The sequence below is a fragment of the Geotrypetes seraphini genome, chromosome 11, assembly GCF_902459505.1.
Source record: "Geotrypetes seraphini chromosome 11, aGeoSer1.1, whole genome shotgun sequence".
NCBI classification, from domain to species: domain Eukaryota; kingdom Metazoa; phylum Chordata; class Amphibia; order Gymnophiona; family Dermophiidae; genus Geotrypetes; species Geotrypetes seraphini.
In genome coordinates, this window is record NC_047094.1 from 130569124 (window position 1) to 130791262 (window position 222139).

Consider the following 222139-nt stretch of genomic DNA (forward strand, 5'->3'; position numbering starts at 1 on the left):
AGAATAGGCGCCGGCACCGGCTGATTGGTCTACAGGATGTACCTCTCGCCACGAGAGGCACGTCCTGTAGGCGGTCAGCTGGCGCCTCTCCTCCTCGCCAGTGTGCCGAGGCACACCTGAAATCTCAAGAGGCACAAAGTTGACAATACACTGGACTAGATGGTCAATGCTGGCGTATGCCATCTATTAGTATGGTACTATGGGGTATAACCAGGCATTGAATATCTATGGATAAAGTCAGCAACGGCCAGAAAAATGCTCCTGATTGGTGTAGCCCAATTTTACTACAGGAAGAGGCGGTCAGAGCAGACCGCATGTGATTTTCTTCACCCGCCAGCGCTCCAGCTGCCCTCTCCTGCCTCCCCAATGCAGTTTTTTAAAATTCGGGGGGGGGGTGTCCTGGAACAGAACCCCCAAAATTTCGGGGGAGTACTGTATATTGTGACAGGGAAGCTCCTGTCACTGGTTCAAAATCTGCTTTAAACCCTTCCACTAAAGCAGGGGTAGGGAATCCAGTCCTCGAGAGCCGTATTCCAGTCGGGTTTACAGAATTTCCTCAATGAATATGCATTGAAAGTAGTGCATGCAAATAGATCTCATGCATATTCATTGGGGAAATCCTGAAAACCCGACTGGAATACGGCTCTCGAGGACCGGAGTTCCCTACCCCTGGACTAAAGCAAACGTGCCTATTTCTAAGCCAAGGAAGCTGCCCATTAACTCTGTTCCCAGTGCTAAGATTTGTCAGGCAGAGCAGAACAGAGAAGGAATGGCAGAGAAAAGCAGAATACCTGTTCCAAGCCACTATAATTCCTTTTATAAACATCTGTTAATTCTCCGGTTAAACCTCTGGTCAGGCAATCTGACACAACTGGTTAGAACTCAAGTGAAAGTTACACAGCAGGATAAATCAAGGTCAGCTGAGAACACACAGGCAATCAGGAACCTGGAGGGAAGGACATTCCTCACAGAGGAGGGAACTGAAGACTAGGAGCTCTGTCTTATTGCCTTCTGCTAAGAAACCTCCTATCTCACAGCACTGCCCTGCTGACAGAACTTTGCTTTCCAAGCAGAGGCTAATTGGAAGGGAAAAGCTCCATGAGCAGGGCTGGCCAAATGCCGCTCCAGAGGATAGCATGTACCCAGCTTCAGAGAGTAAGGAATCTCTTATGGAGGTAGAGAGAGATATCTCTGAGGGGAATGAAATGGACTGCAGCCCAGAAGCCTTAGACTATATGTCTGAATCCAGCATGAGTTGGTAAGGTACTGTGCGGGGGAAGGGAATGAAAGTTTGTTCTATAACAATTGTCCAAAGCAGTGATTCCCAACCCTGTCCTGGAGGAACACCAGGCCAATCGGGTTTTCAGGCTAGCCCTAATGAATATGCATGAGAGAGATTTGCATATGATGGAAGTGATAGGCATGCAAATTTGCTTCATGCATATTCATTAGGGCTAGCCTGAAAACCCAATTGGCCTGGTGTTCCTCCAGGACAGGGTTGGGAACCATTGGTCTAAAGTACTTTAAAGAAACATTTCTGTCCTTATGTGGGACTGTATAATGAATGAGAGTTTGATGTGTGAATGTGAAGATTGCCTAATAGCAGAAATTAAACCAGAATCCCTGTATGCAAGCAAAGCATGAGTGGGGGATGGGCTAATGCTAACTAATGTTAGAAGGAGAAATAAAGCCCTGAGTGGATTCAGTGACCTGACATTTCACATCCCTGATAGTGGAAACTTATTGGGAGGGGAATCTTAGACCATTTAAACAAGGGTGGATGGTTCCCAGCCCACTACCCAGAAATAAGATGGGTCAGGGAGATATTTATAATTCAGGTAGTCGGGTGAGGAGAACTTCCTGAAGAAACAGTAATTGTGCCGAGCCTAGAAAGGGTGGAGCTAAAGCCCAGGGCCGGCTGGTCCTCAGGAGCTCTTGTATATAAGTTCTTGAAACTTTAATGCTGCCTAGAACTGTGCAAAGCATGGCAGCAGAACTGTGAAGAAACCCTGTTTAAAGGGAAATATTTTTGTTTTGTTTTTTCCCTTCTGATTGATGCAAAAAGTGGCTGTAAAGGAGAATTTTGTTTGTGATAAATCCTTTTTCAAGTATCATCAGCCGGTGAGGCTGTATTAGAACCAGTACAAACTGAACTGATAATAAAACTTGGAACTGGCAATTATTGGTGGAAGGTTGTTGGTTTTTTTTTTGTTTTTTTTTCTCTCCGCTATTCTTATTCCAGAGTGGTCCTCCAAAGATCGCTAATACTTACACCTGGGGCGGGAGCCGGGTTGCTAGACTTACCCCTGACCCTGTCACAATATAAGAACATAAGAATTTGCCTCCGCTGGGTCAGACCAAGGGTTCATCGAACCCAGCGGTCCGCTCCTGCGGCGGCCCATCAGGTCCATGACCTGTAAGTGGTCTTTTGTCTAACCCTTGGATTCCTACTTCCTTATATCCTGAAAAACCTCTTATCTTTGCCCTTTTTGCTCCTGTGTCCTCCTTTATCTGTAGCCCTCAATCCCCTTATCTTTCAGGAATTTATCTAGTCCCTCTTTGAAACCCCTTAATGTAGTCTGTCCTATTACATCTTCCAGGAGCGCATTCCAGGTTTCCACCACCCTCTGAGTGAAGAAGAATTTTCTGGCATTGGTTCTAAATCTGTGTAAGGAGTGAGATGGGCAAACACCAAACCAAAGGAAAAAGTGCCACAGCAATAGAGAGAAATCCCAAAACCACAAAAAGTGGAACAGTTCCTAGATACTCAGGTAGCTTCCGGTGCAAATGTTTGTCATTCTCAAAATGTCAGATAAAAGCAACTTGGATGCAAAGAGTCTGTGTCAAAAATGATACAGTCATGCCCCCCGTATGTTCTGTAGTTTGGTCAGGGAGACTGGATCCTGCTGTGTTTCGGCAGAAATTTGCCTGCCTCAGGGGTCCTTTGACAAGTAAGAATTCAACATAAAAACAAATTAATAATGTACCTAGAGTAAATCAATTTAAAAAGTAAAAAAAAAAAATAAATTTAGAAATGAAATGTGAGATACCCTCAGATTAAAAAAACCCCCAAAACAACTTATGTAAATCTACAGCAGATGGGTAACACAAGTGCTGTCTTACAGGTTCATTGAGTTTTCTCATTCATATGGGCTAATCTCAACAACCTACGTATGATTTTTAAATTTCAACTGATCAAATATAACACTCAGTATTGTAAGGATTAATTGAAATTGTTTCCCTTATATTTATCATTTTAAGGTGTAGGGAGGGGGGAATATTTATTATTATTTGTTTTATATGATAATGGAATATATGGGTGGGAGGGATGGGAAAGGGATAAAAATCTATGTAACGTATCAGTGATTGTTTGTACGTGATGAATTTATTGTTAATGTGAAGGAATATTTTTAACACTTAATGTAATCTTGGAAATGAATAAAGAATATATATAAATAAAAAAAAACACCCACTCAGGGCTCCTTTTACGAAGCCGCGTTAACGGTTTAACGCGTGTAATAGCGTGCGCTAATATGCCGGCCACGCTGGCCGCTACCGCCTCCTCTTGAGCAGGCAGTGGTTTTTCGGCTAGCGCGGGGCTTAGCACGCCCTAAACAGGTGCGCGCGATAAAGCCGCTAACACAGCTTCGTAAAAGGAGCCCTCAATGAAGGAAAACCATCTGTAAAAAAAAATATATATCCCGCCCCAGCGAGTTTTGTCCCTGTCCCTTCCCCATTCCTGTAAGCTCTGCCTTAACCGCACAAGCCTCGAACACGTATGATTTTAAAGTGTTTGAGGCTTCTTCAGATGAAGACAGAGTTTAGGCATTGGTGGAATGAGGCATTATGACATCACAATCTGAGCTCTAGAATGTTGCTACTTAGGATTTTAAAGGGTTTGAGGCTTGTGCAGATGAGGATGGAGCTTAGGCATTGGTGGAATGAGGCATTATGACATCACAATCTGAGCTCTAGAATGTTGCTACTTAGGATGTTAAAGGGTTTGAGGCTTGTGCAGATGGGGACTGAGCTTAGGCACTGGTGGAATGAGGCATTATGACATCACAATCTGAGCTCTAGAATGTTGCTACTTAGGATTTTAAAGTGTTTGAGGCTTGTGCAGATGAGGACGGAGCTTAGGCATTGGTGGAATGAGGCATTATGACATCACAATCTGAGCTCTAGAATGTTGCTACTTGTGATGTAAAACATCTGAGGCTTGTGCAGATGAGGACAACGAAGCTTAGGCATTGGTGGAATGAGGCATTATGACATCACAAGTTGAGCTCTAGAATGTTGCTACTTAGGATTTTAAAGTGTTTGAGGCTTGTGCAGATGAGGACGGAGCTTAGGCATTGGTGGAATGAGGCATTATGACATCACAATCTGAGCTCTAGAATGTTGCTACTTACAATTTTAAAGGGTTTGAGGCTTGCGCAGATGAGGACGGAGCTTAGGCATTGGTGGAATGAGGCATTATGACATCACAATCTGAGCTCTAGAATGTTGCTACTTACGATTTTAAAGTGTTTGAGGCTAGTGCAGATGAGGACGGAGCTTAGGCATTGGTGGAATGAGGCATTATGACATCACAATCTGAGCTCTAGAATGTTGCTACTTATGATTTTAAAGTGTTTGAGGCTTGTGCAGATGAGGACGGAGCTTAGGCATTGGTGGAATGAGGCATTATGACATCACAGTCTGAGCTCTAGAATGTTGCTACTTACGATTTTAAAGTGTTTGAGGCTTGTGCAGATGAGGACGGAGCTTAGGCATTGGTGGAATGAGGCATTATGACATCACAATCTGAGCTCTAGAATGTTGCTACTTACGATTTTAAAGTGTTTGAGGCTTGTGCAGATGAGGACGGAGCTTAGGCATTGGTGGAATGAGGCATTATGACATCACAGTCTGAGCTCTAGAATGTTGCTACTTACGATTTTAAAGTGTTTGAGGCTTGTGCAGATGAGGACGGAGCTTGCAGGAATGGGGCAGGGACAGGAAAAGAACTCTCCAGGACAGGGCGGGACAATGAGTTCCCGTGGGGAACAGGGAAAAATTTGTCATTCTCTAATGTGAATATGGTGCAAATCTTCTAAACTACTCACCTCTGGCCACCGACTTCCATTTCACTCTGCAAAGATAACTGCATTCTGTTGCCATTTAAAGGTATCAATGACACTTTGGGTGGCAAAATATCAGAGATTTTTACGCTGGAGGGGGGAAAAAAATTGGAAACGTAAAAATTAAAATGAATTTATTGCAGTCATAAACATATTCCACCATCAGAACTGACTTATGGGAGGTCCGTTATGAATATTTATAAGGTACACATTTCCCCCAATAACTGCAAATGAGTTTCCAGAAAAATGACATGGCGAGGGCACTTGAGGAGTGAAATTCACTATTCTTATTCTAAGGCCTAATCTGATGCTCCCACATAAACAAACTTAAGAGCTCTTTTACTAAGCTGTGTTAGGCGCTATTATGTGCTTCACTGCACACTATTTTTTTTTTTTTTTTTTAGGGGCAGCCAGGGACAGGAAGTGGGTGTCCCTGCACTAACCAGTTACCATGCACTAAGGGCCAAATTCTATAAACGGCGTTCCAATTGTAGGTGTCCTACCACTGTCTAAGCAGCCTATCGGGACGCACGATTTCAAAAAAAAAGAAACAACAACAACCCAACAACCACCTGAGATAGTCCGCCTGTCGTGAGGGCAGGGAGGTGCCCAGGGACATTTAAGCTCGCCCATGGCTGGGCGTGGGCTTGGTTTTGCCCGGAAGTGGCAGCAGGGAGTGGGCATCCCTCCTGACGGCCCAACCTGCGGCGGGGTTCAGGGGTTCCCTGCCGCTGCCTGTGACATGGACGCCAGTTGGAGAATCTAGGCGGGGTTAAGGGATTCTGTATAGGATGCCCGTGTGCAATTCTCGAGAGCCGCTTAGTGGTGGCTAAGACCAGGCAGCCTGTACAGAATCAGGCCCTAACTGGTTAGTGCATCGTTAATGTTTGAGCCCTTACCAGCTCCTCAATAAGTAACATTAGGGTATGGGCATTAATGAAATGAATAGAAACCAGGAGCTTATATGGGTGTGCTAATAGTGGCCTTGGCATGTGGGAAGATCTGCCTAAGGGCGCTCTAAGGCCATTTGTTACCACAGTTCCAAGTTTCCAAGTTTATTAAATGTCTTGATTTATCGCCTATTCACATTTCTAGGCGATGTACAAATTGTTCAAAAAATTAATTAATATATCATTTACAATAAAAACAAACACAATAAAGGAAAATTAAACCTTAAATGGGATTTAACTGACAATACTAAAACATAAGGAAAGTTATTTAATTCGAAGGTTACATACAGTTATTATGTTTAAAAATTCAAGGGAAATACATTAGGAGGGGTAAACAATAAATTCAGAGAATTAAATTGATAAAGCAGAGAGATTTAGTCATTAATATACTTAATCATTAAATGCATCTGTAAATAAGAAACTTTTAAGATGAGCTTTAAATTTTCCTAAATTTTTTTCTAGTCTTAGGTAAAGTGGGAGGTTATTCCAGGACTGAGGGGCTGTTATAGAGAAGATTGTGGTACGTCTTGTGTTAATGACTTTCAATGAGGGGCTAGCTAAGAGATGTTGATCCTGTGATCTGAGAGATCTAGAGGAAGTATACGGTATTAATACTCTGTAGATAAAGGCCGGAGTTTTAGATTCTAAAGTTTTATGTGTAAGTAGGCATTGTTTGTAAATGATACGGTGTGCGACCGGAAGCCAATGTGCTTTCTTGAGTAAAGGTGACACATGGTCAAATTTTCAGTAAAAGGGGTCTGTAATTACACAAATTTACTGCAACAGATTCATCCATTGTTGCTGGCTTCAAGGAATATTTCTAATGTTTAACCGACACTTATTTTCCTGTTCATCCACTAGGGCTCTTCAGCTTGGAGAAGAGAAGACTCAGGGGCGATACGTTCTATGCTATAATCAATGTACAATCCATACGCTGTTTATAGAATAGCACTAAATATGGATTTTTTTTTTTTTCAGCACCGTTTTTTTCAGTGCCATTTACTGAATCTAGTTCTACGTGTGAATTTTTGTTTTAAATTCAAAATTGATGAGCTGCTGCAATGCAAAATCATGCAAGAATTCTGGACATAATGAAAAATAGACATGCATTTTTTTTTTTTTTTTTTAAAAGGCTTGTTTTCCCAAATCAATTGCTACAATTCTAGAGATGTAGACTGTCTTCTGATAGCAACATTGCATGGGTAGTAAAGTTGTCCGTGAGCAGAACAAGGCCACTAACCAGCTAGTTGTTCTAAATATGAAATCAATGTCACTTATTTTTATGTTACAAAATAGTTTTTAGCATAATTTTTTTTTGCACTGTAGTACTTAACACACCTTGGGATGTTCTCAAGTGGGCCAAGTTCACCTCCTTTGCCAAGTATACCAAGTAAGTTATGTTCAGGGAAAAGCATTTTGGTAATAAATCCAAGTATACATCCTAGAAGTCCATCTTTACCAAGTAACTGTCCTATAATGCCATCCTTGCTTAAATGTTGCCCAATAAGACCGTTTTTGCCAAGCAATTGGCCTACAAGCCCATTCTGTCCTAGTATACCTCCAAGGAGTTGTTTAGTACTACCAAGAATACTTCCAAGAAGGCCTTTTTGGCCACCAGATAGACTACCATCATTACCAAGGACTCTTCCAATAATGCTTTTTTCACCAATTAGGCCATTAAGAAGGCTACTCTTACTACCAAGGACTCTTCCAATAATGCTTTTTTCATCAAGTAGGCAATCAAGAAGGCCACTCTCACTACCAAAGCTACATCCAAGAAGGCCGTTTTGGCCTAGTAGGCCATTAAGAATGCCACCTTCACGGCCAGGAACACTTCCAAGAAGAATTTTAGGATCACCTCTAGGAACACCTTCAAGAATGTCCTTTGGTTCAAGGATACTATCATGGACACCCCTACCATTAGAAGACCCACAATAACTACAAATATTGCCTCCAGGAAGATCTTGTAGGCCACGTATAGCCCCAAGAACATCTCCAAGAAGCCCATCTGGCCCAAGAAGCTTTTGAAGAATGCTATTTGAATCTATTATTCCTCCAACTAGCCCACCATTAAGAATATTATCAAGAAGACTATCTTTGCCACTAATAATATTTGGAATAAGCCTATTTTGACCTAATATACCACTTAGAAAGCCCCCTTTTCCACCAAGGGCATTTCCAATGAGGCCACCACTTCCACCAAGAATACCACCAAGGACACCATTAGACTTCATTACATTGCTGAGAAGGCTATCTTTCTCGCCATGAATATTTCCTGCAGGACCATTTGAACCTACTACACCATCAAGAATACCTGATCCTCCAGGAACACCATCTTGCAAACTTTCTGAAACGCCACTCTTAGTTAGATCATTAACAGCTCCAGTAACGCTACTGAGCACACCTTCAAGTTTGCTAGCTAAATCACTAGTAACAGCATTTGTCAAAATTCCTGAAACGCCACCGGCTATGCCATTTAGCCCACCTCCAGTAATTCCACTAGTTATACCATTAGCAACACCACTCAACAAACTTCCAGAACTTGCTCCAGCCATGCTATTAGTCAAACCTCCAAGCAAGCCTCCCTGACTACCAGCTAGGTTACCAAGTAAAGCAGGTGTGTTAGGAATACTAGAAGTACTCGCAGTATCATCTATGGTGTTTTTGACACGATCACTAATTGCATTGCTAATAATATTACTAAGCAGATCATTACTATTTCTAGTAAGTACACTGCCAGAATCAGCTCCAGTAACACCAAGGTTATTAATATCATATACACCTATTGGCAGTCCACGAGCTACTCTTCTAGCACCATGCCCATTCTTTAATAGAGGAGCTAAGCTTCTACTCCTATGTTTAGCATGTCTTCTAATATTTATAGCATCAACAGCACTAGGTTGATCTTTACCACCATATTGGTATTTATCAGCATTGTATTGTTGACTTCTAGGATCATTGGATTTATCTCCAACAGCACCGTATGATTTTTCATTAGTAAGATAGCCATCGCCCAGATTTTGAATCTGTGGTCCTCCAGGAGCTGGAAAAAACGGAGACAAATTTAATACAGTCACTAAAGAATATTAATACCAAGTGTTCTTAATACCAGGTACTAGATCATATTGAAATTTATGTCGTTCCCAGAAATACATGTTTTGGATCCTGAAGTGCCCATAATTTAGTTGCTCACTGAGTAATAAAATCTAATACTTATCGTTCAAAATGAGCTATAAGAAATCTGATCTGTTGTTGGGGATTTGTTGGGTACTAGTAAACTGGATTGGACAGCATGTTGGGTTTGATTACCTTGGACTGGGCATCACCCAACACATGTTAACTACAAGAAAAGTATATTAGATGTAACCTAGAGAACGACATCACGTATCGTTCATTAGTGTCTATCTCATCTTCAGTCTTTCTACATCAGCATTCTTCAATGCAAGGCTTGAGGATCAGCGGTTGTGCCCATTCATACTCTGATTCTTCCCTCTCTCCTTAAAGAATGACACGGGATGGTTTCCTGCAGTTATCCACAGGGACGGAGATGGTGACAAATTCTGTCACCGTGTCATTCTCTATGCAAAACCTCTGTGTCATCTGTTTGGGGATCTTTTGAGTTGGGAGGACTGCCATGCAGTTAACGCAGAGCAAAGTTTGCTACCCTGCAAAGGTTAACTATAAAGCACGATCCCATTCCATTTCTTGACCATCTTTCTGAGGTAATCTTTCTTCTCTCTCTTCCCTGTATTTTCTGACTGGAAGAGGCAGTCAGAAAATACTGTGAATAACTGAGTCCACGAATCGCAAATTCATGGGGGAACACTGCCTTTTTGTCACTTTGACATTTCAAAGCACACATTAAAAGTGGTGGGCACTGGAGGATTAAGTGACTTGCCCAGGGTCAAAAGGAACAGCTGCGGGATTTGATCTCACAACCTCTGGGTGCAGAGACAGCAGCTCAACCAGTGAGCCACAGCATTCTATGTGGAATCCTCAAAGAGTAAGCAAGATTCCGGAACCCCAAAAAGTACCAACATTCCATTTTAAATCTCCAAAAGTAGCAAGATTCCAGGTAGAATCCTCAAAAAGTAAGCAAGATTCCGGAACCCCAAAAAGTACCAACATTCCATTTTGAATCTCCAAAAGTAGCAGGATTCCACGTAGAATCCTCAAAGAGTAAGCAAGATTCCGGAACCCCAAAAAGTACCAACATTCCATTTTGAATCTCCAAAAGTAGCAAGATTCCACGTAGAATCCTCAAAGAGTAAGCAAGATTCCGGAACCCCAAAAAGTACCAACATTCCATTTTGAATCTCCAAAAGTAGCAAGATTCCACGTAGAATCCTCAAAGAGTAAGCAAGATTCCGGAACCCCAAAAAGTACCAACATTCCATTTTGAATCTCCAAAAGTAGCAAGATTCCACGTAGAATCCTCAAAGAGTAAGCAAGATTCCGGAACCCCAAAAAGTACCAACATTCCATTTTGAATCTCCAAAAGTAGCAAGATTCCACGTAGAATCCTCAAAGAGTAAGCAAGATTCCGGAACCCCAAAAAGTACCAACATTCCATTTTGAATCTCCAAAAGTAGCAAGATTCCACGTAGAATCCTCAAAGAGTAAGCAAGATTCCGGAACCCCAAAAAGTACCAACATTCCATTTGGAATCTCCAAAAGTAGCAAGATTCCACGTAGAATCCTCAAAGAGTAAGCAAGATTCCGGAACCCCCAAATAGTACCAACATTCCATTTGGAATCCCCAAAAGTAGCAAGATTTCATGTAGAATCTCAGAGTGAGCAAGATTCTGGAACTCCAAATAGTAAAGGAAAGGGGACTTGTATACCGCCTTTTTGTTGCTTTGGCATTTCAAAGCCAACATTCAAAGAAGTGGACACTGGAGGATTAAGTGGCTTGCTCAGGCTTACAAGACGCAACACTGGGATTTGTTCTCGCAACCTCTGGGTGCAGAGGCAGCAGCTCAACCAGTGAGCCTTTCTCACATAAAAATTCATTTGTTGATAATTTTATAAAGGAATCTTTATACACAAAGGTTCATGAAAGGGTTTTTGTAAAATCATTGCAGGGATTACACATATAAAAGTTTGGATAGTGACAAGAAGGTGCATCTTTGTGTAGGAGTGTCCTGGGGTGGAGTTTGAGCGAGCAGGGGCAGAGTTACGTATGTAGGCTTGTATTCTGTAACCGTCGACTTTGTTGGCGGCTACCTTAAAAGTGGCTGCCGATCGCCAGTCAACCACGTGAGGGCAACAGGCGCAGAGACGTGCTTCTGGCAAAGGTTGGCGCTGGAAATGTAGACCAGGGTTTTCCAGGCCTACACTTCAGACACCTGCCTTGGATGTGAATCGCGCCTCCATAGGCACTTTAGGCCACCCAATGCACTTCCGGCTTTGGCCATGCCTACAGTAGCGTTAGGCATCCTAAAATGCTCACAGAGGCGCAATTCCAGCGCTGATTTTTTTTACGCACCTTGAAACTCAGTTACAAATGCTGTTTAAATGATGTTTCTTTTTTACTGAGCTTGGGTGCCTACCAACTCTTAAAATATCGGCGCAGTTTGGAGAATGCAGTCTGCATTGTATAAAATGTTGGCATAGGTGCTTTACACATTAACATTTATACCGTGTCCTAAGCAGGCATGCCGTATATACTCTAACATAAACCCAAACGAATATAAACCAAGGTAACCTCCCCCCCCCAAAAAAAAAAAGGGTAAAAATGATTTGACTCGAATATAAACTGAACTCGCAGCAGTAAAGTGGGTTTACTGAAGAGAATATTTTCCTGTTGTGAGTGGCCATCTAGTCTTAAAGGTGCTGCGTGCCATGGGCAAAATCTGACCTGGATATTCAATGCTGGATCTAATTCAGGCACTGATACTGAATATCTAGGACTGGACCAGCCACCAGATGTTATCGAGATCCCGGGGTAACTTGCCAGATGAAGTTCAGACAACTGATTGATTACCTCTCTGCTCCTCTCAGACTCTGCCCTTGATAACACTTCTGCAGTCTTCTCGAATTTTCAGTAGCAACTTTCCCATTTTCTGCCACCAAAAATCCAGGAATCAAACAGCCAGCATTATTTAATAGGTCAGGAGAATGTTCAAAACTGGATTGAAAACCAAAGAAACTATGAACCCTAAGCCTGAGTAACAGACTAAAATGCCATACCTGGGTCTGAAAGTATAACACTTGGGGTTGGGAACAGAAGACCACAGAAGAGGACCATAGTCCACAGCTGGTACATCTTGTTTTCAAATACCTGTTGGGAATATTGTTTGTTAGCATCATGTATCAAAATGAGAGAAGCCCAAACATCACTAACAAAAGGAAATTGGAAAAAACGAAATGAATGAAGACAAGATAAAAAGATGTCATTACAGATATAATATTTCAGGTGTCAATATTCAAAGCAATTTAGGCGGGCAAAAGAGATTTTATAATAATACGTTTTGACAGGACTCAACAAGAACCTTGGTTTTGTATCGCATTACAAACAATGACTTTTTACCGCTTTGTCGCCATCTTATCCCCTATCCATATCTCTCTGTCTCACCCACCCAACCCTCTTGTCTTTCACCTTGCCCACCCCCTTCAAAGAAAAGTAGTAAGTTGTTGAGGTAAGATTTCTTTTGACTAAATCCGTGTTGGCTTTGCCTCATTAATCCTTGCTTAGGCATTTGCTCTCTAATTTTGTTATTTATAATAGTCTTTACCATTTTGCCTGACACCAACATCAGGCTCACTGGTCTATAATTTCCCCCAATCACCTCTGGAACTCTTGTATACATTGGCCATTGACTACTGCAGATTGGCACACTAGATGGGCCATTTGGCCTTTATCCGCCATCATAAGAACATAAGAAATGCCTTCACCGGATCAGACCTTAGGTCCATCTAGACCGGCGACCCGCACACGCGGAGGCTAAGCTAGGTGTTCCCTGATGAAGACCTTGTTAACCCGTATCCCTCAATGTGATTTGCAAGAAGGTGTGCATCCAATTTACTTTTGAATCCCAGAATGGTGGTCTCCGTCACAACCTCCTCCGGGAGAGCATTCCAAGCATCCACCACTCGCTGTGTGAAACAGAACTTCCTGACATTTGTCATGTTTCTATGTTTCCAATCTTCTGGTACCATGCTTGATTTTAAAGATATAAATTATACATTGCTAACAATAGCTTTGCAAGTTTATTTTTCAGTTCTACCAGTACTCAATACATTGCCACCATTACATGTAGACAGGTTTTAGGAAAGACACACAAATCAGAATTGAGGTGTTTAGGCCCAGTAAGTTAGTAACATAGTAAAATCACACTAGATAAAGACCTGATCAAGGGGCTGGAGGAGTTGCTGTACAGTGAGAGATTAAAGAAACTGGGCCTCTTCTCCCTTGAAAAGAGGAAATTGAGAGGGGACATGATCGAAACATTCAAGATAATGAAGGGAATAGACTTAGCAGATAAAGACAGGTTGTTCACCCTCTCCAAGGTAGAGCGAACGAGAGGGCACTCTCTAAAGTTGAAAGGGGATAGATTCCGTACAAACGTAAGGAAGTTCTTCCTCACCCAGAGAGTGGTGGAAAACTGGAACTCTCTTCCAGAGTATGTTAAAGGGGAAAACACCCTCCAGGGATTCAAGACAAAGTAGATAAAGACAGGTTGTTCACCCTCTCCAAGGTAGGGAGAACGAGAGGACACTCTCTAAAGTTAAAAGGGGATAGATTCCATACAAACGTAAGGAGGTTCTTCTTCACCCAGAGAGTGGTGGAAAACTGGAACGCTCTTCCGGAGGCTGTTATAGGGGAAAACACCCTTCAGGGATTCAAGACAAAGTTAGACAAGTTCCTGCTGAACCAGAACAAAGGGGTCTAGCTCCGTGATTATTGCAACTAAGGATCTGATATTTTGGGAAACTTTTTTTTTAATGCCATGATAGATCTGCATACAAATTTTGAATAAAATCTGAGACATAATGGTGAGGAACTTTTTTTTATTTTAGACCGCGGGATATGAAATAACCCAAAAAACATTTTACAATGTCTACAGATAGAAACATAGAAACATGACGGTAGATAAAGGCCAAATGGCCCATCTAGTCTACCCATCCACACAGTAACCATTAGTAGACCAAATGTCTTTGAGAAATACTGGAAACCTACTTCTGTTCATGAAGTATCTGACCCGTACATCTCTTTCTCCTCAATAACAGTTCTCCTGACCTTTTAACCACTTTCTTTCACCTCTTTTAAGTTCAATCAATTTGTACCTTCTTTTAATCTTTTGTAAACCGCATAGAACTTCACGGTACTGCGGTATATAAACTGTTATTATTATTTTTACTTCTGTATAGCATTTAATAGGGATAAGCACAAGATTTTGACTTCTGTTTGGATTTTTTTCCCTATATCTACAGATTTTTATTTTTGTTGTTTCACATCTATGGGCTCCTTTTACTAAGCTACGTTAGGGCTTTAAACGCGTGGAATAGTACGCTCAACATTGCCGTGCATGCTAGACCTTAACGCCAGCATTGATCTGGCGTCAGTTTTTCCGCGTAGCGGCAATTTCCTGCATGCGCTAAAAACGCTAGCACACCTTAGTAAACGGAGCCCTGTGTTTTAGCAAAATATTTGTAATACACATTAGAATGTTTAATGTATGAAAAACAATTGTATATATACATTAATTTATAGGTTAATGTATGTTAAATCAAAATTGTGTGTACTAAGAGCTCCTTTTACAAAACTGAGGAAGCGTTTCTCCCACGGTACGAGGTGGTGTTGAAAAGTTCTCAGCCCAACCAACCAACCAACTTCCTAAATTGTGAGCGTTATTTTGGGCTCCTTTTACGAAGGCGCGTTAGGGCCTTAAGGCGTGGAATAGCGCTCGCTAAGATGCCCCGCGCGCCAGCCGCTACCGCCTCCTCTTCAGCAGGCGGTAGTTTTTTGGGCTAGCGCACGCGCTATAGCGCGAGCTAATCCGGTGCGTGCGCTAAAAACGCTGGCGCACCTTCGTAAGAGGAACCCTTTGTCGCGGTAGCTGAAAAGAGGGTTGTCTAATTAATTAAGTGCCAATTTGCAGAAATAAAATTCTATTGGCCTCTTCTGTCAAACCGCGATGGCAGTTTTTAGCGCGGGGAGCCGCGCTGAATGGCCCGCGCTGCTCCCGACGCTCATAGGAACTCAGTGAGCGTCGGGAGCAGCGCGGGCCATTCAGCGCGGCTCCCCGCGCTAAAAACTGCCATCGCGGTTTGATAGAAGTGGCATTTATGGTTTTTTGACATAGTTTCACATCATCGATTGGACTCTATCCACGCCATTCTCCTTTTTGTTTGGGCTGAAAACTTTTCAGCACCTCCCCGTGTAAATGCACTGAAGCCCATTCCATCCCTATGGGATTCGGTGCCGCGGGAGAATCACTATCACAGTTTGTAAAAGGGGCTCTAAATGTTTTGTGGTAACATTAAAGATTATAGGCATGCCAACGAATCCCTAGCATTTAACGTTAAAACTTTTCTAACACACCTGACTCCATCAGCTATTCTCCGTCCAAAGACTCTTACCTTGATCGGTTCTTGATAAGTGAATTGTTTCTGGAAATGTATCTTATAATCTTCTCCCCTTTGCCTGAGATGATGATATGCTTTAGGAGTTCCTTTTTATACTTAAAAGCTTCTGGGAGGGGAGGGGGGGGGTGAGGAAAATGAAACAAGTGATCAAATCCAGGGCAATGGATTGGGTGTCAACAACTCATTTCTGGTTTTTGATGTTTTCCAATGTCAATACTTGCAGATGGATTTGAAATCTAGGTAAATTATTGAGCAAGAGGTATCAAATAAACACGTGGACTGTGCCAAAATTCCTACTTAACCTTTGCATCATGGAGTGCTTTTGCCTGAAAGCATTTAAAGGTTTTGATGTCCTGTGTTCCTAAATGGCCTTGGGCTGGATGGATTTAGAAGACTATCTCGGCATTTGAAGGCTTAGTCAGCAAATTATCCAGCCCCTAACTGTATCCTGTTTCTTTTATTTATTTAAATTGTTAGTTCTGTCGAGCAGGGACTTTGTGACTCTGTACAGCTCTGTGTACCTCTGGTAGCGCTCAAGGAGATGGTAGACCTCCGGAAAGCCTGGGGTAATCACAAATGATCATAAATGGAAAATACATTTACAATCATTTTGTTTTGGATGCTCTATCTGGCTAACGATGTAGAAGACTTCAAGCAATGCAGAGGAAGTCAATGAAAATGGGATGGGTCTTGCGTGAGAAGAGATTGGAAAACCAGTGGTTCCCAACCCTGTCCTGGAGGACCACCAGGCCAGTTGGGTTTTCAGGATAGTCCTAATGAATATGCATGGAGCAGATTTGAATGCCTGGCACCTCCATTATATGCAGATCTCTCTCATGCATATTCATTAGGGCTATCCTGAAAACCCAACTGGCCGGGTGATCCTCCAGGACAGGATTGGGAACCACTGCTCCAGAAGAGAGGAGGGATAAGAACATAAGAAATGGCTTCGCTGGATCAGACTCTAGGTCCATCCAGTCCGGCTACCCGCACCCGCGGAGGCCAAGCCAGGTGTTCCCTGCTGAGAAACCTTGTTTACTTGTATCCCCCAATGTGATTTGCAAGAAGGTGTGCATCCAACTTGCTCTTGAATCCCAGAATGCTGGTCTCCATCACGACCTCCTCAGGGAGAGCGTTCCAAGCGTCCACCACTCGTTGTGCGAAACAGAATTTCCTAATATTTGTCCTGGGCCTGGTGCCCCTCAGTTTCAGTCCATGACCTCTTGTCCGAGTTACATTTGACAATGTGAATAACAATGTTTCTTGCTCTATTTTGTCAAATCCTTTTATTATTTTAAAAGTCTCTATCATGTCTCCTCGCAGTCTTCTCTTCTCGAGGGTGAACAATCCCAGTTTTCCGAGGCGTTCTTTGTAGCTCAAATTCTCGATACCTTTAACTAGCTTCGTGGCTCGCCTTTGCACCCTCTCCAGTAGGGTTATATCCTTCTTTAGGTAGGGAGACCAGTGTTGGACACAGTACTCCAAGTGTGGTCTGACCATTGCTCTGTAAATATGATACAGATGTTTAAATATTTGAAAAGTATGAATATAGAAACAAATCTTTTCCAGGGAAGCGAACATGATAAAACTAGAAGACATGACTTGAGGTTGTGGGGTGGTAGATGGTGGATGCCTGAAATACTCTCCCGAAGGAGGTGGTAGATATGAAAATGGTGATGGAATTCAAAAAAAGCGTGGGATGAACTCCGAGGATCTCTAATTAGAAAATGAAGAACTATGACCAGCACTTGCAATTCGGTTTTGGATGAGCTGGAGAGGGTTTCAGTGGGAACTCCAGTAATATGGAAAAAGAGGACAGCGCTGGGCAGACTTTGATGGTTTGTATCCCACAAATGACAAGATGATTCGGATTGGCTAGAGTGAGCTTTGACGGCAATTGCAGGAGTTGGAGCCTAAAGGCAATATCAGGTGGACTTCTAAGGTCTGTGTCCCAGAAATATCAAAGAAAATAAGACAATTAAATCGTGACTATTGGGGAGACAAGATGGACCATTCAGGTGACTATTGGGGTGCACCTTTCAGGTCATTATCTGCTGTCATTTACGTGTGTGGTTTGAAAAGTTTGATAAAAGAGTTTGATAAAAGAGTTTGATAAACAACATACGGTTCCTATTACTAAGGTGCACTAAGAAAGAGAAAGTACGAGAGAGAGAAAAAGAATGAGAGAGAGAAAAAGAATGAGAGAGAGAGAAAGAAGAAAGAAAGAAAGAGAGAAAGAATTAGAAAGAAGAGAGAGACAGAATGAGAAAGAAAGAAGAGAGAGAAGGAAAGAACAAACATAAGTAGCCACGAGTGCTCATCCGGTCATAGTGCTGTCTTTGTGCTGGTAATTCAATCAGGCATCGCTTTTGAAAGACAGAGCTTCATTTAATCTTCTCAAAAAACAGAACTTCACGGTCATGGTGTGACAAGCATAAACGGAAGGTTATTAACTCATCAAATTAGCTTTTCCGTGTCATGCGCTCTGTACGTCGTCACCATAACATGAACCTGAATCCAACTTTAAAACAGCTTTCATAAATGTCATTGCTGGTATTTGCACTCAGGCTCACAGACTTTAAAATTGGCTTCTCGGACCATGAGATGAATTTTCAAGGACTGCTGAGCAGAGGGGGGCTTCCAGCTAGCTAAGAGGGGGCAATAAAGAGCAATTCTATTACCGGGCACCTATATTTAATATGCACATAAATGTTTAGAATGCCAGCTTTTTCAGGGATAAGCGTAAACTTAGGCATACAAAAGACACCAAAGGGACAAGTTTGGGTGCCATATGGAATCTGGGGGTGAATGCTTTCATCTAAACACATAGGGGCATATATTCCCAGTTATAGAAACAGAGACATATGATGGCAGATAAAGGCCAAATGGCCCACCCAGTCTGCCCATACGCAGCATCCGCTATCACTCCCTAAAGCAGACATGGGCAACTCCGGTCCTCAAAGGCCAGAATCCAATCTGTTTTTCAGGATTTCCGCAATGAATATGCATTGAAAGCAGTGCATGCAAATAGATCTCATGCATATTCATTGCGGAAAGCCTGAAAACCAGATTGGATTCCGGCCCTCGAGGCCCTTTACACCTACACTATGAGATCATAGACATAGAGCATTATTGTTATAAGCTAATGCTCTTAACACTTGCATTGTGAGGTCATAGAGCTTTACGGCTATAGAAACATGATGGCAAATAAAGACCAAATGGCCCATCTGCAGCATCCATTATCTCCTCCTCTCCCTAATAGGTCCCATCTGCGTGTCCCAGGCTTTCTTGAATTCAGGCATAGTCTTTGTCTCCACCACCTTTACCGGGAGGCTATTCCATGAATCTACCACCCTTTCTGTAAAAATGTATTTCATTACATTATTTCTGAATTTATCTCCATCCTATGCCATCTCACTCTGGAGCTTCCTTTGAACTGAATGAGACCGACCTCATGCTTGTTTGTGCCATGTAGGTATTTAAACACCTCTCAAGAAAAAAACCAAAGAGTAATAGAAAAAAATCCCAAAATTTGCTTTTCCTTTGCACAGTGAGGGGTATATTACCCTTTTGATAATTACATTTCAGTGGTGGTGGAGTTTCTTGCCAGTGATAGTAGAACATAAGAAGTTGCCTCCACTGGGGCAGACCAGAGGTCCATCCTGCCCAGCGGTCCGCTCCCGTGGCGGCCCATCAGGCCCACAGCCTGAACAGTGGTCTTTGACTAATTTTATAATTTACCTCTAATCCTGTCCCTATAACCTTACCTCTACTCCTATCTGTACCCCTCAATTCCTTTGTCCTCTAGGTAGCTGTCCAGACCTTCTTTGAAGCCCTGTAGCGTACTTCTGCCTATCACATCCTCCGGCACCGCGTTCCATGTATCCACCACCCTCTGGGTGAAAAAGAACTTCCTGGCGTTTGTTCTAAACCTTTCCCCTTTCAATTTCTCCGAGTGCCCCCTTGTACTTGTGGTTCCCCTTAGTTTGAAAAATCTGTCGCTGTCCACTTTTTCTGTGCCCTTCATGATTTTGAAGGTTTCTATCATGTCTCCTCTAAGTCTCCGCTTTTCCAGGGAGAAAAGCCCTAGCTTTTTCAGTCTGTCAGTATATGAGAGGTCCCCCATACCCTTTATTAGCTTAGTTGCTCTTCTCTGGACTCTCTCAAGTACCGTCATGTCTTTCTTGAGGTACGGCGACCAGTACTGGACACATAAGCAGCTTGGATTTTAAACAGTATTGAAATTGTTTACTGAAATTTTTGAGGCTTTTTCTCCACTGGTTTGCGAAACGGTTATCGGGGGAGTGTAACCCATCTCTGGTGAGTAATATTTTGAGGTTAAATTTTGGGATTTAAACGTCTCTCTCATATCTCCCCTCTCCCACCCTTTCCTCCAAAGTATACAGATTGAGATCTTTAAATCTGTCCCCATACGCCTTATGATGAAGACCACACATAATTTTAGGAGCCTTCCCCTGGACCGACTCCACCCTTTTTATATCTTTTTGAAGGTGGGGCTTCCAGAATTGTACACAATATTCTAAATGAGGTCTCACCAGAGTCTTATACAGGGGCATCAATGCCTTCTTTTTCCTACTGATCATTCCTCTCCCGATGCAACTGTTCCCTCTAAGCTGAGCAGGAGTCCTCCACCCACAGTCTCACCAATAGAGGGTGCTGTTTTACTGTCACATTTTTCAATTGTGAGGGACAGGCAAGTTCTGCAGGACTCCAGGGAACATACCTGTCCTTAGCGACTGAAAATATTCCACCCCCTAGTGGTAGCAATGCAGCTGGAGGACACCTGCTCAGCTTAGAGGGAACACTTCCTTCTAGCTTTCATTGTCACTTTTTCCAATCTCTTTGGCCACCTTAAGATCATCACATACCCTCATGCCCAAGTCCTGCTTCTCTTTCGTGCACAAAAGTTCTTCACCCCTGAAACTGTACCGTTCTTTCAGGTTTTTGCACCTAGTTTCCTTCATAAAATAAGCTCCCCATAAGCACTTTCTAGGAGTCTCAATACAGGCACCTTTTATAGAGGTCCCTTTTTATAAAATTGCCCTAGCTGTTATGAAAGGTCCTTTGAATGAGGCCTGAAGCCCTGTTAATGTGTTTGATGCCTTGCCTGGACCTTCAGATGATGATCTGCAATATACTTATGGAGAACACCTCAATGTTTTTATCTCATTGTTCTTGTAATTACATTGCAATCCGCTTTAGAACTTTGGTTAATTGTAGGTGAAATATTAAAGGTCAATGGGGATTGTGTGATACAGTAGCTAGAGCTACAGCCTCAGCACCCTGAGGTTGTGGGCTCAAATCCCATGATGCTTCTTGTGACCCTGGGGCAAGTCACTTAATTTCCCCATTGCCTCAGGTGCATTAGATCGATTGTGAGCTCACAGGGACAGGCAGTGAAAAATGATTGAGTACCTGAATAAATTCATGTAACCCATTCTGAGTTCCCCTGGGAGAATGGATTAGAAATTGAATAAATAAATATAATGTGGAGCCATGAGATTTACAAGTTATTCATCCACTTTTCTTGACATTTTTCGTTTCGTTTCTTATCATTCAAACAAAAAAATGTGGAATAACTTCTAAGTTTCATGGCTCCACATCATTCTCTTCTTGGTTGGGCTGAGAACTTTTCAGCTGCCCCTTGTATTGTGATGTCATAATGCCTCATTCTACCAATGCCTAAGAGTCAACCTCATTGGTGATGTCACAATGGCTTGGTTTTCCATACTTGTGCCCATCTACTAGATACATTTGCTTCATTGAAACAAAACGTGTCAAGAAAAGTATGGAATAGCTTGCAAGTTTCATGGCTCCACATCATTCTCTTCTTGGCTGGGCTGACAACTTTTCAGTGGCTCCTTGTATCTGATTCCCACTATACTAAACTTGCCCCCTTCCACACAATAATGCCCTGAAAAAATTTTTGCTCTTGGGAGTAGAAGGGCCAACTCATTGATGACTGTAATCTTGTTTACACTGCAGTACAGACCAGATTTTTAAATGTCATTTTCTGTTCTGTATAAGTGTATGACAGGTATCTTTGAAAAAAATCACATCTACAACATCTGTTTGAGTATATCTACTGGGATATGTACAAAGAGTCATCATGAAGCACAAAATTCTGATTGACTTGTTCCACCATTCTAAAGACAGATCATGACTGCCTTTGATTGATATTTTGCCAACCCTGTTGAGTAGGAATATAGAGCGAAGATAAATTTTTTTTTATTGAAGAGAAAATATGACGAATGGAAAATACCAGTTTCCATGAACAGTTTTCCAAAGTCTTCTGGGGATCACACGGGCAACACATTTCGTCATAATTATTGTAACATCAATTTGAATTTTTTTGTACGACATACATAAAAAATCTGGAGAAAACTCAAACATTAAGGATTCGTTGAGTTTGGTGATCATTAATAAAGTGGATCCCTCAACTCGCTTTGACAACTTTTTCTTCCATCAGGCACTGCAAGTGTTTACCGAAAACAGGAGGAGATTCTGAAAGAATGAAAAATAATACATATGTTCAAAGACAGGTCATGCAATTTACACATATTAGTGCATATATAGATTTTGCATTCCAGTCACCAAGATAGGAGTTATCCCAGCTCTTCCTGGCAATTCATGTTCAGATTATTTGTGGTTTAATCATTGCATCTTTCTTTTAAAAAAAAAAAAAAATCTTTATTGATTTTCCTACTAACAAAAAGTGCAACACAATATTCATATCAGTAACACTAACAGATAAGCACTTAAATACAATCAGTAGCAATGCAATAATATAAACTCTCCCACCCCACAATTACATCAAGGAATCACACTAACGATATATCCCTCCCCCCCCCCCCCCCCCCCCCCCCCCCCCCCCGGTTGTGTTTGAATTATACCAACGAAAAGAAGGATAAAAGAACTATAACAATTGTGCAAAAGACGTCAATGGACCACAAACTAAGTTAAATATCTTAGAATGCCCTAGTATGTCGGCTTTCATTTTCTCATACCTATAGATTAAACATAAGCTTGCCCACCAAAAAGAAAAATTAAACATTAGTAACAATTCATTTACTTTAAAACAAGAGCTACCACTTCAAAGATCTTCTTCATGAAAATGGCGACTCAGCTTTAAGAAGTACATGCATGCGTCATCAATAGCCAATCAGAAGAAAGTAAGGGGGAAAAAAAACAACCAATCAGAGTTTTCTTCTCATTTAACCCTTTCAGGACCATAAGGATCGTAGGCCAATTTTTATGGTAAAAAGGGCTTGCAGATGCCAAAAAATTGATTTTTTTTGTGAAATATCATTATTTTTTTTTAAAAAAATCACACTTCTGGCTTATGGACAGTGTGGCAAGTGAATCTTCTCGTCAATCTGGCAACGACGCTAATGAATGAATGTCGGAACCAGTTTGTTTACATAAAGGCAGTATCATATGGAATCCGTACATTTCAAATTTAGAACTGTAGACTATCCCAATCAAAATTGATAGGATTTTAAAGTTATGGGACAAATATGTCCCTTGGTCCTGAAAGGGTTAATACAGGAAATACATTTATCAAAAAAAAAGGCGCGCCATTCAACTCGGGCATTCAAACTATTAGGAGTACACGTTTGCTCTTTTTCTAAAGTAAATGTTACTAATGTTTTTTGCTATGAGTAACACTTTTACCAATGAAGTAATATATTAATCTTTTGTTTTTTTGCTTTTTAGAAATTCCCCTGATGCAGCACTAATGCGAAACAGGGCCTGTCGGGGAATTTGAGTATGTCGCCTGTGTACTATCAAGTTTAATGGTACTGGGTATTTAACTTGAACTGCTGAGTTTTTTCCATTACCAGAGGATACGAAAACCCTAAAAAGCTATCACGTGTTGGTCTCTTATTTTGTATAAGTACTTATGAGTTTCTATTGTTGCTCATTCAATTTTGAACAGAGTTTTTCTTAGACCAAAGGATGTGCTTCTCTATGGCAACTTTATACTTGTCATAGAAGTTTCCTGGATATGCTTCTGGGAAATACTGAGGTCTTTTCTCCGTACTGATTTGGATACCTGCTGTGACAAAACCTCTGGTATTTGGGTTTCTTATATGAATATATTTTGGTGGCTATAAAGAAACATTGTAATATGATGGCAGATAAAGGCCAAATGACCCATCTGCAACATCCACTATCTCCTCCTCTCCCTATTGGCTAAGGCTCTAAACATTTGTGAGGTTATAGAACTTTATGGTTATAGAAACATTGTAACAAGGTGGCAGATAAAGGCCAAATAGCCCATCCAGAGCATCCACTATCTCCTCCTCTTCCTATTGGCTAAGGCTCTTTACACTGCATTGTGAGGTCACAGAGCTTTATAGTTATAGAAACATTGTAACATGGTGGCAGATAAAGACCAAATGGCCTATCCAGTCTGCCCATTCGCATCATCCGCTATCTCATCCTCTTCCTATTGGGTACGCCTCTTAACATTTGCATCTCTTCTTCCTATAGGCTAAGGCTCTTTACACCTGCATTGTGAGGTCATAGAATTTTAGCAACATAGAAACATGATGGCAGATAAAGGCCAAATGGCCCATCCAGTCTGCTTAGACCCCTTTGTTTGTTGTTTGCAAAAGAAATGAAATGAAACAGAAGAAAATGAACAGATTGAAACAACAGAAAACGAAAAAAGTTTGGTGTGCAGATCCCTACAATCTAAATTCATATGGACATTCTCTCTAATCCAAATCTGGTATCGCCTCATTAAATGTGTATCTTACCTCCAAAATTTCCATTTTTGCATTTGAAAAGTTTATGTTTAGCATATCAGGCAGAGAAATTGCAGTTTCCAACTCCTCTGAAAGAGTGAATATGGACACTATTTTTAATTATGTAACTCAGAAAGATTGCAATATTAATGAAATACAGTTGTGCCATTTAAGAAGGTTATATAGTATGCACGATATCTTTCATAATTTCTAGGGTCGAAATGTTATAGTTTCCTACAGATTTTCCCATTAAGAACAAAAGAATAGTCATACTGGGTCAGACCAATGGTCCATCTGTCTTCACAGTGGCCAATCCAGGTCACAAGTACCTGAAAGAAACCCACATGGTAACAACATTCCAGAATCTCAAAGAGTAAGCAACATTCCATGCAGAATCCCCCCCCCCCCCCCCCAAATAGCAAGATTCCATGCTATGATCCCAGGGCAAGCAGTGGCTTCCCCCATGTCTCAGTAGCAGACTATGGACTTTTCCTCCAGGAACTTTATTCAGGTTTTCTTACCATTAACTACTGGAACGAATACATCATTCAGCATTGTTCTTACAAATTCGTCCACTAAGGAAACCTGAAAAGAGTCACATACTTTTATTAGTATCTTGTTCCCCCCCCCCCCCAGGGCTCTGTTTTTTGACTTTCAGTGCAATACGATATTGATGTTTTTCTATCCATCTGAGTAAAAATGGCATTTCTTGTAAGCAAAATTTCTCCCATGAATGACTATGGTGATGGAAATGAATAATATTAATATAAGGATGACAGGGCTCCTTTTACGAAGGTGCGCTATAGGGTTTTTTGCGCACGCACCGGATTAGCGTTACGCTAGCCGAAAAACTACCGCCTGCTCAAGAGGAGGCGGTAGCAGCTAGCACTCGCTGTTCCGTGCGTTAAGGCCCTAATGCACCTTCTTAAAAGGAGCCCTTAGTGTGGCATGAGATCATTTTAAAAGGGATTTTAGCGTACAGAACAGCATTTTAATGGTGGGAAAAAGTGGCCTTAATATGCCCTTATATGGATTTTCCTGAGCACTAAGGGCAAATGGCTGAATTATCTATTTTTTAAATTAATGGCCATAAGCTAATTTCCCCCTTCCTTATTGTATGTTGTTTTAAGGATGTATTATTGTAAGTCACAGACAAAAGTCTGGTACATAGATAAAATAAAAATTGTACAGAGTTATGCAAATTGACTTATAGGACAAGAATGCAGGATGCGCACTTACCTCAAGAGAGTCATCAGCAGAGGAGACCATGGAAAGAGAAGTCCTGTAGGGAACAGAAGCAAATCAGACATGACTAACCTATCACTGATCACTCAGATTTTTCTGCTGATCAGGAATCTCTGAAGCACAGGTTGTTTTCAGCAGTATTTTCCAAGTCAAATCCAGGAGTATCAGGTTTTCAGGGTATCCACAATGAATAAGTATGAAAGAGGGTTTAAAAGGTTGTGCGTAGATTTTCTCATCTATTCTTGGCAAGCTGAGACATAGCTGGCTATTCCAGTATTCAGTAGCTAGCTGGGGGTGAGAGTGTGGCGCAGTGCTTAAAGCTACAGCCTCAGCACCCTGAGGTTGTGGGTTCAAACCCACACTGCTCCTTGGGACCCTGGGCAAGTCACTTAATCCCCCCTTTGCCCCAGGTACATTAGATAGATTGTGAGCCCGCCAGGACAGACAGGGAAAATGCTTGAGCACTTGAATAAATTCATGTAAACCGTTCTGAGCTCCCCTGGAAGAACAGTAGAGAAAAAAAACCTCCTCAGACTCCAACGGATCCAAAATGCCGCGGCCAAGCTTATCTTTGCAAAAAGTAAATTCGATCACGTCTCACCGCTCCTTTCCAAGCTTCATTGGCTCCCGATAACTTCCAGAGTTCACTTCAAATGCATCTGCCTAACCTTCAAGATCCTCCACGGCATCCTTCCTCCATTAATCCCACTCTCTTGGAATTCCTCAAATCTTAATACCACCAGACCTACCCAAAAGTCGAAATTATCCTTCCTCTCATTAAAAGGCATTTCCCACCCAGGAAAACTGGGGACTTCCCTCTCCTTCAGACTCATCGAGCTTTGGAACAACCTTATCTCCCCCCTTCGAAACCTGAGTGCTCTCCAACCCTTCCGTAAACAGCTGAAAACCTGGCTTTTCTCTAAAACCTAACACTCCCCCTCTTCTGACATCCTAGTCCTCTAACATTATCCTCTCCTCTGATCATCATCTAGCCCTTCCTTGGAGTTCCTTTCTCATCACAATTCCTGTAAACCTTGCCAAGCTCCACAACTATGGAGATGGTGTGGTATACATTAGTTTAGTTTAGTTTAAACTGAACAAATAAATAAGTCTGAATGGCCAAAGATAGATCACCTTTTTAGGTGGTTCTATATGGTCACCCAACTTAGCTGGTGAGCCACAGAATATTGGCTATGACTGTCTATGTCACATGACATAGACGTTCACCAGCCAATCCGCTCAGCCGAATATTCAGCAGGCGATTGCCTAGGTCCTGCTGAGTATCACCAGATAGTCATTCTCAGCTGGCTAAAAGCGTTGCATTTCAGGTCCCAGATGTGATTCTATGTGAATAGTTTTCCTGGGGTAATTTTCAACATCGGAGAAAAGCGAGCAGGTAAAAGACCTTCCACAAATACCAGTAATTATAGAATCATTCCCTTCGATAGGCAATCAAGAAATGCACTGTCAGTCCAACAAAAAAAAGGCATCACTTTATTTCACTTATATTTTGTTTTATTTCTACAGTATACGTTAGCTAGCACGCCATTTTACGCTGAAGTCGCTCCCCGAAATTCCCGGTTCTTTCTCTAGCAATATGACGATCATCGGTATGCTTTCCGCAGGCGTCCTAGCACCGAGACCTTGTTGGTTTCAATGCTGGATGAACTGTGGAATGGTTTGGATGGTGGGAGAGAGTATCTAGCTGTTTTTCTTGATACCTCTTTCCTTGAATCATTTTAAAATAATTAAAGCTTTTTCTATCAATTAATTTTCTTCATATTTTTTTCTAAATTGACCCTATCCTTATGTACAAATCTTAAATGGTTTTTTTTTTTTTAATTAATTTTATAAATTGTATAAATTGTATTTCTACCCTTTACCTACTTGTTCCAGTTTGTATTAATAGAACATAATGATTAGTCTGTATAATTTTGTCTCATTTGTATTTGTCATCCCTGGCTTTTATTGTACATTACAATTATGTAATATGCATTGAAATATTGGATATTGCGTAAAATCAAAATTTAATAAACTTGAAACTTGATGTCGCGGCCGCCTTTAACACACTGGATCACAAAATTTTTAGCTAGCAGATTGCGAGCTTGCGGCGTTGGAGGGGTGCTTCTGAAATGGTGTTCCGTCATTTCAGCAGCAGGAAGGGATAGTAAAAGGGGAGATTTCTCGTTTCGGCGAAGTGCCGACAGGCTTTCCACAGGGATTCGCTCTTTCGGCCGCTTTGTTTAACCTGTATCTTCTGCCACTTTGTAAACTGTTGCAAGGCTTTGGGGTCTCTTATAGACGCTATGTCGATGACATACAGCTCTTTTTACCCATTGAAGGAAATTTTGAAGGGACAGTGGAGCGGTTTAAGATGGTAATGACAGGAGTAACGGGCTGGATAGATCACAACAGGTTAAAAGTGAGTGTTCAGAAAACAAAAGTTGTGTGTTTTAGAAAGAAACGGGGGGATGATATTCCAGATTCGGCTGAATTTCTAGATCCATCAATAACGATCTCAACTGAGATCAAATATTTGGGTGTTCAGCCCTGGCTTCCTCAGAGAACCCACACAGAAGTCTCAAAACGATTGTGATCTGATGTGAGGAGATACAAGTAGGAAAGAACATCAGATCGCAATCGATTTGAGACTTCTGTGTGCGTTCTCTGAGGAAGCCTGGTCTGGCGAAACGTGTCAGAACCTGGAACAATTTAGACACCCAAGAGTGTGTGGCGCAGTGGTTAAAGCTACAGCCTCAGCACCCTGGGGTTGTGGGTTCAAACCCACGCTACTCCTTGTGACCCTGGGCAAGTCACTTAATCCCCCCATTGCCCCAGGGACAGACAGGGAAAAATGCTTGAGTATCTGAATAAATTCATGGAAAGCATTCTGAGCTCCCCTGGGAGAACAGTAATAAATAACGTGAAAAGTTTCAGCCTCTGGTAACCAGAGCTGGTATTGTGACATCATAATGCCTTATTCCACCAATGAGAGCCAACCTCAGCAGTGATGTCACAATGGCTTGATTGTCCTATACTCGGCTCCCTTTTACTACATTTTGATTTCTAGAGTGGCGCAGTGGTTAAAGTTACAGCCTCAGCACCCCGAGGTTGTGGGTTCAAACCCACGCTGCTCCTTGTGACCCTGGGCAACTCACTTAATCCCCCCCATTGCCCCAGGGACAGACAGGGAAAAATGCTTGAGTACCTGAATAAATTCATGTGAACCGTTCTGAGCTCCCTTGGGAGAGTGGGATAGAAAATTGAATAAATAAATAAAGATGAGTACACTAAACACTTTTTGAATGTTTATGACTTTTTGAGTAGTTAGAATAGTTATCAATAGAGTAAAACACGCAAAGTGCGATGATTGAACAAGTGAAGATTTTCTCTAGGGGTAAAACCCCGGCATGATCTTTTTACTACCATTTCATTGGTTCTGAGCACTTTTTTGTACTTAGTTTGAATATTCACGTTTTCATATAGAAAGTGTGGCATGTTTTGTATTTCTATTTTGCACTGTTCAGGAAGAAATGCGTTGGTTTGTTTTCCTCTGGGGTTGTACTGCATGCAGAATCTTGCATCTTAGGGTTTGTTTGTATATATTAGTACTTTTAGTTTTTTGGACCCGTATTTGCATAGGGATTATCTGTGTTCTGGTAGGAATCAATGTTGAGAAGCATACAATGTGCTTTGTGTAGATTAATTTTGTGGTTAACCATTATGTGTTAAGAACATAAGCAATGCCTCTGCTGGGTCAGACCTGAGGTCCATCGTGCCCAGCAGTCCGCTCACGCGGCGGCCCAACAGGTCCAGGACCTGCGCAGTAATCCTCTATCTATACCCCTCTATCCCCTTTTCCAGCAGGAAATTGTCCAATCCTTTCTTGAACCCCAGTACCGTACTCTGCCCTATTACGCTCTCTGGAAGCGCATTGGCTAAGGCTCTTAACATTTGCATCTCCTCTTCCTATAGGCTAAGGCTCTGTGCACCTGTATTGTGATGTCATAGAGCTTTATGGTTATAGAAACCTAGAAACATGATGGCAGATAAAGGCCAAATGGTCCATCCGCAGCATCCACTATCTTCTCCTCTCCCATAAGAACATAAGCAATGCCTCCGCTGGGTCAGACCTGAGGTCCATCGTGCCCAGCAGTCCGCTCACGCGGCGGCCCAACAGGTCCAGGACCTGTGCAGTAATCCTCTATCTATACCCCTCTATCCCCTTTTCCAGCAGGAAATTGTCCAATCCTTTCTCGAACCCCAGTACCGTACTCTGCCCTATTACGCTCTCTGGAAGCGCATTCCAGGTGTCCACCACACGTTAGGTAAAGAAGAACTTCCTAGCATTCGTTTTGAATCTGTCCCCTTTCAACTTTTCCAAATGCCCTCTTGTTCTTTTATTATTCGAAAGTTTGAAGAATCTGTCCCTCTCTACTCTCTCTATGCCCTTCATGATCTTGTAAGTCTATCATATCCCCTCTAAGTCTCCTCTTCTCCAGGGAAAAGAGACCCAGTTTCTCCAATCTCTCAGCATACGGAAGGTTTTCCATCCCCTTTATCAGACGTGTCACTCTCCTCTGAACCCTCTCCAGTAACGCCATGTCCTTCTTAAGGTACGGCGACCAATATTGGATGCAGTACTCCAGATGCGGACGCACCATCGCCCGATACAACGGCAGGATAACTTCTTTCGTTCTGGTTGTAATACCCTTCTTGATTATGCCTAGCATTCTATTTGCCTTCTTAGCGGCCGCTGCGCACTGTGCTGTCGGCTTCATTGTCATGTCCACCATTACTCCCAAGTCCCTTTCTTGGGTACTTTCATTCAATAATATCCCTCCCATCGTATAGTTGTATCTCGGGTTTCTGCTTCCCAGATGCAATACTTTACATTTCTCAACGTTGAACTTCATCTGCCATCTCATCGCCCATTCCCCTAGTTTGTTCAAGTCCCTTTGCAATTCTTCGCAGTCCTCTTTAGTCCGAGCTCCACTAAATAGTTTGGTGTCGTCCACAAATTTTATTATCTCACACTTCGTCCCTGTTTCTAGATCATTTATGAATATATTAAATAGCAGTGGCCCGAGCACCGAGCCCTGCGGGACCCCACTCATGACCCTCCTCCAGTCCGAGTAGTGGCCCTTCACTTCTACCCTCTGTTTGCTGCCCGCCAACCAGTTTCTGATCCATCTATGTACGTCTCCTTCCACCTCATGGTTTTTCAGTTTCCGGAGTAGGCGTTCATGGGGCACCTTGTCAAAGGCTTTTTGGAAATCTAGATATATGATGTTTTTGGGGTCTCCTTTGTCCATCCGTTTGTTAATTCCTTCGAAGAAGTGCAATAAGTGTTGTTAATAAGATTATATTGTGTGTATATATAAAAAATGAATGGAAAAAATGGTGTTACAATTAGTACTATTATGGGGGGCGGGGTCTGGCCCGTGACTTAACCTGTGTTTTGAATTTCGGCCCCTTAATGTGATTGAGTTTGACACCCCTGCCCTAGCTGAAACTGAGTTTCCATACTTGTCTAGCGTGACCATGCTCTTCAGCTTCCCCTCTGCAATTGCGAATCCACATTTCAGGTCGATGTCCTGTAATCAGAAACGAAAGCAGTGAGCAGAACATATGACCAGTCAGTCCTGTCTTATCTCTTTAGTTGACTGTTTATTACCTCTTATATACCGCTCTTACTGCAAAGGAGGCCTAAGTGATTTATAATAATAGAAAAGAGTATCATATCGTACATACAGGATAGTTCACAAGCAAACAAGAGCAATCAGCACCTCAAGTACGGCCTTCATCCTTGATCAGCTACTCAATTAGTTTGAACTGTCATTAAAAGCCTCTTGGAAGAAATGGGTCTTAAATAAGGCTTTGAATTGTGGACAGGATTGTTGTGTTCTTAACTAGAGAATGACACGGTGGCGGTTTACCCGCGGCTACCGCGTTTAGCCGCGGGTAACCCGCCAAAAACGGGGAATGAAAATTAGCAGCCTCTGCGGGGACGGGGACAAGGCCATCACCGCCACGTGGAGCGGTGAATGGTCTTGTCACCGCAGTGAGGCATAAAGGATCGTGCGGTCCCTGAAGCCCCCACCCGCCCACCCGCACGCTGGCTCGATCGTTTAACCAGCTTCCTCTCTCCACCTCACCTTAGTTTGCCGGCTTTCTTTTTCGGCGACCGGAACGCTTTCAAAAGAGCCGTGCATGCGCGGCTGCTCAGTATTCAATCTTCTGCTCTGACCCAACCGGAAACAGGAAGTTGCAGCAGAGCAGAAGATTGAACTTTGAGCAGCCGCGCGTGCGCGTCGCCGAAAAAGAAAGCCAGCAAACTAAGGAGAGCTGGAGAGAGGAAGCTGGTTAAACGATCGAGCCGGCGTGCGGGTTTGGGGCTGCGGGGACCGCGTGTTCCGGCTCACACAAGGAAGGAGGGGGTGAAAGGGAAAAGTTTTTCTTCCTTGGAAATGTGGAAGGCAGAGTGGGCAGAAGACGCTGGAAGGGAAGAAGAAGACAGATGCCAGACTATGGGGGAGCGGAGGGAAGAAGATGGGTGCTAGACCAATTGTGGGAGGGGGTGAAGGGAGAGGCACAGTAACAGCAAATGGAAGACGCAGAGAGAAGACACACAGTGGATGGAAGGAATTGAATGAGAAGATGTGGAAAGCAGAAACCAGACAACAAAGGTAGAAAAAAAATTCTATTTATTTATTTTTTGCTTTAGGATAAAGTAGTATATTAGTTGTGTTGATAAAAATTTATAAACAAAGCCCTGCCAGCTGAACATCTCTTTCTCTAGTTCAGCAGCCAGAACTTTGATTTATAAGAAAGGAATAAGCTAAATATTACAGTACTAAGGCTTATATGGATGCAGCGGGGACGGTGACGGGGCGGTGAATGGGATGGCAGTGGCGGTGAAAGGGATGGCGGTGACGGTGACGGGGCGGTGAAGGGAACGGCGGTGATGGGGCGGTGCAGAGGATGGTGGGCCGGGGACGGTGCAGTGACGGGGACAGATTTTTTTCCCCGTGTCATTCTCTATTCTTAACAAAGGGAGTTCACTTGTTCCGGAATCTGGGAGCCAGAAAACAGAAGGCAGGGCATCTTGCGGATTCGCAGTGGGCGTTCTTTGGGCTCGGAACACTAAAGGGCAAATTCTATAAGAAGCGCCCAAAAGTTTGGCGCCGGCGTAGGCACCGTTCAGGGCGATTCAAGCAAAATCGGGCGCTGTTTAGTGAATCACGCTGTGCGGCATCTCTTGTGGAGGCGCCCATTAAATAGGCCAGCTCCAGGCACAACTAAAAATTAGGCTCCCGCGCGAGGGCTTAAGCACGCTTAAGACCAGCGATTCTGCAACAAGGCGCCTAACACGTAGCCACGCCCACGCCAAACATGCATAGCGTCTATTTTTTTGAAGGTCGCCTTGTTACAGAATCGCGCTTTCTTGATAGGCGCCTAGGTTTCAATCAGCGCTGATTAAAAAAGCTTAATTGGGCTCGTTATTCAATTTTAGAGAGGCGCCTATCTAGGTGGGCGCCTCCGAAATAGGTGAGAGGGACGCCTCCAGGTATGTGGGAGGGGGGCCTGGGGAGATGGGGGGGCGGAGATATCAGGGTGGAGATGTCAGGGATGGGGGGGAAATGTCAGCGAGAGGTCTGGGATGTTGAGAGGATGTTGAGGGGGAAGGGGTGTAGGGCTACGGCTCAGCTGATCCTGGTGGGGAATCCCCATCTGCTGAGCTGCCAGAAATCCCTGAAACCAGCTCAGCTGATAGGGATTCCTTCTGCCGCGATCAGACAAGGTAGTTGGTGGGGACATCTACAAAACTTGTTTTTGTATGTTTTTTTTGCGTGGACAATTTTTTTTTTTTTTTTAATGGACAAAAAACGTAGACGTCCTAAGGACTAAAACTTATACCTAGCTGTTTTCAAAAATAGGCGCTGGTTACAGAATTTGGGCCTAAATGGTGCGTGTCGAGTGGATGTAATTTGCTTGAGCGGGTATAAGTGATCGTAAGCAAAGACAGAACGCCCAGGTCATAGATTTTGTGGGTCAGACAGATTATCGTGAAGCAGATTCGAAATGGAATAAATAAGGGAGTAATACAGCCAAATTTCTTGGACCAACAGAGGAGTTGTTCTATACCAGGGGTGGGCAACTCCGGTCCTCGAGGGCTGGAATCCAGTTGGATTTTCAGAATTTCCCTAATGCATATGCATTGAAAGCAGTGCGTGCAAATAGATCTCATGCATATGCATTGGGGAAATCCTGAAAACCCGACTGGATTCCGGCCCTCGAGGACCGGAGTTGCCCACCCCTGTTCTATATAGATGCATGCGCACATTTTTTTTTAACATGTGGCTTAAAAGTGGGTGTGGCCATGGGCATGGGCATGGGCCATGGGCATGGGCATGGGCCATGGGCAGGTCAGGAGTGTTCCCTACAGAATTGGGGGGACCCGCGTCTAATGTATGAACGAGGATTTATAGCAGGTTTCGGTTTGTGTAAATTTGGCACGGATCCTGGCGCTATGCACCGTCCTACCAACAGCGTCCAACTCAGAAAAATGTTTATAGAATAGCACTTGGCACCAGGGGGGTGGGAAGGGTGGACCACTCTGGGACCACCCTTCTGCCCCCCCCTGCCATGCTCACACCCTCTCTTCCGCACCCCCCCCCCCCCATACTTCTTTAAAATCTTTGCCAGCATGAACTCGCACCAGCCTGGCTCCCTCTGAAATCACTTCTGGGTTACAGGGTGAGGAAGTGACATCAGAGGGAAAGCCAGCGCAAGCAACAGGTTGGAGAACCTGCTGGCACTGGCGAAGATCTAAAGAGGTGCGGCTATGGGAAGGGAGGGCGTGAGCGTGGTACAAAACGAGTGGGGGGATGGAGCGCCACCGCTCCTGCCCTTGCCATGTCACTGCTTGGTACCCTTTTTTTTTTTTTTCAGCTTCCAAATTTCACCACCATTTAGTGAACCTAGGTCCTTGGCGCATGTATAGGGCTTCACAAGATGGCCCCTAATCGTGTGTTCAAAAACACTTCTGCTTAAGACTTTCTTCCTTGTCTACTTACAGCGTTCAGTACAAAAATGGGCTGAAGATCATCGGTGGCAGTGGAATCCCAGAGTTCTATAGCGCCGTTGAGAGTCAGAAGCGCGTTGTCAAGGTACAGAGCTACCTTCGCGTCATCCTTCATCGCTATCTTCAGCACAAAGGATTGTGATAGGCTGGGCAGCTGAGGAATGCAGGACACATACAGACACTGTCAGCAAAGTCTTCTTCCAGCAACCAAGGTAACTAAATGCCCCATGTTCCTACAGGTGGAGGGATATTTTATACCAAAATGCCCATCTCGGAAGTCCAAGAAGGTCTTCTGAGGCTATTTTATAAAGACCTATGGGAGGTCAATTTAGAAGGGCCTCCCATAGGTGGAGGATGGGCAGGGGAGGGCTTCAATGGCTGGGAGGATGTAGATGGGCTGGAGTAAGTCTTAACAGAGATTTCGGCAGTTGGAACCCAAGCACAGTACCGGGTAAAGCTTTGGATTCTTGCCCAGAAATAGCTAAGAAGAAAAAAATTTAAATTGAATCAGGTTGGGCAGACTGGATGGACCATTCGGGTCTTTATCTGCCATCATCTACTATGTTACTATGTTACATGTATGAATGGACACTGCTATGATAGCTTTGAGACAGTACGGAAGAAATAACAATGAAAAATACATAGACAGCATTGATGTAGATGGATTTCGAAAAGCTGCCGTCTAAGCGTGTAGTTAGCCAGGATGCTGAGCTTCCAAGAGGACGAATGGGTCAAAATGCTATACAATCATTTCCAATTTTACGCACATATATTCCAATTAATTTCTCCATTGGCTTTTATTAGTGTTTCACAATGAACACAACTTTTATGAAAGTGCATAAAATTTTAATTGAAGGGGGCTTAATGTCCTTTATCCCCTGTATATTATTTTTTGGCTTTAAAAAAAAACCCCAAAAAAACATTTTTGTGGCATCCCTGGCTAATTGGCAAAATTTATTTGTCTATGTTTTAAAAATCAAGCGACTCACTATCCCCCAGATTCTTATATATAGTGCTGGGCATTAGGTGTCGGAATTTATTTGTGGATCAAGATCCTTGCACAACTTAACGAGGTTAATAGGCACCAATTGGCCACTTAATTCGTGCTAATTGGAGCCTAAATGAAGTTGTGTACAGATCTCCCCAGTGCACTATTCCATAACTTGGTGCACAACTTTCCTCATGCAATTAGCTTTGCAGGGTTTAAAAAAATGTTTGGATAATTTCCTAAAAGAGCAGTCCATAGGCCATTATTGAGATGGCTTGGGGAAATCCATTGCTTATTCCTGTTTTACTACTTGGGATCTAGCTAGGTACTTGGGATCTGGATTTTCCACTGTTGGAAATGGGATACTGGGCTTGATGGACCTTAAGTCTGTCCTAGTATGACTATTCTTATGTTCTTTTGTGAGCCAAGTATAGGTCAATCAAGCCATTGTGACATCACTGATGAGGCTGGCTCTTAGGCATTGGTGGAATGAGGCTTTATGACATCACAATCTCAACTCTGGAATGTTGCTACTCTTTGGGTTTCTGCCAGGTACTTGGGACTTGGGTTGGCCACTGTTGGAAACTTGATGGACCTCCAGTATGGCAATTTTTATGTTCTTAAGTACAATTAAAAAGAGGGCATGGATAGGTCATGGGTGTTCCCAAAAGTTAGGGGCCACAACTAACTTTGGGCGCTGAACTTGTACCCAAACAGCAACAGTTTTAAACGTTGCTACGGGTATTTTAAGTTTAGGCAATTCAACCACTGACTGAAGGAGATGGATCTGACACTGGACGCGTTTACCCAAGACAGAAATAATTTCACTATTACCTGCTCAGCAAAATGAGAAATGTGAATCCAACTGACCTGAGGCATCATAGCGCTCAGAGATGAAATAGATGGCGGCATTCCAAGTGTAGATAGCTTTGAAAATAGAAACAAAAGCAGTTTTGTGGAATAAGCACCAGGGTTGCTATTAACGGAGGAATTCCATAGATGACACCAAATGTTTAGGCAGTACTTCCAAGCCAAATTTCTGGCGCAGAAAAGTGTCCTAATGGACCCAAGACCCCCAAAATGGCTGATCCACGTGAAAAAAAACTCACAAACCCATTTATAGAACCTGAACCAAATTTTTGGTTTTTCCTCCTCTACACATAGGTGCGTCTTAAGGGCAGGTTCGCCTTATACATGACAAAATATGGTATACGCAGGCACTTATTTTGTACCTGGGGGCAGCGAAGGGTTAAGTGACTTGCCCAGAGCCACAAAGAGCTGCAGTTAGGCATTGAACCCAATTCCCTAGCCACTGCACTGACCATCAGGCCACTCCTGTAGCAGATCTTATTTGTCGTAAGGGACAAATTTTACATTTTATTAAAATACAGTGCTCCCCCAGTCATTCGCAGTTGGCGATTCACGGTCCCGGTCATTCGTGGCATTTTCCAACCGCAAATGACTGGGCAGGAGAGAGCAGCCGGAGCGCCGGCGAGTGAAGGAAATCACTCACGGTATGCTCCGACTGCCTCTTCCTGCACTAAAGTCAGGCCTCGCCAATCAGGAGCTGCGTGTCGAAGCAACTCCTGATTGGTGAGACCCAACTTTAGTACAGGAAGTGGGGGTCGGAGCATATACCGCGAGTGATTTCCTTCACTCGCCGGCGCTCCGGCTGCTCTCTCCTGCCTCTCCGGCTGCCCTCTCCTGTCTCCCCCGCTAAAAACCATATTTGTGGTTTTTCAAGATTCGTGGTGGTTCCTGAACGGAACCCCCGCGAATATCGGGGGGAGTACTGTATGTTTCTTATGTTGTCTGCTGTCTCCTGCAATTGAAAAGTGCAATTTTTTTTTTAATTGATTTATTTGTTACATTTACATACCAAAAACACAAGTATATCCAGTTCAAACATAGCATATTAATGCTCTTCAAATAAAGTCAAAGGCAATAGTTTATCAATGATCAAGTCCACATTAAATGGACGAGAGTGCCAAAGCTTTTTTAAAAAAAGGTAACGTAACAAAATTTTTTTGGCATGCAAAGAGATGTGGCACATTCTTTAAATCATCAATTGTGCTCTCCAGCAAACAAATAATAGTTTAAAAAACTATCTGCAAAGGTTTATCTCTAAGAAAATCTTCTAACTGGATTGGGTCCAGAAACACATATTTGTCACTTGCAAATGAAATAAGGCATTTACAAGGGAATTGTAAGAAGAAGGTCGCACCCACCGCTAAGGCCTTGGGCCTGAGCAATGGAAACTGCTTCCTCTTTATCTGAGTCTGCTTAGAAACATCAGGAAATATGAACACTCGTTGGCCACAAAACAGAGCTTGTCCAATCCAGTTAGTAAAGTACAACTTCAGAATAACCTGTTTCTCTAGTTCTGTTTTGAAAGCTACCAAGACTGTAGCACGTTTTTGTAATTGTGTCTTTAGAGGACTCAAGAAAATGAGACAGATCCAAACTGTCTGGCGATACTAATTTATCTCTTTCCCCCCTCATCTACCACCTCCTTAGAAGCCCTCGGGATGTAAAAGAGGTTATCAGGCTCAAAGGTATCCACATTAGCAAAATCTCCCTTAGTAGCTCCAATGGAGATAGGTAATGAGTGATGGGAAAATTTAAGAAATGAAGATTTTAATCTTTCCTGGAAGATTTTTCCTTTCTGTTTCCCCCCCTCCTTCATGATTGAGGACTATGTTCAAATTAAATAATGGGTTCCTTTTTTTGATATATTATGTTAATCCAATGGAAAATTTGGATTAATTTTTTATTGCCTTTTTGATTTATCTTGTTTATTAACAGAATATTGGATGTATTAAAATCGTAATATTACCTGTTAAGCACAATTGTTGTACTAATCTAAAAATTAAATAAAGGAAAATAAAAAGAAATGAAGATTTTTAGGTCTCATATAAATCTCCATTTTTTCCATCTGGGCAAGAGCCATTATGCTATCTTTAATGTTAGTAGAGGCAGTACTCTGTAAATTATTCACTGATATATCCAATTTATCTCATTTATTCGAGTTATTCGAGTTTCACGCTCATTTATTTTAACTGCTGTATCAGGAGAACAGGCACAATTTCAAAACTGTATTTTGCAATGAAGACTCAATTCTATTAACAGTTAACCATACATCATTTGAAGTGACTACTTTTTCTATAGGGAGAACGCTCAGGTTTGGCTCCACGACCATTTGTCCAGGAGTCAAACCTTTTGTTCCCACCATACCAGATTGATCTGAAACACGAAGTCCAGTTATATCAGATAATTGTAAGGAAGAGGTTACATCCTCTACCTTGAAGGGTGCGATGGCTCCCCTGAGAGGGAAGCAGACTGTATACCTAAAGTTACCTGCTCTTCCAACCGTGGCAATGAGGAAACCATAAGGTACCTATCCATTGGGCCCATACCTGAGGCTAGTAGATAGATTTTCGCCTTTCTTTTGCCCATGGTGGAAGGAATTGATAACAGTCCGCTCCCGGTCCCTCACGGGCTCCAAAGGGGCTCAAAAGGGGCGTGTCCTGCCCCTTTGGCCATGCCCCTTTGGACACGTGACCGCGGGCCGCGTACCATGGCTTCCCTTGATTTTAAAGGGCTTCCAAGGACCCCTCTTGTTGCGCTGGACGCTGGGACTGCTGCGGGGGCTGCCTGCCTCGGATGAGAGAAAGAGTGCTGCTGGCGGCACTGGCGGCCAAAAGTGCAATATTTTAACACCAGCAGGAATGCTGGCAGAGGTCCCCATGCAGCTTCCAGTTGCTTAGTGGGAACGGTGGGCTGAGCTCCAGTCCAATCCTTGGTCTTGTATACCAAGTCATCCCAACTATGGGGCTCGATATGGTAAACAAAAGAGTTAACTAATAGGTCAAGGAAAGCACATAGTCCTTCTGAGCCTGATGATGTGAAACTCATTGTGTTACCCTATATAAAAGAGGGCTTCATTCATTTCCCCCTCCCTCCCCTTTTACAAAACTGTAAAAGCGGGTTTTAGCGCAGGCTGGCACGCTGAATGCTCTGTGCTGCTCCTGATGCTCATAGGAAATGAGCGTTGGGAGCAACGCAGAGCATTCAGCACGCCGGCCTGCGCTAAAAACCACTTTTGCGGTTTGGTAAAGGGGTGGAGGGGGTTGGTTTCCTATCCTCCTTGGTTCAGGCTAGAGAATGACACGGTGACAAAATTCATCACCGTTCCCGTCCCCGCGGATAACCGCGGGAAACCATCTTCATGTCATTCTTTAAAGAGAGAGGGAAGAATCAGAGTATGAATGGCCACAACCACTGACCCACAAGCTTTGCTTTGAAGAATGCTGGAGTAGAAAGACCGAGGTTGAAATAGACAATAGAAAATGACATGGGATTAATTCCTGCGGTTATCCGCGGGGACGGGAACGGTGATGAATTTTGTCACCGTTTCATTCTCTAGTTCAGGCCAGTACAAGTCTTAGGAACCCAGATGACTTGATAACTGAGGATCTTTCCATGCATAGGAAGCTGAAAAGAGTGAGTCGTTGGTGCTGTGACTCCCATCAATATTTGGTTTAACACCAGCAATTATAGAGCTGGGGAGGGGTTATATTGCTTTGTTTGGCTAAAGAGGGAAGCCACTTTGAGTAGGTAACGCATGAACATGTATACTCTTGAATAATGGATTTTGGCACAGTTTTGATGACACGTAGTTTTGATGACATGTCCTACTTACTGTCTGCTCTGTGATGTCGACGTTGAAGAGTCCTTCTTCTTGCAATTTAGCGAAAGCAGAGTTAAGCAGATCCGCAGACACTCCCAGCATGGTAGCATCCTCTTTCGAGGTTATGGTCATAGGGGCTGATGAGTTAGCTGAGGAGTGAATGGCGTCTTCCATCTGCTCAACCATAGCCTGGTGAGAAGGAAACGTAGGACGATGTTAAGTGACCAGATGTAGTAAAAATGACAACACAAAGCAGAGTCGCAAGGCAAAGAGTGGATATGTCCTAATAGGATTGTTGAACACTATTTGTTACATAAAAATCCTTTATTCGTCAAATAACTGAACGGTTCAAACTCAATGGCTATATATTGATTCTCTGAAACCTAACGCGCGCTGAAATTGAAACTTGTCCTCAGCGTAAAATGGACCAAAAAGAAAATTTGTTTTGTGATCTGATGCTGCCCGGATGGAAAAATAATGCCAAACTTACTGGCAATAGACTTTGGGTCCTTCTTCTAAGTCGCATGGAAATTATGCATACCGTTTAGTTTTTAAACGGTATATAAATGTTTAAAATAAATAAATGCATTATATAGACTCCGCTAATAAAAAAAAATTGCATCTTAGCACCTTTATGGTACCATAACTGAGGAAAAAGAACAAGCAAACAATTTTTGAACTATATTTTCTTTGCATTTCCGCTCACAAGCTCATCGTTTTCAAATGTATTCTTGGATAGAAGAATGCTACTTACATTAATGTGAATTTCTATAAAATGGTGAGTTACTTCTGGAAGTTCTGATATGCTGTAATCAATGAATCCATGGCTTCCTAGCGGGTACTTTGCTGCAGGAGGCAAAAATATATACATATATATCGTCAATCAGTTTTACGTTTGGGAGCTACCTTCCAGCTTTGTTTTCCTTGTAAATGTTGCATTACTTATCAGACAAATAGATATATTTTTAATGAACCGGAGGGTGGTGGATACATGGAACACGCTACCGGAGGATGTGATAAGCAGGAGCACGCTACAGGGCTTCAAAGAAGGTTTGGATAGGTACCTGGAGGACAAAGGGATTGAGGGGTACAGATAGGAGTAGAGGTAAGTTATATTATTTCCTGGAAGGCAAGGCAACCATAAAGATTCTGGAACCAACCATGACACCCACTAATCAGGCTATTTGATTTATTAGCCCAAAGATCTCTGTATTTTCTTTGATTTTATATTTGTTAATTCAACCTCCCTTGATTGAGTGTTGGTTTTCTCTCACAATGTGGACTATATTCATGGTATAATTAGTGAAGAATGGAATAGTTTTTCCCTTTCTTATTTTTTTCGAATCTTGTATTCATTAATTGAGTATATTATTTTTCTTTTGTCAAAAAAAAAAAAAAAATTTTCCAAGCATGGTACGTGCGCTCTATGAAAGAGCCTGAAGTTCTGTGGGTCACCCATTCTCCTCTCTCCCCCTGTCATTCCTGATCCCCACCCCCCCTCGCCACACACGGACACCCCTTCCCGTCCCTTCCCTCGTTCCTCTTTCATTTTCCCAGCAGCTGCACGAACTCGTTGCCCCCGTCGGTGTTGGCTCGCTCTGATGTCACTTTCGGGTCCCACGCCTAGGAAATGACATCAGCGGGAGAGCGGACACGGCACGGGCAGCGACTTCGTGACGCTGTTTGCGCCAGGAAAAATAAAGAGGTGTGGGGAAAGGGAAGGGGGGTGCACGCACGGCAGAGTGGTCAGGAAGGAGAGGGGGGAAGGTCAGAGAAGAGTGCAGGGATGGGGAGGCGCCACCACCCCGGATGCCATTCACCCTCGCCGTACCACTGATCCAGGCTTTCGCCTATGTTCCTGTCTGAGGCTTCTCTGAGCTTGTATCTCTCTAGGCTGTGGCATAGTAAGGGGGAGAGGGGAGGGGGGGACAGTCCGCCCTAGGCTCCATCATGGTGGGGGCGCTGGCATCAGTTCTCCTCTCTGCCCCCCCTCCCCCCTGCTACTTCCCCATCTCCCCCACCACTACACGCACATGGTTCTTCTTTTCCCTCATCAACATTCTGTGCCTGAGCAGCCGACCCAACTTGCTGCTCTCGCCAGTGTTGCATTTTATGGCCGTTGCCACAGATTTTCTTGTGCGCTAACTCCCAAGGTGGACCCCTGCATCCAGTAACTGTGATTTGGGCTAGTCTTCCCTAAGTGATTCACTCCATCAAAAATGACAAAGACTAGGGGACACTCGATGAAACTGCAGCGAAATACTTTTAAAACCAATAGAAGGAACGCGTTGCCAGAGGTTGTGGTGAGAGCGGATAGCGTAGCTGGTGTTAAGAAGGGTTTGGACAGTTTCCTGGAGAAAAAGTCCATAGCTGTGATGGAGACTTCAGTAGATGGAACCTAAGCATAGAACCGGGTAGAGCTTCAGGTTCTGGCCCAGCAATAGCTAAGAAGAAGGAAAATTTAAATTAAGTAATTTAAAGAGTGGGTAGGGTTGGGCAGACTGGATGGACCTTTCAGGTCTTTATCTGCCGTCATGTACAGGGACAGATTTTTCAAATTAAGGGGATCAATAAGAACAAGGGGGCACTCAGAGAAATTGAAAGGGGAGAGGTTTAGAACAAACGCCAGGAAGTTCTTTTTACACAGAGGGTGGTGGATACATGGAACGCGCTACCAGAGGATGTGATAAACAGGAGCACGCTACAGGGGTTCAAAGAAGCTTTGGATAGGTATTTGGAAGACAAAGGGATTGAGGGGTACAGATAAGAGTAGAGGTAGATTATAGGGATGGACCTCTGGTCTGACTCAGTGGGGGCAACTTCTTATGTTCTTATGTTACTATCGTTTCTATTGAAACAGACATGGGGAAAGCCACTGCTTGCCCTGGATCGGTAACATGGAATGTTGCTACTCCTTGGGGTTCTGGAATCTTTTGTTACTTTTTGAGATTCAAGAATCTTGCTATTCTTTAGGATTCTGAATGGAATGTTACTATTCTTTGAGTTTTGACACCAGATACTAGGGACCTAGATTGGCCATCGTGAAGATGGGCTTCTGGGCTTGGTGGACCATTGGTCTGATCCAGTAAGGAAGTGACGTCAGAGGGAAAGCCAGCGCAGGCAGTAGGCCAGAGAAGATTTGAAGAGGTATGGGGGTCAGAAGGGTGGGGAAGGCGCAGGGGAGGTTGGTGCGGATGTAGCGTGGGGCAGAGAGGAGGGAGTGAGGGGTGGCACCTGCCCTCACTACGCCACTGTCACCAGTGACTCTTTTGCATTCTGCTGCCTTCCATTCATATTTTTAAACTATCAGATCACTTGTATCTCACTGTTTAGAAATCGGAATGGACCCACTCATCCTAAACTAGAGAAACTAGAAACTTCTACTTATTTGCTTATCCAAAAATTAATGGGTGTAAATGTAAGACCTTCTTAGATAAGACCCTGGCATTTCAAGCTGGTAGGCAACAATCTTGGTTAGGTAAATGGATTCAGCAAGCTATGTTTTCGTAAATTAATTAAGACCACTTTGTTCGATAAGTTTATTACTTAGTGAGTTTTATTATTGAAATTCTATTTTACAAATATTTGTATTATTGTATTTCGCTGATTGTCCAGCTCTTTTTAGTGTAAACCATCTAGAACTTTTGGTTATGGCGGTATAAAAGAATAAAGTTATTATTATTAATAAACCTCCTGCCTTGCTCAAAGATAGATGAACTTGCCTTCAAAATCTCTAGGGGGAAATGGAAAAAAGAGCATGAGAGATGGTAAGAATATCATCATGTGGGACAGGTCATAAAATAATACTTACCATCTGCAGTACATAATTTTTCATTCACGCTTTTCAGCACAGTTTCAACGGTTGGACACAACTGCACAAGACAGAAATCCAGTGAAACGTCATGAAGGGAATCGTAACCATCAGCTATTAGTGCCGAGAAAAGCACAGGCGTATGTTTTGCAAAAAAGAATGACTTCTACAAGAACTGGAGGGAACAGATCTTTCTCTTTCCATTCCTAACTTTAAAAAAATAAAATAAAATCTACCCTGCTATATTAGGGGGATTTCTAGATATTTCAGGACTATAAAATGTACACCAAGGAGTGTGTAGAAACATGCCAGTCAATATTCGGCCGACCATGGTCAGTAGATTTTAAAACACAGATTGTCGCTGGCTAAATTAGAACTGAATATTCAATGCCACACCATGTGGGGGCCTAGGCATTGAAAATTTAAGTATTATAGAACATACTGTGGGGAGTAGAGGTGGTGGGGATTGTGGATATTGGTGCTACGGGAGTGGGGAGATTGGGCAATGGGAGGGAACATATTACTATGGAGAGGGGTGGATCAGAACACGGAGGGGAGATTGGAGTGAGGATCAGGGTACAGAGAGGGACTTTGGGGTGACAATAAAATCTGGTAACTTTAGGTAGACCCAGGGTGGGTGGGGGGGGGGGCAGGAAGGGAGGGAAGGAAGGAGGAGAAAGGGAGAGATGCTGAATGGAAGGGTATATGGTGGGTGAGGAAACTGGGAAGGGAGCAAAGAGGAGAGGAATTGGAGGGATCCTTCCTAGTTTCGGCCCTGCTTCCACTGCCCAGTTAGAGTCAGTATTCAGTGGCATTTAACAAAGCAGTAGCATCTCCTGTTCAGTTAAACTCTTTTAAATATTGGCCCTATTGGGCCCAATATCCCCCCTCCTCCTTAAAAAAAAACCAAAAACCTGAGATCTTAAATCTATGCTTCTTGGTTAGGCTCCTAAATCTGTGATCTATTTTCAGATGTGGCCGGAAGTTCAGGGCTTTCCAAAACATGGACAAACTACTGGGTTTTGGAAAGTCCATCCAGGCACCCAGAAAGTCCTCCAAAAATAGGACATGTCCAGGTTTTCCCGGGTGTCTAGTAACCCTACATTGGGGTAAAAAAAAAATTATATATTGGGGGGGTACTTACCATGGTAGGTAAGAGTTTATGAAGTGTTTTGTCCAGGAATTTGTTTATAACACCTGGTAGTACTCTAGAGAAAAATAAAATTACAGACTCAACATACAGTAAGTCTCATTTTAAAAGACATTGGGTCCTTCTTCTAAGTTGCGCTAATGACTTTAGTACATGCTAATGATAAATGCTACGAAGCCCATAGATATAAAATAGGCTTATTAGCATTTAGCGTTCACTAATTTGGTTGCTTTATTTCAGTTTGATGCTTTGCAACAGTACCATAAGACTTCCACAAGAGGTCCAGAGATACCATTTTGAATCTATTCCAGATGCCTGATAGAGCAGGTTCTATATACTCGGGAAACCCTCTGTAGTTTTGGGAGGAGAGTAGGAAATCTGTTTCAGAGAGTGAGAAGTGTGATTTGGGGGAGGTTGGTGGGGGGGGGGGGGGTTTCTAATGGGGGACTTTTGTTTGACTGAAGGAATTTGGGAAAGATCAGATGGGGTAATTGGGTGCTACAGGGTGCCAGGAGATGTAGGGTTACCAGACCCGGTCCCCAGACCTGCCCAGTCCCACCCATCTCCTCCCTGTCACGCCCCCGATCTAAAAAGAGGACATGTCCGGGTAAATCCAGACGTCTGGAAACCCTACTGTTAACTAGTGAGTGCTCAGGTGCTTATTAGCCCAGTGTCCGCCCATGACATGCCCACTCCCTCCTCACAAATTTTTAAAAATAATTACTTTGCACTTGTGGGGAAGTTCTGTAAAAAAAATTTTTAATGTATTTATTGGGATTTATTAATTACCTTTTCATGAAGAGATTCACCCAAAGTGCTTTGCAATACAGCGAATAGTAATAGGTACTCTACAGTAGGGTTACCAGATGTCCGGAAAAACCCGGGCATGTCCTTTTTTTTAAAGGACTATCCGGGTGCTTGGAGGGATTTCTAAAACCCGGCAGTTTGTCCGGGTTTTGGAAGTCCCCGAGCCCGGGGCCGCGTCTGGAGGCCCTCTGCGCAAGTGTGGACATCGACGCTGTGACTTCATACACACGTCCTCCGTATGCGGCCCCCAAACTCCAAGGAAGGAGACCGGAGGTTTGTGTGAAAGCCGGGCTGGGAGTGGAACGGGGCAGGACCAGGAGTCCTTTTATTTTACAGAGGAACTCTGGCAACCCTACTCTATAGTAATCAGGTACTCTAACGTACAGTATTTTCCTCATCTGTCCTGGCAGGCTCACAATGTAACTGTAGCACCTAGGGCAACGAAGGGTTAAGTGACTTGCCCAGAGTCACAGGGAGCAGGCTGGGATTGAACTTGTATCCTCAGGGTGCCGAGGCAGCAGCTCTAACCACTAGGCCACCTCCTTCTATGCTAATTTCCGTACTCTTCTAGGTATGAAAAAATGAATGCCGATAGTTTGGGGCCCAGTCATTTATTTAAACTGGTTTGGGGCCCGTTGACAACTTATATTACTTCACGATAGTAGGCCTTTGATTATGAGTCAATTCTTGTTTATTTTCGTACACATCCAGGGAAGGGTGGGAGGGAGGGGCTAGTTCTATTTATGTCCTAATTTTTGTCCTTTGAGTATTCACACCTGGGGTGGGTGGGAGGATATTATTAATCTGAATAGGCAAAGGTTATTGGAAAAATCTATGTTTCGGTGTTTTATTGATTAATGATTGCGTGGATGGGTGGGTGGGATAAAATGGTTGGTCATGTATATTTATAAGATGAATGTGCATTTATTGACTTATTATATGTTATGTACTTGTCTCTTGCACTATTGACTTTGACGTTTGGAAAATTAATAAAGAATTTTTAACAAAAAAAACTGTGCTCTTCTGAGATGCTCACGCAACTAAATTAGCTAATGAGCCAATAAGCACAAATAATTTGGCATTAACGATCAATTACACTGCGCAACAAATTTTAACTTTTGTTCTGGGGCAAGAAGAAAATAAGGTTTACTTTATGGAATTTGGCCTCCTGGGTATGAAAACAGCCTCAATTTTCTCCTACCACGTAGAGTTTTTTGAGCAAATCACAAATAGTCAAAATGTAACGCGCTGCGCCGATTTAACTAAGAAGCAAAACCCCCGAGACAAAATCAACGATTTAATCTCGACTGTGCTGATGAAGCTTGAAAATTGCTGATGATGCAATACAGCGCCTCGCTGATGATGCAATAGGCCTACGGAGAAAAGTATATTCCAGCTCCGCCTCCTCAGCCATAAGAATTTAATTAAATAGCACATTATTACATCATCATTAAAAGTAATACTTTAGCATAAAAATTTAATTTGAGGCAAACTGTTTTAATATTTCAGAGATTGTTATTACATTACATTACATTTGTGATTTCTATTCCGCCTGTGCCTTGCGGTTCTAAGCGGATTACAGTTAAAAGAGATCAGGACATTACCGAGAGAATTACATTACAACGATTTAAGTAAATTACACGTTGTGGTATAGAAATACAAGTATAAGATATCTGGATTTATCGATAGAATAACTTGACAGGGTTCAAGTAGTTACAAGGTTCAGTGGGGAAAACAATATAGGCAACTGAAGAAAGATACCTAACTTTGAAGGAATCAGTTAAGTGGATACCTAAGGGAGATGCTTATTTAGGAGAAGGTTAAGTGGATACCTAAGGGAGATGCTTTTTTAGGAGAAGGTTAAGTGGATACCTAAGGGAGATGCTTATTTAGGAGAAGGTTAAGTGGATACCTATGGGAGATGCTTATTTAGGAGAAGGTTAAGTGGATACCTAAGGGAGATGCTTATTTAGGAGAAGGTTAAGTGGATACCTAAGGGAGATGCTTTTTTAGGAGAAGGTTAAGTGGATACCTAAGGGAGATGCTTTTTTAGGAGAAGGTTAAGTGGATACCTAAGGGAGATGCTTATTTAGGAGAAGGTTAAGTGGATACCTAAGGGAGATGCTTATTTAGGAGAAGGTTAAGTGGATACCTATGGGAGATGCTTATTTAGGAGAAGGTTAAGTGGATACCTAAGGGAGATGCTTATTTAGGAGAAGGTTAAGTGGATACCTATGGGAGATGCTTATTTAGGAGAAGGTTAAGTGGATACCTAAGGGAGATGCTTTTTTAGGAGAAGGTTAAGTGGATACCTAAGGGAGATGCTTTTTTAGGAGAAGGTTAAGTGGATACCTAAGGGAGATGCTTATTTAGGAGAAGGTTAAGTGGATACCTAAGGGAGATGCTTTTTTAGGAGAAGGTTAAGTGGATACCTAAGGGAGATGCTTTTTTAGGAGAAGGTTAAGTGGATACCTAAGGGAGATGCTTATTTAGGAGAAGGTTAAGTGGATACCTATGGGAGATGCTTATTTAGGAGAAGGTTAAGTGGATACCTATGGGAGATGCTTATTTAGGAGAAGGTTAAGTGGATACCTAAGGGAGATGCTTATTTAGGAGAAGGTTAAATGGATACCTAAGGGAGATGCTTATTTAGGAGAAGGTTAAGTGGATACCTAAGGGAGATGCTTATTTAGGAGAAGGTTAAGTGGATACCTAAGGGAGATGCTTATTTAGGAGAAGGTTAAGTGGATACCTAAGGGAGATGCTTATTTAGGAGAAGGTTAAGTGGATACCTATGGGAGATGCTTATTTAGGAGAAGGTTAAGTGGATACCTAAGGGAGATGCTTATTTAGGAGAAGGTTAAGTGGATACCTATGGGAGATGCTTATTTAGGAGAAGGTTAAGTGGATACCTAAGGGAGATGCTTTTTTAGGAGAAGGTTAAGTGGATACCTAAGGGAGATGCTTTTTTAGGAGAAGGTTAAGTGGATACCTAAGGGAGATGCTTATTTAGGAGAAGGTTAAGTGGATACCTAAGGGAGATGCTTTTTTAGGAGAAGGTTAAGTGGATACCTAAGGGAGATGCTTTTTTAGGAGAAGGTTAAGTGGATACCTAAGGGAGATGCTTATTTAGGAGAAGGTTAAGTGGATACCTATGGGAGATGCTTATTTAGGAGAAGGTTAAGTGGATACCTATGGGAGATGCTTATTTAGGAGAAGGTTAAGTGGATACCTAAGGGAGATGCTTATTTAGGAGAAGGTTAAATGGATACCTAAGGGAGATGCTTATTTAGGAGAAGGTTAAGTGGATACCTAAGGGAGATGCTTATTTAGGAGAAGGTTAAGTGGATACCTAAGGGAGATGCTTATTTAGGAGAAGGTTAAGTGGATACCTAAGGGAGATGCTTATTTAGGAGAAGGTTAAGTGGATACCTATGGGAGATGCTTATTTAGGAGAAGGTTAAGTGGATACCTAAGGGAGATGCTTATTTAGGAGAAGGTTAAGTGGATACCTATGGGAGATGCTTATTTAGGAGAAGGTTAAGTGGATACCTAAGGGAGATGCTTTTTTAGGAGAAGGTTAAGTGGATACCTAAGGGAGATGCTTTTTTAGGAGAAGGTTAAGTGGATACCTAAGGGAGATGCTTATTTAGGAGAAGGTTAAGTGGATACCTATGGGAGATGCTTATTTAGGAGAAGGTTAAGTGGATACCTGTGGGAGATGCTTATTTAGGAGAAGGTTAAGTGGATACCTAAGGGAGATGCTTATTTAGGAGAAGGTTAAGTGGATACCTAAGGGAGATGCTTTTTTAGGAGAAGGTTAAGTGGATACCTAAGGGAGATGCTTATTTAGGAGAAGGTTAAGTGGATACCTAAGGGAGATGCTTATTTAGGAGAAGGTTAAGTGGATACCTAAGGGAGATGCTTATTTAGGAGAAGGTTAAGTGGATACCTATGGGAGATGCTTATTTAGGAGAAGGTTAAGTGGATACCTGTGGGAGATGCTTTTTTAGGAGAAGGTTAAATGGATACCTAAGGGAGATGCTTATTTAGGAGTCTGGATATTTTTGGTATATGAGGTTCGAGGGGAAGACTAGTGTGTTATTTGCTGGGGAGAGTGCATGTGCGATTGGGGAGGGGAATATTAAGTAAGGACGTGTTTTTTGAAAAGAAATGTTTTGATTTCTTTACGAAACACTTTGACGTCTGTTGTTTTGATCATCAGTTTGGTGATGGTGGGGTCAAGTTTCGCTATTGCATTTACTCCAAGCATTAGGAAATTTAGCGAAAATGTTAATTTTTGCGTTATAATGCTCTTTTGCCAAAAATCAGAGGGCTATACTGAAAAATTAAGGTCAGTTTTGAATTCAGCGACCCCCAAATCACTATAGAACACCCACTACAATTCATGCCCCAAGACCTCTGTTGCACAGTGTTCTTGGCGTTAATTGGCGACATTTATTTCCATTCGCATCGTGCTAAGCACTGTTCGCTAAAGGTCGATGTGCAACTCGACAGGGGGCGTGGCCAGGGGAGATGCTTGGGTGGGTCAAGGGCAATCACTAAAAGTGCACACACCGCCGTAGAATTTACGCCAGCTTTTGGCTGGTATAAATCCTCACGCCCAAATCCTGGCGCTGTGCGTTTTTCTTCACAGAACGTCCTCTATAGGCACCAGGTTTGAGTTCCATTTACTGAGTCTATCCCTTGGTGCGCACGGATGTAAAAAAAAACTAACACAGAACACTTTTGCGCGTCCGCGTTAGACCATTTTCGCTGCGACAGTCACGGAGTAGCAACTCAATACAGCTTGGTAAAAGGACCCCTTTAGTCACTTTCGTATTCTTTGAATGTTTTAGTTGGCCAAAAAAAAAAACCACATTTTTTTCAACATTAAACAGAGGATAGAAATTCTCCAGTACTCACCCGCTGGGAACATTGGCTTTAACTTTAAGCAACTGAGTTTGGCAGGCCTCACAGACAAATTTGGGACAGTTGTTCTCCCCCTGGGTCAGACGAGTGGCTGTTATAATATTTACCTCCATTTTTATATCCATATTTCCACCAAGAATGCTGAAAAGTATATGAGAATTAACTCGTAGCCTCATTAACAAGTGTACTTTACATAACCAGGCGTATTAGCTAACGATCTCCTTCCTATACTAATGCGTAGCGTGGGTTGTAGCGCCGGCAGCGGCGGTCACCGCTCCGATGTTCATATAATTCCTATGAGCATCAGTTGCCGTCCCAGCTGACACTAAAACCCGCGCTAGGCGCTACCAAAGGAGAGGGGTTTGCTAACATATGACTTTGCCATACTGGGTCAGACCAAAGGTCCGCCTATCTTAGCACCCTGTTTCCAGCAGTAGCTAATCCAAGACACAAGTCCTAGTGGGATCCCCAAAATAGCAAGATGTAATGCTACCTATCTCCAGGGATAAGCAGGTGTAACCCGCATAGAACTTATGTACTAAATGGTGAGACCTTGGTTAGGACCACGGCGGAACGCGACCTAGGGGTGATCATTAGTGAGGACATGAAGGTTGCCAATCAAGTGGAGAAGGCTTCCTCCAGGGCAAGACAAATGATGGGGTGTATCCGCAGAGGTTTCGTCAGCAGGAGACCTGAAGTTATGATGCCGTTGTACAGAGCCATGGTGAGGCCTCACTTGGAGTACTGTGTTCAGTTTTGGAGACCACACTACCGAAAGGACGTGCTGAGGATCGAGTCGGTTCAGCGAACGGCCACCAGGATGGTCTTGGGGCTCAAGGATCTCACGTATGAAGAAAGATTTAAAAAAATTGCGGCTGTACTCACTTGAGGAAAGAAGAGAACGGGGAGATATGATTGAAACACATAAGTACATCACGGGACGCATCGAGTCAGAAGATGATATCTTCTGGCTCATGGGACCCTCGACCACCAGAGGGCATCCGCTGAAGATCAGGGGAGGGAAGTTTCATGGCGACTCCAGGAAGTACTTCTTCACCGAAAGAGTGGTGGATCATTGGAACAGACTCCCACTCCAGGTGATAAAGGCCAGCAGCGTGACGGATTTTAAGAGAAAATGGGATACTCACGTGGGATCTTTAAGGGAGTAAATTCAGGGGAGGGGATACTTGGAATGGGCAGACTTGGTGGGCTAGAGCCCTTTTCTGCCGCTTTTTTCTATGTTTCTACTTTTAAAATAGTTTCTGAACTTTTCTGTCGGGAATTGTCCAACACTTCCGAAACCCATCTATCCTGAGGCCCCCTTTTACAAAGGCGCGCTTAGCGTTTTAGCGCAGATTTAGCGTGCGCTAGCCACTAACGCGTCCATAGGATGACACGCACACATTAGTGTTTAGCGCGTTTAGCGTGCGTTATTTAGCGCATTCTAAGAAGCTTAGCGCACCTTTGTAAAAGAGGGGGCTAAGTGTTTTTACCACATGCTTTGATTAGTTCCAGAGCATTGAGGGTCATATTTTATATATCGGGCCTACTATTACTGATCACTGTACATTAAAGTGCAGCACAGGAGAGTCTCCTCCACAAGTCAAACAAACAGTGGAGATGTCCAGTCAAGTCAGGTGGGCTTTGCATATTTCACAAATCTCTTTTATTTACTTCAATGGCTCAATGAGTCGACGTTTCGGCCACACTGGCCTGCATCAGGAGTCTTAACTAATGAAAAGACAATGGCGACTTAAATATCCCAAATGCTTCTGTGGTATGAAAGTCAACAGTCAAGGACTTTCATACCACGGGAGCGTTTTGGATCCAGGGCCACTTCTTTTCAAAGCACAACATTAGTATTTCAAAGTGGTCCACCACATGGATATTTAAGTCACCATTCTCTTTTCGTTATTTTAGACTCCTGATGCAGACCAGTGCGGCCGAAGCCTCTGCTTGCCCTGGATCTGTAGCTATTCTTTGGGGTTCCGGAATCTTGCTCTTCTTTGAGATTCTGCCTGGATACTCTTTGGGGTTCTAGAATCTTTTGTTACTCTTTGGGGTTCTGGAATGTTGCTACTAAGTGGGGTTCCGGAATCTTTCTATTCTTTGAGATTCTGCATGGAATGTTGATATTTTGGGGGGTTCTAGAATCTTTTGTTACTCTTTGGGATTCTGGAATGTTGCTACCCTTTGGGTTTTGGCCAGGTACTGGGGACCTGAATTGGCCACCTTGAGAACGGGCTACTGGGCTTGATGGACCATTAGTCTGACCCAATAAGGCTATTCTTAGGGTCTTATGTTAATTCTCTATTAATATTGTTAAAGAAGGAAAATTGACCCGGCATTGTAATAAAATAATTCAAACTTGCTAGCTGAATATCGGCCTGTATAACTTTATCTTGTTGGGCAGACTGGCTGTACCATGCGGATCTTTATTTGCTATCATTCACTACGTTATTATGCTACTGTTTTCTGTATGTAAAATAAGGTTCGCATTGAGATGCTTTTATTCGTTAATAAGCTTCAGCATCTTTCGGACGTTCTTGAACTCCACATGATAAGAACATAAGAACATAAGAACTGCCATCTCCGGATCAGACCTTCGGTCCATCAAGTCCGGCGATCCGCACACGCGGAGGCCCTGCCAGGTGTACACCTAGCGTAATTTATAGTCCACCATATCTTTATATGCCTCTCTTAAGGAGATATGCATCTAGTTTGCTCTTGAAGCCTAGGACGGTCGATTCCGCAATAATCTCCTCTGGGAGGGCATTCCAGGCGTCAACCACTCTCTGAGTGAAGCAGAACTTCCTGACATTAGTCCTGAACCTGTCCCCCCTTAGCTTCATTACATGTCCTCTAGTCCGTGTCAAATTGGACAATGTAAATAATCTTCTCTGCTCTATTTTGTCGATTCCTTTCAGTATTTTGAAGGTCTCGATCATATCCCCACGCAGTCTCCTTTTCTCAAGGGAGAACAATCCTAGTGTTATAAGTCTGTCCTCGTATTCCAGTTTCTCCATACCCTTCACTAGTTTAGTTGCTCGTCTCTGCACCCTCTCCAGCAGTTTTATATCCTTCTTTAGGTAGGGAGACCAATGTTGGACGCAGTATTCCAAGTGTGGTCTGACCATTGCCCTATAAAGCGGCATTATAACTTTCTCCGATCTACTCGAGATTCCTTTCTTTATCATGCCCAACATTCTATTTGCCTTCTTTGCCGCTGCCGCGCATTGTGCCGACGGCTTCAGGGTCCTATCTATCAGTACACCCAGGTCCTTTTCTTGTTCACTCTTCCCCAGCATAAAAAGAACACTTTGGACCCCTGAGGAAGATGTGTTAATCGAAATACAGACTGTGTTGGGTCCTTGTTTCTTACATCTTTTAACAGTTAGAAGAGTACGTCGTCTTTTTTTTTTTTCAGCAACATTTTGCAGTTTTGATTCAGGCCATTATTTTATCTCAGTTGGACTATGGCAATTTACTTTATGCTTGTTTAAGTAAATGTAATTTGAGGAGGCTACAACTTATCCAGAATACGGCGGTCAAACTGATAAACGGTAAACCTAAATATGACCATGTCAAACCTTTATTGAGATCCCTTCACTGGCTTCCTGTCTACTGGAGGATCCAACTGTAATTTTCAAAATCCCAATATGGTATTTTTTTTCTTCTTTAGTCCATGTTTCATTTAATTCACAAGAAATCTCTAATTCTAGGAGCTCTTAGAAATTTAAACTTAACTTTCCCACTCTTAAAGTTGTTGTTTTTTTGTTTGCTTGTTTTTTTATTTTTTCAAGATGGCGCCGGGTTAGGTTGCTGTTATAGTAATCCCGGCCGTTTTCTTTGTTTGTGTTTATTTTTTTTGGTTTATTTTTTGTTTAATTTGGTTTAATTTGATTTTGTTATTTACCTTTATGCTCCTGTAACATTCTTTTCTACTTTTTTTTTCATTTTTGATTAGCGGTATATAAGAAATAAATTACATTACATTACATTAAAGGAAGAAAAACTATGGCCAATTTTTGTCGATCGTTTTCTTTTTTATTCGTAAAAGTTTGGAATGACCTTCCGTCTATAATTAGAGTTCTCTCTCATCTACCCACTTTTTGTAAAGTACTGAAGACATATTTATTTCAGAAATTTACTAATGATCCTTCTTTTTCAAAACAATCATAAAAGATAAAATTCTGGCCTAAAAGATATTACCCCCCTCTTCTATGAAACCACGCTAGCGGTTATTAGCGCAGAGAGCCGCGCTGAATGGCCCATGCTGCTCACGACGCTCATTGAGTTCCTATGAGCGTCGGGAGCAGCGCAGGCCATTAAGCATTGCTCTCTGCGCTAAAAAACGCTAGCGCGGTTTCATAGAAGAGGGGTATTGTTTCTGTTCTAATCTCTTGTACAATTTATTAATATTTTGTTAACCGAGTCAAGCCCTCCTGTTGGGATGTACAAAGTCAAAGATTAGATAACAAAGGTGGATCACTTATAAAACAACGTTTTATTGACTTAATTGACGCACAGCAATTCTGCAGTTTCTTCATTGGGTTTCATCGTTTGACACTTACTGCAGATTTGTTGGATTCCTTTCTTTGTAAAATATGGTTTCCATAGTGAAGATTCTTTATAGAATTGCCATGTTTTAGAATGTTTTTGTGATATTTTGTGACTCAGTAATATATGTTGTATGAACTCTTTATGTTGCGTGACTGTTTGACATCGATTCAGCTGCATGGACCTACTAATGGCATGTTTTAATAATAAATAACACAGAAGAGAAGAAAAATAATACTAAGCTGTACCAGGCCATGGTGCGCACTCACCTGGAGTACTGCATCCAGCACTGGTCGCCGTACATGAAGAAGGACACGGTACTAATCGAAAGGGTACAGTGAAGAGTGACTAAGATGGTTAAGGGGTTGGAGGAATTGCCGAACAGTGAAAGATTAGAGAAACTGGCCTCTTCTCCCTCGAACAGAGGAGATTGAGAGGGGATATGATCGAAACGTTCAAGGTACTAAAGGGGATAGACTTAGTAGATAAGGACAGGTTGTTCACCCTCTCCAAGGTAGGGAGACCGAGAGGGCACTCTCTAAAATTGAAAAGGGATAGATTCCATACGAACGTAAGGAAGTTCTTCTTCACCCAGAGAGTGGTAGAAAACTGGAACGCTCTTCCGGAGGCTGTTATAGGGGAAAACACCCTCCAGGGATTCAAGACAAAGTAGAGAAAGACAGGTTTGTTCTCCCTCTGCAAGGTAGGGAGACCGAGAGGGCACTCTCTAAAATTGAAAGGGGATAGATTCTGTACGAACATATGGAAGTTCTTCTTCACCCAGAGAGTGGTAGAAAACTGGAACGCTCTTCCGGAATCTGTCATAGGGGAAAACACCCTCCAGGGATTCAAGACGAAGTCAGACAAGTTCCTGCTGAACAAGGACGTACGCTGATAGGGCTAGTGTCAGTTAGGGCGCTGGTCTTTGACCAGAGGGCCGCCGCGTGAGCAGACCGCTGGGCATGATGGACCATTGCAGCGACAATTCTTATGTTCTTATGCTCTTACAATAAAGGGGTTTTTTTGCCAATGACTTTAATAAGAGCAGAGTGATCTATCATTTTGATGACCCTTATTGGGTTGATAATAGCTCGAACTCTGAGGCTTTTTTTTAATCCTAAATTAAGACACTATTAAGATAGGTGACAGGTCAAAAACGCGCAAGACAATCGCGCGCAGACAAAATCGCGCAGACAAATAAGCGCTAAGACAATTGCGCGCAAGACAATTGAGCGCAGCGACAACTCAGCGCAAGACAATTGCGCGCAAGACAATTGAGCGCAGCGACAACTCAGCGCAAGACAATTGCGCGCAAGTCAACTGAGCGCAAGACAACTGAGCGCGCCACGTGCGCTCATTTGTCTTGCGCTCACTTGTCTTCACGCTCAGTTGTCTTGCGCTCAGTTGTCTCGCGCTCGGTTGTCTGCGCGATTTTGTCCGCGCGCGATTGTCTTGCGCGCAATTGTCTATGAACCATTAAGATAATATAGGTCATTGAGTAGTGGGTTTATATTTCCATCTATTATTTAGAATTTGACAGACCACAAATGGCACATTTTCAAATGGAGCAAAATTTGGAATTTCCTCAAAGATGACCTACGATACTCACCTCTTACCGCCGACTTCTATTTTTGTTGTAACAGTCATGTTGGTCCCAACGTCAGGTACCAGCTTCAAGGAGATTTCCACAAATTCAAGATTCAACAATTTCATCCTGTATAGAAGAAAACATTTCTTATACGTCACAAATCTATCAGAGGCCCTCAAGGATTGGATCGTAAAGTAGGTGAATCTGGTCCTGACTCTGCATTAGTCTCATGTCCTGGATTCTACCTTGCCTTCAAACAAACTTGTTCATTAGTGATGAATAAAGAAAAACATTGTGTGATTTGAGGAGGTTTGTAGAAATGTTTGAAATAGCAAGAGGAAGAAAAAAAATCAGACATGGAAATATTTTGTTTCTTTTTTTTTTTTTTTTTTTTTCTTTTTTAATCTTTATTTAAATTTTGAACATATTATCAAGAATAATCTTCTTGTACAGAATGTGATTGAGTCAACATAATATAAAACAAATGAAGTAACAATTATATGACAAAATTACTATTTACTCATCAAAATTAAAGTCCCAAAATTAAATTGAGATCCAAGATGTTCCTGAGTGAGAATTATTAAAAGAAAAAGAATAAATTCAAATTGCAATTAGGCGGTCAGATGAGAGTGGACCAAGAGCAAATTTATACATCGAGATCTTTTTTATCCCCTTCAAGGCCCTTCCTGGAGAGAAATCCTGTCAACTGAGAGGGCTCAAAGAAAATATAATTGCAAGATTTATACTTTACAATGCATTTGCAAGGATATCGTAAAAGAAATGATGCCCCCATTGCAGTGACCCCAGGCTTAAGAAGCAAAAATTCCTTCCTTCGTTTCTGAGACTCCCTTGTCACATCTGGAAATATTTGAATTTTATGTCCAAGAAATTCTTTATGTCTGTTCTTAAAATAAAGCTGTAATATCCAATTTTTATCTGGTGATAAAACCACCGTAGCTAATAGGGTAGCTGGAATAGCTACCTCCCTCATTGAAAAAATATTTTGTTTCTATGTTTATTTTTACTGTTTAGTTTTTATTCACCTCTGATACAGCCTTTTCATGGGCAAAGAACGGCCATGTCAGGCAGTTTGTGTAAACAGTTGTGGTTTTGCTTATGATTACTGAATTCATACTTAGCTCACAAGCTTTAGGTAACCTTTTGAGAATTCCAATCCAATCCTTACATTTATATACCGAAATCATCCCCAGATACTGGGGCTTGACTCGGTTTACAATATTGTCACAAAGCAAGGAACAGCAGGACAGAAAAGGAGTCCAAATGTATTGGCACTCATAACACTAATTTAAATTAATTATGTGCTCATCTTAAGGCCTGCTGAAAGAGAAGAGTTTTCAGATGAAGAGAGGTAACAGATCTGATTTCATTAGAAAGTGTATTCCAAAATAGTTGCAAAAATGTATGTAAAAGAACGGGAAATATATCCCATGGCTTTTGTCACCTCTGACAGAAGGAAATGAGAGTTTCAGTGTTTGAGATCATCTTGATCCAGTAGGTCGTAGAGAATTAAATGAAACACCAAAATACCATGTAAAGAGTTTACCTGCATACATACCGTGTTTCCCTGAAAATAAGACAGTGTCATATTAATTTTGGGTTCAAAAAACGCATTAGGACTTATTGGGGGGGGATGTCTTATTTTTTTCATGTACAACAATCATCTCTCCCTTTCTCTCCTCCATCCCAATTCTTCCTTTTTCCTTTCTTCCCCCCCCCCCATGTGCAGCATCTTTCCTCCTCTCTCATCCATCCATTTGTGCAGCATCTTTCTATCCCTCTCTCCCTCCCCCCCTGTGCAGCAGAACCCCACCGACCCTCCGCTCCGAGGTCTCCTAAAGCAGCAGGGGCTGGGGTTGCTGAATCGCTGAATCCAATTTTTGGGCAAATCAAGCAGCACTAGTGTTAGGGATAGAGTCAGGGAGTGTCAGGGACATTCGGGGAAGGGTGACTTTGGTGGTCGATATTAACTGGGGCTTCTTTTCAGGATAGGTCTTATTTTCGGGGAAACGGAGTATATATATCAGAATATTCACTCAAGACAATGCTGAAATGATTTTTTAGTGCTGCCTTGATGCAGAGTGTTGCATATTCAATATGTCTTCACTTACTGGCTCATTCCCTTGGCTGGGTCTCCTTTTTGATGGCCATGCTTTTTGGCTGGTGGTGGCGGCTTTGCCATGGCTTTGGAAAAATCAATCGACAGAAGCGAGTCTTTGACACCTGAAAAGATTGCCATAAGACCATTTGTCTTTAGTGCTAGAACTAGTTGATGCAAAAAGTCATATTTAAAGGGGGGGGGGGGAGAAACAGTTACAAACTATAGATATGGTGAATTTCATCATTAATGATTTTTCTATGGGTTTTTTTTTCCATTGATGCTTAGTGTGAATAAAAGCGTCATGGATTTGATACACTGCCTTTCTGTGGGGCTATATTCTATAAATGGCGCTGTAAGGCGTCATTTTATTAAGGTGCGCTAACTATGCGCGCTAAATGCTAAGGCATCCATTATATCCTATGGTCGTCTTAGCATTTAGTGCGTGCTAAATTGGTTAGCGCACCTTAATAAAAGGACCGCTAAGTTAGGTGGTAGTGGTGCCCTACCACTGCCGAACTTATCCTCCTTTCATGACGCCGTGTTAGGCTTTTTTATCACCGGCCGCTTCGGAGCGTTTACCACCGCAGCCGGTGATTTATAAAAAGCCTAATGCAGCTTCATAAAAGGGTGGAGAGGGGGGGTTAATTATTCTAATTGGCTCTAATTGGTGCAGTAATTGACCACATCGTTTAAAACCAATTGAAAACTCGTTACAAAAGTAGGCGCTGGGAGGCATCTGCAGTGTAGGTGCTGGAATTGCATCTACAGCAGGACGCCTAAAGGTGCCTTAAGCGTACGTGGGGGTGGTTAGGGGGTGGAGTGGGACGTGGGCACCACTTGGCGCGATCCACTAAAGAACTTAGGCGTCTGCAAAGTAGACCAGTAAAACCCTGGTCTACTTTGCAGACACCTAAGTTTCCTGGTAGGCGCCGTTCGCTGCGATTCTTTAAACGGCCCCTAAGTGTGAGTGGCACAAGGCCAGCGCCGATCTTGTAGGTGGCCGCCGTTTTAGGCGCCATTTATAGAATCGAACCTTTTATGTATATTGTATGCAGGTACTGTTTCTGTGGGTTCAGAATCTAAGTCTTGTACCTGGGGCAATGAAGGGTCACAAGGAGCCACAGTGGGAATCGAACCCAGTTCCTCAGGCTCGTAGCTCACTGCACTAACCATTAGGGAGCTCGTGTGTCTAAATTGCGTGTGGATAGGACATATTCCATAACAGTGCGCTTTTTAGGAACACCCAGAATCCACTCATCATCTGCTCCTCCCCTGTCTACACCGTCTTATCAGATTCGCGCACGAGAAATGACATGCCCCACATGATAGAATGTGCCTACCGAGCTGTATGCGCAACTTCTAATTAGTGTCAGTTATTAAGTGTTAATTGCCAATTATCGGCATCAATTAGTCTTCTTTTAAGTCATGCGCACAAGTTTGCCCATTCGACTTATACGGAATGTGGGGAGTTTGTGCAAAGTTGTGTGCCCAATTGATAGAAAAAGGTTAGTTGTAATGCATAATTAATTAATCTAAGACTAATTGGCTTTAACAATGACTGGTGCTAATTGGCTTTAATTGCCCTTTTTCTACAACTTGTGTGTGCAAAATCTATACACTCGTGCGCACAAGTTATAGAATATTGGCAGTTATGTGTCCAAGTGCCGGCAGCTAGGTGCAAGCGTTTATAACAGCCATCGATTAGCATACGATGCGTAACTGTGGACTCGTGCTTGCATTCTATAGGAGTGGAAGAGTGGCCTAGTGGTTGGAGCTGCCGCCTCAGCATCCTGCGCTTGTGAGTTTGATCCCAGCCTGCTCCTTGGGACCCTGTGTAAGTCATCTAACCCCGCCCCCACCCTCCATTGCCCCAGGCACCATGGTTAGATTGTGAGCCCAACGTGACAGATAGGGGAAATACTTTAAAATACCCAATTATTGTCCAGTGTATTATAAACTGCTTTGGGTGAATCTCTTCCTGAAAATGCAGTCAATAAATACAGTGGCAATTAGGTATACCCACTTAGCGTGCCCACTCCCTAACTTTAAGTAAACCATAAAGAGTTAATGTATAAGACAACTTTCTCACAATTCCTTCCTTGAGAACCATCAACACCAGGCGCAACACACTTTTCTCCGTCGCAGCTCCTCAAATTTGGGAACTTATTATCGGCCCAGGTAAGGGAGGAAAAAACCCTTGACAAGTTTAAAGGGAAATGAAAAAGTCACCTATCCAGGAACGCTTTTGAATAACTCATCCCAGTTTTAGTGAATCATCGACACTTAACGCAGGCAAGGCACCATCAAGCAATTCCCCTATGTTTTATCCCTTCTTCATTCTCTGGATTGTAGTTCCTCCTATTACTTTCCCCTTGCTTGAAATAAGTCAGTATTTTCCCTAATAAATTGTTTGTCTCACCTATTTTTATTATGCATCGCGTTGAAATTCTGAAAAAGCGATTTTATCAAATTTTATATCAACTTGGAATCCTAGGACCCCACCCAATAGCAGTCTTAATCCAGGAATTGGCACCGGTTCCGAAATAACTTCCAGAAGCGGCTGAGTGCCCGGATAGGAGTCAGCACTGAATATCCAGAAAGAATTCAGTCCATGCCAATTGGTGCCTTTCAAATCGCTGATTGCCACTGGCAGACTATCAACAGGTACTGTATCTTTATAGGGGCACCAAATATTCATGGATAGCATCAGTCGAAGGACACGTTTATTTGGATAATGGCTGCCATTACTCGGATAATTACCTTTAAATGTCGACTGGGAGCACACTGACTTTTTAAAGTACGTCTGTGAGAAATCTAGATACCATCCAAATTATTTAGGCTTCTGATTACCGTTGCTTGAACCACTAACACTGGTGCCAGAGTTGACTCTTCAGACTTAGGCATGTTGACTCTTGATGCATGCATCAACACCGAAACACGGTCGTGTTGACTCATATTAATAAAGTTTCTTTTGACGCATCTGTCTCCACTATACCAAACTTCTCTTCACTTCTTGGGCTGGCTATTTATACACGTATGATCATTTGTCTATGTGAATAGCATATTTATACCTGGAAATCTAGTAAAATCACATCTGTGAAATTCTCTTTCTGGCATTAAAATTACACTTACTTTTTTTCAATGTGCAGGAGTTGAGTCTCAATATAGCTGCAGAATGAAGACATTGGGAAGAGTCCAGAAGCGCAAAGAGGAGGACGGCACCCCAAAACGTGAGCATCATGAGCGCTGGTTACCTGCCAAGAGCTTTTCCTGTCAGCTTAACAGCATGCAAAGGAAGGGACTCAGTCTATGGGTGAGCAAATCAAACTTTTAAAGTAACAGTTTGTAACAGAGTCAAATTGGACCAGTGGGCCTGCAAGCCTGTGGACATGAGAGTAAAGCATGTCCACAAACTTTTCTAGAGGATTCAGTTGTCTGGGAAAGCTCACACAGGTTGTATAAAAGCCCATTTACTAGTAATATAGTAACAGAGTAAATGACGGCAGATAAAGACATGAATGGTCCATCCAGTCTTCCCAATAGTTACACTCACCATAAATTCATGATTAAATCAAATAGTCTTTTTTTTTTAATATTAATCATGTTCCAAATTACTGGAGTTCCCATCGAAGTCCTCCCCAGGCCATCCTAAAACGAATTGTCATATTTGGGGGTGATATGATAAGAGGTGGAACAGGTAGAGGTGAATCGCTTGTTTACTCTTTCCAAAAATACTAGGAGTAGGGGGCATTCGATGAAGCTACTGAGTACTGGATTTAAAACAAACTGGAGAAAATATTTCTTCACACAGCATGTAATTAAACTCTGGGTTTCATTGCAGGAGAATGTGATGAAAGCAGTTAACTTAGCGAGGTTAAAAAAGGCTTGGATATTTCCTTAAAGAGAAGTCCACAGGCCATTATTGCGATGGCTTGGGGAAAATCCACTGCTTGTTCCTAGGATAAGCAGCTTAAAACCTGTTTTACCACTTGGGATCTTGGTAGGTACTTGGGACCTGGGTTGGCCACTGTTGGAAACAGGACACTGGGCTTGATGAACCTTCAGTCTGTCCCAGTGCAACAGTTCTTATGTGAGCCAAGTATAAGACAATTGAGCCATTGTGACATCACTGCTGAGGTTGGCTCTTAGGCACTGATGAAATGAGGCATTATGACATCACAATCTCAGCTCTGGAATGTTGCTACTCTTTGGGTTTCTGCCAGGATACTGGGCTTGATGGACCTTTGGCTCTTATGTTCTTAAGTCTGCCTAATAATGGCCCTTGTTTTTCAATTTATACTATTCATACTGTAATTAGAGATCCTCTGTGTTCATCCACCCTTTTTTGAATTCCATCACCGTTTTCCTCTCCACCACTTCCCCCGGGAGAGAATTTCCTAACAGTACTCCTAAGTACCCTGCAACCTCAATCTATGTCCCCCGGTTTTATCATTTTCCCTTGTATTAATACCTTTCAAGTACTTAAATGTCTGGATCATATCACCCCCCTATTCCTCCTCTCCTCTAGATTATAAATATTCAGGTCTTCCAGTGGCTTCTTGTATGTCTTCCGGTGTAAACAACCTACCATTTTCGTCACCTTCCTCTGAACCGTTTCAAGTCTTAACAGGTGCAAACAAGCTGCTGTGTGACCGCAATAGGGAATAATTGGCCTGTTACTTTATGTTACTTAATTTATTTTCTCTGTTGGGGATGAGGAACGGATGGAGAAAAGACATGGAAGTGTCATTCAGCTACTACACTCACGGCAGTAAGGGGCAAATTCTATAAATGACGTCCCGATTTTAGGTGACCTACCGCAATCTATCATCCAATCGGGGTGCACGTTTTTTGTTTTTTTTTAAAAAAAACATCCTGAGGCATTGTAGGTGCTTCTGCGAGCCTAAAGAGGCGTATAGAGCCACCTACGCTCGCCTAAGGCTAGGCGTGGGCATGGCCTCATCTGGAAGTTGCCTTAGGCGAGCTTAGGCGGCCCTAGGTGTCCCTGAAATGTAGACGAGCAAAAATGTTGGCCTACATTTCAAACAGACATGGCTGCTGAACTGATCGCGGCAAGGGAATCAGTCTAGATGTATGGTGGTTTGCCTTTCGAAAATAGGCATTTTCTTACTGCCAACTTTGGATGTCTAGCGCCTTACAACCAAATCGGACTTAAGACGTGTGCTTTGAAAATGCCCCTCCACGTCTGCCATGCGATGCTTGTATATCTAAGACTATGTGTGCCATGCTATACTAGCCAAGTTTGTAATACTATATTTGCCATACTAAGTTGCCATCCTGTGTTTTGGCGTCCAATGCTCGGCATGACACAGCATGCCGAGCCGAGCATTGCACCTGTAACCCTTTCTGAGCTCTCCTGGGAGGATGGGATATAAAACCTAATTGATTGATCAATCAATCAGCTCGCTAAACAGAACAGAAGATATTGCCTTCAAAAGCGAATCAAATAATGTATTAAGCAAGTATTTTTTTGCTGTTCTATTTATTTTTATGTATTAACTTTAAAAGTAGACTAACTTCCTTCTTCTTGCATTTTGTAATTCGCTGATTGTCCAGCCTTCTTTCTATGTGAACCGCCTAGAAGTCAGTTTGACTATGGCGGTATAGAAAAATAAAGTTATTATTATTATTATTATTAACACGGCTTTCACATAATTTTATCCTAAACAAAACAGGAAGGGGTAACTTTGGTACGTAGACATCATCATTTAGGGGCATAGTAGCTATCATGCTAGTTTTAACATACAGTATACAGTATAACCACTAGCCCAGTGGTTTTCAACTCTGTCCTGGGGGACCCCTAGCCAGTTGGGTTTTCAGGTCCCGCTGGAGAGGCTTCCCTAACAGTGGGTTGAATCGGAGCCCTGGGGAAAGAAGAGAGCATGTGAGTTCTGTCTATGTGGGTTGACTTAAAGTCTGTTTGGCTGAACTTCATTTTACGTTTACAAGCACTTTGGACATCTCAAGTTCCTCATTATTATTGACAATTCACATTGGTTCTTCAATGTTCAAGGACCCCTGAGGCAGGCATTTTTACGCCGAAACACGGACTGTGTCAGGCCCAAGAATAAAATGTCTATTCCCGAATCTGGATGGTCCTTGAGTTGTTTTTTTGTTTTTTGTGTGTTTTATACTTTAACCCTCTCTTACACTTTCTTAAGCATTATTCTTTAAAAGGTACTTAAATGTGAGGACACATCATTTGAAGGTGGGTGCATCAATATTCCATGCATCAGCGTCTATTAGCTGTTCCTTCATATTGCCAGTTTCACTGGGAATCCATAGGCCATTCCGGCTTCAGTTTTGCCGTGACAATTCTATGGAACAGCCTCCCCTATACTTGAGATTAGAACCAAATCTTATTTTAAAGCTCACTATTTCCCCATAGCTTTCCCTTCTGGAATTTACAGATAATTACATTGCATTTCAATTTGTTTTCCTCCAAAGCCCTTATGAGTTCATGGCAGATATCAGGACACAGACCCAGGTAAGCATAGCATAATGGCAAATAGTTTAATCTAATCTAATCTAATCCTTAGGTTTGTATACCGCATCATCTCCACGTTCGTAGAGCTCGACGCGGTTTACAGTAGGAGAAATAGGAAGGAACTACAACAGAGGGTTAGAGGTAGAAGTGTGAAGAAAATTTAGAGGACTTGGGATGCCAAGATATAAGAGTTTCCTTGATTCCTAAGTTGGAGGGAGACTTACATTTTTTGAGAAAAGCCAGGTTTTCAGATATTTGCGGAAAACTTGGAGAGAGCTCAAGTTCCGAAGAGGGGAGGCAAGGTTGTTCCAGAGCTTTGCGATTTTGGAGGGAGGTCCCTAGCTTTCCTGTGTGGGAAATGCCTTTTAGCGAGGGGAAGGATAGTTTTAATTTGTGGGAGGATCTGGTGGTATTAGGGTTTGAGGAATTCCAAGAAAGAGAGATAAAGGGAGGGAGGATACCATATAGGATTTTGAAAGTTAAACAGGCGCATTTATAGTGGACCCTAGCGATTATCGGAAGCCAGTGGAGCTTGGCCAGGAGCGGGGAGACATGGTCAAATTTACTTTTAGCGAAGATGAGCTTGGCCGCGGCATTCTGAATCAGTTGGAGTCTGTGGAGGTTTTTCTTAGTTAGGCTTAAGTAGATAGATTTGCAATAGTCCAATCTGGAGAGGATGATGGATTGGACAAGGAGGTAGGTGTCAGCAGATGATCTAAGAACATAAGCATCGCCTCTGCCGAGACAGACCACAGGTCCATCATGCCCAGCAGTCCGCTCCCGCGGCGGCCCCAGGTCAATGACCTGTAAGTGATCTAATGCTCCAAAGCATTTTGTACTCTTCATTCCCCTTTTCCTTCAGGAACTCGTCCAATCCCATTTTGAAACTCAAAATCGTACTCTGCTCTACCACCTCTTCTGGAAGCGAATTCCAGGTGTCCACCACCCTCTGAGTGAAGAACGTCCTAGCATTTGTTCTGAATCTGTTTCCCTTCAATTTTTCTGAGTGCCCTCTAGTTTTTGTTGCCCCCCGCCAGTCTGAAGAATCTGTCCCTCTCTACCTTCTCTCTACCCGTCATAATCTTGTAAGTTTCTATCATATCCCCTCTAAGCCAATAAACAAGGCTTTTAAGAACTTCCCAAGACAACTGGAGACCCGTGTTACAGTTGGGGGTGGACACGTTCATCATTCACAGTGACTACAAAATTCGGACACATCGATAAGTATATCATTTGAATGGCTTATTTTACTGTGTTTTAGCGCAAGCATTTTTAACGTGCAAAAACCACTAGGTAGTAATGCAACCATGCCAGTAACTAACATAACTGTAAGATAATTAATTGTTTAAGAGTAAAATGTATGAGAACTCAATAAGCACATAAAATTTCTCATTGAAATTCAAAGCAGGTACAAAAAAAAACACAGCAAAAATCTATAGGGGTATGTCCTTTTTTTTTTTTTTTAACCCGGTAGATGATAAAATCTTATCTATGTGGAACCTTTTGAAATTTAGAGCTCCTTTTACGAAGCCGCGTTAGCGGTTTCACCCGTGTAATAGCGTGTGCTAATTTGCCGGCCGCGCTAGCTGCTACCGCCTCCTCTTGAGCAGGCGGTAGTCGTTCGGCTAGCGCGGGGCTTAGCGCCCGCTAAAAAGGCGCGTGCGATAAAGCCGCTAGCGTGGTGCCAATATTACAACAGCTCTTTATAAAGTAACTGTGTGCAAGTCGCCTTATTCTAGCGTTCAATGAGGAAAAGTAGGTGTCTAGTTTAGTTAATAGAGTGTACACTTCTCCCTCCGCATTCGCGGTTTCAGCATTCACGGTTTCGATTATTCACGGTTTTTTTTAGCTTGCTGGCTCCTCCCCCCAAATTACGTCAGCTTGCATAGAGAAACGCCGATTCCAAGCATTTACAAAGAAAATCGCCGATTCCCGGCACTTTCTTCACCATGTTTTGCCTCTCCTTCCGGAACAGGCCAGGTCTCCCACCGTGTTATTCGTGGTTTCACCATATTCGCGATGGTTTTTAATAGAAAATAGCAAATAACATATGAAAAAGTTATTCACGGTTTTTAGCTTGTTGGCTCCTCCCCCCAAATTACCTCAGCTTGCATAGAGAAATCGCTGATTCCAAGCATTTACAGAAAAAAATCGCTGATTCCCGGCACTTTTTTCGCCGTGTTTTGCCTCTCCTTCCGGAACAGGCCAGGTCTCCCACCGTGCTATTCGCAGTTTCACCATATTCACGATGGTTTTTAGTAGAAAACAGCGAATAACATATGAAAAAGTTATTTGCGGTTCTGTTAATCCCCTATCACAATGAATACGGAGGGAGAAGTGTAGTAGGCTTCACATAGGTGCTTTCCAAATGCCTAAGTCTAGCTGTGTTCATAAAATTATCTTTTAATTTTATGAAATGCATGCTTTGTTGTCCAGCCAAGTAAACATCCTGGGACTTTTTATACTAATAAATGTTCTATTTGGTTGTTTTATGGCTTCTCGCTTGCCTTTTCTATGTTTGGTTGACAATTATTGAGGTAAGGTTTCTTCCTTTCTTTGTTTACAGAAGATAACAAGAAACAAAAATTTTCCAGCAGCACATTCCTACTATGGATGACACATCAGAGGGAGGAAAAGATCAAGTGAGTTAGAGGCTTCTGCTCTATACTTTAGACAAACTTTAAAATACGGCATCTCAGACTCCATATAACGCAGGGGTCTCAAATTCCCTCCTTGAGGGCCGCAATCCAGTCGGGTTTTCAGGATTTCCCCAATGAATATGCATTGAAAGCAGTGCATGCACATAGATCTCATGCATATTCTTTGGGGAAATCCTGAAAACCCGACTGGATTGCGGCCCTCAATGAGGGACTTTAAGACCCCTGATATAACGTATGTGACACTGGGCCAATATCTAGGAAATCTTTCTAGGCATGAATCTGTAAAGGGGATGGGTCTTGATATACTGCCTTTCATTGGTTGCAATCAAAGTGGTTTACCTATATCCAGGCACTTATTTTGTACCTGGGGAATGAAGGGTTAAGTGACTTGCCAGAGTCACGAGGATCTGCAAGAGAGTCCAACCCACTTCCCCAGGTTCTTAGGCTGCTACACTAACCACTAGACCACTGGTTCTCAACCCTGTCCTAGGGGACCCCCCCCCCCAGCCAGTCGGGTTTTCAAGATATCCCTAATGAATATGCATGAGAGAGATTTGCATAACTGTCACTTCTTTTACATGCAGATCTCTCTCATGCATATTCATTATAGATATCTTGAAAACCCGACTGACTGGGGGTCCCCTAGGACAGAATTGAGAACCACTGCACTAGACTATTCTTTTCCCCTGGAAAGAAGGACTTACTTTACCTGCATCAATTCTGATTGGCAATATTCCCCTACAAACTAACTAAACTAAACCTTAGGTTTTTATACCGCACCATCTCCACAACTGTAGAGCTCGGCACGGTTTACAGGGTTAGGTTGAAAAGGAGCTACAATGAAGGGTTATAGGAAAGGAGCTAGGAAGATAAAGAGGGACAGGGTGTCAAAGAGCGGGAGGTGTAGGTCTCAAGCATCAAAATCCTCAGGGTAATACTAGACCACAAACTAACATACCAAGTTCACATAAGCCAAATAGTAAAAAAAACCGCTTCTATAAATTGCGCATGATCAGGTCATTAGCAAAGGTGTTGGATCATTATTTCAAAACTCGATTACTGTAATTCATTATTTAAAGGACATCACTCAAAAACAATTAAGGAGACTACAATTAATTCAAAGTACCGCAATAAAAAAATCATAACAAACTCAAAAAAAATATGATCACGTAACACCGCTTCTAAAAAAAAAATGCTCCCTGGTCGCCAATACCCCATCGCATCTCGTACAAAATTGCACTATTATCATTCAGGATCCGCCAGTCTAATCTTCCAACCTTCCTCGCTAGACTATTGATACTACACACTCTTTCCAGATCCCTGCGGTCGTCTGATGAAAATCTCTTTTCTGTACCTTCCCAAAAGATTATTGGTACGAGACGATCGGAGATTTTATTTTTCAGTTGTCGCACTACAGTTATGGAACTCACTCCCTGGATATATTAGAGAAGAATCTGCACTAGACAGGTTTAAAGTTCATTGAAAACCTTTTTTTACAAAGACGCTTTTGAAAATTAAAATCCTTTTCATTGAGAAAATTATTTCAGATCTCCTTTTCACTTATTTATTTTAAACGTTCTGCTCTCTTCTTTCTTCCCCAACCTATTCAATGTCGCTTTTCTCTTACATATTGTAATTCTATCCTTTTTCCTTTCGTTTCTGTATGTCTGTCCTCAGACTTTGTCCTAGTACGTATAACTATGTGGCTTTTGTTACCCCTGACTTTTAATATACGTAATTCACTTTGAAATTAATATTATAAGCGTTTGCATCAAATTTCTATCAACATGAAACATACTTCTCCACTCCAAATTTGTGATATTTGGCTGGAAACATAATTTATTTACCAAAGTCTATCCAGTACAAAAAAAAAAATGATACGAGGCAACTAAACAGAAGAGATTTTGGGTCTAGACTCCACTTTTTTCTGTTGTAGCTCAAGCAAGTATTTTCCTGTCCTCAGAGAACTTACCATCTAATCCCCCCTTTTACAAAACCGTAGCATGGTTTTTAGCGCTGGTCGTGGTGGTAACGGCTCACAGGAATTCTATGAGCGTCGTTGCTGTTACCGCCATAACCAGAGCTAAAAAGGCTAGCACGGTTTTGTAAAAGGAGAGGGGGGGGGTAAGTTTATAACTGAAGCAAAGGAGGGTTAAGTGACTTGGTCAAGGTCACAAGAAGTAGCAGCGGGATTTGAACCCTGGCTCTCAGCCCATTGTTCTACCCATTGGGCCACTCTAGAAAAGCTGAAATCCAATAAAGAACTACAATTTAAACGGAAGGGAAAAAAAAAATCTGAACTAGATGTGATCATTTGAAATGTGTAGCAGAGATTTAAATCTTCCAATCACATTGATTGCAGAGACTCAAGGATTGGCTAAAGCGATGCATTCAGTCATTTCCATGTTAAAAGGTTCAGGGGCAAGCTAATTGTTCAATCTGACTGAATCCAGCTGAGAATATCCCTAATGCTGCCTCTTCCTCTTTTCTCTTGTGAAGCTTTCTTAAACATGGATCCTTACCTCAAACAGTTCTGCTGCTGAGAGATTTATTTTGTAGTCATTAATTGGCCTGGACCTTGCTATGCCCAACTTCCTGTTTTGCAGAAGCAAAGAGATGCGTTCTCCTTATATACAGGACCTGGAAGCTGATGGTGCAAGTGGAACCTTTAGCGACTCCTACAATCCAGGATATTGCATGGTAATGTATGAAAACACATTTGTGGTTTTTGATTTCTTCACGAGTAAAATTATAGGTGATAAAACTGAATGATATGGTTAATTAAGACAGCATCAGGTATCACTTAAGCACATCTGTTAATTAAGGTGTTAGCTTGCCAACATGTGACATTCTATCTGACCACATTGACCATGGGGCTGGCTGAAAAAGCCAGTGACTACTAAAGGTCTGTTGCTATATTTCAGGCAGACATACAGAAGAGCCCATCGCCTTGCAATGCAGACAACGCAACAAGAAAAGGCACGGGGGATGTCTTTCACTGCGTTGGAAGAATCTTGCAACAGAATGTCACAGAGTCACCAGAGTAATAAACCCAGAGTAATGAGTTTATTTAGAGGTTCGCAAAGGGCATCAGACAACCCTACAAACTGATACAGTTTGAAGGGAAAATATTCCTCATATACCCCGCGGTTCCTCCTCCTCCGTATTACCGTAATGCTTTTTCTAGTTTATTTCTTTTTATTACTTTTTATATTATAATCTTTTTCTATTTTTCTACAAACATTGTAACTGCTGGAGCTGATTTAATAAATACTTAGCTTTCAGCCTTGTTACCAATCCCCTGAACGCCAACGCGTTTCGAGTTCTTTGTCAAGGCGACATGGGGAAAGCTGAAATCCAAAACACAACATAGTTAGCGAACCGCTAAAAAGTTGTCACTGCTAAAAAAACATTTCAATATCATAACTTACCTACTAAGGTAATTGTACTCTGCATACCGCTACTCAGCTTATCAGAAGACAAGCCGCCGCGTCCAAACTCTGGACTCTGGCGTTCAACACAGTTGAGACTGCCTGCGAACGGGTCTCCCGTTGACGGGGGGGGGGGGGGGTTTCCACGTTGACAACAAAGTGTCCCCTGAAGAAGGCGTCTATTAATATGACCAAACAGGGATCCTTGTTGGGACTGGTTTATTTCTAATATAGATTTATTTCGAATAAAGACTGGTTGAGTACTGCAGCTAAGCTTATTTTCGGCCAAAGTACATTCGATCACGCAACCCCTCTGCTCAAGGAATTACATTGGCTCCCAGTGTATCTCAGAATTCAATTCAAGTGCATTTGTATTGCATTTAAGATCCTATTTGGCATTTTCACCACTTTGATTCCTTTAGGTCTCATCTTGCCAGAAGCTCTCAAAAATTAAAACTTACATTTCCCTCTCTCCCCGAAGGGCTGCCTCTACAAAAAATTCCTCGACCGATCCCTAGCATTCCAAGCGGGCAAATGGAACAAATGCCTCTCCACTCTCATCTCCAATTCCCCCCCCCCCCCCCCCATCAAACTTTCAGGAAGTTAACTAAAACCTACCTTTTTGACAAATTCCTCTGAATGTTCCGCTCTCCGCTCTCCTCCCTCCTCCTCCTCTGACCTCGACTCTCCCCCAGACTCTTTACCGCCGTATGTAACACTTCTATTTGTAACACTGCTGTATGTAACTCATAGCAAACATAACTACTCCGAATATATTACCTACCTGCAAAAATTAACTTCTCCGTAAATGTATCGTCTAAAATGTAAATTTAACTTGATTGAAAAATGCATTGTCTAAAATGTTAATGTAACATTAACGAAATTGTAACTTCGCTGTAATTGTACAGTCTCTTCTTCTGTTAACCACATAGAACTTCCACGATAATGCGGTATACAAGAATAAAGTTATTATTATTATTATTATTATTATTATTAAAAACAGAACCTTCAGGAGATTTAGTCATTCTTTTGCGTTTAAATTAACCGAATTCTGGAATGCTTTACCGCTTACATCACAAAGTTTAGGTCCTTTTTGCTTTATTCCGGAAAGCTCTGAAAACCGTCTTGTTTGCTAAACATTTTGGAAACTAACTACTCCAGTCCACTTTTCCTTGTCAAGTTTATGTATTATGCATTGCATTACTGTTGACCGAGTCGAGCTCCTTTTGGTTTTAGTTTAGAAAAGACATCCCCATGCCTTTTCTTGTTGCGTTGCTCTATTTCAGACCATAAGGTTTGCCATGTGAAGTCGAGAGAATGTTCAACTGATTCTAAAGTGTCGACTGACTGACTGTAAACTATATACAGAGAAAATGGCAACCTATCCAGGTCATCCGGACGCACCAATTAGAATCTTTTTTTCAACGCTTTCTTGAATTCAGGCGCACTTCTGCTTGAGGGATCATTCCATGCGTCCAGCACCCTTTCCAAAGAGAATATTTCCTCAAATGGGTCCTGAGTTTCTCTCTTTCACCTTCATCCTGTGCCCCCTCATTTCAGAGTTTCCTTCCAGTCAGGGCTGGTGTTAACATGAGAGGCCATCTTGAACTCTCAGTATACTCTCCACTGCTTAGAATGATATCAGATTGAAATGGAATGCTTCAACTCTGTCTAAAATCAGACTTATTTATTGAGGACTTACTATACCACCTTTAGCTACAATTGTAGAGCAAAATTGTTTACAATTAGTGGCATAGTAAGGGGAGGTGGAGGGAGGGGGCAGTCCGCCCTGGGCACCGTGTTGTTGGGGGGCGTCAGTACCCTTCCTTCTCTCCGCTCCCTGCTTCTTCCTACTCCTCCCCTCACCGCATGTGCCCCCCGTTCCCTTCCCCCATACCTCCAGTTGTTCACCGCCGTGAGTAACAACTTCGACGTGCTCCTCGTAACCGTGCTGTCTCTCCCGCCGACGTCACTTCTGGGTGCCGCGCATAGGACGTGACATCAGAGGGAGAGACAACTTGGTCTCGAGGAGCACGTTGAAGTTCTCATTGCTTTCAACGGTGAACGATTAGAGGGAAGGGAAGGGTCTGCGTGTGACAGGGAGGATTGGGGAAGGAGCGGGGGGGGGGGAGAGGAGATGAGGGGAGGGGAGCCACCACCCCGGGAACCTCTCACTCTCGCTCTGCCACTGTTTGCAATCTATAACAATTAGTTTAAAGAAAAAATAGTGTTAAATAGGACAGAATCGATCATACCCAACTGGACAAACGAAGAGTTCAAAGCAAAAAAAACAAAAACATTTAATCAATCAATGATCAATGTGCTGAAGATCAATATTAATCTGTACAATCAGTATATAAATAATCTGTGATATTATGGGGGGGGGGGAAAAGACCTCAGAGAGCTGTATTAAAGGATTGATTATCTTGTCTATCACAACTTAGGGTCAAATTCTCTTTCATTGGTCTAAAAACTTCTTTTTCTATTCGTTCTGATGTAAGCGTTTAACTTAATTAATCAATAAGCTTAATCAACACTGATAATTCACACGTATCACCTCGTTTACTTTAATTGGACTTACCTGAACGTTAGGTGCCTAACTCAAAAACCATGGCTCTTTTAAAAAAGTAGGTGCCTAGTTCAAAGTGGGTGTGGTTAGGGGCAGATTGTGGGCGGGGTTTTTTTTTGTCGAGTTAAGCACCTCCTTGTGAATTAGCCGTCACGAGGTGTCTAACTTTGGGCACAGGTATTTAGGCAAAGAAAACCCTGGCATAAATTGGGCGCGCCTAATGTTAGGACACTTAGCGATGCCCAAGCCCACATAGGTGGCATTAAGTGTGATTTTAAACCAGGGGTGGGCAACTCCGGTCCTCGAGGGCCAGAATCCAGTCAGGTTTTCAGGATTTCCCCAATGAATATGCATTGAAAGCAGTATTTTTTTTTGTTGTTTTTACAAATTGTTTTTAATAAACTGTCTTTGGTTATCCCAAAAACTACAGTCCCACTCCTTTTGCTTCCATATACAGGTAGTAATCATTAAAGCCTAGCTTGAGGAGACTTGCATCTTCTATCTTTCTATAGACCACTCACAAAACAAAAATCCTTTCATGGAGATTTTCTTGCCAAAACTTTAGGTTTGATGGCATGCCAGATGTCAGTCCCTCTCCTCAACAATGGCATACTTCCATGATCCCATGGGAAATACAGAATTTCAGGTCAGCACCACTTAACTGTCCATCCGTTGAATAACAGCTTAAGTGCTTGTGCCACAAAGATGTTTTTGTTGAAGTAACTTAATCAGCCATTAGACCTATAAGGCAAACTAGTTTTATTCCTAGTCAAAACAATCAGTAGCTAATGCACCCCAGGATAAACAATGTACAATGATTTTTACAGTGCTATCGGCTATCATCTTACTTTATGTATATCTCTCTGGTGTGGTTTCCTAAAAGCTTTTGCTAATGAAACTGATCCAAGATATTGCTACGCTTGGTTTATTCTGCGGTTTGATTCATTGCAGGTGAAAAGCATAAGCGTTTGTGGAAAACAATCGTTCGCTTTGATCTGAGAGGTCGCTTTGATATGCCATTTGCAGGCGCTGAAGATGCAAGATAGCTGGGAAGCCTTAAAAATATCCATCTGCAAGGTATTGCCTCTTCAACTTGCAGCGTTGAAGCTATTGGGAAGTTCTAACGGGAGGCTCACTCAACCCTTCTGTGATTTATTTTCATACTCAAAATGAGATAATAAAAAGAAACAATATACCCCCCAATGCAAAAAAACATAAAGAAGCAAAAATGCTTTTCGGAGTTTCTTCATCTTCTTCTTAACTCCTTTTGTGAATCATCGCTCACCTGATAACAAGCTTTTTCCATCTGTCTCAACTGGTTGCGATGGCCTCCATTGCAAAGATCCCTCTTGAGTGGGTGTCTCAAGGTGAATATCAGTCTTCCTCTTTTTCTTCATCCACTGGTTGGTCTCCATTTCGCTGTTACTTTAGGATAACAAATCACGTAGGCATACAAAAACAACCTGACTCTATAAATGGCATAAGTGACGCCTACAATGTAGGCTCCGCTCATCGCGGTTGTCAATCAGTTTTTAGGCACCATTAATAGAATCATGCCTAGCGGTGCCTAAGCGGGCTTAAGCATCGCTAGGCCTCCTAAACGTGGCTGCCGCTATGTTAGGCCAGGTTTTCACTGGCCTAATTTACTGGCACCTATCTCGGACTTCTAGTGAAGCCTAACTCAACTACGCCTATTGTCCACCTCTAACCCTGCCTACTTTTCAGGTAGGGGTTAATAGGCATCGGAAGGCGCCTCCACTTAGGCGTCACTAGGCGCTGTGTGGAATTCCATGCCTAACTTTTAATTTTGTTTTAAATTAATTATTCAATTAATCTCAATAGCGCCTTCAATGCCATTTAATTTAGGTTAGGTATGGATTTTAGTTAGGCTGCCTCAATTACATTGCCTAGTAGCACCTAAGGCACCGTTTATAGAATCAGGCCGAAACTTGCTCTGTGTGTGTAATGCCATTATCTTATTTACACACATAGTCATAGATTCTAGATATTTGTGCATGTGCAAGATGCATATGCAAATTAATTGAGTCACAAGCAATAATTGGGTGCTAACAACTAATTATTGAAGTTAATTAGCACTCATTAAAATTTGTGCATGCATCTGGCTGCACGCTATTCTATAAGGCATGGTGCCTAACTCAAGAGGGGGCATGGCCATAGGCGTGTGAAGGTCATTCCAAAATGTTGCATGCCTACTTATAGAATATGGCCTCATGTGAGGGAGGACGTGGCATAATAGCCTAAAAATGCTCCCTCACTTTCCAGCAGGTGGTGTCAACTTGAGGAATGTTAGGCTGTCTGGCCAGAGGGGCGGGGCTCAACAGGGAGCAGGAAGTACAACTCCTTTCAGCAGGACAAAACGAGAAGGCCCTGAATGTAGAGGCTTCCATGGAGGGAGGTCCTGAGTCGAGGGTTCCTGTGGAAGAATGAGCCTTAGTACCTGAAGAGACTGGACCAGCTGAAATGCTGGGAGTAGGACAGCAGAAAACACACAGGGATGGAGGTATGATAGACCCTAATCGGTTTTCAGGGGATTGTGTTCGTGAGTACCTAGATGAACTAAAGGTGGACAAAACGATGGGGCCAGATAGTGTACATCCGAGGGTACTGAAGGCACATAGGGAAGTTCTAGCGGCTCTGCTGGCTGACCTTTCATCAAAGGGCACTATTCGATTTAGCGTACGCTATATAATAAGATGCTCTTTATATTCCTATGGGTGTCAGCATTTAGCACACACTAAATTCTTTAGTGCATGCTAAATCGGATAGTGCCCATTGACCAATCCCCACCCCCATAAGCAGACACAAGTGATTTGCGAGACCAGAAATTTTTTAGGCGCACAAATGAACCAAATATATAGCGACACAAACGTCACTATTATTAACACGGCGGATAATGTGAAGTGGTTAACACCACCTTAAATGACTGGCATGTGAATAGCCTTCCCCCCTCCATCTCTGAAAATCTGCTAAATTGGCATATTCACAGAAAAATGTGGACTACACGTGACCAGTGGTGTAGCGAGGGTGCGAGGCGCCCAAGGCGGTGGTCCACCCGCTCCTTCCCCAATACCGCCTGCCGCTTGTGCCCACATTCCCTTCCCCCCATGCCTCTAGTCAGCAACGCGCTCCCCGCAACCCCGTCGGCTCTCCCTCTGGCATCACTTCCTATGTTTAGCACTCAGAAGTGATGTCAGCGGGAGAGCCGACGAGGTCGCTGTTGACCGCTGCAAGCAACAACTTCAACTAGAGGTATGGGGGGGAAGGGAAGGGGGAGGCATGTGTGGAGGGGAGGAATGGGAAGAGGCGGGGGTGGAGAGGAGGAAGCGTCCATGCCACTCCATGTGACGGGGGTTCCCTCTATTTCCATCTATTTGAAATCTAATCTTTTATTTTTTTTAATATCAATTTATCACAACAGGAGGGCTCGACTCGGTTAACAAAATATTAATAAATTGTATAAGAGATTAGAACAGAAACAGTGCCCCTCTTCTACGAAACCGCGCTAGCAGTTTTTAGCGCAGAGAGCCGCGCTTAATGGCCTGCGCTGCTCCCGACGCTCATAGGAACTCAATGAGCGTCGTGAGCTGCGTGGGCCATTCAGCACGGCTCTCTGCGCTAATAACCGCTAGCGCGGTTTCATAGAAGAGGGGGGTATATCTTTTAGGCCAGAATTTTATCTTTTATGATTGTTTTGAAAAAGAAGGATCATTAGTAAATTTCTGAAATAAATATGTCTTCAGTACTTTACAAAAAGTGAGTAGATGAGAGAGAACTCTAATTATAGACGGAAGGTCATTCCAAACTTTTACGAATAAAAAAGAAAGTGATCGACAAAAATGGGCCATAGTTTTTCTTCCTTTAAGAGTGGGAAAGGAAAGTTGATATTTCTGAGAGCTCTTAGAATTAGAGATTTCTGGTGAATTAAATGAAACGGGGACCAAAGGAGAAAAAAATACCATATAGGATTTTGAAAATGACAGTTGCACATTTAATATCATGCTTATTGAGACAAGAGATAACTGGACAGCAATAGCCAATCACAAGACAACAAAGCATACAGGAGATCCTACAGTGGCAGAACGGTACATTTAAATTGGATCCTCCAGTAGACAGGAAGCCAGTGAAGGGATCTCAATAAAGGTGTGACGTGGTCATATTTATGTTTACCGTATATAAGAACATAAGAACATAAGAACATAAGCAGTGCCTCCGCCGGGTCAGACCATAGGTCCATCAAGCCCAGCAGTCCGCTCCCGCGGCGGCCCATACAGGTCATGACCTGTCTAAATCACCAGAAGGGGCCCCCATGCCATCTTGGCTTCCTGATGAGTCCTATCTTCCCATCGAAGTCCTAGCCCTCCGGTCTTGCACATGCTCGACCTGGTTGGGTTTATACTTTCTCAGTATCCCAGTATCCCTTTATCCCCCAGGAATCTGTCCAGTCTCTGTTTGAATCCCTGTACCGTACTCTGCCCGATCACCTCCTCCGGTAGCGCATTCCAAGTGTCCACGACCCTTTGGGTGAAGAAAAACTTCCTTGCATTTGTTTTGAACCTATCTCCCTTCAGTTTCTCCGAATGTCCCCTCGTACCTGTTGTCCCCTTCAGCCTGAAGAATTTGTCCCTATCCACCCTCTCCATGCACCTCATGATCTTGAAGGTCTCTATCAATTTAGTCGCCATATTCTGGATAAATTGTAGCCTCCTCAGATTACATTTACTTAAACAAGCATAAAGCAAATTGCCATAGTCCAACTGAGATAAAATAATGGCCTGAACCAAAACTGCAAAATGTTGCTGAAAAAAAGCATCTTTAAACTGAAAAAACATATATTTTTTTTTTTTTGTAACATGATTAATTTGATTAGATAATGAGAGTAAAGAATCCAGAATAAAACCCAGAATTCTAGATGAAAAATCAATTTTCAGTGAGTCATCAGAGGCTTACAAAATGGAACTAGGCGACTGCTCAATTTTTGGCCCAAAGCATAATAATTTTGTCTTGGTAGTATTTAATTTCATGCATGCATGCAATGTGATGGGAAGGAATCAGACTTGATGAGCGTATGAGTTATCCCTTTGGATTGAAAACAGTTCTGCAATAATTTAGCATATAACCAGTGATTAACAAGTGATTCACTGCCACACAGCTCTTGGATTCTCACCTCCGTGATCACCGTATCAGTAGCAGCCGGGTTCATATTACACACGGTGGGCAAAGGGACACCAGTGTTCAATTTCTCTGAAATAGAAACAAATTTAAGACCGGTGACTTTGGCATTTGTATTTATGCTCATTTAAAGGACTCCAGCTGACATCTAGTGGTCTATGTGGAAAGCCTACGCCATTGCTGATAACAGGGGTACATCCAAAGAAGCACCTATTTTATTCCTATTTTAAAAAGAAAACACGGATGGCTCTTATTTGTTTTTGTAAATTGGTCACCCAAATCAGCTTCAGTATTGTACCAATCCTCTCCTTCTTCGAAGATGTGTGTGGGTCTAGAAAGTGGCATGTCCAACTTTACACTTAAGACTCAATTATAGTAACATAGTAAATGATGGCAGATAAAGACCTGAACGGCCCATCCAGTCTACTCATTAAAAAATGCATGATTAGATCAACTTGTCTCTTCACTGATATTTCTGGGCCGTAGACTGTAAAGTCTGGTATTGTCCTAGGTTCCAAATGCTGAAGTTGCCATCTAAGCTCACTCCAGCCTATCCAACCATCCCATTGTTTGCAGAATATCTACTGTAAAGTCTGGACAGCAACATCCTCCTGTTCCATATTAGTGGAGTTCTCGTTGATGCCCACCCTACACTAAATCACCATATATGGGACACAGACTGTACAAGTTTCTCCAATACCGACCTTAGTTCTTTAATTTACATCTTTCATTTTCTAGTTAGAGATCCTCTATTTTTATCCCACGCTTTTTAAAATTCCATCACCGTTTTCCTCTCCACCACTTCCCTCGGGAGGGCATTCCAGGTATCCATCACCCTCTCCGTGAAGAAGAATTTCCTAACATTGCTCCTAAGTCTTCCTCCCAGTAAACTCAAATTATGCCCTCTAGTTTTACCATTTTTTTCTTCTCTGGAAAATATTTGGTTCTACATTAATGCCTTTCAAGTATTTAAACCTCTGTATCATATCTTCCCTGTCCCTCTTCTCCTCCAGAGTCTATAAACGGAGCCTAATTTGTAGGCTCTAGTAGGTGCGATGGTCAATTGACTATGCGGCACCATTTACAGAATCACACCTAGCGGCACCTAAATGGACTTAAGTGTAAGCACCAATATATTAGGCCAGGCTTTACCTAGCCTAATTTATCAGCACCTGACTTGGATGCCTAGCAATGCCTAAGTTTACACCTATTCTCCACCCCTAACCATATAGGCATTGATAGGTGTCAGAGGGTGCTCCTGTAGGGCATGGCTTGGATGACAACAAAGATGGACGTGTGAGTGTGCTGCTCCTCCTTCCCAGGCATTCTAAACAATTTTTTTTTTCAGACATACAGAAATGTTTTTGGCAGTATTGGATTATAATTTGCTTAAAGATGTCTTCTGGAAAACAATCTCATCTAAATTTCCAGCCCAAGAGGCAAAAACACGATCCTCCCACTCCTTCTAAGATCCCCCTTCCTAAGGACACATTGGAGGAAGGAGAGGTAATGAATCAGCTAAGATCCATTAGAGAATGGCTGGAGAAAATTTCTGACAGGATTACTGAAGTTAAAGAAGTGGCTGGTCTGTCAAATCAATTACAAATATCTAATGCCAGAATGGATCAATTAGAAAAAAGAGTTGAAGCAACGGAGGTGATTATGATTCAAAGTAAAATGGATCACCTGACTGGAGAGGGATCTTGAAGACATGAATAATAGATTCCAAAGAAACAATGTGAGGATATTGGAACTCCCTGAACATGTAGAGGGAAATTGATCCCATTGCCTTTTTAGAAGATTTAATCCCTAAGTTATTAAATATAAAGTTTAAACTGACATTTGAGATAGAGAGAGCTCTTAGAATCTCTGCTCGTGCAGGGAAGAGTCCGCCATGGCCGTTAATCTTTAAAGTTTTAAGATTTCAGCAGGTCATGCTGATCCTAAACTTAGCCAAAGAAATAAAAAATATTCAGTGGCATGATTCAAAATTAATTCTTGTACCAGATTTTGCTCAAAACATGATATTACATTACAGATTTCTATTCTGCCATTACCTTTCGGTTCAAAGCGGATTACAAAAAGAGTTATGGAAGAAGGGTTACAAAGTTAGATCAGAGATCGTTCCCAGGAGAGGGATAAGAAGGATCAGGGGTTGGGGAGGGGATGGTAAGAAGGGGTATTTATGGTATTAAGCTTTATTAAGGGATTTCTTGAAGAGTATAGTTTTTACTTCCTTTCTGAACATCTTGTAGTCTAGGGTTGTTATCAATAGGTTGGAGTTTTGATTATCTATTTTTGCTGCTTGAGTGGCTAATAGGCCTTTGTATAGTTTTTTCCATTTTACTTCTTTGATTGGGGGGTAAGTGAATGGAGTGTGTGTTTTTCTATGTCTGGTAGAGGTGGTTTGAATGAGGCGGTCGTTTAGGTAGACTGGGCTGTCTCCATTTATAGTTTTAAATAGTATACAGTAGAATTTAAATTGTATTCTTTCCTGGATTGGAAGCCAATGTGAGTTGATGAATGCCTCAGTAATGTGGTCATGTTTCTTCAATGAGTAGACGAGTCTCAGAGCTGTATTCTGAATTGTCTGTTACTGTTTAATCATTATTGCAGGGAAGGGTAGGTAGAGGATGTTCCAGTAGTCTAGGATACTTAGGATTAGAGATTGTACTAGGAGCTGAAATTGTGTTTTTACGAAGAATTTTCGGACTTGTCTAAGGTTTCTCATTACTGCGAAAGATTTCTGTATTGTTTTGTTTATTTATTTTTGCATGGTGCAGCCTTTGTCAATAGTCATTCCTAGTAGTTTTAGGGTGATTTGCAAAGAGTAGTTGATAGAGTTGATTTCTAAGTTGGTTATGGTTGGGATTTTGTTATTTTCTAGGAGGATGAATTTAGTTTTGTCTGGGTTGAGTTTCAGTTTGTGGTCTTCCATCCAAGTTGTAACTGTAACTAGAGTTCGGTGTAGTGTGTCTGTCATTAAGAGCATTGGTTGGTCGAAAGGAATAAGGATGGTGATGTCATCAGCATAGCTATAAGAGGATAGGCCTTGTTTGTTCAGGTAAACGCCGAGAGAGACCGTATATAGGTTGAAGAGAGTAGGGGACAGTGGGGATCCTTGTGGAACGCCGCAGGGGTTGGACCAAGGTTTGGATTTTTCTTTGATTTTACTTTGTATGTTCTGGATTTTAAGAAACCTTCAAACCATGAGTATACTTTGTCTGAGATGCCTATTGAGTCCAAGATTTGCAGTAGGTTATAGTTTGCCAAGTCAAATGCCACCGTCAGGTCCAACTGTATGAGCAGCATTTTTTTTCCAATGCTGAGGTATTGTCTTGCTATGTCAATAAGGGAGCCTAGTAGTGTCTCTGTGCTGAAGTTAGTTCTGAAGCCGGATTGCGTGGAGTAAGTTATGGTCCTCGAGATAGTTGGTGAGGAGTTTGGCTACTAATCCTTCTGTTAGTTTGATATATAGAGATATTGAGGCGATTGGTCTGTAGTTGGATGGGTGGTCTGTTGGTCCTTTTGGGTCTTTTAGGATTGGGGTGATGATGATTTCGCTGAGATCAGTCAGGAAAATGCCATCTGTGAGCATGCCGTCTGTGAGCATCCAGTATAGGAGTAAGGTACGGAACTTAGTGTTCGCTGATGACAGTAGATATGGCGGGCAGTGGTTGAATTCACAGGATGCATGGCTGTACTTATTGTAGAGTTTGTTGAATTCGGTCCAATGTATCTTAGGGAATTGGGACCAGGTTCTGTCTGCAGCACAGGATTCATTTTCTGTGGGAAGTATTGTGACTTCTATTAGATGGGCTGGGTTACTATTGAAAGAGGATCTGGTGTTTGTAATTTTATTCTTGAAGTGTTCTGCTAGGAGGGAGGCTGAAGGGGAGGGGTTATTGTTAGTGGTCAAATAGGGTTTGGTGTTAGTTAGATCTTTTAATATTTGGAATAGTTTTTTGGTGTCTTGGGTTTCCGTGCCTATTAGGTTGGTGTAATGTTTTTTTCTCTTTTCTTTTAATAGAAGTTTGTATTGTTTGTTAATTTTTTTCCAGGCGGTTTTCGTGTGATCTAGGTTGTTTTTTCTCCATTTTCTTTCCAGACGTCTACATTGTCTCTTGAGTAGGAGTAATTCATCGTCGAACCATTGGTCTGATCGTCTGCAGGTTCTGGTTTTGGTTCGTAGTGGGGCTTGTTCATCAAGGATGTTATTGCTCAAATTGCCCCAGTATGAAATGAAGTCTTTGGGGTTATCTTCTTGGATTGTTGCATCTACTTTTGACCAGAATGTAGAGGGCTCGATGCGTTTGCGTGATGTGTAGGTTACTATTTTGAATATTGGTTTGGTTTTGTATTTGGTCCAGTTGATGTTGAAGGTGTAAGCGTAGTGGTCTGACCAGAGGGATGGGGACAGGTTCCATTAGACGTTTGAATTTCTGAAGTAGATTTTTGATGGGTCATGAAGGCTGCAATGTCAAGTTGGTAACCTTTCTCATGGGTAGTTTGTGGGTTTAAAATTTGGAAGGATAAGGCGTTGAGGAAAGAAAGGAGGTTGTCTACTGGCTTGGATGAATGGTCTTCAAGTTGAAGGTTTAGATCTCCTAGGATAAGGTTGTGTGCTGCTGCTAGTGAGTTTTGGTATATGAAGTTTTCAAATTCAGATCTAACCATGGCCCAGTTTCCTTGTGTTATATAACAGAGCATGCAGTTCAGTGCGTTTTTTAGTGCGGTGGATGAGATTTGACATGCTAGGAGGTCCATGTAAGGGGTGGATGTTTTTTCCAATATGTTTAGGGTTAGGGAGTCTTTGATTAAGATTGCTAATCCACCTCCTCTCTTTTTCTCTCTGCAGGCCACTGTAATTTTGTATCCCTGAGGGCAGACTTCCATAATTCTTGGGTCTGTGTCCGATGTTAGCCAGGTTTCTGTGAGGAAGAGGCAGTCTAGGTTTTCATTTTTTATCCAGTTTTTTATAAGTTCTGTTTTTGGGCCTAGGGCTCTGATGTTTAAGTAGGCACAGTTAAGGGTGGTGGTTTCTGTTTGGTAGTTGTGATTCGTTTTAGGGTAGATGAGTGAATGTGGATTATGGTGATGTTTGGCCTTGGGTTGTGTTGCTCTTCTTCCCCATGCTGGTGTTATGGGGTGTTGAACGCTTGTTTGGTGATTAGAGTTTCTGTCTGTTGGAACTCTCTTGTTAGGGTGATGGGTTTTGTTTGCAATTGAGCTAGCGGGAATGTTGGGTAGGTTGTTTGTTTCTACCTTACAACTGGAGATGAGAAGGATTATTAATAGGATAATCTGGGTGTTTGTTTGTGGAATTAGCTTCATTATGAAGGTGGGGGCAGATGCTAGAGGGTTAGAGGCAGTGTGGTTTTCATTGGTTGGGTAGTTGATTGTGTATTGTGTCTGGGTAGGAGTATGGGTTGTGAATGGAGTTGTTAGGAGAGGAAGTTGTGGTAGAGAGGTTTTGGCGTAGATGGCAGGTCTCTTTTGGTCGCTTCGCAAAGGTGCACCGTAGGGAGGGGAAGAGGCAGAGTTCGCTCCCACGCCCAGAGTGTGCCTTACTCTGCTCCCGCTCTGCCCCAAGTGCTCCTGGACCGTGGAGGGAGGTGTTGAGGTCCGGCGAGGAGGTAAAAGAAAATAAAAACTGCAAACTAAAACTTTTAAACTGCTGGGGAGATCCCGCTGAGTCTTCCAACTGGCTCAGTGGTGCACCGTCGGGAGGGGAGGAGGGGGGCGGAGTTCGCTCCCACGCCCAGAGTGTGCCTTACTCTGCTCCCGCTCTGCCCCTGAGTGCTCCCGGTCCATGAAGGGAGGTGTTGAGGTGTTGAAAATTCGCGCCGCCAGGGCTGTTGGGAGGCGGAATTTGTCTCCCACGCCGGCTCCAACTCCCTCCCTTGCGGCTGTCAAGTGGCAGCGTTTCACTTTTCTTCCTAAATCACTTTTGATCTCTGACCTTTTCAAATATCAATCGTCAGTAAAAAGCCCTACTTCCTGCAGATTCTAATCTACGAGAAACAGATTCTCTGTAAAACACCCAAATTTCCTGTTACTCTGAGAACCTTATCCCCATGGATGTATATGAAGAATGGTACATAAATCTATGTCTCTTAAGAATCACAAAATCAACCTTCTGAACTTCCTAGCATTAGCTGAAATGTAGAATCAGCTATTTAGACAGGGAATGCCAATCTGTGAGCTTAGTCTCTTTATTACAAGGCCTCAAGGCTGAGTTTCCAATGTAATGTGCAGGTACTGTATTTTAATTTATTCACGTAATTTTGAGTCATTCACAATCTCAGTTTTTATATCATCGGTGACAACTATCACATTCTGAAAACAATAATTTTCTCCCCCCCCCACCCCTTCCTCCCATTCGTCCAGTAGCTCGTTTTCAAATCAATTCCCCTGATGCAGCAGTAATTGCGGAACATGACCTGTCGGGAATTATAAGATGGGAGCTACAAGTTTTTCATGACGCTGAATTGTATCTCTGCACCAGGAAAGTGTGTTCTATCGAGCAGTGGTGATCTTTCCCATATCTGAGGATATTATTGAGATAAGTGCAGGTTTCTTTTTTGCTATAAGCATACCTATTTGAAGAGACTTTGTCAATATATTTAAATATTAACTGTACTCTTACGGAGTTTTTCTATGACCAAGGATGTGCTCTCTATGACAACTTAGTAATTGTCATAGCAGTTTTCCGAGTTTGTTCTCAGGGAACACTGAGGTTTTTTTCTCCTTATTAGGACCCTGCCTTGATTAGTCTCAGAAAGTGGGTTATATAAAGTGAATATCTTTTGGTGATATACGATTAAGTTTGGTATTCTGCTTGTGTGATTTTTACTTTTAGCTTTACCTAAGCCAGGTATAAAGAAACAAGTGGAAAGACTACATTTCCCAGCAGGCCTAGAGCCAGGGGCAGGAAAGAGCAGGGCTGGAATCAGTCCCAAATTGATTTAGGCCAGGTAAGGAGCTCTGGAAGAACAGGCTACACCAACACACCTGCAGGAAGGATTAATCAGCTTCCTGCAGTGAGAGAAAAGGGAGTAACTTTCTCAAAGCAGGGGAGCACCAGCCTCAGAGTACACACTGGCTCCCAACCCAGGAAGCCAGAGCCAGTTACAGATTGCCAGCCCAAGGAATTAAGAAGCCACAGTCTACCTCCTGGCTACCAGACCAGGCAGAGGTGGGTGATACAGAAGTCACAAAGAGTGGTGAAACTGTGTTTGGGCAGGACATGGAGTTAGCTGATGAAGACTTTGCACATGATATGGAGATAGAGGAAACAGAGCAGCCCATTATTGAAAGTATGGAAACAAGCTGATCATTTCCTGTTATGGCAGCTGGGAGAAAATGTGGAATGTGTACTACCTTAAGACAAGGCTGGAAAGTTTGTGTCTGAAGAAAGCTTTACATTAAGAATCAGGGTTTTTATTGGTTTTCTCTTTTGGAGACAGTAAGCTGGCAACTGACTATTGTTTGTGTTGAAATGCTGCCAGGATACCAGGTGATAAAAACCTGAAGGATTTTTGGATTTTTTGTTCAATAAAGCAGTGATTCCCAACCCTGTCCTGGAGGAACACCAGGCCAATCGGGTTTTCAGGCTAGCCCTAATGAATATGCATGAGAGAGATTTGCATATGATGGAAGTGATAGGCATGCAAATTTGCTTCATGCATATTCATTAGGGCTAGCCTGAAAACCCAATTGGCCTGGTGTTCCTCCAGGACAGGGTTGGGAACCACTGCAATAAAGTATTCTTGAGAAATTGCACCTCTTTTCCTTTATTCCAATTCCAAGCTACCATTAGAACCTCGCATAACCGCTCGGCTGAGGTTTATGTACTCCAGATAAAGCCATTCCTGAGCCCAGCTTGGCCGCGCCCGGTCACAATGCCCACCTAAATAACCCAGCAAAATTAGCATTGCTATACTTGGTTCTAGTTGATCAGTTAGCTATGGGGACATTGGCACAGAATACCACTAAGGGGGGGGGGGGGGGGGCTACCGTTTACCACTGCTCCTGCTAAGCAGAGTGGGAGTCCTCCAACTGCATTGCTGCCAGAAGAGGGCGATGCTTCAATATTATGTTTTGAATTGCTAGGGACAGGCTTGTTCCCTGGAATCTTGCAGAGCTTGCCTTTCCCTTACTATTGAAAATGTGATAGTGAAACATTGGCCCCCCACAGCTAGGACTGTCAGTGGAGAACTCTTGCTCAGCTGGAGATCGTGGTAAAATACCGTAAGCCATCTTAATGAAGCTCACACTGAAAATTACCCTTCCCCACACACATAGGCCCAGATTCTCTCAACTTTTAATGCGGTCGCTCAACTGGTTTCCAATGGTTTAGCCTGCATGCATTTTAGCAGCAGATTATCAAAACAGCTCATCTCAGTCTTTAGTGAGCTTTCTAGCAATCTCCGACACTGCCATGCAAATGGGCTCTTCAACACTGAAATTTGCCTAGCCATTTTTTTTTTTGGCGACAAAAATCAACGACTGGTCCGGGGGTACTGGTGCGGTGATAGCACTGTTAAAAGTGCATCTTATGGCGTGTGTTTTGACTGTGCATTATAGCCCCCTTTGGCAAAACAGCATTCTAGGAGAGTATTGCAAAAAAATAATTTAAAGAATTTAAATACCTTAATTCTGATCCTATAAATAAAACCAAAACATTTTTGTGCAGCCTACTGTATAATCTCTGATGGTGCAACAGAAAAGAAGGGGAAAAATAAATGTAACTTGCCAAGTGAAAACAATATAAACCCAGTAAAACCTTGGATTGCAAGTAACTTGTTTTGCAAAACATTTTATTAAATTTTAACTTGATATACAAGCAATGTCTTGCAATACATAGAAACATAGAAAATGACGGCAGAAAAGGGCCACGGCCCATCTAGTCTGCCCACACTAATGGCCCACCCCCTAACTACCTCCATGAAGAGATCCCACATGAATTGCAACTACCGTATTTTTCGCTCCATTAGATGCACTTTTTTCCCCCAAAAAAGTCGGTGGAAATAAGGGTGCATCTAATGGAGCGAATACGCAAAGTGCCCCCCCCCCCGTTAATTTATTTTAATGTTGCCACCTTCCCTTTCTTGCTGGCCCTCTTCCTCCTCCCCCTCCCCCCCGCGTACCTTTTTTTTAAACTTCTGAGCCTCACTCGCTGAGAGCGGCGCACAAGGGTTGCTGGCTGCCTGGTCCCCGCCACTTCCGCAGAAAACTGCAGATACGGCTGCCTCTTCTTCTGTTCTCTGCTGGCATAGCAGCGCACCAGGTTTCCTGCCTGGTCCCGCGCCACTTCCCGCGAGAACTGAAGGGCGTGAGCTGGAGTGTGTTTCCCCCCCCCCCCCCCTTCTCGTGCCTGTGGCCAGGTCCTGTGGGAATAGCCGCCGCCGCTTTGCAGTTGCCATGTTGCTGCAGGCGTGCTTGCGCGCGGGAGAAGGGTCTGCTCCAGTCTGCCCCCCCACGGTTCCCGAAGCCTTGCCACTGAGGAGGGAAGACGGGGCGCACCAGCGGCAGGTAAGAAGCTATCCGTAATGTTCTGCTGTGAGGTGTCAGTGGGCAGGGCAAGGGGGGCAAAGGCTGAGCTCCGTCCCTGGCGGTAGGGAGTTTGAAGCTGCCCGGTGCCCACGGACACGCTGCTTGAGAGCTCAGCCATGGGAATTTACAGGGCTTTGGCATCCCGTTAGGAGCCAAGCGGTGCAGGGCTCCGAGACGTTTGAGGACTTGTGCTTAAGGACATTGTCTAAAGCCTTTTTACCCCCTCCCCCCCCTCCCCCGAAACATAGTGTTAGATGGCATTCGGACCCTGAGTTCAATATACTGCTTTTTGATGCCAGACAATTTTGAATTTGGGTTTTGTATGTGGCTCGTGACATGGGCGCTAAGCACTTCCAAATGATGGAGGTGCCACCATACATAATAGAAATCACCCTTACCTGGCCATGGTGAAGGAACTTGCTCGATATGTGGAAAGGGGCTCGGCAACCACGGAGCTGGCCTCTATGACAAGTGATCCTCTCTGCAAAGTCTATATTATAAATATGCATGTTCTTGTCTGCTGACACATCATGAGTTGAGCTGGCTGTTTGGTGTGTAAACAGTTGGAGAAATATTTAGAGCTGTCCTGATACCTCCTAGGTTTCCACTTTCCCTTATACAGACGAGGCATTTTAAATGGGGCATACAGTGCACATCTCTCTTTCCGGACCTTTCCCTTGATTGTTGGCTTGTATACAAGTGGACGATACATAAAGGAAGGCATGTTATATGCATAGGATTCTGAAACTCTTAAAGATAGGTATAAACTTATTCTTGGAAGACAGTACAATGCAGTTATATTTGCACTATGGTGGTTGTAGCTTGTATCTTTTTTTCCTGATGGAATGGTATACAAATCAACCCTAGATTACCACCATTTTAAACCTATTTTCTTTAAATCCTATTTTCTATTATATATCCTATTCACTAGATTTACTCTTGAACTTTCCTGGGCCAGGGGTGGAGAATTCTGTTCATTTCCCTATTTTAGGGCTGTTAAGAGAGACTTCAGGGGGCAGCTGATAATGGATCTGCAAAAGTTCCTGTATTTGTTCTGTAGCATTACCCTGTATGCATATCATGAGTTTTGTTAAAATATATATTTTTTTGGCAATAAGCTTTGTCCATTAACTTTATGGCAATAAGTACAGCTGAAGTCGGGCAGAAGAACGCTCTTCTGGAGGCTGTTATAGGGGAAAACACCCTCCAGGGATTCAAGACAAAGTTAGACAAGTTCCTGGTGAGCCAGAACGTATGCAGGTAAGGCTAGTATCAGTTAGGGCACTGATCTTTGATCTAAGGGTTGCCATGTGAGCAGACTGCTGGGCATGATGGACCACTAACTGACCCAGCAGCGGCAATTCTTATGTTCTTATGTCCTGGCCTACCACTAGACCACCAGAGGGGGAACAGGGTACAGAGCCTGGCTGGGAGGGGGGACAGGGTACAGAGCTTGGCAAGGAGTGTGGGGTTGGGTGCAGAGCCTGGAAGGGAGAATTTGGTTCAGAATGTTTTTTTCTGGTTTTCCTCCTCTAAATTTAGGGTGCGTCTTATGGTCAGGTGCGTCTAATGGAGCGAAAAATATGGTAAGTCAAGTATTTCTCAAACAAATAAGTTTTAAGACTTTTTTTTTTGAAACAAATAGTAAGTCTGAGCTTGGGAAATTAGAGATCCCAACATAAATTCATTGTGCCAGCCTGAAATGTAAGGGTTTTTCCCAAGAATCTCTTGCTGCGACATGCTTTTACTGATGGAAACATAAATCAACTAATTCTTTGTGTATTCTTTATTGGATTATGAAATTCAAAGTGGGAAGAGAGGTAGGTTGGGATCAGTCCAAAAAAAGCTTTTAACAAATACGACTGAATTTGAACAAAACTCTAGCCTCGAATGGTAACCAGTGGAGCTTTTGGTAGTAAGGACTAACATGATCATATTTTTGAGGCCAAAAATCAGACGGACAACTGTATTCTGTATCATTCTAAGTCTAAGAGGTTTTTTTTTTAATGAGAACCTAGATAAATAATGTTACAGTAATCCAAAGTGGACAGAATTGATGGCTGAACCAACAATTTGATAGTACAAAGCTTCCACAGTACTGCAAAGCATCTTTTTATCAGTAGATCAGTATGGTCGTTAACAGATAGCGAGCGATCCAGAGTAACACCTAATATTTTTATCGTAGTAGCTATAACATAATTTTGACCATTTAAATGAAGTTCATTTTCACTAATTTTGTCATTAGGACTGGCAAGTTTCAAGAGGCCCACAGACAGGACTGACTTATTCAGTAAACCTGGTCAGTTAAGTGGGGAATATCGGCAATTAACTGGCCGAGTGCCGACTTCACCCACACAATACGTACATATGGACATTTAGAGGCATTATACAAATGATTATTAGTAGTAGTAGTACAATAGCTGGTTTTAAGTTGGTGTTATCTGGTAAAGTGCCATTGAAAATGACTAGTTATCGCCAAACAGGTGACTTAACCAGCCAGGGGTCATTTCTGGCTCATTAAATTGCATATCTGGGTCTCCAACAGAGCCCAGAAGTTATGTGGGTACAACCAATATTCAGTGCGCTATCCAAATATCTTGGACAAAGTTCAGGCTGCCTTTTGCACTAAACATTGCTGAAGCCGGCATAATTCCTGGCTCCTCCTGAACTCTGCACCAGACCACCTGTTTTAAAAGCAAATTTGTGCATCACTAAGCCTGATCGCGTGGGCCGACACATTAAATGTTCCAACTCCCGAAAGGATTGACCAGGCGTGGGAGCATTTGCAGCGCAGCTCTCGCTCCCGCGGCTTCATAAAAGGGGGCCTTTATTCGCACTTTAGTTCAGAGTGGTAGCAATCCTTATACTAAATAGGAAACATCAAGAATCACTCTTAAATCATTTCATCTGAATTTCATTCATTTGTGGCTTAGCCTAATTGGAGGGAGTAACTTCTTTTGTGTCACCCTTCTCCTAAGAGCTGACTCAGTCTGAGGTCCTCAGCTATTCATAAGTACAGACAGGTAAAACTGAGGCTGGGTTTCTCCTTTTGGAAGACGGAGGACTATAATAAATATCCATTAAGGCATTCTCATTACATAGCATAGATAATGAATAGACCATGGTATTTAGCGTGTGCTCGTAAAGTTTCAAGTTTATTTAAAATATTTGATTTGATCGCTAAATCCAACGCGATTTACACTTATTTATAAAATTGAGTTAAAAAAACAAAATAGTCATAATAATTAAACTAGCCAATACATATGAAAAAAGGAGGGAAGAAAAAAAATGAAAGGATTAGATACAATTTGTAAACAAATAAAAAAGGTTAGGTAATGAAACAAGAGGTTACCCACTTAATTTTTTTTTAAATATTTTATTATTTTATTTAGTTACAATAATGTAATACATTTGATTAAAAGTAACAATATAATACAAAGAATACGCTATCTCAAACAATAATATTACAGAATCATAGCTATACCCAACCCCCTTCCATCAATTATTAATATTGACAATATTAAACATTTTAAATATGAAGAGTTAATATCCATATGTATCATTGTCATACCCTATCCCACCCCCCATCCCAAACCAGGTGTGTAATGAGAAAAAAACTCAGAAGGTATTATATAATCTTTTAATGTGAATCAGCAAATAAAGCCAATGGACTCCATATTTTGTTAAATAAAACCCTAAACCCTAAATATTCTGCTTTCACTCTCTCATATCTATATGTATTACATACATTTGTCCGCCAAAATGTATAATTTAACCTGTCATGATTTTTCCAGTTTGTTGTGATCATTTGAACCGCAATTCCAGTTAAAATCAAGAGAAGACGACTTTTAAATTTATCAAGGGGAGGTTTAATATGTAAAATAGTTCCACAAATTATTGCTTCGTATGTTAACGGAATATCTGTTTCTAAGACTATATTTATTTGTCCCCAAATTGACTTCCAAAAACCAAATAGATCAAATAGATGCTGGCACTGTCATACCTTCTTTTCTTTTTTTCACTATGGGGGGTATTCTGAACCACCCTTCGATACCCTGTATCAGATAGATAATTATCGTGTTTCTTCACGGCCCTCAGAGATGCCACCAAGGGTTCACATGATCATAACCCCTGGCTTTATGCACCCAATCGTCACCGGGTCGATATTAGTGCAACAACTAGTATAAAGTTTTAAGATGAACTACTTTAGTTAACTTTTGAAATTGACTTAAAATAATAAATATTGATAAAGAATATTAAATCAATACTTAGCTTAACCGGGGTGGTGGTTGACAAGGGATATAACAGCCAACATGTTTCACCCGTAGAGGGGGTTTCCTCAGGGCTACTATCCCTACAACAAAAGACTGGCTTTAGTGAGGGGAACGGTAAGCATGATATTGAAAAACATCCACACTAGTTATACAACTATAAACTCATACCTTTCTGTTGTTAGTTATTCACGACGTGACCACCCGATCTAAGTTCTCAAGATGGCCGCGGCGTGTTATGAAAATCTTTAAATATCCCCAAACCGGAAGCGGGGTGTGCAGGGGGAGGGGCCTAAAGTCACAACCCACTACGTCACCGCAACCCCCAGGGGGGACCTAAGGACAACGCTTTGAATTTCTATCCTCCTGTCATATTTATAGAAGGGGACGGCACTGTCATACCGACATAGGGACTTTAGATCATCTGTTATTTTTTTGACCCACTTAATTTTTGCTTACCAGCACTGCTAGTCCTCTGTAAAGTATTCTTAGAAATGATCCAGTTAAAAGCGTCCTTAAAAAGCCAGCTTTTTAGAAGACTTTTAAACTTACTGAGTAATTTTTCTTCTCTTATATTGATTGGGAGTGAGTTCCAAATTTGAAGGGCTATAACAGAAAAAGTCGTGTCCCTCCTTAAATAAATGAATTTTAATGAAGGGACTAATAGTAAAGATTTATCTTTCTCTCTCTCTCTCTCAGATTCACTAAGCAAACCGATCGTGCATTATTGAAGGACTGATTGACTCATTGTCACTTGATTGATTGACTCATTGTCATTTGGGCAACAATCGTGCCCCGGCCGCCAAATTTTATGCAGGTACCAACGATGTTGAAGACTTTCTTTATTGGTCTCTTGTGCTATTGCAAGACCTTGTCTTCAAGTTTTATTCAGGAGCAAAACTCGTTATTTTGCTCTAAATTTCAAAAAGGTAAGATTGGGTTCACATGAAAAACTTGATCATGGCTGACACTGCTTAAAATTCCTTTGTTTCTCATTAATGTCTCTGCACTGTAAAAGAAAATTTACTATATATAAATGTCCTATTTTTATCTTTCAAAACATTACAAAATCTACATAAATGTATTAGGTAAATAGAAATTGTGCATTTTTTATTTAGTTCCAATTTTATGGAATAGTTTGGCTGTAGAATTGAGAAAGGAAGAATCTTTCCCAATTTTTAAGACATTTAAAAGCACATTTCTTTCAACTGGCCTTTTTAAACTGATGGGATGTAAATTCGGGACTTCAATCTGCATTTATATATTCTTATATTTTTATTTTTTCATTCATTAATTCTTTTCTATTTACATGGAGTTCTTTTCATAACTTAGATTGAATTATATTGTAAACCGCTTTGATCCTTTATTGGCTGTATATGTGGTATATAAAGATTTTAATAAACATGTGAAGGGGGCATAATCAAAAACAATGTCTAAGTCCCCTTTTGGCCTAAGTCCCTAGGCACACAAAGTAGGCAGCAGGGAAATGTCCATTCTCGATAAAAAGTCCAAAATGAGGGGTTCTTTTTCCTGAGAATGGCCTACCTGTACGTTCAGCAGTTTAATTTCCCAGACCGCCAATACGTGTATTCCCGACCAAAAAATTGCCCAAGTACCAAACTCCCAAAACAAGACCTTTTAGGCGAAGGAGGGACCAGTCTTTCGCCTAAAAGCACGATTCTCTAATCAGTGTCAGTCATAAACAACGCTGAATAGATAATCCTGGAACAGTTCCCCTCCCCCTGCAACCAGGGGGGGCAGGGGGTGGGGGGGCTGCACGGTCCTGCAGGGGTTCGGGGGGGTTGCCAGAAAAGATCTAGCAGGTGTTTAAGGGGGGATGTTGTTCAGCAGGAGGGACTGGGCATCCCTCCTGCTGGCAAAGTTCTAGCAGGTGTTCAGGTGGGGGAGGGGAAATGTTGTCCAGCAGGAGGGACTGGGCAGGAGAGATTGTTGCAATCATTACAGGTGTGGGGAGGGGGGGGACGAGTTGCCTGGGCTGCTGAGCTCATTGTGGCAGCCGCGATCAGCTCAGTGGCCCGATTAGGAACCTGTTTGTTTAAGAGCCTCCTATGAGGAACCGTGTCAAAGGCTTTGCTGAAATCTAAGTAAATTACATTTAGTGCACGTCCTTGATCCAATTCTCTGGACACCCAGTCAAAGAATTCAATCAGAGAATTGGATCAAGGACGAGCGCTAGATGTAATTTACTTAGATTTCAGCAAAGCCTTTGACACGGTTCCTCATAGGAGGCTCTTAAACAAAATTCATGGCCTGAAGTTAGGGCCCAAAGTGGTGAACCGGATTAACCGAATTCTAATTTTTAATCTGGACCTGAGCATTAGAGAAATAGCTGGGGAAGAAATAGCACTTACCTTCTGGAGTTAACAACCACCTTGAAATTGTAAACATTTGAGGTTTTTTAAAGCTCAAGTCCGTAACTGGTTCCCCTTGAAAGTGTTTGTTTATCTTTATGTTTACTTGATATATGGCTTTATCTTATAGAAGGTTAAAGAAGTTTTCAATATAAATGTTACAATAAGGATAATGATATAAAACCAGAAAAGGAACTACAAAGTGAGACAAGACTGTACTCATTCATACAAGTTCAGGGGTTAGAGAAAAGGCAAAGAAAGGATATAAGAGGAATTTTTTTTAAAAAAAATTTTTTTGAAAGTGACAGAGCCTGTATCTACCGAGTTCTAGATGTGGGAACCATCAGTGTTTCAGCACTCCAGAAAAGGCTAGTTCCAAGGAGTAGGATTTCTAGAGACGAGAGGGGGATAATTTGTCCCCGTGTCATTCTGTAACTTTCAGCTTTTTTGAAATTGCCAAAGACATGATAGAAACCTTCAAAATCCTTAAGGGCATAGAGAGAGTAAATAAGGACAGATTCTTCAAACTGAGGGGAGCCACAAGCACTAGGGGTCACTCGGAGAAATTGAAAGGGGACAGGTTTAGAACAAATGCTAGAAAATTCTTTTTTACGCAGAGGGTGGTGGACACATGGAACACGCTTCCGGAGGAAGTGATAGGCCAGAACTCTGTACAGGGGTTCAAGAAGGGTTTGGATAGGTTCTTGGAGGATAAAGGGATAGAGGGGTACAGATAGAACTTGAGGTAGGTTATAAAAGTGGTCAGAAACCACTTCACAGGTCGCAGACCTGATGGGCCGCCGCGGGAGCGGACCGCTGGGCGAGATGGACCTCGGTCTGACCCAGTGGAGGCAAGTTCTTATGTTCTTATGTTCCACAACCTACACATAGACATGAATAAGTTGGAACCTCTCTTGGTCTCATGTAAAATGACTTCTTCTTCCAAACACATATATTTTATCCATGACATTATATAAGATTCCGAAACTACTCTTGTAACTTTCATCGCTTGGACCCAAAGATCATTTTCAAACTGGACTGCCGTATTCAGATTTTGCCGGAAAAAATCTTGCTAATCAGTTCAAAACTTTAACTCTTCCAGAGAACTTCAATATGAATGACATTTTGACTGCTCTGAAAGGACCAAAGGTGGAAAATTTCTCTATGAATGCAGGCAAATTCAGCACAGGGTAAGTTACGGGCCAAATGTGGGGTGACAGTGAGCTAAAATACTATCTGAAAATCATACTATTGCTGAAAGTCATACGTTGAAACCTTTATTGTAAGGACTTGACACGGCCGTGTTTCAGCAATGTCATGGAGATACGCTTGGATCCAAACACAGCTACAAAGTGATATATAAAACCAAACCAGTCTACAATAAAGGTTTGCACACGTGAACCATTAGTCAAGCCTCATAGTTGACCACTTATCACTTTCACCTGAATTGCCAAGTATCTCTCACTGCTCAGTTTGCTTATCTATCACCTTGTGAGATGTCCTTCCCTCCTTTAGTTCTCTCAGCAGTGATATTCTACCATGATCTGTATAATTTACATTCATTTTAAGCAGATCAAATACCAGGCTTAAATTAATCAGGCAGTGCTGGCACAATCCCCTAGATTTTACATATAGCGCTGAGAGTTAAGTGCTGGAATTTGCACGTGGATCCAAGATCTGCGTACAACTTCACAAGGTTATGGACAGAGTTCTCAGGACAGATTTTTCAGCCCTAACCTTTGGCACTCATATAGAATCACCCCCCCCCCCCCACCTCCCCAATCTGTATAGCCAGTACCACTATCTATATTGACAGCCCAATACTACTTGACCAGCAGCCAAAACTCCATGGATACGGAAGTTATGTAGTCATTAGCGGCAGTGGCGTACCTAGCATATGTGACACCCGGGGCCCATCATCTTTTGACACCCCATCTATATGAAAAATATGATTTTTAGTAACAATCCACATATCACACAACAAGAGTGTACCTAGGAAAAGGCAGCATCTTAAACACTGCAGTGAGCACTAGAACACCAACACATACATTATAAAACTAAACAAGCCAGATCTTGCACAGTCAATTGATCCTGTACATTCGATGCTATCAGAAAGCCATGTCCCTTTCATACACACAGACAGATAGGCCCTTGCCCAGTATGGAATAATTACAAACTGAAAATAGAAATATGTAGACAAAAGTTAAACTGAACCACCAAGAAACCAGACTCTGCATACAATGCAACACCACAACACCACAAAAACAGTAATACATGTCCTCTAATACTGTGTAAAATATAAAGACAATAGATGTAAATTTGAAAAAACTGATACATAACAATCACCACTTTACAAATTAACAAATAAAAATAAAACAAATAATGAGAAATAAGAAAATATCATTTTATTGGACTAATCCCCGTAAGCTCGGTCCCCATCCCCGCAAACCACCTGATTCCATCCACACAAGCCTTGAATTGTTTATATTAAAGTATAAAAAGAAACAATATTCTGTATAATTGTCAATTTATAAATCAGCGTCTTCTACCCACTCTCTTTCCCATTTCCCTTCGGTATCCTCAGCCCACCACTCTCTTTCCACTTTCCTTCAGCGCACACACATAAAAACAAGCAAGTAATTTTATAATTTTCATTCTATTCATTCATAGAAATTAAAGTCTAAATAATGCCAGTCACATAACAAAACATGATTTTACAAAAATAATTCCCCGCACAGTCAAGCCTGCAAGGATTACTAGATGTCTTTCAGCAGCTCCCCTCCCTCCCTCCCCGTTACCTTAGTGGCCAAGCCAAAATGATCTACCAACAATAAAATGTTAAAAACACAAAGCACACTGTACGCAGAGAAAATGTTAATTATCATTTATATTCCGCGGGTTTTCAAAGAGGTCAAGGCAGATGACTTTATGCAATGTCACCTCAGTAACAACTATACAAAAATAGACAAATATACCCCCTTCCTTTTTACTAAACCGCGATAGCAGTTTTTAGCGCAGGGAACTGCGCTGAATGCCCCACTCTGCTCTCGAAGCTCATAGGCTCCCTGCACTAAAAACCGCTATTGCGGTTTAGTAAAAGGGGGCCATAGTGCAAAATATAGACAGCATACATAAATTCTCAAAATGGACACATTTTGATCACTAAATTGAAAATAAAATCATTTTCTTACCTTTGTTTGGTAATTTCATCAGTCTGTGGTTGCACTTTATTCTTCTGACTGTGCAGCCAATATTTCTTCCCTTCTTTCAGCCTCCTGTATGCTTCCTCTCCTCCAGACCTCATTCCCTCCCCAAACTTTTTCTTTATTTCACCCCGCCCCTTCTTTCTTTCTCTCTCCAAGCCCCCTTTCTTTCTGTTGTCTGTCTTTCTCTCTCTCTCCGTGCCCCATTTCTTTCTTTCACCCTGCCCCCTTCTTTCTTTCTGGCTCCCTGTCCCCCCCCCTTTCTTTCTTTCTTTCTTTCTCCCTCCCTGCCCTCCCCCAAGTCACCCCCATTGGGAAACATGCTGCTGCCGCTGCCATCGGGAACATGTCGGCACCAAGTTCTCCCTTCCTGCTTTTCTTCCCCACGGGGCCGACCAACTCTTGCCGCCCGACGTCAATTCTAATGTTGGAGAGGATTGGCGATTGGCTGGCCTAGAACGTCCTCTCCGATGTCAAAATTGACGTCGGATGGCGAGAGTTGGTCGGCCCTGCAGGGAAGAAAAGCAGGGAGGGAGAACTCAGCGCCGGTCTGTTCCCCAGTGGCAGCCTATCCCCGGTGGGTGGCCAGCTGTGCACCCCCTTGGAGTGTGCACCCAGGGAGGACTGCCCCCCCCCCTTGGTACGCCACTGATTAGCGGAGCCTTTTCTCTTCCGTGTCTTGCTTCTAAGATGCAACTTCCTGTGGGCGGGATGTGTCAGAGGAAAACCTCCACTGCCCAAAGAGGCAGCTTTCAGTGCTGCTTCTTCCATGACTGCAGCAGTGTGTGGCAGTCTGGTGGTGAGCGGGGGGAAGATAGAGGAGGCCACACCCTTACAGGCACATGAATGGAGAGGGTGACCATGGAGAGATGACTGAATGTCTGGGGGGCAGAAAGGGGAGAGATGCTGGATTTGGGGGGAGGGAAATGATGGACCTAGGGGTGTTGCTGGAACTAAGGCGGGGCCCATATATGTTTCTGTCCAGGGTCCATTGAGTCCTAGGCTTGCCACTGGTTTTGGAATTCTATACCAATGTACCACCTCTAATTGATAATTCAAATTGACTGCTAAAAACTTATCAAAACTCCAAAATAACCTAAAGGTAAAACTTTAATGGAAATGATTGTCTGTTTCGTATAGCTGCTGATATTTATTTTATATCGTAGCCTAACCGGAAAAACGCCCAAGTGTTTCAAATAGTAAAAAGTGGAAACACTTTACAGGGGCTTGAACATTGAGCTGACAATAGTTCTAGCCGCATAGCGTGGGGTTTAGCGCACGCTAAAATGCTGCGGGCACTAGAAATGCTCACGCAGCCTAATAAAAGGAGCCCTTAATAACGCACTTATCTTGTTCCATGGCCTGTCTGTTTCACTCCAGGACGGCTTCTTCAGGGGAAATGCTTATATTAAGCTTTATTTTGTCTTAAGAGCACTGACTGCTGCTGCCGAAATTCACTTTATACTCCTGCACTGCCGTGTTTCATGAAAAAAGAAAAAAAAGATAACCGGTTTTTTGACCAGTGATGATGTTCAAGCCCCTGCAAAGCGTTTGCACTTATTATTATTTCAAACACTTGACCTCGTCGATCATTGGTCAAAAAACCCTCATTAACGTGGTGCGCCCGGCAAAGACCTTTTTTCTTCATTTCAGGCAAACTCAATTACATTGATGAGCAAACAATTGTAAACGGTCAAGCATTCACTTATAAATGTTCCTAAAATGCACTTATCTTGCCCAACCGTTTCACTCCATGGCTTCCTCGGTGGGGGATATTTATAAGTGCTGTCTGCGTTGTACAGTTTTCACGTCAATTTGGCTCGCTCCACCTGTGGCAACGTCTTTCTGCGTGAAGCAAGATCGTAGCAAAAAAGCACCACAGGATTCAGAATTAGATTGAACAATTAAAAGAAAAAAAAAAACATAAGAAAATTAAAATTTTTTTTAAAAAAATAAGTCTTTGGTGAGAACTCCACGTTAATGAGGTTTTTTGGCCAATGTTAGTACCTTTTGCCCCACTGAATGTGTCTTTAAAATATTAAGACGCCGGGGTATTGGAGGTCATTTTCTTCATTATCATTACAAATTTGATATCAACACTTAATAACATAACATAACTTTATTTTTGTATACTGCCACAATCAAAAAGAATTCTAGGCGGTTTACACAGGAGAGAAAAACTGGACAATCAGTGAAGTACACTATTAAAATGAGAATATAGCGTATTAACTAAAAAGGCAATAAAAATTTAAGTAAAAGCGGTACAATTATTACCGCCATCTATTTTGTAGGCAATAAGGGATCCTGTACTAACCCTGCGTTTAATGGTCAGTGCACGCTGATACCCACACACTGTAGCTACTCTCCACCCCCAAACACGCTTCCTGGCTAAAAAACATAAAATGTATTTTTTAGCACATAGGAATCGCGCACTGATCCAAAGTTCCCACAGGATGGTTGAGCATGTCTCAAGGAAGCACCTATTTAACCTGCGGTAAGTATGTCCTAGTGCTTACCACAGCTTAATTAAAGGAGCCCTTTAAATGCTCTGAAGGTGGGTGTTATGTTTCTCTTTGGGGGAAGGCAAGACATCTTAAGGTTGAAATTAGAGAGCAAAATGTTTGGCCGGAGGTTGGCAGTGTGGGTATCATCGTGAACAATACGCTGAAACCTTCCACCCAATGTGCGACCAAGAAAGCAAGCAAGATGCTAGGAATTATGAGAAAAGGAATGGTAAACAAGACCAAGAATGTTATAATGCCTCAGTATTACTCGATGGTGAGACCTCACCTTGAGTTTTGTATTCAGTTCTGGTCTCCTTCTCTCAAAAAAGATAGAGCCACACGAGAAAAGGTTCAAAGAAGAGCCACCAAGATGATAAAGGAGATGGAACTCCTCTCGTATGAGGAAAGGCTAAAGAGGTTAAGGCTCTTCAGCTTGGAAAAGAAACGGATGAGGGGAGATATGATTGAAGTCTACAAAATCCTGAGTGGTGTAGAATAGGTACAAGTGGATTGATTTTTTTTTTTTACTGCATCAAGATTTAAAAAGACTACAGGACACTCGATGAAGTTGCAGAGTAATACTTTTAAAACCAATAGAAAGAAATATTTTTTTCACTGAGAGTAGTTAAGCTCTGAGAGTAGTTAAGAGCAGTTAATATAGCTGGTTTTAAAAAAAGGTTTGGACAAGTTCCTGGAGGAAAAGTCCACAGTCTGCTGTTGAGACAGACATGGAGGAAGCCATTGCTTGCCCTGGATCGGTAACATGGAATGCTGCTACTATTTGGGTTTTTACTAGGTACTCGTGACTTGGATTGGCCTCAGTGAAGACGGGATACTGGGCTGGATGGACCATTGGTCTGACCCAGTAAGGCTGCTATTATTCTTATGGGTATTAGGAATAGTTCTGAGGCATAACATGGAAGTTTCATGTCGTCAGACGTTCCTAAATGGTTCCTGCACTTAGGGCTCCTTTTACTAAGGTGCGTTAGTGGTTTTTGTGTGTGCTACAATGCCCAAACGCTAACGCCTCCCTAGAGCTTACGTTAGTATTTTTTTGTTTAGAGCTCGCTAAAAACGCTAGCGCACCTTAGTAAAAGGAGCCCTTAATCTTTTTTTATAGCATAAAATCCTGCAAACTGTTGGCCTAATTCAGGTTCTTGTACGTCATCTTAGAATGAACTTCAGGCTGTGAGAGAAATCAAGTGGTTCATACAACAGGGATACACACTGTTTTATAACATCAGGACTTCTGCTTCTGTTTTCCAGGCTCAGAATTGAGAAGGTAAAAGTCTTGAAAGCAACCTTAAGCTTTCTAGCTATATCCACCATATATTTTAAACCAAACTCAACCATCATAAATGATATATGGTAAGTTTATATTTGTATTTTGTTATCATCACCTGGTAGCATGGGGGGGAGGGGTTGTTTCCATCTAAGGGGAGCCTGTTAATGAAGAAAAAGAAGATGGATGAGGAGAAGAAGGAAGGACATGAATCAACTGTAAGAACATTCCTTCTCCAGAACCCCTTTGTTCCTGAACTCTTTCTATTGGGGAAGGGAAGACATCTTAAGGTTGAAATTAGAGAGCAAAATGTTTGGCAGGAGGTTGTCAGTGTGGGTGTCATCGTGGACAATAAGCTGAAACCTACCACCCAATGTGCGCCGGCGACCAAGAAAGCAAGCAAGATGTTAGGAATTATTAGAAAAGGGATACTAAACAAGAGTACAGATGTTATAATGCCTTGCTATACTCAATGGTATAACTCATGAGTATTGCATTCAGTTCTGGTCTCCTTATCTCAAAAAAGATATAGCGACACTAGAAAAGGTTCAAAGAAGAGTGGCCAAGTTCATACAGGGGATGGAACTCCTCTCGTATGAGGAAAGACTAAAGAGGTTAGGGCTCTTCAGCTTGGAAAAGAGATGGCTGAGGGGAGATACGATTGAAGTCTACAAAATCCTGAGTGGAGTAGAACGGGTACAAGTGGATCGATTTTTCACTTTATCAAAAATGACAAAGACTAGGGGGGACACTCATTGAAGTTAGAGGGGAAATAGCTTTAAAACCAATAGGAGGAAATATTTTTTCACTCAGAGAATAGTTAAGCTCTGGAATGCGTTGCCAGAGAATGTGGTAAGAGCAGATAGCGTAGCTGGTTTAAAAAAAAGATTTGGACAAGTTCCTGGAGGAAAAGTCTAGTCTACTGTTGGAGCAGACATGGAGGAAGCCATTGCTTGCCCTGGATCGATAGAATGGAATGCTGCTTCTATTTGGGTTTTTGCCAGGTACTCGTGATTTGGACTGGCCTCAGTGAAAATGGGATACTGGGCTAAATGGGCCATCGGCTCTTCTTATTCTTATGGGTATTAGGAATAGTCCTGAGACATAACATGGAAAAAGATTCATGCCATCAGAAGTTCCTAAACGGTTCCTACACGTAATCTTTTTTTATAGCATAAAACCCTGCAAACTGTTAGCCTAATTCATCTTGTTCTTCTACTTCATGTTAGAATGAGCTTCAGGCTTTGAGAGAATCAACATTAGGACTTCTGCTTTCGTTTTCCAGGTTAACTGATCGGAAACACTTTGAAGAGGTCTTTTCCATTGTACCTATAATCAATCTAATTCTGCAATTAGACAGCATTCTAACCCTCTCAGGCAGCCCACGGTAAGTTTATATTTGTATTTTTCTTATCATCACCTGATAGCATGGGTGGGGGATGTTTCCATCTAAGGCAGGTGTGTCAAAGTCCCTCCTCGAGGGCCCCAATCTAGTCGGGTGTTCAGGATTTCCTCAATGAATATGCATGAGATCTATTTGCATGCGCTGCTTTCATTGTATGCTAATAGATCTCTTGAATATTCATTGAGGAAATCCTGAAAACCCGACTGGATTGCGGCCCTTGAGGAGGGACTTTGACACCCCTGATCTAAGGGGAGCCTGTTAATGAAGATGATGGATGAGGAGAAAGAGGAAGGAGAAGAATCAACTGTTCAGTGCTAGCCAAATACGGCTCTTTGTCTGCTAAACAGTGCTAAGTTGGCTGACCGCTAACATTCTGCAGGACATAGCCAGTTTCTGCCAGTACACTTCTTCCTCGTTATTCGCGGGGGATAGGGGCAGAGCCGGACCGCGAATGGCAAAAAACCCCGCAAATATCCAGCTCTGACCCACCCCCGCCTCCCTTCCGCCTTCCCCTGGCATCCCGGCCTTACCCGGTGGTCTAGCTGGTTTTTGGGGCAGGAGCGATCTTCCTACGCTCCTGCCCCGTGCAGATAGCCATTAAGAAATGGCTGTGGGGAGTTCCCGTAGTCTCTCGAGAGACTACGGGAACTCTGTTTGGTGGCAAGGTGAAGGAATCCGTGTTACCTGGTTACAAGGTGAAGGACACTGTGTGACCTGGGTACAAATTATTTCGCAAGGATAGAGTAGATCAAATTGGGGGGGGAGGGAATTGAATCAAATCAAATAAACTTTCTTCATGACATAGATAGCAGTGTGGAATCCTTATGGATAGAAATTCCATGTGTGAAGGGAAGGAATATACCGTCCCCCAGGACAAAATGAGCAGACAGATGAGGAAATGTTTTCAGAGATTAGGAAAGCTGGAGAAATGGGCAACAGTATAACAATGGGTGATTTCAATTACCAAAGAGCAATATTTATGCTAGACACCTCAATCAGGCAATCCTGAATACATCCGCAATTAGTTTAAAAAAAAACAACAAAAAAACACTCAAATTAAACATAGAGGAAGATCAATAAAAATAATGGAGAAAAAAAAGACCTCAGTTAAACAGCTTCATGGGTCTAAAAAAAAAACTTCAATTTAGGTCCACGGAGAACCCCCGTTACAGATAAGTAACTTCAATTAGAAGTGGGTATAAAACCTGTCTCTGTTAGTTGTTCTTCAATGTGGCTGTGTAAAAGCAAATAAATACTAGTTCCAGGATTATCCAGGAACTACTTCTGTGTGCACAGGGGCTGTTCTGCTGGTTCTGCACAATCTATGTGTCTTAGAGTGTGGCAGCTTTTCCCTGCCACACCGTCTATGTCAAAGGTGGCTAAAGCTAGACCAGAAATTTAATGCCGGTTGAAGGATACAGCCTTGCGGTTATTTTACCTTGATTTCCTGCCTTTAACCTGGCTTGCTGTCTGCACCTGCATTTGCGTGTTTTCCATCTTATTACTCCATAACCTGCAGCAATCTAAATTATCACCATGGTAAGAGAAATCAGGCTGTGTTAGAGCCCTTTAAATTGTGTTAAGATGATATGATAGACTGGGAGCAATTTTTATACCCTTCCCTTCGGTGTTCTTTGCAGCCACACCGCTCGCTTGGTATAAGGGGCCGCTGAAACAAGTTATTTCACACTTTTCTTGACACTTTTTGTTTCAATGAGGCAAATGCATCTAGTAAATGGGCACAAGTATAAGGAAACCAAGCCACTGTGACATCACCGATGAGGCATTATGACATCACACTATGAGGGGCCGCTGAAAAGTTCTCAGCCCACCCAAGAAGAGAATGATGTGGAGCCATGAAATTTACAAGTTATTCTACACTTTTCAGCGGCCCCTTGTACATGCAGCAGAAGAGTGGGCTTTGTTCATTTTTTAAGCTAGGGCCACTTTGGATTCTGATGAGTCAAAGGAGAGCTACCAAATATGACATACATCTCCCCAGCCTACCTTTAAACTTAATTGGGGGCGGGGGCATTCTCCTTCAAGCATGTGATTCCTTCCCCTTTCTGTCCTCAGCCTGGGTAGAGGAGCAGAAAGACAATGAGGGCCACTTCAGAGCAATGTAATGCAGTCTCTTTGGTGATCTTTATCAGGTAGCAGAGGGCAGGAGAGATATTAACCTCATTTTTCAAATTTCTGTTTTTAGGTTGCTCGTTAAAGACAACCAAGATGCAAAAGTTAAGATCTCAACAAAAACACAATTCAGCTCCAAGCTGAAACTGGAAAGGAACAATGAGAACGGCACCTTTAAGTTTGGCATGTTAAAATGTAACCTCGATAAATCATCTTTATCAATTGTTACGGCTGGGTGTGTATTCAGAATTTCATATATCACAATAACATAGCTAGACCTTATCAGTAGACCAGCATCAGAAGGTGGAAGAGTGGTAAAGGAGGTGTTGGTCCCGAACCCCACCAGCTGAATGACTGTTAAAAGATGTGCGGCTGCACAGCCACACAGCTTAAAGGGTACATTGGTCCCACCCCCTACTCTGATCCCCCTATTCTCCTTAATCCTCTCATTCTGATCGTCAAGCCACCCCCAAATCCAAACTCCCCCATGTCCTTTTTTCTTTTTCTCCAGTTCCCCATTCCACTCTTCCCAAGTTCTCCCTGGTTCTGATTTCCCCTCCAGCTCAATCTGATTCCCCAATCTCCCCTGATCCCCAAACTACCAATCTCTTCCATATGCACCTCGATCCATTCCCCCTCCCAAGTCCCCACTTTACTGATCCCACCCTCTCAGTTCTCTGATCTAATCCTCTGATCCCAAAGCCTTCCTGAACCCAGTCTCCCCCGCATGCCCCTCCTTCTTTCCTCCCAGTCCTTCTCTCCAGTCTCCCAAATGCCTCCCTGGTTTCAATCCACACCTCGTATCCCTTATCTCCCCTGATCCTGTGTGGAGGGGTGGTTACAAGTTAGACGCCATTTATAGAATCAGGCCCTGGGTGCGTGGAGTCAGCTGTAGAGGATGGATCCCTTCCTCTTCCAATCCAAGTGCAGCATGGTGGTACCATGTTCTCCAGACGCTCCCTCTGCCTACTGCTCCTACCAATTCTTTGGCTTTGTTTGGCTTTGCTAATTGATCACAGCAGACTACTGTGTTAAAAAGAAAATAAAGTTGAATAGATGCTAACTTAAGTCATTTTAAATATCCTAGTGACTATGGCAAGATATTAGAAGATAAGATAATGGGAAAAGACCATACAATAACCAAAAAAAATAATGTAAGTATACAAACAATATATTTCTGTTGAAACTATACTATTTTGACCTTGCGTTGACTTCCTCTAATGCAGGGATGTCAAAGTCCCTCCTCAAGGGCCGCAATCCAGTCGGGTTTTCAGGATTTCCCAAACGAATATGTATGAGATCTATTAGCATACAATGAAAGCAGTGCATGCAAATAGATCTCACGCATATTCATTGGGGAAATCCTGAAAACCCAACTAGATTGCGGCCCTCGAGGAGGGACTTTGACACCCTTGTTCTAATGGGTTTTGCATGCTAAGAAAAGTCTGAGCTTTGGCTAATTACTATCCTCCATAGTTTGCCATCTTTAGAGCTCTCCGACTCCCCCTATCTATGGCAATCTATGAATTTTCAACCCATGAACCAAAGAAATCTATATCAGAAAAGTTCAGGAACATTATATTAATCATGTTAACTCCACGGCACTGAAGGGAAAGATGCATAGTAATAATAATACAGTCCAAGTCCAAAATTCCAGACTGCTTGGGGATTGGAACAGTCCAGATTTTTGCATTTTCCAGGTTCTCAAGCGGATTCATGTTTAAGGAAGAATAAAGAAGAGATGAACAGATTCCGGAACTTGGAGGCGTGGTGGATGGGTGGTTAGATGTTAAGCTCCCTCTGAGCATTACTACTGGTTTCCAGTGTTATAATTCTTCCTCTATTTCACTATAAAATCCTCTAACAATGGCTTCTAATAAGCAGATTTAAAGATTTTTTAAAAGCTAGGTCACTTGGTATCTAAGCAAGAAGAGGATCTAGACCAGTGATTCCCAACCCTGTCCTGGAGGAACACCAGGCCAATCGGGTTTTCAGGCTAGCCCTAATGAATATGCATGAGAGAGATTTGCATATGATGGAAGTGATAGGCATGCAAATTTGCTTCATGCATATTCATTAGGGCTAGCCTGAAAACCCAATTGGCCTGGTGTTCCTCCAGGACAGGGTTGGGAACCACTGATCTAGACAACTAGGTAGAGAGAGGACTAGACAGACTTAGCATACCTTGATGGAACTAGTATAGAGATAAAGGAGAGGGCTTAAATATTGCGCTCGTCCCTTAACATTGAAAGCACTTAGCAACTGGATGATGTCCTGTAAGAAGCTGTGGACAAGGACAGGCACTTAGCAACTGGATAGTGTCAAATAAGAAACTTTGAACAAGGTCAGGCACTTAGCAACTGAATAGTGTCCTATATAGATCCAATTATTTTGTTTGATCTTGGGGAGATGTGGATTAAATTTTAAATAGTTGACCAAGATAATAATAGATCTGTAAGGAGATTTGATAATACACTGCTTGAGAAACCAACTTTCATTAAAGAAGTTCAGTCTAAAATAAATGCTATTTTCAAATTAATAATATGGAAGATATCTCCTTGGAAACTTTATGGGATGCTTTTAAGGCAACCATGAGAGGTCAAATTATTTCATTTTCGGCATATATTAGGAAACAAGTTAAAAGGCAATTTTCCAGTTTAGAACAAGAAATTAAGTGTTTGGAGTCAAAATTGATTGATAAATGGGAATACTCTACATTACAGGCTTTTTTAAAAGCTAAAGGTAAATATAATGAGATTTCTTCTAAATTGATAAGGAAAGATTTATTTTCTCAACAAGCTTTGTATTATGGAAACTCAAATAAGGTGGGAAGATTATTGGCGAATTATTTTAAAGCAAAAAAAAAAAAAAGAAGACAAAAATAATTGCAATTAAAGACGAGAAAGGTGATACTTATTCTCAAAATGAACATATTTTAAAACATTTTTTAAATTTTTATAAAGTTCTATATTCTTCTGAGCCTTATGCAGATAAAGAAAAGGATGGACTAGAATTTTTAAACTTAATTAAGGGACCAAAAATTCCTGAGCATATAAAAGAAAGTTTAGAAAAGCCAATATCACTAAAAGAATTGCAAACAGCGTTGAAATCCCTTAGAGCTGGATCCGCTCCTGGTGAAGATGGTTTCACGGTAGAGTTTTATAAATCATTTATATCAGGTTCAACTAACTAAAGTTTGTATTACAGGTACTATGGCAGAATCATTAACTATTGTTTTGCCGAAGCCAAATAAAAATCCCACATTGGTTTCAAACTACAGGCCTATTTCTTTAATCAATGTAGATCACAGGTGTCAAAGTCGGTCCTCGAGGGCCGGAATCCAGTCGGGTTTTCAGGATTTCCCCAATGAATATGCATGAGATCTATGTGCATGCACTGCTTTCAATGCATATTCATTGGGGAAATCCTGAAAACCCGACTGGATTACGGCCCTCGAGGAGGGACTTTGACACCCCTGATGTAGATGGAAAACTTTTAGCTAAGACACTGGCTTTACGCTTGGCTAAGGCTCTCCCCTTTATTATTGATATGCACCAAACAGGGTTTGTTGCTCAGACACATTCTTCTAATAACACCAGGTTGGCTTTACATATGTTAAATTTATCAAAAGGCATGAATGATCTGACTTTTTCTGTATCCCTGGATGCAGAGAAAGCCTTTGATCGAATTGAGTGGACCTTCATGTATCAAGCATTGGAATGGTTTGGTATAGGTTCAGGATTTATACAAATGATTCAAACATTGTATAGCTCCCCTGTTGCTAGATTGTATATGAATAATAATTTCTCAGAGCGTTTTAGCCTGCAGAGGGGGGTTTAGACAAGGTTGTCCCTTGTCTCCTTTGCTTTTTGATATCGTATTAGAACCCTTGTTATTAGCTATTCAGCAAGCGAAGGAACATAAGAACATAAGCAGTGCCTCCGCCGGGTCAGACCATAGGTCCATCCTGCCCGGCAGTCCGCTCCCGCGGCGGCCCAAACAGGTCACGACCTGTCTGAATCACCAGAAGGGGCTCCCTTGCCACCTTGGTTTCTCATTGAAGTCCTATCTTCCCATCGAAGTCCTAACCCTCCGGTCTTGCACATGCACGACCTGATTGGGTTTCTATACTTATTACCTGGTTAGCTTTCTATACTTGTGTTACATCCCAGCTCCTCCCTCAGTATCCCACGATCCCTTTATCCCTCAGGAATTCGTCCAATCCCTGTTTGAATCCCTGTACCGTACTCTGCCTGATCACTTCCTCCGGTAGCGCATTCCAAGTGTCCACGACCCTTTGCGTGAAAAAAAACTTCCTTGCATTTGTTTTGAACCTATCTCCCTTCAGTTTCTCCGAATGCCCCCTCGTACCTGTTGTCCCCTTCAGCCTGAAGAATCTGTCCCTATCCATCCTCTCTATGCCCCTCATGATTTTGAAGGTCTCTATCATATCTCCCCTGAGCCTCCTTTTTTCCAGAGAGAAGAGCCCCAGCCTATCCAACCTCTCAGCGTATGGGCAGTGTTCCAGCCCTCTTACCAGTTTCGTTGCTCTCCTTTGGACTCTCTCAAGTACTGCCATGTCCTTCTTGAGGAGATACAGAGAATTCCTTATTCAGATCAGGAATATAAGGTTTCTGCTTATGCAGATGATATACTGCTTCATTTGAGAAATCCGGAAACAACCATTCCAAACTTACTAGAATTGATAAAGAAATTTGGAAAATTTTCAGGGTACAAGATAAATTGGAGTAAATCAGAAGTTCTTCCATTCAATGTAAATTGTACAAAAGGTCTGTGATTCATTCCCCTTTCTATGACAGGAGGATGGAATAAAATATTTAGGTATTTGGATAAAAAATACATTGGAAGACACAATGAAAAAGAATGAAAAAACTTTATTACAAAAGGTCTGTTTGATTCATTCCCCTTTCTATGACAGGAGGATGGAATAAAATATTTAGGTATTTGGATAAAAAATACATTGGAAGACACAATGAAAAAGAATGAAAAAACTTTATTACAGAAGGTAACAGAAATGTGTGAGCAATGAAATCCTTTACATCTTTCCTGGTGGAGGAGAGTTCAAACTATTAAAATGATGATTTTGCCTGTGGTTTTATGTTGCCATTTTTTTCCAAGGGTCCTTTTATAAAAAAAACTAAATAGTGTTCTTACAAAATTTATTTGGCTGGGTAAAACTCCTAGAGTTGCTTTAATATCTCTACAAAAGCCAATTGCAGAGGGAGGGGTAGATTTTCCCAATTTTTATAGGTATCATCAATCCTATATTATGTGCCAGTGTATGTACTGGGTCCTCCTAGAGCCCATCAAAAATATCCCAGATTGGTTATGGTTGGAATGGCGCCTAATGTTTCCTCTGCGATTATGCCATGTTCTTAGTATCAAAATGCCTAGATTATATAAAGAAAATAGAATATTATTAGATACTTGGAAAACATTAAGATATGTAAGTAATTTAACACCTATTCCAATTCACAAATCAACAAATCAAACGATATGACTGAACTCCAAGATTCAAATTGGCGGATTTAAGGTCATCTGAAAGTATTGGATGATAGTAGGTATTCGTGTATTAGATGATGTTATTTCTAATGTTAAGATGCTTGATTTTTCACAGTTGCAACATAAATATGGCCTCAATAAATCACAAAGTTTTAGATGGATGCAACTGAAGCAGGCCATTCAGGTGGGGTTCCCTGAATGGAAAAATCTTAATAATCAATATAGTTTGGAGTTCTTATGCTTTCAGGTGGACTTCCTGGGACACCAGGCCGCACAATGGTATAAATTGATAGCTGGATGTATAAAAAAGAAACCAAAAACTGGCCTTAGGGACATTTGGAGCATTGAGATTAGGCATCAAATTTCTGCGTCTCAATGGACACGAATTTGGACTTGGAGGTTGAGATGTACAGTGTCTGCATCTATGAGACAAACTTGCTTTTTTTTTTACATAGAGCATTATGGACCCCTCTTCGGTTACAAAAGTTAGATAGCTCTAAGTCTAATAGATGTTGGCATTGTCATCTTGAAGCAGGGACTTTAGATTATTGTCCATTTATTATGGCTTTTTGGAAATCAATTTGGAGCCAAATTAATAGTTTATTAGAAAACCCGGTGGCATTGACCTATGATACTATATTATTTGGCATGTCAATGAGGGCAAAAAGTTAGATATCTTCAAATAACAACAAGCTTTTGCTTATGACAGGGGTTGCCATACAACAAATTACAGGTAATTGGAAGAACTGGAATAGAATGAATTATTATTTTTGGTGGAATTCGTTGTGCCATATATATAAAATGGAAAAAGTAATAGCTACACAGCAGGGGTATTTAAGGAAGTTTCAAGATGTGTGGGAGCCGTTAACAAAATGTTTTCCCTTAAAATTATAAGTTCAATACTGGGGAAGGGGGGGGGGTAATTTTTAGCTTATTATATAATAATGTAAGATTGATAAGGGGGGAAAATTTAATCATATGATACTTATGTGTTATATTTGATATGGGAGGGTGGGGAGGAAAGGAGATAAGTTATAAGATTTGTATTATTGCTGAATATTAAGTGATATTTAATGTTAAAATGTTTTAATTTACTGTCACACTTATTGTAAGTTGTAAAACGAATAAAGATTATATAAAAAAAAAGAAGATTTGAACAAGCCAAATGTGTTCGATTTATTCACTAACATATTCAGAATGCTTCTTATATCAAAACGGGTATATTTACAGGGAAAACATACAAAGAAACTGAAAACTTACGTGTCATTGAATTAGACCATGTTAGGAGAGTCAGAAAACAGGTTTTTGACTGTGAAAATTGATCTTCAAAGTGCATTGTTTCCTGTTTGTAACATTTATTGTAAAAGCTCTCAGTCTCTGTCTCCCTCCCTCCCTCCCTCCCTGGCTCGCTCTCTCAATTTCCCCCAATCCAACAACACCTCATCTCTGTCTCTTCCCCCACCCCATCCAGCATCACCCTCTGAAGCTTTGGAAAATACTTGAACACAAAGAAGGGGGACAAGCTCCCCTAGCCCCTCTCCCAATGGCTATGCTCTCCCTCCCCTCCCAGTCCTGCCTGTAACTATCTCTCCCTCCGAGTTCATGCTATTTTACACATGTGCATGTCAGCAAATACACACCTTCTCCTTCATATCCTTAGATACATTGATAAAAGGTTCTGTGGCAGACATTTGTAAAACAGAGGGAGAACTGAACACATCCCATCCTGAACGCCTCAATTCTGATCTCAATGACCTTCATGTATATTATTTTCCTGTCACTAGTGCTCTGTTTCTGTGCTTTATTTTATAGATATGTAAAATAAATCAACAAATAGCTGACCGCCTGAGCAATGCCGTAAATAATGCTACTGGTAAGTTTTTTCCCATTATTGCTTATGGATGGGCATTTGTTTACAATGATGTGGAAAGATTGTGATGACATATCCTATGTTGTTGCATGGCAGAAATGAGCAGAAACGTATGGACAGCCAAACTGGGTCAGTCCTAGGTCCATCTAGGGGTGGGCAACGAGGGCCGCAATCCAGGCAGGTTTTTAGGAGTTCTGGGATGTAGCCATTCCCAGGAGAATCATGGATTTCTTGTTCTTTCAGACAACATACCACTTGATGTTCTGGGAGATAACCCTGAACAAAGAGTCACATTATGGGCTATGAATTGTTTGAAATTTAACGTAAGTATTGCCCTTTGTTTTATGATTTGACACAACCGAGGTTTCCTGGCAATTGAAATTCTCGCTTGCTTTGGTGATCATTCTTTGTAAAGCAAGAAATAATATATACTAGAAGTACTATTTCTGTTTCAGATGTGCATAAACCGACATTTAAATGTGTATATTGTATACATGTCTTAATTCCAATTTTATAAAACCAAAATATATACATCTTAAATGGAAAAATATGCCAATGTTTTGCAGGATTAAGGCAGACCAAAACCAAGGAGGTAATACTTTAACTGGGTACCTCCATTTAGGTAACCTGAAGCCATGTGATAAGATCCTATTCTATTTTTTTAAAAACTCAGGCATCCAGGTTCTATTATACTCTAGAACAGGGGTGCCCAACGCGTCGATCGCGATCGACCAATAGCTCAGGAAGGCAACGCGAGTCGATCGCGGAGCCTATCCCGGGCTCTGTGATAGACTCGTGTTGCCGTCCTGATCTACGGGCCGATCAGCCTTCCTCTCCAGTTTTCTTTCTCCCTGGGGCCTTTTAGCTGGGCGATCCGCCCAGCTGTCATCTGCCGCTGCTGAACAAAAAACCGGGTCCTGCCTTCGCGGAAACAGAAAGTAGGCAGGACCCGGCAGGAAGAAGAACAAATGCTTGTCTCCCGCATTAGCCCGTAGCGAACGCTTGCTTCAGGGCTCTCAACATGTGCGTGCCGGCTTCTCTTCTCTTCCCTCCGAAACCGGAAGTTATGTCCGGGGGGGGGAGGGGAGAAGGGAAGCCGGCGCGCACATGTTGAGAGCCCTGAAGCAAGCGTTCGCTACGGGCTAATGCGGGAGACAAGCATTTGTTCTTCTTCCTGCCGGGTCCTGCTTACTTTCTGTTTCCGCGAAGGCAGGACCCGGCAGCATTTCCCCTAATAGGTCGATCGCGATCTTGGGCTGATCAGCCTTCCTCTTCCCGATGGCAGAATTGACGTCAGGGAGAGGAATGCTGGTTGGCCGAAGCAGGGAGAGCTTGGGGCCTGTTATTGGTGGCGTTTGGGTCCTGGTCCCCGATGGCAATGGCAGTGGCAGTGGCTTGGGGGAGGGCAGGGAGAAAGAAAGAAAAAGGGCAGGCAGGGAGACAGAAGGAAAGAAGAGAAACAGAAAAAAATGAAAGGGAGGCAGAGAGAAAGAAAGGGCAGGGAAGAGGAAGGAAAAGTTGGGGGGAAGAAATGAGGTCTGGAGGAGAAGAAGCATACAGGCTAAAAGAAGGGAAGAAAGATTGTATGCACAGTCAGAAGAAGAAAGTGCAACCAGAGACTCATGAAATCACCAGACAAGGTAGGGAAAATGATTTTATTTTAAATTTTGTGATCAAAATGTGTCTGAATTTATATCTGCTGTCTATATTTTACACTATGGTCCCCTTTTACTAAACCACAATAGAGGTTTTTAGCGCAGGGAGCCTAGGAGTGTCGAGAGCAGCGCTGGGCATTCAGCGCAGCTCCCTGCACTAAAAACTGCTAACGTGGTTTAGTAAAAAGGGAGGGGGTGGGTATTTGTCTACTTTTGTATGGTTGTTACTGAGGTGACAGTGCATAGAGTCATCTGCTTTGACCTCTTTGAAAACCCTGGAATAGGAATGATGATTAACATTTTCTATGCGTACAGTGTGCATTGTGTTTTTTTAAAATTTTATTGTTGGTAGATCATTGTGACTTGGTCATTTAAAAAGTAGCTCGCAAGCCCAAAAAGTGTGGGCACCCCTGCTCTAGAATATAAGCATAACCCAGTGCTAGAATGCCTAACACTTAGTGATGGAAAAACACAGTGAAAATGACCAAATATATAAAGCTGATGATCCAATATTTTCCAAAATCAAAGCTTTCCTTCTAAAACATCTTATTATGTATAGTGGTGAGGAGGTATGGCTGTCTTGGCACAGTAGCCTTCATCAGGAGCCCAATAATCAACCAATGAAGGTGATAAAGCCAAAAAGTCTATAAAAGCAATCTTCTTCTATACAGCCACAGACGTCTCACCGAGTAATGAATCTCTGCAGCAGCTGTGGAAATGATGCACAAAGAGGCTTTCTTGCCGTTACAGTGGAAAAACATTTAGGGTCCCTTTTATCAAGCTGCGCTAGAGGGTTTCCATGCGAGTCAGCCTGGTAAATGCTCCAACTCTCATAGAATTCCTATGTGCGTTGTAGCACTTATTACACTGGTCCGCGCTAAAAACCTTTAGAGCAGCATGATAAAAGGGAGGGATAGGCATCAACATTTATGCCAGCCAATGATCTGCCCTAAGTGTGGGGACCTTAAATGCCACAAAGGCCAGTGGGAATGACCACCATGGATGAACCGGGATTGGGCCAGATAATTTGCTACAATCCTGGTCTATCCATGGTGGTCATTCCCTCTGGTCTTTGTGTGGGAGTGGATAGTTTCTCTTGTTTTTTGGACTTCATATTTTGGGAATCTATATTTGACAGGAATGCAAGTAGCCTACTGTATTCTGTGATTTATGTGTGTAAGGGACAGTCCGAACTACAGTGGTACCTTGGTTTACGAGCATAATCCGTTCCAGGATCATGCTCGTAATCCAAAATGCTCGTTTTTCAAAGCAAAGTTCCCCATAGGCTTTAATGCAAACTCAGAAGATTCGTTCCACAACCGAAGTTTGCAATGGTGGCCCAGGGGTGAGAACTTGCCTGCGGGTGCTGCACAGCGATTCCAAAGTGTTGCCTTCCTTCCTCGGGTCCCCATGCGGCTGCCCTCCTGCTTCTGCGATGCCTCTGCCGTCCGTCAGCGCTCTCCCGGCTCCCATCTAAACTGGCCATCCTGAATGAGCATGCGCGCGACTTCTCTCTCCTCTCCTAAGGCAGCCGCTCCCCCGACAACAAGCTCACCACGTACAAGGACGTCCTGCGTGCTTGTACGTGGTGAGCGTGTTGTCGGGGGAGCGGCTGCCTTAGGAGAGAAGTCGCGCGCATGCTCATTCAAGATGGCCAGTTTAGATGGGAGCCGGGAGAGGCATCGCAGAAGCAGGAGGGCAGCCGCATGGGGACCCGAGGAAGGAAGGCAACACTTTGGAATCGCTGTGCAGCACCCGCAGGCAAGTTCTTACCCCTGGGCCACCATTGCTGAGTGCTCGTTTATTGGGGCAGTGCTCGGTTTACGAGACAAAAGTTTGCCGAGTGTTTTGCTCGTCTTGCAAAACACTCGCAAACCAGTACGCTCGTAAACCGAGGTACCACTGTATATTTAGCCCATGCTTCACACCTGTGCTCATGTCCATGCTCTTGCTACCAATGGTGCAAATATGTGCAAAAAAATGCATGCATGCACAATTAGGAAAGAATGCACGCTATTTCCCAATAATGCACATTCATCGTGAATAATACTCACTCTTCAAGATGCAAGAGAACCTTTGCATTTTATTTAATGAAAATCTGTTTAGATTAGTTCTTAACCAATGAATGAATATACTGAAAAAAAATGAACTCTTTGTGCCAGGAGATATAACATATGGAATTGTTTCTCTTATTTTGGCAGATTGATCTTACTCGAGGCCTTCAATCCAAACCATAGGAAGTTATATCGCCATATGGTAAACAAATGCCATTTCATGTCAGAATAGAAAAGAATCAGAAGCTTGAAGAATTCTGACTTCATTTGTGGCAAAATGTCTTAATATATATATCTTTAGTTATACCTGTATCTTTCTGACATATCAATGCGATTGTCAATGCATGCCTTTTAGAAATCAAATCATTGAAATCTGTGATGGCTTCTTATAATACTGAACTGGTAGTCTGGGCCTTTGTGTTTCTCTTTCAATAAAGAATTCTACTGTATCTGCTTCAATTGTGTAGTTCAGAAAGTTCAATAAAAAAAAATAGATTAACCAAGCAACAAAATAGAGGGAAAGAATGAAAAGTGGAGGAAGGAGAAAACTATATTCTAAACATCAAAAGAAGAAAAAAGTCAAAAGTATAAACATTAATCAAAATCTGATGAAGGGGATATAATTATGTTAGAAGCTGTGAAGTCATCCATTCTTGAAAAATACATCTAAAATATTTTTTTTGAAAATTGTCTATCTAGCCAGAGGTTACATAATCAAAAAACAAATACATCTAAAAACCAGCCTAAATTGGTACTTGGATAATGAAAAAAGACAAGTTATCCAAGTACCAATAATTAAACAGGGTTTTAGATGTATCAAAAATTTAGTTTAGGCCTTTTCACTGCTTCTGTGCGCCCAGCAGTAGGGGACGTTTGGAGCAGTGGGTAAGGTGGGAGGTATGTGGCCCAACCTACACTTAGTTGTCCAGTAGCAATAATTGAAAAGTTTGCCTGGACGGAAATTATACATTTTGACTTAGACCAAGTCAAAACAGGTATAAGTTCCTGATCAGGTTGCTGAGCAGATTGCTGCTGCTGCGATCAGCTCAGCGGCCCAGGCAATCCCCCCCCCCCCTCATAACAATCGTGGCAGGAAGGATGCCCAATCCCTCCTGACCAAAGCCGCCACGATCCCCCCCCCTCCCTAATGATCGCCGGCAGGAGAGATGTCCAAACTCTCCTGCCGCAATCCCCCAAACCCTCCTGCAATGTTCCTCGGCAGGAGGTATGCCCAATCCCTCCTGCCACGATCCCCTGTGAACCCCCCACCCCCTCCTATGGGATGTGGCCTAAGGGATAAGCCAATCAGAATCTTAGGCCACCCCCAGTGCATCCCAGAATGCACTGGGAGATGAGCCTAAGATTCCGGTTGGCCCAGGTGCCTAAGGCCCCTCCTGCATGTCTCCCAACTTGCTTCTGCTATCATGTATACGCGGTGCTGGCATTGTATGCCTGCCTTCCTTCTGCCTTCACCTATCTTCCCGCCTTCCTCATCTTCTCTCCCTAGCCTCCCTCCCCCCCCCGGAACAGCAACGGCAGCTCACTGTGTACTTTTAACTTCCCCACACAGCTGCCGCTAGCGTTAGTTTAGCCGGAGATTGCATCAGACACCCTTGGGCCTTTGCTAGACCAGCCTGCCTGTATATCAAGGATGACAAAAATCTTAAGACAGTAAATCAAATGAGTGCCTATATCTTAAGTGTCAGTCCGCTCCCAAAAGAGCCCGTTTCGCTGACGTAAAGTCAGCTTCATCCAGGGATTGCATATGGACTGAGGCACAAAAATTGAATTCACATTAATTATTTTGACGCTCTTTATGCCTGCTATTAGAACATCGCAATGCTACTTGCTGCGATTAATTACACACCGTACACAAAGAGTAAGGATAAGACAAAAAGAAAACCACAAAAAATTAAATTTAAACGAATGAGTGTTTATAAGAAGCAGATAATATCTAATGGGAGCAAGTGCTAAGTGATGCATGTGGGAAAGAGGAACCCGAACTATAGCTGTATGATGCAAGGGTCCACGTTAGGAGTTACTGCCCAGGAAAAGGATCTAGGGGTCATCGTTGAAGATACGTTGAAACTCTCGGCTCAATGTGAAGAATGGCTACGAAAGCAAATAGAATGTTAGGATTGATCAGGAAAGGAATAGAAAACAAATATGAAAATGTTAGACTGCCCTTGTATTGCTCTATGGTACAGCTGTACCTGGCATACTTTGCGCAATTCTGGTTGCCATATCTCAAAAAAGATATAGCCGAATTAGGAAATGTACAGAAAAGGGCGACAAAAATGATAAAAGGGATGGGACGACTTCCTTATGAGGAAAGGCTAAAGCGGCTATGGCTCTTCTGCTTGGAGAAGAGATGGTTCAGGGGTATGCAGAGAAAATCAAACTGCAGCTTTGCAAATATCCACTAGAGGCACTAGAGAAGACTCAACTCAAGAAGCTGCCTGACCCCTAGTGGAATGAGCCTTGAGAAAGTTAGGAACACGCTTCTTCTTCAGAAGATAAGAAGAAGCAATAGTCTCCTTGATCCAGCACGCAATAGTAGCCTTAGAAGCGCCATCCCCCTTACGAGGACCCGCTAGAAGGACAAAGAGATGATCTGATTTCCTGATCTCCTGGGTCCTCTGCACATAAGAGCGAAGGACCCGACTGACTGCCAGCTGTCTCTGCTCAGAAAAGCCCTCCCGACAACCCAACTCTGGGAGGACTACAGATTGATTGACATGAAAAAGAGAAACTACTTTTGGCAAAAAGGAACAGGCCTCAAGGCAACTCACTCCCTAAAAAACTCCAATTAGGGAGCCCTACAAGAGAAAGCCTGCAGCAAACTGGAGTAGCAAGAGGGGATGCTATACCGATATACAAGTTTGATCTCAGTCTCTGGTAGAAGTGAGGCATATTACCCCTTCGAAAGGACTATACCAGTCTACCAAGCAATACAGAAGTTTTTCTTCACACAATGTGCAACTAAACTCTGGAATTCATTGCTGGAGAATGTAGTGAAATCAGTTAGCTTAGCAGAGTTTAGAAAATGTTTAGATGATTTCCTAAAAAAGAAGAGGGTGGGGGATAAAGGGATAGATGAATGTGGAGGGAGCAAAATGGGGAGAGGGAGAGATAAAATTTGGTGGAGAGAGCAAAATGGAGAAAGGGAAAGAGATTTAGGGGAGGGGCAGAAGGGGGAGGGAGAGATAAACAACAGGGAGAGCAGAGGAGGGATGGACAGGGAAAGGTGGATGGACTGGGGGGAGGGAGAGGGAGGAGAAATATCAGACTTGGGAGGAGGGAATGGAAGGGCAGAAAGGAGAGATGTTGCACTTGTGGGAGGGAGAGAAAGAAAGATAGGAAGGACATGCAAGTGGAGTAAGCCATAATGAGGGGAGATGCTAGAAATGGTGAATCCATGTGTGAGAGTTGTCAAGGAGATGAGTGAGCAGAATAATGAGTATGCGAAGGTAGAAATGTGGTAATGGGGAGCAGATAAAAGGGAATAAGAGGATGAGAATGTAAAAGCTAGGGAATGAGAGGAGATAAAAAGTTGATTAGAAATAAAGTGAAAAGGAAGAAGGCAATGTTCCCCCTAAGCTGGGTGGCCATGGAGCCAGCACACCAGGATCTCTGGCCATTCTCTAATGTTGCTGCTGCCTGTGGCTTTGTGAAGAAAGAAGTGCAGCTGGAAGAAAGGAGGAGGAGATCTACTTGGGTGTCTTAGAGCCGGCCAGAACAGAGATACACACCCTTGGGAGGGGGCACAAACTTGGGACACAGAAAGGAGAGAGGGAGCACAAACTTGGGACAAAGGGTGGAAGGAAGGGAGGGGGCATGAACTTGGGAGATAGGATGGAGGGATGGAGAGAAAGAGATGCTGAGGTGGGGGAAGGAATAGAAAGGGAAAATTGTTGAGAATGGGTGCAAATGAGAGGGAGATAGTGTACATGGGTAAAGGAAGAATGGGGAGAATTGTTGGACATGGTAGTGGGAATGGAGTGAGGTAGAGAGAGAAGAGGAGAAATGTTGGAGAGGGAACAGTGGAACAGACTGAAAGGGCTGGAAGAGGGAGGAATGTTAGACATAGCGGTGGAGGGAATGGAGTAAGAGATGTGGCATGGTGCTGGAGAGGGGTGATAGAAGTAGAAATGTTGGGCATGGGGCTGGTGGGTAGGGGCAAAAGATGCTGCACACAATCCAGGGCATAGGAGAGGGAGAAATGTTGGATGTGGTAGTAGTAGGAGTTGGAGAGATGCACCCCGGATCCCCCTCTCTCTCTTTCCCCTCATCTTTTGCAGCAAGGGAGGGAATGAGAGAAAGTGGGATGGTGGACAGTGAGAGAGGAGACACTACATATGGGGGTTGAGGAGAGAGGAAGAAATGCTGTGCATGGGTAGGGAGGGGAAAAAGAGCGTGCTTTGTGTAGTTTAATTTTGTGATTACCATTATGTGTTGTTAATAAGATTATATTGTGTGTGTATATGAAAAATGAATGGAAGAAATGGCATTTACAATTAGTACTATTCTTATGGGGGGTGGGGTGAAGCTTGGCCATTCTGGGGCAGGGTCTAGGGCAGAGCTTTTGAGACCCCAAACAAAAAAAAGCATTCCGCTACCTATGATTAGACTAATTTCTTTTCATGTTTTCAGAAGTTACATTGCATTACATTAGAGATTTCTATTCCGCCATTACCTTGCAGTTCAAGGCAGATTACAAAAGAGTTATAAATGGAGGGTTACAATATTGGATCATTGGTAAATTCAAGAGAAGTTGAGAAGGCGGATTACAAAAAGAGATATAAATGGTGGGATACAGTAGATCATTGGTGAATTCAAGAGAAATTGAGAAGAACTGGTAGCATCTATGGGGCGGGGTGAAGGCAGGAGGATGGAAGGTAATTGATATGTTAAGAGTGATTCAGTGATTTCTTGAAGAGTATCGTTTTTATTTCTTTTCTGAAGGTCTTGCATTCGGGGGTGGTTATCAGTAGGCTGGAGATTTGGTTAGTTCAGTTCTTTGTTTTATAGTTCACCATCGGCGCCCTATGCTGTCATATTCGATATTAAAGCTCAAATCCCAAACCTCAGGCCAGTCACCAAAATCCTTTTGTGCATGCACAAATTAACTCCAGAGTGTTTCCATCAAATTAAAAAGACGAAGAAGAAATCATTTTGCTGTTCAGGTATATTCAGAAGTCTCTTTCAGCGAAGCATGGCGAAGGGCAATTCCCTTCAAGGTCTGTGAGCTAGAAGAGGTTATCTGAAAGGGAAAAATAAATCCGCATGAAGAGATCGGTGGCTATAAAAAGTGCAATGCCTGTGCAGCATTCCAGAAGCAGATCTGAATTATTCACCTTTACCAGCACGTAGTCTCCCGGCCTGGCTCGGACTGGGATCCCTGCCGACGTGTCTTTCTTCAGATCCATATCTGGGAAGATCACCTTGATATTGCCGTCATTCCGCCCCCAGAGTTCTGTTGCGCATCGTTTACTGGGCTGAAATGAAAGAGTGGTAACTGAATTCAGCTACTGAATTTATTCTAGGCTTGCAACAGTTGTGAACAACTCATGTTAGAGATTAAAAAAAAAAAAAAAATTTAACCCTGCGCTGCACTTGAATTAGTTAACTAGGGATCACACATCTAAAACTTCTACAGGTAAGAGTGTTGGAGGAAGTAGGGGATGGGTCAAAAGAAATGTATAGTGGTACTAGATCCTCGGTTCATAGTCTGTTGCGCGCGAGACACCAGCGCACCGACAATCCAGCGCTGACAATTCGGCGCAAGAAAGAAGCGTGCCGCGGAAAAACTTAATTTTAAAGAGCTCCGAAGCAGGGTGTGAGTGGGGAACCCCCCCACTTTACTGCATAGTGTTTGCGCTGCTGTTAGGGGGGGGGGGTTGGGGGGTTAGAACCCTACATTATAAAGAAAATTGAACTATTTCAGATTTTTTTCAGGAAAAGTTCCATTTTCTCTATAATGTGGGGGTGCACACACACAACGGCAGCGCAAACATGATGCAGTAAAGTGGGGGGGTTCCCCCCACACCCCCCGTCGGTGCTCTTTAAAACAAAGTTTTCCCACGGCGCGCTTTTCTTGCGCCGAATTGTCAGCGCTGGCTTGTCGGCACGCTGGTGTCTCACGCGTGATTATCCCATCACCAGATCCTCGGTATATGTCACGTTAGGATAAAACTTGTTTTGAAACATCTTGAATTGTAACTATGGCAAATTTAACCTGTAAATTGTATATTATGTATATTGTGTTGAATTAGGATAAAACATGCATCAAAAAAAATACTTGTACTGTAACTATGGTCATTTATAACCTGTCAATTATATATTACTAGCTTTTTAGCCCGTTACATTAACGGGTGCTAGAATAGATGTAGCTGTCTTTCTTTCTCTGCGCCCTGTCCAGCAGTAGCCTTTGTCCCTTACTTTTAACTCCCCCCTGTCCAGCAGCACCTCTTTCCTGCTCCCCCTGTCCAGCAGGAGGCCTCTCTTCCTTTTTCTGCCCCCCCCTTGTCCAGCAGTAGCCTTTGTCCCTTACTTTTAACTCCCCCCAGTCCAGTAGTACTTTTCCCTTCCCTGCTTCCCCTGTCCAAGATACTACCTGTCCCCAACCAATCACACCCCTACCCCTAAAGCAAAGCAAGTTAATTTCTTGTAGCTAAGAAATCACACCCCTTGCCAAGAAATCACTCCCCTCCCCCAAAAGGAAAGCAAGATCTTTCTTGTCCCCAACAAATCACCTCTTCCCCAATGGAAAGCAAGATTGCTCCCTGGGCCCCTTCCCCAGCACACCCACCCCTGCCCTTTACCTAAATCAATGCACGATAGTTTGCAGCTTCCCCAGCACACACCCTTCACCCAAAACAAACCGCAAGTATTATTTCCTGCCCAGCAAACTGCTGTAAAAAAAACAACCTTCTAAATCGGCAGTTAGTTTTGCTTGCATCGGTTGCTCCTCACACGTCGGCTTCCTCCCTTCTTATCTGCGAAGTGTCCCTTGCTTTCGGAGGCAGCTGGGGCAGGGCTCGCTGTAGGCTCCTTTTGTAAGCTGGGGAGCCGAGCTGAAGGGAAAGCTTCTGCAGCGCGAGTATTCTTTTTCATCAGTGAACCGCCGCACGGAAAACCAGGCTGCGCGCTAGGTCGGACAGGGAGGCTGTTATTTGGCGACACGGTTACAGCCGGCTCCCTCATAAGGAAGGGGGGTCTTGCCTGGCCGGGGCCGGCCGAATCTCGTGCCTGCTCTCCTTTGCCGGCCCCTTACTCCGTGCCATCTAGCGCATGCGCACTCGTGCCGCCACACCCTGACAGATCAGGGTTCAGGGAACTCGCGGCACGAGTGCGCATGCACGCTTAGCGTTTTATTATTATAGATGTATGTTAACCTGTAAACCGTTCTGAGCTGTTTGGGGAAAACGAATTAAATAAATGAGCGAGTGATGCACTCCCATGTCTAGGAACTTTTCAGAGTCTGACTTCCCTTGCTTGTCGTGTCCAGAGTCAAATATAGAAATAGAAGTGCTGTCTGTTGAACCTCAATGAATGCAAGCAAAATGGGGGAAGGGATAAAACTTGGACCTCACGGATCTTAATTGCACATCCTTAAAAATCTGAAGTCTGCACCACTATTAGCCTCAGCGAGGTCCGCGTTTTACCCCTTCCGCAGATTCTCAAACCAAGTTACTGGCGGACGCAGAGACAAATCTGCAAGTCATAAGAACATAAGAAATGCCTCTGCTGGGTCAGACCCGAGGTCCATCATGCCCAGCAGTCCGCTCACGCAGTGGCCCAACAGGTCCAGGATCTGTGTAGTGATCTTCTATCTATACCCCTCTATCCCCATTCCAGTAGGAATTTGTCCAATCCTTTCTTGAACCCCAGTACCATACTCTGCCCTATTACGTCCTCTGGAATCGCATTCCAGATGTCCACCACACGTTGGGTAAAGAAGAACTTCCTAGCATTTGTTTTGAATCTGTCCTCGGGCAAAACCCGGCAGCATGCAGTGTATGCTAAGGGTCAGAAGCCCACTCCCCGCAGGGAGGAACCGCATTTCAAAATGGTTGGGGGAATGCTAAACGCGGCAGTAAATTGCTCCTTTCCGGACACAGTGGAGAAGCTTTCTCTGTATTTGAGAGCTGGCACTTTGCAAAAGTTTCTGCAAAAACAGAGCCAGTCTGTGCCACTTTTAGCCTCAGCATAGGTTATGGCTCCGACAGACCTCTAGGACAATTTAGCTCTGATGGATCCTAATGCTTTAACCTCCCTATGCTGAGACTAAAAGTGGCAAAACTTTTGCCCCCGAGGTCTGAGCCACTTTTAGCCTCAGCATTAGGATCCGTCAGAGCTAAATTGTCATAGAGGTCTGTCAGAGCCATAACCTATGCTGAGGCTAAAAGTGACATGGACCTCAGACTTCTTAAGGACGTGCAATTAAGATCCGTGAGGTCCGCGTTTTGCCCCTTCCCAGCAAAATGCAACAATGTATCCATTCTCCACAATGTGATGTAACTATTTCCCCATGTCACTGCTTGGGCCTCTTATCTTGTAAATCGCCTTCAACCTGTACTGGATATGTGCGATTCAGAAATTTTGATTAGATTAGAAAATGCCATGACTCATCTATGCTTTACTAAGATTTTTTCTTTTACAGCAGACACACTCTATCCATTCTACGTAGCTGTGCGAAACAGCTGGAAAAGTGCAAGTGATATACCCCTATGCTAGTTATCACTATGTCTCCTTAAATGTTACTAGAGGGACTTAGGTCTAGATTCACTAACCTTCCCGATCCTAACCGATCTGTGGGCGATCCGTGGCAGGCCGACTTATCCACAACACGTCCTCATGCAAATGGGGGCGATCGGAGGCAGGCCGACTTATCCACAACACGTCCTCATGCAAATGGGGGCGATCGGAGGCATGCCCCCCACTGACTACATGGATCGCTGGAGAGCAATCCTGACGCATAGGCAGACGATCTTCTTTGCCTTCCATAGCTGGCCACCTTGGTCTTATTGCCAGCTACAGGGAGCTGTTATTGCCTGGATGAATGCTGAGATAATTCTTATAGTACAGACTCACATGTCAAACACCTGGTTCACAGACGTGAATCAAGTATTCCAGAATCATCCTACGCTCATTCGCAAAAACCTCAGCATGTTTCCATGGGAGGGGCCTTAAACAACTTGGACAAATCAGTGTCTCAGGCCCGTACCCAGTGCATCCCAGGAAGCACTGGGGAGGGGAAGGTCCATTTTAAAACGGCGGGCCAGCAGGGTGGAGGGAACCTGCATCCCTCCGGTCAGACTTTTACTTGGAGGTAATGGAGGGGGGGGGGGGCGTCGGAGGAAGGGGGAAGCATGGGTATCTCTCCCGTTGCAGGTGGGTTGTTTGCGGCAGGAGAGAATCAGCATTTCTCCCGCTGCAAGGGGGGGGGTCACCACCGCTGCAACCAGAGGGGGGGGGGGAGTTGTTTGTGGTGTGAGAGTGCGCATCTCTCCCACTGCAGGAAGGGGGGTTGTTTGTGGTGGGAGAGAATGGTCGTGTCTCCTGCTGCTGGGGGTTGTTGGTTGGCAGCAGAAGCGATTGAACGTCTCTCCCACTATTGTGTTTTGGGGTTGTTGTTTTTTCTTTTCACGTTTTTTTTGCGCATGGGCCCTTCGCTATCACCAGCGATGGGCATATGTAAATTTAGCGAGTCTTCCCTACTCTCCGCCAACCTCACCGCTCATGAGTGTTTTTTAGAGAATGACTCACTTTTTTTTAAATTCTCTAGCAGAACATTGCTTTTTAACGCAGTTTTTTGAGAATCCTGGCCTCAGTCAGGATATTCCTATGCCCCCACCCATAGGGCGAAGAGAAAGGGTTTATTGGTTGGGTTGTTGTTTTTTCCCCCAATTTCATGTTATAACTAGACACCTAACACCCCTCTCCAATGAACAACAATCTCCTCCTCCCCCCTTCCACCTCCTTTCCCAACCTACCCACCCCCTCCCCCCCTAACCTACCCCCCTCTCTTCTCCTAACTTCATTCTACCTCCTTGCTCCAAATATTGTTCAATTGTTTTTAAACCACTTGTAATTTTTTGTTAATCTAATGTAAACCGCCTAGAACTCCTTGGGTATGGCGGTATACAAAAATAAAGTTATTATTATTATTATTACTCCTTCCACAAGCACAAGCTGAGTGCTGCCTACGGCCATCTCGATCAATCTGGAAGCCATTGTTCGGTAGACAGCGATAAGATCGTTCAGTCGCCTTTTTTTCTCCTCTGCCGGGACATCATCTTGCAGTCTGTGATAAGCTTGTGTCTTCTAAACGCAGCAATGCAAAAAGAGAGAACATTTCTTTTCAAGAAAGTGCCAGAATTTGAGTAAGAAAATAAAAGCAAATACTGATCACTTTTCACTAGAAAAACAATCCACACTCAAGTTAGGATTTCCGTTCTTAAGTGTTTATTAATTGTAAATTTAGCTATTTATTTTCCAGCTAATTGAGGAAACGTGTGCTACTGCTGGGTTCCTTTCCCAATGAAATTGAATGTGTACATTCGTGTCACTTATGGGTGTTTAATCAAGTTAGTTAGTTTGATTGCATTAGTATTCAGTAATACAGTCAAACCTCGGTTTGCGAGTAACCCTGTTTGCGAGTGTTTTGCAAGACGAGCAAAACACTCGGCAAACTTTTGACTCGCAAACCGAGTGTTGACTCGATTTGCGAGCAACCCCCCCCCCCCCCCGATAACCGGCATCGCTTCACCCCACTCGCAAAGGCCCCCTCGCTCCAACCGACTCCCCCCCGCCAGTACAACTTAAATTTACCCACCTCCCCGTCTAGCACCAGCACCGGCACAGCTCGTGTGCCTAGAAAATCTTCCGGCTTCGGTTCATAGACAAAGTGCGCCTTTGTCCCGGCGCGCTTTTGACCTCCGGCTTCTGCCTGCCTGCTGGCCTTGAGCATGCATCTGCGCATGCTCAAGGACTTCTATTCTCCCTCTCGCCGAGAATCTCGGCGAGAGGGAGAATTAGAAGTCCTTGAGCATGCGCAGATGCATGCTCAAGGCCGGCAGGCAGGCAGAAGCCGGAGGTGTCAGGTCAAAAGCGCGCCGGGACAAAGGCGCGCTTTGTCTATGAACCGAAGCCGGAAGATTTTCTAGGCACACGAGCTGTGCCGGTGCTGGTGCTAGATGGGGAGGTGGGTAAATTTAAGTTGTACTGGCGGGGGGGGGGGGCCGGTTTGCGCGGTGGGGGGTGCCGGTTGGAGCGAGGGGACCTTTGCGAGCGGGGGGGGGGGGGGGGACGTATCAAAGCGAATTTCCATTATTTCCTATGGGGAAACTCGCTTTGATAAACGAGCATTTTGGATTACGAGCACGCTCCTGGAACGGATTATGCTCGTAATCCAAGGTACCACTGTACATTTCATGACAGTCTGCAATCTCTCTCAACTTCATATCTCTCTAGTTAGGATCTTCGGAATCAAGCGCAGTAGTCTTTCATTCATTTTCAAGATGCTGCTTAAATCGTCATTATGGATTTTGCCCTTTGAATTTACACATCCAGTGGGGGAGGGTGGAAATTGCATTATTATTTTAAATTGGGAAAGGTTATTGAAAGATTCTATGTATTTGTGTTTTCTTGTTTAATTATTGGATGGTTGGGAGGGTTAAAGTGATTGCTCATATATGTCTGTAATATCAATGTGCTTTTCTTGGTATTATTCTATGTATTTATATTTTGCACTGTTGTTGTTTGGAAAATGAATAAAGATTTTTTAAAAAATATATATATATATATACTGCTTAAATCGTCATCGATCCTTTTCTTTCTTCATTTCTTTTTTACTTTTTCATATAAATACTTTTTAATTATATTTTTAGTTAGACTTTATAACTTCTAGCCTTAAAAGTTATAGGGCTCATAATTGAAGTGGAAAAACGTCTAAAAATCGGCACTTGGATTATCAGTAAGAGAAGTTGTCCCAATGCCGATAATCGAACCAGGTTTTAGACCTACCTAAAAACGGCTTAGACCTCTTCAGTGCTGCTGAACGACCACAGCTAAAAGGGCTGGCCTAGACTTAGTCGTACTGCAAGTATAACTGAAAGTTTAACGAGGCTGCCTAGACGGAACTTAGACTTAGCAACTTAGGCCTTTTTAAACCAGGTCTAAGTGCCCAGAAGATATTAAAAGTGACCAGATAATAACTGCAAACGTACGCTTCTATTGGGCATGGCCTTAATTAACACATATGCTTGTATCTGACTAGAGTTACCCAGTAGAGAATGACACGGTGACAAAATTCATCACCGTTCCCGTCCCCGTGGATAACCGCGGGGAATAATCCCATGTCATTTTTTAGTGTCTATTACAGCCTTAGTCCTTCTACACCAGCATTCTTCAAAGCAGTGGTTGTGGCCATTCATACTCTGATTCTTCCCTCTCTCCTTAAAGAATGACATGAAGATTGTTTACCGCGGTTATCCGCGGGGACGGTAACGGTGATGAATTTTATCACCGTGTCATTCTCTATTACCCAGAATTATACGAAAAGCAGGCGCTTTTGTAGAAAAACTCCACAAAATACTGCACTATCATGTTCTGACGTCCATTCCATTACTGTCCCATAGACATCACCCCCTACTGGCCACGAGCCACTACTGCTCAAAACACAAAAGTACAGACCCCCACCCATTTCCCCTGTTATCACTGACACTCCCCCCCCCACCCCATACACACACACTGCCATAAAAATCGGAAAAAAAACCTTTACATACCTGCCTCCAAACCATCAGCACCTACGTGGAAAGCCTAGTAGAGCAGCACATAGGTCTCTTAAATAGCCTAGGGGGGGTGGACTAGTGAACCATAGAGAGGAGGGCCAGGCCCATAAGCCACTCTAACCACTGCATTCATAGTGAAACAAGTGCACCCTCTAAACCCTCCCCCCCAAACCCTATAAGTGGCGCCTGCAGCCATAAGGGCTAATGGGGTAGTCTACAGATGGGTCTAGTAGGTTTGGGGGTGTTTGGGAGCGCTCACCATGACCTATAAAGGAGTTGTGTTAAAATGTGTATAAGGCACCCTTTTTGTGAAGTTCGCAGCAGTATCCTGTAAGGTGCCCCACTACTGTGTTGCCATGTCTGGGTGTACAGTCACTTTGCTGGCCCCTCCCACTTTCAAAAGGTCTTGTTCTAGGCGTTTTAGACAATTTTTGGGACGAGAATGGGGTATAAAGATAGACGACTTAGTGGTCAGGCCAACCAAACGGCTGGACGTATAGTTAGACGATTCCTGAAAAAATATATTTTGGACGTATTTTTTTGAGAATGGACTTTTTACACTGCCGACTTTGGGCGACTAGTGACTTAGGCCCAAAACGGACTTAGACGTTTCTTTCGATTATGTCCCTCCAGGCACTTATCTGTTCAGATTTGAAATTCTGTCGGCTAGGGGCAGATAAGTGCCTAACTTTTACGACTAGAAGTTTTAAAATCTAACTAAAAATATAATTAGAAAGTATTATATGAAGAGAGAAAAGGATCGAAGACGATTTAAGCAGTATCTTAAAAATTAATGACGGACTACTGCGCTCGATTCCGAAGATCCTAACCAGAGAGATGTGAATTAAGAGAGATTGCATATTGTTATGATATGTATTACTTATGAGCGTTTAGCATAGAAAGGCTAAAGGTAGCGGAGAGGTGACAGTAGTAAGGGGAGTAATGTTTTTCCAGTGTTAATTCAATAAACATCTATTTTGGAAAAATTTGATCTTTCTTGCTAATTTTATTTCTTTGAGGCCAACCAGACCAGTCCAGAACAAAATGGCAAACTACATTACAATACCGATGCATTGTGGATGACACATAAATTATATGAAAGCAGGTGTGATGATTAAAAAAAGCAAAAAAGGATGCAGAAAGAGGATAAAGGGCACAAAAGAAAAAAACAAACAAACAGCAATCCACTGTGTATTATACTCTGAAAACTAATCGTTCAGAAGAGAGAAGGCCATCTATTATGTTATTGTTACCCCAATACCGGAGAAGACAGGCATGCTACCCAGAAGCCTCTCTCTCTAGGTCCAAAAGGAGAAATTCAGAAGTAAGGTACCATCTTATGCAAATCAGAGAACAAAATAAAGAAGAACTAATACAGACACTGAGGGATAAGGAATCCTTTGCCACTTTTCATTCTAATCCAGAACTCACCTTCCTCATACTGTAAGCGAATAAGAAAGCCATGGTAAAGGGAACTTCCTGGATCAATGACACGGTCTGCTGGTGATCCTCCTCTGTCTCGCCACAGAACCCAGCAATGAAATCACTACTGAGGCTGACGCCTGTCGCATAATTGCACAACTGTTAGAGAACAGCCCAGTTGCAAAAACAAGGGAAGGATGGCAGTGGAGGAATAGAAAGCGTTATGCTGTGCCACTTTATGTATTAGATCAGGGGTGTCAAAGTCCCTCCTCGAGGGCCGCAATCCAGTTGGGTTTTCAGGATTTCCCCAATGAATATGCATGAGATCTATTTGCATGCACTGCTTTCATTGTATGCTAATAGATCTCATGCATATTCATTGGGGAAATCCTGAAAACCCGACTGGATTGCGGCCCTCGAAGAGGGACTTTGACCCCCCTGTCTTAGGTGAATAAGGAGTCAAGTGACTACTAGATCAAGGGTGGGCAACTCCGGTCCTCGAGGGCTGGAATCCAGTCGGGTTTTCGGGATTCCCCCAGTAAATATGCATGAGATCTATTAGCATACAACGAAAGCAGTGCATGCAAATAGATCTCATGCATATTCATTGGGGAAATCCTGAAAACCCGACTGGATTACAGCCCTCGAAGAGGGACTTTGACCCCCCTGTCTTAGGTGAATAAGGAGTCAAGTGACTAGATCAAGGGTGGGCAACTCCGGTCCTCGAAGGCTGGAATCCAGTCGGGTTTTCAGGATTTCCCCAATGAATATGCATGAGATCTATTAGCATACAATGAAAGCGGTTGCATGCAAATAGATCTCATGCATATTCATTGGGGAAATCCTGAAAACCCGACTGGAATACGGTTCTCGAGGACCAGAGTTCCCTACCCCTAGTTTAGATAAATTCCTGAAGGATAAAGGGATTGAGGGGTACAGAGGTACAGATAGAATTAAAGGGTACAGATAGATTTAGAGATAGGTTATAGGAAAAGGAAGGAACCACTTAACAGGTCGTGGACCTGATGGGCCGCTGCAGGTGTGGACTGCTGGGCGCGATGGACCTCTGGTCTGACCCAGCGGAGGCAACTCTTATGTTCTTAATTTTAGAGAATCTGCCCCAAAAGCTTGTAGGAAAAAAAATGCGTTTTGAAAGCTTTTATGTTTGTCTCCGCTCTAACAGAATTGCTATGAGCGTCAGAGTATTTAGTGTAGAAAACACTACCACAGCTTAGCAAAAGAGGGGCTAAATTTTTTAAATAATTCCCCCCTCCCCTTACAAAACTGTGCAAGAGGTTGCTAGCGCTGGCCAGCGCACTGGATGCTCTGTGTTGCTCCAACAGTCATAGAATTCCATAGAGCGTCGGAGCACCGCATTCAGCTCGCCAGCCAGTGCTAGAAAACCTCTTGAAAAATTGGCTAGGTGCGCTGATCAAGATGGCTAACTTTAGGCATATTTTTACAGAATCTGGGCCTTATTATGTAAAGGGACTACTGCTTAACGGGACTCATCTCTATACAGGAAATCAACAAACAAGTATCATAACAGCAAGCTACACTTTCAATTAGAGAATATAATATTCTATCTGAGAAAGTACGCAGCGGAAAAGAAATCTAAAAAATTTAAAGTGCACAGGAATTGCAGTGGGGATAACTGACATATCCTATGTGCAGGGTAATAAACAGCTTATTGACAGGAAGAGATGTTACCTGGAATGGACTCCTGAATGTGGTGAGCCAACTCCATATAAGCCTCTCTTGTGTATCTATAATGAAAACCAAAAGCATGGCTGACAAATACGATCGGCAGACCACAACGATGGAATCAAAAGGTTCAATCGATAGATGCATTATGTAAGTAAACACAAGAAAGGCAGCCGTGATTCACAGAACGTAGTGCGATGAACAGCAATGGATCAAAGAGGTTAACTGAAAATGTGAGGTCTGTTCGAAAAGTTCCAGGACAGTTCGAATTGCGAACCAATGGGAAGTTCTTTTGAGGCGTGCTAGACGGCACTGAGTAGCTTGAAAAAAAACCCTGAATATTAAGGCGTGCTAAAACAAACCGCCCTTGTGGATCCCACTCTGAGACCGGTAAAGCCTTGCTAGTCAAAATGGCTACTCCCGCACTACGAGAGGTCCCAGATGCATAAATAATCTTTTTGTTGATTTATATTGATTAAGGAAGGTCTAGGGCAGGGGTCCCCAAAGTCCCTCTTTGAGGGCCGGAATCCAGTCTGGTTTTCAGGATTTCCCCAATGAATATGCATGAGATCTATGTGCACGCACTGCTTTCAATGCATATTCATTGGGGAAATCCTGAAAACCAGACTGGATTCCGGCCCTCGAGGACCGGAATTGCCCACCCTTGAGCTAGACACACACAAAGGGACAGTCAAAAGAGATCATGCTAGAACTGAAGAGACCTTCTAGGTCAGGGGTGTCAAAGTCCCTCCTCGAGGGCCGCAATCCAGTCGGGTTTTCAGGATTTCCCCAATGAATATGCATGAGATCTATGTGCACGCACTGCTTTCAATGCATATTCATTGGGGAAATCCCGAAAACCCGACTGGATTCCGGCCCTCGAGGACTGGAGTTGCCCACCCTTGAGCTAGACACACACAAAGGGACAGTCAAAAGAGATCATGCTAGAACTGAAGAGACCTTCTAGGTCAGGGGTGTCAAAGTCCCTCCTCGAGGGCCGGAATCCAGTCGGGTTTTCAGGATTTCCCCAATGAATATGCATGAGATCTATGTGCACGCACTGCTCTCAATGCATATTCATTGGGAAAATCCTGAAAACCCGACTGGATTCCGGCCCTCGAGGACTGGAGTTGCCCACCCTTGAGCTAGACACACACAAAGGGACAGTCAAAAGAGATCATGCTAGAACTGAAGAGACCTTCTAGGTCAGGGGTGTCAAAGTCCCTCCTCGAGGGCCGCAATCCAGTCGGGTTTTCAGGATTTCCCCAATGAATATGCATGAGATCTATTTGCATACACTGCTTTCAATGCATATTCATTGGGGAAATCCTGAAAACCCGACTGGATTGCGGCCCGCAAGGAGGGACTTTGGGGACCCCTGGTCTAGGGATTGAGAGTGCAATGATGGTCCCTGTTGCACAACCAGTGCTTGTACTTTTATTAGTACTTTATGCACGGATCGGTTGGTGATTGACAACTTCACTTACACTAATTAATATTTATTATTATTATACAGCATTTGATGCTTCTAATATTTATATTGTTTCTCTAACTTGTGGAGTATTTTCATAAAATAGATTGTTTAACACAAGGAATTACTAATTAACTCCTTTATATTAGTGAGCATAAATAATCTCACCAACCACTGGCATTGCAATTTCTGATGTTCAGCATCCTTGAGGTGAGTTTCCTGTATACCCGCAATATGAAACTTGCAAAATCTTCGAGCGGCGGACCGGGGAGTGAATCCCGGTCACATTCCAAGAACCAATCTTTAAATCAGCCAGCAGAAACCAGAAAAAGATTTTTGCTAGCCTGAACCACATATCTCAGCTGAAATGGGAGCTGGCGCCCAGCCTTCATCAAACCCCCTAGATCACTCCACCCCCTATATACATTCAGCCATTCTGTGCCTCCAAGAACCCCGCATAACACCAGCAAACCCTGACACTGTACTAACAAACACCCCACCCTCCACATGCACAAACCAACTCCCAACTCTCTCCCCCACCCAACCCCAATCCATACACCCACCAAAAATAGAACCCCCAGCACTCTCGAGAGATCAATCCACAGCACCTACCTCCCCCCATTCAAAGAAAATAGCACACACTCAAGCACTAGTTCACTCATACTTCACAGCACCAGCCACACAAAGCTGACCTCTGTAATTATCTCAGCGGACCACGCAGAGCTCATCATCAGGCTCATTGGCCCAGCTGCATCGGCCATCTTGGCTGCAGCCTCTCGCTGTCGATTGCGGTCTTTCCTTTGGGATCGGCTTAGTTCACTCACCGCCTAAGGGAGCGTCCAGAGCCGATTAGACATGGACCCCCGCAGCCAACAACTCACTCAGGTGGGAAAGGGATAATGAGCCACCGAAAATTAGCAAGATACATAGCTAAATCAAGGGGAAGATCATGGCACCATGTGATCTCCCTTTAATTTTATTTATGCTTTATTTATGTTGGGTTTGTTTAATTTTGCTATTTTTTTCCTGCTTTTAATTTTTAGGATTTTTCTATGGGGTTCTCAGCTATTGAAGTTTTTCCTTTTGTTGTGCCTTTTACGCACCTGTAGTATTGAATTTCTGATCTGGCACCGACACCAACGCACAGGACATGCCGGTGCCGGAAGATCCGCCCTCTTGCTTGGGCTGGGCGTTGAGCATCTGCGCATGCTCAAGGCCTTCTAGTTATCGCTCTCTCCGAGATTCTAGTGTCAAAGCAGCTCCTGATTGGTGAGGACCGACTTTAGTACAGGAAGAGGTGGTCGGAGCATACTGCGAGTGATTTCCTTCACTCGCTGGTGCTCCAGCTGACCTTTCGTGGTTGGAAAATATCACAAATGACCAGGACCGTAAATCACCGACTGCGAATTCGCGGGGGAGCACTGTATATATAAAAGACACTAGGTTAACAAGAGGTTTTTAGTGTCATCCGGCAGCTGAGTGCTCTGCCCTGCTCCGATGCTCATACGAACTCTATGACTGTCGGAGTAGAGAACATTCAGCGTGCTGGCCAGCGCTAAGAACCTCTTGCATGGTTTTGTAAAAGGGGGGTTAAATTAAATAAGTAAGACTGCACTCACCCACGTCTCATGGCTTGCAGCACACGGCTGCTCCCGCTCTGTGCTGGGAGATGGATTTGTTTGCAGATGTTGTGCCTTTCCCGGATTATTTGGAGAACCTATCAAGATCAAACATCAGATAACACTCTTATTGCATTGCAACATATTACTGCCTTCTAATAGACATTTTACTTTGCATATCAGATGCAATTTCCTAAAGGTCACCTAAGAGTAAAAGCCACATTGAATTCAAGAGGGCCTGGGATAGGCATGTGGGATCTCTCAGAAAAAGAAAGAGATAATGGCTAATGTGGATGGACAGACTGGATGGGCCATTTGGCCTTTATCTGCCATCATGTTACAATGTTTCTATAACTATAAAGTTCTATGACCTCACAATGCAGGTGTAAAGAGTCTTAGCCTATAGGAAGAGGAGATGCAAATGTTAAAAGCCTTAGCCAATAGGGAGAAGAGGAGATAGTGGATGCTGCGGATGGGCCATTTGACCTTTATCTGCCATCATGTTACAATGTTTCTATAACTATAAAGTTCTATGACCTCACAATGCAGGTGTAAAGAGCCTTAGCCTATAGGAAGAGGAGATGCAAATGTTAAGAGCCTTAGCCAATAGGGAGAGGAAGAGATAGTGGATGCTCTGGATGGGCCATTTGGCCTTTATCTGCCATCATGTTACAATGTTTCTATAACTATAAAGTTCTATGACCTCACAATGCAGGCGTAAAGAGCCTTAGCCTATAGGAAGAGGAGATAATAATAATAATTTTATTTCTTATATACCGCCATACCGTGAAGTTCGAAGCGGTTTATAATAAAGATACATTTGACAGTACATGGGATAGAAACGGTTTACAATAAAGTTGTAACTCAAAGTGCAATCTCCTTTCTCTTCTACTTATGCTCTGAATATCGTCGACTGTATAATGCTACTCATTGTGAAACCGTGTAATACACAGACCCTGTAACTCTCCTGTTACTATCACTAGATGTTCAATGCTATACTCTGTAATTCGCTGTCTGTACAGTTTCTCTTCATTGTAAACCGCCTAGAAGTCGCAAGATTGTGGCGGTATATAAGAATAAAGTTATTATTATTATTATTATTATAAAGAGCCTTAGCCAATAGGGAGAGGAGGAGATAGTGGATGCTGCAGATGGGAAGACTGGATGGGCCATTTGGCCTTTATCTACCATCGTGTTTCTACGTTTATAAAATACTAGGGAAAGTCAGCAGAAAAATCACACCTAGGTAAAATCGCAGACATCTGTATCTGCTTTGAAGCAGTCAAATGTTAAAGTGAGACTGTAACCCATGACACTGCCCACAGTCCATCCAACCTCTGCCCTTAAACATGCCTACATGAAGGCCAGGTGAAAGTGCATGACTTCATGACTCCATGTGTAAACCCTGAGGTCATTTTATAAAAACGGGTTTAGGAACATTTCTGATCTACATTAACACCGGTGGCCCGTAGTCAACTCTTGAATGCTTTATGTGCTGCTGTTTTGCTCTACAGAATGCGACTTATTACTTATGTACACCCACCTGGCATGGGGATGGGGGAAAGGAGAGGTTGGGGGGGGTTCATTCTTGCTTATGAACGTACGATGCTCCTTGACCACTTGCATTATGAGCTGGTTTAGTTGGTATTGTTACTTATGACCTGGTGGTCTTCTTGCTGTATTTGCTGGCTAATGTTTGTATGTTACTATTCTTTTGAAACTGAATAAAGATGATTTAAAAAAAAACAAACGGGTTTAGGATTGTCATTATCTGTCTAGATCAGTGTCTCTCAAACTGTGTGCCCCAAATATTCTGGGTGTGCCTCGAGAGATTCCAGAATTTTACTTTATTTTAAAAAATTATCTTCATAAGTGTACAGTAGAGTAGATGACATGTACGTTGCGTATGCTATGAGCGTCTGTGTGCGTAAGGATACAGCCGCCCAGACAAGCATCATTTGACGTGATCGGACCTTGAAAACTAACGTCAAGTAATTTTAGTTTTATTTTTTATGCAGACGTTATCCTAACTTGAGCAACAAATCAATTAAGGCTTTGTTACCGTTTTGGATCTTCTTATCTTTGCGAACTTGGGATTTTCAACTCTGAAAGAAATTAAATTGAAAAAAAAAAAAAAAAAGAGAGAACTGCAGATGGTGGATGATGAAATGCGTGTTTGCTTGTCGACTTGAGTTAATTTGCACTGAAAAACAAGCTGATCCATCTACTTGTTTCACCGTTGTTACAATTACCCATACATAGCTTAAAGAGCTTTAAATATTTAGCTCTCAAATTAAATTTTTTGTTGGTTTTATAATTTCAATCCCCTGATGAAGCGAGGTGGGATCAGGACCTTTCAGTTAAGTTATGCTGTTCTATTATGTAAATCTTTTTGATGATTATTGATGTGAAGGAGGTTTTGTTTCTTTGACCGATGATTGACGTAACTCTTTAAAGAGGCATGTGAAGTTAACACCAGCCACTAGAGCAGGGGTCTCAAAGTCCCTCCTTGAGGGCCACAATCCAGTCGAGTTTTCAGGATTTCCCCAATGAATATGCATGAGATCTATGTGCATGAACTGCTTTCAATGCATATTCATTGGGGAAATCCTGAAAATCCAACTGGATTGCGGCCCACAAGGAGGGACTTTGAGATCCCTGCACTAGAGGGAATCTGAGGTCTTTTTTTCCTCCTTGCTATGAATGTTACAAGAGAAAACATTATGATGGAACTTTTATAAGTGAATGTTCATTATTATTTAAATAGGTTTTGGTTTTTCCACCTTTTGTTGTTGGCTTTTGCCAAGTGTGGGTGGTGGAAATTTTTGTCTTTTTGGGGGGTTCTAAGTGGTTGATACATAAAGTTTCATAATAAACTGTCTCTAGATGACTCTCAAAATAGAGAAGCCAATGATAAAGTCTCAGTAGTGTCCTTCAAGTTGGCAAATGTTAAATTAATGGAAGCTTTTTAAAATATGATAAAGATTGAAATATAGAAATGAGAGGGGATGGGGTGGGATATTTTACAACTTGATAAGATATATGGGTAAGAATGTACAAGTGATTGTGTATAATATATTGTATAAAATTGTAAACTTGTTGATTGATGGAAAAATGAATAAAGAAGTTTAAAAAAAAAAAAAAATTAATGGAAGCTGCAGGCAGATTTTATTTTGTATTTCTCGCTAACTTTCAGCATCAGAAAAATCCCATCTAGAGACCGAGAATCAGTTACTTAAAATTGACCACGCCATTAGGACCTGGCCCTGAGATTTTCAGGTTCAAGGGTGCATATCTAACCTCATCCGGAAAATCTTTGGGATGCGGAGAAGTGAAGCGAATTCTCATTTCAGGGTCGATTCTGGAGACCTGGTCCAGGAGATCGACGAAGCGCAGCCCCCCTCGCTTGGCTCTGTAGATGGTGTTAAAGCCGTGGCTCAAGCGGGTGACCTCTGCTGTGCTGAACTGGGCCTCTGAGGTGTCCTGGAAGCTGTTTACGTTCTGACCCAGTAAAGTCACTTCTTTCACACCCTAAAGATTACAACAAGTAATAAAAAAAAAAAAGAATATTAATCCCAGTAACCTACCACTGTTTAAAGAAATAATAATGAGATTAAAAAAAAAAAAAAGTAAGAAAGCTAATGCAAACCTGAATGTGATACTTCAAAAAATAATATACTCTGTATGCCATATGATATGTGGATGTTATTGTTCTCCTAATTAGAGATGCTAATACAGAACAAAGTATCACAAAGTGCAATCAATATTGATGAGGAACAAATTAAACTAAACTGAGCTCGATTCGGTTAACAATAATGTAAAACATAATACATAAATTTGACAAGCAAAAGTAGACTGAAATAGTTAATTTCCAAAATGTTTAGCAAACAAAAAAAGTTTTCAGAACTTTCCGGAATAAAGCAAAAGAACCTAAGCTTCGTAATGTAAGCGGTAAAGCATTCCAGAAATCGGTTCATTTAAAAGCAAAAGAATGACTAAATCTCTTAAAGGCTCTGTTTTTACCACAGAGAGAGGGAAATGTAAGTTTTAATTTTATTGAGAACTTCTGGAAAGATGAGATCTATCAACATTCCAGTCTAAAGGAATCAAAGTGGCAAAAATGCCAAATAGGATCTTAAATGCAATACAAATGCATTTAAATTGAATTCTGAGATACACTGGGAGCCAATGCAATTCCTTGAGCAGAGGGGTTACGTGATCAAATTTACTCTTACCGAAAATAAGTTTAGCTGTAGTGATCTGTATTAATTGAAGTCTCTGCAGACCCAAATACACTGCGAATTGCAGTAATCCAGCCTTGACAAAATAATTGATTGAACCAATACGATTGAAACATATAAGTACATCGCGGGACGCATCGAGTCAGAAGATGATATCTTCTGGCTCATGGGACCCTCGACCACCAGAGGGCATCCGCTGAAGATCAGGGGAGGGAAGTTTCATGGCGACTCCAGGAAGTACTTCTTCACCGAAAGAGTAGTGGATCATTGGAACAGACTCCCACTCCAGGTGATAAAGGCCAGCAGCGTGACGGGTTTTAAGAGAAAATGGGATACTCACGTGGGATCTTTAAGGGAGTAAATTCAGAGGAGGGGATACTTGGAATGGGCAGACTTGGTGGGCTATAGCCCTTTTCTGCTGCTTTTTTCTATGTTTCTAATACAGAGAAGTGTTGTTGGTGAAAAAGTGCTCTCACTCTTCTCCGAGCACGGAGGCTGAAAAAACACTTTTTAATAAGCAAATTTAGTTGGTCCTTAAATGTAAGTGAAGAATCGAGAACGATACCCAGTATTAATGAGGAAAACTCAATTTTCAAAGATTCTCTAGAGTCTAAGATCACAGCAGAAGGGAACATGCGCCTGTGACCACTGTGATGTTCAAGGCTTTAAAAATGCTATGGCCTTATCCTCCCCGAGTGCCCCTTTTGCTCCGTGATCATCCAACGGTCCTGCGGATCCCCTCACTGGTTTTCTGCTTCTAATGTACCTAAAGAAACTGTTATGAGTTTTTGCCTCTTTGGCAGGTTTCTCGTCAGATTCTTTCTTAGCTGTCTTTATCAATGCTTTGCATCTAACTTCACACTTAAAACCGGCAAACTTTGATGATAAAAATTAATCAAATATTTAATTCATCAAATTATATCATGCTACATCCGTCAAAAATATTTTATAAAACACACGTGGGGAATCTCAGAACGCCACCCCGTCTGATACAATAAAGCAGGGATCTCAAAGTCCCTCCTTGAGGGCCGCAATCCAGTCGGGTTTTCAGGACTTCCCCAATGAATTATGCATGAGCTCTATGTGCATGCACTGCTTTCAATGCATATTCATTGGGGAAATCCTGAAAACCCGACTGGATTGCGGCCCTCAAGGAGGGACTTTGAGATCCCTGCAATAAAGTGTAACATAGTGACATAGTAGATGACGGCAGATAAAGACCTGAATGGTCCATCTAGTCTGCCCAACCTGATTCAATCTAGAAAATAAAAGTAAAAGAAAACACTGATACTTCGCTACGGTGGCTGGACACAGGAAGAAAAAGAGCAGACATCGTAGGGAAGGGAAGCGCAAAGAGCTGCTCAAGTCACCTGATCTGCAAGCATCCTGACTTCCTGCAGAATGGAGGCGATGGGGCGACTCCTCTCCCGGCCACGGGTGAAAGGAACGATGCAGTAACTGCACATGTTGTCACAGCCCCGCATGATGGAGCTGAAATGCAAAGCAACCCGTCACTTTGACCTGTTTTCCCACAACTTCTTGTCACAGTTAAAAAAATTAATGATAATGGCTCCTGGGTTCCACATAAGGCTGGATTGTGAAAGCGGAATCCCTCCAACAGGACTTTTGCTTAGGGAACGCTCAGTCTGCTTGGAATTTCATTGGCTGATGCATTCAGACCTAGTTCACCAAAATGTGGCCCATTTTATCAAATATTCCTAATCGGTAACATTTTATAAACTAAAATTATATAATTGCCTTATTAGGTCAGCCCAGTATCTTGCCAAGCTAGGATAGCCACATTGAATTTGCATAAATTTGATTTGCATACACTGCCTCCATTATATGCAAATTTCTTTCATGCCTATTCATTGTGGATATCTTGAAAACCTGACTGGCAAGGGGGGGACTCCAGGACCGAGTTGAGAAACATTGCTATAAAGGGTATAGAACAAAAGTCCTTTGCTCTCCGTTTTCATTTGCTGGATGAGAGGCAAAACCCATCTGTTCTGGACCAGTCAGGTAGGAAAGAAAATTACTCCCCCCTTTTTACAAAACCATAGAGCGGTTTTTAGCGCCGGCCGTGGCTCAGAGAATTCCTACGAGCGTTGGAGTTGTTATTTCTGCGGCCGGCGCTAAAAACTAGGCCAAAATTTATCTTTGTAGGGTTTTCACATTAAAATTTATGAAAACAGTTTAATCTTTGAACCAAAAGAAAAAGCTAGGAAGCTTGTTAAATTCACCTTCTCATTTTCTGAAGGATGTGTAAAACGGATGAAGTAACAGGCCTCCGAGTCGAGATTACTTTTGCCTCTTTTTCTAGCTAATGCCAAACACTGTGGCTTAACTCAACATTCTGCAAATGGTATAAACACACAGTCTTTCAGCTCCATAGAGCCTAGATCACATAACAAACCGAAGTGGCTCTACATCATAGCAACTCACACAAAAGCCGTTATGCTGTTTGAACTCGTGTGGACGGGCAGAATGTCTGCGTAAGTTTCCTCTAGAGACAGCAGGACATTGGCAGCCTGTTGGCCAGACTCAGCTACAGCCAACAGCCGAGGGAGATCGCGATAAGCGTCAGGGCCTGCTACAACATCCACCAGCTTTTCCCGGTCCAGGATCTCCTTCTTTAGTCTCTCGGCCATGCAACCTACAGTAAAATTCAGCCAGACCATAAACACAATTGACCTGCTTTATCATAATAGGTCAGGGATAGGCAATTCCGGTCCTCGAGAGCCGGAGCCAGGTCAGGTTTTCAGGATATCCACCATAAATATGCAAATCCATCTCATATATATTCATTGTGGATATCCTGAAAACCTGACCTGGCTCCGGCTCTCGAGGACCGGAATTGCCTACCCCTGTAATAGGTTAACACAGAAATGGCAAAGTCTAGCTATAGTCAATTATAGACGGGTCCTCCCTCTTCTCTCTCCTTTCTTCCATCTGTTACCTTGTCCTCTCTTCCATTCCTTTCTCTCCTTCCTTCCTCCTGGTGTACATCTCTCCTCCTCCATCCTTCCTGGAAAGCACCCTCTCATAGTTTACCTGCACCCCCCTCTTGCTGTTGCCAAATTTCCAAGACCTTAAACATGGCCAGAGGAGCTACCTCTTTCAAAGCAGCCTTTTTGGTCAGCGTGTTTCCCCCCCAAATAAGACCTATCTCAAAAATAAGCCTTAGCATGATTTTAAAAGATACTCCTAATATAAGCCCTACCCCAAAAAGAACCCTAGTTAAGATCAACCCCCGAATATCCCCGTCACTTCCTGACTCCATCCTGATTTGCTGAAAAAAAATCAGACTCATCCATTCAGCAACCCCCACCCCTGCTGCTTTAGGAGGCCTCGGAGTGGAGGTATGTCAGTCTCACGGTGGGAGGGTCGGTGGGGTTCTGCTGCACAGGGGGATGGGAGGGAGGGAGGGATAGAAAGATGCTGCACAAGGAAAGAGGAAGAAATGGGGTGGAGGAGAGGAAGGGAGAGATGTTTGTTGTATATGAAAAAAAATAAGACATCCCCCCAAAATAAGCCCTAATGCGTTCGGTTGGAAGACATGCACGAAACAGTTGATCAGTTCCCTTCCTAACTTCAGCACTGCTTCTAGACTTTGGCGTTCTTACTTCTAAGTTTTTATCTTAAAATGCGACATCAACTCGGTTTTCAATGAGCTTTTTATCACTAAACTAACTTCCTGCTTTGCAGCAGTTCCAGTACTAAGTTATTATTCAGATAACAATAAAATTGTTGTCGATAACGACAGTTTCAGAGAATAGATAAAAGGCTAGATTCACTAAGTCCACTGATCGTGTCCCGACCACTTTGCAACCCCAATCTGAGTCACTAACCTTCCTCCCGAGCGATCCGCACCTGATCTGATCTGCGCAGGTAAATGAGAGGAAATGGCATGCAAAGTAGGAAGGGCCTCAATTCACGAAACAAATTTGGGCGTACCGACTGGGCTGGCCGATCCAAAACCAAGCAACTGCTGAGGACCGGGTCACTCACATCCTTGCCGACTGCCCTGCTCTCTGCCACCCTGAAATCCCAGCCCTGCTAGCCTCAGATCAATGCTTCCTGACCTCCTGTACTCATTTTGTGCCCGGGAAAAATGCAATGAGTTTCAGAAGCCGTGCACAGCTATAGCAAGCAAATGTGATCACTAGGGCCGAGACAAAAAAGTGCCCTGCTCTCTGCCGCTCTGCGAGCCCGTGTTTTTAACCCGCGGTTTTAACCTGTGGGTTAAAAGCGGGGATGCACTAAGGCGTTGTCATTTTTATTCCAGTCTGATAAGATTGTTCCAATCTGACTTTTGGGCTAGTGTTCTGTTCCGTGGTCTAACTGCAAAGCGCTGTTAATATTCCTTTCGGGAGCAGCAACCTCCTAAGTCACCTCTTCCCCCCCCTTTGTTTTTTGACCTCGTTTGTGCAGGAGAGCAAGTGCATGCGAGGATCGTATGTACAGCCAAGAAGGCTGGTCTGCACATGCGTAATGATCGGTCTTCAGTGCTCCGTGGGATCGCTTCTGGGCGTATGTCCGATCAGGTAATTTGCATGGGGAGCCTTTAGTGAATCGATCGTCCGGCAAGACTCGGCCACGGGTCGCCCATGGATCAGTGAGGTGGGTTTAGTGAATCTAGGCCTTCAACTGGGTTACGAATAGCCTAGCCAACCGCATTATGAGAATATTGTAGGACCATGAGCGACCTCTAAACATATCCCAAACTACTTCAAAATTTTAACCATATCTTATAATAATAATAATTTTATTTCTTTTCTTTTATTTTATTTTTTTTAATTTTTATTTATTAAATTTTCAATTTTTACAATAATTGAGTTTCAAGTAATATAATTAATTATTATATATCATTGTATCTATCATTAATACAACATTAATTTATACACAGTATATATTATAAATTATATATAATCAAAAGTTATAAATCCCTCCCCATTTTTACAATTAATGATTCCAAAAAATATACATATCCCTCCCCATTCCTATATAAGTATTGCGAATGTGCTAAGAAATCTAATCATTAGAATAATTAGTCATTGGTTGCCAAATTTTCTTGAAATTATGAAGATTCCCATGTTGTAATGCTAATACTTTTTCCATTTTGTAGATATGACATACAGAGTTCCACCAAAATGTGTAATTTAATTTGGTATAATCTTTCCAATTTTGGGTGATTTGTTGCATGGCGACTCCTGTCAATATTAATAGTAGTTTGTTATTATTTACTGAGATCGGACTCTGAGTTCTCATTGCAGTGCCAAATAATACGGTGTCATATGAGAGTCCTACATGATTTTCTAATAATTTGTTAATTTGGGGCCAAATCATATTCCAAAAGGCATTTACACAGGGACAAAAAAAGATTAAGTGATCTAATGTCCCTATTTCTATTTTACAATGCCAGCATCTATTAGATCTAGTATTATCTATCTTTTGCAAGCGCGTTGGGGTCCATAACACTCTATGTAATAAAAACATCCATGTTTGACTCATAGATGCTGACTTTGTAGATCTTAATCTCCAGGACCAAAATCGTGGCCATTGAGATGCAGAAATTGTCTGTCCAATCTCAATACTCCAAATGTCTCTAAGACCAGTTTTCTTTTTTTTATTTAAAAATCCATATATCAATTTGTACCATTTTGCGGCTTGGTGACCCAAGAAATCAGCCTGGAAACAATAATTTTATTTCTTATATACCGCTATACCCTAAGTTCGAAGCGGTTTACAAAGAGGGTCGTGCCGTGAGAGGATGCAGTGTTTACAGCAGGAGACATATGTTTACAACAAGATACATATGTTTGGAACAGGATATAAGCTAGGTATTGGAACCAGGGATTTGAGATACATAAGCTTTGCGAATGAGAATGTGCATGAGAAGTCGGATATTACAATGAATAAGATACAGGGAGTTACAATGTGCATGAGATATTGGGGAAAGTTTACAGTGAGAAGAGGATATTACAAAGTGAGCAGGAACAGGAGATGATTACAATGCGATACAGGATAATACAAAGTGAACAGGATATTACACAGTGAACAGGAACAGGAGATGTTTACAATACGATACAGGATAATACAAAGTGAGCAGGTACCGGGGAGGTTTACCATAAGATAAAGTAAATTACAGAGTGGACCGGTACAGGATGTTTACAAGATACAGGATGTTTACAATAAGATACAGGATATTACAATATGAACAGGATACAAGATTTAAATGCTGTTTTACGGGAGGATATATACAATGTGAGTAAGGGAGGAACAAAGCAATTAGCGTGGAAGCGGGAGGAAGGAAGGGTAGGGGTGGGCATTCGGGGGGAATATAACTGGAAGAGGGGGGAAAAACTTAGGTGGTGTTGAAGAGACGGGTCTTCAGAGAGGTAGAACATATTCAGACTTGTGAAGACATGTTCTGATAAGGTTGAATTTTTACCATGAGCTTAAGAATCACCCTAATATACATTTATTTATTTATTTCTTCCATTTGTGTGTTGCACATACCTCTACAAGCTCTAGGCGACATTACAGAGGAAGGGGTTAGAAGAGGGTAGGGAGGACTGTGGAGGGCAGGAAGGAGTGGAGAGTAGAGAATATTTCATAGAAATTCCTAACCATCTATGTCAATGATATCTAAATGAATTAAAAGTAATATGTAAAACGGAATAGAAGGGAGGAACCGTTAAACAATAGAATTCAGTTAATAAAATACACATGCTGGATATGATACTATACCTAAAATCCCCACTCGAAGAGGAGTCCGAGACTGCAAGCGTTTGCGTTTCAGAGCAGTGATATACTTCAGGCGATTCCAAACTGTCTGCTCTGCCTTCTCCCTGGCAGAAACAAATCATAAATCATGGTTCTATACATTCTAACAAAAAGAAACATAGGCCCAGGTTCTCTAAATGGCACCGGTTTTTTTTAGGCTCAAGTCGGCGCCCAAACTCAGTAAAAAAAAAAAACACGCCATTGAAACAACATTTTAAATTGAGTTTCAAGGCGCCTAGAAAGAAATCGGCACCGGAATCGCACCTCTGTAGACGTTTCAAGCCGTCTAATGCCACAGTGGGCGTGGCTAACAAGAAGTAGTGTTAGGCGGCCCAAAGCACCTACGGCGGCACGAGTCGCATCATAAGTAGGCGCTGGAAATGTAGGCCAGGAAAACCCTGGCCTACATTTCTGATGCCTACCTTTACTGGGTAGCTGGCACCGTCGCGTGAGTGACACACGATCGGCAGCCGCTTTTAAAGATGGCCTCTAGATAAGCACTAAACTTCCAGCTATCTGCGTCCACCTTTATTTGCGCCTGCTGAAAAGCAGATTATAGCAGGAAGCTAGAGTGAAACGCCAGCACATGTCTCAGCTTCTGCTGGTCAAAGATGAGCCCTAGAGGCGCAAAGTGAAATGACAGTGGGAATCTCCATCCTGCCCCTGGCAGAGCGAGAAGTTAAAAAAAGGATGGCTGAGAGAGGATTGGAAAGGAAGGAAGGAGCCATCCCCCCCTGCTCTGCTCTCAAAAGCACATCGCCTATACCCCAGCATTCATATTAGAAAATGACACGGGGACAAATTTGTCCCCGCAGGAACTCAATTTCCCCGTCCCATTCCTGTAAGTAGAGAATGACTCGGGGGAAAAATCTGTCCCCGTCACTGCACCGTCCCCGGCCCACCATCCTCTACACCGCCCCCGTCACCGCCATCCCTTTCACCGTCCCGTCACCGCCACTGCTATCCCATTCACTGCCCTGTCACCGTCCCCGCAGCATCCATATAAGCCTCAGTACTGCAATATTTAGCTTATTCCTTTCTTATAAATCAAAGTTCCGGCTGCTGAACTAGAGAAAGAGATGTTCAGCTGGCAGGGCTTTGTTTATAAATTTTTATCAACACAACTAATATACTACTTTATCCTAAAGCAAAAAATAAATAAATAGAATTTTTTTTCTACCTTTGTTGTCTGGTTTCTGCTTTCCACATCTTCTCATTCAATTCCTTCCATCCACTGTGTGTCTTCTCTCTGCGTCTTCCATTTACTGTTACTGTGCCTCTCCCTTCACCCCCTCCCACAATTGATCTAGCACCCATCTTCTTCCCTCCGCTCCCCCATAGTCTGGCATCTGTCTTCTTCTTCCCTTCCAGCGTCTTCTCCCCACTCTGCCTTCCACATTTCCAAGGAAGAGAAACTTTTCCCTTTCACCCCCTCCTTCCTTGTGTGAGCCGGAACACGCGGTCCCCGCAACCCCCACCCGCACGCCGGCTCGATCGTTTAACCAGCTTCCTCTCTCCAGCTCTCCTTAGTTTGCCAGCTTTCTTTTTCGGCGATCGGCATGCTTTCAAAGAGCCGCGCATGCGCGGCTGCTCAAAGTTCAATCTTCTGCTCTGCTGCAACTTCCTGTTTCCGGTTGGGTCAGAGCCGAAGATTGAATACTGAGCAGCCGCGCATGCGCGGCTCTTTTGAAAGCGTTCCGGTCGCCGAAAAAGAAAGCCGGCAAACTAAGGTGAGGTGGAGAGAGGAAGCTGGTTAAACGATCGAGCCGGCGTGCAGGTGGGGGCTTCGGGGACCGCACAATCCTTTATGCCTCACTGCGGTGACAAGACCATTCACCGCTCCATGGGGCGGCGATGGCCTTGTCCCCGTCCCCGCAGAGGCTGCTAATTTTCATTCCCCATTTTTGGCAGGTTACCCACGGCTAAACGCGGTAGCCGCGGGTAAACCGCTACCGTGTCATTCTCTACCTGTAAGCTCTGCCTTAACCGCACAAGCCTCGAACACTTATGATTTGCTTTCTCAAAGAGCCCAAACCCACCATTCTCTGCATCCACATGCCACACTCCTCCTCGCCCTCGCCCCACCATATACTTGCCCGGCATCCACATCCTTGGTCCTTCAAATCTCAAATAAAATGCTGCCAGCTGCTCAGACAACAAAAGCTCCCAAGTGTCTGCCCACAACTTCCCCGTCCGTTTGCTCATTCATTCAGCTCCCTGACACTTTTAATGCTCCCAACCTTATTCCAAACACAACCAGAAATCTCAGAACTTTACCTGATAGAGCAAGTGACCAGAAGAATCACATCTGCCTTGAAAAGAAATGAAAAAAAAAAAAAAAAAAAGTTAACAGCCGCTATTGTGATTTATACGTTTTGTTTTCTTCTGGATCAGCAGTTTCACTTGGCTGTTTGAGCTTCTGCCTTTAGGCAAGACCAGGCGGTGATGTTTGAGGAGAGCAGTAAAACAGTAGCTTTAGTCAAAGCAAACCAAGAGGGACTGACAGCCAGACAGATTCAGCCTGGATTTTTATGCACAGGGAGAACGGGAATATCCAAATAACCCTTTTTTTTAAACTGCCCTCATTATATATATAAGTGCCGGTTAGATGAAAAAATACAGTAAAATACAGTTTTCTTAAAGGGAAACAACCCTCCAGACCAGCACTACCTCAGGATTTTTTTTTTTTTTTACAGAACAGACTCCACAGGCTCTCGAAGCAATATGCCTTGCTTGATTTAGGGGGCAAGGCTTACTGCTGAGGCTCCTCTAAAAAAATGTGGGGAGGTGGAGGAAGTGGGGGGAGGGACCCCGCTCGAGACCCGCCGGGTTTGACACCCCCGAGGTCGGACGGACCCCCAAACAGGGCCCGCCCAAGCTCCGTCCGGCCAAAAACAGGGACTAGAAACCCCCTAAACAAATTCCAACAGCCCAACCAAGGGAGATGGGTACAGATCACTCAACACCTGCTGGAGACTGAAAGAAGACTGAGGTAAATAGAGAAGGGAGTATATTATATACTGTCCCACAGTTTTGTTTTCAGTCTCCACCTGCTGGTCATGATTGGATATATACCCATTCGTAAAGATTAACCTCTACTGGTCTGGAGAGTGCTAAAGAAATAAAGTTTAACATTCAAATGATGTCCAATAATGCATTTCGATAGGATGGTTTTGGGAGGGGCAGCCCCGACATGACCACAATTTTGAAGGTATCAAAATCCCAGAGAAGAGAGTTAGTTTAGTGACTAAGGGGGTCTTAAAGTTAATCGAGGAGGATGCAAGGTCAAAGATCCGCCTAGGGCACCCGATTCCCTAACAACATCCCTAGAACTGGATGATACCGAGCTATGATGAAACTTAATCTGAAGTTAACCAGGGTTTAAATCTTTTTCATATAGGTTTATAGCGATTTGAAATGAAATTCCTAGTTATATTAGAATTCTTTTCTCTCTCCAGATTTTTCGTAAATCGATGAAAACAATGCTATTTCAGCAGTTTTTGGGAAACGGTACTAAGGAGTGCTAATTGTTTTTTGTTTAGTAATTCACATGTTAGTTAAACTAATTTCCCTGTTTATTGAAGTCTTAGGTAAACCAAATCAAGCCCCTACTTCAGGAGATAAGGTATATAAATCTAAGGCTTAGATTAGCTATTAAAGCCACAGACCCTGTATCCTCTCTGAAAAATGACAAGCATGCAACTTGATTCTGGTGTGATTGCTGAACATAAGAAATGCCTCTGCTGGGTCAGACCCGAGGTCCATCGTGCCCAGCAGTCCGCTCACGCGGCGGCCCAACAGGTCCAGGACCTGTGCAGTAATCCTCTATCTATATCCCTCTATCTCCATTTCCAGTAGGAATTTGTCCAATCCTTTCTTGAACCCCAGTACCGTACTCTGCCCTATTACGTCCTCTGGAAGCGCATTCCAGGTGTCCACCACACGTTGGGTAAAGAAGAACTTCCTAGCATTCGTTTTGAATCTGTCCCCTTTCAACTTTTCTGAATGCCCTCTTGTTCTTTTATTATTAGAAAGTTTGAAGAATCTGTCCCTCTTTACTCTCTCTATGCCCTTCATGATCCTATAAGTCTCTATCATATCCCCTGTAAATTAACCAAGGCTCCCATTTGATCCCCAGGAACCGAAAAAAGGCTTAGGAATAGAGCCCAGACCTCTTGAATGGCAGTGTGCAGACAAGGCCCCCCTCATGCATATTTCACCATTCCTGCTGCAAAGAACTTTTTGTAATGTGTTTCACCCTTAAAACATTTTAGCAGGGTGGATAAAAATCAATGATTTAGAGAAAAGAAAAAAAAAACATGGAATTTTTTTTCTATTTAAATTGGATTTTTTAAACAAAATGCTTTTTTTGAGGAAAATCTATCTAAAGTTTTCTATTTAAGATACATTACAGTCCAAAAGTTATTCATCGTGAAATGATTAGTTTTTAATTATGTAGCATGCGGCTCTATATTCATGCAATGTTTACATTTTTTGATAAATTAATTCCGTTAATTCATAATGTCACAGGCAACTTTTCTATCTAGAGCAGTGGTCTCAAACTCAAACACTTTGCAGGGCCACATTTTGGATTTGTAGGTACTTGAAGGGCCGCAGAAAAATTAGTTAAAGTCTTATTAAAGAAATGACAATTTTGCATGAGGTAAGACTTTATAGTTTATAAATCTTTCTTTTCAGCTAAGTCTTAATAATAATATTGTCATTTATAGCTAAAGAGACATATGATCAAGAAACTGTTTTATTTTACTTTTGTGATTATGATAAACATACCGAGGGCCTCAAAATAGGACCTGGCGGGCCACATGTGGCCCCCGGGCCGCGAGTTTGAGACCACTGATCTAGAGGATATTATCACTGATGATTTAAATCAAGTCTTTCTGACCAGAGATTTAAATCAATTTGATTTAAATCAAATCCAGTCTGCATTTCAGTATAGGTTCAAGCTTCCTATACAACTGCTGATATTCAGTAATTGGCATTAGCCAAGATGGGGTGGTTTACAGCATATAAGGTGAATTAGTGATCTTTAACATAACATAAAAATCCATTTATATACTGTTCTAAGCGGTTTACAAAAGAAATTAAGAAAAACTGTACTTTGCTCAGTGTAATTATATACTCATTTGGAAAACTGAGACATTTCAGTGAAGAAATACAATTTTAAAAAAACATTCCTGATTTAAATACAACATCAATAAAAAATATAATTCAATTAAAATACAAATTCATAATTAAAATACACCATCGTTAAGTCTTCAACATTTTTCTAAAAACTTGATAAGAACTGGATCCTAATATCAACTTGCTGAAACTCTTGCCCCAAGAACCCACCTGGTAAGCTAAAATTCTGTGGAAAAATCGTTTGTAAATACCACCTTTTACTGTTCGAAACATAAATGTAGTACGTTTACGTAATGTCGGCTTTCTGTCTGCAAATTTAAAATGATCGACAAGATAAGTTGGCACAAGGCCATACGGTGTCTTAAACAAATACAGTAGCCCGCTTCAATAGCTGACGGGTCAAATCTAACGGAAGAAAAAGCCTCAGATCTATCTGGTAGATCAGAAAGCTCAAACCACCTCCGCCCACATCAATGGCTCAAAAAACTTCCGCCATAAAAGTCTTAACACAATACTTAGCACTGTTGTTTAAATCGCAATCTCCTATTAAGAACCTTAGCGGCTCCTTTTACTTTTTAGCGCACGCCAAACTCGCGCTACGCTTCTAGAACTAATGCCAGCTGGCGTTAAGGTCTAGCGCGTGCTATTCCACGCGTTATAAGGCCCTAACGCCACCTTAGTAAAAGGAGCCCTTAGTTTACATAGGGTCATTCTAAAAGGAAGTTTTTTGAGCCGATGAGGTGGGCGGAGGTGGTTTGAGCTTTATGCTCTACCAGACAGACCCGAGGCTTTTTCTTCCATTAGACGGCAATTTATCTTTTCTATTACAGCCCCCCAAACATGGAATTTGCTTCCTATTTATTTGAGGGAAGAACGTAACTTGGATAAATTTAAGAGTAAATTAAAGAGTTTCTTTTTAAAGACGCTTTTGATAATTAGCTAGCTAGTTCCCTAGCTAATTTTAATTTTACTATATAACCTTATTGAAGCATTTTAACTTCCCCTTCCTCATGTATTTTCCTAAATATCTTGCTTACTTTCAAATAATTTCTAGTTCTTTTCCCTACCTCTCCTTGTGTTCTTAAGTTTGTCAATAGTCTTATAAGACTTAGCTCTTTTTATGCGTTGTATTGTTTCCTAAAACTTTGTAATTTTATCGCTATGTACATCGCTTAGAATTATGATTAAGCGATTAATCAAAATTTTATTAAAACTTGAAACCCGTCAGCTATTGAAGTGGAATACATATTACTAGTTTATATTATTTATTCCCACCTTCACCTATTGGATATTTATTAGTTAAACAAATACAGCCCATTTTAAAAAGGATCCTTGCTTCAATTGGGAGCCAATGTAACATCCGCTAATATTTTGTCACATGATCGGATTTTTTTCAAGTTAAAAATGAATCGAATTGCTACCTTCTGAATAAGCTGTAGTCTATTAATATTCTTTTTATAAGAAGCTAAACCATTTTGTTTTGAAGCATGGTTAGTCTATTGCAGTCCAGTGTAACCTCTTGTAATCACATCAGTCCCTTCGGTTGACCTTCGGTAGTCCAACTTTTATTAGGAAACTCCCTTAGCAACGCTTTACATCGTATGCCTTAATTTATCGCAAAAAATGTAATTGCAACATTATCTCCTTCGCTAAATGACATTTTGCTAAAACAGACCTTGATGGTCACTTCCTGAATGAGGTCATTTTGAAAACAGGGACCATCCGGTTTTTACATTAGCTTGCAGTAACACCTGTCAATAATGGTAACCATTGTTTAACAGTACATTTGGTTTTGGGTTATTTGGAAAAACATTGGGGTTCCCTCTCTCCTCCTCTTCCCCCCGAGTGTACATACATGTGTATAGATCTATATGGAGTGACAGAGAAACTAATAAGATAAGCATAGTCCAAAAACAACCATGAGTATAAGAAATAGTAGTGAACTACAAAGTAAACCTCAGATGCAGAATGAGTTCTCAAGTAACCGTTGTTCTGCAGGATGGACCAGGCTATCTCTGTATCGCTCACATTCATTTGGCAGCCGTAGGTCTCAAAATACACTGAAATGAAAAGAAAACCAGCGGAGTTTATGGCATTATTCTAAGCCTATCCTACTACTATTTATCACTTATATGGCCTTGAAAGGTGTACACAGTGCTGTACATTTTGGCATCTAATAGATGGTCCCTGCTCAGAAGAGCTTACGATCTAACTTGGACCCAAGGTGAGAGGAGGTAGGAGTTGAAAGCAATTTCAAAGAGACAGAGCCCGCCACAGGGATTGGGACAGCTTGTTCCAAGATCAACTTAATTTAACATACACATTAGCCTACTCTACAAGATTTTAAATGATAAAGGCCATTAAGACATAGCAACATTATTATGTTCTTATGTGAGCCCAAGTATAGGACAATCAAGCTATTGTGACATCACTGCTGAGGTTGGCTCTTAGGCATTGGTGGAATGAGGCATTATGACATCACAATCTCAGCTCTGGAATGTTGCTATTCTTTGGGTTTCTGCCAAGGTACTTGGGACCTGGGTTGGCCACTGTTAAGAAACAGGATACTGGGCTTGATGGACCTTTGTCCCACTGTGTCCCAGCATGGCAATGCTTATGTTCTTAAGATGCAGGAGAGAGAATTGTTTAAAGAGACAATGTAATGGGATTCCAAGAAGGGTCTCGTAACAACATAACCATTGCCACACTACAATATCCCGAAGGTCCATCAAGCTCGGTATCCTATTCCAACAGTGGTCAATCCATGTCAAAAGTAGGAATAAGACCGTTTTTATGCTACTTATCCCTGTATCCTCATGATCATTTACTATCTCCCTCCCCTCATTTATTCACTTTTCCGCCCTCTCACACTAGCTGCCATGGAGCAGCTCTTTCTTCTGCACCTGTCAGAATTGTCACCCCAAGCTACACAAACTGCCTGTCTAATTTACCATGGCTGATGAGACAGACTGACCACAAAATGCATCTTCCAGCTTGTGCAAGCATGCATGAGACCAGCTTATGATACAGAAGATTTGACATAATAATAATAACTTTATTCTTCTACACCGCCATAGTCAGGACGTGCTGAGGATCGAGTCAGTTCAGCGAACGGCCACCAGGATGGTCTTGGGGCTCAAGGATCTCGCGTATGAAGAAAGATTAAAAAAATTGCGGCTGTACTCACTTGAGGAAAGAAGAGAACGGGGAGATATGATTGAAAGATATAAGTACATCACGGGACGCATCGAGTCAGAAGATGATATCTTCTGGCTCATGGGACCCTCGACCACCAGAGGGCATCCGCTGAAGGTCAGGGGAGGGAAGTTTCATGGCGACTCCAGGAAGTACTTCTTCACCGAAAGAGTAGTGGATCATTGGAACAGACTCCCACTCCAGGTGATAAAGGCCAGCAGCGTGACGGGTTTTAAGAGAAAATGGGATACTCACGTGGGATCTTTAAGGGAGTAAATTCAGGGGAGGGGATACTTGGAATGGGCAGACTTTGTGGGCTGTAGCCCTTTTCTGCTGCTTTTTTCTATGTTTCTATGATATCTTCTGGCTCATGGGACCCTCGACCACCAGAGGGCATCCGCTGAAGATCAGGGGAGGGAAGTTTCATGGCGACTCCAGGAAGTACTTCTTCACCGAAAGAGTGGTGGATCATTGGAACAGACTCCCACTCCAGGTGATAAAGGCCAGCAGCGTGATGGGTTTTAAGAAAAAATGGGATACTCACGTGGGATCTTTAAGGGAGTAAATTCAGGGGAGGGGATACTTGGAATGGGCAGACTTGGTGGGCTGTAGCCCTTTTCTGCTGCTCTTTTCTATGTTTCTATGATGGCAGATAAAGGCCAAATGGCCACAGCATCCATTAGCCTATTGGCTAAGGCTCTTAACATTTGCATCTCCTCTTCCTATTGGCTAAAGCTCTTTACATCTGCATTGTGAGGTCATAGGGCTTTATGGTTATAGAAACAGACTCCCAGTCCAGGTGATAAAGGCCAGCAGCGTGACGGATTTTAAGAGAAAATGGGATATTCACGTGGGATCTTTAAGGGAGTAAATTCAGGGGAGGGGATACTTGGAATGGGCAGACTTGGTGGGCTATAGCCCTTTTCTGCTGCTTTTTTCTATGTTTCTATGTTTCTATAGTCGTGAGACTTCTAGGCGGTTTACATTGAAGAGAGCTGGACAGTCAGCGAGTTTAAGATTCTGCATACTGTATTTCTCTTACCTATGCAGAGGTAAGAGAAATACAGTATGCAGAATCTTAAAAAAGGCAGCAAAATACAATATACAGATAGTTAACAGATGTTAGAAATTTTAGTCTTATACGCAGGGGTGGACATGTTTGAAATATTAGAAATTGATTTAGTGTTTTGTGTAGATATTTTTTAGGTGATATTTCTGTCGAATAAGGCAGTTTTTATGGCTTTTTTAAAGGCATCAGGGTCTTAATCTGAATATTAGGTATCACTGTTGCACAATGACAGGGGGCAAGATGGCACTGCAGCAGTACCCTCAGCTCTTGCCAGCCAAACTTTTGACCTTCTATGTGAGCAGAGCATGACACTGCCACTGAGTCAAGCCTCTGTTTATTCATTTTTAATAATTTGACTGTCCAGCTCTCTTCAATGTAGATGTACATTAGACCAACGTATTTCATCTTGGACCAAAGCCCTGCATTAGCTGAATTTCCTACCAACTTCTAACTTTCTTTGTCTGCCTCCAATTCAGTACTTTATCAAGCTCTGATAAGGCATTTTTTCTCAATAATTTTGTTAAAAGGCTTATGAAAAAGTAACAGGAAAGCAGATGTACAGCGCAGAAGAAAGGGAAAAAAATTAACTAACCTTTTGCCTTCCCTCCTGCGGACGCTTCATCAGTAAGGTAAGAAGGCGAGTCCTCCTCTTCGCCCATTTTAAGCGAGCTATCTTGTGACAAAGAACTGTCTTTCAAAAAGTCCTGAAACGTAGGGCCATCTGCCAGTCTAGAAGTGAAATCCAATACCTTTTTCTGTGCTTCAGGAAGAGCATCAGGACTCGCGGTGAAGCCCGAACAAGTCCTGCATTTTAAGCGTGCTGTAGAGGGCAGCAGCTTCCTCTTTCTCCATACGTTTCTGTCTCTTAATAGTAGCTTCATACATTTTAAAAAGTGCATGGCACAGTACAACTAGGTAAACAAAAATAGAAAAAAAAAACCAACAACCCTGTAATTTAAGAAAAATAGTATTTACTGTGCACAAGAAATAATAGTGATACCATGTGTTCTAGCATGAGATACATACAACAGTAAAATATAACAGAGACTGGAGTTTTGAGCACAAATATCAGTTGGGTTCCCTGAAGCAGGCCACTGAAACATGGTCTATGTCGGGACCCCTAACCCACTAAGTCAGGGTGTCAAACTCAATCACATAAGGGGCCGAAATCTAAAACATAGGCTAAGTCACAGGCCAAATTTTTTATTCCGATACTTAATAAAAGGACCCCTTAGTCTTAGTAGAAGTAAAGGGTTACAATCTCTCCAACCATTGGTTAAGTAATTATAACTATGGACTCTGAAATCTTTTACAGTCAAACCTTGGTTTGCGAGCATAATTTGTTCCAGAAGCATGCTTGTAATCCAAAGCAGTCATATATCAAAGCGAATTTCCCCATAGGAAATAATAGAAACTCAGACGATTCGTTCCATAACCCAAAACTTTTAATACAAAGTACTTGTATTGCAAACCTTGCTCATTTAGAACAGTCACTGCACTCCCGCAGCGTCAGAGAGAGAAGAACCAGCGGCTCAGTTGTGATGATGTGATGCATGGATACCTTTATGTTCTCGTATTGCAAGACTTTGCTTGTTTAGAACAGTCACTAACTACACTCTTGAAGTGTCAGATAGAGAAGAACCATCGGCTCAGTTGTGATGTGTGTATACTGTATGTATTTGTATTGCAAGACATTGCTTGTATATCAAGTTAAAATTTAACAAAATATTTTGCTTGTCTTGCAAAACACTTGCAAACCAAGTTACTTGCAATCCAAGGTTTTACTGTATTTGGAAAATGTAACGGGTTGTTGCAATGCAATGTGATCTATAAGTGAAATGAAATCAATAAAAACTTAACATTTTAGCTCTCCACTAGAGGACAGTATGAACACAGGGAACTGTGATCTTTTCAACCGGCTTAAACTTTTCTTACGTATAATACAGAAGTGCTAGTTAAAATGCTGAAGATGGTGGATTTGTCTGTGTGCAGGTAAAACATCCTACTTACATTTGAGTTTCAATAGCATTTATTGGCAGTATATTAATAGCAGAGCTCCTTATTTGATAGGATCCAAGATGTTCACGCAGGCCAAAGGCGCAGCCATCAGGTGCAGCGCAGCTCCGCCAATGTGAAGAGCTGCGTCGAAATTGGAGCCCTGCTGCCGCCACCACACATTCCTTCTGCCGCAGTCCCGCCCCCTCCTCTGATGTACGGGACCTCGGCGGAGGGAACGTGCGGCAGGAGGGCTCCGATTTCGAAGCAGCTCCTTTTTGCATTGGCGAAGCTGCGGCTGCACCTGATGGAGAGAGGGAAGGAACGGCGGGCCAAAGCTTAGCGATGGCAGGAATTGTTTGGCGGGCCAGAGTTTGACATGTCTGCACTAAGTTAAGTCATTTCACAAAAGTTTTTTTTATAAGTGGTAAAGAGAAAAAAGTAAGGGCATGGCCCGGGGCGGTAAATGCTCCAACACTGCTCCGACGCTCTGGGCCCTTAGTAAAACCCAGTGTAAATATGTAAAATTTGTGTATGTAATAATGCCACTTTATAGAGCAATGGTCAGACCGCAGTTGGAATACTGTGTCCAACACTGGTCTCCATACCTCAAAAAGGATATAATTCTACTGGAAAGGGTACAGAGGAGAGCTACGAAACTTGTCAAGGGATTGGAGAAATTGAGCTACAATGAACGCCTTAGGAAATTGGGATTGTTTACCCTCGAGCAGAGAAGACTGAGAGGGGATTTAATAGAGACTTTTAAAATAGTAAAGGGATTTGATCAAATCAACCAAGAAGAAGCATTACTAACTTTTTCGGATGTGACATGGACAAGAGGTCACAGACTGAAACTGAGTGGCAGCAGGTTCAGGACAAATGTCAGGAAGTTCTTTTTTACACAGCGCGTGCTGGGAATTTGGAATGCTCTCCCGGAGGATGTTGTGACGGAGATTACTGTTCTGGGATTCAAGTGCAAGTTGGATGCACACCTTCTTGCAAATCGTATTGAGGGCTACGGTATATCTGGGTCTCCATTCAGGAGTACCTAAAAGGGCCGCCGCGTGTGCGGATCACCGGACTGGATGGACCTCGGTCTGATCCGGTGAGGGCTTTTCTTATGTTCTTATATTGTGAGCTGAAAGGGTAGAAGAGGATAAATCCAAACCTTCGGGCTCCTTTTATGAAGGTGCGCTACGGGTTTTACCGCACGCACCGGATTAGCGCGCGCTAGCCAAAAATCTACCGCGTGCTCAAAAAGAGGCATTAGCGGCTAGCGCACGCAGCATTTTAGCGCGCGTTACGGCCCTAGCGTGCTTTTGTAAAAGAAGCCCTTTGTCTCTGGGCTTCTGAACACACATTATATCACCTACTAGCTCTTTAAGCCCGTTACATTAATGGGTGCTAGAGAGGCTTCCTCCCTTTCCCCTTCCCCTTGCACGGTCTCCCTCGTGATCAGGACGGGGTGGAGGGGGCTGCCGTCCGGGGCCGGCAGAGAGGAGCTAGGCGGCTGGAGGAGTAGCAGCAGTCGCTGCCGATCGCAGCCTCCGTCCTACCTGGATTTCCTTTTTTATCAGCATCGGGAAGGTGGAGAGCGGCCTGCAAGGTTCGATACAGCGGCTGGAGAACCTCAGCAGGCCGCTCTGAAGATCAGCGGCAGCGGGAGGGAGGAGTCTCTGGAACACGCGCCTCCAGCTAGCGCAGGCGCCGAGAGGTGTGACACAGAAGCACACCTCACGGCCTCACGATTTTTGAAAAGCGCATGCGCGCTTAGCCTTTTATTATTATGGATTATTGTTTGTAAAAGATTTTAAAATACTGGAGTTAGAAGTGCAATTTTTTTCACCAGAGGTGTTTACGCTACGCAGTGTATTTTTTTTTTTTTTTTTAATCATTTATCATCTGTCAGAAGATGCCTAAGGGTTTTAATACTCCAAATTTGTCAGTAGCAAACATTGATGAAAAACCTTGACCAAATATGTTGTTGTTTCCCTTCAACTAACTTTATGATGGGTAAATTTGGGCTTCCCTTTACAGTACTCAAATTTTCTTTCTTTAATACTGTTTTGAAGAAAAGTTATAACATACCAAAAACAGCAGAGTCTTGGGTTTCATCTTTGCAGGGGCCCTCCTTGAGGGCCACAATCCAGTCGGGTTTTCAGGATTTCCCCAATGAATATGCATTGAAAGCAGTGCATGCACATAGATCTCATGCATATTCATTGGGGAAATCCTGAAAACCCGACAGGATTGCGGCCCTCGAGGAGGGACTTTGACACCCCTGTTTTAGAGCCATGCTGGATGGAACCTGAGGTCACAATCTAAGAACCTGTTAGTTCCATCCTTTAGCCAAGTACACGCTCCGCAATCCAGTCGAGTTTTCAGGATTTCCCCAATGAATATGCATGAGATTTATGTGCATGCACTGCTTTCAATGCATATTCATTGGGGAAATCCTGAAAACCCGACTGGATTGCGGCCCTCAAGGAGGGACTTTGAGACCCCTGATCTAGAGAAACAATCCTTCGGTGTTTTATATAAGCAAAATCCAGTCCACATCCAATACAATCAAAATATATTTCTAGTTTCACTTGAAAATTGTGGTAAAATGTTTTAAATTTTGGAAAAGTGCTAGATTGTTATCAGAACACCTGCCTTTCAAAGCAAAACAAAAGATATCTAGTTGGGGAAATCATTAGTAAACAAACAACAATAGTGTCATTTGCTAAGCAACAACTAATCCATCATGAAACTGTAGGAGCTTAACATAGTAACATAGTAGATGACGGCAGATAAAGACCCAAATGGTCCATCCAGTCTGCCCAACTTGATTCAATTTAAATATTTCTGGGCAAGAATCCAAAGCTCTACCCGGTACTGTGCTTGGGTTCCTACTGCCGAAATCTCCATTAAAACCTACTCCAGCCCATCTACACCCTCCCAGCCACTTAAGCCCTCCCCAGCCCATCCCTCACCAAAGGATTCTGTATATTATGGAAGAAATGCCAACATTACATCGCACTGTAAGAACATAAGAACATAAGCAGTGCCTCCGCCGGGTCAGACCATAGGTCCATCCTGCCCAGCAGTCCGCTCCCGCGGCGGCCCAAACAGGTCACGACCTGTCTGAATCACTAGAAGGGGCCCCCTTGCCACCTTGGTTTCCCATTGAGTCCTATCTTCCCATCGAAGTCCTAACCCTCTGGTCTTGCACATGCACGACCTGGTTGGGTTTCTATACTTATTACCTGGTTAGCTTTCTATACCTATGTTACATCCCAGCACCTCTCTCAGTATCCCACGATCCCTTTATCCCTCAGGAATCCGTCCAATCCCTGTTTGAATCCCTGTACCGTACTCTGCCTGATCACTTCCTCCGGTAGCGCATTCCAGGTGTACACGACCCTTTGGGTGAAAAAAAACTTCCTTGCATTTGTACTAAAATTGAATTAGCACACTTTCTTAAAACAACAGAACAAAGTATCACAGCTTGGTTTTATAAACTGGCCCTCTTATCCAGACAAGAGAAAATGTTCACAGGACAGCTTGGTGATTCAAGGACAAAGCTGCATAGTGCCATTTAGACGTAAGTTGAAGCCGAGACTAAGCTTGCAGATGCAAATGAAGACCTGACACTGGAGACCAATACAAACCAGTACGGATTTAGCCCAACAGAGCAAAGAGTGCCTGCTGGGTCCAAAACAAAAGGTCACCGGTCTTTCATAGGTGGTGGTGAGAAGACAGGGTGATCTGTTTCTTGACCAGGGAGTAAGTCTTTGGACAGTGAAAATCTTACAGTAAAAGGGATTTTTAAAAAGGTTTGGACAAGTTCCTGTAGGAATAGTCCACAGTCTGTTCTTGAGACATGCATGGGGGAAGTCAATGCTTGTCCTGGGATCTTGCTACTCGTCAGGATTTCAGTCTCTTACTTCTTATTAGGATTCCAGAATCTTGCTACTCTTTGGGACTTCCCAGGGTTACCAGATGTCTGGGAAAAAAACAGACATGTCCTCTTTTTAGAGGACTGTACAGGTGTCCAGATGCATTTCCAAAACCCAGCAGTTTGCCTAGGTATTGGAAAGCCCTGAGCTCAGGGCCGTATATAGAAGACCTCTGAGCATGTGCAGATTTATGTATTTATTTATTACATTTCTAACCCGCGGATACCTAAGCGGTTTCCATAAAATACATACATAGTTATCAAACAGCATACAAATCCTGTACTTTCCTGTAACATTATTCCTTAAGTAAAAGCTTCCATAAACAAGGTGGTTTTCAAAACCTTTTTAAATTGCAAAATATTTAAGAGATCTCAATGGTCCTGTCAATTTGTTCCACAAAATAACTCCTGCAAGCAGAGATCCCCGAAGCTCTCATATTATCTTAGTGCATGTGCACAAAACCATCAAGTGACAGATAGATGCATCTTCTCTTCAGACTAACGCGACAGCACTTGCATCAAATACCAAGGATGGATGTGCACATACGATGCGATGACATCACACGTGTGTGATGTCATCACATCGTATCAGCGCATGCTCGGAGGCCCTCCAGACACAGTCTCAGGGAAGAAGAGAAAAGGTTTGTGTAGGGGTGGGGTTGGGGGACAGACCATGGGCGGGGCCACAAGTCCTTTTTTTTTCATTAAGAAATCTGGTAACCCTAGGAACTCCGCATGGAATGTTGCTACTACACTTCCCCCTCCGTATTTGCGGTGATAGGGGAAAAACTCAGCGAATACAGAAAAACCTTGAATAATTTTTCGCATGTTATTCGTGGTTTTCTGTTTAAAACCCTAGAGAAAATGCTAAAACCGCGAATAACCTGGCCTGTTCCTGTAAAGAAAGTGTAGCAATTTTCTCTGTGCAAATCGCTGCTCCCAGCAATATTCTCTGTGCAATGCACTGCTCCCAACGATTTTCTTTGTGCAACACGCTGCTCCCAGCGATATTCTCTGTGCAACGTGCTGCTCCCAGCAATTTTCTTTGTGTAATGCACTGCTCCCAGCGATATTCTCTGTGCAATGCGCTGCTCCCAGCGATTTTCTCTGTGCAATGTGCTGCTCCCAGCGATTTTCTCTAGGCAACGCGCTGCTCCCAACGATTTTCTCGGTGTAACGCACTGCTCCCAGCGATTTTTTCTAGGCAACGCGCTGCTCCCTGAGATTTTCTCGTTGTAACACGCTGCTCCCAGCTATTTTCTCGGTGCAACGTGCTGCTCCCAGCGATTTTCTCTAGGCAACACGCTGCTCCCTGAGATTTTCTCAGTGCAACGCGCTGCTCCCAGTCATTTTCTCGGTGCAACGCGCTGCTCCCAGCCATTTTCTCGGTGCAACGTGCTGCTCCCAGCCATTTTCTCTAGGCAACGCGCTGCTCCCAGCGATTTTCTCAGTGCAACGCGCTGCTCCCAGCCATTTTCTCTAGGCAACGCACTGCTCCCAGTGATTTTCTCTAAGCAATGCGCTGCTTCCAGCGATTTTCTCTAGGCAACGTGCTGCTCCCAGCAATTTTTTCTGTGCAACGTGCTGCTCCCAGCAATTTTCTCTAGGCAACGTGCTGCTCCCAGCAATTTTCTCGGTGCAACGTGTTGCTCCCAGCCATTTTCTCGGTGCAACGCGCTGCTCCCAGCGATTTGCTCGGTGTAACATTCTGCTCCCAGCGATTTTATCGGTGCAACGCGCTGCTCCCAGCGATTTTTCTCTGATGTAATTTGGGGGGCGGAGTCTGCAAATGAAAAACCATGAATAACCAAAACCGTGATTGGGGAAACCACAAACACGGAGGGGGAAGTGTATACGGGGTTCCGGAATCTTGTTACTCTTAAGGATGCCAGAATGTTGTTGCTATTTGGGTTTCTGGTCAGCTACTTGTCACCTGGATTGGTCACTGTTGGAAACAGGAGACCGAGCTAGATGGACCATTAGTCTGACCTTGGACGGCTATTGGCTATTCTTAGGTGTTTATGTGAAGGAGGAGGCATAAAATCCAGTTTGAGCAAAGACAAGTAAACAAGAGGAGTGCCAGCACTCTCCTTTAAGTATGAAGCACGGCAGAGACTCTCTCCCTTACCTTCCACCCGCCACCGGCGAGTTTTCTTCTGTAGACAGGCAGCAAGAAGTAGGTTCCGCGCACTGTCTGACGTCACTACAGCGCGTCGGCAGACAACAAAAGCCCGCTCGCGTGAGGCAACATCGAACGCTTGAACGTCATCAAGAGCAGCGTCGCCTCCTCTTTTTTTCCACCCCCTATTTAGCACTCTGAAGCCTCACTCTGGTGTCCCAATAGCTTCTGTCAGTTGATCCTTAGCCTCATTCTGGTGCTCCAATAGCTTACCTCAATATTATTCAAGCCTCATTACGGTGCTCCAATAACATGGTTTTTGTGCGTTTCAGGCCTCACTTTGGTGTGATCACCTACTATGGGTTTTATGATGAGTAGTTTCTTTTTTTACGACTGCAGACAGTTCTTATGTTCTTTCTCAAGTGTTGCTGCATGTTCTTTATATGTAGATTAGTTTTATGCACGGGTTTATTTTGCTTTAAAATATACTGTATAATAGAAACAAGTACTGGAAAGCACAAGGCTGACTTTTTGTGCAATACCCACTACCAAAGTGGCAAGACAGGGGCTTATAACAGAAGTGTCATAGGAGTCAGCTCTGTAGGTACTTGAGCACCCCCAATATTGAGGAAACTCGGACTGCGTCCAAAGAGGGGTAATTTCCTTTGGGTTTAGCTGGCTGCCATGAGTGTTCTGGCTTTGCTTGTTATTTGGTGTTCCTGCAAAAGCTTCCACTGGCCTTTTTTTCAACAGAAGATAGAAAGCATGAAAGAGCTGAAAGCATAAGCACATATTTGCTTTTTTAGTAGCTAGGAAACAGATTTTTTTAGCCTGGCCGTTCTCTGGAAAATGCACATTGCCTCCCTGGGGTCTTTACTCCAGGAGTCTGTGAGCACAGCTAGCAAAACCATTAGGCAAGACTAGGCATGTCGCCTAGGGCAGCAGCTGTAATCAAAGCAAAACAATAGATCCTGCCAGCCACATAACCTGAAAGAACGATTAGTGTGTACTTTTAACTGCAGTGGGTAAATTTCAATAGCCTATTTACCTGAGTAAATGGCTGTCAATATTTTTTTGAGCATGTGTGAAGAACTAAGGCTGGTACTTGGCTTTGTCCCATATAAGGAAGTTTGGTTTAGAATGCTTTTATTTATTTATTTAAACAATTTATATCCCGCTTATCCTACAATTCTAGGTGGGTAACAAAAACCATACATATTCTGTAAACATACAACATCATAAAGCATATGCCGGTAAAACACCTAAATCTTAGCGCAGTCCTGCAAGTGCACATAAAAATGAAAGACTAAAATACTTAAAAACAAATGATCACAATAAAAGCAAATTAAAAACGAACTTTGTCCCCAAACTCTTGAGTTTCGCTTAGCACGTCTTCAGGAGGATGAACAAATGGGTAGGAGGGCTAGTGCATCAGGACAAACTGGGACTGTAATGGTGTGATGATGGTCGAAGGGAGCGACCTCTGCTTATGACACTATTTAAGCACATAAGTTTGCGGATCTGAGCACTTTACACACTTTAGAAATCAGTGTGTCCCGATGCACTAGTCTTGCTACCCATTAGTTCACACCCTCCTGATAATACGCTAAATGAAACTCGAGTTGAGGGTTTGGGGGCAAGGCTTATGATTGGGATTACTCAGATCATTTAAGTTAAGCCTTCCTCTTGTTATTATTCAGCCATGATTTAATAGCTAGGATGTCTGTCTAGGCTGCAGCTGAAATTAGGTGGGTTTTTTTATTTTTATTTATTTATTATTCAATTTTCTATACCATTCTCCCAGGGGAGCTCAGAACGGTTTACATGCATTTATTCAGGTACTCAAGCAGTTTTCCCTCTCTGTCCCGGCGGGCTCACAATCTATCTAACGTACCTGGAGCAATGGGGGGGGGGATTAAGTGACTTGCCCAGGGTCACAAGGAGCAGCGTGGGTTTGAACCCACAACCTCAGGTGCTGAGGCTGTAGCTTTAACCACTGCGCCACACTCTAAAAGACCAAATCCAAGCCAGCAAGATTTTAATGTATTATATTCAACTGTATATATGCAGTTTTTTTAATGCTATTTTGTAAACCGCGTAGAACTTAATGGTATTGTGGTTTAGAAATAAATTTTTATGTTATGTTATATGCTACATTGGCACTCGGGGTCAATTGACAAAATCTAGCCAGAAAGTGTTGAAAGATACTTATTCCCAACCCCAGGAAAACCCACAGTTTCAACGGCTAAAGTTTATTTGAAATTATCACATACCTTTTTTCAGTAGAAGCTCAAGGTGAGTTACATGCAAGCACACTAAGTATTTCTCTGTCCCCAGAGGGCTCTCAATTTAAGTTTGTACCTGAGATAATGGAGGGTTAAGTAACTTACCCAAAATTATGCAATGGCATTTGAACTGGGCTTCTCTTTTATCGGCCTTGTGCTCTAATCACTAGGCTACTCCTAGTACTCCTAGGCTTACTGAAATTTGGTTCAGCCAGTTGCACTTAGGGGTTGGGGAAAGAAGGATGAGCTTTATAGTTCCATCCGAATGATATGCAGCCACTGGCTATATTCCCAGATATTCAATCTTAGTACATGTCCGGACACCAGCATTAAATGTCTGGTTATAAGTTGACCACTAAAGCTTATGCCCTTAACCTCATAAGCTGAACTTCTTAAAGATAGATTATGTGGCCCAAGCTGTTATCTAATGCGATTAAGGGCTGAATATCAGCATGTAACTGCATAAGCGCCAACTCCGCCCTCGGAACATCCACAAGTAAGGCGCTAATGGCAGTGGCATAGTAAGGGGGTAGACCACCCTGGGTGCCATCTAGGTAGGGGGCGCCACCATCTCTCCACCACCATGCTCACGCCCTCCCTTCCCCACCCCCGTACCTCTTTAAATTTTCACCAGCACGAGCAACTTCTCTGACCTGCTGCTCACACCAGCCTGGCTCCCCTCTGACATCACTTCCTGGTCATGGGGCTAGGAAGTGACATCAGAGGGAAAGCCAACACTGGCATGAGCAGCAGGTTGGGGAGGAATGGAGATTGCGAGTGTGGCGTGGGGGTGGAAGGGAGGGCGCGGGGGCGCTGCTGCTCCTGGCACCTCCTACACTCACTATTCCACTGACTGATGGCATTTCTGTAGCAGCCCTAGCCAGTTAAGTGCCGTTGAATAGTCACAGTTTAACCATGAACAAGTGATTTAAGCTTGTGAATTTATGAAGCTAGAAGAGTACATGTGAATACCAAAGGCATGAGTTGCTCTAAGTTAATACAGAAGGGCATAAGAGGTGTATTCGCCAGATAAGCAAGTAAAGGAAGCAATCAATGCCATTAAAGATAAGCATTTTTCTTCCTTCTTTCTGGTGTATCGGTTGCATAAAACTTCTCCTAAAGATCTTCATCCATAGTTGACATTCGCTCCAAGTTGTAGGAAATCCTACAGCAAATAAAGAATATAAAATTAACAGTTTGTAAATCTTAATAAATTGTTTCAGCTGTCCCTTTAAATGTTATACTGCAACAAAGCAATAAAATGTAATTTTATTTAGTTCAATTCATTTTTTATAGTTTATTTATTTAAAAAACTTACGGCCTCTTTTACAAAGCCGCGCAGCTACAGCCCCGAAGCCCTTTAAATCTCTATGGGCTTCGGGGCCGTTAGCGCGGCTTTGTAAAAGAGACCGTTAATATGCCGCCTTGAGTCAAGAGTAGTTTCCAAATAAACATACATAGATCCAAAACAATACAAACCATTCTTCAAAATAATATCAACACATATGGAAATAAAACCTACAAATTCTTCAGTAGCATATTTGAAAAATGTTACTAAAGGCGGAATACTGGACTAGATGGACCAGTAAGGCCACTGGTTACGTTCTTAGGTTCTTATGTTCACTTATATTTTTATCTTGGAGCTGAATGAGGTGCTTCTGAGGAGGCTCTTGTAATTGCTTGTTATTTATGAATATTTGTAATGATTAATATGTGTACTTTTGTGACTCACCTTGTTAAAGGTGGGCTATAAGTAAATAAACCATATTGAATAGACAATGAAAATTGGTAGATTTCATTTTCTTTACCAAAGAAAATTTCAGTTGGGAAAAAATTTCCTGTTTGATTTTTTTTGAAAGTGGATTATGCAATAAAATCACCAGAGTAATCAAATACTGGGGAATCTTGAAAACTGTGACTCCTAATTTACCCCTTCCTAAGGTGTAGCGTGGGTTTTGTCGTCGGCAGCAACGGTGACTGCTCCGACGCTCGTAGGAATTCTGTGAGTGTCGGAGCTAAAACCCGCACTATGCCTTAGTAAAGGAGGGAGTTCAATTTTAAACTAGCTTCCAAAAGCAGCCAATGAAGTGTAAAATGTATGAACAATTGCTCACATGCTCCGCTTAGAGGGAACCTGTGGGGAGTGGGGTAGAGATTCTTGGTTGGGGGGTTGCTTAAAGGGGGAAACCTCGGGGATGGAGGCCAGAAAGGAGTGGGCATGAAATCCCAGGAGAGCTGTTATAAAAGCCCTGTTCCACACTTAAGACAGGTTTTAAATGCGGAAAAAAAAAAACCCTATAAAACTACTCATAAAGTGACCCTAGAAGCAGAGAGAGGGAGAAGAGCACACACTGAATAAGACCTGTGATAGCAGAGCAGTAAAGGGAACCAAAGAGCAAATTGAGTTGGCATAAAACTCCTTGTCTGGCAGGACCTTTGTTATTTCTCTCTCAGCGGTAGGGGAAGGGGGGTCACTGACCTGTTGAGGCTTTAGAATAAGATCAGTCAGTACCAGATGATCCAGCACTGGAAGGGGGTATCCTCTTCCCAGTTTATCTGCAAAACAAAGTCATTAAAAAAATGAGATATGAAGAATGAAAAAAGGATAGGCTAATTTACTGCATATCAGTTCAGGCAATAAATTCCTTTGCATCCTCATGCCAGTGGCTTAATAATATACAGTACATTTGCAGTCATAAAAGTAATGCCTATGTTGGATTAGCATTATCTCCCAAATTCTATAAATGGTTCTGGCATGTAACTAGAGATAAGTAGTAATAATTGGATTAATAAGCACTTTGGGCCAATTCTAACTTACCCCCCCCCCCGCCCCCTTTACAAAACCGTAGCGCAGATTTTAGCGCTGACTGCGACTATGACAGCTAAACGCGCTAAACGCCAATGCGTGCATGTTATCCTATGGACGCGTTAACGGTTAGCGGGCGTGTTGATTTAGCACGCGCTAAATCCACGCTAAAACGCTTAGCGCGCCTTTGTAAAAGGGGGCCCGAGAAAGTTGGGAATCGGTCCGTACTCCTGGACCTCTTCCTTGATTTGGTCTCCTACCATTAATTTCAGGCAGAAGGATGTGCGAGACGTAATAATTCACTGCAACATCCAACACAGCCACCTGCAAAGAAGCAAAAGAATAAATTAGAATTACAATGAAATATACTGATTGCCTTTTAGTTTTTCTCTGCGCTAAAAAGTGGCCTGCGCCATGGGTTTCCCGCGTGCTGAGGCCACTTTTAGGCGCAGCTGTGAAATGTTTACATTTCCTATTTTCCCCGTTAATGGCTAAGTGCTAATTTCCCAATTGGTATGTGACCATTAGCGTGGGAGCCCTTACCGACACCTATTTTCTCCACGCTAATTGGTTAGCGCACAGCGATGCAGCTGCGCTAACCGAGTAGTGCTCTTCATACCTACTCTTTGCTCCTGAACACGCCCCAGCGCTAAAAAAAATTTTAAAAAAGCATTCTTTAGCGCATGGGAAGTACGCACCAATCTTAAAACTACCGGAGGTCGCCTGAGTGTGCCCTGTGACAGCGCTTTTTAACCTGCAGTAAGCACGCATTAGAACTTACCGCAGCTTAAATCTCGTAAAAGGCCCCCTTAATGACTTGCGCTTCATGTTTGGATAGTCAGTAGAGAAAGTTTCCACTGGAAAATCTCTCTCTTTGTGATAAAAACATGAATTAATTTGTATACTTCAATTGCGCATATGTTCATCCAATGTGACCCTTGGTAAATTTTGGATATCTAACATAAGGTACAGTATATACAAATATAACAAACAGACCAACAAGTTAAAGTAAGAATAACAAGTTGAAACGACAGTAAAACAAGCTAGCTATTTATATCAATCATCTTATCACTCCCCTAACCTTTGGAAAAGAGCCAAGATTTTATTTCCAGAAGTCTTGGGAGGGGGGATAGTTATCACTGTGGGCTACCATTAAGATGGGCTATTTTATTTACCACAGTAGTTTATTTTTAAATAGAAAAAAAATATTCAGAGAAAGCAGGAATAAATGCTAAAACATAAGAATATCCATACTGGGTCAAGCCCAGTAGCCCGTCCTCACTCTGGCCAATCCAGGTCACTAGTACCTGGCCAAAACCCAAAGAGTAGCAACATTCCAGCACCTCAAAGATTAGCAAGATTCCGGAACCCCAATGAGAGCTGAGCTTGTGATGTCATAATTCCTCATCCCACAGTGCCTCCGAGCCAACCTCATCAGTGATGCTACAATGGCTTAATTGTCCTATACTTGGCTCATGTAAGAACATAAGAATAGCCATACTGGGTCATCAAGCCCAGTAGCCCAGGTCACTAGTACCTAGCCCAATCCAGGTCACTAGTACCTAGCAAAAACCAAAAGAGTAGTTATAAAAGCTGTTCCACTTCCCTGTAGACTAACCAACCGACTAGTGCATCTACAAACCCAAAACCAAATACAGATACATAGGTCTAGCACTCCAAACAGAAGCAACTCCCCACATAGGGCTACAGCAATTCTAATCATAGGGAGATCAAACTGTATGAAATACCAAAATATTTTGGCGAATAAAAGCACAAAGGCATTTTAAAAAAAACCTTAAATCTCTATTGGGTAATAAATTTACAAACTAGTGTCCCAAAATGGTGAAACATTCATCAAAAACAATAGATAGGAGCACTATAAACGTAAGATCACTTTATAAATTTCCTGAAGGAGCTCAGAACCATAAGATGGTGTGGAAAACACAACCAGGATAGAAACCTGATCGGTGTTTCAAATGTCTATCATTGCTCCGTTTTTTATAAAGTTGTTTCATATACACTTCCCCCTCCCCATTCGCGGTTTCCCTACTCGCATGTCACATAATCATGATTTTTTGGGGGGTGGGTGTGTTGTGCAGGATAGCTGGGTGAGTCATTTGGGCTTTGTGTTCCATTTTGTGCAGGCCTTGTTGTTCGGGACAGTCACTCCGCTGTAGACACAGAGGCACTGGCGGCACGGGAATGAGGGAGCAATTGTTTTCTGGCCGTTTGAGTTCGGGCATCGGGCGTGGACCTGTCCGTAGTAGTGCGCAGAAGCTGAATTCCGGCCTGCGGGATAGTGCGCTTTGCCGGTTGGGAGTGCTGGTTTTCGGGGCCGGAGCAATCTTCCTACACTCCTGCCCCATGCAAATAGCCATTAGGAAATGGCTGTGGGGAGTTCCCGTAGCCTCTCGAGAGACTACGGGAACTCCCCACAGCCATTTCCTAATGGCTATCTGCACGGGGCAGGAGCGTAGGAAGATCGCTCCTACCCCAAAAACCAGCTAGACCACCAGTTAAGGCCGGGATGCCAGGGGAAGGCGGAAGGGAATCGGGGGTGGCTCAGAGCCGGATATTTACGTTTTTTCGCCATTCGCGGTCCGGCTCTGCCCCTATCCCCCGCGAATGAGGGAGAAGTGTAGCGTGAAAAATTTTTTTTGAATAAAAGTGCAAAAATGTTTCTGAACTTGCTAGAAATAATAATTCACAACAGCTTTCTTATATATATATGTATAAACTTTGACTTAACTTTTTTTTGAAAAACTCAAAGCATGTAAGAGTTATCTTGCTGAGATAGAATCTTGTCTTGCTTGTCCGGCTTTAAGATTAAAAAAAAATAATAATAGAAATGTGATGTGAAAATGCATAAAGAACTCACTGAGAATGTTCCAACATCAGAGTGCTTCAGGGTCATCAATAGCCTAATGGAAACAAGAGGAAGGGAGAATGATGAGAGATCCCTTAAAAGAGTCTACGTTGCTTTGATCTTTCAGACAGAGAGAAAGTGGGTTTTCAGGATATCCGCAATGAATATTCATGAGTTATATTTGCATAGAGTTAAGGCAGTGCATGCAAAACTCTCTCATTGTGGATATCCTGAAAGCGTGATAGGACTAAGTGTGCCACAAGGACTGGGTTGGAAAAGGTTGGCATGGAAGCACACAGCAGGAAGGATCGAAAAGGAATCTTTTTTTTACAACCAAGATGAAAACGTTAGTTTGGACCATACCCAAAGAAGACCATCTCATGGTATGAGTCAACATGAAAGATATTTCTTCAATGACACATCAGAACAGTGTTGGGCTGCGATCGAACATAAGTCAACATGAAAGATATTTCTTCATAGCATAAGAACATAAGCATTGCCTCTGCCGGGTCAGACCAGGGGTCCATCGTGCCCGGCAGTCCGCTCCCGCGGCGGCCCTCCAGGTCCATGACCTGAAAGTGTTCCCTACCTAACCTAAAATGTCCATACCCTATTTGCTCAGTGTCCTGTGAGGTAAACCTCTATCTGTACCCTGTTATTCCCTTCGCTTCCAGGAAGTCATCCAGTCCCTTTTTGAACCCCAGAATTGTACTCTGGCTTATCACCTCATCAGAACAGTGTTGGGCTGCGATCGAATGTTTGGTGGACTAGATCATTGCTTCTGAACACTTTGCAGAAAACGCACCTAGCCAGTTGGATTTTCAGGATTGCCACAATAAATATATAAATCTACCTTGTGCATATTCATAGTGGTAATTCTGAATGCCCGATTGGTTAAGTGTGGCTCCAGGAGAGGTTTGAGAACCATTAGACTAGATCAACCCTTCCTGTTTGACAAGTTTCAGAAGATCCTGTTGGCTCTAACTCAAGAGTATCCGAATGAGATCCTCATCAACTTGCCAGTCCCTGCTGAAAATAATTTTCTTCCAGTGGGACTTGTGTTTTAATGACCACTTGGCTCAGTACCATGACTTAGAGCATGTGCTTAAGAGCATAAGAAGAAGAACATAAGAATTGGCATACTGGGACAGACCGAAGTTCCATAAAACCCAGTATCCTGTTTCCAACAGTGGCCAACCCAGGTCCCAAGTACCAGACAGAAACCCAAAGAGTAGCAACATTCCAGAGCTGAGATTGTGAAGTCATACTGTCTCATTCCACCAATGACTAAGAGCCAACCAGCCTCATCAGTGATGTCACAATGGCATGATTGTCCTATACTTGACTCACATAAGAATTGGCATACTGGAACAGACCGAAGGTCCATCAAGTCCAGTATCCTGTTTCCAATAATGGCCAACCCAGGTCCCAAGCACCCAGCTAGATCTGAAGCAGCAAAACAGATTCCATGCTGCTTATTCTAGGAATAAGCAGTGGATTTCCCCAAGCCCTCTCAACAATGTCCCATGGACTTCTCTTTTACATGCCAGCATCTTCCACTAATTTATGACTTCATACCTGCTCAGTGCCAGGTTCCCAATTATCCTTGTAGAGTTCACCGCAATCTTGGCCGTAACACCAGTTGTCTAGGGATAACCAGGAAAAGGATAAAATGTCCAGCATTCTGGATTTCTGAATGTCATTTTAAAAGTCATCATTTAAAATCCATTTGAGCGTTTCATTAAAAGGTAGGTTTGAAAGACGCCTTTACTTAGCACAGTTAAAAGCAAGTCAGTTCTATATAATTTAACTGTGTAATTTCTGTCAGAGAAGTAACTTACAGAGAATAGGGGTGTGAACAGGTTTTATCTCTTGTTTTGTTTACTATTATTGGGGGGGGGATCATTTTTCTTTATTTTTCCCCTCTTTTACTAATCCGTGATAGTGATTATTAGCGCAGGGAGCCACGCTGAATGCTCCATGCTGCTCCCGACACTCTTATGAACTCCACGAGTGTTGGGAGCATTCAGCGTGGCTCCCTACACTAATAACCGTAAAAGGAGGAAAAAAATTAAGAAAAATGACCAACCCCCCCCCCCACACACACACACACACACAATTATAGTAAGAGGGATTGTTTGCCAGTGGGATTTTAATTTTGCTACAATATGAAGTCCTACCCAGTCCAATATTAAAAAAAAAAAAGAAAAAACAGAGGCAAGTGCTACAGGACCAAAGGACACCGAAAAGTAGCACCAGGTCAGCCTCGTTGATGCTTTTATGAAATGGTTCTCTACCTACACAACCAATATAAAGTTCTTTTCTAGGTAATGACCTAATCGATTGCAAATATGCGGAAGAAAAATGACAACTAACCACGCTGAGAAGAAAGAGCGGCGCCAGAGAGGAGTTGGGCAGGAGGGCAAATGCCTGGATGTCCAAGGTAGGGGTGACGGTCAGGTTTCCAGGGGTGATTTTCAGGAAGGGAGCAGAAGGTGATGACATCATCAGTTTCATTAGCATGTTCGGGAACATCTTCTGTACCTGAAAAGAGCCCAAGGGAAGAGTGGCTATAATGTCATTTAAATTCTGCATCTCCATACAAAGTCTGATACAGATTGCAGATTATTATTTATTTAGGGGTCCTTTTACTAAGGCGCGCTAATCGGTTTAGCACGCACTAATCAATTTAGCGCGCGCTAATCTTTAGTGCACGCTGAATCAGTTAGCGCTTGTTAATCGGTTAGTGCGTCTCCATACAAAGTCTGATACAGATTACAGGTTATTATTTATTTAGGGGTCCTTTTACTAAGGCGCACTAATCAATTTAGCGCACGCTAATCTTTAGTGCACGCTAAATCAGTTAGCACTTGTTAATTGGTTAGTGCGTCTCCATACAAAGTCTGATACAGATTACAGGTTATTGTTTATTTAGGGGTCCTTTTACTAAGGTGCGCTAATCGGTTTAGCATGCACTAATCAGTTTAGCGCGCGCTAATCTTTAGTGCACGCTAAATCAGTTAGCGCTTGTAAAATCGGTTAGTGCGTCTCCATAAAAAGTCTGATACAGATTGCAGATTATTATTTATTTAGGGGTCCTTTTACTAAGGCGCGCTAATCGGTTTAGCACGCACTAATCAATTTAGCGCGCGCTAATCTTTAGTGCACGCTAAATCAGTTAGCGCTTGTTAATCGGTTAGTGCGTCTCCATACAAAGTCTGATACAGATTACAGGTTATTATTTATTTAGGGGTCCTTTTACTAAGGCGCACTAATAAATTTAGCACACGCTAATCTTTAGTGCACGCTAAATCAGTTAGCACTTGTTAATCGGTTAGTGCGTCTCCATACAAAGTCTGATACAGATTACAGGTTATTGTTTATTTAGGGGTCCTTTTACTAAGGTGCGCTAATCGGTTTAGCATGCACTAATCAGTTTAGCGCGCGCTAATCTTTAGTGCACGCTAAATCAGTTAGCGCTTGTAAAATCGGTTAGTGCGTCTCCATACAAAGTCTGATACAGATTACAGGTTATTATTTATTTAGGGGTCCTTTTACTAAGGCGCACTAATAAATTTAGCACACGCTAATCTTTAGTGCACGCTAAATCAGTTAGCACTTGTTAATCGGTTAGTGCATCTCCATACAAAGTCTGATACAGATTGCAGATTATTATTTATTTAGGGGTCCTTTTACTAAGGCGCACTAATCGGTTTAGCACGCACTAATCAATTTAGCGCGCGCTAATCTTTAGTGCACGCTAAATCAGTTAGCGCTTGTTAATCGGTTAGTGCATCTCCATACAAAGTCTGATACAGATTACAGGTTATTATTTATTTAGGGGTCCTTTTACTAAGGCGCACTAATAAATTTAGCACACGCTAATCTTTAGTGCACGCTAAATCAGTTAGCACTTGTTAATCGGTTAGTGCGTCTCCATACAAAGTCTGATACAGATTACAGGTTATTGTTTATTTAGGGGTCCTTTTACTAAGGTGCGCTAATCGGTTTAGCATGCACTAATCAGTTTAGCGCACGCTAATCTTTAGTGCACGCTAAATCAGTTAGCGCTTGTTAATCGGTTAGTGCGTCTCCATAAAAAGTCTGATACAGATTACAGGTTATTATTTATTTAGGGGTCCTTTTACTAAGGCGCACTAATCAATTTAGCGCGCGCTAATCTTTAGTGCACGCTAAATCAGTTAGCACTTGTTAATCGGTTAGTGCGTCTCCATACAAAGTCTGATACAGATTACAGGTTATTGTTTATTTAGGGATCCTTTTACTAAGGCGCACTAATCAATTTAGCGCGCGCTAATCTTTAGTGCACGCTAAATCAGTTAGTGCATGTTAATCGGTTAGTGCGCCTTAGTAGAAGGACCCCTTATTTATTTACTTTAACAATTTTTGAATTGTTTAAAACTAAGGAGTCCTTTTACTAAGGCGCATTAACTGATTTATTAGAGCAGTGGTTCCCAACCCTGTCCTGGAGGATCACAGGCCAGTCAGGTTTTCAGGATAGCCCTATTGAATATGCATGGGACAGATTTGCATGCCTGTCACCTCCATTATATACAGATCTCTCTCAAGCATATTCACTAGGGTTATCCTGAAAACCCGACTGGCTGGTGATCCTCCGGGACCGGGTTGGGAACCACTGCATTAGACTGTAAACCAGTGGGAGTTTGGTTACAGTAAAACAGTATGAAATATGATGTTTCATTGCAGTTTAGTGAATTGGTCTGTTATTAAGTATTTGATTAATCGCTTATTCCACATTCTAAGCGATGTAGAAAATATTAAAATATTAAATGACAATAATTAAAGGGAAACAGACAATGTAAATATGACTCACAAGACAAACGAATGACACAAGAGGAAGAGCAGAGGAAAAGAAATACAAGTTTAAAAGATAGTAAAGGAAACATATAAGGGGAAAACAACAACAGGGAAGGGGAGAATAATAAGAAACAGAGAATTTAAAGCCCGGGGCTCAGTAGAGAACCCTAATCTAATCCTCCATTCTAGTTTGATTAGCTCCTTTGGGGGTGGACAGGGCTGGGTGGCTTTTCTGTCCCCGTGCAAACAAGGCCCATGCTAACTCCTTTGGTCTGCTAAGCTCTCATGTGGCACTCACCTGGGGTATCAAAGTCCCAAAGGTGGAGGTGTTCAGTCGCATCTGGAAATCCTTGGGAATCTGCAGCACAGGAAAACAATTAGAGAGGGGCATTGGGCGATTGGCAGCCATTTTTTTTTTTTTTACGCAGTCGCTGATAGCGGCGACGTTTACAGAATCCGTCCCATCCCATAGTTTGAAAACTGCCCCTTGAGCTTGTTTTATTAAGGCAAAAAAAATAAATTAACCAGCATGCAAATATTAAACTGTTGGAAAATCATTACATTGGTGTCTTGTTGAAAACTGCCATTAAGGGGTCCTTTTATTAAGGCGCGCTAATTGATTTAGCGTGCTAAATGCTAAGGCTCCCATTCTACTCTATTCTAAAGATTAGCGTGTGCTAAATCGGTTAGCACGCCTTAATAAAAGGCTCCCTAAGTAATCCTGTTAGCTAGCACATCACTACTACACTTACCCCCCTCTTTTACCAAGGTGCGCTAACCGACTAGCTCTCGCTAAATGCTAATGCATCCATAGACCAACATGCACGCGTTAGCATTTAGCATGCGCTAAATCGATTAGTGCATGCTAATTGGTTAGCGCACCTTAGTAACAGAGAGCCTCTGTCTGTCCGCTATCTCTAGTCTAGAGGTCTGCACAGGAACGGGGATCGCGGGAATCCCCCCTAACCCACGGGACTCCTACGGGGACCCCCCTCTGGCCCACGGGAACCCCCTTCTGGCCCACGGGACTCCCACGGGGATGGAAGGCTTTGGAAGCAGGGTTCGTCCATATAATATAATGGACGCGTCAGCCTTAGTAAAAGAGGGGGTTTATAAGTTAATTACCTGAACAGAAAACAAAAAAAGGGTTCCACCAAAGAGATTCCACAAGGAAAACAGCAGCGCAAACACAAAAGAAACTGTGGAATTGATGATCCTGTCAGAAGTAATTGCTGATTTTTATGGGGACGGGCGGGGATGGAGGTAATTCCTTGCGGGGATGGGTGGGGACGGAGAGGATCCTGACAGGGATGGGTGGTGACGGAGAGGATCCTGACGGGGATGGGTGGGGACGGAGAGGATCCTGACGGGGACGGGTGGGGACGGAGAGGATCCTGACGGGGATGGGTGGGATTTCTGTCCCCGCACAACTCTCTACTCTAGTCTTCTTATTATCATACCATGTCATCAGTGACGTTGAAGATCAGGGCACCAGCTGCCTGGTACACAAAGCTGGCTGTATTGAAGAAATAATCGGACACCCCACAGTAAAGCATGAGATTGTGGTCCACAGGGAATGCCACTGCTGGAGGGGAAAAGGGGACTGGAGAGCGATGGGCGAGATCAAAAAATTCTCCCTGTAGACGGAAAGAATAAAGACACGAGACGTGAATACAGTGCAAAATCAGGCAAGAATACACTGGGACCAATGGTGTAGTATAGGGGGTGGGGGGCCAGCAGCCCTCCTCCTCTCTGCCCCCACCTCTTCCCACTCCTCCCCCCCCCCCCCCCCCGCTATGCCCACGCCCCCCCCTTCCCTTTCCCCATACCTCTAGTTGTCCAGGTTCTGAAAAGCTTCCAGCTCGGGACTGCGTCGGAAGGCCATCTGTGCATGCACGAATGTGAAGCAGTGACATCACACGCATGCGTGTGACATCATCGTATCACACCTGCGCACGCGCAGATGCCCTCCTGATGCGGCTCTGAGCATGAGACCAGGTTGAGGGGACGGGACGGAATGGGGGCGTGACTTGTGCCGGAATGGGGTAGGGCCAGGTAGAACTGGGCGGGCCTGGGGGCGGGGCCATGGGTCCAGATTTTACAGGAGTAAAATCTGGTAACCCTAGTTTTATAGTCCGTCCTCCCAGGAGAGCTCAGAATGGGTTACAAGGTTACATACATATTAAAGTGAATTTATGCGAGCTGATGGCAGACATGGCATGGCAGGACATTGTTCGATAAAACATAGCATGGCAAACATAGTATTATACATAATAATAATAACAGCTTATATACCGCAATACCGTGAAGTTCTATGCGGTTTACAAAAGATTAAGCAAAGGTACAAATTGACTGACTTCAAGAGGGGAAGAAGAAAGAGAAGTAATTAGACAGGAAATTAGACATACAGCATAGCATGGCATAAATAGCATTTCAAGCATGGTTTGGCAAATATGGTAAACATATCCTATATAATAAAACACTAGCCGCGCATGCGCACTCCTATCTGCGTGTTCCATGATCAGTAGGTCTGTGGCTGCAGGAGTGCGCATGCGCGCCTAGCTGTGACAGTACTGGGCAGAGAATCTGGACACGGGCCTCCATGCTCCTCAACTCCTCCGAATCCTTTCGCAAACGGCGACCGCCGAGAGAGTCCGCACCACCCGTCGTAGCCTCCCCCAAGGTGAGGCCGAGCTGCCTACTGACCTCTCCGAACTGCAGCGCAGACACGATGAGCAGCAGCATGCCTCAAATGCACAGGTACAGTCTGTGCCGGTGCGACAGGCACGTGTAGGTCTGTCTCTGCAGCAGTTTCAGTGCCGAGGTCAGCACCATGGCACGCCAGGCATGTCCCCGCCGCCGGACTCGGGCTCGGGCTCCTGGGGGCTGGCGGCACGAGCTGATCACGGGACCCCGGCCGGCGCTGAGGCCCCGCCTCCCCGCTTCCGCCCGACACGGCGCCGCCAGACCCGGACAGCTTCCCACGAGGAAATAACAAAACGGCCCTACACTCACAGACCCGCGAGCAGGGTTGCCATGGAAACCCAGCCGGCATAACAAAAATGATGCAGTCGCAAGGGTCAGTGAGAGGGGATCAGGAGCGACATGTACATCAGGGGCTTAGAGGGCAAGAGAGCTGCAGTTGGAGAGACTGAGGAAGGGAATGTTCAGATAAAGAACTGAGACAGAAGAAGGAATTAAAAAAAAAAAAAAAAAGGAAGAGACACCTACAGGGAAACACAGGATCAGGAGCATACAGAGAAAACAGAAGTTTGCAGGAATCAGGAACATATAGAGAAAGGAGGGCAGAGACCCCTGCAAGAAGAGAAAAATAGCAAAGAGACTGGGGATGAGAAAGAGAGCAGAGATGCTTGCAGGGAGAAAAAGCGAGGCAGTAATGTTACAGCTTGAGAGTGCAGACTGAGGAAGAAAGCAGAGACAGCGCTACACAGGGAAATGGAGGGAGGAAAGAGACAGAAAGAAAAAGACAGACAGACATATATTCTAGCACCCGTTAATGTAACAGGCTTAACGACTAGTTGTATATACAAGCATAGCATGGAAAACATATTATTATATATATATAAACATAGCATGGTAGGCATAGTATACAAGTGTGACTAACCTAGTATGACATGACATTATGATATGTAACATGGGATGGCAAATAATATATAGTGAGCATAGCATGAGAATATGTAGCACAGTAGACATAGTGTGGCAAATATAGTATGAAAGATACAATGTATAGTAGAGTGAGAGAGAAAAGGTGATAGTATGGCAAAATGTGGCAAAGCATTGTATGGTTAAAAAAAACATGGTGTGGTCAGCCATAGTAGAAATTCTTTGCGATGAAACATGTGTCCACTAGGTGGCACGGTAGTAACACAGATTTACAGTTACCATTAGAATAGAGGGTTATTCTCCAATGGAAAACTGTAAATTCTTTTGGAATTTTTTTTTTTTTTTTTTTTTACAGAGCATGCAAGCAAAAAAAAGATTATTTTACTTAGGCCTTCTTTTACAAACTATTTCGACCCTCTATCTTTCAGACTATTGGTACAGTCACTGATCCTATCCACCTTAGACTACTGCAATATCTAATATTTGACCATTGTAGAGCCTCTCCATGTCCCCTGATCTTAGGAGATTTTAACATCCATTTCGAAGATCCAACAATTTCAATCACAAAAGATATGTTAACTTTTCTCAAAACTGTAAATTTATCAACACATATCCATGACCCAACCCACGTGGTAAATCATACTTTAGATATGATTCTTATTTCTAACTCCACCCCTTTAAATTATTCGGCACCATCATTCTATCCAGTACCTTGGTCAGACCACTATATTATTTCTTTCAACCTCAACTTCCAACAAATCATATCAAAACAACTAATACCAAATCATAAAAAGATCTCGTACAGAGACTTTTCGAAAATAGAATTATCTGATGTTATGGATATTTTCAATCCTATTAGTTCGACTTTTAGTTGTTCCACACTCGATGAACAATTACTAATCTGGGACTCATCGATTAAGACTCTCATAGACAATAAAACACCTTTATTAACAAAAACAATTTCGCATCGCAAAACTTTAAATCCCTGGTATACAGAAGAACTTTTGCTTTTAAAGAAACAACAAAGATCATTAGAAAGAAAATGGCGAAACAATAAATCTTCCAGAAACTTATGACTATACAAAGAACATTTTACAGTAAACTTCCTAATTTCAAACCGTAAAACAAACTCTCACAGCAACAGATTCAGTCCAAATACCGTAGCCAGAATTTCATTTATACCGGCTGAAAGGTTTTATAGAGGATCTAAGGGATATCAGACAGCCCTCCAAACAGCATAGTTTGGATGGGTAAATTCCTCATTTGTCCCAAGGTACCTCCTCCACCTTATTTTATATATATCTTTTACTTAATTTCTTATATGTATATTTATTCTTATTTTCAATCTTATAACTTATTTTTCTTAAGCATATTGGATGTACTTAGCTTTTTTTGTTAGCATTCAGCTGCAAGCTATTTCCCCAAACGCCAACGCGTTTCGAGATCTTTGTCAAGGCGACAAGGGGAACTTAATATTAACAAAGAACAGCATACCGTCTACCCTTTTGGATATGGGTAGACGGTATGCTGTTCTTTGTTAATATTAAGTTCCCCTTGTCACCTTGACAAAGATCTCGAAACGCGTTGGCGTTTGGGGAAATAGCTTGCAGCTGAATGCTAACAAAAAAAGCTAAGTACATCCAATATGCTTAAGAAAAATAAGTTATAAGATTGAAAATAAGAATAAATATACATATAAGAAATTAAGCAAAAGATATATATACCTATACCTATACCTATATATATATATAACTATACCTAAAAAAAAACCATGAGAAAATTAAGAATAGTGCAAAACACGGCCGTCCGACTAATATTCGGACTAAAGAAAAGTGATCACATTAGTCCCTACTAAAAACTGCTACATTGGTTGCCAATTGAGGCACGGATTTTATTCAAGTTCTCCTGCTTTTGCTATAAACTGGTGTGGGGAATGGCCCCAATTTACCTATTATCTCACTTCGAACTTTACACCCCCACAAGGACAACCAGAAATCGCAACCTCTTTGCCTACCTGAAGATCATAGGTTGCAAATACAGAATCTTTCTGGATAGAACTTTTAAGTTTCAAGCTGCCAGACAGCAAACCTGGCTAGGCAACTTCACCGACAAAGCCAGGCAGACCTACGGCGCCTTTCGGAAAGAAATCAAGACCGCTCTGTTCAATAGATTTATTTCCCAGCCAGACAACGCCCCCCCCCCCCTTTTTTAAAGCTTTTCTCTTCATGCTGATTTTACGCTTCTTCACTAACGGTATTCTGTTCTTCACTGGACTGTTCTTCAGTGTCTTCCTCACCATTTGTATTCTGTAATTCGTTGACCATCCAACCCCTTCGATGTAACATGTTAAGATTATACTGTAACCTATTTGTACCCTGTAATCACTCAGTGACATCCTACCTATTCTTACCCTGTAATTCGCTGATTGTATAGCTCTCTTCACTCTTCTCCTGCTGACAAAACCTCTGCGGATACAACCCATCATCTGTCTTGCCCTGGAGGAAGCCTTCTCCACTTGATTGGCAGCCTTCATGTCCTCACTGATAATCACCCCTAGATCGCGTTCTGCCGTGGTCTTAACCAATGTTTCACCATTCAGTACATAAGAAATCCGCGTAGAACTTATGTACTGAATGGTGAAACATTGGTTAAGACCACGGCAGAACGCGATCTAGGGGTGATTATCAGTGAGGACATGAAGGCTGCCAATCAAGTGGAGAAGGCTTCCTCCAGGGCAAGACAGATGATGGGTTGTATCCGCAGAGGTTTTGTCAGCAGGAGACCTGAAGTAATGATGCCGTTATACAGATCCATGGTGAGGCCTCACTTGGAGTACTGTGTTCAGTTCTGGAGACCACACTACCGTAAGGACATACTGAGGATCGAGTCGGTTCAACGAATGGCGACAAGGATGGTCTGGGGGCTCAAGGATCTCGCGTATGAAGAAAGACTAAAAAAATTGCGGCTGTATTCACTTGAGGAAAGAAGAGAACGGGGAGACATGATTGAAACGTATAAGTACATCATGGGACGTATCGAGTCGGAAGATGATCTCTTCTGTCTCATGGGACCCTCAACCACCAGAGGGCATCCGTTGAAAATCAGGGGAGGGAAATTTCAGAGCGACTCCAGGAAGTACTTCTTCACCGAAAGAGTGGTGGTACTGGTCGCCATACCTCAAGAAGGACATGGCAATACTCGAGAGGGTCCAGAGGAGAGCAACGAGGATGATAAAGGGTATGGAGAACCTTTCATATGCCGAACGGTTAGACACGCTGGGGCTCTTTACACTGGAAAAGCGGAGACTGAGAGGGGACATGATAGAGACTTATAAAATCATGAAAGGCATAGAGAAGGTGGAGAGGGACAGATTCTTTAGATTAGCAGGGACAACTAAAACAAGAGGTCATTCAGAAAAACTGAGAGGAGACAGATTCATAACGAATGCAAGGAAGTTCTTCTTCATTCAACGGGTGGTAGACACCTGGAACGCGCTTCCCGGAGAGGTGATAAGACAGAGTACAATTCTGGAGTTCAAAAAGGGACTGGATGACTTCCTGGAAGCGAAGGGGATAACAGGGTACAGATAGAGGTTTACCTTACAGGACATTGAGCGAATAGGGTATGGACATTTTAGGTTAGGTGGGGAAAACTTTCAGGTCATGGACCTGGAGGGCCGCTGCGGGAGCGGACTGCCGGGCACGATGGACCCCTGGTCTGACCCGGCAGAGGCAGTGCTTATGTTCTTATGTTCTTATTGGAATAGACTCCCATTGCAGGTGACTGAGGCCAGCAGCGTGACAGATTTTAAGAGGAAATGGGATATTCACGTGGGATCTCTAGGGGAATGAACTCTGGGGGGCGGATAATTGGAATGGGCAGACTTGGTGGGCTATAGCCCTTTTCTGCCGTCATTTTCTATGTTTCTATGTATAGGAAAAATAAAATTATTATTATTAGTAGTAGTAAAAGAGGGGGGTTAGTTTCCATGTCATTTGTGAAATTTTTCTTTATGATTTAGGGTTTGTTTGTTTTTTTATTTTGTTTCAGGGCACGTTTGCAGACTTTTATTTTATTGAAGCAATAGAGACTTATCTGACACTCAGTAGGCATCTATTGAACATTATTAACAAAAAAGAAAAATCCCCTTAATTTTAAAGATGCTTTTAATTTTTAATTATGTTTAAATTTTATATTGGTTTCTTTCAGGTTTCTATTTTACCCTCCCTAATGTTCTCTCCTTTTATGGTTCTCCTCTGTACTTTAAAATATTGAATTGTAGTTCTGTCCCTCTGTACCTTGTGTATTGATTAGTCTGTAAGTCTGTCGGTCTAGCCCATTATTTTAAATTTTAAACGATATGTTTAAATATATGCCTTTCTTTTTATTATTATTATTATTAATGTTGTATCTCGCTTAGTAAAACTAAATAAGCAATTCATCAAACTAAAATAAAACTTGAAACTTATTAGTTATCATCCCCCCCCCCCAAAAAAAAAAATAAACCCACAAGAGGCTGTTGGAGTTGGGAGGAAACAGAGCTGAGAGCAAGCAAATAATAACATTGACTCCTGTGGATAAGGGTGAGGATGGACAAAATTAATGAAAAGGGTTACCATATGGCTCCGGAAAAAGGAAGATGGATTGAGACATCTGGGTTTTGCTTCGACTGAAAGCAACGGAAGCAAAACCCAGATGTCTCGATCCATCCTTTTTGTGGGGGTGGCTGGGGATGAAATGGATCTTTGTGGATACTGGTTGGTATGGGTTAGATTCCATCGATAAGGTTACCAGATTTTCCTTCAGGAAAATCCGGACCCATGGCCACGCCCCCAGGACCGCCCAGTTCCGCCCCCCCCCCCAGGCCTGCTCCCAGATAATAATAATAATAATAACAACTTTATTCTTCTATACCGCCACAGTCGAGAAGACTTCTAGGCGGTTCACATCGAAGAAGGCTGGACAATCAGCGAATTACAGAATGCAAGAAGAGGGGGTACAACTTATTACATAAGAAATAGATAAGAGGATAACATATTACACCGAGGTTGAACAGAAGACTTCTAGGCGGTTCTAGATGGCATCCGTGCATGCGCAGACATGACGCAATGACGTGTGGTGTCACCACTTTGCAACCGCACACGTGTGGATGCCCCTTCCCGACACGATTATGTTGGGACACTTTTTAAAACCCGGACAAAGTGCCAGGTTTTGAAAAGCAGTCCGGGGAAATCCAGACGTCTGGTAACCCCTATCTATTGGAGGTGGGAAGGGATGGGTGGCCTTTCTGTTCCTGTGCAATTTTCTACTTTTCCTGATGCCAATATTATACTTAGGCCTAGATTTAAATTTTAGACACCCATAGGCAATGGGGTGGGGGGAAATCTATATGGAAAGAGTTCACACATTCCTCTCCCAACAACTATGTAACCCTAACCCTAACCCTAACCCTCTCCGGGAGTCTACAGTACCTTGAGATTCACATCGATAGATTCAGCTGTAGCTGTTGGAGGCCCAACCAGAGAGTAATCAATCCCTGCGATGTGGTCTATTTTTGCAGTTACTGTAAAAGAGATGGAAAAATACATTTTCATTGAAATAGCAAGAGCTATGAGGTTGTAAACCCCCAGAACAGGGGAAGAAATGCACACAGAATAAAAACACTGAAAACATTGGCAGAAAATGGTTGTTTTGACTTAACCACTCTGTCCGTTTGTACCTGCCTACTGTTTGTGCCACAGGTCTTACTAATCTTGTCACCCCCTATCTCTGCCGCTAAGGTACTTATGAGCAGGGCCAGTTCAAAGGACAGTGGCGTCCTTAGCCTACTTGCTTTGCCACCGGCCTCTCTAGCTGGTGTGTCCCCCCCCCCCCCACCCCCACCAACAGGTTCAGCATATCTCCCTCCAGCTCATCTGTCTCGCTCATCTCTGTCACTCCCCCATGCTCCTGTAAAGTTGACGCTGGTTGCTGGCAGCAGCAGCAGCAGCGTGACAGGCTGCCTTCGACCAGCCCCTAAGTCTTTTTCTCTGCAATGTCCCGCCCACAGGAAGTGGCATCAGAGGAAGCAGCCAAAACAAAGAAATTGATCCTGAGATATCCACAGAGAAGAAAATCCAAGAGAAACCAAAAAACACGATGGAGTGACGATGTCCCTGAAATGGACTTTATTGAAAATTTAAAAGTTCCACAAGTCAATGTAAGCAATCCACCTAGAAATAAAATGATCCACGTAAAAACCTTGAGGACCTAATCCGCCGAGAGCATGGGACCCAACACGGTCCGTGCTTCGACAAGACAGTCTTCTTCAGGGGGTCCCTGATAGTCCTAAGGTAGTAGATACGTGGACTAAACAGTCCAAAAGTGCAAATGCGTGGAACTCCGCAGAGAACACGCTACATAAACCAAAAGCAATATTGCTTTTGGTTTATGCAGCACGTTCTCTGCGGAGTTTGGACTGTTTATTCCATGTATTTACTACCTTAGGACTATCAGGGACCCTGAAGAAGACTATCTTGTCGAAATACGGACCGTGTCCACTTAAATAGTGCTGAATTTTGGTTGCTAGGTGGCCTCAGGTGATTTAGATGGGCAGGAGCCTCCCCTGTCCACTTAAATTGTTTTGAATATTGGCTACTTAATATGTTGTATGTAAAGTACTCTGCCTAAGACTGATCCAGGCAGGAAGAGGTTACACTAGTGATACAGCAGAGTCTCCCGATTATCTGGCATAAACAGGACTGACAGGTTGTTGGATAACTGAAAAGTTGAATAATCTGAGATTCTACGCATTGCTCTGCATTGTATCCCTCTTTGGGTTCCCAGATTTTCCAGAACTAAAATCCAGACCCATGGCCCCGCCCTCCAGGTCCACCCAGCTCTGCCCAAGCCACACCCTATTCTGTCCCCAACCCCACCCAGCCCTGCCCCCTCAAAGTGCCGGGTTTTGAAAAGCCATTTGGACACCTGGACGTCTGGTAGCCCTAATCCCTCTCCTTCCCACTTGCCACACTCAGCTCAAACCTCCCTGCTTTCCCCCCCCTAAACAGGAGCAGCCTTTCTGCTTGCAGAACCCTCGCCCCCCCAAGTGGCTCCCCATCCACCCAATCAAATGTAGGCTTCCCCTGGGTCTACTGTCTACTTTCAAAGACCTGGTGGCCCAGCCGTGAAATTGGAGGTAGAAACAATTCCCACTCTCTCCTGCCCATGCTGGCTTCGCTTTCAAAATGGCTGCCATAACCTCTGACATCAGTCTTATGAGACTCTACTGTGTCTCTCTTAGAAAGAGAATGATGAAAACAAAGTGTCTCTAAGAGCTCAGCTACAATTTGTGCTTCTTACCTGGCAGAGTCTGGAGACTAGGCTGCAGTTTGGTTTTAATAGATTCAGACACGATTGAACAGATCTGAGGAAAACAGAATAATGGATTCCACTGAATGAATTCCTTGGTAAGTATTAGAAAAATTAACCATTATTATTTTATGCAAATACAGTTGGGATATTTTCCCTTTGATTGCAGGGTAAGAGTCTACGTTTAAGGTATACTAAGAAAAAAAATCATACTATGTCCCAAAGTTGGTAATTTACAGTAATAACTAATTCACTGTATTTAAAGAACCAGCTCTCTAATGCCTCAGTGAAAAAGGTGCCTGGCTCCCATCGCTACGTCAGGCTGGGCTGGGAATTCAGTGGAGGCGGCATTCACACATCCCCATGTGCAGCTTTTTCAAATCATTGCTTTCAAATACTTGAAAGGTATCAACGTAGAACAAAATTTTTTCCAGAGAAAGGAAAATGGTAAAACCAGAGGACATAATTTGAGGTTGAGGGATGGTAGATTCAAGAGCAATGTTAGGAAATTCTACTTTACGGAGAGGGTGGTGGATGCCTGGAATGCGCTCCCAAGAGAGATGGTGGAGACGAAAACGGTGATGGAGTTCAAGGAAGCGTGGGATGAACACAGAGAATCTAGAATCAGAAAATAATAGTAAATATTGAACTAAGGCCAGTACTGGGCAGACTTGCACGGTCTGTGTCTGTGTATGGCCGTTTGGTAGAGGATGGGCTGGGGAGGGCTTCAATGGCTGGGAGGGTGTAGATGGGCTGGAGTAAGTCTTAACAGAGATTTCAGCAGTTGGAACCAAAACACAGTACCGGGTAGAGCTTTGGATTCTTGCCTAGAAATAGCTAAGAAGCAAAAATATAAAAAATTTAAATTGAATCAAGTTGGGTAGACTGGATGGACCATTCGGGTCTTTATCTGCTGTCATCTACTATGTTACTATGTTTCATGAATAGCATTAAAATGGCTATGGTTTTCAGGGTAACCACTTGTTAATGATTAAAAGTTAGTTTATAGAAGTTTTTTCATGCATTATTACCTTTGTACGTATAAAAAAGTAGGGTTACCATATTTGAAGCTAAAAAAATCCCAGATATATGGCCCCGCCCAGGTCTGCCCCCAGCCCCACCCAGTTCTATCCCAAACTCCACCTTGTTCTGCCCCAAACTCCGCCCTGTTCCGCCACCAGCCCCCACATCCACAGCCTCGTCTCTTCTTTCACACCAGATCTGAAGGGGGATCTGCGCCTAATTTAGGTATAAGGATTTACGCCACGTTTCACTCAGTGTAAAAGCTCACGCCTAAAGTCAGTTGCGGGTCCCAAAGTACGTGCTTTTCTATAAACCGAGCCTAAATGTAAGTGCCGTATATACAACAGCGTTAGAGCGCTAATTTTCGGGGTGCCCCTAAACGAGCATCATTTGCTGAATCAAGCCATTTACGTATAATTTTTGACTGCATATGTCCAGATTGTTGTATAAAGTTATCTGTACCTTGCCTTCCATGACATTTCTAAATTCGGCTTCAATCTTCTTGTGAAAGAGATCCAGTAACCAGCTGTGGAATAAAATGCCAGAGGATGCGTAAATATCAGAGTAGGGGAGGGGGCAGAGATTCCGATCACGAAGGGCCAAACAGACTCCCCGCATTCTTTCAGTTTTCAATGCATTAATCACATCCCCCATCTCAACACTGTTGATGGTACCCTTGTAGATTCCCAAGGAAACTTGTCTAATAAAGAGTGCTTAATATTTTTTTTTTTTTTTTTTAAAGTACAGTAAAACCTTGAATTGCAAATAACTTGCAAGACAAGTAAAACATTTTATCAAATTTTAACTTGATATACAAGCAAGGTTTTGCAATACGAGTACATACAGTATATACACATCATATCATCACAACTGAGCCGATGGTTCTTCTCGCTCTGACGCTGCGGGAGTGTAGTGACTGTTCTAAACGAGCGAGGTCTTGAAATACGAGTACATACAGTATTTTGTATTAAAGTTTTTGGGTTGTGGAACGAATCGTACGAGTTTCCATTATTTCCTATGGGGAAATTTGCTTTGATATATGAGCGCTATGGGATTATGAGCATGATTCTGGAACGCATTATGCTCGCAAACCAAGGTACCACTGTATTTATATGCCACTTATAGCCTAAATGGTTTACATTCAGGTACTCAAGTATTTTTCCCTGTCTGTCCTGGTGGGCTCACAATCCATCTAATGTACCTGGGGTAATGGGGGGTTTAAGTGACTTGCCCAAGGACACAAGGAGCAGCATGGGATTTGAACCCACAACCTCAGGGGGCTGAGGCTGTAGCTCAAACCACTGTGCCACACACTTCCCACATATACATATGCACACACACACACACACATATATATATATATATATATATATATATATATATATATATATATATATATATATATTATATATATACATTATTTATATATATTATATAATGTATATATATTATATATATATCTATATATATCTATATCTATCTATCTATCTATCTATCTATCTATCTATCTATATATATATATATATATAAATAATGCATAAATATATATATATATATATATATATATATATAAATTAGTCTTTAAGCCCGTTACATTAACGGGTGCTAGAATAGATGTGTCCGTATGTCTGTGTTTTTTTATCTCTCTCTCCTTGGCCGCTGTCTGTATCCTTCTGTCTCCCCCTCCCCCCCCCGAGCAAAGCTGTCTGCCCCCAGCACCCACCTCCCCCCCAAATGTCTCTCCATGGCCCTCTTCTGTCTTCCCCCCCCAGAGCAAAGCTGTCCCCTTTCCCTATCTCTCCATGGCCCCTTCTGTCTCCCCCCAGCACACCCCTCCCCCCAAAGCAGCCCCCTATCCCTCTCCCTTCTCTTACCTTCTCTTCCCTGCTCCGTTCGGCCCCTCCCCCTTCTTTTACTGCCGTTGTCGATCCGGCCTGCTCCTGACCCTCCCACCGCCGACAAACCTCGGGGCTCCAACCGCGTAGGCAGCACTATAAACACGCTGCTTCGCGGCCTTCTACTGGCGATTTCCTCTGCCGCGTCTGTCTCCGATGATGTCATCAGAGACGCGGCAGAGAAGGGCGCGAAGCAGCGTGTTTATAGTGCTGCCCACGCCGCTGGAGCCGGGAGGCGACGGAGAGGGCAGGGGGTGCTAGCGGCCGGCAGCCTCCGCTCCACAGGTGGAGAGCAGGGAAGGGCGCGCATGCCACTTGTCTTGCCTCGTGTGAGGCCAGACCGTAAGCCGCGCACTTCCTATGGGTCGCTACAGCTCATGGAAAACGGACTCACCCATAGGAAGTCTGCATGCGCGGCTTACCGTTTTATTATATTAGATAGATAGATAGATATATAAATAATGCACCAGTAGGTGCATTAACTTTAATGTTTTTTTGCCGTTTTAAAAGACATTTCTCAACATAAGCGCCAGTAGGCCCACGAATAGGCACTGTTTATAGAATTTCCCCCTCAGTGTTATGAATGTTAAAAATGTCACTCTAACTCAGTTAAGAGGGAAGGTTCCATGTGGGTTGTCATATCACATACCTTGCTTTGCCCGAAATGTGTACCCTGACATTGGCTATGTGGTTGCTGCAGCTTGTGGTTGAGATAGTCGGTCTCCCTGAGCCGTCACTGCCCAGTGCCAGGCTCACGGTGACAGAAAGGCCCTCCACTTTCAGGTCAAAAGAACCGTGGTCCTTTCTGCGAAGGAAAACAAAACAGAAGATCAGCAGGACCCTCACAGAGGTTGCAGAATGGACAGAAGAGCAGGTGGCCAAAGTAGTCGTTCGGGCTATCCACGTCCTCCACCCCACTATTTTACAATCCGAATCTGCGGCAAATGTGGATCTAATCTAATCTAATCCTTAGGTTTGTATACCGCATCATCTCCACGTTCGTAGAGCTCGACGCGGTTTACAGTAGGAGAAATAGGAAGGAACTACAACAGAGGGTTAGAGGTAGAAGTGTGAAGAAAATTTAGAGGACTTGGGATGCCAAGATATAAGAGTTTCCTTGGTTCCTAAGTTGGAGGGAGACTTACATTTGTTGAGAAAAGCCAGGTTTTCAGAAAACTTGGAGAGAGCTCAAGTTCCGAAGAGGGGAGGTAAGGTTGTTCCAGAGCTCAGTGATTTTGAAGTGGAGGGAGGTCCCTAGCTTTCCTGTGTGGGGAGATTTGGGGTGGGGAGAGGGAGAAGCAAGAATTTTGGGGGAACTGATGGCATTGAAAAAAGCTCCGTTCTATCAGCCGCATTTACCCCCCCCCCCTCTTTTACAAAGGCGCGCTAAGTTTTTTTGCGCACGCGCTAAACGCTAACATGTTATCCTATGGACGTGTTAGCAGTTAGCGCACACGTTGCTTTAGCATGCACTAAATCTGCGCAAAAATGCTTAACGTGCCTTTGTAAAAGAGGGCCTTAAAGTTAAACGCAGTTTATAAAATAACATTTACACCTGACAAGCTCAGCTAAATTTAGGCATTGATGCCCCTTATTATATAATTACGCTTGCGACTTAAAATAATACCCCCCAGTCTGCCCGTGACCCGCCCATGGCCCACCCATTTCTGTGCCCCTTTTTATACCTGGCACTTAAAATGGAGGTCTGCGCTTGCGTCGGGATCGCTATTCAGTGATCCGTGCAGTCGGTTGGGGGCGTGATTCCGATCGTCCCCATTTGTTTGAGGACGCGTCGTGACTCGACCCCTCCGGCCGCGGATCAGACCCGGATCGGATCGGTAGGGGAGTTTAGTGAATCTGGTCCTTAGTTAAATTAAAACCCATACATCCGAAAGCGCAAAATATCCCCCCCCCCCCCGGGTCCATTGTTCTCATTTCCTTATAATTCTGTGACATCCTGTCCTTAATCCAGAAGGTCTTAACCACATGCGGATTCATTACGTGTGAGCACAGCACAGAGGAAACAATGTGTGGATAAATTTAAAAAAAGGGACGGGAGAAGAAAGGATGTTTTTCAGCATTCAGTCAGAGAATTGGTGTCTTGAGTGTTGGCTGAAAAGGGGGAATTATTCCAAAGGAACGAGGCCAGTGGAGAGGAGCCGTACAGGGCTGGCGGTTTTCCGATGCTTAGATTTCAAAGCAACAATGGGGCCCAATTTTGAGAAGTATATGGGGACTTTTGCCACACATGCATCCAAATTCGGGAGCAGATTGAAGACGGCCACATAAGCTAATTAGCCAATTAGGTGCCACCAATCAACTAATTCGTACTTAATTGGCATGGATTAGGAGTTGCACATGCATCTGCTCTATGCCCTATTCTATCATAGAAACATAGAAAAGGGCTATAGCCCACCAAGTCTGCCCATTCCAAATACCCGGCCCCTGGTTTCACTCCCCTAGGGATCCCGTGTGAATATCCCATGTGCATGTAAATGAGTGGCGCAGCTGCGGGTGGGCCTGGGTGGGCCATGGCCCATCCAGTGCGGACTCAGGCACGCCCAAAATTATGGCGCGCTTGCTGTGACCGGCAGGGATCCCTACGCCTATGTGAGGCACCCGGAAGTGATGTTAGCGGTGAGAGATGGCGCAGTTGTGAGGAGCGTGTCGGCGTCGTTGCCCGCAAGCGGCGAGCAACCAGAGGCACGGGGGAAGGAGGGCGCTATGGGAACGCCTTTCTTTTATAAGCCAGCTAAAATTAAGCAAGCAAAACAGAGACGAGGGATTTTCAGAAAGGTGAAACGGCTTTGAAACCGACATTCCCCTGATTCATTCTAATCTGCGCCTTGAATATTACACAAATGCGTTGAAATGAAAGCAAAAGTAATTTTTCATCGCTGTGCACTCTTGACAGCCCTCTTCCAGCACCCAGATGCCACAGTGCCACTCCTTCAGTAAAAGCAGACCGAGGTGATCAACCAGTGCCCTGTGCATGCAAGACTGCAGAGTTGCAGCATGACTAGTCCATCGCCTGACCACAAGCTCTTTCGTAAGCAGCCCTTGAATGCTGACGCTTCTGTTTCACTTCCTGTTCCTTCTGCAGCCATAATCTAGCTAATTACCATTTGGTGATGAAGTGAACTCCTTGTGAAATACTTCCAGCAACCTTTCTTAAAAACATATTGGGCAACAATTGGCATTTTGCCCTGACGTGGAGAAATTAATTTATTAGTCTCCATGCTCTGATTATATTTAGCCTGTAAAGGGTAGGTCCTACAAAAATAAGAACATAGGCGTTGATGAATGGATCCCATTATCTTGACAAGGATATTCAGTCTCACTTATTGGCTAGTTGTGCAACGCAATGTCCAGAACAAAACTGAGATAATAAATAAATACAAAATTACGATCTGAAACGAGTCGGTCAGTAAACAAGTCGGAATGGGCCACCGATTTTTATCGCATAAAGCTATCAAAGAATTTCAACTAGGTCAGAATGCAAGATATAAACTATTACTTTTGTCAAATATGGATTCACTTCTCCATCTTCCTAGAATTTCCTGGTTGCAGGAAGTGGCAATTAATCCCGAAAATCAGATCATCGGAGCCCAAGAGAGCCCAAAAGGGTAAAAGTCGCAAAAGAGTAAAACCTCGAGATCCTTCTGAGAATGTGCCAGTATTAGAGAATGACACGGTGGCGGTTTACCCGCGGCCACCGCGTTTAGCCCTGGGTAACCCGCCAAAACGGGGAACGAAAACTAGCAGTCGCTGCGGGGACGGGGACGAGGCCATTCACCGCCCCGTGGAGCGGTGAATGGTCTTGTCCCCGCAGTGAGGCATGAAGGATCGCGCGGTCCCCGCAGCCCACATCCGCCTGCCCAATCGATCCTAGTGATTAGCCAGCTCTCTCCCTTCTCCTCACCTTAGTTTGTAGGTTTTATTTTTTGGCGACCCGCATGCTATCAAAGAGCCGCGCACCCGCTGCTGCTCAGTTTCAAATCTTCTGCTCTGATGCAACCGGAAACAGGAAGTTGCAGCAGAGCAGAAGATTGACGGTGACGGGGCGGTGAAGGGAACGGCGGTGACGGGGCGGTGCAGAGGAGGGTGGGCCGGGGACGGGGCGGTGACGGGGACAGATTTTTTTCCCCGTGTCATTCTCTAGTCAGTATATCACAGCGACTATGACCTATGATTTTGGTTTTCTGGGGTGCAACAATCTTACATGAATGATTTCTTCGCTTGCCACTGTCCGTCCAGCTGAATGAAACCATTGGAGATGGAGAGCTTCAAACTCGCATTAGGAACTGGCACAATCTGGGAACTTGGCAACAGGAATTGACGTATGAGTAGGCTAGAAGAGGGAGAAAGAGTTCTTGTCAACAGGGCCGGCTCTGCCAATTTTTTTGCAAATTGCAACACTTTTCAGCCCTATTTTTCAGTCTCTATTGATTTATGCAAATGAGGCTCCACAATAGGCCTTTACATATGGGCCAACATCCCTCCACATCCGCCACAACCCAATCATAGAAACATAGAAAGATGACGGCAGATAAGGGCTACAACCCATCAAGTCTGCCCATACCATTGACCCACCCTTTTAAGTCTACTGGCCCCCTTAACTCTACTGACCTGCTCTATTAAGTCTATATCCTAGCGACCCTATTCATTGGTATGACTCTCGCAGTGTAGCTGGTTTTAAGAAAAGTTTGGACAAGTTCCTGGAGGAAAAGTCCATAGTCTGTTATTGAGAAAGACATGGGGGAAGCCACTGCTTGCCCTGGATCGGTAGCATGGAACGTTGCTACTCTTTGGGATTCTAGAATCTTTTTACTCTTTGGGATTCTGGAATCTTGCTACTCCTTGGGATTCTGTATAGAATGTTGCTATTCCTTGGGTTTTGGCCAGGTACTAGCGACCTGGATTAGCCACCGTGAGATTGGGCTACTGGACCATTGGTCTGACCCAGTGAGGTTATTCTTATGGTCTTAAACTGGAGGCAATTCTTCCAATTTGCACTGCCAGAAGCCAACTCTATTGGGTTACGATGTGAGTTGCATGCAAAGCTTCATGCCAGAATCCAGAGCTGCTTTTAATTTCCATTCAATTCTCTCTGTATCTCAAGTGAAGAGCCATGGGGTGGATTGATGATTCTTTCTTGGAGTTCCTTCCTATTTACATATGTTTCAGTTTCTCTGTGTTTTGCATCCTAAATTGACCTAGGCCATAAGAATTAAACTTTGGAATGAATTTATATGATTGCTTTACCAATTATCGATTAATATGATGCAGATGTGTGGGATCAACTTAGTTTTACTTTAATTGATTTCAGTGTGTTATTAATATTTCTCTTCTCTCTAGCTGTAAATTGTGTTACTTCCATCTCCTTTGTATTTCTTTCTCTCCCACTTGCCTTTCTCACACTCCCACTTGCCTTTCTCACATTCCCACTTGCCTTTCTCACACTCCCACTTGCCTTTCTCACATTCCCACTTGCCTTTCTCACACTCCCACTTGCCCATTTGCCTTTCTCACACTCCCACTTGCCTTTCTCACACTCCCACTTGCCTTTCTCACATTCCCACTTGCCTTTCTCACACTCCCACTTGCCCATTTGCCTTTCTCACACTCCCACTTGCCTTTCTCACACTCCCACTTGCCTTTCTCACACACCCACTTGCCCATTTGCCTTTCTCACACACCCACTTGCCCACTTGCCTTTCTCACACTCCCACTTGCCTTTCTCACACTTGCCTCTTCCACTTGCCTTTGTATTTCTTTCTCTCCCACTTGCCTTTCTCACACTCCCACTTGCCTTTCTCACACTTGCCACTTGCCTTTCTCCCACTTGCCTTTCTCCCACTCCCAATTGCCTTTCTCACATTCCCACTTGCCTTTCTCACACTCCTACTTGCCTTTCTCCCACTTGCCTTTGGGGTTTCTCCCACTTGCCTTTCTCACACTCCCACTTGCCTTTCTCACACTCCCACTTGCCTTTCTCACACTTGCCTTTCTCCCACTCCCACTTGCCTTTCTCCCACTCCCACTTGCCTTTCTCACATTCCCACTTGCCTTTGGGGTTTCTCCCACTTGCCTTTCTCACACTCGCCACTTGCCTTTCTCCCACTTGCCTTTCTCACACTCCCACTTGCCTTTCTCACACACCCACTTGCCCATTTGCATTTCTCACACTCCCACTTGCCTTTCTCACACTTGCCACTTGCCTTTCTCCCACTCCCACTTGCCTTTCTCACACACCCACTTGCCCACTTGCCTTTCTCACACTCCCACTTGCCTTTCTCCCACTCCCACTTGCCTTTCTCACATTCCCACTTGCCTTTGGGGTTTCTCCCACTTGCCTTTCTCACACTCGCCACTTGCCTTTCTCCCACTTGCCTTTCTCACACTCCCACTTGCCTTTCTCACACACCCACTTGCCCATTTGCATTTCTCACACTCCCACTTGCCTTTCTCACACTTGCCACTTGCCTTTCTCCCACTCCCACTTGCCTTTCTCACACACCCACTTGCCCACTTGCCTTTCTCACACTCCCACTTGCCTTTCTCACACTTGCCTCTCCCACTTGCCTCTGTATTTCTTTCTCTCCCACTTGCCTTTGGTTTGTTTTTTTTTTTTTTACTCTCCTATAATAAATCTATGGGGTCCTTTTATTAAGGTTCGCTAACCAATTTTCCCCCTCTTTTGCTAAGGTGCGGTAGCCGATTTCGCACGCGTCCATAGACTTATAATGGGCACATTAGCGCTTAGTGCGCACAAACATTTAGTGCGCACTAAAACGTGCAGCCCATCTTACTAAAAGAGGGGGTTAGTGCACACTAAAGATTAGTGCGCTGGATGCTGAGACATCCATTATATTCCCAATAATTTAATTACAATATCTGAACGTAGTAAATATTTAAGGCTCCTTTGATGGAGCAGTGGTGGAGGCTTTTACCGCTCGGACACTCATTAAATTCCTATATATACCTCACCGGCCTGCGGTATAAGACTCCACTTCTGCGTCATCCAAGCAGCCCTTATTTATTTGAATTTAGCTCACACTTTTGCATTAGCATCAGATCCCTTGCCATCGGCTGATTGTGGCAAGTGTATCTCCCTGCCGCAATCAGCTGAGCAGCTGTGGCAGGGAACCCGCGAACTCAGCCAGCAGGAGGGATGCCCATTCCCTCCCGCCGGAACCCCCAAACTCCCCCACCCTCGTGAACTCGACTGGCAGGAGGGATGCCTACTCCCTCCCGCCGGAACCCCTGAACCCCCACCCGCAAAATAAGCTGGGCAGCAGGGATGCCCACTCCCTCCTGCCCCGACAAGCCGGGCAGGAGGGGTGCCCACTTCCTCCTGACACCCCCCTCAGAACCCAAATCCCCTCCAAACTCATACCCCCTAAGGCTCAGGCCCCCACCTGCACCTCTAACTCTACCCCCCACCTGTACTTTTCAGTTGAATGTCCGAGCGAAGGGATGTTCACATTCTCAGGCTGGCTGGCCTGCCACTCCAAAATGGCAGACCCTTCCCATTCTCGGTGCATTCTGGGATGCACCGGGGAAGGGCCTAAATCTCTGATTGGCTCAAATGCTGCACCTGGGCCAACCGGGTGGGGGTTTGGGAGTTCCAGCAGGAGGGAGTGGTCATCCCTCCTTCCAGCCAAGTTTATGTGGAGGTTTGGGGGTTCTAGCAGGAGGGAGTGGGCATCCCTTCTGCCGACCAACTTCTTGGGGGGGTGGGGGGGTTGTCCTGCCACAGCTGCTCACGGCAGGGAGATTTCCTTGCCATGAGCCACATCTATTTGAAATGTAGGCCAGCATTTTAATGGGCTACATTTCAGATGTCTGCCGAGGCTCGTCTAGGGAGACACCTAAGGGCTGCTTAAACTCACCCAAGACCACATGAAGAATAGATAAGGACTTAGAAAAAGAGAAGCTGACATTATAAGGGCGAGGGTGGAAGAGAGCTGAGTGAACAGACGTTCTCTTCATTTTTCCATGATAGGAACAAAGGTTGGAAAATCTTTTTTTTTGCTTTACGATTTGGTTAATTTAGCCAACCCTGTTTTTGTCTGCCTCGGGATGATCTTAAGAATTAAGAATTGTTCCAGTACTCTAACCCCTCCCATGATACCCAAGACTTCCCCGTGTATCACTGGCTTTTTCACCCACCCCCCGTATTCTTGTGTTGTACATTCTGAGCTTCAGTGACCGAAGGCCGACGGTTCATACTTACTCGTGGAAACTGTAGTGTCCTTTTCCCAAATGCTTGATATGGAAAGTTCCTGAGAAATCCGGCAACTTGATCGTTGAAAGCTCCTTCTGCAGTATAGTTACCCCCACCTGACGAGCTAAAAGGGCACAAGATTTTTCTTTTAAAAACCAGATGACGGTTGGGTTACCTGGTGACGGTCTGCAAAACAGGCCCATAGTAACATAGTAGAGATGAAGGCCGATAAAGGCCTAAATGGTCCATCTGGTCTGTTACCAGGACCATGAAGGCCTAGATGGTCTGCCATGAAGGCCTAGATGGTCTGCTACCAGGACCATGAAGGCCTAGATGGTCTGCTACCAGGACCATGAAGGCCTAGATGGTCTGCTACCAGGACCATGAAGGCCTAGATGGTCTGCTACCAGGACCATGAAGGCCTAGATGGTCTGCTACCAGGACCATGAAGGCCTAGATGGTCTGCTACCAGGACCATGAAGGCCTAGATGGTCTGCTACCAGGACCATGAAGGCCTAGATGGTCTGCTACCAGGACCATGAAGGCCTAGATGGTCTGCTACCAGGACCATGAAGGCCTAGATGGTCTGCTACCAGGACCACGAAGGCCTAGATGGTCTGCTACCAGGACCATGAAGGCCTAGATGCTCTGCTACCAGGACCATGAAGGCCTAGATGCTCTGCTACCAGGACCATGAAGGCCTAGATGGTCTGCTACCAGGACCATGAAGGCCTAGATGGTCTGCTACCAGGACCATGAAGGCCTAGATGGTCTGCTACCAGGACCATGAAGGCAGATAAAAGCCTAAATGGTCTGCTACCAGGACCATGGCAATTTCAATAGCAAGAGCAACACTGTGGAATAATTTGATTGGTCAGTTGGGAATGGTTTTATACAACCGTGGCAGTAACAGCTCTGACACTCACAGAAGGCCTAACCGCGTCAGAGCTGTTACCGTCATGGCCGGCACTAAAAGCCACGTTACTGTTTTGCAAAAGGGGGAGGGAGGGGTTAAATAACTTCTCTTTTTGTAGAATCTTTTTTAAGAAAGGAAGAGCCAAGGGTTAAGAGGTGAAGTATATGCTGTCTTAATGTTTTCTAAATTAGTTTTGTAGATTTTTACTGAAGTAATTTAGAACTAGAGTTCATGAGATGAAGTGTGCATTGCTTTAATGTTTGTTATGCTTTAAATTTCTTTTGTATGTATTTTGGAACCTGCTTAGGTTTAGGCGAGGTATAAGCTTTTTAAAGAAATAATTTGAATAAATGCCCAGATAGTGCCTGGGTCTTCCTGAAGTGGAGTCGAAATAGAGCCAGCAGTTACCTGGTTAGCAGTGATTTTCAGGTCACAAGGTTGCCCTGACTTTGGGTCCCTTTTATCAAGCTGCGTTAGAGGTTTGTAGCACGAGCCAGCGCGGTAAATGCTCCGACTCTCTTAGAATTCAGGTCTAGTATTCAGGTAGGGCATTGAACACCCAGGTAAAAAGAACCCCAAATGGACAACGTTCAAAGAAACACTGATCACTATGGGCAGAATATTACCCCCCCCCCCCCCCCCAGTTTATACAAAGGCTTTAAACTAGGCTCTAACAAGGTCAGTTTTCAGCTCAGCCATTTTACTCAGGTAAAGGTTGGCCACTTTCAATAGGCGCTCTAGGATTCATAGTTCCACTTCTTTCACTGTGAAAGGAAGAGTGCCTTCGGACGGAAGCTCAAAAGCAGAAGCAGATTAAAACTGAAAAGCTGGCCACGCTCACTTCACAAGTGACTCTTTTTATGATTAAACTCTGGGGGGATCTGAATGCCCTTACACCCATTCTTTTTATCTCATTAATGTTTATTCTTTCCAATCCAGTAGAATGTTGGAGAAAGTTATACGAAAGGGGTTGAAAACGTCTGTCTAGAGGCAAAACAAGTGTCCACAAACTATTGGAAGGACACCACATTTGATGTGGAATAAAAGAAGGTGTCATTTTGGCAGGTAGAATGTCCTGAAGGTACAGCTTTTCTTGTCTATGTTGTATTTTTCTTGTGTATGTTTATACGAAAACTGTCTAGGTTTAGATGGTATATAAATATTTTAAAAAATAAATGGGGGGGGGGAAAGACACAGGCCCCGATTCTATAAAGAGCGTCTAAGTCATGCCTAAAGTTAGTTAATGAGCCAATTAAGGGTCTTAGCAAGTGATAATTGGTACTTAGGCATCCAAAGGACGTAGATGCCACTTGGTAGATGCAGCCACAATTTTGTGGACGCCCATGTTTAAAACTCACGCCTAACTCAATAGGCGTGCACGTGGAATGGGCGTGGTTAGAGCAGGTACTCAATTTGGGCATCCTTCAATTCATTTACATAACACTGAGTGACCTAGGGCATGCCTATATTGTAGACGAATGGAAACCAGGTCTACTTTTGAGCTTAGTTGGTGCTTCAAGTAGATCTGAGCTCTATGGATGAAACTTAGGCACTCTTCTCGCTCCTCCCCTTGCCACACGCACTCCCCCTTTCCCTGTACTTCTAGTTGTTCATCGCCGCCAGCAACAAGAGCTTCAACGTGCTCCACGTGACCCCGTCGGTTCTCCCTGCAACGTCACTTCCTATGCGCGGCACCCGGAAGCGAAATCAGTGGGAGATGACATTACATTGGTGTCTTCTGTCCTGCCAATACCTTTCGGTTCTAGGCGGTTTACAACAAGAGTTGGCCTGGGAATTTCCGATTTCAAATATGTTTATTGATTTTCAAAAAAGAAACAAGCTACATAGAGAAGCAAGAAGATAAACAATGAAATCAAAGGCCTGGGCATTTCCAGAGAGAATGCATGGTTAATAGATGTTGAATTCGTCGGGATCTGTGGAGGGTTGATCAGGTTCAGTTAGATCATTTGACAAATTTCTTGGGGAGTGCGTTGAAGTTGTTGCTCGCAGTGGTGAACCACTGGAGGTACAGGGGAAGAGGGAGTGCGTGTGACAAGGGGAGGAGTTAGAAGTGGCAGGGAGGAGAGAGAATCAAGATGGCGACAGAAGCGGACGCCTGAGAAGGAGGCTCCGTCATTTTGGGTCTGCCAGCGTTCTTAACATCATTCCTCTTACCTAGTTATGGGGAAGAGGAAAGGAGCTCTTCGCGGCAACCCTCCGGTGGTGATAGCGGCACCACAACGGCTTGTGCAGATGACCATTGTAGGAGCCTTTTCCCGACCGGGCGAATCTGCAGTCTCTACTTGGCCGAATGCTTCGGGCAAACTCGGCACACAGGCTCGGGCGTTGTTAAGCCCAGAGCAAAGGCAGCCTCCACCTCAACCCAGAAGCAACCCAGTGTTGGGAGTGTCCGAGGAGCCGATTTCGGACCTCAGAAATGGAGGGTCGGCTGTACCAACTTCGTTCGGAGTTGGAGCGGCTGGAGAACAACAACAGTTACCCCCACATCAGGTCAGAATTGAGAGGTGCTTCTGGTGGGACTAAGATCATATTTGGGGTGTTGGAGAAGCCGAAAAAAATAGATATGGAGGCCATATGGCAGGCTATGGACGCAAACCTCAAACTGTCCTTTTCCACTTTATGTACTGATTATGGGACTATCCATTCCAAAGTGGAGCCACAGGGTTTAGCCCTTAAAGAAATTTGTGAAATGAAAGCTTTAGATTTTGAACTAGTCAAGGATAGAACATTCATCGCAAGGAAAATGGAAAGCTTTGAAAATCAGTTAAGGAAAAATAACTTGAGACTCCTCAGTTTTCCTAAATGCCCCTTGATATCACCAATGGAGACGGCAAGGAAGTACTTTGAGGAAATTTTGGCTATCCCACCAGAAAATTTGGCACCTATTTTAAGAACTATTTTCAAATAAAGAAACCTGGGGAGGTGTCAACTCCTAACGAGATTCAAGGGGAAAATGTTTCTGTAAAATTCTTCAGCGGTTAGAACAGAAAGGAAAACCTTGTTAATAACTCTGGCCTTGGAAAGTGCTAGAGAATATGTATTACATTTGTAATTCCGTCATATAAATGATCAGTTCTTAGGCTCTAATGTTCGTATATTTCCAGGCATGTCTCAAAGATCTCAGAGGCGTAGAAAGGAATTTGGGGCATTAAGGCCAGGAATCCTTGCCCTGGGAGGGATATTTTTGTTAAAATTTCTTGTGAAATGTTTTGTTACATAACAGAAAAAGAATTACCGGTATCTGTTTTTTTGGACCTAAGCAACTGTTAAGATTTATAGAATCAAAAGAGCAAGAAGTGCCCGTAGCTTGACATAAACCGGCCGTAGGATCTGCAGAGAATTGCCGTTTTGTAGTTTGAATATAAGAGTTACTGCGGAGAGCAGAGAGGAGGAGGGATGTCGGCACCCCCCCCCCCCCAACATGGCACCCAGGGGGGTCCGCCCCACACCCACCCCCCACCCACTATACCACTGCACCTCCGCACCCTGAGGTTGTGAGTTCAAGTCCCACCGCAGCTCCTTGTGACTCTGGGCAACTCATTATCCCCTCCATTGCTCCAGGTACAGAATAAGTCCCTGTCTCAAATGTGTAAACCATAAAGAAAAAGCAACAAAGTCCTTTACCCTTTACAGTCAAGCTATTGTGACATCATTGATGAGGTTGACTCTTATTGGTGGAATGAGGCATTATGACATCACAATCTCAGCTCTGGTTACCAGAAACTGAAACTCTTTTCACTTAGAGGGGACGTTAGCAACATGGGCAACTGGGAGTGGAAGAGTGACCCAGTGGTTAGAACATGGTTACCAGATTTTTGTCTGGAGAGACCCTTTTCTGCTCCCTAGCCACGCCCTGTTCCACCTCCAGCTCTGCCCCATTCCGCCTCTCGCTCTACCCCTTTTCTGCCTCTACAAAGCCTTGTCTATGTTTTCCGATCTCCGGGCCATGTCTGGAGGGTCTTTGAGCATGCACGGTTGCTCAGAGGCCCTCCAGATGTGGCCAGGAGGTCAGGGCTTTGCGATGCGTGTAGCGTCACCGCGTTGCATCTGCACGCCAGACTCAGCCGCAATCTTACCTGCTTTTCAAAACCCGGACAAAGTGCCAGGTTTTGAAAAGCCCTCCGGACGCCCGGACAGTCCTCGGAAAAGAGGACATATCTGGGGTAAATCCGGATTTCTGGTAACCCAAATCAAAACTTTGACCTAAAAAAAAAAAAAGATGGCTAGGAGACAGAGTCCCTCCAGGCCCATTCATTGCTATACTTCTGCCAAAGATGCGCTCATGCAACAGGGATGGTAAGAGTTTCGCATCCCCCAGCCTCAACCTGTATACTTTCCAAATTGTTATCTGATAAAGAACAGCTTCAAGTTCACAGATGAGATAGCATCGTGCCCTATGCGCTACTGACAAGTAAAGTGTTAAATGAGTCATGAAGTGGACGTGAAGAGAGGGGGAGGGGAGAAGAACGAGGAAGAGAGAGAAAAAAAAAAATTTACAACCTACCATAGTCCAAACCTTTACTGGTGACTCTCACCACAAATCCAGGATTAGTGGCCCCGGCATGTGCCACACACGCGGCCACCATAAATGCCACTGTCAGTCGCCATGCCATGCCTGCACCGTCTCGCAGCAGCAGGTAGCCTCAGAGCCACTTCAGCTTTTCGTGAACTTCCTCTGGGCTGCAGGCATGAAAGCTGTGCCGTGTGAAAATGAAACAAAAGAGGGAGGGAGGAAGGAGGAAGGAGGAAGGAAAGCCACAGCTCTTTCACAAATGGTCATTCTCAGCAGTTGACAAGCTTACTTATCAGTAGACCTGCCCACTCTTAGAACTGTCTTACCTCTGCATAGGTAACTAACCTATATATTGTATTGTGTGTTTATTTATTATTAAGAACATAAGAACTACCGCTGCTGGTTCAGACCAGTGGTCCATCGTGCCCAGCAGTCCACTCACGCGGCAGCCCTTTTGGTCAAAGACCAGCGCCCTAACTGAGATCAGCCCTTCCTGTGTCCGTTCCAGTTCAGCAGGAACTTGTCTAACTTTGTCTTGAGTCCCTGGAGGGTGTTTTCCCCTATGATAGACTCCGGAAGAGCGTTCCAGTTTCCTACCACTTCCTTACGTTTGTAACGGAATCTATCCCCTTTCAACTTTAGAGAGTGCCCTCTCGTTCTCTCTACCTTGGAGAGGGTGAACAACCTGCCCTTATCTACTAAGTCTATTCCCTTCAGTACCTTGAATGTTTCGATCATGTCCCCTCTCAGTCTCCTCTTTTCAAGGGAGAAGAGGCCCAGTTTCTCTAATCTCTCACTGTAAGGCAACTCCTCCAGCCCCTTAACCATTTTAGTCGCTCTTCTCTGGACCTTACTTCCTTCACAAAAAAGGAAACAACCAAAACAAGAGACTTGTACAGGGTCGATATCCAAGATGAAGGCTTTATTAAAACAACCTAATAATCCACAGAAAGATGTTTAGGACCTAATACACTGAGAGCATTTTGGATTATTTATTATTCGCCTTATACAAAGCGAAATACAAATCAACAAACATAATAAATGTCATTACAGACGTAAAAAATACAGTCTAAAAACCATAAAACATTCCAACAATAAACAACAATTAAAATTCAATGTTCATAACATGTCTTCTCATAGCCACAAACGGAGTCCCTCATTCTTAGTCCCTCGTTCTTCAATCGTATTTCATTTTGCAAAACAGGTGGCGTTTTAGCAATCTTTGAAATGTTTTCAAATTCCCCTGTCGCCGTATATGTTGCGGAAGCCTGTTCCGTTCCTCTGGACCAACACAGGAGAACATGCCCGCCCTTGTTTGCAATTATAGTTTATAATTTGAAAAGGAGAGGTCCTGGGATAGACATGTGGGATCTCTCAGAGAGAGAAAGAGATAATGGTTACTGCGAATGGGCAGACTGGATGGGCCATTTGGCCGTTATCTGCTATCATGCGTCCATGTTTCTATATCCATAAAACTCTATGACATCATAATGCAGGTGTAAAGAACCTTAACCAATAGGGAGAGGAGGAGAAAGTGGATGGGCCATTTGGCCTTTATCTGCCATCATGTTTCTATGTTACTAAAGTTCTATGACATCACAATGCAGATGAAAAGAGTCTTAGCCTATAGGAAGAGGAGATGCAAATGTTAAGAGCCTTAGCCAATAGGGAAAGGAGGAGATAATGGTTACTGTGGATGGGCAGACTGGATGGGCCAATTGGCCTTTATCTGCCATCTGTTCAATGTTTCTATATTATTTATATTCCACCTTTAAACAAGGCGAATTGCAACCAAACATATACAATTAAAAAATAACAAAACAGAACAAATATATTTTAAAAAATCATATAAAAGGCATCGACTGTCCTACTTCATCTTACAAAACAGATGATGTTTTCACGATTTTTTTTTTTTTTTTAAATTTACACAAATCTTTTTGTTGCTTGATGTATTCTGGCAGCCTGGGTGAGGAAGGAGCGAATGGGGTGGGGCACCTCCTACTCTCGCTACACCACTGGCTGGAGTGGGGCTTCGATGACTATAGTTTCAAGTTTTATTACCATTTGATGAATCGCTTATACAAATTTTCTAAGCGATGTACAATTTAAAAAGCCACTCGATAGTGGTCTCGCATACAATTGAACAACCAAAACAACATACAAATTAAATAAATCAACTAACATATTTGCATTCATATTAAAGACAGACATGATTGAAGAGGGGAAAAGGGGGGAAAAGTTACAACTTCATTCTATATTGGAAATTACATAAAAGGAAAAAAACGAAAGGGAGGGAAAAGGGGTTAATGAGGTTGATATCCGTAACAAAATGTGAAGGGTCCAAAATAAAGCATATTAAACATCAAAAGCGTCTTGAAACAAAAAAGTTTTCAATAATTTTTTAAAAGATGAAAGATCTTTTTCATTTCTGATATAATGTGGCAGTGAATTCCACAATTTAGGAGCCATAACAGAGAACATATCATTTCTTCTTGTGCCAACGATTTTCAAAGAGGGAATTGTTAGTAAGTTTGAAGAAGATGATCGTAGAGAACGCGGGGCATTGTATGGAATAATCATTCTTGACCATAAATTGTGGTTCGTTAAAGGTTAGTACTTTGAATACTAAAAATAGAATCTTAAAGTTAATTCGGTGGGAAATAGGAAGCCAGTGTGATTTAATCATTAATGGTGTAACGTGATCATATTTTTTTGCTTTATGAATGAGTTTTATTGCCGTATTTTGAATGATCTGAAGCCGTCTTTTTTCTTTATGTGTTATATTGATTAGAAGAGAGTTGCAGTAATCGATTTTAGATATGATCATAGAATGGATTAATATATTGGCAGATTTAGGATCTAGAAATGTAGACATTGAACGAATCAGACGTAATTTATGGAAACAAGATTTAACTATTTGACTGATGTGATTATGAAATGATAAGTCAACATCAACCAGTACTCCGAGAATTTTCAGCATAGGTACAGACTATAGTTGGAGGAGCCCTGCTCAGCTCAGAGGGAACGGTGCCTTCTGTCTCTGGAAACCACAGGTCTAGACTCTTCCAAAGCTACGGAGATTGCACAAGTGTGACTGAAACAAAAGCAATCAGGTTTGCTCTCTTGGCTCTGATTTCCGTGTGGAAAAAACTGCAAGAAGAGCGAAGCTGTATCGGCATTTATTTATTTGAATTTATCAAGTGCCCTTTTTCATGAAGAGATTCGCCCAAAGTGGCTTAAAATACATTGAACAGTAATCAGGTCCTCTTAAGCGCTTTCCCCTCCTGTCCTGGCAGGCTCGCGGCCTAGCTGTGGTGCTTAGGGGTAAATGAACGGTTAAGTGACTTGCTCAGGGTCGCAGGGAGCAGACTGGGATTGAACTCACAACCTCAGGGTGTTGAGGCAGCAGATCCACTAGGCCACTCCCTCCCTCCATGTAAGGGAGAGAGATGAGCCGTACGCTATAAGGCGGAAAATCATCATCAGGGTCATATTCAGGCCATGGGAGATCCCCGGCGATCTCCTGCGGTTGGGGGTGGGGTGGGGGAGGCGATGCCAGAAATGGAATGCCGGCCACCCCAACCTGCTGCTCGCACCAGCGTCAGCTCTTCCTCTGACGCCACTTCCTAGGCGCGGGTCCAGGAAGCGACAGAGGAAGAGCCGACGCTGGGCGTTGCTGCCCGCACGTGAACTTTAAAGAAGTATGAGGGAAGGGGCGTGCATGCATGTTAGTGAGGGGGGGGCAGGGGAGGAGAGGACTAGTGCTGGTGGACTGTTCCCCCTTACTACGCCACTGGCTGCAGTGCCTGAAGTGTTGTGTTTTTTTTTTTTGTAAATCTTTATTCGTTTTCAATTATTAATAGTGCAATACAGTGAATTTAAACATAATCAAATCAAACAAAAGCACTTTAAATATACAAATATTTCAACAACAGACATTTTCACTCCCCTACTTCCCTCCTCCTTAACTAATGAAAATAAAACCAATTATTGTATAATTCCAATAAAATAGATATAATAAATAATAATTATGTTTTCCCAACTCTCTCCCTCCTACCCTGAATGTGTAAGGAGGACAGATAAAAAGAAAAGGTACATGACAGCTATTGTGACTCAATAAATGATGTCAATGGGCTCCACCCCCTTTCAAATGCACTACTACATCCTTAAATTTCAGCATTCATTCTTTCATATTTGTAGCTAGAACATAAGTTTGCCCACCAAAAAGTATAATTAAGTCGATCATAACTCTTCCAGTTGCGTGTTATCATCTGGATGGCTATTCCCATCATTATTAAGAAAAAACGGCTTTTATAGCGATCCAAAGAAGGTTTAACATGTAATAGAGTACCACAAATTATGGCTTCATAAGTCAGTGGTATCGCTGACCCAAGTACTACATTAATTTGGCCCCATATCGACTTCCAAAAATTAAGTATCGATGGACAATAGAATATCAATACCTGATGTGTTTAATGTTTGCCTTATTTTATTATGAAATAAGAAATGTTTGGGGTCAATTTTATGGCCTTATGGTTTTTCCGACTCAACATTACCTTTCCAAAATCCCCAAAATTCCCAAAACTGAAGTATGTCTGGCCCCAAAGAATTCTGTGCCTGTTTCCAAGATTACCTGACTGGTTGTATCTATTGTTCTATGTCAAGCTACAGGGGCTGTAACCCTGTCTTGGGTGAATCTCTTCACAAAGAGACCCCCCAATAAATGAATTCCATGTCCCATTTCCTTGAAGCGATTTCCACTCCTCCTTGTTATCAATGTTTCTATCCCTGGAGAGTGAGGAAAGGTTCACAAAGGTTGTCATGTGATCCCAGACTAAACCTCTCCATCTATCACTTCTCTGGCTTTAAATAGACACGAGGGCTTTCTCAGCTGTCTCCTGGTTCACTGAGCAAAGATCATCTCTCAGGCAAGTGAGAAAAGAGGCATATGAACACATCCTAGGAGAGGGCAGGGAGGAAGAGGGAGACTCTGCATTTATGGATTACGTGAGTGGAACAAGGCAGGTCAGCACCACCGAGAAACAAGTCTGTTCAGCTGCCAGGGAGACTGTGCCAACATTATACCAGGCTTCAGAGTTTCTCCGAGAATGTCCACTTTTCTTTTCTACAGGGCTAATGTTCAGTGGGAGATAACCAAGTAGGAGGGATTCCCACCCGGTTATCTCCCACCAACAAGGTTATCCCCAGATTTTCAGTAGCGCATAATTGGGATCTTGCCAGGTACTTGTGGCTTGGATTGGCCGCTGTTGGAAACTGGATACTGGGCTTGATGGACCTTCAGTCTATCCCAGTATGACAATTCTTATTTTTTTTTCATATTTATTTCTTTATTTGTATTTAAAATTTGACATCATAACAAGTCAAAAAGGAAAGAATATCGTGTAAATGAAATAGAGAACCAGAATGCTTTAAAGGTAATGTCCACAATACAAGTATGACAATTCTTCTGTTCTTATGTGAGCCAATTAGAGGACAGTGAAGCCATTGTGACATCACTAGTGAGGTTGGCTCTTAGGCATTGGTGGAATGAAGCATTATGACATCACAATCTCAGCTCTTGAATGTTGCTACTCTTTGGGTTTCTGCCAGGTACTTGGGACCTGGGTTGGTCACTGTTGGAAACAAGATACTTTGGTCTGTCCCAGTATGGCACCTCTAATGTTCTTATGATAGCGCTGTTGAAAAACCAGGAAGACTGTCACCGCTGATTAGTGCTGGAGCAATGAGGGCAAAGTCAGGGCAAATTCAGAAGTTATCCAGGTATTGCTAGCATTCGCTGCTGGCTCTATCCAGGCAAGCAGAACCACAGTCAGAGCTCTCCTCACCTGCCCAGCAACCAGGAAGGATAATTCACTGCCTGTGCCTGGCTTAGGCCTGCATTGACTATCCAGGTCAAATTCTGCAGGCAGCAGTCAGTACCTAAAAAACTGCTGACTGCTGCCTACTGTTCCCTCTATGCTGTGCTGGAGTCCTCCACCTACAGTTCTGCCAGTGGGAGGCGCTATTTCATCATCATATTTACAACCGTGAGGGACAGGTATGCTCTGCAGGACTCCAGAGAACCTGCCCATCTCTAGCATTTGAAAACGCACTATTTAAGCACCGCCCCCTACTGGCAGCGGTGCAATTGGAGGGTATACAGTGCTGCTATTAGAGGCAAAATTATGCATTTAAGTGCACAATGTGTTACCAGACGTCCTAATTTCCCCGGACGGCTTTGTCTGGGTTTTGAAAAGCTTTCTCAAATCGTGTCGGGCAGGCAGCGAGGGGGGTGGGGCTAGGGCGGGACTGCGCGGGGTTAGGGCATTACAGAGCGGGGATAGGTGGAACTGGATGGGCCTGGGGGGCGGGCCTAGGGGGTCCAGATTTTCTGATGTGTCCTTGCCTTTCAGTTTAAAGTAGAAAGTTTAGTAGATGTGGCTGGTCAAAAATGAAGCCCAGGGTGATGTCATGAGGTTCCAAGCCACAGCCATCCGAATTCAAGGGGATAAGAAGCAGGAGAATCCGGCTTATCTTATTTTAATGACACAAACCTATTTAAAGCCAGTGTAGTTGAGCCTGAGCCTTTTCTACAGCTTTCTCTTTGGACGGAGCCAGCTGTGCTAGACTGAAATTGTCCCCGGTGTATATTCAGCTGCTCGTACGCACCGGCTTGTGGCATCATGATTCTCAGATCTAAAATTAAAAAGGACAAAGGTCAAACAAAGCAAATGGATGGAGAGGGCCCAAACAGTACACCTGGCACTATGTCAAAGGCCGCAGATTGCACTCGTATATCATTTTTTTTTAAAAACGGAACATCACCAAAGATGCAAATGTGAAGCAAAATCCCTGGGGATGGTTAGAAGGGAATTGGAACAGAGGTTCCTCGCACTTGAAAAAGAAGCGTAAATGGTGGAACTAAGAAGTGAAGTCGGGTGGCCGAAAATCTACACCTAGATCTTTGCTGTGGAATACTTAAAAAGGGGGCTTAACCCTTTAATTTCACCTAGTTTTATTTTTTATAATTCATCAAGTTTTCCCTGCCAACGAGCTTCACCAACTCAATTCTCTTCTAACAAGAGTATCACATCTAACCCAGAAGCAGTGGCGTAGTGAGGGGAGGGGGGCAGGGCGCTCCCCTCCTTCTCTCTGCCCCTGCGACGCATGCCCTTTGTTTTACTTCTCCGGTGCGAGCAGCATCGCTGCCCGCGTTGGCGCTCTCTCTGATGTCACATCCGTGCTCCGCACCTGGGAAGCGACGTCAAAGGGCGAGCCGACACCGATGCGTCGCGTCGGAGAAGTTAAAAAGGTACGGGGAACGAGAAGGGGCAGCGGGAGGGGGGGGGCCTGGTTCTCCTCTGAATCTCTTCCGGGTCACGGGGCTAGGAAGTGACATCAGAGGGAATCCAACGTTGGTGCCTGGAGCCTGCTTGCAGAAGCCACTTGCGCTGGCGAAGATTAAGAGGTACGGGGGGAGGGAGATCGCAAGTGTTGAATAGGGGGCGGGTAGGGGCACAGGAGTGGGGGCACACTAACGGAAACATTAACACATGATCATTAATGAAATAAACAGAAGATCAGGGTTTTTTTACATCACAACAAAAATGGCCTTAGTGCTCATATATGGCAACAGTGGCACCCCTCCCCACCGTGCCCTCCGCTCCATGCCCCCCTCCTTCCACACTTCTGCTCTCCCTCCCCCAGTACCTCTTAATCTTCACCAGCGCGAGTGGCTTCTGCAAGCATGCTCTTGGCGCCAACGTTGGATTCCCTCTGATGTCACTTCCTGGCCCCGTGACCCGGAAGAGATTCACAGGAGAACCAGGCCGGCGTGAGCATAAATTGCTCGCGCTAGAGAAGATAATACGGAAGTGAGGGGGGGAGGGAGGGCACAAGGGTGGCGCAGTGTGGCAGGGCGGAGAGGTGCCAGTGCCCCCGCCGACTTGGTGCCCGGGGCTGTCTGTACCCCTTTATGCCACTGTTTGGGAAAGACCCACATAAGGGTGCGCTAAGGCCAATTTTAACTGGAGCTTGGTTAAAGGACTTCTAAATGTTTTCAATAATGTATTTACCTTTACTCTGTAATTTGAAAGAGGCCACACAGTTCTCATGCTCTGAAGTTATTATTCAGGGTTACTTTTAAACGTGAAGAGGAGAGATACTATAAACATTAACCCATTAAAAGTGATCCCGCTTTGAACTGAGAGTGTTTTTATGCCCTTCCTCCTTTCTTTCATCTTCCTTGCTGCATCTCTTATAGATAGGAGCAAAGGTGCAAACTAATTTGGGATCAGGAAACTTGGTCTTCCTTTCTGTAAACAGGTTTGTCCTGACCGTCTTCTACATTCCCAACAGCTCTTTAAAGACACTTGTTGAAAAGACAGGAATGAAAGACACGCCCCCCTTTCTTCTGAGAAAGGAGCGAGGGGGAGAGGTTTAGCTTTCACAGTCGCTAAAGCGAATCAGTCTCTTTTGTGGTTTACAGGTTACAACTTCCCTCCCTCTCGAAATGGAATAGGAGCGTCCACTGCTACAACACAGAGAAATCTTAAGGCTGAAGAAACCCTGAGGTAAGATATTGCAAGGTCTGTGGATAAAGCACAGGGATTACCTGGCTTACAATAAGGGAACGGCATGGTATTGGGGATTCGTGGATGCTGTGTTTGCCCAAGGGACTGGGATCAGACTTTGGTTAGACATAAGAACATAGGAATAGCCTTACTGGGTCAGACCCATGGTCCATCAAGCCCAGTAGCCCGTTCTCACGGTGGCCAATCCAATACCTGGCCAAAACCCAAGGTGTAGCAACATTCCAAGCTACCGATACAGGGCAAGCAGTGGCTTCATCAATAACAGACTATGGGCTTTTCCTCCAGGAACTTGTCCAAACCTTTCTTAAAACCAGCTACGCTATCTGCTTTTACCACAACCTCTGGCAATGCGTTCCAGAGCTTAACTATTCCCTGAGTGAAAAAAAATTTCCTCCAATTGGTTTTAAAAGTATTTCCCTGTAACTTCATCGAGTGTCCCCCAAGTCTTTGTAATTTTTGATAGAGCGAAAAATCGATCCACTTGTACCCAACTACAGTAGCTTAGAAACAAGATGGGTAGGAGAAATGAACGTATCAAAGCCCTTGATAATGGTCAAATGGTATATATCAAGTTTTGATGAAAATATTACGCTCAGGAGGTTGCCCTGGAGTCAAAATGACTGCGAGCAACCAGTCTTTGCGGTTTTCTTGGCAACGTGCAGGAGTAAGTCATCATTGACGTCTCTTGAGGCACAGAGATTAATGGGACTTGTCCAAGGCCACGAGGAGCTCTTGTAAGATTTGATCCTGGGCCTCTTGGGTCCAGAACACAGCTCATTAGGCTACTCCTCAGCTGCTTTTTATACTAATCTAAGGTGGAACCCTAACCGTGCACAATGAGTAACCGCAATTAAAAGCTTAATACGGTTCCGTCCTATTTTTATTACACCTCATAGCTTACAAACAGGCATGATAATACTGGAAGTGAGATTATGCATTGTGCAGTCCCGTTTGCATGTTTCTTGCTAATAATCAGGTTGTTTATAGGCTTGGCGTAGGTTTATTGTGGCTGCGCTTCCGCTAACTGGAAATAGCCCAACGCATGTCTGGCCACAGATTTAAGGAGCATTACAGAAGAAGACACTGTCATACTGGTGGCTCCCATATAGAGAATGACACGGGGACAAATTTTTCCCCGTCCCCGTGGGAACTCCGTCCCCGCGTGTTCTTTTCCTGTCGCTGCCCCATCCCTGCAAACTCTGTCCTCAGCTGCAGAAGCCTCAAACATTTTAAAATCATAAGTGTTTGAGGCCTGCGTGGTTAAGGTGGGGACGGGACGGCGAAATTGTGGAACACGCCATAGTGCAGCCCCGCTTTAAACCCACGGGCTCGTACTGCAGGGAAGGCAGCAGAGATCCAGAGTCGAGGCAGCAGAGATCAGTTTGGCGGCAGAGAGCAGGGGGAAGTTTGGATTTGGGGCAGAGAGCAGGGTGGCGAGAGGAGAACCGGTGCGGCGGGGCTGAAAAGCAGGAAAAGGGCATAGAGCAGGGCGGCGAGAGGAGAGTCGGGGTGGAGGGCTGAAAGTCGGGGCAAGAGCAAGGGAAGGGCTAGCCTCCGGTGCTGCAGTTCTGGGAAGGAGAGGCAGTAGAGAGCAGGGCGCTTTTGATGAGGCAGAGAGCAGGTTTTTACACAAGCGACTGCTCCTCACCAGCCATATGTTTTCTGATCGGCCAGCCAGTCGCTGTGTCAGGAAAAAGTGTAGTGAATCGTGTCCTTCCTGCTTTGCAGGCCGTTTTCCCTCATTTGCATGCACGGATCGGGATCAGATCGGTACACAGGTGAGTGAATCGGGTCGGAGGGGAATCATGTCGCAAAGGGCTCGCAAACCGATCGGTACACGATCGGTTTGCTTAGTGAATCTAGCTTACAACAACCTAGTAAATGACGGCAGATAAAGACCTGAACGGTCCATCCAGTCTGCTGTTAGTTATACATATTAAAAATTCATGATTAAATTAACTTGTCTCTTCTTTGATATTTCTGGGTCACGGGCTGGGATTCACTAACCTGCCTGATCTGGGTCCGATCCAGGCAGCTCCGATGAATTCAGGAATGAAAAATATGCAGATGGGGGCGATCGGAGGAATGCCCCCATCTGCCTGCACGGATCGCTCTATAGCGATCCCCGCGCATGTGCAGACCATCTGTAGATGGTCTGCGCATGCCCGTCTGAGGCGCGACCTTTTTTTTTTTTAACTTGAAAATTTTTTTGGGGGGTAGTTTTTAGTCCTGCAAGCCCGTGCTTTTAAACCGCTTTAAACCCGCGGGTTAAAACCATGGGCTCGCTGGGCGGGGAAGGGCAGGAGAGCTTCGGGGAAGGGCAGGAGAACGGCGATGCGGCAGGAGAGATTGGGAGAAGATCGAGGCAGAGCAGGGTAGCATTCGGGGCGAGCAGGCAGGAGAGATTGCAGGGCAGAGAGCAGGGCTTCCAGTCGGAAAAACTTTTTCCAAGGCTCTGGATAGTCCCCATGGCCCAGCATGTTCCCAGCCTTCTCTCCCTTTACCTTCGGTGAAGCTGAAAAGACTGCCGGCCTCGGCAGCGATACAGCTCCGTCGCCCGCGGCTCCCCTTCCTGCTTTCTGCGTCTGCCTACGATGCAACTTCCTGTTTCCGCCCGGGTGGATTGCAGAGGCGGACGCGGGAAGGGGAGACGCGGGCGACGGAACTGAATCGCTGCCGAGGCCGGCAGTTTTTTCAGCTTCACGGAAGGTGAAGGGAGAGAAGGCTGGGAACATGCTGGGCCATGGGGGACTATCCCGTGAGAAGGTAAGTTCCCGGGCCATGACTCCCAGGCCGGCAATACCCCCCTCATGGCTGGCACCCGGGGAGGACGGCCCCCCCCCCCTTGGTACGCCACTGGTGGCATCCTGTAATCATTTTCAACGAGATTGTTCGCTAATGAAATCTTCAATAACTGTTGAAATATTGTCTCCCAGCCTTTCCTGGTCCTTCTTCCCATTTAGGGGCATATTTTAAAGGTGAGACCTTTTGTGCTGGCAATGCAAAACATTCCAACTAAAATGCCACATCTGCTTTTTGACAAGACAAAAAGTATGGGTGTTGGTTCAACTCTTTTCCTAATCCTGCCTCCGGAAATGCCTCACCCAAAAGCAGGAAAAGAGTACGTGTCGTCCCTAAAGGGCGGATGGACCAGTCCAGAGTTCTCATATATCCTATTAAATAAAGGTCAGATAAAATCATTTCCTTTTACTCACATACAAAGTGGGCAATTTTTAGATAACCGATTTGCACGGGAAGATTCTTTTTTTTTTTTTTTCCAGCAGGATTTTTTTGTGTGTTTCATTTTTGAAATTAAATGAGCTTGTTTCACAGTTTTTTGTTGGGTTTTTATTTTCAATTCATTTCAAAATGAATACAAGATCTACAGTCTAGCCCAGGATAGCAGAGATACAGTAAAATCTTGGATTGCAAGTAACTTGGAATGCAAGTGTTTTGCAAGACAAGCAAATATTTGATTACATTTTAACTTGATATACAAGCAATGTCTTGCAATACGAGTACATACAGTATACACGCGTCACATCATCACAACTGAGCCAATGGTTCTTCTCTCTCTGACGCACCGGGAGTGTAGTGACTGTTCTAAACGAGCGAGGTCTTGCAATACCAGTACATACAGTATACACGCGTCACATCATCACAACTGAGCCGATGGTTCTTCTCTCTCTGACGCTGCGGGAGTGTGGTGACTGTTCTAAACGAGCGAGGTCTTGCAATACGAGTACATACAGTATACACGCGTCACATCATCACAACTGAGCCGATGGTTCTTCTCTCTCTGACGCACCGGGAGTGTAGTGACTGTTCGAAATGAGCGAGGTCTTGCAATACGAGTACATACAGTATACACACGTCACATCATCACAACTGAGCTGGTTGTCAGCATCACTTCTGTTTTGTCTGTAGCTGATCTTTGCTGCTTCCAAGAAGTTGCTACCCTAGGCGCGACCATGCACTTTGCCTAATGAATTATGTTGGTGTCAGGTAACATCCTCTACCGATTCCTGCTTTGCTCGTCGGATCCTTCGTTTTCTCTGCTTCGGCATTTGTCTATAACAGTGGTCTCAAACTCCAACCCTTTGCAGGGCCACATTTTGGGATTTGTAGGTACTTAGAGGGCCTCAGAAAAAAAGAGTTAATGTCTTATTAAAGAGTTTGAGACCACTGAGTTAAGGGGAACGGTTAATCCGCTGGCTGGGTTGGAAGGCAGAGGGGAGAACAGGACAATCAAGCCATTGTGACATCACTGAGGAGGTTGGCTCTTATTGGTGGAATGAGGCATTATGACATCACAATCTCAGCTCTGCTTCCCAAAGACAAACAGGATGTCATGGTTACAGTAAAGCCAGTGGTCTCCAACTCAAACCCTTTGCAGGGCCACATTTTGGATTTGTAGGTACTTGGAGGGCCTCAGAAAAAAAGAGTTAATGTCTTATTAAAGAAATGACAATTTTGCATGAGGTAAAACTCTTTATAGTTTATAAATCTTTCCTTTTGGCTAAGTCTTAATAATAATATTGTCATTTATAGCTAAAGAGACAGATGATCAAGAAACACTTTTATTTTACTTTTATGATTATGATAAGCATGATTATGATAAAAATAGTACCTGGCGGGCCGTGAGTTTGAGACCACTGGTCTAGATGGTCCCGAAGTCCTGACTGGGTTTAAAAACAGACTACTCCAGAGTTTACTATTTCTTCAGGACTGTTTTCTCCGAGTTGTGTGGTTTTTTTGTTTTTTTTAATTTATGTGTTTTAATTTTCTCTTTTATTTCCCGAGGGAAGTGGTGAAGAGGAAAACAGTGATGGAATTCAAAAAAGCGTGGGATAAACATAGAGGATCTCTAATTAGAAAATGAAGCATGTAAATTAAAGAACTAAGGCCGGTACTGGACAGACTTGCACGGTCTGTGTCCCATAGGTGGTGATTTGGTGTAGGATTGGGCTGGGGAGGGCGTCAATGGGAACTCCATTAACTTGGAACAGGAAGATGACTTTATGGTACATATCCTGCAAACAGGATGGTTGGATAGGCTGGAGTGAGCTTGGGCGGCATTTGGAACCTAGGACAATACCAGGTGGACTGTACAGTCTATGACCCAGAAATATCAAAGAGACAAGTTAATTTAATCATGTATTTTTAATGGGTATAACTTATGGGCAGACTGGATGGACCATTCAGGTCTTTATCTGCCGTCATTTACTATGTTACCTGGCAGAAACCCAAAGAGTAGCAACATTCCAGAGCTGAGATTGTGATGTCATAATGCCTCATTCCACCAATGCCTAAGAGCCAACCTCAGCAGTGATGTCACAATGCCTCATTCCACCAATGCCTGAGAGCCAACCTCAGCAGTGATGTCACAATGGCTTGATTAGATGGAACCTAGGACAATACCAGGTGGACTTTAGTCTATGGCCCAGAAATATCAAAGAAGAGACAATTTATTTAATCATCTATTTTTAATAGGTATAACTAATGGACAGACTGGATGGACCGTTCAGGTCTTTATCTGCCATCATGTACTATGTTACTATATTATTCTTTTTCTTTTTCCTATTTTGATCTTATATTCATTTTGGCTTAACCTCACCATTCTTGGAATTTTGTTATATCTTTTTATTTTAATATATTTACTCAGGTACTTTAGCTAGATTGTGAGCCTTCGGGACAGAGAGGGAAGTTCTAAATGCCTAATTTTTATTTTTTGTAAGCCGCATAGAATTGTAGGATATTTGAATAATAATAAAAGAAAATGGATAAGTCAGTCTGGTCTTACATAACTGGTTCTCAGAGGTCATGAGGTCTGCATCAAAATTCATTCAGCTTCTTAGCCTTCCAAACGCCAAACAAAAATGTCTCCTGGCATCCTAGCATGCGTTTTAGAGCTCCTTGGAAATAATCCTGATCCTCAAAGAATGACGTCATGCACCAGGCTTTCAGCTGCCCGGTCATGCATTTTGGCCCGCAGGGTAATTAGATTTGGCCCGCGATTTGGCCCTCTGTTTCTTCCCTCCCTCCTGGCTTCCCGGTCTCACCTTCAAAGCAGACTGCAGAGGATCGCTAGTCGGCTATCAGGCTGCCACTATCAGGCAGTCGTTATCAGGCTGCCGTCGACCTCCGCAGCACACTCTTAGTAAGTGATGTCAGAGGGTGAGCCGACACCGACGTGAGCATGCTGCACAGGCCAGAGAAGTTAAAAAGGTAGGGGAAAGGGAAAGGGCACGCACATGGCAGGGGGGGGGGGCGGGGAAGAGGCCACACACCCTTACTATGCCACTGCTTACAGTCTAACTTGGACAGGCAGACTAGAGGTCTGCACGGGAACGGAGATTGTGGGAATCCTGCGGGTCCTGCGGGGATCCCCCCCCCAGGTCTACGGGATTCCCGCGGGGATCCCCCCAGGTCTACGGGATTCCCGCGGGGATCCCATCCAGGTCTACGGGACTCCCGCGGGGATCCCCCCCCAAGCTCACGGGACTCCCACGGGGATGGAACCGGGGTTCCCGAGGCCTGGAAAGAGAATTAGAAGATAGACAAAAGCCGAAACTGGGACCAAGATGATGGAAACCCAAAATGTCCCACCAGCTACAGCAAGGGAGATGTTCATTTGGAGGGGTGGCTAAGCTCAAAGTGGGAGGCCTAGCCCCCCATCTCATGGTCATGCCACCAATTGTGTTTAGTGCAAAATGAAGTCCTTGCTGAGTTTGTTTTGGGGTTTCCAGTTCAGTTTTGGCATATTTTTCTTATGCCACCCTTGTCCTGAAAAGTGCCTCTCTCAATTCTGCTTTAAATGATTTTGATGCTGTATTGTTTGATTATTCGCTGCATTCAAAACCATTTGTGGGTCTTGGAAGGACCTCTCACAAGTCACCTATGCCAGATGGTGGAACCAGCTTTGTTTGCTCTACAGATATGAGTTTTATATTGCCATAAATCCAACTCTTATTTCTTTTAACAAGAAATGGTCAACCCTACAGTCACATGACCTAATGTCTATTCTAATTCTTTCCAGTGATGCATGTATCTCTTATTACTGTTCACTGTTATTTGTTTATATTGTATTTTATTGTTGATTTAAATCTCTATGGGCTTCGGGGCCGTTACCATGCAGGAGCCGCTAGCACGGCTTATAAAACAGGCCCTAAGACTTAAAAAAAAAAATCAAAACTGTCAGAAGTAATTGCTGCTTTTTATGGGGACAGGTAACTTTTAGGGGGGATAGGCGTGGACAGAGGAGATTCCTCGCAGGGACGGAGGGGATTCCTCGCAGAGATGGGCAGGGACAGAGGAGTTTCTGGTGGGGACGGGCGGAAACAGGTGGGATACAGGTGGGGACAGGTGGGATTTCTGTCCCTGCGCAACTCTCTTAGACAGACATGACTTACATAGTTGGGGGTGCAGAACCCAAGATGAGAGGAGTTAGGAGATGACAGCAGTCCCAAAGAAGTGCCAACTCCTTTATTATGTCGGGGGGGGGGGGGATTTGTGTTGTGTTTTGCACTCCCAGCTATTCTATGCCACATACATTGCACATAAGTGTGCAGGAGGGCCAAGGGAGATATTGGGTTGGGGGGTGGGGGGCGTTTAACAGCAAGTATCCATTAGGGTTTCTTCCTTCATCTCTGACTCCAGTTTGAACATACCACCAGGAATGCCTTTTTTTCTAAAAACCTGCTTGAAAACAAAGCGCAGGGCGCAGGATTGAAGCCTGTAGACCAGGGGTGTCAAAGTCCCTCCTCGAGGGCCGTAATCCAGTCAGGTTTTCATGATTTCCTCAATGAATATGCATGAGATCTATTTGCATGCGCTGCTTTCATTGTATGCAAATAGACCTCATGCATATTCATTGGGGGAAATCCTGAAAACCCGACTAGATTGTGGCCCTCGAGGAGGGACTTTGACACCCCTGACTTAGATAGTCTGATTAGGGGTGGGCAACTCCAGTCCTCAAGGGCCAGAATGCAGTCGGGTTTTCAGGATTTCACCAATGAATATGCATGAGATCTATTTGCATGCGCTGCTTTCATTGTATGCGAATAGACT

At 43.3% G+C, this 222139-nt stretch overlaps 4 protein-coding genes across 15 annotated transcripts; 1 reads left to right on the forward strand and 3 right to left on the reverse strand.

The window, feature by feature from the left end:
* Window positions 1-21897: 21897 nt before the first annotated feature.
* On the reverse strand, window positions 21898-89810 carry LOC117345637 (BPI fold-containing family B member 4-like). 7 transcript variants are annotated; one of them, XM_033914561.1, is made up of 17 exons: window positions 89731-89810; window positions 79770-79846; window positions 62549-62670; window positions 59427-59538; window positions 57319-57423; window positions 51144-51290; window positions 45405-45468; window positions 44261-44321; window positions 41204-41295; window positions 40462-40638; window positions 36630-36686; window positions 34764-34925; window positions 31213-31280; window positions 25678-25720; window positions 24960-25023; window positions 24451-24527; window positions 21898-22189 (listed from the first exon to the last, which is right to left on the reverse strand). In XM_033914561.1, exons 3-17 carry the CDS (start codon window positions 62655-62657, stop codon window positions 22151-22153), a joined length of 1377 nt encoding a protein of 458 aa, XP_033770452.1. In that variant the 5' UTR covers window positions 62658-62670; window positions 79770-79846; window positions 89731-89810; the 3' UTR covers window positions 21898-22150. The 7 variants fall into 7 exon arrangements, with proteins under 7 accessions (XP_033770452.1, XP_033770450.1, XP_033770449.1 ...); XM_033914559.1 differs by having other exon boundaries at window positions 62549-62693; XM_033914558.1 differs by lacking the exon at window positions 62549-62670 and adding an exon at window positions 75870-76009.
* LOC117345640 lies at window positions 86843-118140 on the forward strand. Of its 5 annotated transcripts, XM_033914574.1 has the most exons (11): window positions 90051-90092; window positions 90875-90918; window positions 94303-94532; window positions 97078-97165; window positions 102949-103050; window positions 104250-104351; window positions 106576-106737; window positions 107590-107656; window positions 113838-113898; window positions 114139-114218; window positions 117752-118140. In XM_033914574.1, exons 3-11 carry the CDS (start codon window positions 94415-94417, stop codon window positions 117785-117787), a joined length of 816 nt encoding a protein of 271 aa, XP_033770465.1. In that variant the 5' UTR covers window positions 90051-90092; window positions 90875-90918; window positions 94303-94414; the 3' UTR covers window positions 117788-118140. The 5 variants fall into 5 exon arrangements, with proteins under 5 accessions (XP_033770463.1, XP_033770467.1, XP_033770466.1 ...); XM_033914572.1 differs by lacking the exons at window positions 90051-90092; window positions 90875-90918 and adding an exon at window positions 86843-86972; XM_033914573.1 differs by lacking the exon at window positions 90875-90918 and having other exon boundaries at window positions 89976-90092.
* Window positions 118141-122052: 3912 nt separating this feature from the next.
* CDK5RAP1 (CDK5 regulatory subunit associated protein 1) lies at window positions 122053-165265 on the reverse strand. 2 transcript variants are annotated; one of them, XM_033962568.1, is made up of 14 exons: window positions 165117-165265; window positions 157646-157964; window positions 154746-154849; window positions 149925-149959; window positions 147612-147712; window positions 143304-143514; window positions 142229-142349; window positions 139918-140148; window positions 136618-136715; window positions 133534-133589; window positions 131833-131963; window positions 127784-127933; window positions 122962-123102; window positions 122053-122867 (listed from the first exon to the last, which is right to left on the reverse strand). In XM_033962568.1, the coding sequence occupies exons 2-14, from the start codon at window positions 157950-157952 to the stop codon at window positions 122787-122789; spliced, it is 1767 nt and encodes a 588-aa protein (XP_033818459.1). In that variant the 5' UTR covers window positions 157953-157964; window positions 165117-165265; the 3' UTR covers window positions 122053-122786. The 2 variants fall into 2 exon arrangements, with proteins under 2 accessions (XP_033818459.1, XP_033818460.1); XM_033962569.1 differs by lacking the exon at window positions 139918-140148.
* Window positions 165266-166236: 971 nt separating this feature from the next.
* BPI (bactericidal permeability increasing protein) lies at window positions 166237-205687 on the reverse strand. The gene is made up of 15 exons (XM_033914891.1): window positions 205467-205687; window positions 200035-200149; window positions 196018-196146; window positions 192445-192600; window positions 190363-190426; window positions 188869-188932; window positions 186999-187090; window positions 179364-179540; window positions 178202-178261; window positions 175441-175608; window positions 174643-174710; window positions 173077-173119; window positions 170459-170522; window positions 169872-169948; window positions 166237-168557 (listed from the first exon to the last, which is right to left on the reverse strand). Exons 1-15 carry the CDS (start codon window positions 205573-205575, stop codon window positions 168519-168521), a joined length of 1425 nt encoding a protein of 474 aa, XP_033770782.1. The 5' UTR covers window positions 205576-205687; the 3' UTR covers window positions 166237-168518.
* Between the last annotated feature and the right edge of the window lie 16452 nt (window positions 205688-222139).

Coding starts and splice junctions, on each gene's coding strand:
- LOC117345637 (XM_033914558.1), bottom strand. CDS start 75,999: ATGGAGACCAACCAGTGGATGAAGAAAAAGAGGAAGACTGATATTCAC. Junction 57,424..59,426: donor CCAGCCAAGGGAATGAGCCA/GTAAGTGAAGAC, acceptor TCTTCTATACAG/GATGAAATTGTTGAATCTTG. Junction 31,281..34,763: donor CCATTTTTGTACTGAACGCT/GTAAGTAGACAA, acceptor TTCTGATTACAG/GACATCGACCTGAAATGTGG.
- LOC117345640 (XM_033914572.1), top strand. CDS start 94,415: ATGCAGGTACCAACGATGTTGAAGACTTTCTTTATTGGTCTCTTGTGC. Junction 103,051..104,249: donor ACCATCATAAATGATATATG/GTAAGTTTATAT, acceptor TTCGTTTTCCAG/GTTAACTGATCGGAAACACT. Junction 113,899..114,138: donor TGCCGTAAATAATGCTACTG/GTAAGTTTTTTC, acceptor TTGTTCTTTCAG/ACAACATACCACTTGATGTT.
- CDK5RAP1 (XM_033962568.1), bottom strand. CDS start 157,952: ATGCACTTTTTAAAATGTATGAAGCTACTATTAAGAGACAGAAACGTA. Junction 154,850..157,645: donor CGCAGGAGGGAAGGCAAAAG/GTTAGTTAATTT, acceptor TTTTCATTTCAG/TGTATTTTGAGACCTACGGC. Junction 142,350..143,303: donor AACAGCATAACGGCTTTTGT/GTGAGTTGCTAT, acceptor TTTGCATTTCAG/CTCCATCATGCGGGGCTGTG.
- BPI (XM_033914891.1), bottom strand. CDS start 205,575: ATGGCATGGCGACTGACAGTGGCATTTATGGTGGCCGCGTGTGTGGCA. Junction 173,120..174,642: donor GGGAACCTGGCACTGAGCAG/GTATGAAGTCAT, acceptor TGTTTCCATTAG/GCTATTGATGACCCTGAAGC. Junction 169,949..170,458: donor CCTTCTGCCTGAAATTAATG/GTAGGAGACCAA, acceptor TTTGTTTTGCAG/ATAAACTGGGAAGAGGATAC.